The sequence below is a fragment of the Pipra filicauda genome, unplaced genomic scaffold (assembly GCF_003945595.2).
Source record: "Pipra filicauda isolate LSUMZ 115617 unplaced genomic scaffold, ASM394559v2 scaffold26_size5592650_pilon, whole genome shotgun sequence".
Classification (NCBI taxonomy): Eukaryota; Metazoa; Chordata; class Aves; order Passeriformes; family Pipridae; genus Pipra; species Pipra filicauda.
In genome coordinates this window covers 557306-760103 of record NW_024104387.1, presented here as the reverse complement: position 1 = coordinate 760103, position 202798 = coordinate 557306, and the positions used below count along the sequence as shown (strand labels likewise).

The window sequence follows — 202798 nt, the reverse complement described above, 5'->3', positions numbered from 1 at the left end:
CTGTGACCACTCCCCCTGGAAACCTGTTCCAGCGACCAACCTAAGGAACCTTTTCCTGATATCCAACCTGAACCTCACTCAGCTTTATGCCATTTCCTCCAGTCCTGTCACTGGTCACGAGAGTGAAGAGATCAGTACCTGCCCCTCCACTCCCCCTCATGAGGACATTGAAGACCACAAAGACCCCTCAGACTCCTCCAGGCTGAACAGACCAAGTGACCTCATCTCCTCCTGATAAGGCTTCCCCTCCAGACCCTACACCATCCTCACGGCCCTTCTTTGGACACTCTCTAATAGCTTAATGACTTTTTTATATTGTGGTGCTCAAAACTGCACACAGTACTCAAGGTGAGAACAGATAGCAGTTAGCACCCCTTAATCAAGGACATTCTGGAACTAACAAGCTTTAAGGATGTAGTAAATCAAGATGTTGATGTATGTATGCCTTGCTAACTTGGCAAAATACTCAAGGTCCATGTATCCTATAGCTAAACTGTTTTCACTATAATACTAAAAATCACACCTAGAGGTCAGAAAGACCCCTGCCAAGGTGAAGACCTTTCCCCTGAGCATGTGTAGAAGTTAGCTGGGGTTACATAACTTTTATGGAAATTGAAATTACTAACCAATCGTAATGGGGGGGCATACTTGGAAAGCTACTAGTTCTGAATTTCTGTGTATAAATAATGGCGTGGAAATTCCAGTGGGAAAAAAATAATCTCTCCAGGAGCCCACTTAGGCACGTTCTTTAGGACAACAGGCAAGGGTATGCCAATACAGAACAGAGGTTTTGCAGGTTCCCCGCATGCTACTCCTGAGGCAACTCCTTGTCAGGTGCGCATCCATGAGAATGCCTGCCACTTCCTGCATTAGGAAAATGAAATCTGCAGGAAAACATGACAGAGCCCCTATGGGAAATACAGATGTTCCTCCAGCAGGTCTCTTCTAGCATGTGATGGCTCCAGGCAGTTCTCAGCTACTGTCTTCCTCCCCTTTGTATTTCTTCTCTCACTAAGTTAACACAAATTTGAAATCTGGCTGTGCACAATAACAGAGAAGTAATCTCTGTAAATAAGACCATACATAGATATTATAGGGATGTGGGAATTTCTTCCCTCTGTGTTGATAGTATCAAAACTGATTTGTATCTTTATGGAGTTACAAGTATGTAAATACAAACCTAGCATGAACTTCTTTCCCTCCATAAATCTACCTCTTATTTTTTAAGCCTCCCTACCACACAGCAGAAATACCAGAAAACTGCCTTTTGCAAAGTGGGCCACATAAGACTGATGTCCAATTCAGAGGGAATCACAGTAGGTTCAGCTAGGTAAATGGTGAGAAATGCCAGTTCTGTCCCTATAACTACAGAAAACTGACAGATTGTAGCAGAACAGACCAAGAATGATAGTAGCACATTTCTACAGGGAGTAAGATCTCAAGAAAGCTCATACAATTTTTTCTTCCTCACTGATGTGAGGCCTGAGGCAGATATTAACCAAGAGCACAGGTTGTTGGTACAGCCATAGCAGTAAATAATTAGTTGTAGAACAACCTTTATCAAGCTTTTCCATCATATGTATTGTTTACTGATACTGATTCTGTTTCTGTGCTGAAATCGTTGTGTGTGATGTAATGAACAATGTTGCAGTTTCAGTGTTCAGTTTGGAAAGTAGCAGAGCCACAGAACGAAAAGAAAAAAAGGAAAGCCACAAAACTGGGCCCCTCAAGATCAGTCCTTCAGGAATTGGCATTGCAGATTCCAGCAAGTGCTGCACATTGTTTGCCCAGCAAGCACAGTACATCTTCGGTCACGAAGTTCTGCAAACAACTGATAGTCATTACCTTTGGGATGTTGTTTTGTGAGTAACACTGAAGGAGAAGTACTGTGAGGCAAGTTCCAAATAAATCTGCCTCTCTGTAAAAGTGTTAGCTGTTTCATGCAAAAGAAGGTCACAATACCATCAGCAGAACTCCTAAAAGAATTATTTTTAGATTTTAAGCTGTTGCTACATACTCCACTAACAAGGCAGAACTTGAGATATGCTTTTTTCAAGCACAAGCTTTCTGCCAGAATAAGTTGCTGTAGTTCAGCAGAGGTTATAACAACTTACACACACTGAGAATCTGCTTTCCACCCCTCTGAGCTTTCCCAGTGAATCAGCATCTGATTATTTTAAAATATTACTTTTTGACATGATGTTTTCCATCTCAGAAGTAGATATATAATTTAGAGCAGATACCTTAGCTTCCAGCTGTCCACGTTCAATATAACTGAGTTTCAGAAGGGAGATATAGACAGACAGTTCAGAGAAGATAGGCTGATCTTACCTTTTCCTGCAGCAGGATGCTGGGACTGTTACATATTGATCTTTCCTGCACTGCAGAATCCCAGCTACCTGGATTCACAACAGCATCTTGTATCTGGGGTTGTGAAAGCCCATCTGGAAGCAGAAACCATAGCTTGGCATTAAGGAGGACAATGCCCCATGGCTGCAGCAGCAGTGGCACTGGTGGAAATAGCCAGACTGGTGCTCAGCCCCTAGCAAGTGACAGGTGGAGCTTTATGAACCCCATGGTGAGGGGGAAGGAGGACCTCTGGAATGGGCAAGACATAGGGTAGGATGCCAAACTCACCATGGACTGGCTCTCTGTGAACAGTGAGGGCCAACTTTCCTCCTTCCTGGTGGTCTCACTTTTCCTTGGTCCTTTCCTTGAGGCCCATATTTGTGCAGAACTGCTGGTACCTCCAGGAGAGTGTTTGCAAGGCAGGATGCACGAAAGGGCACCAATGACCTGGCATGACACCTCCAAGCCCCCAGCCCTGCTCTGCACTGTATGTGCGAGGCCAGCAGCGTCCCAGGTGCTGTGTCCCTCACTCCACCTGCCCAGAGAGGCCCCTGCCCTGAGGAAGGGAGGATGGAAGTTTGTCTCAGGGACTACCACCAGTGTAACCTTGCACACTGCGCTCTCCAGGGTGGTGGGCACTGTGACAGAGACCCTCAGTAAACAAGGGGAAGTATTCTGGGCAATCTGGGTTTTGTGGTAGAAGGAACAGTAAAATAAAGCTTTACTGGGACCTCGAGAGCGCTGGTCTGGGACACATGCAAAGGCAGCTGCCTTCACCTCAGCCTCCTCCAGACCCTGTGGCTACATGCTTTTTTGGAGCTAGCAAAACCTATGTTACACTGTTACAGAATGATCAGCTCGAACATTTATCTAAACCCTTTTAAGAGATCATTTTGTTTCACAAAGGTCCTAGCACAGACTAATCTTTGAGAATACAGTTTTAATTTTTAGTCTCAAGCATTTAAACTTCAAATTTCTCCCTATTTCATGGTAAAAAAAATTAGGAAAACCTGATAGACATTTACACTTACTAGCAGTTTTGATGTTTGGAAACATTTTTAAAATCTGTGTGCACACATAAACAAAATAATCATAGAAACCAGAACAGTGACCACATCCCTTTGGCCGTGATTTACCACTACTTTCTCAAGAACACAGTGGTGATACCATTTCTGTTCAAGGCTTAGAGGTCACCCTTGACTAAGTTTATACCCAAACCACAGATGTAAATTTCTTAGTACTCACTGTTCAAACTCTCCTTTAAATTCAGAGCTGGGTGGGTCTGTGCCCTCTGACTCAAAATTTTCTCTTCATGTCATTTGCAATGAATAGCTCTGCATTTCATTAACAGATCCTAATGCCAGCTAATCTCTAGGCTAATGATCTGCCCGCACAGAACACAGCCTTGCTACCCCACATACCTCCCTGTACCAGTCCTCTGATGCTGTAGAATTTTTAAGATTTGTAGCAAATGTGGATTTTTAGTATGGCTGTAAAGTTTCTCACACAAAACCAAAACCGCCTTTAGCCCCAGAAATATCATGACCTAGAGCACTCTTTTTCTCAGTGTTCACTTTTGTTCTGAACAAGCAATAAGTCAGCTGTGTGTGTGTGAACTACACTGTGACCATTTTATATGCCATAACTATCACTTTGAAAGCACAAACCAACCAAGGCTGGATTTAAACCAGCAGCTATGAGGTACCTCAGACCTCACTGCCAACTGCATAGGGCAACAAAGAGGCTTCCACATATAATTAAAATTTTCCTGCAAGTTTCAGCATCTCTCACGCAGCTTGTAAACAGGGCTCCTCACAGCCCCAGGCCACATCACGCACCATATACTGCCATCACCGCGTTCCCTTTGTACACACAGCTGGCAAACAGAAGCCAGGCTAATAAAGGGTTTGCTGGCTCACTCACTTTGGGTGGGGGAAGAGGGTGGTAACAGCAGCACGTCACTCTGCGAGAACTCTGAAGAGTCACCTTAGGTGATGTTCCTGTCTGTGCCTCATTTCCAGTGACAGCTGACACCACTGCAGAGGTCTCAGAAACAGACTTCCTGTACATCTTGTATATATCATGAACCAGATAAAGTGGATTGACTCAGACTAGTGCCTCTCCTGTCCAAAAATAACCATAAACAGTGTTCTTCATCAGCTGAAGAGCAGCAGGTTAATCGACAGGTGTAGTGCTCTTCCACATACACCACTTCTTTGGACAAACCTCATGCCATACCGAATGTGTTGAGGGACCACAAAGCATTCACACAACACAGGAGCTGGAAGAAGCTGGCACAGAGAATTATTGAATCATCGTGATAGGGAGTTGAGGACAGACAAACAACAAACATCATATATCCTTAGCTCTATCATCCAAGAAAGCTAGTTACCTCTCCTGAAAAAGTCCACAAGAGAAGCTAAATACATTGAGAAGTACATGTAAGGTACCCAAACATGCTTTTGCACTCATTGTGTGCACAGGTATGCTCTCATAGTTATTCCAATATACTACAAAACCTGGACCACTGTACTCAGGTGTTTTTTCAAGTCATAATCAGGTCCATTCCTTCAACAAGATAAAAAAACCTACTGAAGCTCTTCATTCTCTTTAAATTGCTGATTCTCTTTAAATTGTTGATTGCCATCAACTTTCACATACATAGTATGAGCAATGGCATGTTGAGAAACTGGGCAGAAGTTGCATCCAGCATACAAAAATTCTATGAATTTGCTCATGCAGGGAAAAGTATATAAGCAAAACCCAGGACTCCCATGAAGAACTGAACCAAAAAACCCAAACAAAACAAAAAAAAAAGACAAAAAAAACCCAAAGCAAATTAAGCACCAGGTGGTGTGGAAAAACAAAACTATCCGTTGTGGACAGAGAAGTTAGGACTAAACTGGCAACATGCTTCATTACTTCAGGAATGTCTTCTGTCCTTAATTTAATTCCACAGGGTACATTAAGCATGATATATCAAAGGCTTTTTGGATTACCAGGCTCATGAATGAATAAGTGTTTCCATATGCATTTCTAGGGGTAAGAAAAGTCTATCTATGGGATGATTCCACTGTAGTTCTGTCTTGTGGAACTAAAATGTTATTTCAAGTAAATTGAAACTAAAAGCTGCCCTCGAACAAGGAAAACCTGTAACTACTTTTTCTAAACCTAAGTAAAATATTTTTTTGCTTCCAGAGAAGTAGCTTTACTGGCTGGATTAAGATAGTAACTCAATGTAGAATCACCCTCCCTCTGAACAGAACATATTTGCTTTGAAATAATGGCTGATAACGACTGATTACAGCTATTAAGATGCATGAAAAATCTCGAGGGAATTCCATACAGGGTTAATTCCAAAGAAGGTAAGATTTCATGCTTTCAAAACAAGGACACATTAAATACTGATTTGCAATACAACTAAATATTTTTTTTTATGCACAGGACTGTGCAAATGCTGCTGTTCAAAGAAAAGGCGGGTGGGCTCACTGATGTGTATCCTTTCATCCATTTGGAAGTGGGTCACAGCACCAGCTGATCAGAACAGTCACTGCATTTACTTCCCCCTGTCAAAGCAGAAAACCTTTCCAGAGAAGACAGCCTCCAAGGCAGTTCACATTCCTTCCATGGGAGTAAGAGAAACCAAGAAGGATGCTGCTTATGAAACTGCAGGATGGAAAAAATTAAAGGCAATGGGCACACTTGTGTATATGATAATTCTAAAATACATGTACTTCCGAATACAAATTACGTCATAGCCTAAACTGCAAGAGACACCAGTAACTTTCAGATCTTTTCTGAAGGCTTAAGTGCTTCCATTAATTTTTCATACATTCTTGCTGGCATTCACCTAGAACAATTCTAGGTGAACAGAAAGTAATTCTGATAAATCTCCCATAAAGTAAACCAATGAGAAATAGCAGCAAAATGTTTAATGCCTGTAATTTATTGTATACATACTCTGCAAAACTTATATGCATTTGGTGTGTGCAAAAGTATACACTTCTTTGACAGCACCAGAAAGCAGTTAAGCTATGTACCAGTTTTTAACCTGATTTGTCACATTGTGTAAAAAGACATTGTGCACACATGATATCCCCAAAGGAATAAATCATTGGCTAACACTAGAAGCACCCTTATTTACACACTAACACTTTAATATTGCATCACACCCACTCACCAAAATAAATAGAAGTACATTCATCACAATTTAAACACCAGTCTCTCCATATATTTATTTACTTTGACATGTTTTGGTCTCCAGAAATATGCTATATCTAGAAATATGCATCAGCTACTAGATCATGTTACAAAATGCAAAAAAAAAAAAAAATAGAAAATTAGTTTTCCTGGACAATATTTTGGGCTTTACACAAAAATAAATCCAGATTTCAATAGAGATCTCATATACTTCTTGAAAGATTTTTATTTTAAAGCACAGCACAGAGTTGCACACTAAGGCTTCCTGTGATATGCAAAACCCTGGCCTCCAAAAGACGTTGCTGTAAAGTGAAATACAGCTCAAGTGTAAATACAAGACATTTTCAAAAAGTAGTCATCAGTAGAAAGTGCCCTTCATTTGATTTAGCATTAGCAGTAAAGAAGTAGCTACCTTAATTGTGCAATCAAAGCCAGACCTGGAAGGGTTTTATGAAACGTATGTCATTTCACACTCTCAAGTTTAAGGATATAGAATCTGAGATAGCGGAAACCAACCAACCTTTTTATATTCCTACATTCAATACTTTTTTTGACACAATTTAGTAAAAAAGGCACATTGTCAAACAGTGAATTAAAAATCTAAAAACCAAACCAGAATTTCCTTAAATACAATTAAATCATTAGCTGAACATCTGATCCCAATAAACCAATAAAAGCATTCTTCCAGTTTTTCTTAACCTCAAATTCAGATGCACTTCGGACAAGTACTGAAATACTGTTACTAGATGAATACTATTAATCTGGCAAACAGTAAACATGTTTTTGGATACAAGGTCAGGAATTAAAAAAACAAGTTTAGTTCCTTCCTAGCTGATTTACAAATATGCAACAAACGCAAGCACATTAAAAGCCAAACATTTGTACAAAATATGAAACCTATGAGCATCCCATGCCAATTATGAGAAAGTATTTCTTGATCATAAAATTACTAATGTGTCCTTGAATCATTTTTCATATGAAAGAGACAAAATTTAAGCAATGTTCACTGTGTGAAGAGACAGTTATACAGTGTCTTAGGGAGGCTAGCAGAGTACATTCCAGTCACCATCTAAATGACAAAGTGCTTTACAGATTAAGAAGTTTAACTGATCTTGCGTGCTTAAATAATCAGGAAGTGGTGAAATAATCAGGTTTTATTTAGCCTATATTTGTCTGAAATGCAGATTTCATTCCCAACTGAACCAATTTCAAATTAATGTATTTCTTTTGCTTCATAAGAGACTTTTTTTTCCCAACCAGGCAGGAAGTTGCTCAGAGATATAGCTGTCTGGGTTGACAGAGCTAGAGTCTTTTCCAGCTGAAAAGAATTAAGAAGTAAAAACCCAGAACTTCGTCATGGTCCCAATGTTCATTGTCTTAAATGGGTAATTCTAGAAACCAGGATATTTCCAATAGGAAATTTTAGATGGTCCCAATGCAGCAGAGAATACAACACACTTCTAGACAGTGAGGTTACACTATCTTGCATGGTCTCAAATGCACACACTGAGAAACAGTTTTTGTTAGTTAATAAAGTTAAAACTACAGAGGAGCAACAATGGTATCTTCACTGGGGCTCTGTGTCAGCTAATACTGAATTAGTTTATAGAATCTATACCATTAGCTTACTCACATCAATGTTTTACTGAGGCAATGAAATCTTATGCCATTGACAGAACACATCTTAAAAAGGTAAATCTGTTTTTTCTTACATTAAGAGTCAGATGTTTAAACTTGAGCAGCTTCCAAGACTGTTCTTTACAGGTTGCTATCTGAACTGCTCCCTAGAAGCAGCACTGTTAAGAATAGGCCCAATAGGAAAGGTTCCTTTGTCATTTTTCCACAACGTAAGTTTTCCTTTTTCAACCCCCCAACCAACACCCAAAGCCCTTTTTGTACTTTTCCAAGTATTTCTAGCATTAAAGCATAATGGCCTGAAGCAGCTGAAGATAGATACTATCAATGGAGTTCTGGGGCTTGAGGCAAAGCTGAGTAGTGACACTGGTGAACTTTGAAGGGCAACCTGGAGAAATCAAAGTAGATGCAACACCAGATTTGAGCTTCAGACTCTCAGTCCTGCAGACTTACACAAACCCTGCGCTGATTGTAAACAAATTCAGTTACTGAAACAAACAGTCTTTAAGTGCATAGTTAGAAATAATGTGCAAATATGGGCATTAAGGTACGTAACTGAACTAACTCTCCTGCTATACATAGTAAAGGTTTTTGGCTTGATGAAATCAATCACAAGTATTAACATGAAGTTGTTAATATCGAAGAGCTGCAAATGCATTCTAACCAAATTTAATTCTGATGTGCTTTCTAAACATTTAAGATAATTAGATAGTGACTGCTTCACATTTTAAATAATTTAACACGTTGTATGTTTAATGTAAGAAAAAACATCATTTGTAAAAGCAGTAGAAGCTGTTAAACAAATGTGAATATCTACAGGGATATTCCAAAAGAATTTCCAAGCACAGGCCTCGAGCCCAAAAGCACAAGTTACATACAAATACTAAGAATTCCTGTTTTCAGGGTGTGTGTTTCTCATACTGAATTAGACTGGCATTGGAATTCCAGACACAGCAAAAGCCAACAATCTTTTGGCCATACACATAACTGTACAGTTTGCAAATGACATGCCCTTTTCTATTTAGAAATAAAGAGGTTCAAATTATTTTTATGGGTCCTCAAATCAGAAGATATGCAGCACATTATTGCCTTAAACAAAACTTTGGCTGAATTTACACCCAAGCCACTGCTGTACAGAAGATGACATTTCAATACTTTGAGGCTCATGTTGGGAGACCAAGTAGGATATAAAGCAATTTCTCTAATTCTCAAAAAATATCAGGGAAAAAGAACGCTATTCCTTTCTTTCAAGTGAATGCAAAATTGGTTTACTGGTACGTGGCCCACACAGTTCCATGTCAGTGCATAGCTAGTCAATATTTCTGCTGGCATTTTGAACTGGTTTAATCAATGGAAACATCTATTAATTTTATTCCATTTAATATGCATTAGTGCATTAATGTCTTTATAAAAAAACAACCCTGGCAAGTATTAAAAATAAATATCTTATTTAGGTCAAACTAAAGCCTTGCTTTTCAGTACTTTAATCCCTTTAAATATTCTTTTGCCCTCTAACAAGCAAATGGAAACTGAAATAGAGTAAGAGATGTATGGAGGCAGAGGGTAGCAGAAACATGAACAAAGTCAACACCGTAAGCCAGTCAACGTGTCCTCAGCTTCTTGGACTGTCTCTTGCGTTTCAATTCTTCTTCTTCCCGTCTCAGTTCCTCGAGGTCTTCCTGAACACCGAGTCTCAAGCTGCCAAATAAGATTAAATCCTTTACACTGCTACTCAAGACACATGAAGTTTTACTTTCACCCCTCCTTCAAGAAAAGCAATCCTAAAAGTACTGATTTGAACAATAATTTTAGAAGAATACAGCTTTACAAAAATAAAGATTTTATCATTACATTAGAATCAAATATTTTGAGGGGAAAAAATATTTAAAACTTCTGTTAAAAAATAAAGATTGTGTAATAAAAAAAAATACATAAGGTCTTCTTTTCCTCCCAAAAAACAGCTACTGAAAAACATCCATCAATTCTTGCCAATATATCATCATACAAGTCATGGCAGGACTGATGCTCATCAGTTTCTAAGAGCCACCTCAACTTTTTACACTGGCAAGGGAGTGAATGGATTTGTCAAACAGTAGAGAAGTAAAAGATTTTGTTGCACTTCCTGGCTTGAGGCACCATATACAGGTAGCTACAAGCTCCACCCTCAGTCCACCTGACTCTGATGAACAGGTCCATGGAAGAGACACTGATAATACAGTATGTTCTACCCACCTCCCTGAATTCAGGAAACTGCAGTCAGCCAAATTAAGGACAGAAACAAACACAACAAGGATCTATGTGATAAAACTGGCTTGATGAATGATTTTTTTCAATTTGGCTTAGACCAACTATAATTTAAGTGGACTTGCTTGGTTAGAAGTTCTTCATTTCAAAAGGCACAATGCTTTTAACCAAGCACTCAGTGAAAAACAGTTGAGCATGGAAAAGGGTAAAACTGAGCTTAACTAAAGTTTCTTAACTCCACTGCCTTTATGCTGCATTTGTAGTTAAAAGTGAGTCAGGAATTCAACTCTGCAAAAACTCACTCTGGGTTTTCAACAGAGAATTTGGTTAACAGCAATATCACTTAAAATTCCAGTTAGTTCCCCTAACTCCATTTAACAGACTATAGATTTGCATGAGCTGCAGCTCTTCCTCAGAAGCAAGGAGGAATAAGAACACTGACTAACTTAACAAAGATGCAAGTTTCTAATGCTCAAGGCACCTTCTGAATAACAATATAAAAATTTCAGTAGAACAAAAGAATTTGGTGTCTCCGTGGACTCCAATACCTATAAAAAACTCTTATAACTTTCACAAATCTTATCCCACAGGCCATTAAAAACCAAATCAGTTTATAACATAAGAGTTGTGCAGGCCCAGAGGCCAAAACCAGTGGTCAAAACCAATATGAAAGTATTAAGCAGTAAACTTCCCAATTTCTATCCAAGTTTAAATCCATGCATACCTCCTAGCTTCTTCTTTCTGTTGCTCTCTCCAGCTGCTCTCCATATAACGTAAGGCATAGTCACTTTCATCTTTGTACCTGGAAGTTAAATATTAGTTTTCAGAACACTAAAAACCATCAGTGTACAGTTAATGAATTCCCACCCCTTCTCAGAAAGAACAATCACTTGCCCGCAGATTTTAAGGTTTTAAAAGAACGTAAGTTACAAGCCTTGAAAATGCCTGTTTTCTTACACTTATTGTCAGACAAGAAGGAAGTATTTAAATAAGCCAGCTAAGAGCCTTCACTTTCCAGCAGTTCCTAGGCATACCGAATTAGATCCTCTCACAGAGCAGGTGACACTATTGCATTTAGCAGTTCATACTTGGGCACTTACATCTAAAGAACTCTGAAGTATTGCAGACTGCTACAGAAGGCATTTTAACATCCAGTAATAAAGAGTTGCTATGAATTATCCAGGTGAGACAATGAAGCTGTGCTGTTTTCCAGTGATGTCCTAGTCAAATTTTATTGCTCCCTAGAAGAGCATTGGAGGCAGTGTGAAAATTCAAGGTATCTTCCGCAATAAGCAGCAGTAATGCTTGTTAAATTTCTTCAATGAGATACAATTTCTGGATACCTGCACTTCCCCTATTTCTAAAACATTTTTATTTGTAGAACTACATTAATTTCCATTGTTCTACTGCTTGTTCTGCAGTATCTTAGAATGGTCATTTTTCTTACCTTTTCCGGTCATAGCCAAATATTTCCCGAATATGTTTTGATATTTCTTCTTGGGGTTCCCCTTCATCTTCAATGAAGTCATCCATTTCAGAGTCATACTCATCATCATCATCATCTTCTATTTGTCTCTTGTAACTAATTGGTGGTCTTCCGAGACCTAAATGACAGGAGAGCAGAAAAAAAAATCATGAATAACATGAACATTACATTAATTTAACAGGACTGCTCCTTGCTATACCTTGGGCATAGCCATTTTACAGCTTTGGGCTTCAAGGTAGAAAACTTCTGCCTCAAGTTAACTAACAATTCTCAGAAACTCAGTAAAAGGAAAGACTTCCTCTAAGTTGTGCTAGAGAAGATTACATATCAGTATCACCAACAGCATCCTGAGGAAACCACCCAGCAGATGTCTTCTTTGTTCGGGGTTTTCTAGGCATGTATTCACTATACTCCACTCTGCTTGTTCCTGACCAGAAATAAATTTTTAGAACTGCTTGTTACTGATAAGATGAACTTGCCAAAACACTGAAATGTAAAACCACAGAGAGCCTGACTGATTTTTCATGTACCCCTTCAAGCATCTGTTATTTATGACACTGTGAAATATTATATTAAGTGATGCTAGAAGTGAATTCTTTTCCTTCTAACAGCATTCATATACCAACATCCATCACAGGTTGCTTAGTTTCCTTTCATGTAATACTTCACACCACCTGTATTTCAAGAGTTATGAGCACAGGCAAAAACAAAAAGTTGCAAAGCAGAAAAAACATTCTACCGTTAAAAGCAATCTTTAAAAGGCAAATGTGGTATTTTCTCCAAGTCTCCCTAACTGCATCTATAAATAGTCAAAAGTCTCTTAGTGACCTCAACTCAGACATGCATAAAACATACAAAGCAATAACTAAATGAATGTCCTTATTTTGGCTGGGATAGAGTTAATTTTCTTCCTTGGTAGCAGCACAGTGCTTTGTTTTGAATATGAGAAAGGTTAATAGCACACTTATGATTTAGTAGCTGCTTAATAGTGCTTTTTCTCAGTCAAGGACTCTTCAGTTTCCCATGCTCTGCCAGTGAGCAGGTGCACAAAAAGTCAGGAGGGAGCACGGCCAGGACAGCTGACTTGAACCAGCCAAAGGGATATTCCACACCACGGAACATCATTTGTACCGTGCATCATGTGTTTCTCCTACGTTTTACTCCCCTTTCATTAAAATTATTACTGTTGTCAACATTATTACATTTATTTCAGTTATTAAACTGCTCTCATCCAAGTTTTACCCCTTTTTCCAGTTTTGCCCCCACTGGGGGACAGGGCAAGTGAGCAGCTGCATGGTACTTAGGTGTTACCTGGGGTTAAACCACAACAGTGAAAAAAATCTGCTCTACAAATGTATACCTTCTGGATGAAGCACAGGTCTATGCCCTTGAAAAGGTCTCATTCCATTCATCTGTCCATTGCTAGGTCTTGTGACTAGGTTTTTAGAAGAAATGGTCTCTGACACGACAGTACACTTCGGTTTTACAGTTGCACCTGAGCCACTGCCTGGTCGCCCAGGTCCCACGCTTGTGCTAACGCCTGGCCTTCCTGGTCCTGCTCCCAGGCTGCTGCCTGGTCGCTTGGCTCCTGTGCTTGGACTGATTCCTGGCCGTCCTGGTCCTGTTCCCAAGCTGCCGCCTGGTCGCCCAGGTCCCACATTTGTGCTGCTGCCTGGCCTTCCTGGTCCGGTGCCCAAGCTGCTGCCTGGTCGTTTAAGTCCCATGCCTGAGCTGCTGCCTGGTCGCCCAGGTCCTGTGCTTGAGCTGCCAGTCGGCCTCCCAGGCCCCACACCTGAGCCACCTTCCAGTCGCCCAGGTCCTGTGCTTGAGCTGCTGCCTGGCCTTCCAGGTCCTGTGGCTGAGCCGCTGCCCAGTCGCCCAGGTCCGGAGCTTAAACCACTTCCCGGCCTTCCAGGTCCCATGCCAGAATTGCTGCTTGATCGCCCAGGGCCTGCACCTGAACCACCTCCAGGATGTCCAGGTCCTCCTTTTCCTAAGCTGCTGCCTGATCGTTTTGCATTGGAGTTGATTCCATGCTGAAGGGCAGCAGTATTTCCTGGTTTTGCATGGACAGGCTTTTTCAGGCTGGATTCTTTAGCAGATGGCAGCCTTTGAGCCCCATTGGCCATGGGTTTTGAGGGTGGCACGTGAGAACTTGAGCCAGACTTCCTAATACCATTGACAGGTAATTTACTATGACTGCTACCAGTAGAGCTTTTTAAGGAGCCATTTTGTGGTTTTTTTTCCATATGATCAAATCTGGAGGAAGATGATGACCGTGAGTGTTTTTCAGTCAATGCTGGTGCTTTGGATTTCTTATCAATACCACCCATAGAAAGCGACACATTGGGTTTTGATGTGGAATGTTTATCTACTGAGCTTTTATTAAGTTTTGCATTTACAGATGTTTTTTGAGAAGACATTTTTTTTGAAGAGCTGGATATCCCTGTAGTCTTAATCTCCTTCTCATCTTTCCTATGCATTTCTACTCTCTTGTTTTTGCGTCCCAAATATTCCCTCTCTCTCAATTCTTCTGCTGTTCTGGGTCTCTCTTCTACCTTTTTCACTGGTTTTATTTCCACTGGTTCATATTGTTTCTTTTCAGCAAGCCTCAAGAGCTCTGTAAAGTTCAGAGGTGGTGGTGCACTTTTGGGAGCTGCCTTTGGTTTCACTGCAACTTTGGATGGTTTCTCTTCATATTCTTCTTGCTCATGTTCAGATTCAGTCTGACTGTACTCAAGTTGCTCAGTTTCATCTTCTGTTGCATACTCAGCCTCTGGGGCCTGAGCAACATTCTCACTCGTCCTCCTCTTTTTAGGTTTCTCTTCAACAGGAATGCCATTATAGCCATAAAAATTATCCTTTGTTCGTGAGGCCATAGCTCTTGCCTTTCTGTCATGTTTCAGTTCAATACGCCTTGCCAAGAGTTGCTCTTTCTTTCTTCTTTCTTCCAGTGCTGTGTGAAAACCAGGAGAAAGTTAGGCAAAAGCACTACTTTTTAGTTCAATTTCTTCCAAACTGATAAACCAGTTAGGACAGTAATTTAAGGATATCTGGCTCACAGGTATCCAAAATAGAACAGAAAATGACCAGAGGTCTGCCAACAGGGCAGGCTAACCCACCTGTATAAGCTACTCCAACAAAGGCAAGCAATTAAAACAAATGCTGTTATGGCAAAACCCACTAAGGCCATTCAAGGGAAGCAGCTCTCCAGAATGCCACAAAAACTACAGAGAAGCACTGTGCGAGAAGGTACAGAACGAGTTATGGGATCTCTGGGTAGTAGAGGGAGTTCTGAGACTGAGCAAGAGAATTTTGAGACTTTACTATCAGATGCCTAAGGGAAGATGAGGAAAATGAGGGAATAAAAGAGTATTGGGGGGATAAGAATAGGGAAATAAGACAAGTGTGTGTGTAGAAGCATGCAGGGTTGATACAGAAGCAGTCAACCACAGATAAGCAAGCATCTGGTCACTACACATGTCTGATAAGAGACTATCTCCACAGTCTGTCTTATACTCTTACTGAACAGTTTTTAGCTATTTTCTGCATGAGTATGCTGTCTTATGTCTGTGTGTGGTCCACTGACAAAATTCAGGCTTAACTAGCTGGTGAAGAGGTAAGAGATCTGAACACCAAATACCGGAGAGACCAAGGGTGTGGGGGCTAAATATCAGAAAGATTCAGGAAAAGCATAAATTCCTAGAAAATGGACTGGGCTACTCATTGTTTGGTTGCTTGTAAAGGTACCATTCCTTGTCTATATTATTTCACTGTCAAGGGCTGTGACTGTGTAGCATGAGGATGCAAGCATTCCTATATGGAATTCATGCTCAATCTTGCTTCTGGGTGCACCTGACAGCAGGAATAAGGAGCAGACTCACAACTGGCCCAGGAGAGGAAGAATACCCTGGGCCATCCAGTCCATCAGATTTAATAAAACATCAGAAGCAAGGCAATATTAGTCCATTCTACAGACTATTTAAAGGAAATATAATACAGCGGAAAAATTGTGGCTCAAACAAAGCCTCGACATATACATTTAAAATTCAGACTGTATTGATACACTAAGTTAATACACAACAACAGCAACTCTTTCCATTTTTCACACAGATGAAGCTTTTCAAACTTAAGTTACCAAAGTCCAGATGGCTTCTTGCTCTTACCTTAACTACTTCTCAGTAGTTCTAAGTAAGACTACTTACTCAGTCCTGGCTTTCCCTAAGCCCCAGGAATTTCTGTGCATAAATTCCAGAAACAGACATGTAGCCATATTTACAAGAGCTTTGAATAAGGGGGCAAATCTCAATGAATCAGCAAAAGTCTACTATAGGAAATATTTTGGACTTTTACCTTTTTTTCTTTTTTCTTCTTCTTGCCGTCTGAGAAATGCTTGCACTGCTGCAGACTCTACACCCTTGACTTTTGGAACTTTTTTGGGAGGACCAACGGCCAAACTGTACCTTTTCTGCAAAGAACAAAGAAATAGGTCAGAAAAGTTAAGAAATTTAAAAATCAGTTTTTGAAACTGAGGAGTTGCATAATAGTCATGTATTTGGCTTTAAGCATAGAGATGGTCCAGAATATGCAAACAACAAATTCCCACTGAAACTGAGAGTTGTTGGATACACTTGACTCCTAGATGTACTTTGTTTCAGGCTGACTAAGGAACAACAGGCCTCAAGTCATTGGGGAAAACCTGCAAGCTAGAAAGTCCCTGGCTCCCATACAAGGGACTAGAGGTATCTTGAAACATATTTTGAAAGGTGGTTTCAAAACCCAGAAGAGCAAGATAACCGAAGTATTGAACAAGATACAAGCACTAAAAATGAAGACATCTGTCTTGTCTATACTGTTGACCAGCAGCCAACTACCTCACCCTCTAAATATTACCATCAGGATGGGCCCCAATTTGAGCTCTGCCTGAACTGCAGCTGAACTGCACGGCAGGTGACACCTCCTGAGCAGGGACGCCTTTCAAGGTTAGAGATTCCTTACCTGAAACTAAGAGACCCTTCCTTACCCAAGGCAGAGGGATTCCTTACCCGTGACAGCTCCTCAATAGGTGACTGAGAGCATGCTGAAGTAGTATGAGGAAACATTAATAATCCATTAATTCCATATTATTATAAACACCGTATGGATAATTTCACTAGACACAAACCATTAACCAAGTCTGAGACTACAATTGGATCCAGCCACACCTAGGCTCCAAAGGGAGTTTAGAAAGCAAAGGAGTCAGCTCTGAAACCTGTGATTCAACAGGAAGGTGCTCCTCACTCTTTGCGTCACCAGTCTGAGAATCATTCTAGCTCAATTTGAACTCTATTTTCCTTTGTGTGTTTCTTCCATTGAGTAATTATTAAGATGAACCTTGCATCAAACTCATAGAACCTTGTCAAACCACTGTTAAAACTTTGTTAAGTCCCACTGAACTTACTGAACTGTCAAATTATTATTTTATCTCAAAATACATTGCTGCAGGTCTTTTTAGTGAGGTACTTTCTACTCATCTGTGTCAGGGATTCGCTCAGCTTTTGGAAGGAACGAACAGGAAACCAGAAAACAGGAAGGGAAACAGAAATGAGTGAAATGCACTGGACTAATTGTCCTAGTTAGGACAACTGAGACCAGTTCATCAGGGTATGGGTGTAACCCAAAACTGTGTATTCTATAGCCTTCCATGCCATTTCCCAGAAACTGTTATCAATGAACCATTTACACCATCTGCCCATAGAGCCTGACTCCTCAGGCTACAAACTAGGTGTTAAGAGGCCTGTGAGATAGGAGGATGCTCCTGTCCTCACACCCTTTGTGGAACTCCCCGCCCTGAGGGAAGTGCTGAGCATTCCTGCCTGAACTGCAGGATATATAATCTTGGAGTCTTGGAACATTTTGAACCACTCTGTGGGACCCAGAGAAGGACTGCGGCTCATCGCTCTCAAACAGACTTGGACCACCACCCTATACTGGACTCCAATCACCACTTTTGACCAGACTGCAACAGTTCTCCCACCAGCAGGTTCTTCCCCTCTCTCTTTACTTTGGACTCAAGCGGGGCCCAAGGAACACCACGTTGTTCATGCCCCAGGGTACTGGGTTATACATTTGGGTTTTGTGGGTTAAGACCAATTGTTTGTTTGTATGATTGTACTTACTGTATTATTTTAGTAAATTGTTATTCTGATTTATAATCTCTCCTTTGAGTTGAGTTCATTTCCCCTGCTGGTTAACTCTTAAACCAGCACACAAATAAGGAATGTAACAGCTGCATTAGTAATGGAATAAAAATATTTCAGTTCAGCCTTAGTCTTTGACCAAGCAGGAACCAAAAGCAAACTACAGCTCAAGCTGCCAGTCAGTTCAATTCCAGACTGCAGGCTTACAGCTCCATTTTCAGATTGCTTGTGGACACTCATTTCAGTTTATCTAATTCAGCAAAAATAAAGAAATCGACTCAAAAAATTTAATTATTCCAAAAGTTGGAATGGACTTCATCAGTAGATTGATGTAAAACCAGCAATACTGATTTTAGTTCCTGCTGACAGTGACTACTGTATATCAAGGAGTTACTGATCCACATAGCAGGTGACCTGAATAGGTCCAGGCCTGCACTCCACTTATCGCCCGAGATTAGTGTGTGACCTCAGCACTAATTGTGACAGCACACACAGCCCACACCTGGCACCTGGCAATTACAGCACTTGCATGTGGTGTCATTTGCCAGGCAAAGAGAAGGCTCCAGAGAGATCTTATTGCAGCCTTTCAGTACTGAAAGGGGGTGTATAAGAAATATGGGGACAGACTTTTAAGCAGAGCCATCAGCAACAGGACAGGGGGTAATGGTTTAAAACTAGAAGAGGGTAGATTCAAACTACATATAGGTAAGAAATTGTATATGATGAGAGTGGTGAAACACTGGCACACAGGTTGTCCAGAGAGGCTGCAGATGCATCAGATGCAGATGTTTCCCTGGAAACACTGAAGTTCAGGTTGGACAGAAGTCTGAGCAACCTGATCTATTTAAAGACGTCCCTGCTCATTACAGGATTGTTGGACTAGATTACCTTTAGCGGATCCTATTCCATGATTTTATATCATATCTTGAAGTGAAGCAGCATGTTTTCATATAACATCCTTTTCCTTGGCAGAGGAAACAATAAACTGTGCCATTTACTGCCAAGGACATCCTGCAAAAGCTCTAAAGGCTACAATGTTGGTCATTCACACCATGGACAGGATTTTCACAGCTTGCCATGCCTAGATGTCTGTCCAGTGCTGTTCAACTTGGGATTCCCACAACTGAACAGATGACAAGTTATCTATGCTACCCCCTTTTTTGCTTCCCCTGTTAAATCCGATAAATTTTAATCAATATCTTAAGAGATCAAGTGCCTTTCTTACTGGGATCTATTATAACAAACACTTGCCCCAATGTGCTACGCCTGTTCAAACACTGCCTTTCACAAATGTACCAGACTCTGCTTAAAATGGAAAAAACCCCAAAGACTTTTTTTTAACTTCTTCCCACAGACTACAGAAAAAAACCCCAAAGCAATAAGAATGAGATAGTTGCAAATATAAATACAATAGAAACCAGTTAAACCCAGAAGCAGCTGGAAAGCAAAGTGCATTTAGGAACAAAAGAAATCCAAACCCAAAACTGAGGTTTGGGAGGGTTTTTTTATTTTAGTAGTTAGACAATAGATTAAAATCTAAACCAAGATCTCCCACATGAGACATTAGGATCCTCACCAAAAGAAAGAGCTGTGAAAAAACATTATCACTGAAGAGCCACACAAGTCAGCATTTCCATATATTTATGCACATGATCATCCTATCCTCATGTAGCCTTACAGAACTTAAATAAAATAATTAAATTATAATATCTGGCAAAGAAACCTACATCTAAATCTTTTAGAAGCAATAATCAGGCAGGCTAGTGGCATAACTCTCTAAAAATTCCAATATCACCTAATTGAAGCCTTCATCCAAATTTCTGATTAATTGATCTGCAGCAGATTAATAGATCCTTTGATTATTTTAATTACTAACATGCAAATCCATACATTATCTTGAATATACACGCACTAAGAAGCAAGGTTCAGAGGCTCATCCCCAAACTGCAGCCAAAATTGACTCCAAGAAAGGCAGCTACAATACCAGCTACTTGTAGTAGCCTTGAGAAATTTCCGAAATGACTAGAACAGAATTACAAAGATGCACCATCCACACACACTGCAGTAGTAAAACCTGCAATGTTGCCTCATCACACTGAAAACCTACTATAGTCACGCTCATTTACTGAGCTTCACCTCTGTGTAAGGAAGTTTACAATCTGAGAACTGACTTTGTTGTTTGCACCAAAAGCATTCCAAGATCTGACTGTTCAGGAAACCTGAACAGTGATGCTCAGATGTGGCCCATGACTCAGTGTCCCCAACTAATCTGGCTTACTCCACCTGAATTGGAAGAGAGAGAGAAATCCACTCATTATTAGTCAAAATCCTTTCAGAAAAAGGTTGAAGCAAATTAGAACCTTAGAAACAATATTCGGTGTTTTGTAGTATACTCACTGTAGTATAATGATATATATTATACTCATCTTAGTATAATAATAACTATTATTATCATTTACTAATTTTTTTACAAAGTCAAATATGTCATGTTTTGCCATTGGTAACCTAATTTGGCAAAGCTTGGTTTAATTATTCAATTTCTACAGAGTTTTTAAAAACTGAGAATTTTCAAGACTGAGGATACAGCTGGACTCTATCTTAAGGGTCTTTTCCAACCTAAATGATTGTGTGATTCTGAAAGAGTTTTATGCCTAAGGAGCACCTTTGAAAACTGCTAAACAGCAGGGACAAATGTAGATTGATCTATTCTGTTAGAAAACCTTATAAAGAATTAAAGTGATGGGGAAGCAGTTTTCAGGCTTTGTTTTGCTGTACTATGACCAACAGTCGTATCCAGGAGCAGGTTTGTAAAGCAGCTTGACAGACAAGCTGTTTTCTGACTGCCACTAACATGGCACATCATGCAAAATTCAGATTTAAGTCTTCCTACCACTAGCATTTCTTGGTCTTGACTAGCAACTGGCCACACAGCTAAACAATTCATAAATTAATACCCATTTTCTGTACAGTGAATCACTACTATTGTTGACACAAGTTTCATTCACTTTCATTTAGAAATAAAATGACCTGCTTAAGTAGTCTTTTTAAAAGCACTGAACCATGCACATGTTCCACAAACACTGATAAAGTGTTTGCATGAACATGCACCAGATTCCAGGTAAACCAGACAAAATAGGTCAGGGCATGTCACTTCATCATCTAAGAAGCAGCAGCACTACTCTGGTTTTTTATAACTATTGCTAGGTTGGTTAAATCAACAGAGTAATAGAAATGCCTTTAGGAGAGAGCAGGTCAAGCTGTTCCCAGAACACTGCACTATTCGAGTTGTAAACATGGATTATTTGCTCTGAAGTCACTGACTTCCTTCAAAACATGGCACATGATCCTGATACAGTTGCAGCTACTTCCATGTCAGTACTCAAGTGCCAGATCTTGGACTGTAAAACAGAATTTATAAAATAATTGTAAACTTTGTGGCATCCAAATGAAGCCCCAAAAGACCTAAACCAAATACCAGTCCCAGACAGAAGCAACAGCAGTAGTATTGCCTTTAACAGTGATCAGCATTTACACAGGTAGCAAGATAGGACTGATCAATTCTGCCAAACCTGGTTCTTAAGTAGAGCACCTGTGCAAATAATTATTGCTGTGGGCTTGCACACACAATGTAAAGACAATTCTACTTGTGCTATTCAGTATGGGCAGCTTGCAGAGGCTCTCACAGGCTGGAGATTTTTTGGTGTGCTTCCTTTTCACTAGCACGTTGTGACCCCTGTGTGATATTACAACACTTTTCCTCTTCTTCCTTACCATTCACCAAGACATGTAGCCTTCTCCAATGGGAAGTCTGCTTCCCCCTAAATATTCTGCAGAGTATAACTTTCTGGTAACATCAGCAATGGTTCATTCACCATATACATCCATGTTTGTGTCACTCTTTTTACAATGCCCTAATACCAGTTCCACAAAAGGCTGCTTTCCAATTGTAAGTGGCCATAGGTGTTAACTGCCCAGGGGCCTCTGCTATCATCCTGGACTAGTATTTCCAAGGCCTCTGCTCCAGTCTCACCACTGGGTTCCCAGCAGCTCCCTCTGCAGTCTTAGAACATGTGCACACAATGATTTCTCAACTACTGCTTTCAATATCTAGTAATGACAAACTAAATGGTAGATAATGAGCATGCTTAAATTTGTTTCCCTTCATCTTCCAACAATCCGTACCAAGAGAAAGGCTTTTCTGACAAGAGTATTTTAACTATCAGCTCACACTGCTCTCCTCTCCCAAACTCAATTTAACCGGGTCGTACATTTTATTCCTAACAAAGCAAAAATAATTTCTTAAGATTTTTGCAAGTGCTGCCACAATATCCAAGTTGAACCATTAGCTGGAAAAAAGGCAGAAATTTCTTCTATTAAATGTTGCTTCACACAGAAAAAAAATTAAACAGATACTTTATGCTTTCCTTTCTGTAGTTGTATGTTAGTCCCCACTTTCATCTGCTTTTGCAAAAAAAGAGACCAGAAATAGAAAAAGTTGAAAGTTTTACACATTCTAGTCAGCATTTGCAAGCATTTAAATTTTGACAGTCTGGAACTTAACTGCCAGGTCAGTCAAGTTGAGAGTAAAAGCCCTCCTCACCCCTGCCAACATTTCACACTGTGTGTCTTGCAGCTCACACGTGGAAGCTGATATAATGCAAAGCATTTCAGGCCCTGTTTTGAGGCAAGTTTTAGCACATAATAAATGCACACACACTGATCAATAGGAGTCTGATCCTACAACAGCCTATATTTCACAGCCATTCCCCACTATTTCTCTTGCAGGGCTTCTCTTGCCTACGGGCAAGCGTTCAATAGTTTGTAGACTAGAATCTGACGGTCAGGCTCTCAAGGTCCTCTTCTGAACAAACTCTGGGATTCTGCTAGTGTTTCACTTCATAAATACTTTGTTTCTCATAGTCACCTGCATCTGTCAGCTTCACTGGGGGCTGTTTTGTGACACTAGGTATCAGTCTGACTAAAACTGAGACCTCAGCAAGTGCTGACGTGGATGACAAGATGTTCCCGTTTTGGGTCATCTCTTTGTGGTTAAATGATATTCTGTATCAGATTTGATGTGTCAATTCTGAACACCAAAGATTTGTCCTCAGTTAAAAGGAATTGGGAGCAATTTGAGATAATTCCTAATAAATTATTAATGACAACAAACACTAGGTGAAATAAAAGGTTTCAACTGTGCTCAGATTTTTTTTTTAAACTGCAATAAACTTCTGTATGTTAAAGAATACGTATGATAAAAATATCTGGAAGTGCTTCACCACACCCATAACGTCATTTAAAATTCGTGGCATAACAGCATATCAATTTCACCAAAAAGAATGACAATGTATTTAACTCTTACTACATGAAATCTCATAGTTTTTATCATGTCTAGTCAAAGCAAGATCATGTTAAAAATCTAATGAACTGCTAACATGAACATATGTAACAAGATACAACAGCAAAGTCCCTATGGAATATTAGGTGATAAAAACTGGGGCTCTACTCAGCAACTGCTAGGAAGATTATTAGCAGTACATCATTAATAGCTTAGACACTAGTTCATATATGTACTGTTTTATTTAGAAACAAAACCTGATGCAACTAATAGGGCACTAAAAGGCTGATTTCAGCAATGTTCCTTTTCAATCTGGATTTCCATAGGAAGATGAACAAGCAGATTTGTTTTTACAGGGACATGATGTAATATCTGCTTTATCCAGGTCCCCCTTTTACAATACAAGGGCCATATTGTTTCTTAGAGTTTTTATATAGTTTCCACTTTGAACTACACACTACTTGTATAATGCATATATAGAGTTTAATATTTATTACTTGTACATGTCACTACTTTTCATTACAATGGACATGGAATATTTAATTCAGTGCACTGTAAAGTTTAAAATAAACTTCTCAGAGGGAAATTCAGGGGATATGCTCATTAATGCAGGAACTAACATTTCTGGAAACCTAGTAGCTTTACATACCAGTAAATTTTGTAATTTGTCTATATGGTGTTTTTAACAAAAATATTTTCAATTAATTATATTCTTCTTACACAAATACATTTAATATACTAGCTTTAATGTGGTGGAGTTACTTGGATGTCCAAAGATCATAAAAACTCTATAGGCTCTCTTTTAAAGCCAAGCAGCTGCAGATAACCTCAAGCTGTACCAAGTACAGATCTGCTTTTGCTCGGAGGCTAAGGCCAACTTTAGAGTTAAAACCTGCACCACTAATGTGCTAAACAAACTGCTTCAGCTATGGATTCAACAGCACTCTCACTACATGAGTTAATTAGGAATTAGCAAATCCTAATGCTGCCTTTCTAAAAAGAGTAACTAAACCCTCATCCATTGCACAACAAGTAGGATTGCATCCCTCCACCACCACATCCACAATGGAGAACATGGCAGATATTTTATCAATTCATCATCATGAGTTATAAGTATTGTGGCAAAAAAAGACGTGGCATAGTACATTAAAGCTGCATGAGAAAACTAAGAATGTAATGAGAAGCTTTAAACACCTGAAGTAAGAATTACAGTAACCCAGTGACAATTTAGTGGAACAGCTTGTTTTAAGACTAATAAAATAGGCATTGAAATATCTTAGAGTGTTTCTATATTTGATATTTTAACATTTACGTTACAAACCAGATGTCTAAGTAGAGTCAGAGACAAACTAAATGTGCTTAAATTTAAAAAAGTATATTTTATAAGATTTTAAAGACACAATGGAATCTAATTAACTACACATATCTACCATATGTTTGGTACATATTATCAACTGGTCACAATATTAGCAAGCATTACCAAAGTTCTATTAGTGACACAGATAGACTGAGATACTCCGAATTCTACAGTGGTTCCATTTTAGTGGTGTCAGAACTAATGAGTATAATTTTTTCTGCTTTTCCCAGTGTTTATGCTAAAAACAACTACCCCTCTCATCTACACTGGTTTAAATGAGCTAATCATAGAAACCTAGAACTCTGGCACTCTGTTAAAGAATAAACAGAAAAAATGTTTCCCTAGCTGGTGGCTACCAAAGAGAAAATATTTTTTATCCAAATAAGCACGCATGACTTGTAATTTGGGTCCTGACAGAGGAATAAAACCCAGGATATTATTTCATTACATGAAAAGGCCACAGGCCCTTCCTACTGCCAAATTTCATCCAGCCATGCAAGTGGGTTATTTCACACAAAATCCACATATTACTGATATCTTGAACTAGAATGCAAACTGCTGAAGTACAGATCTCAGAACATTAGCAATATACCAAATGCCCTCTGCCAATCATCCCCCACAGCGTTGTTACAGGTTATTCCTTCGCAATGGATAGAATCAACTGGGTTGGAAAAGACCTCAGAGATCAAGTCCAACCCTTGATCCAACACCGCCGTGGTAACTAGACCATGGCACTAAGTGCCACATCCAGTCTCATCTTAAAAACCTTCCAGGGACGGTGAATCCACTACCTCCCTGAGCAGCCCATTCCAATGCCTGATTACTCTCTCGGTAAAAAATTTCTTACTAAAGAAAGACGTCACACAACGCAGCACATCCACCCGAAACTTGTCACTTTGTCTCCGACCCGCACTTGAGACGTGGCAGACTTCTGCTTCCAGAGTAAACAAAAGGACTTATCCGACTTTTAGCCACAGGCTTCCCCCGCAGCAGCGCTTCGCTCTCGGCATCTCGGCACTTCCAGCGGCCAGCAGGCGCCAGCCCCGGCTGCCCCCTCCGAGCCCGGCCGTGCCGGGACCTGTTGACTGAAGGGGCCCCGCTCGCCCCCTCCCCGCACACAGACTTCTCCAGCCCCCACGAGCGAGAGTCCCCGGCCGGCGAGGCGACAGGCCCGGCCGGGCCCGACACCAGCTCTGCCCAGGCGGGGGCCGAGGCGGGCAGGGGACCCGCATCCCGGCGGGACCGGGCGGTGCGGGACCCGCCGCCGCCGCCCCCCCACGGGCTGCGACCGCCACCGCGCCCCGGCCCCGCGCTGCCCCCGCCAGCCGCGGCCGCCCCGCAGCTCACCGGCACCGCGTTCAGCCCCTGCTGCTCCGAGGCCATCACGAGAATATTGCGGAAATCCATGGCCGGGCCGGATAACCGGGGGGCTGCGGCAGCCGCCCCGCTCCCAGCGCTCACCGCCCGCCGCCCGCTCGGCCCCGCTCGGCCCCGCTCGCTTCCGCCCGCTGCTGCCCTACCCTTTATATAACCTCGCCTGGCGCCGGCGTCACTTCCCCTGTGGCGGCGCCTCGCCACGGGAAACGGGGCTGGCAAGGAGGAGGGGAACGGGGGCGATACCTCACGGGAGCCCCGCAGGATGCCGGGGCCCGGGGATGCGGCGGGGCGGCCTTATGAGCCCACCGGGGCCGGCCCCGCCGTGCCCTGCCCTCCCTGCCCTCCCTGCCCGCCGCCCCCCGCACGCAGCTGCCGCCCATGCGGGGCTGATGATGCCGCGGTCTGTCCCTTCGCACTCTCCGGCTTCGCCCGCTGAAACGCCTCGGAGAGAGGCTGTTTGCAAGGGCACGTAGTGACAGAACAAAGGGGAATGGCTTCAAACTGAAAGTGAGCAGGTTTAGATCAGATATTAGGAAAAAAAATACTTTACTGTGAGGGTGGTGAGGCACTGGAACTGATTGCCCAGAGAAGCTGTGCATGCTCCATCCTTGGAGGTGTTCAAGGCCAGCTTGGATAGGGCTCTGAGCAACCTGGTCTAGTGAAAAGTGTCCCTGCCCATGTCAGGGGGATTGGAACTAGATGATCTTTAAGGTCCCTTTCAGCCCCACCCATTCTGTGATTCTATGAATATTATCCCTGACGTTGGCATGGGGATGTATCCCACTTTTTTCTATTATTTTTTTCAATAGCTACTCTTGGTTTTTCAGTGGTGGTCAGGATTGGGGTGTTTTGAAGCAAAAAAGCCTTTTGGGGCAATGGCCAGCGGCTCCAACTGCACCCTGGCACTTGCCCCCATTCCCAGCAGTCAGCTCCATCCACCAGCTTGGCCCTGAGGGGACACAGGCCAGGCAGAAATCCTGTAACAAAGGAGGAATATGGATTAAGTTTCCTCAGTGATCTCTCTTGGTTTATCGAGTCTTGAAAATCAGTGCTTGGCTTCTAGGGGTGTCACAGTTACATCAGCAGTGTGCTCCCAGCTGCAGGAATACTGCCTGATAAACAGGGCTCCCAGGAGCAATGCCGACTCTCAGAGTGGCCAAACAAAACACTCTGTGTGTGTATGTATGTTCAAATATTTTTCCAGGTCTCTAACAATCTGGAACATTGTGCAAGAACACCAGCTGACTGAAGACTCCTCCTCGCTTGCATTGGATATCAGCTCTTTTCCTAGATCTGTTATCTGAGATCCATCTGAGTAAAATTACTCTACACTGCTTGTCATAGAAACCTGGGCACTGAAAGGAAGCGTTTTTCCTTCATTTTGTCATTCTTTAACATAAACTCTTTAACACTGCTGTTACTTGACCACTCTTCACTTTCAGTGCCTCCAGTTCCTTCCTGGCTTTTCCAATTTCCCTTTGCCTCTTCAGTGACCTCACTTCCTCCCCCCCCCCCCATCTGAAATTCCTTCCTGAGTAGGGCTATAAGCCACATTGCAGCCTGGTGTAAAGATGCCCAGTGAGGCCCTAAGTGAGGGGAGGAACTGGATGATTTATTTGAGCCAGGCACTGCACCAGTTAAATCACAGGGCTTTTGTAGTTCTTGAACTACAGATGATCTGAAGTTGTTTCTGTAATGCTTACTCCGATATCTCTGCGTGGCACCACCCTGTGCAGGGTAGACACTCCTCCTGATCTCCCACTGCTTTTTCTTGGAACGCAGTCCTGATGTAACACCTTATCCTGTAACAGCTTGATCCTTCTCTTTCTTCTCCTTTTAATTATAATCTCCATAAGACATTTCACTGACTTTATTTCTGACTCAGATGCGATCTACTCTTTCAGTTCCTGCCCTCTTTATATTATTAGTTTCTTTAATTTTTCAGTTTAATTATTTTTTAGTTTTAAGACTTTCTAGTCAGTCTCTCTTCATGGGCAGTTATTGGTTCATCAGTTTTTCTCTCATTTTTGTAATTCTGTTTCCCTCTGTGGTACTGTCAATAAGATTATGATGCCATTTTCTGGCAGTCTTATCTGCCACCCCATCACTGCTGTGGTGCTTTCATCAGAATTTCCCTGCACAGTCTCGAATTTCTTGTATCTCCACTGCGCCCTTCCTTGAGAAGCCTCTTAGTATGACTCAGATTCCTGTATGACAACAGCAGTATTGACACAGTGATGACTGTTGCTCTCTGACTTTTATGTTTGCTTGCTTTGGAGAGTTGGCAGGAACACTTGGCTAAACGAAGTCTTCATTTTGCTGACTGCAATCCTGAAGATGAGTGGAGAAAATCTCTCCCTGCATCTAAAAGAGGAGTTACGGCCAGGCCAGGGGATGGCAGGAATGGCATTTCAGTCACCTGTTGCATGTTGCTTTCTGTGTGTGGGAACCTCTAACTACAGTTGTTACCCTTTCCTGTAAATGGCAATCCTGTGACATCACATGTCCCTCAGCAGAGGGGATTTACATCTGTGTGAGGGCCGATGGGAGAAATAATAACCCTGTGTAAACACATGCTGCAGGCATTTTATAGGGCAGTAGCAAGTGACGCTGAGCTGTGTCAGGATTCCCAGATCGCAGCCACGGCACTTAAACCCAGATCGAGCACGTGTTACACATCAGCACAGCACCTTGACGTGGTCCAGCCTCTTTTTCTGGCAGATGTGCAACAACAAATGGGAAGCTCCGTGCTATGTGTGCCTACAGCTGTCCTCCCTGTGTCCTAAATCACTTCCCAAATTGTGTTCACTCTTCACAATCTTTGCATATGTTTACAATGTGATGAACTGACCCAGACTAGGCTTGCCAGGACTCCCTAGTCCAGCTAGTCTGTCAGCAACAAGAGAAAGAACAACTCTGTTCTTTTAAGCCAAACTGACATTTCTGTTAAATAAAAACCAGGATACAAAAATGTTTCTTCCCCTTTTTGTAACTCTCTGATCTGTCTGATTATGTGCGTGTTTAACATCAAACTAACTTTGAAAGAATTGTAAAAGTCTGAGAAGTTAAACCTACATCTTCCAGAAAACAAAAATAACTCCTCCTAAATCTCCCAAGAACTTGTAGTTTATGCTGCTGAAAAAGTTCAGACAGATTTATTCTTTTTGTGTGTACATTTTTAAGCAAGAACCTGCCTAAGTTTTATTTTAATTAAATATTTTCAGTTTAGGATATTACTTGGGGCTAGAACTGCTTAGAAAAGACCTAGAAAATATCAGACAGTATTCCACCAGAACGTGTTTTCGTTGTAAGTTTTTAATCAGCTGTACTCAACAATAGCTTTTTGCCCCAGCAATGCACACTTCAGGCATGTGACTAATCCTATTAACTTGAAGTGAAGTGTATTAAAGTGTTTAAAGGATTAGAGTCTTAATTACAGGCCATCTGCAGAGGTCAAATATCAAAGGCTGTTCAGAGCCTGAGTTTTAGCATTTTTCTGAATGAGTGAATGAGTAATAATCGTGTGAGTTTCCCTTTCCCCTTTTCATCCAGCATCCTTTCTGCAGTAACGTAAATGGGTGTTCCAATATGGCCTTTATTAAATGAACTGAATCATCCTGATGTTCAACAGGCAGGTCTCTGGATCATCAGCTGTTTAGGCATTTTCAGAGCTCGCCATGTATGCTCAAAAGAAGTTTAGGACTTGGAAAATTTGAACAAATTGTGTTTGCATAGCGTGGTGCCAGTCTACTCTATAGCTGCTTCTGATCTGAATTATTAATCACTAAGATTTTTTTACTTATGATATGTTGAAGAGAAGTGGAAAGCAAGAGTCTCAGCATGATAATTAGCTGGTGGTGAAAATGTATAATTTAGATATCTAACTTAGATGTCTAAATTATGACCTTTGGCTCCAAACAGGAATATCAGAAAAAACAGGGATGGAAATTGTTTCCTTCCTCCCACCCAAAAAGCAGGTAATTTGTGGTTATTAGGTAATTTCTGACAGACACTTGTTCAATCTGCATTTGAAAACTCAAAAATGAAGGCTGTCATTCCCTATATTATTCTCTCTTGCTGTTTTTTCATCTGCACCGTGAGAAAGCAGTTTCTAACATGTAACCCAAATCTCTGTTACCCACTGAGCCTTTTCAGCTGATGAGATGGCTTTATTGCCCTCTCCTTAGAAATACTGTACACATATTTAGGGCTCTCCTACTGGGTCTACCCTTTCTCTAGGACAAACCACTCCAATTCCTCCAGTGTTTCCTCAAAAGACCTCTAATTCTCTATTCTAACCAAAGCAGAATACAATACCCCAACTGAAGGTTTACTAGCCCCAAGTACGACAGAAGAATAGTCTGGTAAACAATATTCCTTTTTACATAACTCCCAGTGCTATTTTCCCTTTTTGTAGTACCATGGCTGATTCCTGTTTGGTTTGTGATCCCTACTAACCACCAAGACTGTTTATACAGTGATGCTATCAGACCAGTAATTCCACAACCTGCATTTGCGATGTTGGTAATTCTGCGGAGAGAATGAAAGCATGTCCTTTGAATTACTTTCTTTCCCCCTACTGTAATTTGCCAAGTGTGTTGAGACCCTATCCCTGTCCTCCAACACTTCCTGCCCCTCCCAGGCAGTGGGGTTGGTAAGCAAGTTGTCTGTTCTGCCATCCAAATTATTTAATGAAAATATCAGATTGGTGCTACAGAGATGCCCCTGCAGATTTCTGCTTGATGTGTCCAACCAAGTTAACAACAGACTCTTGTTAAATATTCCAGTCCAGTTTACACTCAGTTCTGTATTTATCCATTTATGTTTTTCTGGACTTGCTTGTGAGATGGATGGCTGTGTGAGACAGTGTTAGAAGTCTTTCTAAAACCAAGAGCTGAAAATGAGCTTGCTTGACATAATTTATTCTAGGCAAAGTAATCTCTGTGATACTAATTTCTAGGTACTTATATGTTTCAGTGGAAGGAGAAGCTTTGCTCCAGCACCTCATTGTTTAATGGCTCAGCAGGTCATGAAACAGGTACAGTTTCCTAACACAGGAAAGCAAGCAAAACAAACTGAATTTGGAGAGTGTGAATTCCTCTGTACGTGATCTAAAATTATCAGTCATCTAAAATGCAATTACAAAATGTTGAATTCCAAAAACTGGATATGAGAAAAAGAAAAACTGCTAAGTTTAAACAAAGCCTTGGGCTGACGGAGACTTGGGAAAACCTCCATCTAGAGTCCAGACAGGGATCCATTGCTGTCAGGGGTTTGAAATGTCCTGCCCAAGCCTGGAGAAACCATGCCCTGATCTCATCAATCCTGTGCAGAAAACCTTTTGTGTTTTATCTCTCCCTTTGTGTTACCTGTTACCCCCTGTAAAATACTCCAAGGTAAAGTAGGGTTTTTTCTGTGATGTAATTGTAAAACCCTAAGATTTGTTAATCTGGGTTTTTCCCTTATGTCATCCTTGTGAAACCCCTCAATTTTAACAGAATGAATATGCAAACCCCCTGTTGAATATGTAAACCCTAACCCTTTAAATATGAATTTGTGAGTCCAATAAAGAATTCCAGTTTCTTGCCTCCCCTGGGATTGTCTTAGCTTTATTGACCTCTGCAACAAAATATCACTTTTACATTGCTGTTCACTGGGGATAGAAACAAACTGAAGATGCCAAGAAACTTCTTGAATCTTTAAAAGTGATTTCAAGTAACTGCCTTGGATTTTTTAGGACAATTTGCAGCTTTGTTATTAAACAAGGACTGAGAAACTTTCTGATCCAGGGACAAGTGCAAAGAAACACAGTTGCACCCCACCAAGCTATGCTGCACCCTGTGACTGCCTGAGTGCAGTTGGCGTACTCAGAGGTCAATGGATAAACTGTATTACGAGGGTGAAGAAATGGGCCCTATGGGCTACCCGTCAAATCAGGACACAATTGATGAAAATACTAACATCTTCATGAAAAAAACCACATGAACAAAAAGTAGATCTGGCAGAAAGTGAGGGTAATGATACCAAATAACCTCAGCTGGTAGAATAGCTGTATTTGCAAAGTATTATCCTAACCAGAGAAGAAAGAAGATTAAGAGGGGGAGGGGGGAGAAGAAAATACTTAATTTAGCTGTTTAGCTTATTCAGTTATTCAATAGTTAGCAAAAGTATCTTTAAAATGCCTGTTGCTAAACATGTTAAAAAACCGAAAAGATAAGTGTATGGAAAGTAGACAAAAATAACCCCTCTATAATATATGGTCATATTGTTTTATAAGAATAATCTCCTTTGCAAAGATGCTAAAAAGAAAGCAATGAAAAATATCACCATCACAGCAGATGTGGGAAAAACATTATTTAAACATTAAAAAGCAGCCCAGATATTATGGAGTTGGAAGGAAAGCAAACAATACAAATAAGACAGATGCAAAGCAGTAAGGGCTTTCCTCTGTAGCAGGATTAGGCTGATTTTAGATCTCTGGAGAAACATGAGAGTTCGAGGAGAGCATCCCAGAGGAGAAAACACACGGACTGAGAGACAACTGCCCCAATTCAGGAGCCGTTTCCAGCAGATAGATCATTCAGTACTGGTAAGCTCTCTGCCCTGGAAACTACCCTGAACCAACCCCCCTGCCTGCATTTCACCCAAGCTCCCAAATAAGAGACCAACTATTTGCATGGAACGTAAACTCTGGTGCATAGAAAACAACAGTCAGCACAACCGAGCAGCTGTCAGTGCCACATGTACATACAGAGATATATGCACATGAGCTGGCTGTATAGTTGCCTTGGCAAAGTGCCCCTCTCCGCCCCCATTTCACGTGGCAGGCAGCATTCCCAGAAGGATGTCATGCAGTGTCACTGCCGGCTGCTCATCCACACGCCAGCTCATATGACCGGTAACAGCAGTTTGTTGTTTCGGCTGGGGAGCAAAGAAATAAATAAGAGATAAGAACTGAGAGCAAGGCTGAAAGCGGCGAAGTTGCAACTGGGACATGAAGGCTCCAGCCCACGGGAGTCGCTGGTGGGCAGGGGCGGATAGGGCCGCCCTCCCGCGGGAATTCCGCCCCTTATTGGCGCTCCCTGGCTGGGGTGGGTTATGACAGCAGATGGCGGTCGTGTCTTTAGTACAGTAGCAGCTGGAGCCCGCATGGCGTGGAGGTGTTGCACAATGCCATGTTCATAGCAGCATCTGTGACCCTCTCCTGCTGCCAGCCGTGGTTGTTCATGCTGGCCCCTTCTCATCCACTTTTGAACTGCGCTGAAAGGCTCAGCAGAGCACTCCCTCCCAGCCTTCCGGGAGGAGATCCTTCCACAGAACGCTGCTGAGAGATAAGTAAACAACAAAAAGAGCATTCCAAAGGTTTTTCTAATTTACTGAAAGTATGCAAAGCTCTTCATAATCATACATGCCTGCAAAGCCGAGAAATGTGTGTTTGCCACATGCAGTTGCAGATGGTTGTGGCATCTGAAGCAGATCAAATGGATTGTTCATTTTCTCATATTGCTCAGAAGCCAAAGCATCTTCTTTTCAGACACACTGCGAAATACTTGGATTTATTTCTCAGTGTTGAGAGCCTGGTTTGAAGATCTACTTCATTTTTTGGGAAGGGCTATGGCATTTCTGAAAGTTAGGCTCCCAGTTGTTTTTACAGATCTCTACTATATTACACATGAAAATAAAAACAATAAAAAACCCTGCCAAATGAAAGCAACCTAAAATGAGCTGTTTCTTGAAGCTCTGCTTCTCTACCTATTGCATCTTTTCATCTCATCCCCTCTCTACCTTGAAGAAACTCATGCCCAGATCAATAAATTGCCCCCACACTCCAAGATTAACAAATCCATATTATAAGGGAATAATTTGCATATTATAAGGGAACAAGCTCCAGAATCAAGGGCACCAAAAGCCCTGCACATCTCTAGCAGATCAGTGTTACCCTGAGTGTTTCCTATGCTTATGTAGCAAAGTTCAATGCAAAACCAAATACAAGGGACAGTTTATTTTATTTCAAACCAATTTCACACATACTTTCTCTCACAGACTGTTTTCACTCCTTCTTTCACGTGTGTGAGGATGGAGATGGTTGTGGCCATGTAGCCTCTGTGGTGCAAGTCAGGAGCTGAGGGTGTCCCAGCACAGGCAATGCCTTCATCGACTGGGTGCAGACCCTGAATGTGGCACACAGACCTGGATACCGATAACAGGGTCCATCAACAGTCCCAAACAAGGCAAAGTTAACGAATCAGGCTCAGGGGCCATCCAGGACTAGCAGGAGAATAAAGGGACCAGAGACAAGGCTTGAAACAAGGCTGCAACATAGATCCACAGTCCACCCAGGAGATGTGGCTGAAGACAAAGCGGTGGCATAGCTCCAAGGTCTACCTGGGAGGCATGGCTGGAGTCATGCTAGCTCTAATATAGATCTAGGAGTCAGAGTTGGAGAAAAACTGCCTCCAACATAGGCCTGAGATCCACCCAGGAGACAGCCCTTGGTTTTTCAAATCTGGGTGCCTTCAGAAGATGCACATGCCCCCTCTTGTTGTTTCTTGATGATTTCACACTTGCACATTGCCATTCACACCCCCACTCACATCAAGCTTAATGTTTCTGTGTCAGATCTCTATGGCTATACTGTCATTTCAGAGAAGTCTTTACCTGGTGGCCCGGTTGCAAACAATTCAGTGTAAACTACTTCAAGTATCATCAGGAAGGCAATCAAAAGCTAGTGCAGAATGAAAACAGCAATGTCAGATGCTGCCTATGTGAAGCAGATTTCAGAAAACAGGCTGCTGCCTCCTACACAAGCTCTGTCTTTTGAGTGTAGCCCCCATATCGAGCACTTCACAGTAGTGTAATCTCACACACAATTTTCTCATCAAGGTTCTCTGCAGTGATAAGCTGTATTTACCATGTAGTTAGCATGGTCAAAAATTGAGAATGCTAGATTTAAACAAATATAATAATTTCCTGATTATCATCTCCTGGTAAGTCTGGCTTTTAGTAGAGTGCTAAACCTCAGTGCAGGGATTGTGGACTTAGAAATAAAGAACATAAGGTCATTTGGAGCAATATAGTTTCAGTTAAGAAAACACAAGGGTATTTTCATTCCAATACGCTCTCAGTAAATCTTTTGGCTTCATATATTTAAGCTTTTATGCAACTGCTAGTTAGATAAACTTAATTAACCTCCATTCTGCAGGTTTATATCAGATTTCCTAGAAGGAGGTTGTAATTTGTGGAGCATATTGTACTTATTTGGTGTAACTGCAAAATAAAGAACGTGTGGCATTGTAATGAATGATACTATAATTTCTGGCTTTCCTTCAACAAAACTATCTTATTGACAATTCTATGTTGAAATAGACCACCATTTTATCCCTGGCACAAATATTTAAGGGAAAACCCTTTTGTCAGAGCATACCTTGGTAAATTTAATTCCACTCCAGTAAATGAGCAGTGCAAAGAGGATTGGAGCTTACCAGGAAATACTGAATGAAAGGTCACATTTGTAGTGAGTATAAATCAACATTCTTGCATGGCTTAAGCGGATTTATGCCCATATATACTAGTCAAGAATCTGGCTCATTACAAGTGGATGAACTACAAATAGAGCGTCAAGTAGGAGTTTGAGTTTTAACACCTACTTCTCTGACTTGTTAGCTTAAATCAGATTCTAAATATTCTGAAGGCTTTTTGTTCACTGTAACTGAGGAGGAAGATAGTCTGGAATTTGGTTAAATTCCCTCTGTTGAAAACTACCTTTTCAAACAAGGTCTGTGCAGTGTTACCAAACAGCTCAAGCAGAATGAATTGTCGTCTGCTTTTCCAATCCATACATTTCAGATTTTGAAATGTACCTTTAGGGCAACATATATAACACAAACCCAGTGGATGGATTGTCCAAACCTGTGATGATTTAGTGATGCTCAGCAGGATATGATTTTGGTATTACGGACTCACTCCTCTTTGAAGCACTCTACTCCAGACAGTGCTTTGTGAATATTTAAAGAGCATGCAGCACAGGGAAATTGAGCAGAAGGCAGTACAGGGAGGAGCAAGCCCATCCTAGGATTTGTGCAGAGTTGAAGGAGAGTCTGAATAATCATCTTGGAGGGTTTTACATTCGACATGGTTTCATCAAGCTTTTCTTGGAGCAGGCATCCCACAAGCATTTGTGGATGGCCTAAGCCAGCACAGCTGCTGAGAGAAGAAACCTCTGCTCAGCCTGTATCACTGGCTTATTTGTGCTGGCATAAGGATTTGTAGAATTGCACAATGAAGCTGACCGGGAACCATTCAGCTGGAAGCAAACCTAACAACAACAAGTTAGTTCCCCTAAAGCCACAGCTTTCAGCAGTGCAGACAGACTGTTGTTCATTGAACTCTGCTCTCCCAGAGGGCTGGAGAAGGAGGTTAAGGTCACTGCTCTGCAGAATGGCTACCTGCCATTGTCCCTTTTAGACAAGTTCAAGTGCATCTGGAACAATGGATTCCAGTCCTGAAACACTGACTCCATGGACCTCAGTAGGGTGTGAGGGAAGAAGGGGAGGGACATGCAGGAGAGAAACCTGGGCCATGGGGAATTTGCTCTGTTGAGTAAAGATGTAGGAGGTCATAGATCAAGCACTTCACCTTTGGGATCTTTGCCAGGCCTTGGCAAAGTCAGATTTGGTTTGTGAAATCCAAAAACTGCTTACAGAGCTTTTTTACCCTGGGTATCAACTGATGAATAATGAATGCTTTTATGTTCTGCCATTCTCTCAATTTCTGTTGCTGTTACTAAAGTTGGTTGACTTAGAGAGGTTTTCTCCTCTCACCTTGGTGTCTGTAGCCAGATCCTCTAGGAAAGTCAAACTTCTGGATATAATTCACTACCACAGGAAGTGAAAAATCACAGTGTTTACTGCATATTGCTAAGAGTGAAAAAAAAAACTCTGAAAAGAAACAGCATTATTGATCAGAAAGGTCCTTTTTAACTAACAAAAGTGTTCAAAAGTATTTTTACTGAAGCATTTGAAAGAACATACATATTTAGGAGCCGAATAGACTAGTTTAGGATTGTGCTGTTATATCTCAGAAACTTCAAGGCACGTCTGTGGCTGGAAGGGTAACTGTGTGGAGAAGCAGCAGCCACTGCAAGAAGCCAGGTTGATAAGGAAAGAGGAACTCCGTCATGGCATCCCTTGCCCACCTGATCTGTCTTTTAGATGAATCACAAAGCAGAGGCCACTTTCACTTCCAGATGTCAATTCTCTCTTACTATTTCCCACGACCATAGGAGTTTTAGCCTTCGTGTCTGTCTTAGCTAAATACTCTTACTAATTCTGTTTCCCTTGTATAAATTCCCTGGCAGTTTTCAGTTCAGTTAGTTAAATAAACCATCATTTCCTGCCTCAAATGTCAACTATTGTGGCCCAGGGTTCCCTAAGGGTCTCACTGCCTTTGGATCTGCTGCTTCACAATCTGAGCACATTCACCTCCTTTTTAAAAGCATTTTTTTTTTTTTTTTTTTTTTTTTTTTTTTTTTTTTTGCATGAGGACTTCCCTGGCACAGGAAATCCAAGCTTTAACAGTAAAGATAATAGACAAGTTGTTTTCTTTAGCATCAGAGGGATTACAGGAAGCAATGCAGCTATGGCACTGAATCGTAGATTCAGCAAGCTCCAGTTCATGTCACTCAAAGGAGACATCCTTTGTGGGGGTTTCAAACAGTCGAGGGACATTGCAAAGTTATGAGTCAAGATTTGTACTCTCTTCTTGGAAACTGGAAGTCTCCACCATGTCACATCATCTGTTTTGGCCTGTATTCCCAGGCTACATCCCTATATGGGTTTCTGGACCTCTGCTTTTTGTTAAACAATCCTGAGACCATTTGAAGATACCTTTGGACTTTCCTCTACAGGTGAGGAGGTCAGGGCTCCTTTATCAGGCAAACTGCTGACCCAACAACGAGGTGCAAATAGCTGCAGATTTTGAAGTTGCGGTTACAAATTTGACTCTTAACTTTTCCTGAGAATTAGTGCGCTAGAGGTGGGGAATTGATACCTTCCTTCCTGGTAAGTAATAGCTGAGAAAACAGACTCTGGTATACATCGCAAATACTACTCAGCACTTACTTCCTCCTGAAGTGGTCCTGAAGGTGCTGCTGTGTTTGAGCAGTGGAATGAAGGAACTGATCCCTGTTGGGTCTAGTGCTACAGAAATGCAGTGTCTGACATGGACTTTTCACTCTGAAGAAGCTCCCAATGTACTTGTTCGGTATGCTCGGTTTATCCGGTCTGCAGGTCCCCTCTCGCCAGCTGGATTCCTGCCTCCGTTCGGATCCACACTATGTTGGGACTGGGAGCAAAGGCACAGAGCTGTTTGAATGTTTTGAAATACAATATAAGTAGTGGCATTAGCCCGAACACCGATGGCAATTCTTGTCTAATGCAACAGTAATACTGTACACCAGAAGCAACAGTATGTCTTTCTTAAACAAGAGAATCCATGACTCTTGAACATTTTTCCAAACACCCGGATACATGAAGAGTCCAAGCAAAGGCTGAACTATGGAGGGACCAGCTGAGTGCTTGGGGCCCTGGCTGTGAAGCTGGGCAGCTCTCCATCCACCTGTGCGGTAAGGTAAGGAGGTCTCCTGTCCTCAGAGAAACCACCACGCCTGGGTGTTGCCAGAATGGCCTCTGCCTGCTCCTCACCTCCAGGTTCCTTCCTGTGTGAATGGGCTCAGTGATGAGGGCAGTGCAGACAAATTATGATGGCTTGTTTAGACACCACACATTCAAAATTAAAGGTCAAATCCCAAGATCCTTAGCAAGGCAAAGTTCTTAGCCAAGCATGTGTTTTACAACCTAGGCCACACTGGGTAACCAGTTTGTCAGTGGGAGAACTCACTGATTTCTCTAGAGTTACCTGAACAATAACTGACCTAAATCCTATCATTGTAGAGGCCCCCAACACTTGTAAAAAGATGACCTTCTTGATGTCTGCTTGGTATAAACTCTTGTCCCAAAATTTTCCCAAAGCCCACACAAAAAAGCAAGCCACTGATTCTTCTAATTTATGCTTTTTGAATCTAAAGCAATGAGAAGCTCTCGATTGCAGAGCAGACCAGCCTCACAGGGCAAGGGAGTTCTCTGGGGGAGGCCAAGCCCTCTCCTGCACTGCTCAGGGGAAGGGAGCTGTTGCTCTTTCTTTGCTGACCTCTAGAAGAATTCAGTTTTCTCTACCTCATTCTAGTTGTCTTCAATTTTCTGTCACCTCCTGGTACTTGTCATATAATACATGAGTTGCTGTGATATTAAAGAAGACAAACCCCAGTAACAGCAGCATTTTTCTTTCCCAGTTCGAGTGTTACAGAAAGTTTGCTGCTTCTTGAATCTTCCATGTCAAAAAGCCCCATCAAAACCCACTTAGAAGCCCTATCACTTTTGCTTGTAGGGTAATATATTCGAGGCCTTATATTGCTGCATAAATGAACATTGTCAAAGAGAAACTTAGTACCAGTTCTACTGGCATTGAAATTCAAATCTGTATGGTGTGGGAGACTCAGCTTGAAAAGTATTTGTAAATACTTAGGGGAAATATTTATTTTTAGTTGGAATAAAAGGAAAAGTTTACAACTTGGCTTTGTGACAGAGAAATCTGTTTCTGGAGCTAAAACTAGGGTATGGAATTGCTATTGACATCTCTTCTCCTTTATCTAGTTACCTGAAATTTGAATGAGAAAATCACTTACAACCCAGCTGGGACACGTTCAAGCGTTTGCTGATAATGCCTGGGGCAAATTCACAACTCTGACATTTAATGAGCACAACCGATGGCTCTGAGGCGTTTGACTAGCTGCCAAATTGATATGTCTGTGTATCCCATCAGTGGCTGTTATATCTCATTTGGGTTTGGGGTTTGTGTTTTTTTTTTTCCTCTGATCTCTGTCAGATTGATTTTTGGCCAGTTTGTTTGGTAATCGTGCTGAAGCACTGCAAAGCAGACACGAGTAGGAACAATGCTAAGCAACCAGATGTAAAGAGACTGGAGCAATAAGAAAATGTATTTGTTTTTCACTGTTTAAACATGATATATCAGCCTGGAAACTGTCTTGCAGGTTATACTGCATTTCCATTAAACTAATCCAGAGCACAAACACACCACACAATGTGGTCTTATAAACACACCTCCTGCAAATACCCCCTGCATGCAGGAAGTGATACAGCAGGAACAGCTCAGGTGACAGTCGCTGGAGACACAGACGGAACGAAGGACTGTCTTAGGACGACTGGGATATTATGCAACGTATATCAGTTCTAGGTAGGGCTACATTTTCCCATGTGTAAAAGATCTCCATCCACCTGTCAGCAGCTGCTTTGAGATCCTGTGGTATCACTGGAGCACTGGCAGAACCCAGAGCTGGGATAAAGAGAGAGATGAGAAAAGTGCCAAGAAAGAGGGGCTGAAGGGAGGACTTCAGCTGATCAGCTGGAATATTGCATGAATGCCAAATTTGTGCCACAAGCACAAAATTAAAGTTCCTAAACACAAAATTAAGACCCTAAATACAGGCAGATAAAAAACTGAAAAGCCCTGATGTGGTGGATCATGACAGATACTTCACTGTTCACATCTGGAGTTGCAGAGCCTGGCCCTTCACTGCCATGCTGTTGGGCCATCAGACAGCATCGCCCCATTGTCCTCCTCTACATTATCCAAAAAACTTCTGCCTCTCCTCCAGCGATGAGGAAGATAGGAACTGTCAGAGAGTGGGGAAACACAGCCTACCTTCTGCACTGCTGTTGATTTTACTGATGAAGTGACTTGTAATAAGTAACTTTAGGTCAACACCTCTTGAAAAAACTGAGAGAAGGTCTTCGCTGCATCCCCACCCCACTGGCTGGCATCTTTCCAGCGTGTAAATGTTGCCTTTCCTTGCCAAATCCAAACCCTTTATGCTTTTCCTATGAAAGCGTCTTCTTTTCCTGCTCTGAGAAAGAGAACATGCTGAGCAGAATGGTATAAATTGCGTCATTAGGTGGGATAATATTTACCAGACCTGATGCTGCCAGTCATGAAGCTGCTCCTCATTGCAGTATTGGAAAGTAGCTTCTGAAGCAGCACGTCCAATCCATAGACCTCTCTCTGGCATCTCCTGTGTTTACTTTAACACATGTCCAAGATAAACACCTTCATCTCCACTCTTTTAACCCCCCCTTTACTTCCTTCAGCCTTATCTCCACTTCTTGAAGCTGTCCTGGGCCTCTTGGCCTAAACTCCTGGTTTAGTAGCTGCTTTCCTGACTGTTCAGGCCACCTCTTCAGCTCAGTTACCCAGAAGCAGGGAATCAGGAAAACACTGGCTCTTCCACTGCCAGCTGAACTGGAAAGATCCCTGGCTGCTTGCTGAGCTGCTCCCAGGGCACTGATGCACTGCCCTCTGGTTAGGATGTCCATTGCAGACCCCACCTGGAGCTCCCCTTACCCGAGAAGGTGGGACAAACCCTGTACAACAGAGCCCTCGGTTCAAGAGTTTATGTGAGGTTAATTCCACCATCATTGAGTTAATAGATCTTCTTCAATGCTGTTTTATATCTGATGGTCAGAAAATTTTAGGGATAAAAATGGCTATAGCCCACTCTTGAAAAGGAGAGATTTTTTACTTTGCTTTGTAAGATTTATTTCTAGGCTTGTGACTTTGCAAGAAGAAAATCAGTCAAAATCACATCATTCTGATTCCCGTCACACCCTTTTTGTTCTTTTCTCTCTTGACTTTAGAGGCTGCTATTTTAACAACTGTTTGCAGTTGAAATCAATGCCATGCAACACTGAAAAGGCTGAAATCCTAGTTTTCCTGAGGGAAAACATTCCCCCACCCATCCCTATGGGACAGGACAGAGTTCAGCAGCTCCAGATGCCTCTTAGAGATGCTGTTTTCATCTTGTCTCCTTCCCCATGTTACGCTGGACATGGTAATTCACAGCCACAGCAGGCTTCCATGCCTCCAAATACAAGAATCTGCTGAAGTACAGGGACTTCAAAGAGCTGAGGTACAGGGGAATGTGGTGGTTAAACGCTGTTTTATGTGTTATGTTACTGTGGTCTATTTTTAGCAGCTGTGATTGCTGTGTATTGCAACCCTAAGTCACCTCTGAAATTATAGTTGCAAAAATGAAACTGAAAAACAAATTAATTGGATCCACAGAGTAGCCAAAAAGGAATCCTGTCTCAATATTTATAGACCAAATAAACATAAACAACTGTAAAAATGTCTTTGTGTTCTCTCCGGTTAAATACAGACCCCTCTGCTGCTGATGCTTTGGCTGTACAGTAAACATCCCAGCATCTGTGCTGTGAATAGTTGTTGCTGGGACTTCATGGGTTTTCAGGTCAGCACAACAAATATTTTATGGTTGTTACGAAGTGCAAGGACTGCCAGTTCCCATCCAGTCTTCTGTGCTTGAATCTTCTTTTCACTTAAATCCTTGTGGTGGTGGTGTACCTGTGATGAAATTAGTTGCTTGCCTATAGGTGCTCCCGATTTGTGTCAGTGAAAGTAAGAAGAGCATCAGTCCACTTGCACTCTATTTTCTTGGCCAGTATGAAAGAGAGTCAGCCCAAAGCAACATAACTTCTCTAGTTGGTGAAGCAATACAGTTTCTCATCTTACAGGTTGCTTTGTTGCCTTTGTTCTCTGCTGACTGTGCATGCAGAGGGGATTTTTCATATGTTTGCTCTTTGATTTTATGTTTTCTCGTGCCCAGTCTGTCTAACTGCCTTTGCTTTTCAGTTACTGTTTCTCAAAATGATTCCAACCACTCTCTTTTGCCATCTGAGAGGAAAGGCACAATTACATTATTGTACTGAGTGAATGCATTTTTTCACACATGTAGCTGAAGGGGAGATTATTTAAATATCTGAAATACTCTCCTAATTGGAATAATGACATGGTAGGAATGGGAGTGTGAGGAGAATTTAATATTCAGGTTCCTGAATTTCAGTGAATGAGTAATCAACATTCCATCACTTCCTACAAGGTTAAACAGTGTTTTAAGCAAGTGGTTATGGTAAAAACACCATTTGACTGCATTAAAACAAATGAAGGGAAACCCAAGAATGGCTATTTCTGGTGATCTTTAGACTGTGTGAAACCTTTGTGGATCCCTAGTAAAGGAGAGGCTCTCTTGAAATGCTGCTGGCTGGCTGGTACCTCAGGGCTGCCCACCAGCCCCTGCCCCCTGTTTGCCCCAGCCATCCTGTCTCTCCTCACCTTAGTGCTGGGGTCAACACCAGCACTCGGAAGCCAATGTTCCGAGCCAGATTGAGGGGGTGATTTGGGTTAAAAAATAACCCAGCAAAGTATGCTTACTTGTCTCCATGTGTGTGTGTTGAAAGGCTCAGTTTCCCCATGTGATTCATGAAAAGGCTGTATCAAGGTCTGTGCTGGCACAAGGTGCAGGCAGGAGCAAGGGGGGAAACGGAACAACCCCAAAGAGCTGGGGAGCAAAATTGACTGATATTGCTGCCAAATATTTTGTCTTCTGAAGTCACTGTCTTAGACCAGAGCAATTACATTGGTACAGGTAGCTTGTACCTTAGCAAGGCTGGTCTATCTTTATGTCTTTGTTTACAGCTTTATTCTTCTCAACAGGCTGGTCATTTTCTTGATCTGTTTATTGCTATAAAGTCCATTATATGCAGTTACTCAGAAGTCAGTGTGTAGTGGTCTAATATAATCTAATATTTTTTACATACAAAATGTAATTTTCCTGTCATCCTGCACATTCACAATAAGTGCATCAGCACTCTTAATCATTTACCTAAAAGAGCCTTTAAGCAGTTCTGAGTGATTAAGCATTATTGCCGCTACTCTCTTTTGCATCCTCCAGTACTATGTTTTTTATTTTATGGTTTCTTTCCTGTCAGTTGTTTCTATAATTAACTTCATGGGGCTTGATCTGAAGCCCATGGAGGTGACTGCACAGGCTTTCATTAACTTGAATAGGCTGCAGATCAAACCTCCTGTAAATGCTTTAATAGCCACAGGTCATGGACTTGAGATTCAGAACACTCATTTTACTCTGTGTTTCTATCGCTCTTTCAGCTAGCTCCATGCAGAAATGCAAACTCTCCTGGGTACAACTCTGAAAAGTAAAAGTCTATACTACATTTATTACAAAAGTACTTAGAAATGCCAACCTCAGCACAGGTTGCACTGTGCCTCACTCAAGCACCCAGCAAGCGGCAAATTGAGAGAGACAAACAGGCCGTTTGTGGCAGAACTGAGACTCAAATCTAGGTAACATTAAGTTCAAGCTTAGTGCCTGTTCTCTTCCCTGCTCCCAGTTATGCCTCTCGTTCTGCTGAGGCACAGCAGCACATGTACCCGTGCAAGTGCAATGTTCTCTAATCCTTTCTGATAATGATATTAATCCAAAAGAAAGGGCGGACACTTCGGTGTTTCTATCCACCCCTGTGCTGTTTGCTTGCACAGCAGCAATTATGGACTCTGCCACTGACAGCATGAATAAGTCTTTCCAGTGTCTCCCTGATAAGAAGACACTGCAAGAGATCATGTGTACATGTCTCGCAGGGCTCAAAGTTTCCTAATCCTTTTGCCATTCAACTTTTCAGCATTATCAGATGCACTGCAATATCCAGCCTTGGAGGAACGCTTGAGCTGAAGGGACTTTTGCTGCCCACCTTATACAGTCCTGCTCAAAAGCAGCCATCCGTGACCAAGTGTAGTAAAAACATAAAAATTCCAGCTCAAGCTGAAGCAAATCCTTGTTCCCATTAATTACTCAGAACAAACACTGGCAATAGTGTGTCGTCCCTGCTGGAAAATATACCATTCTGTCACAGTAAGAAAGTTAACTACAAAGTTAGCTTTAGCTGCTAAAAGAGTTATATTTTTTCACAACAGTAGAATGAACACACATGAGTTATCATGAGGTGAAAAACAGGCACTTAGGAGCAGACTCTGAAGTCAGCAGTTTGGGACAGACATTCGAGCTGATCTCAGCAAAACCACATAGTCTTCTGACTATTTCCACCTCAGGAAACAAATGAACATTAACCATTCAGAAGTTTGAAAAACTAAAAAAGATTAAAAAAATAATTAAAACCTATTTTTAGAAATCAAGTTTCAAGTCTCTTTTTTAAGCATCTCAAACATTTATAATTCATCTATTGATCTAAATGCAGATTCAGTTATTTATGCTGGATTTATTCCTTTGTGCTCTGGCCACTTGCTGACTCTGTCTCAGAGACTACATGAACTCTGATGACGAACAGAGCTTCCTCTGTGCCAAACAGGAAAAATTTTAAACTATTTTCCTGGTATGACAATATTGATAATAGTGCAGAGAAGCACTTTGGACTTCTGAAAGGTACACTGATCTTCATTATCTTCTGTTTACATTTCTTTTTGCTCTGTGGAAGAAAGATTAGGAGACAGCTGGCTTAGCTTGGTGTTGAGCCGGAATATAGAAGATGGCAACTGCAAGGACACATTATTTACTTGATCAATAAGAGTGACTTTGGAGTGCAGTCCAACTTGCTTTCTGAATAATTGTCTTAGACTTCAGTTCCTAAATGCTGCCTGACTCTCAACTGCCAAAATAAGGGTTTTTACATTACTTGCCTCCTGCAGCTGGTTTGTAATAGGGACAGAAATTTGTAGACACCATCCAGATCTTCCTTTGTAAAATAATTTTCCTTCTTTCCCTAAAAATCTTCAATAGTCTAAACAAAATTTCAAGTTTAACCATCTCAGTCTTGCAGAAAGTGAGGCACAAGACAAGCAAAAAGATGATGGAGAGTATACAGATTGCCTGTGGTTCAGTGAGCAGGATACAACAGTTGTATTCTTTCCTAAAATGAAAAGTGCTTCCTAAAAAGCAATCCTTTGGTAAAGCAGAGAGAGTTACCTCAAGAAGGCATCCACCAGTAACCAGATTTTTATGTTTCTCAGGGCCTGAAATTGTTTTCCAAAGACATCAGTTAACGTCAGCTTTGCCTACTTCTGATCTTATTTCTAATATTCCTCTGAATTTGGTCCACAGACCTTCCTCTGAAGCTTTGACATTTTTAAGGTATACTTCTGGAGGAGCTGGGAAAAATCCCAAATGAGCTTAAAATATTTCCATAATTGCAAGAACAAGAAATAATGGCTGTACTACCCGACATTGCCATGTTCCTAGAACAGAGCCTTTATGGGAGCAAACGTGACCTTGCTGTCCTTCCTCTACTTGCTGCCCCAGAAGCGTGAGGTGGGTCAGGATGCAGCCTAGCAGCCTTGTGCCATCCTGGTGTTACTGCACTGCTGCTTAACCTAAAACCTCTCCTTGCCTTCACTCTCTGCTCTTGGGACCTGCAGCAAATCCTTGCCACACCAGATGGAAACTACTGGTGCCAGTGCCAGGGTCTCCCCTTCCCATCAGGAGACTCATGCCCTCTATTTGCAGCACTTGTCCTTCCTGTGCAGATGTGGGTATCACAAACTCTGAAGTGCTTTGAAGTCTAGTGTTAAAAAAAAACAATTAAGACTGTCAGGAGAAAATCATTGTCTTTGAGGCTGCTATCACAGATATTTATGGTGAGAAAATGCTGGCCCAAACTCGAAGCTATGCCTTTCAGACTAACAGCTTAAAACAGGTGAAGCACAGAGGCAGTGTGGCTGACAAAGAAGCTCCTCCCAAGCTTGTGTACTGCAGCACTCAGGACATTCACAGACAACAAAAAATCCTATTCCAGGTAAGGAGGCAATGCTAGTAGCTATCCTAAGCTACTCTCCAGTCCCTCCTTTTCTTGATGTGTTGGCATACTAGTAGTCTTTGAGAGGAGCCAAAGTAGATCCTGACTCACTTCTCTTTTCCAAACATAATTCTGATTAGAATGAGCGATGAGTGTCACCCTGGATGGCTACATGGGTGCATGTCTGCCTGCATTCACCTGTTGAAAACTGCCACCTTGCAGTTCTGTCTGGAGGAGACTGGAGCAACCATTCTGGGAGCAGAATTTCCCAGGCTGGGGCATGGCGTGACCAGCAACACTGAACTGCACTGCTGGCAAAGTGTGCAGGGCCTCACAGCATGCCCAGGAAAAGAGAAAACCCTAAGGGAGAGAAAGCAAAACACATAAAAAATAAATGTGACCAGAAGGGGCCTGCAAAGGCTCCCTTATGTGGGCTAGCAGCTGTTGGCTCATGCCTTTATCCAAGGGTTTCTGGGGGCACCACTGACTTTGTCATCTTCAGCAGTCCCTGGCTGTGTCATACAGGTTCCTGTCTGCCATGGAGATGGTGTGTTGGTTTTGGACAAGGGGCAGCCTCTGACATTTGTGCTGGGAAATGTCCATGTGCTCCGTAGCAGCGTCTGCACCATAATTCTGCCCATGAGTGGGCACCTCATTGCAGTGACACCCTCCCCTGTGAACTCACCCACAGTTCTCCCTGGGCCTCTTGCAGGTTTTTAGCAGAACCTGAGTGTGGGCATAGTGGGCTCCATGGCAAGATGCTGACACATCAAGCGGGAAGAGATGGCGAAAAGCCTTCAGAGGTCCAACCAACTCAGGATGGCCACATGAAAATGGAACAGCAATAAGTTTGTTGGAAAAAGCAAGCCCAGCTGCTTAATTCTACTGATTTTTCTGGGTTAGTACTGGATGCTGTTGTAACATTCTTTCTCCATTTCTTTGTCCTAAACATAAACTTATTGTTTCAGGATGTGATGAGGGAGTGGGGTTTGGGTGCTGAAATTTCAGAAAGAAGGAAACACCGTGCCTTGTCTTTCCAGCTCTTTGTAATTACTTGGGTTTCTGGGTCTTCCCTGAGGGAGTCTTAATTTCCTTCTGCCAATTGTATACAGAAATTAATTACTCTGATTCATATCCTGGACCCTGGCACCTGACAATTAGGTGTCCATAAGGGCTGCAAGTGGGTATGTCCTCCATAAGGCTTCCAGAAGTCATCCCAGAAATGTAGTTAAGTGAGGCTTTCCTTTAGTGCCAAAGTTCACTCAAAAACCTCCCATCCCTCCCTTCTACACCTCAGTCCCTCTCCTGGACTTCTCCAGCCCCCAAGATTTACTTTTAATACAGCAGAACTCCACAGAGAGTTACATGGGCACGATGGTGAAATCAAGGAAAGGAGCAGGAACAGAAGGGAGGGAAATGCCTGTCCTCACTGAGCCTCTGCAAAGGGCTTTTAAGTTCCAGTGATGCCTGAGGCCTGAAAACACAGGTTGCAAGTACTTTGCAATTCCCAGGTAACAGTGTTAGTGTTAAAATTTGGGTGTGATTCTCCAACTCTGGGCAGCGACCATACTGACCACCAAAATGAGGGCTGTGCCACAAGGTCTATTCTGGGACTAGCACCCACGTACAGGCGCCTTGCATGAGTTTTGCAGTGAGAGGCCTAAGTGCCAGGTTTTTTTCTCCTGGCTGACTCACTGAGCCAAGCATGACCTATCTAGAGCATTATGAACACAGCTAAGTCTGAACTGTAGGCTCCAAGACAAAGCCATTTTCAGTAAGTTTTCATAGCCCACACATGGAAAGAAACCCCCTTTTGGTTGCCTTCATCTCTGCTGGGTTTGAATTAGACTGTGAAATGCCCACTGGTTTTGGTTCCTCTCCAAGTATTCTGGGGGTCTTTCCTGCTGACATAACAGCCCTCATGATTCCTGCCCATATCTGTGGAAAAACCAGCTGCTGATTCAGCTGTGGCTTTCTCTCTAGGGGAAACCTGAGTTTGGGTTTTGAGGAGGTAGGCCAGCCTTCAGGAGTCTTGCCCTGTTCCCAGGGGAACCCCAGGGCCAGGGATGAAGACAAAGCACAAGATTTGGTTTCAATTCACTTTTTTAAGCTAGTGCCTTTTCAAAAACCAGTTTCTATAGTGACAGGAAACTGTGGCACCATTGTGAAGGCCCAAATAGGCCTGGCCGGGTATTAGCCAGAAATTCAGCAGTGCAGCCAGCTCTGGAGCAACCGGGCCCCAGCCCCTGCTGTGCTCACAGCAGGGCTCTGCTTCAAACACCTCCCCTGCCTGCCAGCCACGCTTTTAGCTGCCTGTGGGCTGCATTACCCCTGAGCATTATAGCTTCGCTTAATCATAGGTAAAATCATGTATGTCCAAAATAGGAATATGCTTTGGTTGGGTTTAGCTGTATTCAAGCTTACTTTGCTATAAAGGGAAAAGCCAGATTTGAAGACAGCTTTCAACCATTGTTTGCTATTGCAGACTGGTGCAAAAACATGAAATGTGCTTGTAATCATCCATCGAGTCAGCAGAGGAGACCGCTGAAAGCCCAGGTCCTATTTAACGCTTATTTATTAGAACGTGCTGTCTCCTACCTTCCCTCTTGTTATCTGTTGTACTGGTTACTTCCACCCCTACATATAATCCAGACCTTCCGAGAGGACCTAGGAAATCACACACAGTCCTACTATTCTCCCAGTCCTTCCCATGACACATAAGAAGTGTGCCAGAGAGAACATCTGCCTTGTTTGACTCAGTGTCAGGTGGTGGAGGTGACGGATGCCACCATTCACTCACAGTGCTTGTCTGCCCTCATCCCTCGTTATCTGCTGGATTATGTTGCAGTCTGTAGTATACAAAGAAATACAACCTCAGCACTCTTACAAGTTAAATCTCAGGTAAAATTACAGGTGCCTGTCAAGTGCTTATGTTACCTGTGGCTTCTGCATAATGTGCCTCATGCATGTGTAAGAGATGAGGAAAGTGTGGTTGTGCTATTCGTACAAATCTCAGGAAGCCTTTCACTAGGTTTTCACTTAAGCCTTTCCTCAGGAATAGCCGGGCATACAGGCATCAGGGAGGGTTTCTGTGGCCTGTGTTGCCATTTGGTGTGCAGACCCATCTCAACAGGTTGGAGAAGGATGCCTTTCCGAGGGACACAGGGATGTAAGAGCCCCAACAGGTACTGCTGTGTACGCAGTGATTTCAGAACAGAAAAGAGCCACGGCCTGGAGCCAGACAAGGCTCTCCTGACACTGGAGGCAGGGCACCAGCCACCTCCTCCAGTCCCCAACCAAGGACTATTATCCCTTTCAGTTTTATGATAAACTATCATTTTTCTTAAATATTTTACAATCATTATTCCCTTCCTAATCCTCCTATTTTCGCCTGTATATCCATGCAACACTTTTGGAACTGAGATCACATGCAAGGAAACAGAGTGAAAGTGGCAACCAGGATAGTTTTTGTCAGAGAAGAATGCTGTACATATTTTTTCCTGTTAAACCATAGGAAATGGCATATCCAAACAAAAAATTGTTCTTCTGGTGCAAGATTTTAACTCAAATGAAAAAGGCCAAGTTCTGTAGGAAAGAAAAAAGGAAAGAGAGGCATATTTAGACCAGTTCTTATACCAGTATTTCCAATGTAAGGGTAGTTATACTTCACCAAGCTAAGGGTTCATCTATCCTAAGGCTGATAGTAGAGCCTCAGAAGAGGCCAAGAGACTAGACATACTTGCTCTGTATTTCCCAGCCTCCAGCAAGCAGCTGCTCAGGGATTTAATCAGACAGAGGTGAAACTGTGTCTATATTGCCAGGACAAACTGAATGAAATAAGAACCATGTATGTCTTGAAAATTAATCATTAGGATTCACCAAAACTGGAGAAGTGCACGACTCTGACTGTCTTGTGATTGTGAGTGAAGGGAGGTTTTAGGGAGGTACTTCCCGCAAGAGATGAATTTTTCCCTTGCTTCCTCGAGACCTTCAAGTGACCCTACTAAATTGTTAAAATTCCATTAGGAAGTGGCTGCTGGGAACATGTGCAATAAATAGCTACTAAGATCAATGGCAGTCTTGTTGATTTAAAATCAATGTATTGCTTGCTGACGGAGCCGGCAGTGCTTTCCTCTGGGAAATGTAACAGCGATTGGTTTTAAATAAACACGGTGGTAAAAAACTTTATCTGAACTCATTAGTGACTCGGTTGGATTTTAGAGCAATCCAGAAAACGCCTGTTGCCCACAGACAAGACTTGGAGGTGATCAGGGACTTTGGATACTGCCATTTATGAGCCACTTGAAAATAACATAGAACAGAGCAGAACTTCTGAAAATGCTCTCTGAAAGACAGGTACTTCAGGTACCTAGACCATCCTCTGAAAGCCACTGGTCACTTTTGAAAACCCGAGACAAACAACATCAGGTTGCTATGCCTCTAATGACCACTGTGCACCTTTTCCAGGCCAATTCCTTGTTCCCCTCCCAGCTTCTAGCTGGCCTTCATCCCATGTGACACCATGCATTCATGATGGAAATAAGTCTACCAAAATCTAAAATGCCGCGAAAAGTCGGTCTCATCCACCTGTCACCAGCACTTAGCTTTGGGTTGGGATCCTCTCTCTCTTCTTCCTTAAAGATTCTCCTTCGTCACAAGCACAGTTTTTTCTGTCAGTTGCTCATCTGGATTGCTTCAATGAAAATAGACATGAAAGCATTTGCCCTACCTACATTCTGTTTTGTAACCTAACCATTTAAATTGCATCATGTTTTTTCTGTGCAAATCATCTGATGATGATTCCCAGGACAAGCCTTCACCTCTTTTCCTGCGCGTTTTAGTACTTCAGCTATTACCACCTCATGGTTGTAAATAAGCACATCACTAAATCACAAGTGGATTGATTACTAGAAAAATCAGAGGTTTTTTTGGTGGGTTTCTAACCTGGGGAATGGGGCATCTTAGTGAGGAACAGAAACTGTGACCACATCAGAACCCTCTGCAGTCTATGGCTATAGATTTTTAGGAGGAATAGGCAAGGACAGAGGCCAGGGCATTTGCCATACGTATAAAAAAATAGATTGAATGTACTAAACTGTCTTTGAAAACCAGCAGTGAACAGGATGAGAGCTTATACGTAAAAACTGGGGGCCAAGCAAAGCAAGGAAACCTCATGGTTGGTGCTCGTTGCAGGCCACTGGAGCAAGGGGAGCCTGTTTGTAAAGTGTTCTTACTTTGACTGTGGGAAACACCACACTTGCATGCTCTGATCCTGCTGGGGCACTCCTTGATATCTGCTGGAAAAGTGGCACAGTAAGCTGTTAACAGAAGAACTCTTGGAATGTGTTGAGGATAATTTCTTAATCCAGGTGACAAACAGCTGGATCAGAGAAGCGTTACTAGTCCTGTTGCTTACCAACATGGATGAACTAATTAGACATGACAAGACTGGTGGCAGCCTGAGCTGCAGTGATCCCACCTGGGTGGAATTCACAGTCTTGAACACCTCTCTTGTGAAGAAAGGCTGAGAGTGTTGACTTGTTCAGTGTGGAGAAGAGAAGGCTTCAGGTAGACCTTATTGCTGCCCTTTGATTTATATGAAAGATGGAGAAAGACTTTTTACCGAGGCCTATAGTGATAAGACAGGGGGCACAGACTTTTTTTTATGATTAGTGTGGTTATGAAGAGGTTGTCCAGAGAAGTTGTGGATGCCCCATGTCTATGTGTTGAAAGTCAAAAGCAGCTTTGAGCAACCTCACTCAGTGAAAGGTGCTCCTGCCCATGGCAGTCTTTGGACTACATGATCTTTAAAGGTCCCTTCCAACCCAAACCATGATATGATTCTATGATAAACTGTAAACATTTTAGATTTTGTGATTTACTTCCATGCTGTAGAATAGAAAATTTTAAAAAACGGATAATATTTTCCCTTCCCTATTAATGTTCTTTACAAGATTACAATGTGCTTGTTTTGATGGTGATTAGGATATAAACCAGTCACAAACAAGCAAAATCCCATAATGGACCTGCACTCTGGATCCTCCTCAGTTATACAGATGCTCATCTCTAGAAATACTAACTTTTCCATAAAGATTGACACACACACATACACACAGCATTTACTAAGGCCAAACAGCAAAGTGGTTTTATGCCTGGGAAGAAAACTTTCAAATACAAAGCCTATAAATAGATTATATGTTGCCTTTCTGGCTCAGCAAATAGCTTGAAAAAGTGCTCTCAGGAGACATTAATTTGCAGTGTCCCCCCCTTTATTTCACTGAGACTTTAATTCTGCAGTCTAAATTTAATACTTCATTGTCATTATGGGAATTGCCACCATGAGGGAAGCAAAGGCACTTTCTGCATTTCTATAAGCATCAGGAAATAAATCTGTACGGAAAGGAAACATCTCCTCATGTGCAGAAGGAAACACAAGGTTACTTGACATGAAAAGTATCAGGAACTAGTGCAATGACCAGTACACAAGCCACGAAGAGGCCTGGATAGAGCTGGATATGACAAAGTAGAAAGCTGCATCGGATATATCCTGCAGTAGCTGACATGCACACTGCTGTCCCAGGATCTGGGACACTGTGCTTGCAGCAGCCAGCGAGGAGATGGTTTAGGAGCATCTCAGCATGGATGAATCTCAAATAAAACTTTTCCAGCCCTTACTGACACACTTGTTTCTGGTTCCTGAGTAGTTTAATTCCAAGGCCCTTTTGTATTAATAGTAAATCTGAAAGTGCAAAATGAAGCATGTGGCTCCATGGCTCACAGCCAGAGCCCACTCCAGCAAAGTGAGAGCAGATGCAACCCCTAATTCCAGAGACACTTGAGCGTGAGAAATGTTTTGCTATTCTTCCAGCCATTGCTGGAGGTAGGACAACCTCCCCGAGTAATAAACAGCCAGAAAACATCAAGCTTTAGGGCTGTTCCAACATTATCCTATAAACACCTATATTTCATGCAAATATCCACAGACCCTTTTACTCCAAAGGCAATCACTTTTGGGAAAGTCTCTCTTTTTTTTGGACCTATTTGAACTGTGTTTAACAACACAGAGCTCTAAGATGCATTGGGCTTCGAGGGGACTCAGCTAGGAGGGACTGATGGAGTCCATGCACTGACGTTTCTCCTACAGGAGAATAAACCAGTGGGGAAAAATACAGAGAGAGGAGGAAAAAAAGAGGCAAGCTATAATTGAAATATAAGGCAGTAAATTTTAAAAAGAAATAATACACCCTCACGAGCGACAAAGCTACTGCACATTTGAACAACATGGATTCCTTCATAAATAATTGGTTGTGTAGCAGCCTTGCTGAAGACGGAACTTCTCCTGCTGTTTTTTTCCCCCCCTGCACACCACAGACATGGCCCGGCAGAAGTATTTTCAAGAACAAACAGGCATAGAAGTACTTATGCTCTGTGTTGCTATACCCAACCCCCATAAATTTATGCTCATGTAATTACTGTTCTCTGTTTGTCTACTGATAGGGAGTTAAAAATACCACCCCTCCCCCCCCAATTAGAACTGGTTTCTATTTTTTGTTAAATCCCTGCAGTTGATATTGAAGAAAATGTTGTGCTGAGCCACATGAGATCTCTCTTGCCTGCACTAGTCAAGACAGAAGACTGCAACAACACCAAAAAAAAAATCTCACCAAAAGCATGGCATGTACAAATCAAGACAAATTTGTCTGTGTTATGAAGCCATCAATCCTGTATTCTCTTTCCTTTCTTCATCTGATGCTTGGTATTTCTACAGTGGGAATAGATTTGTGCCAGGACCTGTTCTATCAGAACTTGCATTCAGGCAAAATGTAAAATTTGTCTGCAATATCCAAATTCTTAATGTGTTTTCCAAGGTGTCCCTCACTTACAAGGAATTACTTATCATTGATGTAGCATTTATTTTGATACTGGAAATATGGACATCATCCCATGAATAACCTTGCGAGTCCCATGAAATTAATCTAGTACCAAATAAACAACAACAGTGAATTCTCAGCTTATATTCAGGACATAAAATCTTTGTCACACGAGTCATCTCTTTATTACACACAAATACCATATTTGCCATTAGGGCCTCTGAGACTCTATTTTTAAAAGCTTTGTGGAAGGAACTGTCTGGAAACATAAGGTCAACTTCTCCCCAAGCAAAACTAAATGAGACTGAGTATCTCAGTGCCTGTTTGAGATGGGAAAGTCAGGACGTGCACACAATTTCCCCTTCACTTCTGATAGGCTTCTTTGAGCAAATAACATAGCACAAAAACCAATGACACGGAGAAACAGCTCGTATGTGAGACCAGGTGAAGCTTCAGCTGGCAGCCAGTGAAGACAGATATTGCATTACAAAAAAAAGAACAGATGCAACCATCCTAATATCATCTCCCACGTTTTGAGCAGCAGAGAAAATACCGAATGCAAACATGACACTAATCACTCAATGATGAGCTTGGCTCATCACTTTCCGGCCAGGATAAGCAAATGAAGAGTTTGGCTAAGGACTAAGAAGCAGATTTATTTTTTTTTAGATATTGAAAAGCCAAGACATAATCAAGGTCCCAGAAGGATTTTCAAAAGCAATTAGGAGCCCAAGTTCTGTTAGTCCATTGGTCCTTCTGAAAATCCTGTATAGTAGAAAATTAACTGTCTCATTGGACATCAAAATACCTCTGTGTTCTTGTACTGCTTCTGCTAGGGATGGTCACCCTTGATTTCAGCAGGGCAAAGTCTTTTTTATGAAAAGGTGAGCAAGTTCTTTCCATTCTTTAGTTCACCTAGCTCCCTTCCAAAAGCGAAATTTTATCCTTCTCTTGTTTAATGAATGTGTTACTGCCTCATAAACTATTTTAACTGAAATTATAAGATCAGCACTCAATCCCCAGTCCATGGTTGTGCAGGTCTTTGCCGTACAGAGAACAGTTTGCTTTCATCTGCTTGAGGTTTATTTGCCAAAAATTTCAATGCCTCTCTGATCTGATAGTGCAGATTTGCAGTGTCTTTCTCTGGGTAGAAATCCCTCTTGGATTGGTAAATGACTCAAAAATTGCAGCATCCATCCCAGTCCCATCGGGTGGTGGTGGGCCAAATGCTGCCTTCTCTCTTTACACATCTCTACTGATAGGAATCATGCTGCCTGTGTGGGATTTTGGGACTGATGTTTGTATACATTTTGTTCTCAGAAATATGATACCAATCTATTGCACACAGACTGCAGAAGAATTGCACAGGTTTTTTATTTTTTATTATTTTATAGAAGAAAATGTTCCCTCAACGTGATAAATACTGAACACGACTTTTGCTCTGGCTGCAAATAGCAAACTACTTATTCATCTACTATTTAAGTACCTGTTGGTTTTGTCATAAAGTGAAACTTTTGAGCAAGATCATATTGCACGTGAAGTGGCTTCCTGAATCCTTAAATATTAATCCCCAAGTAAAAACAGACTGAAGGTCACTTTAATTAAAGTCTGAGCTGCTGCGTCCCACTGTCTTGTATCCCACATTAAATGTTCCTCGCCTTGTCTTTGTGCCAACACCAACATTTTCAGAGTCTCTGGGTGACCTTGGCAGGAGGATGGGGATGTGAACTGGGAGGGACCCATTCCTGGGGCGACACAGGGTCCATTACCAGTCAATGGGAGAGGGACAAGGCTGGAAAACATGGCCAGCTCTGCAGGGAGAGGGTTTGTCGAGGACCTGTGGGTCTTAAGATGGTCAGATGATGGAAAGTGTTAAGGGGGCAATTGTGAACCGAAAGAAGCCCCTGGAAAGGAAAAAAATGTGTCAACGAGGGGTGGTAAAGAGTCAAGGTGGAGCAGAAAGGGTGGAAGGCCACAGGGGTCCATGTAAGAAACAGGGATGTGAAAGGAAGGGCAGGAGCAGGAGCGGCAGGCGGGAAGCCGCAGGAAGGGAAGTGAGGAGAGAGACCGGGGCTCGAGTGTGCGGCACAGGGGGGCAAGAGACCAGGTGTGCGGAGCGGGGAGCTGAGACGAGAGGCACTTGGGAGAGAGCGAGTGATGTGAGATGCGCTGCCTCTGGTCCAGCGCCTGGTACTGCCGGCACCGGCACTGGCACCGGCGGCGCTCGGCGAAGGAGCAAAGGACACGGAGCAAAGAACACGGTCCCGCCCCGTGTGCCCGGCGGGGCGGTCCCGGGGGGCGGGCGCTGGCCCGACCCTGGCGCTCCTCGGCCGCCGGGGAACCCGCGCTGGAGAAGGGGCCTCCGCTGCCCTCGGGCATCGCGCCCTGTCCCGGCAGAAGTTGCGGGGCGGCTGCTCCAGGGAGGGACCCCCCCGTACCGCTCCCGGGGACCGCAACGCGCCGCCACCGGGGCTCCCGAGGCTCGGCGCTACCCCGGGGAGGGGACGCGGCGCACGGCCCGAGCGCTGCCGCCTGCCCGGCGGGCACATCGCCAGGAGGCGGAGGCGACACTGGCGCCGCCGCTGCCGGGGCCGAGCGAGGCCGAGCGCTCCCGCCCGGCAGCACTCCCGGTCCCCGCTGCCCGCCCGCCCCTCTCCGCCCGCCCGGGGCGGGCCCGGGGCCGCCTCCTCCCGCTCCCCGCAGCGCATTCGCCGCGGGGGCCCCGCTCCAGTGACGTCAGCGCTGCCTAAAAAAGCGCCCCGGCAGGCAGGCAGGGCAGCTGGCAGGGCGGGCAGCGGCCACGGCAGTGGCCACAGCGACAGCGACAGCAGCAGCAGCAGCAGCAGCAGCAGCAGCAGCAGCAGCAGCAGCAGCAGCGACAATAGCGACAATAGCGACAATAGCGACAATAGCGACAATAGCGACAATAGCAGCAGCCGCTCGCGCCCCACCGCCGACATGGTGTCCCCCGTCACCGTGGTGAGTGCGGGCCGCGCGGCGGGCGGGGGGAGCGGGACCCGCGCCCCTTCCCACGGCCACCCTCCCGAGAATCGATGCCCTCCCTCCTCGCCGGTGCTGCCCTCCCATCCGCTCCCCGAGGCGCTGCCCCCGAGGGCGGCAGGTGCTCAGATCCGCTCCACTCCGCTCCCGCCGCCGGGAGTGCGACCATCGCCCGCGACCCCCCCGTCCCCCCTTGCCCCGGCCCCCCCCCCCGGCAGCTGTTGCTCCAGCGGTGCGCCTGCACGGACAGCTCTCCCTCACTTCCTCCTCTTGTCACTTACGTTTTTATAAACATCTGTGATGTATCTGCTCTATGTGGACTGCATCTGTTCAGAGCGGCGCTGCCCCAGCTGCCCCGGGCTTGCGCCGCGGCAGCGCCCGGGAGCATCCTCCTGCTCCCGCGGCCTCCCCTGCTCTAGCAGGCATCTCCGCCTCACCATCCAGAGATGGCTTTGCTGTCCAGGTGATGGCTTGGGCTGAGGCTCCTGTTGACCACCGTGTCGGGCAGACCTTACCACAGGCTGGATGACTTCCCGCTGAGACCTCTGGCTTTGCAAGCCAGTCTGGCACTTCCACCACCTAACGACACGAGACAGGGATGGTGTCACCTGCCTGTTTCATAGGGGAGTCACAATGCTTAATTAACGTAACCAGCAATAAGGTAGCACCTCATTGCTGTCCTGTCAGTTGGTGATGTGTGCAGCAGCACAGCTGGGATGGAGCAAAGCCGGTAACTGAAGTAGCCGTGGCTTGTGCCAGCAATACCAGGTCCTGGCCCTGCAGGGGAAGAGGGGCTGTTTCAATGCTAAAAGAATAGCCAGAACAGCAGAGAAGCTGCACTGTTAGACATGCTGTTTTGCATGTTCCTCTTTCTAGAAAGCAAGGCATTTGTTGGAATAGCCCAGCAGACTAACACATGCTGTAAGAATAGCTAACTGTTGGTGGGAAAGTTGCCTGGTGCTTCGCTGCAGCACTGAACATCTACTGCTGCTATCCTGGTTCCCTGTCTATCCATTATTATCCTGTTTTGAAATATTTTGGTTAACGGCCAGGCCATTGCATGCTCTCTTGCAGGTAGAAATTTTGTCCTTTCCCTGTTCTTAACTCACGGAGCTGGGGTTCAAAACTTTTAAATGGCTTTGCCAGTTCTGCAGAGCAGCCTGTATTGTCTGATACTTCAGATGAATGTTCCCCCAGTTATTAACATGCACCTGCTAAGTTCATCAGCAGCCTGGGGATGACTTTTATCTCTAGAGACAGAGGGAAGTAGCTTGGAAATTATACCATTGTAGTGCCAATTTTTTTTTTTTTTGATTTTTGAAAACAGTTAAAGAGATTTGGTATCTGTGCTTCTGTGCCATAAGCTAAATTTGTACTTCAGTAATGCTTTTGGTTACAATGAATTGTGTATGTGTACCTTGGAAGTGAAATCTTATGCTGGTACAATACTGGAATGGCTCAAAAACTGGCAGAATTTGTTTCACTGTTTGCAGCAAGCCGTACTTGGCTGTTAAGCTGGTGCATCAGGGTGGTCTTGCAGAGTGTATTCCAACAGAGCTTTGAGAGGAGGCAAATGACTAAGGCATGAGTATGTGTTGGGAAATGTGTACATAGTTCAGATCTGAAGGCTTTGCCTGCAGTTTAGGAAGGTAACTCGGGAAGGAAAATTTAAAAAAACCCCGCTATCTTCACTTGCCCTTTTGATGTGTAACTAAGCACATTTTTGCTCTGGCTTCATCCCTGACATATGAACAATTTGCTTCACCAAGGGCAACTAACACAAGTGTGAAGCTGTGGGGAGCTGGAGGGATGGTGAGACCGGGAGCTGTGACCAGAGCTGCAGCTATTTACCGTGGCTGTAGAGGTGAGAGGGAAGGGTGTCTGATTCTCCACGAAGCTCACTAAACAAGAGATCTGCAAGCCTTCAGTCTGCTAAGGAGCAGTTCTTTGCACATCCCCTTCAGTGGGCTGTCACATCGCTGTTCCCCTGAAGGAGCGCACTGTGCTCTCCGTGTTCACTGTCCCGCGAAGGGCAGGGGCTGAATTGGTGTCAAGCAGCAGCCTGTGCTGCCCTGGAGTGTGGTGCAGCCCTTGCACAGCTGCCAGCTGAGGGGGTGAGAAGCAGGGTGGCTGTACAGCAAGTGGGCTCCCTGTGACAAGTTGCTTGCTGGAGGGAAGAGCAGTGGCAATTGGTCTGGCCACGGCTAGGGGCTAGCCTTGGGCCCAGGCCTTCTCTCTGTACTGCACTGCCTTTGCTGCATAGATGGACCAGATATTTGGAGCCAGCATGACTATTGCTGCCATGACATGATGGGGAGACTCTGGAGGGGCAGCACCTGAGGCATAATCAAATTAGCCATAGGAATTGATTTGTCTACAGCATATGTCCTCTCCCAGCACACTGCAGCATCAGCCTGTATGAGAAGGACACTAGAAGAGCACATCTGTGAGTGACTGGATTTTTATTCCCATTCTCAAAGCGATGGTCTTAGTACAGTTCTGCAGCAGATGGCCCTGACTGCTTACATGCAACCTGCTCTCCTGTATCTCCTCTTTCCTTCTTTAGGACACTCTTGTAAAAAGAGGCAAAACCCCTGAGCTCCAAATCTGCCATACAACTGATAGCTGGAAGAAACCTGCAAGGAGGCAGAGTCCATGGAGAGGCACCTAGGGAGAGATCACAGCTAGGACTGCTTGTTTGTGCTGGCTGCCAGGTGTTCATCATTGCCTGGAGGGTTTGGCATGTCTGCCCTGTGCACAGGGGGAGACCATGGCATCGTGCAGAGCTAGCCAAGCTGTCGTCTCTGATGCTGCACAATTCAGATGTGCTGAGGGTAGAGCGTGCACACAAATACACAAGTCTGGTGCCAAAATACCTTTTAACATATTGTGCTAGGTCCTCAGTTAGAATAAAGCTCTGGAGTCTTGCTGAGGCCAGAGTCTAGACTTCCATGGTGCTGAGCTGTGGCAGGGAAGATGCATCTGTCTGCCAGTTCTGTTCCAGCTGGTGAACGATGCTCACTCTGGTTGGAAGTCACCTTGGAGGGAAGCTTTGACTACTCACACTGCTAGGCAAGCAGGAGCATCCTGCTTAAAAATTATTGTTCTTGATACTGCTCTGATTAAGAGCTGTTTTTCCGCATAAAGCCATGTGGGCTGAGAGCCTGCAGTTGGAGCTCAGTATTGATAAATGGTACATTTGCTTCATGGATATGCGAGGTTTAATTCCATTCTTGTTCAGTCAACAGTGGTCCCATCTTAATAAAAGAGCACTAGTTAGTGATTTTTGTCCAGTTCCCCCCCTCTGCTGTTGGCTAAGCAGTTTTTAGCATGAGCTTGTAGAAGATAGTGCTTCCCTTAAGGACCTTTCTGTCCCGCAGGCATCATGATTGCAGGAGCTGCAAGTGTGCAGGAGATGACCCTGGAGACATGCAGTCATTCTGACATTTACATAATGTTTCTTGCTTAAAGGGACCCTATTTTCTCCCTAAAGTTAAGGCTAAACTTAGTATAGGGCTTGAGGAAAACAGGGCATGGCAAATTTACATATTAATTGGCTGAGGGTAGGTCTCTTTGGGGGGCAATTATACATCATATTGGTGTGTCTTTTAGAGTAAGATGAACTGTGGGCGCTCGTCCTACACCATCCCCTCTGCATCTGACTTTTACTGGACCTAGCACAGTCCTGTGTGTGGGAGGGAGGTGAAACGCTGTTTGGGACAGATTTTTGCTCAGAACCCATATCTTAATGAACCCCATCCCTTCCTTTTTTGTCCTTTGATGTATTTGCATTTTTAAACAGGGATAGCTGGGTTGGGGAAAAATATGTTGTTTTGGCTGCACAAAGGAAGATGAGCCTTCGGCCCTGTCCCCCTTAGGTGGGAAGCAGCAGCACCAGCCTGAGAACAGCCCTTGTCGGCCCTCTGAGTAGACACAGGATGTCACTGTGATGAAGGTCATTTGCAAAAAACTGGGCAAAAAACCTGAAAGATACGGTCTGGAAAGGTACTCACCATTAAGAAATATGGAATAGGGCTGGAGAACTGGGTGGGTATGATTTCAGTTTCTGAACAGGGGCCAAACCACACTGATCCAGATGAGTGTGGAAACCTGATGTAAATCACATTGCTTAGAGACTCTGCACTATGGGCAACTGTAGCAGTAGTAGGTTTAAGTAGTAGGTCTAGGCATAGTTTTAAAGGTTTATTATTAGAAAGTGTGCTCTATAATTCTCAAACTGCTGCTGAAAACAAGAAAGCCAGTTCACACTTGGAGCTATTTCAGCCTTTGTTCTTAAGGAGAGAATGTATTATTTCTGCATTAATGAATGAAGTGTTAGCAACCATCTAAGTTAGAAGTAATTCTTATAGTAGAGAGTTAATTTTACTTTTCTCTTTGTTTATATACAATGTTTTCATTGTAATTTCCCCCATTACTTAAATACATCATACATCGGGATTTTATTATGCAGGAGGCTTGTAAACATGCACATTTATATACTGCATAGACAATTATGGAAATATGGCACTTGTATAAAATCCAAGTGAATGTAAATGAATTATAGAAAAGATTTCTAAACACCTGAGCTCACTGAAGAAAGGGAGGGAATCATCGCCTTAGGAAAGCTTAGTGAGATCTTAGTAACATTTATGTCAGTCCCACCTTTTGGGAGAAGCCTAAAGCTTTGGGCCTACTGGGCAAAAAGCTGTGCTGATTTATGCCAGCTAGAGCCCAGTGTTACATGCCACGATTTATTTTTTCAGACTGAACTTGTGCATTCTTGCTATGACATTGACATTCTTTGCTGTAGCTGTTGCTGTGAGAGGGTGGACTATCGGAGGCTGGAAAGTGCGGCTTCTCTCACGCTCTTCCCAGTCCCAGGGAGGTCACACTAAGCAGTTAGTGCCGATCACTCTGCAGGCAGTGCTGTAGATTAAAGGCTTCATTAACTCCAGTGTATCACTCGAGTCACACGCGTCTGTTGTTCAAAGTGTGCTTTGTGCATTAAGATTATGAGTCCAGTTCAGAAGTCTGTACTTACTCAGAATTCCTCTGAAAGGACAGAGATGCATTTCTTCCGTTCTCTTTTCCCGTTCAAATATCTATATCCAAAATATGCTGTGTGCGACAGAAGAGCCAAAGTTATCTTCTCTGTGGATAACTTCATAGCACCGAGGAAATAATAACCCCAATGAAATTAGACTCATAAAAAGATGGCATCTGGAACTCATCTTCTGCTAGTGTGTGGAAACTCTTGAACAGCAACAAGATTATTAGTTATATAACTCCCTTTCCTCCTGGAGGCCCAAGTGGCTATTATATTAACACTTAATTTTTCTACTGCCCTTCATGTCACACAATCACCAATAGATTTGTCATTACAATAGAGATGTAGGTTTTGCTTACTGCAACATGCCCAAAATAGTGATGGTAATTGCTTCTTCTAGCCCGCTTGTGCCCTTCCTATGTCTATTTTTTTATACTGCCATAATCTAAATAGAATTTAAGCTAACGCAGGTTTCTGTATGACAAGTGTGTCAATCTAGAGCATCCCTCCATGTAGTGCTAAATGTATCCAAGTGACATGGTGCAGAAAACTGTATCTAGGAGTTTACACATCACCAGAGCTGAAAGGCAGTAGATGAGCTGAGCAAGAGCTTTCCTGAAGATTTCAAACATGCTGGGGTGGGAAGGATTTCAGATACTCACAGAGCCTGGGGGCTCACACCACAGCTCTGACTCAAGAGTTGCACAGGTGCAGTTTCATTCTGGGTAAGTGCAACTTGTGCCTCTTCTTGCGTTAGGTTAATGTTGCAGGCTGACTCTTGTGTTGCAAATCTGCCTGTTAATGAGGATGGTGGCTGTTTTGATTCACCTTGCTGTGATCCTGTGGAAATGCCCTGTTTCTACCAGCAGGCTAGTCTTCTCCCAAAAGCTAATTCCTGTAGATTACCATAAGACATGCTCTTTCCTAAACTGAGGGAAGATGAGACAAGTCGTGTTACTGAACTGGTTTTGGGACTTCGATCAAGTTTGAATGAATGGTGAAGTTTCATTTTTTGCTCCTCACCGGAGACCAGCTTTGGAGACAGATATGGCAACAGTTGGCATCAGGCATCAAATTTCCAACTATGTATCAAAATGAGTGCATTTCTGCTAGTTGCAAGTAGCCTCTTATTGAATCGTTGCTTGAGATTCAAGGAAGTTTGACATTAAACCAGCTGCTCATTTTTCAGCACATACTAGACACACCAGGCAGATCCTCAGACTTATATGTCTCCCACGGCTTCAGCAGAACTGGACTGACACCCTGGCTTGGCTACTGTATCCGTATTTGCTTGTGTCTTTTGGTTTTGTCACAGCATGAATACAGTGCTGATGTGTTCCATTGCAAGAGGAACTAAACAAGTTTTATGGCTTTTCTCTGCAACCCTGATACAAAAGGAATGTGATGACAATGTTATCACTGAATTGATGTTTATGAAATTTCCACTCGTCTTGGTTGCATCTGTGGACTTGCACCCTCAATATAAAGGGCGTAACACTGGTAAGCAGCTGCACATTTATTTGTGAGTGTGGTCTGCATTTTTGTATGCAGCCTGATTACCGAAGGGGTTTTGCAAGTGAAAACCTTGATATATTAGTTTGAATCCTGGGAGTGCATAGGTTAGTGTTTGCACCTGCCCACCCCACATCTGTTGAGATTGGCTGGGAAGGTCCAATTGACCTTCATGTAAGTTGTGTCTGATACCGACTTGTTCAGGTCTTGACATCTTGACACAAGAATAGATATTGGAAATCAAATCTGCGACTCTGCTGTCATCCTTTGACCTTACACCCTCCTGTCTCTTAAGCATATTGATCCCATGATAACATGAGGAGGGCTGCTGCTTTTTTGTAAGGCACCTCTCTAAATACACATCCTTATTGGGGTATATTGCTGTTTTCCCTTCTGATTTTCTTTAACATCAGTGATTCACAAGCTTTTGGCCTGCAGGACATGATACACAGGTAGAGAAGAGCTTTTCGTTCAGCTTCCCATAGGGCACAAAGCAGTCTGAGCTGTCCCTCCTGCATTTCACCCGACTTGCTTTTGCTGGTATTCTTGCCACCCCTTGTGAGGATTTGTACAGTGTAAGTCTCCTGTGCAGAGCTGCCAGCTTTCCCATCCGCTAGCAGTTCTTCCTTCCCGTCTTGCCTCAGTTCTTCCTTCTTGTTCCTTTTGCAAAAACCTCACCTCTGCCAGGTATGCAGCAATCTGTTGTGTGAGCCAGAAAAGTGAGCTGAAAAAGTGCCTTTTGAATGCTGGAGGCAGTTTCACCCTTGGCAGGTCTTTGGCAATGGCTGCTGGGGCTGGTACAGCCTGTCATGTGCTACCTACCTTCTCTGCTGCACTACTGGCTCTTTAGCTGTTCCTTTAAAGGGCTGTGACAGCAGCAATGCCTGCAATGTTCTTATTTAGACCCATGTTATTCTCCATAGCTTGTAGGTAAAATTAGGTCTTCTCTGCTGAAGAGGTTGCTTCAGGATGGAAGGGTCTCCCTTCCCTCTCAAATACCAATTCCTGATGGCAAAGTAGCATGGGGCAGGGTAGAGCTTTGCCAAGTGCCCATTTTCCCTGAGTACACATTCTTCCATGCATTCCCGGTGCTGCAGCAAAGTGACAGAGTGGCTGGGGCCCTCCAACAAGTACAATGGGGAACCAATACAGTTGGCTCAGCCCAGTGGTTGCAGTGGGTTGTGGGGTGCAAATAAGGCTGGAAATGGGAGAGTGCAGGTAAAAGGTGGATTTCAGCCCTGGGGACAAAACACTGTGTGTGCAGACTCCTCACAGCTATTAACTAGAGACTCAGCCTGCCCCGGTGCTGATAAGAAAAGAACTGACAGTTCTCCCTGGGGTATTTCATTTTGGATCTGCACCAGGGACTGGAGAGATGCCCCAGTCTTGCCACACAGCTTGTGGGACAGGTGTCAGTGTGTGGCACTTGTCTGTAGCAAAGGGCCTTGCAAGAGGGTGTCACTTTTTGATGTGGTCCTGTGCCCCATAGCTCATGTGTTTGGCTTACCTCACACTGCTTCTTCCTGGATAATGGAAGTCTGCACTCTCTTTCACAGAAAAGTGTTATATAAACAATGAAAAGTCTCCTGAGAACAAATGATTGTAGTCTGGAAGCCATCCCCAGAAATAAGTTGAGGTGACTTTTCCATAAGCAGTAGAAATTTTTTATGTGGATTTTAGTGTGACAAACCAAATAGCTGCCCCTTCCCATCCTTAGAGGAATTGCCTGGGACAGGTATCAACTGTGCATTTCAGGGTGCTGGCTGGCTGGCTTGTGAAGCTCACTGTGGCTTCACAGCATCCTCCTGATGTCCAGGGTAGCAGTAAGGATACAGCCCCACCTGACCTCACTGAGGAAGAGTAAGAGCCCTTGCTGTGGCAGCACTGCAGCTCTGATGAGCAAATCCACAGATCCATTGTGGTTCATGTTTTTAAACATCTGCAAGGGGTTCTTTTGTGAGTGTTACAGCAAAGGAAGCATTGAGGGAGGTTTGCTTTCTGCTACACAAAAAGGAAGATCCAGAATCCCAGGAGGTAAAAACAATCTTTGCTCTAAGATACTGGCAGGCAAATACTATATTTTTGCTTTCATTTCTGAGAGCCAATGAACTACCCTGAAAGCATTAGTGTGTGACAGCCCCTACAACCCTGCAGAGACATTTGAGTTCTTGACTAGTTTAATATTGTTAGTCCTTGACCGTACTCAGAAGGCAATCTACTAAACTGCTGACAGCTATAGGATTGCTGCAGATGTGGAGTCAATCATTACAACCGCAGGTTAGGAAAAGGTTTTTAAAATAGCCCTGCTTGTGGCCCTGTGCCAATCTGGTAGACAGGATAGATGATTGGTAATGGAAAAAGCAAAACCACCCCCCCAAAAAACAAGCCCTAGCAAAAACACATACATCCAAACTGAGTATTCAGTTCAGGGTGAAATGTATTTGTCTGTAATTTGATTTTTATGAGTTAACGTCTGCTAAAGAAAGGCTTTACCACCTTGAAAGCTCCCTTGTGATCCTAGAAAGTGAAGGGCAGATACCACAGTGACTTTATAAGATACTGGTGGGTGTAGTGGTATCTCACTTTGCCTGGCCCAATAGCAGTAGGTCCTGTGTAATGCAGGAAGGTCCCAGAGACACTGTTGCATAGCTTGTTAGCCAAGCTAACTAGATTTCTTCTTTTATCTGGTACAGGATATACCCTTTATGGATACTGTAACTTCCTTATCTGCTGGAGGGAACACAACTGTCCAGTGTGTCAAGATAGCTTTGGGCAATGTCATGGTATAAAAGGCAAGAAGCAGGAGTGAGCTCCTGTTGCAATACGTGGCACACAGTGCCCTGATGCGTGGAATGATTTCCTTGGCTCCAGAACTGCCTGTATCTAATTTAAGTTGTTAAGGGACTGTTCCCTCACATTTCTAAAGCCTCCTGTAAGGGGTCTTTTGAAGGTGAGACTCCAGTTTCCCTTTTGTGACTTTTTTCTGACACATCCCAGGTGGCTACAGATGCATGTTTTTTAACTTGCAGGTGTAGCAGCAGAGAGCTGCAATGTCCGAGAGCACCCAGGTAACATTGGCTGCTGAGCCAAACTGGCCTTGTCAGCAGCCCCGTGAGCACAGTCAGTGTGACTGCTCAGCACCCAGCAGGTTTTAATTTCTTCATTAAGCACCTGAAGACCAGAGAGGACTGCTGTTATTTTTGTATTGAAGCTTTACTAACACATGCATTGTTGTTTCTATGTGAGTGCCAGTTTGGCTTCTCCTGCCTTAACCTGGGAAGGGGCAAAAATGAAGGCTGCCTGCCCCCTTGGCCTGTCAGTGTTCATCTCCCTCCCTGCCCCCTGTACAAGGATTCATGGTTGCAGTTATTTTACTGTCCTCTGGAGAAGGCCACAAAACCTGTCTAAGGTTTCTCTCTTTTATGTTCCCAAGTCTTTTATTTAATTATCCTTCATACTTTGTGTGTTCAGTTCTGTTTTCCCCTAAAACCTATCCTAGACAATCCCCTTCAGAAATTTCCTCCCAGAGAAAAGATGACAGAGTTTTGTGGTAGATCACAGCATGGCTGTGGTAAAGTTTTGGGTAGCACAGACTTTGCTTGAGGAGTGTCTACAGGAACAGATAGCAGTTTGTTGTGGAGAAATTACACTTGGAAAGCAAACATGAAGAGAGAGACCATTTCAAAAGCAAGGTCTGCAGTCTCGTGTCACTGGCACTCCCACGGCATGATGAGCCTTGCTCATGTGCTCCCCAGCTGTCTTGGTACAAAACATCCCATTCTTGGCGCTCGCCTGCTGCCGCTCAGCTGGGTGGCTGTGCTGTGCCCCCGCTGTGCCCAGGCTGCCGCGCTGCAGGGACTCGAGCTGCCCTTTCACCTGGGAGAGGCTGGTGCAGGCAAACATTGCCCTGCTGCCAGGCATCTGTGGGGAAACTCCTGCTACAAATTTCCTCCCTGCTTTCTGCATCTGGGGAGAAGTCGCTCGTCTGGAAGATTTTAACCTCGGTGCTGACAGGTTTTCATCCCCCCTATGGTTGATCCAGAGATTAGGTTGAATGTTGATGTGACTGTGAGTTGGGCAGCATTTTGGCTTGGAAGTTAAAATTTTTGTTGTGGTTCTTGTTTCTGCATACAGCTGTGTATTGGAGCAGCCCAGCCATGCACAGGAACCCTTGTGAGATGCCAGTTTGATTGATCCTCATCCACGGCCAGCTCCTGTGTGCCTCCACTAAAGGGTGACTGTTCTGATGCCAAGAGTTTGTGCAGCAATATAGCTGAGTTCACCACCCAAGAACTGTGAGGGCCCGTGCCAACCTTTTAATCGTACTTTTCTGGCAAAAAGCCGTATCTTGGTCTTAAGAAAAAGAAGCTGAATATTTCTAGCTCTCAACCCTGTGTTAGTCTGTTGTGGACCAAAGCATGGAAGTACAGCTGGACCTTACTTTGCTTAACTGAGGGGAGAAAGAGAGTACCCAGGCTGTTGGGGTAGAGGGAGAGATGACAGAAGCCAACACACCAGCCCTATTTTGCAGCTGAAGAGACCCTGTGGGTGGAAGAGCTGCCTTGGACACACATGTGTCTGAGCTGGGAGGATGGTCCTTTTGCAGGCAGGAAGCATTCAGGCAGAGCCCCATTACTTTTGGCTTGTGCTGAACAACAGAGGCTCCTGTCAGACAAAATCATGATTTTTTGATTCCTTGTAAACAGGTCTGACTGAACAGCTGAGCACAAGCTCAGTTTCACTGCATTACCCTTGTGAGAGAAATGGAGGCCCTGAGTTGTGCTGGGGAGTGCCAGAAGCTGCAATAGGGCACTACAAGACTTGGCGAAACTCATTGCATGACATAAACATGATGAAGACAGAGGATCATCAGCACACACATTCTCCTAAAGGCAAATCATGTACCATGTTCTGAGTGACTTATTTGCTATTTTACAAATCCATTTTAGATGGAGCCTCTACGATCTTGGCTCCATTTGAGGAGAAGAGGGTTTATCTATCACCCTCAATTTCCTGCAGCATGTGGAGCCTGTTCAGGAGCCATCTGCCTCAGATGCCTGGCCATGGCATCTCCAACACAAACATAAACACTCTTATTAATTGCAAAAGTGTATTGCACCAACAGAGTATTTCAGACAGGTTGACTGGCTGGTTCAGTAACTCTCCACTACCCTCCATAACAAGCATTTTTTCTTAGAATTTTATTCAGGAACAACTTGGGGCATGTATGAGCCAATGCCTTCTGTGACAAAATGTGATAGGCAATCAGTTATCCCCCGGGAGCATGTTTGCTCCTGCAGGAGAGCAGAGTTGGAAGTGCTTTGTGCTCACTTACAGTCATCAGTTAGGTGAGTACCAGTTAGGGCTGTCCCAGCCAGCCCTAATATTTCAGCAACCCTCTGGAATAAAAAGCGCTGACTGGCCGATCACTTTACCTCTCATCTGTCTCCTGCTCGCTCATCTCTGCAAGCTGCCAGGAGGGGTGCAGACATGAGCAGCCAGAGTAGCCACTGGGGCCTTTGGTTTGTGTGGAAGGTGTAAATGGTGAATTTGGGTACCAAACAGCTGAATCCTCACTATTACGCAATCTGGCTCCCTGCCTAAAAATTCCCTCTTTTATATCAGAGTGTACACATTCAAAGGCTTGATGTTGCACCATCTGAGCAAAGGTGGGAATGTGGAAGCAAGCCCAGGAGGATGAGGATGGGAGCTTTGCAGTCCACTCACGTGGGTTAATGGCCAGGAATTGCCCAGCACTGCTGCATTCCTCCTTGGTTTAGCAAAAAGTGGTAGGTTGTTGAATTCCTGAGGAAAACAGCTGCCCCTGGCTAGGATCTGTGCACGAAGGTGGGTTTTCTGTAGGCTCAGTCCGATGGTGAATTGTGTTGGTTCCCCATTGCTCTGTAGATGAGAACCTGTAGCACATACATGTACTTTATCCTAATTGTGGTCCATCCCCAGGTTGAAGCAACTCTCCCCCTCTGTGACTCAGACTGCACAGAGGATGGTCAGTGCTTTGCAGAGTGCCACATATTCTGGGGAATGAGAAGCATGAGCCCCGGGCTTGAAGTGGCAGCAAACATGGCAACAAAGCCAAATAAATATTTATTAGCACATGACTGGGGGTGAGAGCTATTGTCACATTAGGGCAGAACCAAGACAGGATCCATGCCAAAAGCCAGGAGAAGCAGCTCAGATGTCGATACACAAAATGGTACTTGGCCAGCCAAGGCTGCTGGGATGGATGGGTGAAGGACAACGACTCAGCTTTTTTTTGGCCAGTGCACACAGTTGTACTTAAGTGTTGCTCTGTAGAATAGCTGGTGTCTTATTTTTAAAGTACTTTTCCTGGGAAGCAGCATTTTACAGCCCAGTGGGTATGAGCCATATCCCCACAGCAGGTTGGTGCACAGCAGGTGTCTGTATACATATTTTCTGTGCAGGCTGATTTAGGAGACTTTGTGGAGAGAAGAGCATTGATACTCCATGTTGTTTCCTGGGACCAATGCATGGCTTAGGACTTTAGCAAGGACTTTTCGTCCGACTTTAGCATTTCAATGCAACAAACTTCTGATGTTCTTCTGTACCTCAGGAAGAAGATATCTCCCTCCCTGTGGCAGCTGGATTTTCTTCATTCCACTCGTGATACAGATACAGACAATTGGCTCCAAAATGTTAAAGAAAATCAGGGCACTGTCTTATGAATGTAGCTGTTCCTCTGTGGATGGGACTTATTCTGGAGTAAAGGAGCCAGCTGTAAATTTTTTGGCTTTACAGTAGTTTAAACTAATTTCTCAAGACTCTAGGTAACTTAATTGTCGTAGCAGTTGAGAAAATTCCCTAAATTATGGTCAGTTTAGAAATTCAAAACTTGGAAATACTGCCTTGTTATTGTATTCAAAATGTTTTCTGTACTGCATTTCTGTATGGAGTAAATAAGCGGTGGAAGGAGAAAAGAATTGGGGGAAAATGCAATAAATTTATAACAAAATGGCAAAACCCAGCTGAAAGCCATGACAATCACATGCATTACCATAAAGGATTTTGTCACCTCTGTCATGTGCTTTCTTTTCCAATACCACAGCATGTCCCCATCTCACATTCCATCTCTGATGCAATTTATCCATGCAACCAAGAAATAATGTTCCCTTCCCTGAGGTACAGGCAAGTCCAGTCATGGATTATATGCCCTGCTTTCCTCAAGCCACAGCCTCCAGTCATGTTGGTACATGGTTTCCCAATACCAGCCTTGACTTGTCCTTTCCAAGGCTCAGCCACATGTCCAAATGGAGGGTAATCCCCAGCCTCACCCTCTGGCTGCCTCAGTTATTCTTGAAGGACTTCTCCCAAGTATATCCCAGCGGGATGTGCTGCCCACCCCTCAGCTGCACAGGTACCTCTGTCTCAGCAAGTGCTGTCCCTCATTTTGGTCAGAGCTGTAACAGGGGCTCCACTGAGCTGCAGCATTCAGTGATGGGCAAGAGTAGGGTTGGAAATAACTCATCTGAAGTATACTTGTAGAAAAGATGTAAAGAAATAGTGTCAATTCAGTGATGAGAAGCCTGTAGCCCTTTTAGATATATGAGATCATTCTTACTTGGGGACTCTGTAACACTGTAAATCGTTTAACTGGTGCTTAACTGAGACTGGAATCTGACCCCTTATATATGAAAAATTCCTTAATTACTATTAGCATGGAAATAATACAAATCATTATTTTAAAATAATGCTGGCTGAGCTTGCAAAATTCACATTCAGATAGTAAGAAATGGTAATTTTAAGTTAATCAAACATAATCATTCCGCACAAGGGCATATCTTACATTCAGTAAGGCAGGGTTCCTGGGGAAATTACAAGTGTAATTAAAACCTGTCTCATCATGCATGCACACAGGGGAGGGCAAGCTGTGATTGTAATGGTAACTGCTCCTAGCAGGTGTTTTTCTGTTAATATGAGGTATTAAATAAAACTTCCCATGTTTATTAACCCAAATACTCTCCTGTATGCTTCTAACAGTGCCACTGTGATGTGTTGCAAACAGCCTGAACTTCAACTAAATCTTTCAGCATAAACTTTTTTCTTCAGAGGTACAAAACTACTTACCCTAGCTGAGACTGTTACATGAGCCTGGAGCACTGTTGCTGCTGCCAACTCTTTCGCACTGCGTAGCTCTGGAGGTTGTTAGTTTTCCACGATGAAGATCTCAGGCTCATTACGGCGTGGTGGGGATCCTCCACGACTTGCGGGGGAGAGGAGAAAACCCTGCCAGAAACACTGTCATCTGCTGCCTCCAACTGTGAGAGGATGAATGTGATCAACTACATTTTAATAAAAGAGAGTCAGAAGGGCAGGAAGCAGAGCTGGAGCTGAGCACTGGCTTTGGACAGTCAGAGCCTGATGTGTCACTTTAGGAAAGCAAGGTGCTGGGTCTGAAGGAGGGGGAAGCTTGGCTGCACTCTTTCCTTTATGATACTTGATAGTTCCCAGGCAACCCCAGTACTATGAGACTACATGAGCTTTTCTAACTTTTAAGTTCATTTGTTATTTGCTGCCAGAATTTTCCCAAGGAATACAGACAAGGAGTGGTAAATGGTGATTAATTTAGACAACCTAAGTAGAGGACTCACAACAGCTCCTCATGTAATACAAGAAAGTTAACGGCTTGCTGATGTCCTTTTGTTAGTGAATTGTGTAGCCTGGTTGTTTAATGGAGTGTTTAAAAATTGTGTTGGCAATAGCCTATGAATAATGTATAATGAAATACCTTACTGCCAAGAAACTGCTGATATGCTGGGGAAATTTCCATCAGATGTGAGAACAATTTTGAAGGCACTGTCTTCTTGGGATGCCCTTTATTTATAGCCTCACTGCTTCTGAGATTGCATTCCCTTTTTAGATACTGCATGTGAAGATGCCCTCCACTGCCTCTGCCTCTGTCTTCCAGCTTCACCTGATTCGATTTGCTTGTGTCTGTAAAAGCTCCAGAATTTTTATGAGATTAGGCTTTATTACCTGAGCACTGTAAGCAGAGAATATTTCCTGTGCAGTCTTCATCTGTTCTAGGTGCCTGCATCAAGGCACACTGCATCAAAGGAAGATGGATGCTGTTTTTGTGTCATGGCAATGTCCCATGATGCAAGGAAGCAGAAATAGGGCCAAGTGATTTGGAAAAAAAAAGACCAGTTGGACTCTGCAGAGTGAAATCAACTTTGATGCCTCTAAATTTTCCCATGTCCTCCTCCAGTGCATGAGGCCTCTGTGTGCTTTGGCCATGAGTAGAGGGAAGTTGTTGTGATACTAAGCAACTAAGTCTTGCTTGACCAAAGAAATGGGAAGGTTGAGAGTAAACCTCTGCTTGCAGAGGAGCTCTGGATGTTGCACTGCCTTAGGTGCAGGAGGAAACAGGCCTCCTGTTAGACCCCAGGACATAGCTCAGTCAGGCACAGGAGGCAGTCCCGTCCCTTTGATCCTTATTTTGGCCCTCAGCTGCTCTTCAGGAGAAAATAAAATCATAGCTTTGTTTCTCGTGTGAAGTTTTCCCCACCTGCACTGAAATGCAGAATTATAACAGGAGGGCAGGTGATCACAATACATATGTTATCATTGTACAGAGCGTTCTCAGCTAAATGTATATCAAGAGCAGACCCAGCTTGTGGAGCCTGTAGCTCTGTGCCCTGCCCCTGCTGTGGCTTTGTTATGGGTAGCTAAGTGCTCATGCTACATTTTTGTGTATTTACACAATAGAGCCCTGAGTCAAAACATTTCCTGCAGTATGGGTTCTGTATTATTACTGTAATGCTAGAACAAAGCAACACGTGGTTAATGTTGGTATTAGTCAGCTGAGGAAATGACATCCTCACCTGTGAGGCTGATGTGACGGGTTTTGAAGTCATGTGGTGGTGCCAACAGCAAGCTCCAGGCATGAGGCTTCAGGGCAGGAGAAAGAATGCCTTAGAAGAGAGGTTGTATCCTCAGGGTGATCTGCTACTGGCTAAGCGTGAGGATTTGTGAAAATGGAAGGGAGGATTTGCACTTTTTCTGGTTTGTTTGCTGCTGGGATATATCTGGGGGTGGAGTATTTTCACAGCTCCGGAAAGGTGTATAAAGAGATTAGTCTAAACACAAGGTAGGTGTCAAGGAGCACCAGAGGAGTTTGACTGATGGCCTGAATGTTTTCAGTAGAACCAAATAAAGAGAAAAGGTATTTAAAACTTCCTCCAAGTCCACCACCCAAACCCCATCCTGACAGCTGAGAAGTGTTCAGCAGAGACGATCACAAAGGTCTAGGCTGAGAATTGTGGTCAAGTTCAATCAGCAGTTCTCAGGGTAGAAACGCTGCTAGCTGACAGTATACATGAAAGATTAGCTTTCAAAAGGAAGGAGACAGTTCTGTTATGAAGTTGATGCTTCTGATGATCCTATTAATTTATCTTTTTTAATGTTTGTTTTCTTTAGGTGAAGAGCGAAGGTCCCAAACTGGTGCCCTTCTTTAAAGCCACTTGTGTCTATTTTGTCCTCTGGCTGCCAACTTCCAGCCCCTCCTGGTTCAGTGCTCTCATTAAATGTCTGCCCATCTTTTGCCTGTGGGTTTTCCTTCTGGCCCATGGAATTAACTTCTTAGTGTCACACCGGAGTGCCAGCCGCATCCTAGCGGGACTCATATTCTCGGCAGTGGGAGATGCCTTTCTCATCTGGCAGGAGCAGGGCTACTTCATTCATGGTGAGTATGTTGTCAGTCCTAAAGGGATGCCACAGTCCAGCTGTTATCCTCTTTATTTAGTAATGGGTTGCTGGGGCACATGTTTTGTTTATTCACGTACAGCTTAAGCCCCGTGCACTGGGAAGCCCTTATTCCTTGACTAAAATCCATCATGGTTAGAAGAGTCACACCACAGATGAGTCTTTCTCTTGAGATCAGAGAGGTAACTGGGTCAGGTTTGGTTTCCTGGCATGTGTCACAGCATCTCGGCTGGCTGGAGCTGAGAAGGTGGCATGCCAGAATCCCTGGGGAAGAAAAAGAAATGTTTATGGTACTCCTGAGCTCCCATGAAGCTATGGGAAGTATCTACCTCCTATCTCTCTGCAGGGAGATCTGTTAGCCCTTTGTTACAAGGATCAGGGATAGGACATATTGTGCAAAAGTCCTCAGTGAAGAGCAAGTGGAGGGGAGCTTTATGTTTTGATAGACAAGCCCATAGCCTGGGGGAGGTTTTTAAGTGGATGCTAGAAATGAAAGCATCAGAAATCTTGTCCTACTTGCAGGTTCATCAGTGTGAATCATGCAGCCTGTTGTACAAGATATATCTGTTTTGCAAGACATGTAAATGATGGTCAATCAAGGACAAACCTTACCACAGTGGTCTGTCTTCTCTACAGAAAGATCCACATCTCTCAGAGCAAAATGAGCTTGGTTTATTTTGCTAGTTCGCAGACTGGAACATAATGATTTAGATTAATCATTTAAAGCCACATTGAACCTGCCTGCAGCAACACTCTCCATGGCCTTGGACTGTCAAAAGAAATAAGCAGCAGTTGAGTCCTTTGCTAAACTGACTGGTGGGCTTTCTGAAGTTTATTTAACCAGCACGGGGATCTCACATAACATCCACCATTAACTGGCTGCTGTGACTGTCCCACTGGAAAATGGGATGAGATGAGGCAACTTTTCTGACTTCTGCTGTTGTCAGCTCTGAAAGTCAAAGGCTTATTTTTTGCCTCTCTCATGAGGTTAGTATTTAGTTTTATTCTGGGATTCCCAGAAGCTCTTTCTTTATGGGAAGAAAGAGTGTGCAGTGCCAGATCTGAAAGGCCAAATGCTCTGAATCTGGTTTTAATCCTGCTTCCCAAGGGCTTATCTCAATCTCATTAAAAGTTCATGTAAAAATTTTTACTGATTTTCGTAGGGTTTAGATTAGGCCCTGAGGATTGGATCTCTCTGGCTGAACCTTGGGCACATTGCTGAGGAGCTTCAGCTTTCTCTTGGGGTGCCATCCCCTCTGTGCTGAGTGTTGACATTCTCACTGATGGGCCTCCTCCTAACAGGAGTTAGGAGCAGGTTGCCTCAGCCCAACTGGCTGTGTGTCTCTTTTGCCTCCTGGAGTTGCTTCTCGAGCTGTGGCTTGGAAAACATTTGAGGCCCAATTCTCCCCATGACCATTTTTGTATATGGACTGTTCCATGCTTCTCCATTCCGCATAGACGGTATATCTCCAAGTTCCCTCTCCAATACAGTGCTAGAGGAAGGGTTAACTAGTCACAGCAATTCAGTATCTGGTTGATTGTTTTAATCTGCAAATAAGTTGGATTATCAACCCTAGTCTCACAACTGATAAGTTTTGCTTTGTGGCTTTAGACACGTTTTTCTTCTTAAGGAGGAGACAAAGCTCTACTGGAGCATTTTGAAAATCTCAGCCCACTGAGCTACTATCTTCTGTAATGAAGTGTTAATATTTGCATTTCAGCTGTAAGCAGATAAAGCTTACACTGATCCATTTCATCCTTCACCTTGCTTGCAAAATTTATTTTCTCCTGCTTGAAACTCACCAGGTTGTTCTTGCCAACAACTGACAATATTTAACCTTTTGACATCATCAGTTGTGGGAATTTGAAGTTTAAGGAGAGTAAGAGGAAATACTGGATAAAAATGTACTTTCTGTTCAATTTCTCTAGCTTTTGAACTGAAAAGGGTTGGAAACTGGGCTGATCTGAATAGCTTTTGAGACAACGAGTTTATAAAAGGACATTTGTTCATTACTTTATAGGGAAGTGAGGGCCTGGGAACCTACTCCTGGCACACTTGACTTTTTTCATTTTTGCTGCCTCAGTCCACTAATAACGCACTATTTTCTGACTAGTGTCTTAGTGCATGTAGAAGATACTTTACAGCGTTAATAGACACCTCCTTAGACACCTTCTTAGAAACAATTAATGCATTTGGTGAAGAAGACAGGGACTAGCAAAAAAGCCTTTTTGCCAGCCTGAGGAAACCTGAGGCAAGGAAGCAGACAGAGAGAAGGGCTGATCTGCCTGATGTGGGAGGACCAAGCTAAAGGCTGAGAAGTACGAGAGAAATGCACCCCCTCCCTGTGCAGCTGTCACAGGTTTCCTCAGTTCCTGGCTTGATTTGTGGGTGTTGAATGAGTAAACCCAGGACCTGACTGCCTTGTTTGTGACCAGCCTCACCACATATCACAAAACTCCTACTGCCTTTCCAGGCCTCTGTTTTGCTGCTGTATCCTGTCCTCTCCTCCTTGCTGCCAGATGCCTGCATGAACGACAACACATTCTTCAGTTCCCTGTCCCAGAATACTCCATATAATGCCACTGAAGGAAAAAACACTCATCATTCCTAGGAGGATGTATCCTTCTTCTCCTTACCATCTCCCCGGGCTCTAACCTTTCCTGCACTATAACACTATAAACAGCTCATGTCCTAAATCCCTTTTCAGTTTCCTCAGTGCTGTGCCCATGATGTGCAATAGCTCTGTGAAACATCAGCTTCTGGTTATGCTTCTCTTCCTTCCCCTTCACACTGTCCATTTTCTCTAGCCTCATCCTGCAGATCAGATCCCCACCAACCCCTCCCTCCTGTGGGTTCCCTTCTCATCCCACCATGGCTGAGCTTTCAGTGAATGTCCAATCTGGTCCTCTCCAAAGGCAAGGAGACACTTCCCCTTCTTTGCACTGCCTCATCACAAGAGTATTAGGATGAAGCAATGTCTGCCAGCAGCAGGTTTTAGTGACTGCCCTTTACACCATGGCATCACACATTAAATGTGAACAAATGTCCTGCTGGAGGACTCAGCTTCCCAGATCCTTTTCTCTATTTCATGCTTTAAAGCTGCATAAAACCTTCCAGCTCCACTAATAACCCTGTCTGGATAAAGTGGGACAGCCTGCAGCTGCATCATGTGTGGGCCTGGGAACCAGAGGATCCAAGGAGCTGGACTCAGTTTGGAGCCCATTATCTACAATTGTCATGACAGCTAGGAGTCAGCAGCTGTGCCAACACATTGGGACATATTGTTGTCAAATGGATTAGTGGCAAGTGAATAACAACATGTAGGCAGTACCTTCCAACACCCACATCTGGCGTTTCTCAGGACTGTTGCACTTCAAAGGGAAGCCGGCATTTTATTTTCACTGATTGATTCCCTCTAAGGTTCATCTGAATCTTGAAAATAGCCATAAAATTGTTGGCAGATCACATCAGTGCAGTCTCTGAAATATGCCAGCTGCTTCTTTCCAGCTTAGGCTTCTCCCAGCTATGGGCAGAGATGGAGTAGAAGCCAGATTTAGTCCCTGAGTGCCTTTGGGTTTGTGGCTAAATACGGTCAGGCTTTGTATCTGGGTTCAGAGGGATTGGTAACTTTTGTCATGTTTTGTTCCTACACTGCTCTGATTCCAGCCTTCCTGTTCCACATGTGAGCTGTGAGTAAAACACTTTGGATAGTTGGAGGGGGTGATCTTTGGTCTGCCTTGCTCCCACCCTTCTACCCAAAGCAGGGGAAGAGGAACACCTGAAAAACAAGCTCAGTTCCTTCTGCTGAAGCTTAGTTCACCTGGCCTCCCAGCAGAAAGGCTTTTGTCACAGCAGAGCTGTACTTGGCTGCAGCCGTAGATGTGCTGGGGCTTTTTCTTAGGCCAGAGGCTTGGTGTTAAGGCTGATCTCCCATGCACCTATTTTTTTATTTAAATAGCTTAAGTGGTCAGTATGGTTTTCACTGATAGTGTTAAGGGTTATAACATTGCAAGAAACTCTAAGCCTGTGCTTGTTGTGGTATATTTAAAATCCAATATAACCACGTTTCCTTCAGCTCTTGACCGCCAGTCACTGATGATCTGTGTCAATGCCTCTTTCTAGGTCTGCTGATGTTTGCCATCACACACATCCTGTACTCTTCAGCCTTTGGCATGAAGCCTTTGGACCTCAAAGCCGGCTTGTTGATGGGCCTGGTTTCCGGTTCCTGTTATGCCTTCCTGTACTCCTACCTCTCAGGCCCGTTCACCTACCTGGTCGCTGTCTACATCGCCTTGATTGCCTTCATGGGCTGGCGGGCGGTGGCCGGCATGCAGCTGTGCAACGACCTCTGGACATGGACCAAGCTCTCTGCCTGCATCGGCGCGATGCTGTTCATGGTGTCCGATCTAACCATTGCACTTAACAAGTTCTGCTTCCCCGTGCCCTACTCGCGCTTCATCATCATGGCTACTTACTATGCAGCCCAAATGCTTATTGCACTGTCAGCTGTAGAGACCAGAGATGAAGAGGACTTCAGAAAGAGGAGCTAGGTGGAGTGCCAATAGTCTGTGAACACGTGGGTTATATCTCAGGTGCTGTAGCTGCATTCACCCCTGAGAGAGATCTCCATTTCTCTAGGCACACTGGTGATGTTGATTTTGCTTCTTTGAAGCATTACCTTTGGGAATTATTTTTTTTCAATGGCTTTCTCTGAATAAAGCTTACTTCAGTGTGGGGTCCACATCAGAAAGCTTAGACTGTCCCTGCAGTAGTTACTCATTCAACTTTTCCTTCTTGGAAGTGCTGTACTACTGCATTTTATTCGTTAGTCTTGAAACTGATGCTAAATGTCTGGGAAGTGGAGAGCTGATGGAAAGGAGGTTTAGCCATGCACTGTGTTAAAAGGCTTGCTCTCAACTGAAGGCAGACAGGCACAGATCTCTGCTGAAGTCATAGGTAAAAATGAATTTAACTGATGTTTGTCTTCTGTGCATTACAAACTCAGTATGCAAACTGGAGCTATTGCCTCTGCTGAAAAGAAAACTTGGAGGGAGAGTAAAAACAGCATATCCAGATAGGAACTGAGCTTTAGAGTCAAGGGCAGCATGTGGGGCAGCACCCAGCAGAACCAGCATGACAGCAGAACCCCAGGCTGAGAGCACAGAGCAAGAAGTGTGCTGACATGCAGTGCTGTGTGCTTTGGTCATGGTGATCACTGCCTCAGGGCAGATCTGTAGGTGTAAGCCAGCATTGCCATATGTGGCAGAACTAGGAGTTTGGTGGGATTTCAGGGACATCTCGGTAGCCAGGCCAACATGTTCCCCCTCACCTTGTGTGTGCAGTTATACAGTGCCTGTAGCCAGCAGTGACAGCTGGGATGTAATGGGCACACGAGGAACTTCGATTTTTACAGCAGAACTTTGATCTCGTGTCTTACTGGTGTATACCCTAGTTGTCCTTAGTACAGAAGACAGGAATCCAACCTTTATGCCTTTCTTCCCCAGTGTCCTAACAAGTAATACTCCCTATACCCATTAAGCTTTATAGTACTGCTGCCTGCAGTATTTGAATCTTCATCTGAGCATTTCTTGTGGTCAAGGCCTTGATTTTGGATGTAGATTGTTATTGGGCTTTGCCAGCTGGTGGTAAACAATCATCTTTGCACCACTTCTTTTTTTTTTAGAAAGCCCCTTTTCAGGAGAGCTTCCTGAAATGCACTGTCCTGTGTGTTCAAAATGCCTGGTGCTTCCTTCTTGAACTCACAGGGACACAGTGAGAATGCACAGATGGGGCTGGGAAAGCCTATTTAATTCTGATCCAAATTCTTTGGATGGTTTGTCTGCCCATCTGTTTAAGCAAGATTATTTCTGACTTCAGACTTTCTTAAAAAGATGTAGGACGAGGTTGCCTTGATTTTTAGTCCAAGTTCATTTGTGATCATATGTATATTTTTTCCTCTTATTTAGGATACGTATCAGCAAGCTCTGTTTCTATATGAAACTATATTACTATCTTGAATGTGCTTCTTCCTTTTGTCCATCCTCAGGCCACTCCCTTGGGCTGAGGTGCTTCCCCAGTGGCTTAAGACACAAGTGCACTCAGATGTGCAGAGGAAGCTTGCTGAGCGTTCCTGCCCCTCTTCAAACTGCAGCCAAACAGGGACAGCCAGAACAGACTGCACAACTTGAATCCATTGAATCCTCAACAGCCCAGCACATGCCCACATGGGCAGAGGGAGCAAGAGGGGCAGCCCTCCAGACCAGCCTTGTGGGATGAAAAATCATCACTGTCTCCACACCTAGCATGCTCGGACCATTCCAGGCAAAAGCCTGGCACTGAGTCCCTAGCCCAGTCTGCAGAAGAGGGATTCGTCTTTGCGAGGAGTCTGGCGAGTTCAGGGGCAGCTGAGGAACCCCTACCAGCCCTGCTGGCTTTCCCCTTGGTGCTGAGTGGGTCTCCTGCTCCTCGCCGGCCTCGCATAGTGTGTCTGGGTGGGGAATAGGCATTGCCTCCTTCTGACTTCTGCATCAGTGCAAATGCAGCCAGTATTACAAAAATCTAGGTTAACTATCCTGACCCCATGGAGGCATCTGCTGCTTTTCAGACAGAGATCAGAAAGGTCAGCTGCATTACTGAGAGGGAAAGCATGGTTGGTAGCACAGCCCCGTGTAATCCCTTCCCTTTAATGCTGTTGTGTAATACTGTCAGTATTCATTCACTGATGCACTGGGGCCTGCCTGGAGTAAACAGCTAAGGGAATTTAGAGCCATAAGCACCTTCATTCATCAGCATTGCTTGTCTCCTGGCCACAGATTGAACCCTGCAGTGTAGCCCTCTGCAGATGTCACCTGCTGTTACTCCACTTGGCTGTTTGCAAATCTCTTCCTGCAACAGACTGACCCAGCTAAGAGGAAATCTAAGCATTTGGGGTGAACCCCACCATCCTCCCAGCATATGAGCAAACAGCACATTGGTCTGGCACACTCAGTCCTTAGCTGGCAGTTCTTCAGAGGAGCCCCCTGCATCCTGTGATTCCCTTTGCTTGGAGGGAAATATGTGTGTGATAAAATAAGCTCTGTTTAAAAGTCTCAGTTTTGATTCTCTCTTTCTTCCTCTCTAGAAATGAGTAGTCCTCAACTTCCTGAAGACAGCTGAGTTGCTTTTCTCTGTGCTTTTTCATCTTGCTTTGCTGTTCTACTCAACCATCAGCCACTGGATACTTGCAGAAAAGAGTCTTTAAGTGTTATTAGGAGGCCTCTCCTCTCCACTGGCTGCCAGAGGTGCAGTTTCTGGTGGCAGAGATCTCTAGGTGGGACGGCAGAAACGTGTGCAGCCCAAGTGGGCTGTTGTTCCCTTGCTGTCCCCTCACCTGGAGTGACCTGGCTGGGACACGTTCTGGCCAGTCACACTGGCTCTGTCCCAGTGCTGCAACAGCTTCAGCCTTCCCAGGAACACGAGGCAGAGCCCTCAGCATACAAAGAAGGAGAGTCCTGGCTGGCTTGGAAGTTTGTCAGCAAAGGCTCTCAATCTTCAAAATCTCTCTCCTGTTCTGCATTCCTCCTTCTAATCCATATTACTTGAATGAGACCATTTTCCTGGAGGCTTTTTTCTGCTGGGAAGGGACCAGCTGCTGTGGATGGTGATTTGACACAATTTTGAGATTCCTAAACCCTGAGAAACACTAAGCAGTTGCTTGGCAGTCTGTTAAATACCTTTTCTTAGTATTAAAACTGTTTCCTCGACCCCAGTGAGGTCTGTTTCCACTTTGAAATGGAGCAAACAAAATGGGAATGATGTGACTGTCTGTGGCACTGCCTTTGTGCACCTTCCTGTTGTCTCTTCGAAATGTAAAACTGTGAGGTTTGATCCATTCTTGTCCTTGTAGGGGGTACATTCTTTGAGAAGCACTCGGTCTTTGGCCCAGGCAGTGAAGCATCCCAAGTTGTGTAGTGTGCCTGGCCCCAGCAGTAGCAGCTCCTTTCCTTGCTAAATACAGAGGCTTTCTTTTCACACTGCTGTATCCAAATACTCCTGCAATTCCTGTCTATGGTCACTTCAGGTTACACATGTGATCCGATTGCTTGCACTCACTTTCCTTTCTGTAGTTACCACCCTCTTGGAGATCCTTTTGCTCCTTATTTGGCCATATAAAAGACCTGACAGGTTTATTTCAGCCTCTTTCTGTAGACAGATCCTTGCATGGAACTCCTGGTGTAGAAGTCAAAGACGCAGTGGTAATTGCAACTGGTTTTTAAATGCTAGTGATGCTTCTGGGCTGTGCCAGGCACACTGATGTCAGCAGGGTGATGCTCACGTAGAAATTGCAGGCCAAGAAGAACAAAGCCAGAGGATTTTAATAGCTTTATTCCTACTCTACCAAGGAAATGGTATTCATAGTGAATACCTGGGTTATTACTCCTCCATATTGAGGCAACTGTAAGACTGATTGGTTTAAGAATTACTCTAACATGTCTTTTATGTAGATTGCTGAAAGTTTCCTGTTGTAATCAGTGTAGGTAATTTATATATTTTTACATGAGTATATAAAATTCCCAGGACTAACTCTGCAGAATTTTTAGTGGCTCTTCAAGGTTTTCCAGTCCCATTGTTTGACACCAACACCTGTACGTTTTCAGCTTGCTATCATGGTAATTCTGGGAGCTGTTCTGGAAGAAGCAGATCAAAGCAAACAGCAACTGTAAAGCTCAGTGGCAGGTGCCTCTTTCCTTTTTTTGGTTTCTGGATACAGACAGGTGTTCTTTTAGGCAGAGGTATCATAACTGTGTTCTTGGAAGAAGATGGGAAGCTGCTGACTTCTCTTGACAGAAGTCCTCATGGGTAATTCTACCTTTTATCCATGCTTGCTCCTTTTGTGGCCTTGGATAAGTCACATTTTCTGTGGTCAAGTCCTCATCTGGTGTAAAAAGGCAAAAGCATATGAGGGCCAGTGCTATGCCAAGTTACTGCAGCAGGGGACCAGGCCCTCACCCCATTTCTAAAATAGGGTTATTAGCACTTACCTACCTCACAAGGATGCTGTGAGGATTAATACTCATACAGCACTTTGAAGATGTAAAGTGCTAGATAAGTCCCAAGTATTATCCAACTTTAGTGTTAAAAATGCTTTTAGGGATCTTCAGGACTTCTCTTAAAGCATGGAATTGTGACTACCTTTTCAACTTGCATCAGCTGCAAATGCAAAAGATTTACTCACACTGGTTAACAGGATGGGCTCAGCTGCACTTGAACCCTGAGGAAGGTTTAGCTTAAAAATCTGAACTCTAATTTCAGTTTTGCAAATGCTTTTTAGTTCTTCTAAAAGCCTCAACCAAATTCTTAGATGTGAACCCTGTATCCAAATCTCACAGTCTGGTCTTATTCCCGATTGTTAACTAGAATAAATCTAATCCAGCCAAAACACAGTGTGCTCACAGTCTGCTATGGCTGTTGAAAAGACTGGAACAGAAAATGAAGTCGTCCTGTTCAACCTTCACTCTGCAGAAGGTCAGCTAGGTTTCATGGGACAAACTGCAAAAGGGTGTTTAATTTCTATGATTGTAGGTTTTACTGGCTTTAAAATCATCAGAGAGTGAAGGCCTTGATGGAATCAATAAGCTCGGCACATCCTTCTTGAATTACTTTCTTTTCACCTGAATCAAAGAAATAGCAGGTTCTGTAGCAAAGGAGGTGCTTGTACCACTAGTCCTACAGCCTGGAAAAAAAACTGATCTAGAAATATGGCTCTGAACCATCACCATGTTCTCAGCTAGGATAAAAAATGCCACTGTTCACTGATTTGAAATCTGGACCACAACTAGAAACTACTTAGTTCTAGTAGCACTAACTGTTGTACAAACACAAATGAAGGCCAGGAATTACACACCAAGGAACATGAGCTGTGTACATGTGAAATGGACCATAATTTTGAAGCAGCTGCAGTTAAATCTTATCTTAATATGAACTCAGAAGCAAACACAATGCAAATTTTTATGGTTTCTTTAAAATATGTGGTGGGTTTTAGTTTTCTTAGTTTGGAGAAAATTTTCTTAATGTTATTTTATTTTTGCTCTTATTGTAAAGAATAAAAATATACAACTCTAGATAGACTACAAATGAAAAAAAGGTGGCCAGTTGGCAGGAATGCCAAAACTTCTGTGGTTTGTATTGTTTCTGTGGTGACACTATGCTGCTGTAGGATGAGCTACTGGAATTGTGTGATGGCTCAACAGTGAGGCTGAAGCACAGGGCCAGATGGGTGGAGGAGCTGAGCCACCAAGACTGCAGTGGGAGCACGACTGGGGCAATGTGGGTCGGTCAAAATACGGAGCATCAGGAAATAAAAGACAATATTTCCTGACAGAAGAAAAACAAGAAACCAAAACCAGCCTGTTGGGCGACGGTTCTGATTCACTACAAACATACTTATCTAGACCTTGCTGGTGCAGGCTCCTGCTGGACCAAGCCTTGCTCCTAATTCACCTGGGGAGGCTTGCTCCACGTCTACGGTGCTGGCACGGTCAGGCCAGCAGAACTTGACCCTTTGTTAAATAAAACTCAAAAACTAGCAAAAAACAACAAAACCAATAACAAGAACAAAAAAAAACAAAAACAAAAACAAACCCACGAAAAACAAGGAAGGAAAAAGCAAATGCCATTGGGTAAGTGGGAGTTCTGCCTGGCTGAGAATGCAGAGTGGCTGGTCTGTCCTGAACACTAATCTCCATGTCTTGGACCCATTCAAGCCTCTTGCTCCAGCCCCTCTCCCACGCACTCCAGGCAGAGTGCACTGAAAGATGTGACTGAAGCAGCTGCTCTCCTTTGGGGAGTCAAGCATTTGCCATGTCTGAAAGTCTTTAGTACTTACTTTCTTTACTGTGATTGTAAAGGTCACCACATACAGTACAGCCACTTGATCTGGGATCTTTTCTTAACACATTTTTATGCCGATTTTACTGTTTTAATTCTTTGTTTGGAATGTATTTTTTCTCATTTCTTCTGTGTGTAACAGCAATTAAAATTATTAATTTACTGGGTATTTTTACTGTGCAGATACAATGTCTCCTTGCTCATTTTCTGTTCCTGTAACTGTTTCAGCACAGAGTATGAGGCCAAAAGAACCTCTGTGGTGGGCAGTTTTGTGCCACTGTTATACCCATCAGCATACGTTATGCTGGATCTACTCAGCATCCCACTGAAACCCTGTCACAGTCAGCTGCAGTACTGCTGTCTGGGGAACCCTGAAACACAGCCACATGCACCCCACAGAGCACATCCAACGCAAACCAACCAGGCACCACCATGATGATGGCACCTGGCTCGTGTTACGAGTCCTGTGTGCCCTGGGATGCAAAGCCCTGAGGCAATCCTGCCCCTTGCTGCTCCAGCCAGTCCCACATACAATGGCCATTTGTCCACAATTCCAGGGAGAGAGCATCTTGCTGCACAGGATTGCTCTGGGAAGGCTCTTTTCTGCCAAGACGTCTCAGACAAATGGCCAAATCTCTCTCCCTGCCCTGCCCCAGAAAAATTTCCGGGAGGAAGAAAGTAGGGTAGTCTGCACATTTTATTCTGTTTGGGGATCTGATGCCAGATTCTTCAGCTGTTTGATGCAGTGGCACAGATATTTTGTATCATTAATCCTGAACTAGGCCATCTGTCACCAGTAGAACAGGTTTCAAGGATTTATAGCACAGAAACACAGTGTGTGTAACTGCTCCCAGTAAGTTAAATGGATCTGCTTGCAGGCTTAATGGAGACTCCTTAATACTCCCCTTCTGAAGTGGAGTGATTCCTGATATAAGAATTAATCAGTACCAGGCAGAAATACTACCAAATTATTTTCAAAGCAACCTAAAGGTGTCAACAGCAGGCAAAAGCAGGTGAGTCTTTCCTCCTTCTTTAATTTGATCTTTTACAATTCCTTTCAAGAACTTAGAGGCCTGCTGGGAGGAGCATCCTGTTTCCTCATACCTCCTTCCTAGCTCCAGATGGAACAAAAGTGACAAAATACTCTCAGACTGAGTGTATGTCTGTGGCTGGCCACTGCTATGCTTTTATTCCACAATTGGCTCCTGGAAGATTTCAGTCTTAATTAAAAGAACCAGCACCAACGTATATATATATATTTGTATTAATCTACCTGTCAGTCTGCCAATTGTTCAGTGGTTCATTTATTCTAGTCCTGGCCACTGGCAGTGGAGTTCCTGGACCTTCTGTGGCCAGCTCTTCCACAAAGTGACTCCCTCATTTGCAAGGCTGTGTTTACTTTCTTGGTATTGCGAGGATTCACGTACTTCAGATTTATGGTTTACTCTTTGTTTGTATACAATCTGACATAAGGAAGCCAAAAACATCATGGAGGTCCTGCTGGGCTATCTGGGGACATGGAGACAGAAGCCAAGCCTCCTCTTGAACTATAAAGCAGGATTGTCACTGACCAGCGTGGAAGCAAACATATATAGAAGAGAGAACTGCAATCTTTAGCTCCTTCTATTACCATTAAAATACATTAGCAGATGGTGTTAGAAATATCACATTTAACATGCACCCTGCGGTCTAAAACCATTTAGAGGGAAGGAAGATAGAAATATGGGAAGTGTCCCTGCTGAGCAGAAACCACACTCCACCACCTGGTTTAACTGACCATTACAGAAGCCAAGGGCAGCTGTGTTTTGAGCCACATGAAGACAAACTACACAGCCACAGCAATGCTGTTCTGCATGCTGGACTAGGCACAGCTAGTTCCACTAATTAGCTCTTGTGTTTTGACTTCTGCAAACTTCCTGTTGCTGTGTCCATCTTTTTCTTAAGGAAAAGAAAATTGCCATAATTAGTGCAACCAACCCTATGTTTTGAGAGCAAGTTTCACAAAGTTATGGATTAAAAGCTTTATAAAAATTTTAAATCTTATAAAGCTCTGTAAGGCTTTCCACTGTGTAAAGGAAAAAGTTGTCTGGTCACAGTTTTCATAGGAAGTGACAGTTCAGGGAGTTCTCATTTTCACTCCTATTTCCCCTTGTTCAGGTCAGCACTATTATAAATAATTTGCTTTGGGTCTAACAGGCTTTGTGTTCTCTGCAACCTGCCACCTCCGAGCCTCAGGAAAGTTCTATTAACCCCTTCTGAGCTCCAATAGCAGCAAAGCTGCTGCTGTGTTTCATAGAAGTGGTGCAATGCCCTATTTGTTTTTGCAAATATTAAGAAAGGGGCTAAAACTGAAAAACATGAATAAGTGGAAGAATGCAAGTGTCCTTCCTTAAAGGAGAGAAACAGAAGAATACATATGTATTGGGTTTTGGGCGTGTGGGGGCTGCAGGGGTGGCTTCTGTGAGAAGCTGCAAGAAGCTTCCCCTGTGCCCAGCAGAGCCAATGGGTCCAAGACGGACCCACTGCTGGCCAAGGCTGAGCCCAACAACAATGGTGGCAGCACCTCTGTGTTGACACATCTAAGAAGGGGAAAAAGAAACTGTGCAACAGCAATTGCAGGTGAAGAGAAATGTGAGAACGTGTTAGAGCAGAGGAAGGAGGTGCAAAACTAACATGTGATGAACTGACCACAGCCCGCATTCCCCATCCACCTGAGCCACTGGGAGAAGGAGGTAAAGAATTCTGGAATAAAGTTAAACCCAGGAAGAAGGGAAGGATGGGAGGAAGGTATTTTAAGATTTAGTTTTTATTTCTCATTAACCTACTCTGATCTGATTATAAATTAAATAAATTAAATTTCCCTAAGTCGAGTGTGTTTTGCCTGTGACAGTAATTAGTGAATGATCTCCCTGTCCTTATCTTGCCCCGCTAGCCTTTTGTTAAATTTTCTCTCCCCTGTTTGGCTGTGGAGGGTAGGGATAGGGTGGCTTTGGTGTGCACATGGTGTCCAGCCAGGGTCAACCCACCACAACAGAATAAGAGGAACTGAGACAGAAGTTTAACCTCCATGGAATCAGCATAGAAGCCAGCAAGTCTTACAGTGCTATTCAAATCAGCAGATTTGCTCAGCCCTTAAGATCCCTCCTTACTCCTTTCCCTTAGAATAACCTGTCATCAGGTAAAAACCATTGAAAGAATTCCTAAAGAAAGTCTTTCAAGTCTTGCTCTGAAGGGGATTCTGGCCTAATAAAGAGGGCTTGCTTTTACATGAGGCATGATGCCCTCCAGCCTACAGTGTCTGACTCCAGGCAGTAACTACCTCTCTAAGCAGTAACTACCACTCTTCCAGAACTAAAAATCATCAAGAATATAGTTCCTGAGAGCTAAAATAAACCTGCAATTAAGCTCAATTTGATGTAAATGCCTTATCTGCTAAAGTCAGTTTTACAGTCTCTTATTCTGACTCCCGCTTTCCTACTTCACTCAGCTGCAAACAGATGCCAGGAGAGAAACTCTCCCCAGAGATTGTCCAGGTCAAGGTAAGGAGGAGCCCTCGGAGCTCTCAGACATAGGCTCCCATTAAGGTATGTGACTATAAATCAGCACCTTGCCCATACAGTGCTTTTGCAAGCTTCGTTCCTCAGCCAGCTCTGCTGTAAACAGGCTGATTTGAATAGTTTTGAAGAGGTGTGTTCCTTTTGTAACAGTCCTCACCCCGAGAAGGTCTGTATGGGAAGGCAGCAGGTTCTTGCTACCCAACAATCAGATCTCCAAGGGGATAGGGAGCTGCTCTCGCACCCCACAGGCCTGCCTGTCCTCCCTGAAGAGGGTGAGCGGTGCTGCCAGGGTTCCTTGAATTATCCTGGCTGGCAGCCTGAGAAGGCTCCCACTGATTAGAGGAACAAGGAAACTGTGGCTTCAGGGAGGAGTGTATCAGGGAGAATGGGAAGTGGGAAACATGGTAACACCAGGAATTCTTAAAAAAAATGGCTAAGAATTGATTTCAGTCTTTCGGGTGAGCACTGTCTGGCTTCAGTGAAGAAGTGTTGCATGTGTTCTATGCACAAAGACTGATCAGTTTGCTTGAAGATCAGAGCAGGAAACCCAGCATGTGCATCCTTTCCCTCTGCTGACCCCCTGCGAGCTACTTCCACATTAGCAGAGAAAACCTAAGCCTGGGTGGGGGGTGTGTGTGTGCTCAGCAGTTGCCAGCAGGCTGTCCAGAAGCAATGATCTCAGGCAAAAATAACTCCGAAAGATCTTTCCAAATATAGTCCCTCATTATTGGTGCTGTATCAGTTTCATTTCAAGCTGTGCCTGGCAGCCTCTCTCTTGTTCCCTTTCAGAGGACACTAACAGGTCTGAGGCACTAGGGCCTTTCTCTAAAAAGGGAGAACAGGGGAAACATACTTCAGCAACATCAGATAAAAGAATCCTTGCTCTCAAATGTTTAACCTCAAAGGCTCTATAGTTAATCAGCCCTAAGCAGGGTGAGCTTGCCAGGGGCTGATGACACTCACAGGACACAGCTGTTCCCAGGCACTGCAGCACACACTGTAAGACCACTCTGCAAGCTCTAAGTTGGGGCATGGTGACATGGAGAAGCCATGTGTGGGTCATGGGTTAGTGTTAGTAAAACCTCACCCCATGCACCTGGAAGTGTTCAGGCTCACACAGTCAATTTGAGCCAGCTGGAACCAAGCTCTGTGTTACAACTGGATTTAAGCTTCACTGGGTGGGAGCTTTAACAAAACAGGGAAAGGAGAGGGGATCTGTTTTTCTTTCATTTTATGTCTTGGAAATTGAACTAGCTGTCATACAATGTTAGCAAAATCCCGTGATTTTACAAAGGAAGAGAATAGATTTACCCAGTGTGGTATCTGTAGTACCCACAAAAGAAGCATAAAGCTGTTGTCGGAGTGCATCAGTGGACTGCTTAGAAATGCTAAGTATGCCACAGGTGCAGGGCAAGCCTGGTTAGGGACTGAGAAATAGCCATATTTACCTTTGAACTGTCTAGGGAATTCATGAGGCCTGCTAGCCAAAATATGCCATTTTAAGGGATGTGATACTGCCTTCAAGCAACTGAAGACAAATCTCGGTGACCTCAGAGGAAGACAAAGTCAGAGAGTGAGGCTGTTTTTTTTGGATACGAAGGTAAGTTCTTACAATGTGGCCCTTGCAGCCTCAGCTCCAGGACCTACAGATTGAGCAATCTCTTCCTCTATGGACAAGGATGAGAGCCACACTGGCCCAGAGCAGTGTGATCCACAGTGCCAGTCCCAGTAAGTGCACTTGCCCTGGTAAAATAGCAGGGTGTAAACTATACTCAGACACGAAATCTATGGTTATTCAGCCTGGAGGGAATCAACCCAAATAAATCACAGTGGCTGCAAATCTGACCTACCACAGAGGATCACCTTGCAGCTGCAAGTTGTAGGGATCATAAACAGACAGATGCTACACGTTGAGGTGAACCACATCTTAGACTTGGATGTGATGCTAATGTTACCCTTGTAGAGGGTCACTGTTAGGTGGGGGTTGCTGATGAAAACACAGCTCAGGGCACAGTTGTGGCTATGACTCATGTTGTGGTTCTTCAGTGGGGCAATGAAACAGGAAGCACAGTCCTTCCCAGGATACTCCATCTTGAGGTAAAAAAATTGCTAAGGACAGAGTCACTACGGGCTGCTCTGCACTGCACTTTCTGTTCCACACGCAAACATAGAGCCAGCACGATCAAGACAGAGTCTTCTTCTGCACAAGCACAAACCTTAAAAAGCTTGGATATGACATTTCATGACAAGGATCTTCTTTCCCACCAAGGAAAACCCAGGGAGGAGGAAGAATGAACAACATACAACATTAATCTTGGCATCTGACCAGCATACCCATTTCAACATGTAAACAAATACAAACTGCAAAGCAAGAGAGGAAGGAATCGGAAATCTCATTCTCCCATTAATCTGCTGTGCAACTGTAAGCAAGCAATTAATTTCTTTGTTTCTTGATCTGTAACTAAGGTGTCAGATTTTTGCTCCACAGGGATATATCAATGCCTTCTCTCATTAATGCCATTAAATTGTAAAGTGCTTTTTGGATATTTGGCTCCCAAGGCACTTTAGAAATGCATGATTAAATTACACCCAATTATAAACCAAAGCAGGTGATCTTGTAAAGGAAGGGGTATTGCCCTGCTGGTGTTGCTCTGAGTCATTAATATTCTACAGAATGCTTGGGGGAAATCACGGGAATGTACAATTTAATTTCCAGTGTCCACTGCAAATCTCACGTTTTCAGACTGTATTTAAACACACTTCTTGAAGTCTTTATTACTGCCTTTTGCATTGCTATGGGATCCCATCAAGTAGGTCCCTTGGATTCTAAATGTATCACCGTAGGGCAAAATTCTTTTATGAGAGAAAACAGCTTATTTCCTCCTTTTCTTTCAGAGTTTTTCTTCCATCTCATGTTTATGCAAGTAAACCTTATGACTCACCATTTTTAATGAAGAATAGGAAATTAGTTCACATCTGCTTGTGTCCTGCTGGTCCTGCCTGAAGATAGGTAGGCTGTTATCAAAGGAACGTTGGGAGAATGGACTGCAAGGCACAGCCAACCTAACTTTCCTCCATTCACTGTTCTCCTACACTTGCCTTCATGCACAGAAATTACTGAGGTTATACTAGACTCTGTAAAACCAGGTCTAGAGCACTTCCACACAAGAACACAAATATGGCCACATAACTAGAGCTGCTCTTTCTCAGCTACACACATAGCCCAAGTAACATAGCTATGGTCTAGTGATGCCAATCAGGAAAGGCTGACTGTTAAATACAAATTCACAATCTGACATCTCATTACTCCTTTCAGTGTACTATTCATTGTGTTATTTTAATGTATTGCCCATTACTCTTAGTGGGATTAGAAGACTTGTAGCAGCACGTTGATAAGCTTCTGAAGAAATATATGCTTAATTTAGCAATATATATTAATATATATCTGGTTGATATTACTATATTGTTTCTTACACTAGGAATAGGCCGAGCAAAAAAATTTGCCTTGGATCTCACCATTTAAAGTCACTGCATTCTGCATTGCCCCAGACTGGGCAGAAGGATGACTTACCATTTTGACTTGAGCTGGGCCATGTTCAATTTTGCTTGGGAGCAGCACTCATGAGACATCTTTATTACTGATCAGGCATGAGCAGGGAGAAACAGAACAATGGAGAAGGCATTTACCTGACAGGATGAGCTCTGAATGTTTAATTTACTGTTATTCTAGGGACTTCTTATAGTTTCTGGCCCTGAAAGACTGTCACAGAGTCTCCTACAAGTAACTGCTTTGTTTGCTTTTTATTTAGGGAACAAATCCTAGTCAGACTGGAAATGTGCTACAAGACAAATGACTTGTAACACCGATCTTCTGTTATGTCAAGACATGATAATATTACCCTCCCTGCACATGGATGGCCTCGACTGTGTTGAATTTTAATTTAAACAGCATCTGTATGAACCGCTACGTAATGTCCTATATACACATGCAGCAAAAGGAAGCCTGATCCTGAAGGGATTGCCAACAAATGGATGGGATAGGACAGGAAGTATTCTTGTGTCTAATGTCCAGGTGGGCACCTGAGGTGCAAAGCAGGTTAGTGATATACCCAAGGCCACAGAAGGAGCCTGAGCTTAACCCAGAAACCCAGAGCCTTGTGTACAAGAGCACCCATGTTCCTCCAGTACTGTCATGAATTTTTAGGTTTACCTCTGTCTGTGGAGATGTACCATTGCTCCTGTGAATCCAGAGGGAAAGTATCCCTGTTGCAAATTCTGCAGACAATGACTCAGAAGAAGTATTTTGTCCCTGGGAGCAGGCCTGTGACACACTTATTGCTGTAGACCTTCTCTGTGTCTGTGAACCTCATGGCAGTACTGACATCACATTGCAGGACACCATAAGTCCTCTAGTTGTCTTCTCCATCTGAGCTGTGATTTAGAGTCATGATGTTCAACCAGCATCAGATTAGTGGGTGGTCAGGGGAAAGCTATAAATTAATGAGCCCATTCAAGTATTAGTTTATTCTGTTTGGCATCCTCCCAAAAATTTTTCACTTCAGCCTCTCCCTTCCAAAGATCCTGTGTGTCTAGGAAAGTACTTCTGCCCTGAGCAACCTGAGGACCAATTTGCCCTGTGCATGTAGTTACCTTTTGATGAAGAAATAAGGCTGTTAGTTTTAGAAAGCACTCTTAAGAGATGACAAGCACAAAATATACTGCAAAGGTCTCTAACCCCCTACTCTAAGTAGCCAAGCCAGCCTGACTCCACTTTGCTGGCACAGACCCACTTGCAATGGAAATGATGTCACCAGGCTGCTGAGGTGACAGACACTGTTGTGTTAGTGCTGTTATGGGAATTTGCCTGTTCAAATAAATAATGGCATGAAAAACAAGGTAGCATTTGGGGATGTCTGGAGCAGTAACTTCTTCACTCTTTCCCTCCACTTTGGACTGAGTGAGCAAAGCCCCAGCAGTACCATCCTTATTCCTGGGCTCTGAACCATGTTGCTTCCAGGTTTGGCTCAGCTAACAGGCTCTGAGCTAGTGTGAAGGAAGGACTTGGGAAACACAATGACAAGAGGTAGGAAAATCCTCACTGGGCAGGGAGTCTTTCTCCCCTTGAGTGGAAGCAAAATTTGGATTGTTCCTGTGGCATTTTTTGGATAAAGGGCTGTATCATTGGAAGCATTCAGGTTTGTTTTTTTTTTGTTTGTTTGTTTTTGGTGTTTTTTTTGTTTGTTTGTTTGTTTTGGGTTTGTTTTTTTTTGGGGGGTTTGGGTTTTTTTTCCCCCAAGAAAAAAACAACCTTCCCAACCCTACTGTTGGTGCAGAAATTGTGTGAAATTTCCATAAGCAGAAAAATACCTCCTTGTCATGACCCAGAGGTGATGGAGGTGCCCAAGTTTTCTCTATCCTGTACCTGCAACTTGCATTTGAATGTTGTAAAGGATGTCTCCATCAATGTTCTTGAGGATAACCTGGTACAGGTCAGAAACAAATCACTGGTGCTGTGGACAAGGAGTGGGTATGGTTCTTATGCTCCCTTTTGTTGATATGCCTTCTTTTTGCCACATCAGTGGTGCTGGTGGGGAGCACTGGCCAAGACAACTGCAACTGTAATGTTCTGCTTCCTGGCTTGGGCAGCAGAAGGAACAAGCACCATCTTTGAGCACAAAAGGGATATCTGTGTCTACAAGAGCTACTTGTACTTAATCAGCCTAACAGAAAAATGTTTCAAGGACACCAATCTGGGAGATTTTTTCAAGCTGTAGAGGCAACGGCAGGCTTTGTCCCCAGGAAAGTGCACAAAGCTGGCTTGGCTTGGGAGATGCCACAAAACCTCATGCTATAGTTCATTAGTTTGATCATCATTAAAGCTGAGGGAACACAGCTTGTACAATTTGGACTGAGAAATACTTTCTTACAGTGGGGCTGATTCTCCAGGGTCCTGTGGAGCTTCAGCTCATGTAGTAGTCCAGGCTTAAAAGAAAAGAAAGCACATAAACTGCCATTAGCCTCTGTAGAAATGAGCCCAACATCCATGTAATAGAAGTTGTACCTCAGACAGGAAATTTTTGGGACTTCAAGCATTGTCTTTACAACCCAATGACTCCCTTAGGTCACTCAAGGTTTAATCAGGAATAATTTCACTTCAGTTAACAGGAAGGGTAGTTGCATGCTTGAAAAGTTCTGCTTCTCAGGATGAATCAGAGAGCTTCCCCAATGTGTTATGGTTTGTTGAACAGTGCTGCTCCAACTGTAAAGGGCTGGGTTGTGCAGCTGACAAACATATGTGCACAGAAGTCCCTCTATCTTACCACCACAGGGAGGTTTATAGAAAGAGTTGCCATAAACATAGTGAGCAGTTATGCAGGACTTGATGAACCTAAAGCACTGTATGATTTTTCTCCAACAGTCAACTTTTAAACTAAAGTGACAGCTCATGTGATAAAGACCAAAGGACAACTACCAGCCTCTGTAGCCCTGCAGATACTCTATTTCACCAGATGCCCAAGAAAACACTAATTGCAGGATTTCTCCTCTGGCAGGACACAACCCAGAATCTTACAGAAAGGATATATGAATGTGTAGTGCTGTCCCAGCACAAACCACCATGTGGCTCTTCAGCCTCACAATGAGATCAGACCTAGGGAGGTGGGAGTAAAAGAAAAACAGACCAAGAGAGAAAAAAATAAAAAATTAAGAGTGAGGGATTGCACAGAAAACTAAAGCCATTCTTCAGTCTGTTGAGTCATGCCTGAAGACTGGAAGAAGAAACCTTCAGACTGTTTCAGCAGAAGGCAGTTAGTATAAGGGTTGCAATGTTGCCAGCTCTTCTCTTAATATCTGTGCAACCAGAAGAGAAACATTAATGCCTCGGCAATCAAGTGCTTGCTGATGAACACCTATTCAGGACAACTTCGGGTGAGGCTGGTGGAATAGGAATATTTAAAAATAATGTAAAAAATGTAGAATAAAGAAATGTAATTTACATGTAAAATGTGACTGAGAACAAAATAAAAGAAGAGGCAGCTTTAATGCCTCATTTGATGATGTTACTGTCCAACTTCTGCCACAATCAGTTTTGTATAACATCAGATTTAAGTCCTAAACAATAAAGATTTAAATACTTTGCTGCCTCAAATAGTAAGCTATCTAGGGATTTCATGGCAGGTCATGATATCTTCATTCTCAAGACATAATTAGCGTACTTGAAGCATGACCTCTGATAATGTTATTTCAACTTTTGCATTCTGGCATCTGACTGCTCATCTCATTCCAACTGAGGTTTGAAAGAATTATAATTCTGTCTCCATACCACTCTATTTACAGCAAATGGCTGTTTCAGACATGATGGTTTACTTGCTGTAGTACCTACTGTCTTAACCCATGCTCAGATTACAGAATCCACTTCAGGAATCACAGAATCTTCCAAAAGTGATCTCTGTAACAACACGTGAAATACGATGTGAGAAGTTATATGGTGGAAAAAACAACTGCCATTATACCTGACACACTCATTCTGGGGACAGCTAAGCAAGGATGGCAGAATTATTTTAGTATGGCTCAAAGACTGCACAGCTTGTGCTGCTCTCCATCTCCTCTCAGCCCTTTTGAAAACTGAACAAAACCCAACAGAGCTGTGATGCTAAGGGTTCTTTTGTGCAAGATAAATATCATAAAACTTTCCAAAATGTGGTATATGTTAAAAACAAAAAAAAGTAACAGCTGACAGATAGGAGTTCCAGCTGTATGAATGCTGCAGTTCTTACCTGAAGGTGGCATTGCTAGAATTCCTTCCTGTAACTCCACTGCTTCTCCCATACCAGCTCCATTTCATGCCTTGGGTTCAGAAATAGTATTTGTCTCTCCTGCAAGCTTCCCATCCTGTAAGGGGTACTAGAAATAGGCATCTTCATTCATTTTCTCCACTTTCTGGTGTCCTCAGCTCATGTCTCTAGTATGTGTCCAGACAGCAGATCTCCCTTGGTCTGGTTCCTGCCAGGCTAAACAAATGCTGGAGTTGAAAAATTCATCTCCAGTTCTGGAGGCTCTGTGACAGCAGGAGAGCTGTCACACACTACTGTACCCATAGGCCTTTGCTTGCAGATGTGAGAACAGAACGGGTTCCATTTCAAGACGGTGAACCTGCAGTGTTTTGGGGTAAAACGAGCCTTAATAAACAGAGAGCAAATTCTGTCCAACAAAAGAATGCAGTTCCCAACATAGCACACACATTCAGACCCTGTTTCAAGGTTGCTCATTTAAGAAAAAAACACCATTTGGCATGGGACCATCTGGAAAGGGAACCTTCTATGAGCACTGCCCACCACCCATTTTCCACACGTGTTTGGAAGAGGTGTCTAGCATTAAAGCGTAAATTTTGTTCTATCTCTTTCTAGCTGGCTGGTGAGCTCTGCAGTACATTTCCTATAACCTGTTTTCTATGACTTTGAGTGCCTTGTGTCTCTTCTTGTTTAATAAATCCCTCTTACAGTTCTGTATAAAGTGGTCAGGTGCTATCTGGACTGCTTAGATTATTGAATGTTCTTACTGATTGCAAGATCCTATTAATGTTCTTCAAGTTTATTTGCCAAAGATTACAGTACCCCTAATTAATAGTAATTTAAAAAAATATAAATCTTGCTTTTTGCTCTTTAGTCCTCCTTGCAGCAGCCTCCATAATACACACAAAGAGCAAAAGATGGACTATTAAAAAATCTGTATGTTTTTAATCAAATGATTAGGGAGCTGTGTGTCCAAATCCATATTCTGCTCTGAAAGTCTCTGCTAAAATGCACCTGGCACCAAAAGAGTCAACCAATGCAGCATGACATAACAAACTTGATGCTAATGGTTTTTGTACAGAACTCTCACATGAGCACCCAGGGACATAAGGAATATGGTGCATATGGAAGGAATGGATTCTCCTAAGCCTAATGCGAGATAATGCAAGTCTTCAAATAGGAAAAGAATCATAGCTTCAGGCTTTAAATTGGTTTTGTGTTGTCTTCTGATGTAAAGGACCCTGAATGCTTTCCTACCTGAGTAACTATTTAACCTCAAGGCTCTTGTCTGCTCTGTAGAATTCTCTGATTTTTTAGCCATACTGGCTTCCGCTCTTGGCCAGGTTTTTTTCTAAATTATGTGCAGCTACTGAGGCCCACTTAATTATCTATTACAGGATTCCATCAATAGTTTAAGCTATTTATTGATGGCATCTGACAGTCTTTTGTTTGTAAAATGCTTTAGTTACATAGCCATATAGAAAAGAATGCTTTGTAACTAGCACAAAATGATATCTGCCCATAATAACTGCCCAGCAGTTCTGAGGCTACTATAATCCTTTGGAGTCTGTGATTTTGATCAGTTCAGAACTAAGCAACTTCCATGAATCCCTGAAGAGCTTTCTCTTCTTTTAAAAAGGTTGATGGGGGACAGAAGAGCATAGTAATATGCATGACAAATTATATTCTTTGTCATACATTAGGGCCTGTGGCAACCAATATGTCAGCATTAAGTATTAAAGCTATCTACACCTCAGAACACCTTCATCACGCTGATCTATGCTGTTTGTATATATTCAGTTGCCCCCAGGTGAGAATCTCTGACTGTGTCCTTGTTTTAATAGTTACATAATTTAAGTAAATAATACATTTACAGCCAACAGTAATACATTTACAGCCAAATAATAAATTACATTTACAGCCAACAGTACCAAGGCCTTCCTTAGTCTTTAGCTGAGCTATTAATACAACACAGTCCATTGTATTGAGCTCACATTGCTCACACTTCAGTCCTAAATGCACAGATCTAGACACTGCATACATGTTTAGGAAAACTAGGCATTTAACAGTGAAAGAAACATACTGATGGGAACCTTTGCAACAAGAGGTCTAGGGCATGCTAGGAAGTCCAGGGTCTGCAGGGTTCACAGCTATCACACAGAGCTCGTTCTGTATCCTCCAGAAAATCATCCCCTTGGAATCTGGTACCTAGAGACACACATGTTGCAATTATACAACTCTCTAATCACTTTTTAAAAGTGTTCCCAAGTGGTCACTAATATGATTTTTTTTTTATTGCTTTTGGACTGAGATAAACCAAGAAGAAATTTCAGCTCACAGACTGCTGGAGAAAAATATAAATTTCAAGGGTTCAGAAATCCACTTCACTAGGTCTACTTCACTTCTCCAGTGGTCTGCTCCATTTTTATCTCTCTCTCCCAAAGGAGGAGATGGAATTTTGATACCTGTAACAATAAGAAAAATGCATAATTTGCTTTCCACTAGATTAGGGTCCATGGTTTAGTCATTCATGCCAGGGAAAAATATCTTCATGTCTTGCTCCACTGACTACGGTGGGATTTTCCACGATGTAATGAACTCAACAGAGTGGCCAGGCCTTCCTCAATCTAAGCTTCAAGCAAGGTTAAAGTTCCTGACCTGGACTGAGGCCCAGCCTGTCCCTGAGCAGTGATGGGCAGCCCCCCCCAGGCAACTCCCCCCAGTCTGTACACTGAGCGTGATGGTCTGTGCTAAAAGAATATCCTTTTGCCCAGTTCAGGTCAGCTGGCCTGGCCATGCTTCCTCCCAACTTCTTGTGCACCTGCTCACTGGCAGAGCATGGGAAACTCAAAAGTCCTTTAGTAAGAGAAAGCACTACTTAGCAACAACTAAATCATCAGTGTGCTGTCAACATCGTTCTACAAAATCCAAAACACAGCATTGTACTACCTACTAAGAAGAAAATTAACTCCATCCCAGCTGAAATCACAACAATAGTGTGACTGATTACAACTTAATTAATATGAAATTCCAACATTTTGAATGTGAGAGAGGAAAGCATCCAAGAAAGAACCAAAATATTAACAGAAAAAGAAAAGCAATAGTCTTGTTAGTCAGATGCTGGTCCTGACAGGAACACTCCCATGTGTTATACAAGCTGTGCTAAGCATGGATCATATGGTTTCTATCTGATGGATACAACAAAATCAGTCACTTATTTAATTCAGTTCTGGTCTAAGTCAGGAAAAAGCAGTCAAATCTAGGTAGGGAGAAATATAAAATATAGATTCTTGAAATTAGGCACCCAAATCCATAGGTGTGACTTTCAGAGGTGCTGAGTGTTCTGGCCTCCCATTGTTGCTTGTGGGTAAAAAGCCCCTTAAGTAACTTTTATGAGACACCTGTCTCAGAGGATCTACACAGAAGAAAATCAAATTAGCACAGTACAGTCAGAATTCATTGCCTCCAAGTTGTGTGCATGTGTTATATTTGTGTGTATAAATATATGTATGTATGTATAGCAAGAAGTCAAGGAGGGTAACTTGTATTTTTAGGTTTATTCATGGTCACAACATGAATAAAAAGTCTTTTTCTAAAGACTCTTTCTTTGCCACCTACTTCCCTTCATCATTTCAAATATTGAAACATTTTAATTCTTGCACTTATTCTAAAAATGAGCTCTTTCTGTGATGCATTACAGAGCAGCTCAGAAATGCCTTCCCTAATCCATAGAAAGTTTGGACAAAAACGAAAAGCTTTAGGTGAAAGATGACATATATCCTTCAAGTTTGTGATTTTCTTTCTGAAATGTGTCAATAGGCCAGACTTGCATCTTCTGTGATACCCTCTGGTCTAGGAGAAAGTGGACTACAAAACTCGTTTCATTGAAGATTCTAGTCCATAAAGCGAATATAGGAACAAGAGGTATCATAGAATAGTTTGGGTTGGGACTTTTAAAGGTCATCTAGTTCAGCCCCCCTGCAATAAGCAGGGACAGTTTCAACTAGATCAGGTATCTGAACTGTAGTTCAGATAAAGATAGTTCAGCAGTATTTTCTAACCCAGTTAGTTTTCCATAGAATGGTTTGGGATGGAAGGAACCTTAAAGATCACCCAGTTCCAACCTCTGTGCTATGGGCAGGGAAACCTTTCACTAGACTGGGTTGCTCAGGGTGCCATCCAACCTGGCCTTGAAAACTTCCAGGGATGGGGTATCCACAACTTCTCTGGGCAACCTGTTCCAGTGCCTCACCACCGTCACGGTAAGGAATTTCTAACATCTAATCTAAACCTACCCTCATTCAGTTTGAAGCCATTCCTCCTTGTCCTGTCACTACACCCCTCTGCAGCCACAGTGGTTTGTTAGGTACTTCTTCACTTGCTTGTAAAGAAAATGGTCCCTCTTTCATTATAAAGTAATATGGAAAAATGATAAGGGTGTCCTGCACACAATAAAAAACCCAAATCCAACAGGTTCCCAATACCTGAAGGGAGCCTACAAGAGAGATGGAGAGAGACTATTTACAAAGGCATGTAGTGACAGGACAAGGGGAAATAGCTTCCAACTGAAAGAGGGTGGGTTTAGATTAGATACTGGGAAGAAATTCTTTACTGTGAGGGTGGTGAGCCACTGGAACAGGTTGCCCAGAGAAATTGTGGATGCCCAATCCCTGGAAGTGTTCAAGTTCAGACTGGATGAGGCTCTGAGCAATCTGATCTAGTAAAAGGTTGGAACTGGATGATCTTTTAAGGTTCCTTCCAACCCAAGCCACTCTGATTGTAAACATATTTGTCGTTTTTTCTTTTACTTTTGTCACACAACATGTATTTTTAGAAATTGCAATTCGCTGCTGAAAGTCATAAGAAGGCTTTCAAAAATAGTTTTGAATGCAGGAAAATCAACCCTTCCTATACCAAAGCTTTACTGTGGATAGATTTTTATGCAATGTAAGTATGATAAATATTCAGTGTTGCAGACACAGCACCCTTACTGCAGTTTGTCCCGCTGCCTTGATCCAGCAGGCAGGAAGAGGCTCATTGCCACTCCGAAAGCCCATCTGGCGCCATCTGCCTGCCAAGAGCTGAGCAATACGCACATTTATCGGTTTCCATTTATAATTTCAGAAAAGGTGTTTTTCTTGTTGCTCATGACAACAACGTTTGAAGTAAAGGCTTAGCCCAAAATTCTTGATTACTGATTTATAAACATAGAATCTATGTTAGTGACTTAAAATTAACCAGTGCGACTGTTCAATTTTCTCTCCTCGGGGAACAAAGAAGCAGAAAGAGAGGTTTTGCTCATGCACACAGATAAGCCTGTAAAATGTTACTGGTCCGGGTAAGAAGACCTGAGGAAGCATTGATTTTGTAGGTGTTTGTGTACACCTGGTTAAGAACAGCAAGGAGATGGGGTGGCTACCTCCATTGGCAACTCTGCCCCCATGGCTTTGAATGCCTACCTCCTCCCTTTATGCTCCTTTCCCAGTTTGTCAGTGATGAATTCATGGATGGCTCCCTGCTTCACTATTCAAATCCTTTTCAAGCCTGTAATCTGACAAAAAGATCGAGGCAGGAAACAACCCACATTGCAACAAACATAATTTTCCAATCCTGTCCCTGAACCCTCTGATCAGAGTTCCTTGCTCTAAGATATGTAAGTGGTCAGGATTTCTGATTCCTACTCTGGTAAAATGCTCTGTGATCTATGGACAAAATGAATTGAGCATTACATGGATCTGTGCATCTGATTGTGCAGATCTGATGGATCTGTGCATCTAGATGAGCCTCATGGCATGTACCGAAGGGTGTGCTTCAGTATGCAGAGGATACATCTACTAATTACTCTGAAAATCAGAAACTGGAAGAGGGAGAAGAGTGGGTGGTGAGAAGCCAACCTTGTGGGAAAGAGTGAGAGCCTATAGGAAATGGGTTAGCAAATGTGAAAGCATCTCTGCAGGAGACTGAAGGAAAATTTTGAAAATGCCAAGATCCAAAGCCAAAACTTAGTAAGACTGAGAGTGGAGTAGACTGGGAAAGGTTAGATCTGTTCTTGTCTGATCTGTTCATCTCTTCATCCCTACTTAGAAGCTCTTTATCAGTACCAGGCCAAGTCCCACTAGGGTTTTGCAGCCTTTCATTACAACTGATGATCCCATGGGCATTTTTACCTATTTGCCTTCTTGATCTATATTCCTTCCACCTTTGCATCATTCAGGACAACACAGAGCTTGTCAGGATCCCAGTTAAGAGTGTGAATGTCACATGCTTCATGGTTGAAAATGTAGAATATCTCAAGTTGGAAGGGACCCATAAGGATCATCGAGTTCAATTCTCTGCTCGTCACAAGACTACCCAAAACTAAATCATATGACTAAGCGTCGACCAGACTCTCCTTAAACTCTGACAGGTTTGGTATTGTGTCTCTGGAAAAAATCCCAGTGGAAGCTGTGCTGACAGCATGAAGCTAAGCTTTCCAACTTTTCTTACTGGCTTTCTTAACAGCCTTGTGTATTTCTGTAAAGACCACAGACTTAAGTTTACAGCATCAATAATGCTACTGCAAAATTAATTCACAAAATAAATGTGATATTAAATATTTACCAGTCTTGTGTTTTGTTCCTGGTCCTCAGCAGACTGCAGTCAAATGTCCCATGGGTCACTTTGAAGAACCAGGATGAGAATACCTTAGAGAAACCCTGATTAAAATAAAAAACATGATACACTTTACTAAGCTGGTTTAGGTGACAGGTGTAAGGACTTAAATGGAAGATTTACTGCTTTATCCTTCTACCACTTCATACAGCAAAGGGAAGTCCCTCATTATTACCTTCATACTACCAAGAGGAGGTACAGACTAGTGTCCTATTCCGTGTAAAACAATAAAAAGACTGCAGAGCAGCATAATTTTACATTGGTTTCCTATATGTTACAGCAAAGCAGTACTGCTCCACTGCGGAGTTCACTGAACAACAGTGTAAAGACAACTATTCCTCCTTCTCTTCTTCTCTTGAGTCATTCATGCTTACCTTCCACAGTTACACTGGAACTGCTCTACTGCCCATTAGGGTCATTGTCTTGCATATCCTATGGTCACTATGCAATGTCCTGAGTCACTCAGCTCAGCAGCATTAAAATAAACTCCTCTCTTCCCTTCTTGCCTCATGGTGTACTCAGGAGACCTCTCAATCACTTGTCCATTCTTCTTCCCCTTCAGGAAGGGAAAGGGATTAGCAAGAAAAAATGGCACATACCAGCAAGCACCTTATACATCAAAACAGGTGGTTTTGCCTTTGCAGGATATAATATGGTCTCCTGTGCAGGAGAGACACTAGGCCTGGGACTTTCAGTGTGAAAAGGAGGTCTTTTTGCTTGCCTGTCCACAGACAGGCTTTATGAGACTGCGGCTTTCAATTTTGTCAGCCCAAGCTCTGGGGTTTTGTGTTTTTGCTTTATGTATTTTGCAGCTCAGACCCTGCTATCTCTCATTTGATCCACCCACTGTTCAAAGATGCTTATTTTGCATCACTTATGATCAATGAAGAGCAGAGCGTTCTGCACTAGATCTCCAGTATTAACATCTGAGTTCTTTAAAGTCATTGGACTGAACACCCTTAATTTTCACAGTGTGGGGCCATCCACTGTCAGTTGTGATAATTTCATACTAGAACTTCCCATTCAATATTTCCCATTGAACTTCTAGGTGAAGCTTTACACTTTTTTTGCCAGGTGGATTTCAAGCACTGCCGTCTGTCTTTCAGTCACTTTCAGTAGTTCCAGTTCTGTCAGGAGTTCAGTGCTTACCTATTAAAATACCAAAAAGACAAACATTTATTCTGTTATTCATTTCTTGATATCCAGATTTCTACACTAAACAGCAAGATGTCAGTGAAGTACTTTGGATCTCTTGAGTAGCAGCATAAATATCAATTCATTCTTTTAATTTCAGTGCAAATTTACCTAACTATAGCTCAAAATGCTCAGTAAAAGTTGCACATAATCCTATAAAGCTGGTTACCAACAGACATACCACTTTCTGTTCAGTTCTTCTGTCTTAGCTCTGCTCTTTTTTCTCTCCTTTACTGTAGGTCTTTGTAAAGTAAAGGGTGTCAGACAAATGCAGATGACATCTGCAAGCACACCTGCAACCATATGACAGGTTGAAGGATGACTGCCACATACTGCTTTATCTGTCAAGAAAGTTGCAGTGCCTGGCATAGGATTACTATTTGGTTAAGTGAGGTAATCAACCACACTACCAAACAGCCTGTGCCCAAGCCCTGCCTAAGGCTTAACCAAAAAGATAACTATTATAGTTAAAAAATGGTACCTATGGTAAAGCACATCTTCAGGAGATGGTCCTGTTGCAATGAAAGATAAGGCAGGTAGGCAGCCTCACTTCTAATCAACATTGATTAAAAGCAAGTCTGCTGTATATAATGTGGTTGGTTTTCCTTCAAACAACAGAAACACTTTTGGCTGGTCATAGGAAGAACATGCAGATGAAAAGAGATCATTCTTATTATGCCCAGGCCTGTCCAGTCACTCCAAAGTGTTATAACTCCAAAGTGTTTGCTTGAGCAAAGTTCACTTTCACTAAAAGGACAGTGCTAAGGTGCATTTTATCATTCCCATCTTTTCCGCTAAAACTAGTCCAAATTCAGTAGTGACTCACAGCCCTGCCACACTGACGTCAGTGGAGAATTTGGCTTATTATGTGTAATAACTAGGCTTCAAACTGAAATCTGCTATCTCTTGAAAGGTGTTTTCATATGGGTGCTCTGTTAATTGTGGGTTGGTTTATGACTGGTACAAGTTAGATTTCTATTTGAGCCTAAAAAGACCAGTGAATCACAAATCTTGCAAAGACATGTAAGAAGAGAAAGTAAGTCAATTTGGCCTACCTATTTTGACCCTCAAATTTTGTCTGCAGATGTTAACATTGTACACAGAACCTGTGTACAGGATCTGAGAACAAACATTGTCTATCATTCTCTGCACGACAGTTTCCTGTCAGCCACAGAGGACTGTAGGTGCCTGATCTGCCCCCTTCACAGTGGAGATGGAGAGCGTGTATTTCAAACCTATATGCTTCATATTATTTTTTCTCAGGGAATACAGAGAACACAAAGAATCTCCCCCATAATAAGCACAACTCTTGCACTCTTGGAAATACGTTCTTTTTGTGCAGTGGTCTCAGAGAGCAAGAACCACAGAGTTCAAAGTCAGAAGGGGGTAGATTCTTCAGGGTGTAGACCCTGTTTCAGCCCACCCTACTTGCAGCAAATGTGCCCTGCAAAGACTCTCCACTTCGTCTAACTTCAACATTCTTACAAGCATGGTTGTTAGTAACTGGTCTAGCAATAGCTAAGCCAGTCCTGTAGAGCTTAACTTACCTTTAGCCATGATCAAGGATACTGTGTAGATGGCATCGGTCACTACAGAACTGTAGTTATCTGTATCATCTCCGGAGAAACATTCTGACAGGAAAGAAAAACACAAACAGAGAAAGCGATAAGCAAAACCTCCAGGTAGGCTGGGGTGCTAGGGAATGGATACGGCAAAGCTGTTAGTGAATTCCTCTTTTTATTTGTGTTTACATAAGTGGTTTTTTAATCACTAACAAAACTGACCTGTTGAAAATCCAGAATGTCTGAGAACAGAAATTCTGGGACCAAATCCAATTCCCCCTCTTCCCTAAAGATCCTTCAGAGCCTTCCCAAAGCCCCAGAAACAGACAGAAGTCTTCCCACTCACAGCGATAGTATTTTGGATCAGATACCTTCTTGGCCTAAGGCAGCAGAAGGAAGCCATCCTTCTTCTCAGAGACATCCTTTTATTCTGATGCTCTGCACTGGAAGCAAGTATTCCTCCTGCACTGCATAAGGAATACAGAGACCAGAGGAGAGTTGATGGAAGTTGTTGGACTTAGAAGTCCAGAGTACTGTAGGAAAAGAAAAAGAGAGTTTGATCTGCCCTAGCTGGAAGATTTGTAAACAAAGGACTGGCTGAGAGAAGAGGTGAATTAGGGTGAACTAAGAATTAAGGAAAGAGGAGAGGAAGGGACAGAGAAAGGGAAGAAAAAGAACAGAAGAAGGACAGAATTTTTTCAGCCACAGGACAACACAAATCAAACAGGGCTGAACTGGGACATGTGCCCTGAGAAATATAATGAATTACTAAGATTTAGCATTGGTTTTGCCTGAATGGCACTTGAAGGGAAGACACTGATCTGTTGGAGCGAGTCCAGAGGAGGGCCACTAAGTTGATCAGAGGGACAGAGCACCTCTCCTGCAAAGAAAGTCTGAGAGAATTGGGATTGTTCAGCCTGGAAAAGACACGGCTTCAGGACCTAATTGCAGCAATCTGTACAATTCCAGTATCTGAAAGGAACTTACATGAAAGAGGGAGAGAGACTATTTACAAGGGCATGTAGTGACAGTACAAGGGGGAATGGCTTCAAACTGAGAGTAGATTTAGATTAGAAAAAAATTCTTAACTGTGAGGGTGGTGAGACACTGGAACAACTTGCCCAGAGAAGCTGTGGCTGCCCCATCCCTGGAAATGTTTAAGGTCATGTTGGATAGGGCTCTGAGCAACGTGATCTAGTGAAAGGTGTTTCTGCCCACAGCAGGGGGATTGGAATTAAATGATTTTCAAGGTCCCTTCCAACCCAAACCATCCTATGACTCTATAACACACAAAATGCATCAGGCCTCACTACGCTAAGCACAAAACTATGTAACAAAAATAATGGTTCCTGCTCTGATGCTCTTTTTCTGCTCAGAAACACCACCCTATACACACACAGCAGTATTTGAAAGTGGCACTTCTGCAGTAGGCTGACTGTGAACAGGGACCTTTTTATTTTTGCTGAGGAATACTACAGTGCCTAAATTTTTTCTTTTTTTATGGTTTTTAGTGTGGGAATAAAAAAATAAGCCTATGGCACAAGCTTCTTAAAAATACTGTCAAAAACATTCTGGATCCTTCTTCTATTGGTACCCACTCTCTCTACTCCATGTTACATTACGGTTTAGCTTGGAATATTGCTTTGTCTCCTAAAATTAAAGAAGAAACATTTAAATTAATGAATGAATGAGTGAAATGGAACAGGGGCCTGTTACCTACTTTCTCTGTTTGAGTTTATTTTAAATCATGTTTTCCTTTCCTGTCTGCTTTATAGAAGAGATTAGATTAACCTTGCTTTGTTTTACTTATTGTACTTCTTGCAACTTTACATCCATCACAGATACCACTCTGGAATGAAATTTTTTCATTAGCAGCTCTCTGCACACTGGCAGGAATGATTTGTGACTTCTTCTGATAACATACTACAAAAAATAAAGACTCATATGATCTTTCTGTCACTTTAGACAGTCACAGATCTGTCATATGGGAGAGATTATACATGATGGAAAGGCCTATTTACTTATGCATTAAAGGTCACATTCTTCCAGCCCCAGCCAAATAATTTGATCATGAGTTTTGCATAAATAAGAATTGCTGTATTTAGATCAATAAGGACAAGTTTTCAGCAGCTAAAATGAACATTCCTACTGATCTGACTGATCCATAAAAAATCTCTAAAAACAGTGAGGATGGAGATAAGTAACTGCAGTTTGTACCTGGTTTTGTTTACCACTCTTCTGTTACAGGGGATGACAGATTGTATTTCCTTGCATGAGATGAATGAATATATCTAAGAGCACCTGAAAATACAGTCAGTTATTGGCAAGTACTAGCTAAAGGTCTTTCCCCAGAAATAATTGTTACTCACCCCTGTGTGTTGTCAATGGACAAGGTTTTCCCACAAATTCAGGAATGCTTTCTCCAGCAAGCATCTCAAAGGAGCACGTCAGCATGCTGAAAGACTCCAGTAAGGCAGAAGACTTCCTAGAAACAACTTGTTTAGTTGGGGAAAGATTATGTTACTTAAGCAGAACAGTGAGGTACTGTTTGCAGGATTTATTTACCAGGAGTGGGAAAGAGTGGATACAATAAGAAGTCCCGAAACATAAAGTTACACAGGGAACTGCTCATCACCTAAAACTTTCTGAGAGAGAAAGCTTTGTGCAGTAGGAAGAGTGTCTGTAGGAGGCTGCTGATCAATTCCCTGCTTTTTTTTCCTGACTTTCTGAAGGATTTTGGGCAAGTAACTTGCTCTCTCTGTATCTATCTTGTCATCTACGCAATGAGAAAATTGGGCTGCCTTGCTGCAGGAATGCTGCAAGGTGCTTTGATGTTAGATGTCATTCAAGAAAGGCATCAAAACTGGATGTATCCCTAAGTCCTATTAGAACTTACTCTGTTCTGCACAAGCTGCACTAAGCACTTCAGTGCTGCTCATGTCCTGTGTCTAGACAAATGCCCATAGTTTAAGACAAATCCTCTTTCTTGAAACTGTTTTGTTTCAGGAGGCTTCAAAGAGCTTCATTTTTCTATCAGAAGGAATCCATTTAGTTTGTGTTTATATTAACTAGTTCTTGAGTTCAGGTAAAGCTATTTTTTTTCCAGTTAGACTGACCAGCAAGGAGTAGGCCCTGAATACACTCTGCTGGGGGAGGAACCACTGTATAAGAAAAATTGCCTGTAATAGTAAGCAATGAACTTTTGTAAGCCTCCTCAGATCGCAAGATTTCCTGTTTCTTGACGAGACTGGAACCAACTTCCAGAGCCTGAAAGGTTGCACTTGAAGGATGTGACACTGTCTGTTACTGCTTATCACCAAGACTCAACTTGCACATACCTCGACTGTGTGCAAGAAAGAAAACAAAATGATAATGTAGATAGGCCTCTGGTCTCGGGAACGCAAGTCCACCCATGGGCATTCTGCAGAGAGATTAATTCACTCATCACTAACAGTGTGGCTATTGCACAATTCACACGGCTGTAACATCAACATTAACAGCATCAGCAGACGTGTGCCAGGAGAAGCAGATGTCAACAAAAGACCTGTCAGTACCACTGAAGTACACACAGCAAAGAAATGGTACAAGCAAGTTATAATTTTAGTTTTAGTTATGGAAAACAGAGTTGAACAAGCTTGACTAACTCTTTTGTAGGTAACTGAGTCTTCCATCCACCATACTTGTCATGGCCGTTTTACTCCTGGTTTTAAGTGTCTCAAGGAGCTATACTTCAGAGTGGTACTTTACAAGGTTCCTTTCTTGGAAAGGTAAGGAAAGGAAAAGCAAAGCATATATGAGTCTAGAGGCATTGAACTCACATAACCCATTTCCACCCTGCCTGCCCACAGCCAGAGGACACAAAATATTACAACATTCTTGAAAATGTCTGTTTATGCATATAATACATTCTTGAGAATATCTGTTTTACCTGTTTATCCCAGCTGCTAAGTTTCTGATCATTCATCCTCACGGAAAGGAGCTTTCAAGACCCTTCTTGTGTCCCTCAGCTCACATGAAGTCCTGTAGATTGTCAAATTCCTAGGAAGATTCCTGGATCCCTTTACACTGGACAAATATGGTTTTGTGTAGTGCAAAATTTAAATACATACTGGCCTCTTGTGGGCTATGTTGTTACATCCTTTACAATGGCCTCAGCAGTTTGCCATTTTTGGAATAACAAGACAATAAAACTTCAAGCATGAGGTTAATAGGAATAAACCTTCTGTAGGTCAAAAGGATACCTTTTTATTTAAAAATGAACATTACCTCCTAGATTTTCTTGTGATTAATTTTGACACAATTTCTAAACTTTGTTCAAAAGCAGACTACTGAACAATTTACCAGTCTTGTTTTTCATGTTAAAATCAAAACATGTGGGTCCAGGTTTCAAACAGTTAAACATCCAAGAAATCCTGCTGTGGTGTTCAAGTCATTCCCCAATGCTCCTTTCACACCTCCAGGCTTTAGCTTTTTTTATTTTATAGCTGTACATGCAGCAATTTTTATCATTTCCAAGTCCAGCCAGTTCATTCAGTTACTGAAGCAGAGATTAGGTGCTCATAACTTTAGATTACAGAGGTCATTTTTTAATTGGTTCTCTTCCATTCCTTAATAAGCCTGAGATTCTGTCACCCTTCTTCCTATGGAGAAGGACTTCATTCCCAATGAGCAAGGTACTTTCTCCAGGAGGGAATGAATTACAGATCTCAGCCCATGTATTTAGATCTCTTTCACTTTACTAGTGTTAATCACAGCAGTGCTGACATAGTGCAGGTACAGGAGATTGTTTTTCACGTACACAGGCCTATCCATTCTGAAGGACACAAACCACATATCTTGTTTGCCACAAAGGCTCAAAAATATAGTGGCAATTAACTGCTTAACTGCCCACATTTGATTTCTTTTTGGAACAGAATGCTGTTATCTATTCCATATTTATGTTAAATTCATTTGAAAAGGGAGTCTAGTGCAGCAGGCACTTGGGTCATGCTTTGCAAAACACAGGAACTTATAAAACCAAAGAACATAAAAATCTAGCCAACTTCCATAGGCTGATGGGAATGATTACAGGGAACTCTGGAAAAAGCAATGGTCACCCCACCCTTCCACCCCCTCCAGGAATATACCACCTTTTTCGGATGATTTTAAGGGGATTTATACTAGTCTACAAAAGAAAGAGGAAGCTGAAAAGTTTCACAAAAAACAAGGAAAAACATCCAGAGTTTGAAACATTGTCAACTTTTCCAGTGAGTAAAAAATACCACATATAGACAGCCAAAATAAACACATGCTGTAGTTCACAGGCTAAAGAAGGAATCCAGCAAGACAGACACGCTGCTCCCTTGCCTAGAAGCTTGTGTTCTTATTAACACAGACCAAATCAGAAGTGCGTGGAAATGGGATTGGTCATGTTGTAAAGTGGATAAAGTATTATTAATTGCTTGTCTAATAAATGTATCAAGAAACCAACCTGCATTTACCTCTTCAGTATTCTATTCAGCCAAAAGAGCCTGACTTAGAAACAGAGAAACCTAGTATCTGGGCTGAAAGTCGTATTTTCCCCAACAAAAACAAAACACTGCCAACCCAATTCAGTTCCTCCCACCTATTCAAACTGACTCAAAAACCAGGCACTGCCCTTCTATGTTCACTTCACAGTGCTCGTGAATCCTCCTTCATGCATCTGTTCTTACACCAGCTACTGTGGCACGTTTAGCAGGTGTCTGCTTATGCACACACACCACTGTGGGGAAAAACCAATGCACATGAATGAGAAGATCTTTCAGTTTTGGCCACACTGCCACACACAGGCCTCCAAAAGGGGAGGAGTGACTCCGAATGATCTCTTCATTACCTTTGCATTGCTTGAGTGTTTGCTTTCTGTATTCCTCACAACAGCCTAAAGACCAAGAAGACAAGAGTGGATGTAGTGAAATTAATTGTATCTGCTTTTCCTTCTTTTGAGGTAGAAGGAGTCAAAACTAATTTACAAGAGGAGGTTTCTGTTTTGTTTTATTAGTTTTGACTTTATTCCTGACAGTCTTCCATGTGTCCATTTCAGAGGCAAGCAAGCTAAACATGCAAAGGAGAAAGAGCAAAAGGATCTATGCAGGATATTTCCCCTCTGGTCCCTGGAGAGAAGTATTGCCTTTGCCTTTCCAAAGGACAGCAGACACCTTGCAGCTGCCATTGGGACTAGGACAGTTAAGGTCAGACATAATAAGAAAACTTTGACTCAGTCAGATGCTACTGTTTCCCAAAGAAGAAACTCCTTTAGTAAGGTGCAAATAACTGCAGACTTCCGTCCCCAGAATTCTGGGATGACAAAGTAGGCAGAACAAGCTGAGCCCTCTGAAGACAGTCTAGCAAGACAGGCTCTCTCCAAGGGAAGAGATGATATCTGGAAAACACAGGCTATCAACATATTGGATTAAAACTAGTGCAATACAGTAGCACATTTAATTCTATTTTAAGCTTAAGCAGCAACAGGCAGATAAGAGATAAAGCAGCAACAGGGAACACTGAAGTTGAGTAGCATGGTCCAGCAGAGAGAAATGGTCAGGAATTGCAATACCTGAGTCCTTTGCCAGACTGTTTAAGCTTTATCTTCTCAAATGCTCTGAGCCATATTGCCAGCCTTGGTGCCAACACAGCTTTTAATTCTGAGTAAATAATTCAGTCTTTCTCTTCATTCAGCTTCGCTATCAACTGAGTAAACCTGACACTGCTGCCCTGCTGGGGACTATATGGCACACAAGCTTGGGCAGATCTGATTGTAATCCCTTCTGTGACTTTCACACCAGGCCAAGAGAATGTAGCATCTGCTGTGTTCAGGTGCTGGAGCCTGATTTGTGTCAGTGCTCAAAGGAGAGTGGACTTTTCTCTTTCCTTGCATGTAACCAAAGGAATTAACCTCTTTGAATATGTGAAATTCACTTTGAGACATTTGAAAATAACATTTGTGTTGCCTGGAGCATGCGACTGCCTGTACCTTACGCACAAAGCTGCAAATGCTGCTTTCATTCACATATTTCTTCTGTGCTTTTGAATGGAGCATTTTTTTTCCTTGCAGGACTCCTGAGCTGCCCTACATTATCCTAAGTTGATAATCACTCTTGCAGCAAATGTACATCTACAGACTTGGCAGAAGAAACAAGGTTATTCCTCACATATCTCAGAAAAAGTGCTTTGCTTTTTCTCCATAGCAAATCTATAAAGCATACTTCATGTCAAAAATAGAGTGACATGGTTATGATTAACAAACTGTAGATTTATCATACCCCTTTATTTAAACTGGCTTCCAGAGAAAGAGCACATGAAAACATAATAGTTCAGGTCCATTTCTAAAACCTGCCAACTCACAACCAACAGACATACACTTTCTAAGGCCACCGATGCACAAGCTGCACGATTTCTCCACTGAAGAGACAGCAGGGAAGTGACAGGAAGCAAGGTCCTGTTTAGTGATGTCTTCATTCTCAAGCTCATTTTGCAACTGCAAATTCACAGGTTAAGATTTTTCAAAGTAGATTAATTACAGAGGAAAAGTCCAGAATAAACAGATACTTTTGAAAATCTTGCAAGGAATGCAGTTCTCTACTCTATATGACTGCTGGGTAGTTCACATTTCAGAATAATTTGACCAAGTCATCTTTATCTTGATCCTTCAGAGAGTGAAATGTACTTTATCTGGGGACAGGTCTTATGCTCAAGTGCATTTAAGTTTTTGTTTTTACATAACTCTGATATCTGCTGATCTCAGACTACCTACAAAAGCATGGAATGTGCCATTAGTCTGTTACCATGACAGAAGTATAAACAAGATAATAAAACTGCTTAAGTGTGATGACCAATGACCAAATGAACAGCAAAAAAGCAGGGCATTGAGCTGGGGTCTGCCCTGTTCACAAAGTGTGAAAAAGCTTATGAAACAGAAGACATCACAGTTGGTTCTAAATAAAACCATCTCATGTTTGTTATATGCTTACCCACCTGCAGAGAGGAATTCAGTTCTCTGGGAAACAACTGTGTTGTAGGTATTAGTGCTGTAGTCTTCAGTTCACAGAGGCCCGGACAGTGAGCTGGAGAGGGTGGATGATGTATGCTTGGAATTTTCATTTAACAGAGAAAGAATGTCCAGTAAAAAGACAAGTCTAACAAGAGACATAGCTTAGCTTAGTTCCTATTGTCAGCTCGGTTTCAAACATACTGATTACAGAAGCAGCAGCCCCACTCATCTCAAGTGCTTGTGCACGGCCAGAGCTCCTTTCTGCTAATCTTAAGCGCTTCTTAAGACTACCTCTGCTGTCAGAAGATATCAGAACAGCTGATAAAAGGTCCTTCAGACCTCAAATTCTATTCAAAAAACAGTAAAGAAAAAAAGAGACAGAAATACGTTAATTATAATAAGGCCGAAGAGCAAATAGGAGGATTAGCTCCAAATCTGTTAGACAAAATAACGTTTCAAGAGGCATTTGAATATTTTGATCCTGACAAGTGGTATGCTCTTGCCTGGTACAAGATGGCAGCAGTGCAACCCTCCTAACCAGACTGTGTAACTAGGCTGACATGTGCTTTGTAGCAGTGAATTGATGCAAAACAGCCCAATTTTATCAACTAACACTCTCTCGGGGCATTCCACACATGTAGAATGGGAGTGGACATCAGGCTGGATTTCCTTCATCAGTATAAATTGTTCGCTTCTACTCAAGTCAGTGAAGCACTGCCAACTAACACCTGCTGAGGATCTGCACAAGGATCTCAAGGTCAGTATCTTAGAGCCCTTTATACCTCATTTGCCATAAAGCTATTCTCCTCTAGAAAGTCTCCTTGTGCAGGAGGCAACTTACACATTGAACTTAGCTCCTATATGCACACTCCTATAAATCATCCACAAATATTCTTTAGCAGATGCACGGGAAGCTGATGACAGAGCAAGTAATTTTATTAATTGAGCCAGTTTTGACACTGAAGGGCACTGAACAGCTGAAAACATTTATAAGGAGTTCCACTTACAGTGTTATTTAGAACATCAGTGGTGATTTTGTTATTTCTAAGGAGCGCTTAGATGGAATAGTGTTACCCCTTTGAAGAAATCAGTAGCAGTGGGGAGAATATAGCTATCAAGATTTACATAAAAATGACAGTCATGTTATGCTCAAAAGCTTAAGTTTATTGCTCTATTTAATGACTACCACCAGTATTTTAAAAAAGAATGCCAGTTCTTCCTGCTAGCTTCTCACTGAAGGAAATATTTTAAATACAGCAATAAAATCAAGAGGTTTAAAGATAACACATTTTGCCACACGTTCATGCAAACCCTGCAGACAGGATTTTTACAGGTTCATGGATACAGAATAAACACAAAGATGTGTACTGAAACAATGGGAAACTTTCCCCACAGTGAAGAAGTTGTAGGCATAACATTTCGGGCCCTACCCTGCACCTGCTGACGTCAATGGCAAAACATCAGGGGGAGCAGGATCAGCCCTTATTGTTCTGAAAGCTGCTTTACCTTCTCCTGATTAGGAAGTGCAGTAAAGTCGCAGAATCTCCTGCACTAATATGAGCAGTGGGTTTTGGTTATTGTTACAATAAAGAGAAGCAAAAATATTTTTAGTAGGTCATTACAGCTTCTATTCATAAAACACTCATCTTTCATGTCAAGGATCCTGCATACCTCCATTTTTCTCTGCTCTTAATGAAGCACTTAAACACGTGCTTACCTGTAAGCATTAAACACAAAATACAGTCTTCACAGCCTGATTGAGTTCTAAAATGAAAAACCTGGGCAGCAGGCTGTATTACTGAAAAGGAAACACTGCTGCCTGGACTAGTAGTTAGAACGGGCTAATGATTGTCTAAATTTGGTTTGAGGGCAAATTTATCAAAAAGCAGCCAACAAGTTCAGACTGATTTTTTTTTTAAAGGTGCCTACAGAATTTGCATTAATTTTAATAAGCACTGGGCACCTGGTCACCTTCAAAGCTTTGAAAGAAGTTTAAATTCATAGATTACAAGTGATTTTATTATTAGATTTTTAATAAATACGAACTCACAAAATTCCTCACCTGATTCTGAATCTCAGATTTCAAGGGAAATTGTATTCAGATTGTGGTCTGACAGTGTAAAAATAGAAACTATTTGTAAAAATCAAATCTGTTTGCCAGATGACTGAAATGCCAAAATATTGACAAAGAAAAGGTAAAGCGTGAAGAATTTATGTTCAGATTTATTTCTACTATTTGTCTCATATTCAGCCAACTGTCATGGTACTGGGGTACAGTGCTGGTAAGAATTCAAGGTAAGAATTTGACTCGCATAATTGAAATATTTTTTCCCCTTTAGTACTGATAACACTGGTGGTGGACTGCTTTAGAAAAAATAAACAAGCAAACATGATGTGTGAAACATCATTTCAATGTGAATCTACTTGAATCTTTCAATGCAGAGGCTCAGAAAGTTTACGATATACACAGTATTCGGTAATTTTATATGTAAAAACAATCAGAAAGAGGCAAAAAGTTACTTTCAAGCTTAGTCAACATACGGCACATTTCAGCATGACAATTTGAAAAGTTTCACACTGTATTTGGATATATTAGCAATGATCTTTTAAAAAGTAGCAAACTGAAGACAGTGGATTTTTTTCTGATTTTTTTTCTTGCTTTTGTAACAAATGAAGCTACTATTCTTATTTACAGTATAAATAAGCCTTTTTTGGTGAAGATTATGTCCTGTCACATAGTTTAAGACAAGGTGTACCTCAGCTCTTAAATGTCAATGCAAACAAGAGCATAAAAGCAATATCAAAGTAAAATAATATATCTTTCCAGCTAAGACAGCCAGGTTACCATGTGTCTTGTATCAGATCTGAAATATATCTGAATGCAGTCAAAAGTTCTCTTGGCTTTAGCCTTTAGGAATATAATGGATACTTATTCTTCTGCTGTTCTAGAAAGCTGTTTTCCGTACAAGCTCATGACATGATGGACAAATTGATACTGTTCACAAGTCTGGATCATTCCTCCCCTGAAAAGGAAAGAAAAAAAGGGGAGGGAAATAGCAGTCCTATCACATGCAAGCACACGAGGAAATAGCACAGCTAACATAAAGCTTGTGCACCAAACCAAAGGTCTATTCCAATGCTTCCTGAAATGAGTGAGGAGTGCCCCTTGATTGCAACCAGCTTGCAGTCTGACCTGGAGCTCCATTTTAAAAGTCTCTGTTAAGCTAGGAACACAAGGCAGTGAGAACAGGAATGGGCTTTATGTTCATTTTCCTTGTCAGAGGCCTTCATCCCATAAGGCAACATCATCGTCATTTACATTCATATTACCTGAGCACCTGTACTCCAATAACCACTTTAAACACCGTGAAAAGCAATCCCCATCTGAAAGCTCTAGAGAGATAGATGGGAGCAGGGGAAATAAAGAGGGGAAGTAGCTTATCCAAGACTTCACAGCTGTACTAGGGACTGAATTTGGGACTATAGAGAGCTAGGCCAGGCCAGCCCAGACAACGGATACAAATTTCTCATTCTGCAATGAGGATTCTTCCCTCTGTGCCATCCCACATCGTGTTTTTGGCAAGTTCACCAGGGAGCCCTAGGGATGGCTAGCAGGATTTTGGAACAGACAGTGTAACTTTAGAAAAGTTACTCTGATTTGTAGCTGAGTTGACTGTTGGTGCACACCTTGATAGTAAAAGACTCCCAGCACAGTAATCTATTTTGGTTCAGCTTGTTTTTCAGCTTTTACTGCTCTCTTTTAAACTGCAAACCTGAAAGGAAGCGCAAGCAGAAGCAAAAACAGTTTGATTTTCCATGTATCATTAATCTGTGTGTTTCTGCAAGTAGTGTATTATGCAACACATGGGCACTACAGGGGGAGAAAGAAATGAACAAAAATAATCAGGATGAAGTTGTTAATTTTAAGCAGATTTAATAAACATTTAAAATTCTGCCAAGAATACCCCATCAAAGGTGATATGACCTTTTGGTAATGCATTAGAAAACAATTGAAACCCATGGTTCAAACTCACAAAAAGTGTATGCAGAATTGTGCCAGCACTGGTGCTGTAGCACAGATCCTGGGGGCACTGTGCCGAAAGGAGGCTGAAATGACCAGTGGGGTTGAGCAACATGGGAACCTGTGGGTGAGCAGAGCCAACCACACCGTGTCAGTCTGAGGAAGTGCCTAAGTGGTGCATTCCCTTAGAAATCTTCACCAGAGGAAATTAATGAAAGTTCCTTCCTCTGAGCCAAATGGATAGCAGACACTTTCCTTGGGAACTGCCTTTTCTATGGGGTCCAGCTTCACAATTATGGGTCACACAGTAACCACAGAAGTAAGGGGGAGCTGAGTGGGCAAGACAACATTCTCCTCCAGCCTCTTGCACTTATTTTGTTAAGCCACTCCTTGAAATAACAATGAGCAGGGAAGGGCAGGGACCCACACTCCAACTCTCATCAGTTAGCAAAGGTGAAAAACACCCACTGTGTTTCCAAAAAATATATTTCCTAGCTGAGCATCTCCTCCCCCCACCTGCTCTACTTAATACAAGCTCACAGTTGATCTATTTCCGAGTCCCTCTGTGCTGCACAGAGAACTGAAATACATCTACGTCAGCCTGTGACACACGAGGAACGTTAGTCATATCTGACAATTAATTCCCAAGCAATTCCATTAACAGTGGGGTTGCACCCTGAAGTTGTAGCAACACAGGCACTAAGGTGGTCATTGAATTTCAGACCACAGGAAATTATTTTCCTTTTTATCTGATTCCCTGCTATGTGATGGCTTCCTCCCTTCCCACACATATACATGCCATGACATGTGCTTGCTGTCCAGGCTTTGGCACAGAATAGACAAATTATATTTTCACCCCTTTTTGCCACAGAAACCTTTCAAATCTGAGTTTCTTTGCGGGCAATGACAGCAAATGTCTCTCAGCACTGTGGGAAGGATGCAGGAATGATTACTTCCTCTCCTTAGTCATAATAGGTTATTTTAGGATCAGCTGTTGGCCACTGATACAAAGCCCAGTGCACAGGATTTTTCCAAGGGACCTGTGAGAGAATGAAGGGAAAGAAACGTTTGTTCTCTTCCCACCCATGGCAACGTCAAAGGTGGTTCTTAGGGCTAATGTCAACCTCTGTACTCCTGTGTGAAGCAGTGAGGGGTATTCCTTTACACATCTACTCAGGCCTGCATGCAATCCTCTTTCCCTGCGTACCTGGTGACTCCTTCCCATTCACCCTGTTTTCTCTAGCCAGTAATGACCAGGCAAGAGAAGGAGACACAGGCAGTCTTCATTCTTGTAGCTGCTTAGACACTGTCTCATCATCTCATGCTACTTTTGAAGTCACATGGAGTTTTTGCGGGGGTTTAGTGAAAATGAGAGTGGATGGCAGCATGACTTCCAAGAGACTATGAGCCCCATTTTTCAGTCCTTGAAGAAATCATGCTATTCAGTAGGAAGGATGGTGATATGCTTTCTGTCTTGAGTATTTTAGCCCATAACATTTAAATGGCTTTTTCCTATCCCATCCCACTCCTGAGAGGTATGTGACAGCTACAGAGGTTCCTGCAGTCTTTCTTTCCCTCCGTGGTGTCCTATAAGTGTGATTTCCCTTCTTCAGCCTCTAAAAGTGACTGCCAGTTCCCCTCTGCCTCCCCCTTGTATTTTTAATTGGCTTTCTGTATCACACTCATTTGTAAGCAGGCATCTTCAACCTTCATTTGTATGGCTATTTTCCTCTGTAACATTAGTCACAGACACAAGATATTTCACATCCAGACAGATATTTCATTGGTCTGTGGATGATCAGCATTCACTATTCATATTCTGGTTTTCTTTTTCTCAAGAAGCCTTTCCTTGTCTGGTCTGAAATCCATTGAAATAGCCAAATCTCTAAGCCCCTGCAGGTCCTTGTCTATCAGAGCCTCAGCAGGGCAGCAAGCATTTCATTTTCTCCCTCCCACTGAGCATAATTTCTCCTCTGAAATAAAGTTCAGCGTGGGGTTGAGGTTCTTTTTTTCCCCTCAGAAAAATCTTTGGTATGTTTTTCGTGACATCTCTTCCCCCGACTACATTTATCATTATCATTAGAGAGAGCACTGAGACATGTTTTGATGGCACTTGAAACCAGTGGGAGAGGAAAAATAACATCTCTGGTGCAAAATTCAAGTCTGTTTACTTCATAATCAAACTCAAGGTGGTGTGTTAAGAAATGCTTAACTGGAAACCATTGAATTTGTGGAAATTTTCACAGCTCCTTTCATATGTCTCCAAACACTCCAGATTGTCTCCCTCTCCAAGCAATGTCTCTCCCAACATGGCTCACAGCTCCCAGTATGTGAGACCAGTTTTATTTACTCCACCTGGGAGGAAAGTCGTGATCCATGGCTCTGAACAGAGTAGCAGAGATCTGTACAGCAGATCTTTGAGCCTTTGCTTCTGTATGAATACGGGGTTAACTTCTCAGCTAGTAAAAGGCCATCCCTTGCTGCATGGAGATGGGCAGCTATGCAGATTTTGATGCCAGCTGTGAGTCTAGCTCAGTTCTATGGCTGTTCATTAGGTTTACTGTTCATAAAATAGGCAAAGATTACAAGTCAGAACAGTTTAGAACATGAAAACTTCCTTCAAGGACGTTCCCTCATGACCTCCTCTTGCCTTTGTTTTTCTCCTCTTCCCATTTGTTTCTCTTTAAATAGAGGGAAATGTTACCATTTCTCTTCTTATTTTTCTGGAAAGGAAACAGGCTTTCTTACCTGTCTAACCGTAACTGGCAGGCTGTTCGCAATATGTCAACTATGCCCTCATTCTTCAGCTGTTTACAGCACACACTGGTTGCAATAAAGCAGCCAGTCCTCCCGATGCCTGCACTGAGGAAGGGAAAAGCAAAGAGAGGTGGTGGAGATGTCAGAATGACTTTGGAACTTCCTTGCTAAACAAGTACCGTTAAACCAGTACAAACCCCATTATCCTTTTTGCCCCTCCGACCTTTGCCAGGTGAGCGCTTCCAGAAAGAAAGCCCAAAGTAGGAAAACATACTAACTTCAGTGGGATAACACGATTAAGTGTGAGCCACTCATAGCAAAAGGGTGAACATTGCACATACAGTGCTAAAAATGGACTATTAGATACCACTTGACCCAATATGTTGTTGAACCTGCCACTGAACCATTGAAAAAAAGCAATTAAACTGTATTTCTTAGTTAGATTTGGTTTGACAGCAACCCTTACTTTGAAGGCAAATTTTGCTTTGACATTCTTAATTCTAACAGCTTCTTTGAAAGTTATTTTCATTCACAAGTGCATCAAAAAATCTAACCCTTGGTTAAATTATTAGAGCTAGCAGCAATATAGTAAGTGTGATGTCATTTGCTGATCAGATCTACAATCTAGTAATTATCTGAATTAGAGCAGGATACAACAAATTCACTAATAAAGAAATGTGTTTGTCTTTCCTGAACTCCTTTGTATCTGATTCAGTCCTTGGTTAATGACCAGAATTGAATTTATTCTCAAAGGCACAGTGCTACAGAAGCTGTGAATTCTTCTTATCACCTAATAAACTAGCAGCAAATGCTGGAAGCCCTTCTTATCCGTGAAATAATTAAGTGAGCACACTCAGGAATAATTACTTGACACAACTACAAGAAATCCTGCTTTCATTTACATTGTGAGAAAGTCATAATGCAAAACCACTGGCAACAAATGTACAAGAAACAGTGGAATTCATGGTTCACTGCTGCTCACAAAGTCCTTCATCTTCTAGTTGCCCATAATCAAACAGACCACAGCACAGAGCCAGAGCTCCTGACATATAGATTCCAGAGCATTTTGCAAAGAAAGGAAAAAACACCCATTTTTAGATAAAGCAAACAGCACTGGGACAGCACTTGTCCCAGGGGAAGCTGTAGGTCTCTCAGTGGCCCAGACAAGGTCATAATCCCTCCAAGACTGCACAAGAGTGGCACATTATCCACATAAAATACTTTATAATTCTTTCACCATGCCTCCTAGTAGTTTTTTTCAAATAAAAGTACCCCATTTCTCCCCAGATTATTACTTTGTCCCGAGGATGAACCTTACAAGAGGACAAAAAAATACGCATAGAAAGAGTGACATGGTGACCAGCAGCTTCACCTGCAGCAAATACCATAATGCTTCAAGGAGCTCTTATACAGTCACAGATTTCCAAGGGCAAAAGGGACCTTCTTAAAAAACATTTCTTATTTTTATCTGAACTCTTCCCAATTTGTTAACATCTGTTTAAAAACATAGGCAGAAAAACTGCACATGTGGTATCATACAAACTTTTTACTAGTGTTTACTCCATATTAGCCTATAGAAGGATTTTTGATGACACCAGGCTAACCAATCATTCGTGTCAACAGGCTCTTTAAAAACATTCTCATTGTATAATACCCATTTACTACGGATTTTGGAGAGCAACCATCTGCTGTTTCCTAGAAAATGTTATGCAAAATGAAGTAAAATTCCTTATAAAAATCTATTTGGCAAAATGTATTTTATTGAAATTATGGAAGATTACCCTGGCAAGATAACTGCACCTCTTATCAGTCTTTCTGCTATTTACCTGAAATAACTGCTTTGACAACTGACTTGTAGTTTCCAAGTAATCACATTTAACCTTTCTAAGCACTGGCAAAACAGGACTTGCTTTTAGACCTCTGGAACTTCTCAAATTTTCCGAGAACTACATTCAACTACACTAAACTTTAATGGTTTAGAGTCTGTGAACCAACTTTTTTAAATACCCTTGGATGAAAATCATTCAGCATATCTGCTTTAATGATGGTCAGTAGTCGTTGCTTAACACACTCCCTAGTTAGCAGTGCAGAAGAACATACTTCATCACATCTACGAGTGCTAAGTACATCATCCTAATTCTTTCTGAAGACAGAAGTATCTATCTTCATCTATTTTTATTCTCCTCTGATTGATAATTACAATTTTCTCATCAGGCTTCCAACCAGTGTAAGGATTTTGTTCCTTCCATACAAGAAGTTTTCATCTTTGCCAGGGCTTTTTACTGATACTTCAGTTTTACTATCAATTGCATAAATTTCCTGACTGTTGGTTAGTACTTGCTGCAATCAGCTTTGCTGATTTGTCACTGTTTCATTTATGTGCTATACTTAAATTATTGTCTTTGGCCTAATAATGATTTTTTTTTTTTAAGCAAAGGAGGAATCTACAAAAAGGGGGTTTGAAGTTTAAAGTTTAATATTTTTATTTTTCTGCTTGCATGTGTCTTCCTACTCAATTTCATCAAAACTATGCCAATCTTTGCAAACTTGGCCCTTTAAAGATCATTAAAAGCATATAATACTGGTAAGGAAAATGAAATGAAGGCATTCTTACAGGTAACTGAGCCGCCACCAGCTTCTGTGTTCATCTCAATCTGTATCTGAATGTGATACTGGGTAATAGACAACTATTGTCATTAAATATTTGAAGTTCCAAGCATATTTCAGAAGCAGTTGGACAAGATCTCCAATGTCTGACTTATGGCCTACATGATAGTATCTGCACTATGCCATGAAAAGAAGCCCTTAGAATTTATGTACAACATTTATTTACCTGCAGTGAACAATCACTGGGGCATTCTTCTCCTCTGCACTCTGCATGGCCTCTTCCACTTCCAGTACTAGCTGTAACAGAGGAGGGGCTTGATCTGGTGTCTTCTGGTCTGGCCAAGATGTGTACCAGTAATGTTTCAGGTTTCTGACTTCTTCTCCTTTCTGCAATCCAGTTAAGACAAACACCACAAAGTTTTAAAAGAACTTCTCATTGTAAATTGATACTGAAACATGGCCTTCCCTTTCAAAGTGAGATGACTGAATCAATCTGCTGGAAAGACAACACAGCTAGATGCACGCGGTCCAGGAGATTGCTGCAGAGCACTTTTTGATACAGGTGGTGGAAGAGTCAAAGAGGAGAGGTGTGCTGCTGGACCTTGTATTAACAAAGAGGGACTGGTTGGGCACATGAAGATTGGGGGCAGCCTTGGCCGCAGTGACCAAGATAGGATAGAATTCAGGATCCTGCTGGGAAGAAGCAAGGGCAGTAAGTAGGATTACAAGCCTGAACTTTAGGAGAGCTAACTTTGCTTTCTTCAAGAAATTAACTGGAGGAATCCCCTGGGTTAGAGCCCTAGAAGATGGGAGGTCCAATACAGCTGGTTAATATTCAAGGATCGCTTCCTCAAAGCTCAAGATTGGTGCCTCCTTCTGGGTAAGAAATCAAGCAAAAGGGGAGTCACCCCAATCTTAAAAAAGGGCAAAGAGGAGTATTCAACACGGATTTACTGAGGGGTAATCATGCTTGACCAATCTGACAGCTTTCTGTGATGGTGTGACTGTCTGGGTAGATGAAGGGACAGCAGTGGACAGATGAGGGGACAGTGACTTTTGACACTGTCTCCCATAACACTCTCATAGGTAAGCTCAGGAAGCACGGGTTAGATGAGTCGACACTGATGTGGATTGAGAACTGACTGAACGGCAGAGCTCAGAGGGTTGTGAACAGTGTTGAAGAGTCAGCTGGAGGCCTGCAGCTAGCATTGTTCCCCAAAGGTCAGCACTGGGTCCAGTAGTGTTCATTTTACTCATCAATGACCTGGATGAAGGGACAGAGTGTACCCTCAGTATGTTTGCTGGTGATACAAAACCGAGAGGAGTGGCTGATACACCAGAAGGCTGTGCTGCCATTCTGTGACACCTGGACAGGCTGGAGAGTTGGGTGGAGAGAAACTTGATGAAGTTCAACACAGGCAAGTACAGGGTCCTTCACCTGGGGAGGAATAATCCCTTGCACCAGCACAGGTTGGGGACTGACCTGCTGGGAAGCAGCTCTGTGGGGAAGGACCTGGGAGTCCTGGTGGATGACAATGTGTCGATGAGCCAGCAGTGTGCCCTGGGGACCAAGAAGGCCAAGGGTATCCTAAGGTGGATTAGGAAGAACATTGACAGAGAGTCGTGGGGGTTGACCCTGCCCCTCTATTCAGCCTCAGTGAAGTCTCACCTGGAGTGCTGTGTCCAGTTCTGGGCTCCTCAGTTCAAGGGAGACAAGGCACTACTGGAGAGGGTCCAGTGGAAGGTCACAAAGATGATTAGGGCGCTGGAGCACCCCACTGCTAAGGAAAGGCTGAGGGAGCTGGGCCTGTTTAGCCTAGAGAAGAGATAACTGAGAGGGGACCTTACTGATGTCTATAAATATCTGAAGGGAGGGTGTTAGAAGGGTGGAGCCAGACTCTTTTCAGTAGTGCCCAACAACAGGATAAGGGGCAACAGGCACAACCTGAAACACAGGAAGTTCCATCTAAACATGAGGAAAACCTTTTTTGGGTGACAGAGCACTGAAACAAGCTGCCCAGAGAGGTTGTGGAGTCTCTTTCTTAAGAGATATTCAGAACTCACCTGGACAAAATCCCATGCAACCTGCTCTAGGTGAACCTGCTTTAGCAGGGGGCTTGAACCAGATGATCTTGAGTGGTCCCTTCCAACCCAACCATTATGTGAATGTTAATGGAGAGATCCATATTGGAAGCCACACAACACAGAAGTCTGGACTTCAAATATCATGTCTGCACTTCAGTATACTGCTTTAAAAAAAAAAAAAAATCCTCCCTCCTAAAGTATTCAAGTATTCTGCTCTTTTAGTGCCAAGAGCCATGTGCAAAACACTCCAGGCAGTCTGTTCCCTCTTGACAGATTCATTCAGCAAAGCCAGAGCTGTGCTTGTGACATAATTGCTTTCATAATGTATTTGACAGACAGAGAGCCAGGAGCCATATCTCTGTCTCTGATAGCTAGATAAATAGATGAGGGAGAGAGATGGAAGCTTATTTTTCTATCTCTTCTGACAGACAGACTTACATCAGTTTCCTGTCAATTCTGCTCTTCTCTTAGACACTGTGAGAAATTCAGAGACTCTATGGAAGGTTGGAATTGTCTCTAGCTGCAGTCCATGGCTTTTTGAGAGACACAAATTCTGATTCTCTGTCTCAGCATGGCTATGAAATAGCAAATATGCCATTTCCTTTTCCGAGTGCCAAGTAGCACTGTGCGCTTCTGATTTTGTGTGTTCAAAGTGATCCTTCTGTCTGATTTCTAAAGGTGCAAAATAGTAACATGGTGCTCAGGCAACTGGCCTTAGCCTACAGCCATTACATAAGCCAGCTGGCACAGGGCTAAATAAATGTTTTCAAAAGGTCCAGGAACAGAAATGTTATCTTCCACAACCCTCCCTTCAACACAACGCTGTCTGAGTTGAAGAGGGGAGGGGAAAAAAAAAGACAAATTTGGCTCTTCTAAAGAACAAGGCACAAAAATCTGAAAATAGTTTCTGTCATCTATATTCCCAAGTCCCTCCCTATGACTGTCAGAGACTGAATGTTAAGAGTGCTCTGTGACTGTGCCATTTTCCATCCTTCTCTTTGGTTGACAGAGCTTTTGCACAGCTTCACAGTGAATTAGACTGGGAAAGTGATCAAGTTAAATCTTTTTACTTTCTTGAGATGGATTAATTTTCAGATGGATTTATTGGTTTCCCCCTTTGGCTTACCACACAGTCATATAAATGCTTGTGAGGGAACATGGGAGAGATGGCACAAAGGTAGGAACAAGGGAGCTGGGCAACGGGAGGCTCAGCTTCATTGAGATACTGTTCCATCTTACAGTGGGTTTAAAATGCTCATTGAAGAACAGTGATAGGAACCTTAAAGCTACATATAACTCACTTTAGGAAAAGAGAATCTTACTATTGCAGCACAGAGCCTGGCCTTAGGTTATTTACCCTAATGAGAAAATATTTTGTTTAAGAGAGCATTATCAGTTGTCATGAATAGTACTTGAGCTCACTTCAGTAAATCAAATCAGCACTCCTCTGAAACAGGAACATAGACAGTTGCATTTGAATGTGACTATGTGTGAGCCACAGAAGTTATGAACACCTGATTCTTAGCTCAGTTGTGAAAAATGATAATACAAATGTTGTCAATAACACAGAGAAAAAAGTAAAAGATGAAAGTCATCCGAAGAAAAACATGAATCACTACATAAAGTCGCTTAGTTGACAGCAATGGAAAACAGCCAAAGTTCTAATGATGAACTCTGGATGTCTTTAGCTTTGTCTACGGTGATAAAAGTTTTATGCTTCTGCTTAGAGAATTCTAACTTCTGTGGTTCTGTACACTTCTGCTTTGACTTTAACAAAATATTCTCTATTGGTGGTTCCTTGAGACTGAGAAGACATAGGAACACTTAGGAGGAAGCAAAATTTAAGTGATGGTTTGAAGTCTACTATCACATATGCTGTAGCTGAGGTCATGAATCAGTGACTTGGCACTGGCAGGTTTCTCTGAGAAGGGAAAACAAACCTTGCCTATTGCCTGAGCTTTCTATAAATTCCTGAAGCTTGTCAAATCCTGTCCTCTATACTGAGAGAAGTATGACAGTCCACTCTGTAAAACATGCAGTAATCATACATTGCTGCTGGTGGTGTCGTATATTTCTGACCACTCCTGTTTAAGGGAAAACAGAAGTCTATTCATGGCTTCTCCAGTTTTCACTACCAAGTCACTTAATGTACGCATGGTTTGGAGCTCCTACTCCACTATTGCTATTAAATGATAAATGTACAGCTCTAGGCAATGGTAACTTAACAAATGGAATCTTTATTTCAGCTTTAGAATTCAACAGTTCACGTCCTGATGCTTGGGGTGGGGAGAAAGAGACATTGCCACACTAGTACCGAAAACAAAAAACATTGTTTAACTCGGATGAAGCTGCAACTCTGCAACATGTCACTTCCCACTTGTCAGGGAGTGTGATTTTCTCCTTGCTGCCTTAGCCAAAAGCCTGAGTGACAGACTCTCCACACTCTGAACATCCCAGACATGGGATATCATATGCTGGCTTTCTGTCTATTAGCATATGGCTGAAAAGACTTGAAACTGGTTGGATAAAAGAAGAGTTTTTCCAGCTTGGAAAGAAACTGTAGTGTTATACTGAGGTCAGGGATAGATCTGGTACATGAAAGATGTATGAAGTTTATGTAAATAGACTGTTCTTATTGAAACATGCAGCTTGATATTCTAGAACCTAGCAATGAAAACAGTTGTAAAATAGGACCCTGGTAGTTTAGATCAAGTAGTATCTAAGTACTTAGAAAATCAAACCCATGTTTAAGTTTTCTATCAACAAGATGATAAAATGGTTACTGGTATATAAAAATACATATACAGTTAGTTGGAAAGACACTAATATTTAGAAATGTAAGCATGAAGAATGTTGTGGAGAAAGTATTTTTAAGAGTCATCAACAGTTTTAGTGTCTTGGAGCAGAATGATCCCTTAAAGTATCTTTGAAGTCAAGTCAGACAAATTACTCAAAGAATAAATTAGTATAGTACCTATTGAAAGGGGTTTAGACTTGGGGAACAGAAATGGTGCTACCATACCACTGACAAGTGCCAAGCAGACCAGTAGTCCCAGTGCTGAGAGAAACTGAAAATAGGTAAGCAAAATTAAAACATCTTTTGCTGCGTTCTCAACTCCTCCACTTCTTGCTAGTAGCACAAGTCATCTTAAGTATAAACAGCTCAGTCTGACAGCATCCTAATAATGACCATAAAAAGACAAGAATATTTCTTAGGGGTCTACCCATACATACTACAAATTATGTAAGATGCCATGCAGGTTAAAAATTCCCTGTTAGTAATTAGTAGCCCTTTGCCCAAGTCCATGGCCCTATGAATAAACAAGCCTTTGAATTCTACGGAACATCACCACAGAGACCTTAGTGTGTTACTCCACAAGTGCTGTCTGTAGTATGACTTGCAAAGGCTAGTAAGAAGCTCTCTGTGAGCTACCATGTCGTTCTAAATGATCAGTGAACTCAGAGGACACAGGCACAGAATGAGTCACTGGTTTCTTACCAAGTGAACGCCATCCTACTACAGCTGGCCTGGTGGCTTTCAGACTGTGTACATGCAGCCTAAATCTCTGACTGCTTATTTTACTGTAGTCTTCATATCAACGAGCCGAGCAAAGCTACGACGACTTCAGTAATGAAAAGCGGTATTTGTACAGCAGTACACCTCACAGAAGATTTCTTCTACATGACTCTCCATGAACATCTCAATGTATAGGTTTAGACTTCTAAACTACTGTAAGTACATTGGAGTGATTTACCTTGAGGGTGATGAGCCTTAAACGGTAATCGTCTGCTTGTATGACTCTGTTAACTGTGATTTCTATGCCTTCGTAGGTGACCTGTTCCTCTGGCCAATATTCTGTGCATTTCTGTGTGCAATATAAAATAAATCTAGTTAAGCAGGTATCAAGGGAGGTTCATTTTTGCTCCTCTGAAACTGGATATAGCACATGCATAGATGAATATGAATAAACTTTGTTTCTATAACAAGTACAAGTTTTCACTTTCTAAACAGGGACCACATTTCAGCTGATTTTTGCTGCACTCATAATAGCCTGATTGCTTGATTAAAAATGCACAAATCAAGTAATTACTAACCAAATCTTTTAAATACACACATCCTTATTTATCTTTGTGCAGCTGATGTGCATTTTGAAGGTTCATTAGGGAGACCAGTGGCAATGTGCTTGTGTTTTTAGATTAATCCCTTTCTTAAGATAATAATGATTAGTATAATACACACTAGTTACCAATATGGAAACACAAAATACAGCTTTCCTATTTTTTTATAAAGACTCAGTGCTCTCTGAATATAAAATGATCATTTGCATAAGTTTTTGTATAAAATAATATGACTAGGAATGTTTTGGGAAATAGATTGTGTATCAAAATCCACTTAAAATTGTCAGTGAGAATCTTTCAAAGCTAAGGAACTAAAAGGAAGCAATAGCAGTGAGAGATATTAGACTGATTTTGCCCCAAACCAGTCAGAGATGCAGCCAGCACAATCTGACAATTAGAGATTCAGAAACTATAGTCCAGTTGCAAATCCACTTTGTGGTACCAATATACTAAAGATAAGCTAAAAATTTGTAAGCACTCCCATCCTGTAAGGAGGACTAAAAAAGACTGTTTTTTTGTATGCAGCTTCCTAGAACTGATCCATATGCAAAGGCAGAGACAGGCATTTCAAGATGGTGCACAAATTACTTTGTGGACAAGGAATGACGTGAACAAGGCAGAATCTGAGAAAAAGGCTCCCTTGTGATAATGCAAGAGGCAATCTTGTTATCACAGGAGAGTAGGTATCTACTATTCAACAAACTTTGGTAAAGATGATGCCTGTAAGATTCCTCTCTCACATAGCTGCACACAATCTCGAAGGAAGCAAGTTAAATCATTTTGCTCTCCTCCACCAAAAATAATTGTGCTTCAGGAGAAAGACTAACAAGAGAAAAGTACCTTGCAAAGTTATTGAGTAAAAATTTTTGTGTGGGAGAATCAGTGTTGTTCCATCTGCACGGTGCCTCAGTTAATAACCCACTGGGAGTGTGGCCCACTGTGTCTCTGCAAAGTTATTTACGCAGATTGTGTTTTTTTTCTCATAAACTGCAGAATCCACTGTAAAAATTGTCAAGAGCTCCAGCAGCTATCAATAGCACAGACATTGCTCTGCTTAAAGGAGTGGAGTAAGATGGCCCACTCATTTCTGTGGGCTGTCTGTCAGTTCAGATTAGAAGTGACAGAGGGCTGAGGTACAGAGCTTTTAATACTCACATTAGTGAAGTCATTGCACTGAGGAGGAACGCAAAGCCCCTCTTACGAGCATCATTGCTGAACAAAGGTTTTGGTTTTGAATCTAGGTACTTCTGAGTCCCGTTATTCATATTTTAATATATATGTTACAGAAAAAGGAAATTAATATAGAAGTCATTTACATGACAAGACCCTGTATTTATGGGTGAGATTCCTGACACCACTTAATTTTTGACACAAAAGGTATCAGAAAAGACTCAGCAGCTCTGTTGTGACATATAGGCTGTAACAAGCTCCAGTTATGTAGTGCATCAGTACTGCAGCACACTGCTTCCCAAGACTGACAGGAGGGGTAAAATACTTGGCCAGTATGGTTAAGAGGCAGTTCAGACATAAGGATTATTTTGCATTCATGGTATACAATCTTGCCATGAAAACTATAGTGGAAGAACTTATCACCAGGTATGTCATTCAGGATCAGTATTTCCTCTTCAAACCTCAAAGTCCTCAAAAGATTCTAGTACACTTTGTCATGACATTTTAACATCTTACGTGCCAGAAACTGGCAACTTAGATCAACAAGCAAGTTATTACTTCAGTGCTGCTGCTCAGACACAGGCATATGCAAGCTTAAAAATGTTAGTGAAAACAAAACTTTTAGATCAACAACATACCATATTTTGTATCAGCAATGCCTTGACAGTACATGTCTAATCAGCCAGCTGTAATAACTGAACATTTTTCACTTGCAAAGCATGATAATTTTGTGTCCGTCTTGTTCATGTTTTTTTTCATTGCAGTTCAAGGTTAAATTTATTTACTTTATAACTGTGAAAAGCTAAAGGTTTGTGCACGTGCCTGGTTATGGGCACTAAGCATCCAGCAAGCAGGCAAGTCATTATAACTCTGTGTGTATGCTGGATGTATGCCCATATTCTTGGGCTTCTAAATATCTAAAGCCTCTTTCCAAAGGAAACTCTCTCACCTAAATAGTAATGGGTTCTCAAGGACAAGCTTGACATATACTGCTGCTGCAGTTTAAGAAACATTTGGATATCTCCACTACACATTGCTGCTAGTGGTGAGGGAGGATGCAGAGCACAACACATGCCCAGACCACTTTCTTCCATCTTATACTGGCAATAAAGGCAGATGTAAGCTCAGCTACACGTCTGTGAGCTGAAGCCCATGTACATAGTTCTTGCAACTCTGCCACGGGGCAAATATTTCAGCAGGTAAGTAATGAACAGCTGGAGGGCAGCAGTATTTTAAACTGAAAAAAAAAATAAATTGCTTTAGGTAGATTAGCAGAAACACAATAACAATTTAATTTCTGGAAGTAGGTGGCAAATAGACAATTTCAGCATTTCAGTATTTTAAAAACATTTCCTACATGCACTCAGGAAAAGGTCCTCCACATCCAAGTCAGTTCTAATTGTTGATTGTCATAACTAGCACTTTTTCAGAAATCAGGTACAGCTTCAATGAAATGTGCATATAGATGCCAAATCATAATAAATGCAAGATAAAGCAGCAGCACCTCTACTGATTGAAGATATTCAACCTTAGTAGTTATGGGCTACTATTGTTTTTGATTCCTTTAGAGAGAACTTCAAAGACTGCCTGCAAATAGAGCTGGGTTAGGAGAGGTTTCAGGTCAGCTGAGAGATGAAAATGGCAAAACCAGCAGTAGGCTGAGTCAGACAGCAAAATAGGACTTACAGTAAATGGAACTGAAAAAGAAGCCCACATCTTCTTTGAGCCCGAAGAATTTAATGCTGGCTCTGATTGCACAGGCCATTGAACTAACTTCTATTTGCTGGCTTAGTGTCTATGTCGAAAATATCTACTAGAGTACGGTTAAAAATCAGACTAAATGTAACACCATTACCTCATTCATCTCTTCTATATTGGTAATCATGACAATGATGGGAGAACGCTCCTGCCACACCATTCTCCAGAAGTCAGTGACAGTATTAACTATCGGTCCCTGAGTAGCAATATATACCTTTTCCTCTCCTCCATAGCCCTGCCAACAAAACAACAAGAGATCAATTTTAACAGAGATGTCCACCACAACCTTGAAGGTTTGGTCTTTAAAACAGAGAGCTATACTGGCTGAAATGGTGACTTTGCGGCATCAGTTCTCCTCTCCATCTCTCTCCTGAACACGTGTACATGGAGTGAAGGCACAGTATGGACTCACGTAATTCCAGCAAAGAGTGTCCAACAGCCTTGAGGTGACTCTGGCTGGGTCAAAGCCTTATTCAGGCTGATTATCCAGTGCCTTGGTTAGGCCAGCTGACAAGGAATTTGCATCAAGAACTGCAGAAGTATGTTTCTGTCTGGTCTGAATCTGTACAGGTGCACTTTGAGATTTGGTTTTCAGCTAATGTAAGCAGGAGAGAAGAGCAACCAGATCAGCTAGGATGCCTTTAAAAGCCAGTGAATGTTGCAATTCTGTTTACATTAACAGCAGCTGACAGAGGCTAGACAGACACATCGGACTACTGAGCTCTTACCCTGATGTAGTTAGCATTGATGTAAGAGCTGAGGGGATCGTCCTGATCAGCTGAGGTAAGGCACACTCTGCTGTGAGGATCTGAAAGGTGTAAAGAGATAAGTAAGAATTTATCAGTTCCTCAGAGGAAAGAGACACACAAGATTATTTCGTACAGTGAGAAATCTACACGCACTCATGGCCATCACAACAGATGTCAGTGGCCTTGGAAAATTCCCATGTTAAAAAGTTACCATAAAAAAAAAAAGCAAAGGATGGTCGGGGTAATTTGCCTTCTTCTGATAGTTTCACCCGCTCTCTGAAGCCCGCTTAATTGGTCCTGTAGCAGAGTCAGTGTCTCAGTGTGACCCTGCAAAAGCAGTCTTCTGCTCCAGGAAATTATTTCTTAGTATGTTAGGTCAACAGACTCATTCTGGCTTGAGAGACTTTTGAAATATTGTTTGTGAAATGACAGCAAACAGCTTTTCTCCCAAACCATAAGCATGCATTTCTTGTGCCCAGGCAAGCCAGACAACAATAACTCTTTTCCTGTTTCATCTTGCAATGAACCAAACTCCAAGATGCGCTATTAACAAATATAATGGTTAAAGAGAAATTAAAGAATATTAACAGTCTCTTGTACTCTAAATCTTTCCAGTACTTGAGTCTCCTTCATTGAGGCTGTTTATGAAGCATTATTCTTGTTCTAATAAGATGACAAAAGAAAACATTATTTCACTTGAGAAGCTCAGTCCAAGTCCTGCTGAAGTCAATGGCTGTTGCAATGATTTCAATGCAAACTGACACAGGCCCACGTTTATGCTCTTTCACCAGTGTTACACAGTGTGTTACAATTGATAAGAAACAGCCTACTGCTGACAGAGGCCTCAGCAAAGAGCAACAGAGTATATCACCAGGATAATATTAAAAACAAACCAAAGATGACTTTTCATAAGAAAATTCAGCCTTCTTAGAAACCAGACAAAAAAATATGCAAAAATTGTGCTTTACCCAATATCACATTAAGGACCGATCACACAGTAATTTCTACAGTACTACAAACACACACTCAGCATGAAATACTGTCCTCAGAGGGACCAGATTCATATTTATTGGAATCCTTGGCTTTGAAGCATAAAGTGAATGTTTAGCTCTCCTTGCTACCCACTTTTACTGCCAGCGCTAAGCCCTTCGAAATAGAGGTAGTAGGATAAGAGCAAACACTCTGCTCTCTTCCTTCCTCAGCAATATCAAGCCATCCTTTGGCCCAAGCCAGGGACAAAGTTGCACAGAGGTTACAAGTTCTCGAATTCATTCAGAAAAAATACTCAGATCATAATAACCCTGGGATAAGGTTGTTCACCCTTAGAGAGATGGTAGGGTAGAAACCAGTTAGCTGAGATGGAGAGATCAAAGTGACAACACTGGCTGCTAGCAGATATCCATGTCGCTGAGATGAAGATTGCAGCAAATAATTAGCCCACTGAGTGATCACTTTTAATAAAATATGGTAGTGGGCCATACTTAGTCATTTGATTACAATTCTGGAACAGCGTTTTCAAAATGGCAGCAATTCTGATGGTTCAGTTTAAACATCCAATATTACACATTTAAAATGGATCCTGCTCTCAAAGTACACATTAGATGCCAAATTCAGAATACACAGATAGAAATCTGGCACCTGGGACATCTGAAATCATCAGCTACTTTTGCAATCTTCTCTTTCCAGCAAAAACAGTGAATTAATACTTGAAAAATTCACCTCAGTCATTAGCACAGCAACAGTGAAAGGTGGTTGAATGTTTTTATACTTCTTGTCTAATGTATGAGTAAAGTCATCAGAAGCATTGCACACACTGAGCTGCAGCTACTAGAGTTTAAATACAGATTAAAAAAGTATCTTTTGAAACCATTTCCAGTCCAGGTTCATTGACTGAAATGTTAGGTATTTTTGACCTCTCTGCACTTATCTTTGTTAACCTGGCATTGAACCTTTTGGACTTTGCAAATCCAGTTACCATGGCTACTGGTGGCATCTTCCAGCAATGACTTAGAGCAAAAAAAGAGGCATGACATCCAATCGTTTCACTTTTCAAAATAACTTTAAGCATGAGAGAGGGGAAAATGATGACACTTGTAAAACTTTGTACCAAAATGCTTCTCAAAATTCCTATTCCTAGCTACAAATAAAATTAGTGTAACAGAAAAGAAAAATATTATTATTTTCTGTGTCATCTTAATGCCATCAGGCTAGTTCCCTATATTCTCAGTCTGCATCTGAGGCATGATTCTGAGAAAACGTTGGCAAGGAAAATAACATTGCTAGAGGTTAGCCCTTCTAAAGGAGATTCAAAGAAACCACTAAGTAACATCTGAATGAACACCAAGATCTTAGATAGAATTTTTAAGCAGCACCAAATGATGCAATTCTAATAACTTAAGAGCCAAAGATTCACGGAAAATCAGCAGCACTTAGATTCTTCATGCTCTGTACCTCTTTGCAAATTTGATTTATACTTTGAAGCCATGTTCCTGCTTCATAAACATGACCTTTGGATGATACATTGTGGTGACAGTACACTTCATGAAAAGCCCTCCAGCATGTGGAATAAACCACCCTACCTGAGTGACTTAAAAGCACAAACTTACTCGGGAGAATTGTTTTGTAGCGATTCTTACGCACTAAGCCTGGAATATCATATTCCTTCGGGTCAACAAAGTTCATTGGAATTTCCTGTTAAAAAAAAACAAACAAAAAACCAAACAACAAAAATCACAAAAACATAAAAGACGGTAGGTGGTATTATTAGATTCACAAGAGGAATAAAAATCCCAAGCCCATTATGTCCTCACTGTGAGGGAGGCAAAATGATGAAGTTAACTGAGACATACGGTACAGTACTTCTAGCAATTTATCACCAAAATATGATTGATGTTTCCTTTTACTGTCACTGGCTTTTTTTTCTGAAATCTTTAATATGAAAACACTTATAGTGCCTAATTCATTGACTAACGTGTGACAGCGTTATGTTCACTCCTAATACTATTAGAATTGCATTGCAAGTGTAGGCACAGAACTAAGCAAACGGTGCTACTCAAGACACTGCTCCAAGAGCGATGGACCTCAGACACTATCCTTTCTGACTCACATTGCTTCCTCTCAGAGAGTGGAAGTCAATAATTTGCTAGGGACTCACACCAGCAACAAAGTACGACACACGTTATGGCATGTTGGCATACTGACCTGTCTCTGTGGAGCTGGGGGAGTGTGACTGGTTTTGCTCATCATGCTGTCAAGTTCCATGGAGAAGGACAGCAAATGGTTATTCAGGGATTACCTGCTCTCTACACTGCTAGTGCAAAGAACACACAAAGGTGGAGGGGTTTTGTAGTCTCCACTGCACATCTACTGCAATAAGCAGTCAATGCCAGGTAGAAACAAATGAGAACCTTCTACCAATTGTAGTCAGTAGGTGTGGGACGGGAAGAGATGTGTTAACCAGACTCAGCAGAGATATGGCTCATGGGAACTTGGAAGAAGAGCTGGTCCTCCCACCTGCTGCACACTGCATTTGAGACACCACTGCTGGACACAGTGGTAACAGGAATCAGGGTTGAGTAAGACAAGCCTCACTCCGGGAAAAAAAATTAAGATGAGCAGAGCTATGGACTACAGAAACACAGAATCGTTAAGATTGGAAATGACCTCTAAGATTATTGAGTCCAACCGTTCACCTAGCACCTGCATGGTCCCTGCTAAGCCATGCCCTTAAGCCTCACATCCTCATGTCTTTGAACACTTTCAGGGATGGTGATTCCACTGCTTCCTTGGGCAGCCTGTTACAGTGCCTGAGCACCTTTCAGTGAGTAAATTTTTCCTAATATTCAATCTAAACCTGCTCTGGTGCAGCTTGAGGCCAATTCTGGAACCTTAGAAGAGTATCTGTTCTCTCTCTCTCACACAGTACTGAGAATACTGTTGGGTTTAACTATAAACTGTTGGGTTTAATGATAAAAACATTTTGTTGAAGCGCTTTTGTATCAATTTGGAGACCTGCATGGGAACAAAACCTTCATATTTTCTCAATTGTTACTTGGTATTTAGTCACTCCAAACTCTTCCTCCCTAAAACAGGAATAGATGTTTTACCTTGAAAGAATCAGGGCATACCTACAAAAAAGCTGCTTTTCTTCAACTTGGACAGCACTAAGTGAATTAAGGACCACAGATATCTGGTGTTCTATTTTAAAACAGAAGCCCTGACCATACCCCTTTCTTGTAAAGAGAAAAAAACCCTGAAATCTCACAAGGAGGGAGGACAGCAGGTGATACTCAGAGCGTTACTCCTTCCCTTTCAGACACTTACAGGTCATGAAGAAGACAGGCTGAAAGGGCTGTTATGTTGCCAGACAATCTTCCTCCTGCTCTGCTGAGATTCCATGCTTAAGAGAATATTTGACTTCGCAGTATTAACTTCAGTAGCTCTTGATCACATGCCCTGCAACACCTCAGCACGCAAAGTCTGTGCCCTGGTTACCTCCCATCTTGAGCAAGAATTTACAACCCTGCCTAGTAGACCTAACACAGCCACTGCAGCATTTTGCATACTACTATTTTTGTCAGGTATAATAAACATGACAAACATGACAACCCCTATCACATGGACATCCAAGTAAGTAGGGAACAGACTCAACAGCATTTAAAGATCTAAAAAGCTAGAGTACTCGCTACACCAAAATGTATCTGACCTTTGTCCTAAACTACTTAGAAATCCAATTTTCAACTGCTTGCTTCATCTGTGTAAGTATATTTTCCCAAAATGAGGCAAAGAATCTTTCTGCCAAAGCATCAATGGATACAGTGAGCCAAGAAAACATTTCAAAATCCTAAAAGCAACTGACAGACAAGCTTAAAACTAGTAAATAATAGCCCCATGTTAACCAGAGAACATTGAGTAGCTCCACATCAAGCATTAAGCAGCAAAGAGGGTGGATTAGGGGGGCTGAGCACTGGAACAGGCACACTAGAGAAGTGGTCACAGCACCAAGCCTGAGTTCAAGAAGCATTTGGACAATACTCTCGGGCACATGGTGTGATTCTTGGGGATGGTTCTGTGCAGGGCTAAGTGTTGGAATCAATGATCCTTGTGGGTCCCTTCTAACTCAGTATACTCTGTGATTCTGTAATTTCATCTCTAGAGCAATTCCAGACACATTTCAAAAAGTTATGCCTACAGAAAACACGGCTTTTCTTCTGTACTCTAGTGAAAACCTTGATTTTGTTTTTAATAAAAAAGTAGCATGCCAGCAGCAAAAACCCAAAAACTTGTGAAAAATAAGATTTGCTGTTGTCATTGCCAGAACTAATTCTCTAGTTTTTAAGTGACAATATCAATGAAAGCTTTCAGATATTGTCATTCCAAGGGATGACAAATTTCGGAATTGCATTAAATGCTTCACTGGTGGAAGCGGAGTTTGTATGCACTACTTTTAGACTTGCATAAAATAATAGCAAGGTTCATAGGAGAGAGACATCATCTAATTTGTATTGATGCTCCTAAAAGAGAGAAGTCAGATACTCACAAAGAACTCTGCCTGGAGTATGAAAGAATCCAGTGCTTTCTTGTGCAGTTCCTCTTCAGTAAGAATGTTTGATGCCGTCTGGAGGTATTCTCGGGCTGACTGTTCTCGTGGTGACATGACATAGCCAAAGCCTTGCTCAGAACAGCCTGGGGTACACATATCCAGTGTGAGTGAAACATTTGAACCTCTCCTGCAAAAACAGAGCGGTCAAAGTTTGCTTACAGGAGAACAGAGTGACCCACCACTGTCAGCAATGGATGCAGTCCCAGTGACAGATTAACAACTTCAGAAAAGCACCCAGCTGGTTCTCATGGGTACGGTTTGGTCACTAACTGTAAAAAATGGGTGATGTTTCTTGTGTAGACAAGACCAGAAGATGATTTTGTGCACTGAAACATGAAGGCCGACACTTTCATTGGTGGGGTAAGATCCTGGGATAAACTACCAGTTCAACATCAATAAAGATGTGAAAAGCCAACCACTGCAGCAAACAATTTTTATGTCTGAAAAATTTTCTTTCCACAAATTTACATAATGAGAAGGTTAAAATGAAGGTCCCGACATTTTAACAGTTACATTGAAAACAGAGATACTGTCGAGTTTAGAATTTTTAGTGGCTTTATTGTAAGTTAGCCACACAACAAAAAAAACCTCAAAATGCCTACATTGTTTATTGAGTACAGTTTTAATATATTTCTGAGCTTCTGCCAGTCTCACATGTCATAGACAAAAGTAAGATTCAAAAGGCATCAGTGAATCTATATTTAAATATCTTTAACATAAAAATAAAGTCACACAATATGATGACTACTAGATAAGTGTTCTATACATCCACACAGTAAACCTATTTTTGATGAATCTCAACTGGCAAAATCTAGTTAGGAGATGTGTGCAGGAGCTGTTGAAAAATCACATTACCAGCTCACGGAGAAGATCACGGAAGTTGTTACTTGGGTCACAGCCCTTTCCTGGATTCAGGAGTTTTTCCAAAAGAATGTGCAGCCAGCCTCTTGCTATGATTCACAGTCATGGGGAAATGATTTGGAATGAAACATGACCACTAATGGCAGACATCAAATCTTTAGTGATATCTTTCAAAGGATTTTGACCTTACCTCCCTGTGCTATTAAACAGCTACCACATTTCTCCCCAGAAACAGATGCACTTGATACTGAATGCTTTTAGTTCTTCCAAGGTAGAAGAGGTTACATACATGAATAGCTCTTCAGCATGAGGAAATGAGATTTCTTCTTTAACAACATTCAGTGGTGTTTGAATTTAACTACTGACTACGCCTCTGATGGAATAGGTAGTCAAAGAATGAGAAGGAAGTAAGATACAGAAGCAGAATGGATTCCAAAGAGGGACAGGTAGCTAATTTAACACAACACCAAACAAAGGTAAAGTGTCCAATGCTTAATGTAAATGAAATTTGCCAGGGCACAGCTTAAACCTGAAATGATGTCTGTCTTCTCAAGCATACGTGTATGTTGAAAACAAGTTTATTTTACATCTTAAGTGTACACATAGTACACATTCTACCTAGTGTGAGAATTTCAAGCAAATGCTTTATTTTTCCCACCTCTAGTTCTTTGACAGGTTTTTAATTGTAATTCTTTACTTTAACCAGTCGTTTACTCCCCAACTGATACTCCCCAATTGATATTCCCTAACTCTCTCAATACAGTGAGTATCTCCCCTGCAGGCTAGCAGTCACCTGAGAAGAAATGTCAGCATCTTTACAATGACTGAAATGGAATGAATCAAGGATAGTGAAGAACACAAATGATTCATGCTTTTCAAGCCCAATCTTGCTATAATGAAAGAAACAACAAAGCTCACTGATAGCAGCAGGTTCAGGGACAAGCCCCAGAGGCTACTGCAATCTCATGTTAAAGGTAGAATATAGCAATAAAAGATAGGAAATTTTAGGACAAATGTTATAACAACATATAAAGTGAGAAAAAACATTCTAAGCTCATGGAGTGCAAATTGAAAGCCTCTTCTGTAACATTCCTTTTACTGTGTCCTGTGGAGATTTGGAAACTCAGCATCATACTCCTTAAAATCCAAGTTCTGCCCTTTGTTTTAAGTTTTAGGTATGAGAATTAACTATGGTTAGCAATCCAATTAAGCCTGAAAACCTAGAAATAAAGAACTCTGCCATGCTGGGCCTTTCAGTAGCCTCGTTCTTATTTATAACATCATCACCTTTGCAGAATTTCTTCACAGGAATTCTTTCATCAAGACCTTTTTCTGATTTCACTAATAAAATGGAAAGAACACAAACCAGAAAAAAAAAATCTTCCTTTTATCTTGAAACTGTCTTTTACCAGCTGTGAATCTCTCTGAGGAGCTCCATTGCCCTGACGGTTCAAGCAGTGAACACCAGCTCACCTTGACATTTCATTACGGGGTTAATTTGAAACAAATTCATTTACTTTTGGACTAACTCATTTATACAAAAATTATTGCAGATGACCACTCCTCCTGTGGTGTTCTTTTGGAGAACTGTCCTCCAACGTGAGTGACAGAAAAAAAAAATCTACAAGATCCTCCTCTTTCAGAGGCAGAAGCTTTCACTGCCCTATGGTGGATTTCATTCTACACAGTTGCCATCATGAGGAATGGCAAAAGCCTGATGAAACACAAATAGATATATTCAAAGGAAAGAAATGATGCTTTAGAATAGCACTTGTTGACAGCTGCCTAGAAACTGTATGTTTTTTTAGCTAATATGCTTATATTTATGACTGGACTGAAAACAAGACAGGAAACAACTATAAATATATATATATATATATATGTAATAAAGCAGGCACTTGACTTTAAACCCCATTTTAAAGTGACGTTCACAAAGGCAATAAAGCTTCCTGCTTTGCATAGAACTCCTAAATCCACAAATTCTGGGACCAGACTTTCCCCTCTTAGCCACATCTACCCTACCTTTCTTGCAAGCCCACGGATTTAACCGTTAGAGTAGCTGGATCTGTCTCCGCTTTAATGTCCATTACGCAGTCAAAGACCGGAGTCTCCGGTACGGGGTCCAAATCTAGGAAGTCATCCTCATTTTTATCCTCTGTCCACTCTGAGTACGTGAATGAAGGCTGCCGGCTCACAGATTGGCGTCTGTCCTCTTGTAGCGGGAAGGGGGGGTCTGGTCGGGCTCTGAGTAGATGCCAAAACTAAAGGAAACAAACATTTAAAAAAGCCTTCTGCTTGTTGCCAGCCCTTCCATACAGCCCAGAGGATGGGTCTTCAGGGTAGTATCCCAGTTCACTATAATGTATTAGAATCGGAGAGTACTGAAGAGGACAGGAATGTTCCATGCAGGAGTAGCTTTGTGGTGCATGCTCTAAGGATTCACATCTACCCATTCAAACCTGCTTTCAGCCACAGAGGTTTCCACAGAGCTGGCCAGGCTTAACTCGGGGACACAGTAGAAGTGGAATGTGCTTGTGACCATCATATGCAAGCCAACGTGATATCACTGTCCTTTTGTTCAGTTTCTTATCCTTCCTAGGCTTGTTTACAAAATAAAAATTCATTGTAATATTCTACAAATCATACCTCTCCTGACTTAATGGGTTTCCATCTAAAATTTACAGGTGACTGAGTTAAGAAAAGTAAATATAATTGGACTGAACAACTTTGATAACTCGGCACTATACCCAAAATTTATATATAAATCCATCATTTTTTAAAAAGGCCTCAGTTTTGATGTACCTGCTTCCGAGGGTCAGAATACCCTTATCAGTTTTTGGCAAAGACTGTTTTATAATCTAATTATCTGATTTGAACATGGTATAAACATTAAATAATAAATCTTGTGAAGGAAAATAAATGTAATATTAAAGGTTATGTTACAAATAAATGAAAGGTTTGAAATGGCATGAAGTTAAGAAATTTCTGCATCATATTGGTTTGCATAGATGCTGTAGCAGGTTATATGATTTGGAAATCAGATCAGTAGATTGTTTAAATCCTTCACATAGGCCTCAGTTTAAAAATTTCAAGCCCAGCTGTGGACTCCAGGATCTGCAACCTTAGGCCAGCTTCATCCATCTAGCACTGAACTAAGAGTAGCATCACTCAGAATAAATGTCATACAAACTGTAACTGTACTGTCATGAATCCTTTTGAGGCTAAGAACGGGTCTTATTTTTCCAAAGTAAAGCCTCTTCTGTCCTTTTCTTACATGGCTTTTAAACGAACAGTTGAATTTGGAAAATGTGCCACTAAAGGTCAAATTTCTTTCTCTTCCTAGGCTGGTAAAGCACATTAGCCTGTATGGGATTTGAAAGAACAGTTTTCTTGTGCCTGTCTTATTTTCATGTACTTTCATTTCTCTGAGCCTAAAGAATGAAAGGAAGTTTTAATTTCTGTCCATGTCTAGCTTTAGTCAATGTTAGACTCTCACAAAGCAGTAGTATTTGAAAGTTACAAAATGCTTTTTTTGTTTCAATTAATCAGAGTACACAGGAATTACAAAAGCAAACATAGGAACACCATTACCAGACTTTCATTTTACACAAACTCGAGGCCGAGTCTGAACTGGGCCTGTCCTACATTCTTGGCCTGTTACATGACAAGCAGGAAGCTGGAGGATCTATTTTCATTCCTCGACTACTAGAGTTTGGCAACCCCACATGGCACTATCCATGATTCTCACCCATACTGCAAGACTATGATAGCTGAGCAGGGATCAATAACTGTACTGCTGGAGAGTGCTGCTGTACCAAAATCAATGCTCGTTTTGAGGGCTAAGAGTAAAGTCTAGGTACCAATTCTCTGTTACAGATTCTAAGACTGGTACGGTGACACAGGGCTGATTCTACTGGTGATTCAACCCACTATAAATCCAAAGGAACAGAAAGTTCCCCCTAGAAACAAAACATCTTTTCTTTACATTGAAAGAAGTGTGTGGCAAATAAGGAGCTGTCCAAGACACTGGAAGAAATTAAGTTATACTTAAAAGTGATGAGGTTACAACAAATAATGGAAAACTAGTTCACTCTGAAAACCTACTCAGAAAAACAGTTCAATGCTGGTTCTCTGCAGGTGACTGAGGGTTAAAACACTATTTTATGAGACAGAAGACAGACATCATCACTAATACAAGCCTCAAGCACTCTATCCAGCTTTTTGTTTTCACCATGATTACTAAACTACCCAACACATTCTGGTACCTGGGTGCTTCAAACGTTAACTGGTGTCTGCTCTCCTGAAACATTTGCTCTACATGTATTAGAGTTACAAATTCCCCAATACAGGAATGAACTGGACTTCAGCACGTGCACAGACCAGACAGGTATCACTTCTGAGAATCTGCTTAACCACATTTCTCACCCTTGCTAAATGGCCCAACAGTTACTGCTCTGCATTAAAGCAACAAAATACCCATATAAACAGGCACATTTTCTCCCTTTCCTAGGGAAGGGCTAAAGTAGTACTGTAGATTACCATAGTTCTGAATAAAAACAAAAATGCATAAGCTGCTTTCCACTGGTTTGCCATTTAGTACATATCCCGGGGGGTTACAGGCCAATCAGTTTCACCTCAATGCCCGATGGAGCACTGAGGAACATCCTGGAAACTATGTTAAAGCATATGGAAAATGAGGAGGTAATTGGTGACAGCCACCAGGGTTTCACTGAGTGCAAATTGTGTCTGACAAATCTGGCAACCTGCCAGAGTAGGATTACGGTGGTGGTGGGTAAGGGAAGAGCGACTGACATCATCTACCTGGACTTGTGCAATGCACTGTCCTGCATGACATCCTTGCCTCTAAATTGGAGACGCAGGGATTTGATGAATGGACCCTTTGGTGGATAAGGAAGTGGCTGGATAGTCGCACTCAAAGAGCTGTGGTCAATGACTCGATATCCAGGTGGAGACCAGTGATGAGTGGTGTTTCTCAGGGGTCAGTACTGAGACCAGCATCGTTTAACATATTTGTTGTTGACACGGACAGTGGGATTGAGTGCACCCTCGGCAAGGTTGAAGACGACACCAAGTTGTGTGGTGCAGTCGACACACTGGAGGGAAGGGACCTGGACAGACTTTAGAGGTGGGCCCATGTGAACCTCATAAAGTTCAGCAAGGCCAAGTGCAAGGTTCGGCATGTGTGTCAGGACAATCCCAAGCAAAACACAGCCCAGAGGATGAACAAACTGATAGTAGCTCTGCCAAGAAGGACATGGGGGTGCGGTTGATGAGAAGTTCAACATAACCCAGCAATGTGCCCTTTACCCCAGAAAAAAAATCAACCTTATCATGGGCTGCATCAAAAATAGCGTGACCAGCAGGCTGGGGGAGGTGGTTCTCTGTCCTCCACTCTCACGAGATCCCATCTGGAGTACTGTGTCCAGCTCTGGGGCCTCCAGCATAAGAAAGACATGGATCTGTTGGAACAATTCCAGAGGAGGCCATGAAGTTGATGAAAGGGTTGGAGCACCACTCCTACAAAAACAGGCTGAGAAAGTTGGGGCTATTCAGCCTTGAGAAGACAAGGCTCCAGGGAGACCTCAGAGCAGCCTTCCAGTAGCTAAAGGGGGCTTACAAGAAAGCTGGAGATGGACATTGTACAAGGGTATGTAATTACAGGACAAGGGGCAATGGCTTCAGACTGAAAGGCGGCAGGTTTAGATCAGACATTAGGAAGAAATTCTTTACTATGAGGGTGGCGAGGCATTGGAACAGGTTGCCCAGAGAAGGTGTGCATGCACCATCCCTGGAAATGTTCAAGATCAGGTTGGATGAGGCTCCGAGCAACCTGGTCCTGTGGAAGGTGTCCCTTCCCATGGTTGGGGAGTTGGAACAAGATGGTCCTTGAGGTCCTTTACAACCCAAACCATTCTATAATTCCACGTATATCAGAGTGGGACTGGTGTATCAGGTCCATCTATAAAGAGAGAAGGGTACATTTGGGAAAGAAAGATTTGATTATAAAGGCACTCCTCAAAGTAAAAGACCCCTCCCAAGGTGCCTTCTAGGCAGCATATTGCTTAAAATCCATTTTAAAGGAGGAATGAGAGAGAGGGAGAGAGATATGACTCAGCCGAGAGTCATAGGAAAAATAAAGAAAACAAAGGGAAAGATAAAGAAAACTATCTTCATGCAACTATCTGTTGTTCACCAGGCTGGGATTCTAGAAACTCTTCCTGGTTCAATCATTATTTTCAATGTTCTGCCAATGACTATTTTATACCTTATTCCCTTCTTGTTAGAAGCAGAATCTTGCAAATTGCAAAACAGCATGACCTGAGACGTCTGAGAGTAAAGCAGGAATGGACAAGGCTCATGTGCTCTCTCTAAACAAACTCTCCTTCCTAATGTCCACATTAGAGAGAAAAAACTGGGCAAGACCATTGGTCTGAACTCACAGGACGTTTCTTATACCCTGCTGTCTTGTGAGTTATTCAGAGAGCCAGGTGACATAGCGTGTGACATTCGCGCCTCTACTCCAGCCAGAAGACTGTTAGCACAGACCACAGGAACACAAACCAGTGCAAACTTGACTACATGGAAACTGTTATAAAGTTTTTGCTTTACAAAAGTTTTAGCCAACACTTAAAAATGGGCCAAAATCTGCTCTCATCTACACTAGTATTCGCGTTCATCTGCAAGGAATTCAAATACAAAGCAGCTAAAACTGAGATCAGAATTTTTGGGCACACAGAGCTTTCACTTTGTTACCTTCTGTGTTAAGAAGGGGTCAGCAATAAATGTTTCCATCCACTGAGAAACAGCTGAATCTTCAGAAAATCACCCCCCTCCTATTCAGATTTTCAGATCAGAATGTTTTGCTGCAAAATTACCTGGAACTCATAAAGTTCTTGAGAATTCTTAGATAGCTCCATCTTTTTAAGTTTAATATTTGCAATTACAGAGTCATCAAAAGTTTATTTTTGAGGACAAAATCAATCTGAATAAGGAATAGCAGCATCAAAAAAGCAGAAAATTGCATAAACCCTCCTAACTTCCTTGCCTGCATCAATGATCACAATAATGGAGAAATTAACTATAATTACTTTGTCTTGTGAATGGTTTTTAGAAAGTATATTCAGCTGACACATTAAACGGAAGATTGGCAGTGTGCTGCCTCTGAGTGAACTTAACCAGGGTATATAATATGACATACTTTCTAGCAGGGAGTGTGGCCAGCAAATCAAAGGAGGTGTTCCCCTTTTCTTGGCACTGATGCAGCTGCACCTTGAATTCTGTTTACAAATTTTGGTCCTCCAGTTTGAGACAGATATAGAAAAACTGGAGTAGGGCCAGTAGAAGGTTGCAAAAGAGGTCAGGGGTGCAGAGTACAGCACCTTTGAAGAAGGTGGAGGGAATTGGGCTTGTTCAGCCTGGTAAAGAGGAGGCTCTTTTTCATAGTGGCAGCTGATACCACAAGGGACAATGGCCACAAACTGCAGAAATTCAGCTCAGACATTTAACTTTGTGAAATTCACATCAGACACTAGGGAAAAATTCTTCCCCAAAAGTGCTGTACAACTCCTTCCATGAAGGTTTTCAAAACCTGTGTAGAAATATGCACCTAATTGAGTGTTGGCAACAGCCCTGCTTCAAGTAGGATGTTAGACTAGCAAGATCAAGAGGTCCCTTCCCACCAACAGTCCCATGATTCTATAATGTACTTCATTGTACTGTGCATCACTCAAACAGCATATCAATAGTACAGCTTCAGCTTCCTGAGCTACCCGAGGGTGCACCTCTGTAAGGACAGGAGGTGATGCTCCACCTGTATCTTCAGTAACTGCATTCCCACTCTAAGAGAATAGCATACAGGGGTATGGAAAGCCACATTCAATTAGAGCTCCCTAAAAAGAGAGAATTTTTCATAGTTTTCCCCATCTATCACACAGATTTGTGCCAGTTACACAATCAGTGGAGAAACATGATATTCTCCTCCTGTTCCCAAACAGCTGACAGCTAACTAGATTACTTGTAGTCATGCCACTAAGCTTGTTCTGCAGCTGGGGTCTTGGCCTACATCTACAAGTGTTTTACATTCAGTATTACACTGATGTTCTGGAACAGCTCTTTCTGCCACTGAAGTCAATGGATTAAGGTCCTATTACTGGACCACATCCCTTCTATTTAAGTGCAAATTTTTTGCCCATCTGTGGATGGAAAGAATAAAAACCATCAGTGTGATCCTCAATTAATCAAGAAACTGAGTAAGGTTAAGTGGTTCCTCTACATAAAGCAAGCAGATAATTATATAGAAACAGCTCCAAAAATGTTGCTTTACAATCAACTTGGGTGTAACACCAACAACTTCAGGTAAATTAGACATCTTATAAAATCTCATTGAAAAAGGGATGAATATAGTTTGCATAGTATCATAACTTACCAGAGATCCTAAAAATAGCAGTCCTAGAGAAGCTAAAGACAGCAGGATGTATGATACCACAATGCTCCCAACTGTAGTCAGGTTCTGTGAAACAACAGAATAGACAATGACTCATGAAATACGTAGCGAGACAGTATAGTATCTTGCATGCATGTTCTTGGCAAACTGTATTATTTCCCATGAATATTTAGCCATACCATACTCACCTGTGGAAAAGCCACCAGCACCAAAAAAAATGCCAGGCTTTGGAGAAGACTGAAACTGAAACCATCTCCAAGCCCCATCAACTCAGAAAGTCTAAACCGCAGGTTTTGCTGTGAAGGCAAAAAAGAATTCTGCTTCCTACCCTCATGCATTGCCAAAACTGAGATCTGGATCCACAATTCAGTTCTGCAGCCTGGACCCAACGCTTCATTGCTGTAGTCAGTGCAATTTTATACTTTGGCAAAGGACTTTGAACGAAGTTTAGTACTGTTCCCATGTTTAGAGGTCCTTACATAAAATCCAGCCACAGAAGACTTTTCTCTGTTTTATACACATTCTGTGAAATACCATCAGGTTAATTCACACCACTGGAAGTGAAATTAATTCCAGTGTCTTAGCCATATTTAAGTAGTTTATAGTTTGGCCTGTTTTCAGTAGTAGGTGCAAAATTCAGTTCTAATGGGCTTCAGTAGTCAAGGAACTCTACTCTGTTTCTGTCCCACTAGTACAGCTAAAGAAAAAAGTGGAGTTAAGAGCTTCCATTTGCTTATTTTAATGACAGAAGATTTCTTTGCCTTTACTGTTTTCAAGTCTAAATTTGCATGATAAACAGTGCTATAATAAACAGTCCTCAAAAATATGCATGAACATCTGCACAGTCATACTTGGGATGTTCTTGTAGTGTGTTCTAGGAATCAGTTTCCTCCATGCTGAACAATTATTTTTAGTCAAAATCACACAAATCAGTGATTTTTTGTAAGGAACAGCAATTTCTTAATGATTCAGCCACTACAAATAAGACACAGGCAGTAGTCCATGAAGAGCTCTGTGCATAATAAATCCAACAGCAAAAGGGCAAAGAAAAAGTGCTTCTTTCGAAAAAAAACCACAAAAGAGCAGGCGACATGCAGCTCATAAACATTGCTAAGAGGAAACAGAAAACAGTCGTCACTTTACTTCAGTCACAAGAGGCACAGAATCAGATTTTTTATTTGTACTGCATAGCCTCTGCTACAAAGATTATGTACAATGAATCTAAGCATTCTGATAGCAAATATATTTCATCTGATTTTTGAAAGTAGCTGTTCACTATTTAATTAATGCTCTGTCCACACTAGAAAAATCTGCAATGGGTATAATTACCAGTAATTTATCAGATGAATCATTCTGGTATACGTGTCATTATGTCATGGTGAGAAACCAAGCAGTTTTACTGGTATAGCTTTGTAGATATAATTGAACCTGTATACCTAGTACACTTGAAATACATTTACTGCACATAGGTATGTTCTAAACACTCAACAAAAATAGATTTTTGTGACTGAGTATGTTGTGATTTGCACCTTTTATGTGAGTTGATCCATTCTTCCAGAATTCAAGCTTCTATTCATCCTAATAAATGAAGTTCCAGCTCTCCCTTTACTGTGAACTAAACCTTAGTGGCTGGCTTCTTATTGCTTGTTTCATTTGCAATTATTAGCACATTACAAAAAATCTGCTGTGCTGACCTAACATCATAGCCAAAAATTCAGCACTATATCTCAAAGATAAAATATTGATATGTTTTCAGAAAACTCTTTTAACCTTCTCAGGACAGACACACAATGCAGCAATCACTGTAATATATGAAATACATGTGCATTACACTTTTAATCAGAAGAGATTTTAGAAGCACCATCCAAGGCTACTGACATCAACTACATAATCAGAGAGTAGTACAGGGACTTACCTCCCCTTGATCTGACAAAACATGCTTAAATGGGGTAAGCAAGTACGAGAGCAGGTCAAAGGCATTCTGAGCTGCTGGGATGGTCCCATAAGTGCCGTACCACAGCATCATGCAGAGAAGCTGTGCAATCAATCAGAAAAGACATAATGAGCACCTCTCATTATACGTTTGCATTTCAAGACTGCATAATTAACTAATTTAGTTAGCATTGATTTCATCTTGATTATCATTTTTGCTTTAAAAAGTCAGGTATTTTCTAGGCTGTAGCTTAAAAAGAATAAGAAGACTGAAAGCTACATGCTCAGCCACTATTAACTAGATATGCACCATTGAGTTATGCAGGCTTACTTTGATCCAGACTAGAAAAAGGACTGCCCAGGTGTACATTGAAAGAGCAACAGATTCCTCTGACTTCTGAACTCTTCTAGATCAGAACTGGTAATTCAATGAAATTACTATGTTATTAAAAGACTATTAAGGCCTCTCTGAAATCTCTCACAAATAAGCAACATTCGCATAGACATCACTATGAATAGACACACACACACAAACATACCCGCATGGGAACTTTTCATTTGAACCACTTTTGGGTGCTGCACACACCAGAGGTAACATAAAACTACAAAAGCAATGATGCTATACTTAATGTACTCACAGAGAGGTATAATCTCATCTCCGACTGTGAAGGGTACACCACAACTTTACTGGGATACACCTCCTGATCCACTTGATAACAAGATGGGTATTTACCCCCATACATACCAGCTACAGAAAATGGATTTTGTGGGAGATCAGATCAGTCATTGGGCAAAGGAGGCATTTGCAGTGAGGCAGTAAATGGGATGGGAGTCTGGGACATCAAAACGCAGGGGCTGTTCTCAAGGCAAAGAGGCGGCTGCAGAAATGAGAGGACTACACCTATGTCCACTGCTACATCTACAACAAATGAGGAGGAGACCTCCCAAGGCAACACAGCTTAGAGGGAGGGTCCCAGCATTTCAAAGCTATGGCAAACTGCCTTACCAGTATCTGTGAGAGGACAAACAGATACATGCTGTCTCCAGGCATTAATCCATTCCATCGGGGCGGCCAACCAAGCACTGCTGTTTTCTGAGAGGTTTTCAGGGACTGCTCCTTTCTGTTCAGCTCTTCTTGCTGTCCTTCAGCTTCATCCATTGACTCCATAACAGCTGGACTGGAACAACCTTCACGTGAAAATGACATGTGCAGGGGATGAATAGTGTGTGACCCTGCAGGCACCGCGGGGGCTGCGAGGGCTATTGTTTTCCTGGAGACGATGGTTACCTCTCAGTTCCGCATCAGTAAGTGCAGCTCAGGATTGTGAGCGTCACACTCGATTAGTGCAGCTTTATTCACCTGCCTTCGTCAGAAAAAAGTGAGTGTGGGCGGATAAATTATTTTCCCTTTCTTTCCGGAGGTGCAGATTCTGGGCTTTGTTGTTAATAAATTCTCATCTACATTGCTGCACCTTTTCATTTTTACTTTTTAAAAGAAACTATCTGTGCTATTGCCTAGCTACACACTTCCCAGCTAAATGGTAGCACAGAACCCATTTTGTCCCTTCCTGCCTCAATTTCTCTCTTTGCCCTTATTTGTCTGCTTTGTCTAATTTGATTATAAATTTCTGAGGTAGAGATTATTTCATGTTATGAGTCTGAATAGTGCTCAAGGGCTCTAGGTTTTGGCTGAGCATCCTAAGGCACTAATAAAATAGACTTTATTCTAATAACCTACTTCTTGGATGAATTCATATTCAAGAGCTATTTAATAATGTTGTAATGCTATTGTTTGGTGGAAATAACTGCTGGAGTGGCTAGTCCCTCAGTAACAGTATTTTGAACAGAGTCTGTGTAGATATAAATTAATTTGTAAGCTAAAAGGAGTGAAAGATCAGACCCACTTGATGTAAGTATTACTGATTCACATTTTTCTACATGAGGATAGCCCCAAGGCTGCCCTGTGTACAGCACTGCAGCCTTAAGCCTAAGCCAGCCACCTGTGTCCCAGGGAAAGGCCACATCATTGGTCCTTCCCTGGTTTCAGAGAATCACAGAATATGCTGGGTTGGAAGGGACCCATAAGGATCATTGAGTCCAACTCCTGGCCCAGTGCAGGACCCTCCCAGAGTCACACCATGTGCCTGAGGGCACCATCCAAACACTTCTTGAACTCTGTCAGGCTTGGTGCTGTGACCACTTCGCTGGGGAGCCTGTTCCAGTGCCCAACCACCCTCTGGGTAAAGAACCTTTTCCTAATATCCAACCTAAACCATTTGTTGAGGTCAAGTTTCTAAAAAAAGCTCTTTTCAACATGCAGTTCTCTAAACGTCTCACAACAGTAACTCTAGGTCACATAAGGACCCATAAAATACCCACAGTTCTAATCAGACAAATGAAACATAAGGACCTGTGTATCAGCTGAGGGTCTCACCACAGTAAGAATTCATGAAAATATCTCATTCTGATTTCTATAATAGAAAAATGTGAGAGTAGGCAGGAACATGAGATGTTTATTCCCACTCTGCTACTGTTCTCCCTCCCCTCACTGAAACAAACCTTAGGACATCCATGCCTGCACATGAGAACAAGGTGCTTAGAAAACACTGATGGCTTCATCTACAAGGGTCTCCATTCCCACAGCTGCCCAGTAACGAGAGGGTCATCATCGCATAATGACTGGGGAGACCCAGAGACACAAGAAGGCGCATCTGCAGTGTACTGTCAGGTGTTTCCCCAGGAGCTCAAGGTTACTGGTTTCTCATTTTCAAAATGTTCATGTCAGTTCATGATGAGTAATGGCCTCAGCAAGGCATGCTGGGTATAACCAGTTGTATGCAACTATTTCATTGTCTTTAAATAGATATTTCTCAGGAAACATGGAGAATGTGCATCTAAATAGACATAACCCCATGTATCTCATACCACAGGTACATGCTGAAATTACCCATTTGCCAAGGCCAGGTTGAATGGGGCCCTGAGCAACCTGCTCTAGTGGAAAGTGTCCCTACTCATGGCAAGGCAGTTGGGACTAGACAACCTTTCAGGTCCCTTTCAGCCAAAATTAATGAAGGACTCATTCATTTTTTTAAACACTACCAAAATTTTATATTAAATATAGGTCAATAAAACAGGGAAAAATACGGAACTAAAGAGGAAAAATCACAAGTGTCAACAATCCCACCCTTCACTTTCACCAATGTATCTTTTAATGCTGGAAGACAATCACTTGAAAACAATGCTTTTCAAAGGAAAAGCAGAAAGTTTCTGGAATACCGCTCAAGAGATCATGGGAGCTCTACCTCTCAGTCCTTCAGGCTTGCAGCCAGTGATCTACAGTCCTTGACAAACATCTCCAAGAAACTCAGAGAGGACAGACACAGTCCTTGGTGTCTGTTTATTTATTTACGTTTAACACCTGACTTCTGATACCACACCACATAGAGCTGGACTCAGAAGTTCTCCAGGAGGACAACACAGCAGCCACATTAAGCAGCCACAGTTAAGGCTGCCTAAATACTTTAAATGCTGACCTTTGTTTTCATTTCTATAATGTGCTAAATCTTAACAGTTAAAGTGGCAAATTTTCAAGTTTCTAAAATGCTTCATGTCTCACTGGATTTGAATAAGAATTGAGGTGAAAACACTTGTTAATGATTGCCAATTTTTTTTCCCTGATATTTTTGTGTGATGTTTTTGCTCTGTGTTTTGGAACAGGAATTTGAAATTTAGCAGGGACAGAATCTTGATGTCAGAAATTATTTTTGTCATCCCTGCAGAGAGACATGCACCTGTGGCTGAGAACTAAACCTTCAGAAATATCTGTTTACGTACAGTTTATTATTGTTTGCTCCTAAAGTCTCTAGCCTTCTATTTTCACTGAACATATTTTAAGTTCTACTTTTCCTTTATCTACATGATATGATATATCTCTGTCCCTAAGCATGGTTAATGAACATATTTACTGTTTTTCCAAATTCCGATAACTTCCTTTCTTGGATACTCCTCCCCAAAGCTCAAGATAAAATATACACAGTGCAGAACTAAAATATCACTGGGAAGACAACCCAACAAGGAGTCAGGGAATGCAGATTTCAAGCTCAGCTTTCAATTGTTTTTTATAAGTCATAATATTTCATATTTCAGAAGATTTCTTTTAACTGACCAAAGGCTTGTTCACCTGCCTTATGTAGTAGGTAAACAGAATTTCTTTGTTTCATATCTGTAACAGCCTGAGATTTTACAAGGTCATCTGTGTTTCGGCTGGAAACAAAATCCTGACTCTAACATGACAATGTGAAGGCCACTTAACCACATGCCTTCTGGAACAAAGATGTCAAAGTTAGGGGACTGCTCTGTGTCTGTAACCATGGGAATCTATCTATGCCTCTCCACAGCCCAGAAGTCCAATTGCTGGAATTCCATTGTTGTTCAGTATCATCTGTACAACTGGAGGAGTCAAATTCTCCTTCTTATGACTGCCCTATATGAAAGACAATAGATTACTTCTACTTTCAATTATTTTCACTGCGTAAGGTCCTGGTCTATGGACCTGGGAGCCCAGGATTCCAGCTCTGCTGAATTGAAACTGTTATGAACAGGTATTCGCACTAATACAAGAAAAGACAAGAGGGACAAGAACTAAAACACTGGAGAACTGCCTGTATCCATATGTATAAAGGAATTTATTAAGATGCATGTCTTAGATATATGAAGAAAAAGGCCTATATTAATTAAAGTTCACTCAAACATTTGTTCTTCCAAATCCTAAAAGATTAGATTCTAACAAACATAATGATTCCCACCTAGGGTTCTGTATTGATTTAACTATGTCAGATTTAAACAATACTGCAATTACCACTCACACTTCATCTTGCAATCCTATATTCCTGTATTATTTGCCCTAATGGGGCTTGGATTCTTTCAGTGCCCAGATGAGGTAATAAATGAGTGAGACATCAGTAAAGCTTTCTTGTCTCAAGGTGAATATGAAGGTCTGGAGAGAGCTGGCAAGGATGACTACATCCAGGAGTGAATCGTGCCTCTCCTCTCTTAGTGATTTGACTGACAGTTAAATGTAACATCCATGTGATATCCTCTTCTATTCCTGCATCATGAAGATTGGGATTCAGGTTCCACAAATACTTCTGCTTTGGTGCAGGACTATGGTTGCTAGAAAAAAAAAAAACCCTTTGGCAGAAGAATTAAAAAGGTCTCTGACATCTGTAGCAGCCATATGGCTTGTTAAAGCAACCAGACATTTCAAAACAGCACCATAAACTTAACCTCGTCCTTGCTGTTCAGGGTAAGGAACTTTCTGGATCACGCCAGGGATCCATTCATCCTGTATTCCTTCCTTAAATGTTGCCACCAATACAAGCTGCCAAAAATACATGGCACAACACTTTGCTATGGAATAATACATAGGGAAACATCTTTCTCCATTCAGGAGGTAAAAGCTGGCTTCTGTAACTCTGAAAATGGCCATTTTAAAACCCCTGTGTCTCCATATCTTTAATTTTCTGACTTTATATGTGGGTACATAAAAGGCAGAAGAATGAAACAACGCCTATATGCGCTCTCAGAAAAACAAGTGCTTAGAGTACCAGGCTTAACTGAAATGTTAAAAGGCACTGTAGCAATGCCAACAAACCTCACAGTAACAAACATGCCACGATCCCATCAAATCCTGCTGTGGGTGAGGCATTAGCAGCTCTGGAACTCAACTGATTCATACTTAAAGCTTTCAGTGAAAAACAAAACAAAACAAAAAACAAGTCCCCAGAACCGCACATCGTGGCTGTTATTTCCTAATGAAATTAACACTTTTAAAGGAACTTGTGTCCTCTTTTGTGCATGGGTGCTAATGCTCACGGAATTGACACAGCTCCATTGGCAGACTTAATTTAATAATGTATTTTTGAGCAACAGACTTGTTTCTCATCAAAATTGTTTTTATAACAGAAATAAAATATACCCCAACAATGACAATATACTGCTCTACAGTTATTAGACATTTATGTAAATCCATCACACTGTCCCTGTGAAGGATTGGATGGTACTGCTTCTTCACTGAGAAATATAAATTTTGTCAATGGTGGCTGCTTCTTCACTGGGGGTGGAAACCCCAGGCTTTGTGAATTACCTGCCAGACTCACAAAACAAGAGAAAAACAGGCCTCACCTGTTCTGCCAACTCTAAAGCTGTAGCAGTCAACACACCACCGATGCTCAGCTGCATTTTCCCATGATCATTTAGGGTGTATAGAGATACATACCCCTCTGAACCTATCTTCATGATGGCTGTGAGTGGCAAGAATTTATAGGAATAGATCACAGCATAAAAGCATCGCAAAGCATGAACACACCAGCCAAACTTCACATCCGTCAAGATTACCAACACTTCACACCAGAATAATAAATACATGTATAGCTTTTAGATCTTCAGATATCAAAAGACAACTGCCCACTGAAATCACTGTCTCCAATTTCCATCTAACTGCTAGGGAGACCTGCTACTGATGACAGAACAGTAGATGAATGTACACTACTGATATGGGACTGCAAGTGCTTCTTTTGACATGCACCTAAACTGCATAAGCAGGACACAGCCCTTGGCATCACAGTTCACATATCTGGTCAAGACCTTGTTAAAAACACACATCATAAGACATCCTGATTGCAGGCAAGTCCAGGTGCTGGCAAGACACACCAAAGCTGAATGAGTTGCCTCAGAGTGCACATGAACAAAAGGCAGCTTGTGCTGGAGGGTAAAAAGACAGCCCGTCTATCCAAAGAATAAATCTTTAGAAGAAAGGTAATGTCTAAGAAAACATTCTTTTTTTTGCTTGCCACTGCAGAATGATAAGGATGGAAATCAAATAATTAGCTTTCTTTTGCACTGCAGTGGTATGGGAGGAAGTGGGTAAGAGGAAGAGGACCTTTCATACTTGCATAGCAAACACAACTTGTGTATTTTTTCCTCATTCTGCAGGAAACCAACTCATGGATCACTATTTTATAATTCTGAAACTTCTACTGAACTTCTTTATAATCTGCAATCTAATATTTTAAGTAGTAAACATGACAGAAGCTGCATCATTACTGTTTACAGACAGACAAAATTCACCACCAAGCTAAGTTTGTTTCTTCTTGATGCTCTCTTCATTCATAACTCATCTGATAAGTTATGTCAAAAATTACACTGAAGACTTCATGATCTGTGTTGAAAGCGGGGAATGTTTTTGCTGTTATCCTAAGAATGCATCTCCTCCATTATTAATTTTTTTGACCTTTCTGATCATGACAACTGTTACTGTGCTTAATCCCTGACCTGCTCTGTTTACAAGAGTTCAATACAATTATGTTTTCCAAATGGCTGAATAGAATACTGCTCAGGAGGAGAGCACCTAGTCCTTAAAAGTATCCAGATTAAGAGCTGCAAAGAAAAATATTCACAGATGCACCCTACAGCTACCTACTACTGGCTGACTGGAGATAGAAGGGATTTACAACAATGTAATAGCCTCAATACTTCCAATTTCACTCTGGATAAAGTCCAAGTTTTAGCTGCCAAGAGCCTGTGTTTGGTAGATCTTGCATTTGTAATGCAAAACCACATAGAGAGCTACTTCAGGAGGTATCAGACAGCTTAATTCAAACACTAGCAACAACCCCGAGAGATCCACGTATCTCACTACATTTACCACTAAACACTGCCAGGCACCAAAGCAATTCTAAAATCAGTTTGATATCTAACTGGAAGCCACTTAGACCAAACCAGTGGTCCTTTGTAGGACTGCAAACTGTAACTGCAGATTTCAGTCACCCCCGTGTAACAGAATTTAAAGAAGAAATAAGCCTGGCATACCAACAATTTAAGTAAGAGGTCCAAGAAACTGGAATTACCCTCTCTGACACATTACAGAGGAATGGAAGCCTCTTCAGTCTACATGACCAGCAACCTAGTTATCAGTCTCCTGTGTTACTTAATCTGAAATGAATTTCAGCTTACAATGCTTTCAGTTTGCACTAAGTGTATCTACCCTGGACTGTAAGAACAAGCTGGGCCAAGCTAGAGGTATTTATAGCTACGTGGAGAACAACTGAAATTCATAACATTTGGGAAAGCTGAATATTTTCGCTAAAATGATCACACTGGAAGTAGCCAAGAATATTTGTATTTCATTCACTCCAATTCCTGGATTGATATGCCCATCAAGAGGAATTCAGCTGCTCAACAGCTCTCAAGTGACATTGTTTCAGGCTCTCTGAAGATTTGAGAGAACACCACCTCATTCTTGCTTTTTTTGCAAGTGTGTGTTGGGAAAACTCTGTGACAATGATGCACATTACAGCTTTAAAACTCAATTTTTAGTAAGTACAATCACTGATATAAAATGTCTACCTGCTGTTGATTAGTCAGAGAAAAATCTACTTCAATTCTCCTTTCTGAAGGACAGTCACTGAAACTGCTAATAAAACAACTTCTTGTACCATTACAAAACTGCTTAGAAATGGTCTTTCCCTCACACTGAAGAGAGAAGGTTAATTCACCCTTGTGCAACTGAGGATAACACACAAATAATAATTCTCCTTCTCACTTGCTTTGTCCATGAGTGGCTGCTAGCATACCTAAATCCAGCAGCCTCCTTCTGAGGAAGACAAACGTTCTCTGCGGAGTTCTTTGAACAACAGTGCAGAGAGGAAAAGGGGTGTCATCTACTAGCCAGGAAAACTACTGGAGGCTTGCACTTCTAAAGCTCAAGTGGTAGAATCTGGCTGCTGCTTAAGGCAAACTTTGATTACCAAAAGGAAAAAACACATCAAGAGAAAAAGAAAGCAACGAATAAAATCATGTATAAAATCTGTGAGCAAGACAGGCAGTGGAGGTCTATGTATTTCTAGCCTAATGCTTCTCCCCTTTCCCTGGCAACAAACTCAAAGAAGAAACTTTCCTCTCTACTTGAAAGAAGTTCTCCTGAAAAAAGTTCACCGTGCTGGTGGGACGCAGAGCTCCATCTATAAGTGGCCTGTTCTCATCTCTGAGGGAACAGGAACCTGATGCCAGTGTGCGAGGAGAATAGTTGCCTTTTCACTCAGCAGCTCCCTGATGAACTGCTGAGTCACACATTTTCTCTGCATTCATTTCACACTGCTCCCACTCAGTCCACCTGCCACTTCATCTGGGGTGGGTGGGAGGAGAGAAAGAGGTGAAGTCAAAAAAAATGTTCATGTTCACCCAGGACCATTATTATGATACCGCAGGGTCATATATAAAAGCAAGCCTGCAAGCTGCTAGAGAGAGGAATGGAGAAGAGAAATATCAGATTGCAAGACAAACTGCCTCCCCCTATTCTTCAACAAGAGAAGACCAGCCAGCAAACAAGTTGCAAACCTCATCTGATTCCCAGTCAGTCACCGATGTTATGTGCTTGCTGATATGTTCTGAGAATTTAGGGTACAGATGAGGCCTTGAAGTTTTCCGTCTTTTCTGTGATTTATAAGAGCTTTCAAGTTGTTATGATTTTTTCAAAAGTCCAACAGGTACTGTGTAGTAATTGTCTGGCTGCCACAATGATAAGTGAAAATACCACCTGGATAGATTCCAGTTCCTAAGGGCATCTTCAGCTGAGTTGCTGCAGTGGAAATGGCCACCAGCTCCAACCTTCATCATTTGAGAAGATGAAGAAAAAAATTTTAGCCATTTTCTTGCAGGATCCAAAAAACTCAAGCATAACAGGAATCAACATATCCTAATACCTATTAAATTCCTGCACAGAAAAGGGACTCTGCTATCAATGGCAAGAAATATATTTATCATGGTTACAGAGGGTCCAGATTACTATTAGGTTGGACTGTACATATAGAAACATACATTTAACTAAATTACCAAGGTAGTATTTTTTTCTGTGATTAGATTTCTGGACAGTACCGTTTATAAGCCATGAAGAAAATGTCCAGGAGGTTCCTAATTTATTAAATCAATGTCTGAAAAAACACTTCTGAAACTAACTTTCATACTAAACCAGGACAACTGTGATTAACTTTCAGACTAACTTTTTACCTACTGCTAGTCTTAGCATTCACTAGAAAAACCGAGGGCTTGTTAGGAGCTAAATAAGGATTTGTTTTATTAAGCAGAATTAGTGATTCAAAAAGTAAGCCCTGTGAGAAACAATCTGTTCTTAGGTAATGTTCAGTTTTGCTTCTTAGTGATTCTGGTGCAAATCTGTTTGCTTGAAAATGTGCTTGTGCTCTATAAACCTGAAATGCAAAGATAAAACCCAGTCTCAGAGAGTTTAATGGCACAGCATTAACATGCCTTTCTATATCAACTTCCACTCCCCCCCCCAGTGAGTGAGTGGTCTTGCTCAAGAAATAATTCATGAAAAAATTATAACTGCAGAGGAAAAGAAATATGGGAAAGAAAAAAGAAAAATTCAAAATCATCTAAAATTTCCTTGCCTCCATACAGTCTTCTTTTTTTTCCCCAAATAATCAAAAGAATTTGCAAAAGACAATTTTATAAGACAGGACTCTGGTATATGAAGTCATTCCTGAAGGGGGAAGGATGCAGCCTGACACCAGAGACTTAGTTTCACTGAAGTTTGTGTATGGGACACTTCATTTGAGCTGTCATCTAACTCTTCCTGTCTGGAAGAAACAAGATGTTCCAGACAGCACCCCTCCCAGACCTGGAGTCCCACACAGTATTATAGACTGCTTTAAAATATACCTAAGCCACTTTAGTGGGTTAGTAAAGTAACTTACCTAATCATCTCACCAAATCTCTAGTCCATAATAACTCATATGAAACAGAGCTGCAAGGGAGAAGCAGCTGGGGATACACCCAGCTGACACCACTCCGAATCAGGGGTAAGCCTCACTCAGATTGGGAGTGAGAAGAAACAAAATCCTCAGGCTCTCTGCTCTAGAAAAACAGCAAAGATGAACTCCTAGGAGCCATCAGAAGCAGTAAGGGACTGTCAGATAAAGCAACCATATGGGAAGTATATGGGAGCTACTGTACCATCTGTAGGGTCTGACTGCTGGTGTCCAACACTCATTATAAACTGCTATGTTTCTACTAATAAGGGGGGAGTTGCTCTTAATTTCCGATGCAAGGCTAGTTATGCCCTTATCCACATCTAAATCATACTCCCACTACTAAATCAAATACACAAGAGGTTTATTCTTAATGGCTTTCCTAATGCTTACAGGTCTTAAACACAAGATGTGTTGTTAAGCAGTGTCCTTTTTCCTTTTCTCCTGTGAAACGTCAAGTTAAAGGCTATGCCATTTCTCATGGCAGCTAGGGCCCCTCGAGCAGTGTTTGCTTTGAAACAAAATATTAAATATGGTGTCAAAGTACGGCTCTTAAGTGAGCACAGACCCTCAACGGGCAGAGACAGTGAATATTAACTTGTATCACACCCACACATATTAGCATTTGCCACCTTTCAATCAGGGCTCTGTTCAAAGCTTCTTTGGTTTGGTTTTAGTTTGGTTTTGCTTTTATTTTTTTTTTTTTTTTTTTTTCGTAAGGCTCTTTCCTCCCTTCCTACTAACCCCCTTACAGAAGGTACGTCTGGTTACCACTTAACAATTAGATTCAATTTTTAAAAATAGGTATTTTTAAATAAAGAATACATTTCTTTGTTATATTGTTTTCTTCAGTGAACATTTTCAAGTGCCTGGTGATAACTTGGAGGTGACTTGAGCCTTTGTAAACAGAATACTAGTTGAGTTTCAGTGGAGTTGGTTGTCCCAAATTAATTCCAGGCTGAAAACTTCCTTTTAACACTGAAAATAGAAACCCAAAAAACAGCTCTGTAATTCCACAGTTGAAGAGGTAAGGCTTTGACTGCTCATGAATCAGCCTTGCACAGGCAACACTGCCAGGGACAACTGTCAGCAGCACAACAACGCAGATTGAAATGTACAGGCTTGAACTCTCTGAAACAGGATAACCAACTCTCCTCTTCCAAACCCTAATTATCATCTTTGTACCTTTAGTCTTTAACTGCAGGATATACTTAAACATGCCTGAACGCCTAATCAAAAAATAGCAATAATTTAAACACAGTCAAATGGCCTCTGCAATACAAGAGTGACTCTGAAAATTAAAAGAAATGAGCACATTCTGGTATCATACACTTTTGAAAGTGTTTACTACTCATACTACCATAATCTAAATTGGTGTTAGCACATTGGTACCGTTGAAAAAAAAAAGCATATTTCTCCTGATAAATGAATAACTTCTATAGTTGTAATGCTAATACCACTGTGTGTTTCTAATTTCACCTCAGTGACTTACTAGCCTGGCATTCTGTAGGTATTAGATCCGCTTTCTGCTCTGGTGAATGAGAAGCAGATGGGTGATACGCTGGCTTCCTGCCAGGTTCAAATGTGAACATTTTGATGTCATTCATTTGGGGATAGCCTGCTTTACTAAGTGACTCAAATCTTACGCCCTGGAGCCTTCACCAAAAATATTTAGGAAAGCCACTATCGCATTCAATGTTTATTTCAAAGACATTCTCTTTCCTGAGCAAAGTAAATTATATCAAGACCAGTCTCAACAATCATCTTCAGTCACAAACCTGATACATGCCCCAAGGGTACTATGCCAAGTATAAGCATTTCACTTTCATGCATTTAAAAAGGCTATGCTTGCATTGCTTTGCTTCCTCAGAAAGCAGCAGCCTCACTCAGATACTATAACTTAGGCTTCAGAATAAGCACTTGTACAGCTAGGGCATGGACATCCAGAAACAGGACGTCCACACTCAATTTTATCTCCTTATTAGAGCCCCATTTCCATCCAGGGCTACTCCATTAATGCAAACCCTGCACAATTAAATATCATTGCTTCCAGTTCAGTACTCTGCTACCATTGTAACTGCAGTCCCTTCACATTAGGGGCATTCTTAGGTAAGCATAACAGTTTCAACCTCTCCTTCTCCCTAGCTATCCATATAGGAGCACAAAAAGGGAATAGTGCATGTAGGAGGTGGTAACAGTCCACTTCGTTTACCTGTGCCTAGTCTGTCTGGGTTCCTATACTCTGCTTCTCAACATGGATACACAGCCTTAAATAGTAAACTAAAAAAAAAGAAAGCAACAGCTTGTCTTCTCATCCTCTTCCCAGTGAGGAAACATGCACTGAGCAATGTTTTGTCTAGATAGAGAAGCAGACATGCACAAGTTGTTACGGATCTCTGTCAGAGAAGGTGAGACAAAAAGGCACACGCTGGTGATGAACTTTGCAATTATTCTGGGAGGATTTTGCATGACTTGCCTACAGTCCCGAGCTTCACTCTACAAAACAATCCAAAGAAACAAACCTCTAATGGACACACATATCCCAAGGCTCTGCTTGACCTGAGGTGACTCTTATACCACAGAGCCTCATGCTGAGTTACTTTAGCAAGAGCTGACATTAATCAACAGGTCTCCAAGGTGGGAAGCAAGCACCATCTTGGATCAGCATAGCTTTTCTACTTCTAGCGCCACAGTAAGACTGGGATCACAGTTAGCCTAGGGGGTTTTTATTCTGTACTCCAGCAAATATTGCAGAAATGCTTTTTATACCTTAATCCTAGACCTTTCTGGAGAAGATTTGAATAGGATCTGATGTTGCATGGAAGCACAAGGCAGGTATGCTGCATCTGTGGGAGGTACAGCTGACAAGGAGGCACACTTAAAACCTCCCATTGCTAGAGGTATAAAAGGTGTCACAGTATCTCCTATTCTGAGGATGAAAACACAACAAATTACTTTACCTCCTCGACTATGCAACACAAATTTTAAAAACATTGTTGTCTCTGATCTTGATTGAAGCATTTCTTTCTTTTCAGAAGCTCCTGATCTCATAACATTTATAATTCAGGTCACTACAAAGGCACCAAACATATCCTTATGAATCCTAGTTGCCCCACTGTTTTGTCTCCATGTTGAAAATGCTGGGTATGTAATATATTTTCAAATATGAGTAGTCAATTGCTTTCCATAGCATGCTCTTTATGAAGGGTGGGTGACAGTATGTGTCAATGGGAAGCAAGATTTCATCCACAGAGCTATATTTCTGCTATGCTACCCAGAACACTTCATCTGCATTAACAGGAGATGCCAAGTGCCTCATACCAAGTCTCCTCCCACACTTTACTTCATATGAAGAACAAAGTACTGAGTAATCTTGTAAATCTCATTCTTAGCTTCTAAGGACCAGTGCAGCGCTTTCAAACCACCCCACCTCTGTCTTCCTCCACATTACTTGAAAACTCTACTAGAGATTTTTTTCCTTGCACCCCCCAACTCCCATTGACGATTGCTTACAACAAACTTGCTTGGTCCTTTCCGGAAAGGTTTGTGTGGTAAGGTTTTGGTAGCAGGGTGTGGGGAGGCGACAGGGGTGGCTTCTTTGAGAAGCTGCCAGAAGCATCCCCATGTTCAACAGAGCCAATGCCAGCCAGCTCCAAAACAGACCCACTGCTGGGCCAATCACACGGTAGTAGCACCTCTGTGATAATATATTTAAGAAGGAAAAGAAGTTATGGTACAGAAGTAAATGTGGCCAGGGAAGAGAGGAGTGAGAATATGTGAAAGGAACAGCCTTGTAGACACCAAGGTCAGTCCAGAAGGAGGGGGAGGAAGTGCTCCAGGTGCTGGAGCAGAGATTCCCCTCCAGCCCACGGTGCAGACCATGGTGAAGGAACTGTGCCCCTGCAGCCCATGGAGGTCCAGAGGGGTGTAGATAGCCTTGGAAGGACCTCACACCAGAGCAGGTAGATGCCCAGAAGAAGGTTGTGACTCTGTGAGAAGCCTATGCTGGAGCAGGCTCCTGGCAGAGACCTGCAGATGCATGGAGAGAGGAGCCCACGTTGAAGCAGGTTTGCTGGCAGGACTTGTGACCTTGCACACTTGAGCCTGTTCCTGAAGGACCACATTCACTGGAAGGGACCCACACTGGAGCAGTTAGTGAAGAACTGTAGGCTGTGGAAGAACTGCATTGGAGAAGTTCATGGAGGACTGTCTCCCATGGGAGGAACTCCACGCTGGAACAGGGCAAGGACTCCTCTCCGTCAGGAGGAAGCAGTGGCAGAAACAGCATGTGATAAACTAACTGTAACCCCCATTCCCTATCTCCCTGAATTGCTGTAGGGAAGGAGGTAGAGAATCAGAAATCAAGTTAAGACCAGGATGGAGGGCAGGGTGAGGGGAAAGAGTTTTTAATATTTGATTAAAATATTATCCTAATGGTTTTGATTGGTAATAAATTTCCACAAGTCAAGTCTGTTTTGCCTGTGACAGTAACTGGTGAGTGATCTTTCCCTGTCCTTGTCTCAACTCATGAGCCTTTTGTTATGTTTTCTCTCCCCTATCCTGTCGCGGAGGGGCGTGACAGAGTAGCTTTGGTGGGGACCTGGCCTCCAGGTAGGGTCAAACCACCACAGTAGCCTTAATTATGTTGGGAAGATCATAAGAAGGGACAAGAGCATTTTATGCATGGCCCAGGTAGAAGCCCTGTGATCTATTTCAGATACGCTGAACAGAGGCACAAAAGACAAAAGATGAAGCAAGGCAGTACCAAGTCCTATTTTTGAGGGATACCTATAACATAGTTCATCCTTTCATCTCTACAGATCTTGAAATGATCTTACCAGCTGAATGGACATAGCATCATCGAACCTATATGTGCATCCAATAGAAATAACACTTCAGTGGCATGCAGAAAAATCTCAAGAACAAAGGAAGCTTCACCTTAGAGCTGTTGCAAAAGCCTTTTTCCCTACAGAAAATAACACGGGCTCTTCAATGTCCTGGCAAACGACATTCAGAACCTGTCAGTACCAGTGAGCACAAAGGATGCTAAAAGGAGCCATTTTGAGACCCCTGAACAGACATGACAGGAAGAAAAATGACCTATTCTGAAAAAGCTTTCTGTATTTTTCTTTGTCTCCCACTGAAGGCATACAAAATGGAAGGCATTTAGTGTCTCTCAAGAGTGCCATCCCTCTTCTCAAAAGGCTGCAAAATTGGTCAGATGAAACTTCTACCTATTTCAGCAGAAATGTTGCCTGCGCAAGGAAGTTGGGACCAAGCCTTGCAGTCTAACCACCTTCTATTCTATTTCTGTGCTCAGAAGTAAGAGACCATATTAACATACACAGAGGGAAGGTAAAGGCATACAAACTGCTAAAGCCTTTGCAAGGCAGCAAAATCTATTGTCCAACAACTTGAGTAGAAAGGACTTTTAATAGAACATGTTAGTTCATTAAATCTGGAACATTAACAGGTTTTTCATAACACTGTGGCATTTTATCCATGAAAAGCAATGAAAAAATGGTTCTATTTAAAAGTGGTAATAGCTGTAGTCTTTGAACATATGCTTAATGAATAAATCTGTTAGGAAAAAAGGCTTGTGTGTATTGGAGGGGGGTAGTATGTTTGTTCTCACTTAAAGCGTGCCATGATGGCAATCATCAACAGCAAATGGCATCTATTGTTGGGACTAAATAAAATTTCACTTGGCCAGTTACTTTCAGGTGAAATTGCATTTTTCTTTTAAATAACACATTCTTTTAGCTAAACAGCTGAGTTTAAAATAGAGCAATACCAGATCCATGTCATTAACGACACGGATAAGCATTCATGCTCTTTGGTAGGTGCAAAGAACCACAATACAGTACTATCCAGGCTGCTTGCTACCACAGCATGGGGTGTAGCACACAGAAAGCCAGCAGCCTACAGTGAAGAGGCATTCAGATCCCATGGGGAGAACAGTCTGACAACCCAGTGCTACCACATATCATGGTGGTGGGTGCAATTTAAGGGATGAAATTATATAGAATACAGTGCAACGCAGAATCTGAACAGAATAGACTATGAAGAACTTAGAAGACAACCAGAAAGCTATGATGAAAAAAGCACATGAGAACAAACTGAATTTGCTGGACTTCCATTTGCATGAGCAGGTGGATAAGTTTAACGAGCTGGTAGATTTATTTGTGAAATTAAAATGCCAATTCCTTGCATTGGGAAGTAAGTATGAAAAATATCTACAGTTAAGCCATAGCTGGCTGAGTACTTTTAAAGGAAGCTTGACAGATGATGTGAAAATGCACCATTAAACAATAAACATGTCAGTATTTACTCAGCTCCTCTTCTGTCCTCCCAAAAAGCTCTTCTCATGGAGTGCCCAAATCTCTCCTTTCTCTGCTTAATCTGAGAGTTTAAGATCCTCAGTTACACTCTGAGTGCTCCTAAGGAAGGCTCACCAAGGCAGACTCCCCTTTCTGTTCTTTCCTTCAATAACACGCTTGAATATGGCTCTTTTTTGGCAACATGGCCCGATCTCAATTGGAAGGTGCATTTTGTGGTGAAAGAGCCATGGGGAACTCCCAAGTTGCATTCAACGATATTTCCTGGTGTAACACACCGCATTTGAAAAATCTAACAAATCTAACAGGTGAGACCATGCCATGATCATCTCTGACAACTCTTTTCAAGTAGAAAGGTTGGGAGACTGCTCCTCACTGCTTTTGGACAGTTAAGCATGAGTCAATGCTTGCCCTCCATCAGCTTTATTACCCTGCCAATCCTTGCAGTCCCTCCTCTAAGAACTCTACCTTGTGAAGACACAGAACAGGCCCAGATTACCAAAGATCAGAGATCATGTATAGGCGGAAAGAGACAAGAAGATGCACAAATATAAAGCAGGTCTCAGGTTTCCAAGACTTCTTTTCCAAGACAGAACAGTGATACAATGAAGAAAACGTTCCATCATTAAACCCTCTAATTCTTGAGGATGGTATTCCCCAACAATTCAGTTCCTTATGTTATCCATATTGAGCTACTTTGCTTATTGAGGTTTCTTGCATTTCCCCATGGGGATGTCACCAGCAGATGTAAGGAAAGCATGAAACCACAATTCACAGACTGGTAAGGCAGAGGTCAAGAAGGCATGAAACAGTAGAAGTTTGAAATGCTGTGATGACATTAGACTTCCAAAGGGTGGTTTGCTTCAACTAAAATAAGTTTATAAAACTGCCACAGACACACACTTATCATCAAGGTTCTGTTCTCAAAAATGACTAGTTGTTTTACCAGGCTGATTTTCAGCTTATTTCAGCTTGTAGTTATGCAATTAATTTGTCCATTAATTAATCAGTTAGTCCACCAATCCAAACACTGACCATGAGGCATTCCTAAAATTTAGTATATGACAACATGCCCAATTCAAAATATTGCACTGTTCTGGATCTCACATCCATGAAACAGGCTCTCTGGTATTTTTGACTTATGAAATATCTGCTCTAATGCATTAAACCAGGTCCTATAAAACCACTCTTGCCAGTTAAGATCCATAATGGACTCGCGGTAACAAACAGAGAAAGGAGAAGACAAAATACAGGTGACAAAAGAAGGTCTGACTATGCTTGAGAATAATGGAAATAAGAATATCTAATAAGAGATGAAAGAAGGAAAATAAATACAAGGTCATAGAAGAGAAGCCTACAGGAGGAGGAGGAGTGTGAAAGCCTGACAGAAGCACTGAGTGGAGACTAAAAACAGCATCTGGCAATAGCTCAAATGAAACAAGGTAGCATATGCAAGAAGTACAGTACACTGAAAACTTCCTCCCTCTTGGGGATTAAATAATCTCAGAGTTAGGGCAGACAGTCTACCCTCCTTCTCCTCGGGAATATCTTGCTCTAAACTTTGAAACAGAAAAAAATGTCTAGTTAAACTTCCCAATTTCAACTGTGAGCTCTTAATGGAACATTTCAAAGGCAAAACTGCAGAAATCAGATATTGATTTTGATTCATTTTTCTAGTGGGAAACATGATGGTGGATATCTTCTCCCTAGCTCATTTAGGGCATCAAGAGGCCAAATTTTCAGAAGTCCCAATCCAGTCAGATAAGACTGTGGTTCTGTTGAAACAACTTTAATTGTTCTTCAAAAGATGGGTCTAAGTTTCATTTTCAAAAGCAGCCTAACATACAGAATCCCTTTCACACTGAAAGACAGGGACACAATACTGCAGAGTTGCTTTTGAAATTGAGACTGACACAGTTTTCAAACTGCTGTCTACCATGTGCTTTTGCTTCCTTTAATTGCATGTCTGTGGATACAGCACATAAATGTGCCTATTGTCACTCACAATTAAGAAAACACAGGTGCAGTTGTGGTAACATCAAACACTACATACTGGGCAGTGTGAGAACAGCCCATCATTCCAAACTTTAAACTGCAGTGACGTTTATGATATTTGTACCTGCACAAAAGCCGAGAAAGTCCCACATGGGGAAGTATCACGGTGCTAGCCAGGGTCTAATAGAACTCGACAGAATAGTTCTGTCAGCTCTCACAGGGGCAGAACATGGCCTTACAGGTAGACATGCCAAGCCAAGCAATGCCATTTCAGGGAATATGCCACCATGTCCCACCTGTTTTTTGACATGATGCGTGTGCATAGGCTGCCACATCTGACTGCACAGCAGGAACAAACCACAGTTCTTCACCTCTATGACCATCTGGAGCAGGGTTGTACCTGAGTTTGATGTTGCGCTCCTGAAGTCCATATGTCTATACTTCCTTCAGCAGAAACCAAGAAATAAAAAGACAAAGACGATGCCCTCCAGACCTCACTCTAACAAAGAGCATGTGATTAGGTTTATCTTCTGTCACAGTCCCTATTCCTGAAGATCAAGCTTAAAAGGCAGGAGCTACACACAGAGGCAAGAGCAGAGCAAACTGTCCTAATATGAATGGTGAAAGGAGGACTGACAGAAGAGTCCTGAATAATCATTGGAGGAGACTGACAGACCAGAAATACTATTTTGCTGCCTGTGTAGTTGCAGAGACACAGTAGAATGTACTTTTACCTTGGATTTAGGACCCCAATCCTCCTAGGAATGACAGAAGCTGTAAAAAAACCAAACTCCGTGATCTACTTTTGAAATACAGCTGCCCACTTCTGCTAGGACTCCTGAATCATACCTTATTAAGTATGCCCCATGTCAGTATGTGCTCATGATTGTCAATAAATCTTTAAAGTTTTCAAGTAACATTCTTGCATTAAGGTTCAAAGACTGAAACCAAAACAAATAATTGGTGTGATCAAATGAATGTGCATGTGAGGCCAAACTCAGGTGCGTTCCACTTCAGTTGGTTATTTTATCATTGGAAGCACGGTACTGACTCATCAAGCAAGTAAGAGGCAGCTCCATCTTATCAATTTGGAAAAAAAACCCAAATCATTCTGTCACTGCAACTCAAAATGCAGTGCATATCTGGGAAAAAGAGGCACGATGGAATGCACCTGGAGAAAACAGATGTACATCCTCTTGGAAAGTAAGGAAAGACTTGCAGCTGCTGCAGAAGCAGCAGCACAGTGGTTAGAATAACTGTGCAGGGGAAACCCAAATCACAAGCTGGAGCTTTGCACCAAAACACTGTGGTAGATCAGCTTGCGTATGTCTTTTACTTGGGCTGTTAGATTGTAGACAGCAGACAGCACTTCATAGCACACCATTACAAACTGCTGTCTTCAGAAACCTGCATGCTCTAACCTGATTGATGTGACCTGCTAAGACTTCTGAAGTTCCAGGTAAATCTCTGCAACAGTTTATAAATTGACAATGCATACTTCACCAATACTAAGCTGTCAGCATTGCCAGAGACCAGCTGGATTCACTGTTTTCTAGTTACAGTGACATGATGAATGGCAATCTCTCCACGGTGACCTAGAAAGGTACTTAGCGACACAGAGATCCAGGATGTATCAGCAAATAGATTCTGTTGTCTTTTCATGCAGGATGCCTGAAAGGTGACCAAAAATTTCAACTTTCACTGGAACTTCAGCGGAAAGCAAATAATCAGTTCTCTTAAATGCCTCATAAAATCCCCATCTGAATAACAGAGTCTTATCTGATATCCTTGATATTGTGACTGCTGTGCTGGACTAATGGAGCTGGCAGAGGAATAAACATACACCAGGGGACAGCATCAACAGGTTCAAGTCCTTAAATTACAAATGCATGTTTACCAAAGTTATACCTCCTACTTAATGTGAAGCAAGATAACCATTTTATGCAAGTCAAGTCATTTGCCACCTGTCCAGCCTGAGAAAGGATCAAGTGCAAGAAGAATTAACAAAAAAAAAACCAAAACCAACAAAAAACTACCTAAGAACTAATCCAGCACTTCATTAAGATATGATAATACTGAAAAAAACTGTACTAAAACTGTACTAAATCAATAAGGACCATAGAACTAAAAGTGGTACATGATAATTCAGCAAATAGATACTTGTCAAAACTATCAAGGATAAATGCTGTGAGGCAAAAAGCGTGTGGTTGTCATTTACTGTATATTTGTACATGTTCTACCACAATGAATCTTTTGAAATTAGGGTCCCTGTGAATGTACAGTTGTACACTGTAGATACAGTGTACCTTGGCGCTGCAAACTGCCACGTCCTCTTCATCTCTCTGATTCTTAAATGCTGCTAAGAGACAAACAGATTTCCACCAGTTTTATTTTCTTTAGTGTTTTGTGTACACACTGCAGAATAAACTTGCTTTAATAAAGCTTTAACTGAAAGAATTTCGCTTTAAAATGCCAACCCGAGTGCACACTCCTTCAAAAATAGCATGTTAATTTTGCTCATCCCCACAGACTCATGTGACCTCTTTTATCTGTATCCTGTTTTCCACCCGCACAAGAGCAGTTCATTACTATGTTGTGCAGCTACAGCAAAAAACTTTTCAATCCTCAGGAACAGCATCTAGTTTTAATTTCACTCTGCATACTTTTTGCTTCATACACTATGTTGGATGTGAGCATGTGAACACGAGGCAGTTCTGTGAAATAAATAGCCTTTCAGTTACTTAAAATGACTGTTTTCCAATCTAGTAAATCATTTTATGGTTTCACCATCCCTATTTGTTGGCTGGTATAAACACGTCTTAACAATTTTTCAAGGTATCTTTCAGAATTTGACGTTGCCCTCCAACCTACCCTAATCAAGCCGTGCCTTAGAAGCTTCTCATTAGCTCCCATGCCCTGCCATGAAAACAAGATTTTCTTTGTATGATTTTTATTGATTACTCAACTTAGGAACTACAAAAAAACCTTTGGCCACACTATATATAACATTTTATACAATAGCCAAGTTTATTAGTGTGTTAGTGACAGCTCAACTGAATGACACCATTTTCTTAGTCAGATTTGAAACAAGGAGCAGTCTACAGTCCTGTGACAATGCCTGGACAACGACTTTTACTTCAAACATTTATTAGAGCATCTTCCATCAGCTCTAAAGACATAGATTTGCAATTTATACACCTGAACGTTCCCTCAAATTAGTGTCAGTGATACTTTCTAAGCATCTTTGCCAAAACTAGTCTGTTCAGCCACCTCAGACTGAGGCCTTTACAGGGTACGTTTTCAGCAAGCGCACTTGCCAGGGGCAGCCTACACACACAGCACGTTACCAGTGCTTCCATGCTGGTGCTATCATGTTAACAAGAAGGCAAATGCATGACCTTCAGTTCACATTCAGCTGGAAAGTTTTAGCAAAAGTCTTTTTGTTGGAACTATTCCACTTCAGTGTCACATGATAAATGATTGTCGATCTTTTCTTTCTGCCCTCCCACATAAGGGTTGTTCCAGGCTAAGCTATTCTGCAAGGCAGAACTACCCACGCCTTCTTCTGCAATAAAAACAAAACTGTTTGAAAAACTTCCCTTTGTATTGCCCACATATAAAGAGTAAGCCAGTATCACTGCTGGATTAAAGATCCTTTCCATGAACAACCTTCAGGGTCTGTGCACGAACACATGGTTCATAGGAAGTGAAACATGAAAGACCTCTGAATATCCTCATTATCCATAAGGATCATATACTGGATTCATAGCACATAAATTACTTTTTCCTAACTATCCAGTTCCAAAACAGGACCTGTGTGTGGTTTCTATGTAAATGGATGGAACAAATTCACTCATGGTTTAACTCCATACTTTTAACTTAATTTTACTAGAAATCTCAGTGCAGGGATAAATTTGATAAACTCTGCAAAGTGATTTCTGAATTCATTATTTTGTATAACCAGCAGAACTGTGTTTAGATCTTGCTTTGAAATCAATATAGTCTATGACTACAAGGGTCAGGTAACATAAAACATTGTGGTTTTACTTCTGTCAAACTATCAAGGATAAGTGCTGTGAGGCAAAAAGCGTGTGGTTGTCATTTACTGTATATTTGTACATGTTCTACCACAATGAATCTTCCAATCATTTGGCACACTTACACACCACTTCAATAAAAACTTAAATAACACTGATGTTTTATGGCCTAGGTTTAACAGTGGCCTCAAGGGGTCTGGATAAGGTGTAAAAAACACCAAAAAGTGTAAAATACTAACATGACTCTCTTAGCTTATAGAAAAGAAAGTGCATCCTTTCTTCCATCAAATGAACGGCAAGCATTGACTGTTAGTTTGGCCAAAGCTGACCGCTTATATCTAAATTTGTAAAGAGAATGTAAATTTCCAGGAGAAATATCTATAGGTTTCAGGATTCTTACATAAATAATAAAAGATCACAGCTCATAAAGGGTTTTTAAGAAGTAAAGCATACAGCATGTGGAATAAACCCATTCACCTTACAGCTTATTTGCATACAGAACATTTTCTGCCCTCCAAACGCACCTTAATAAAGGTTTTCAGTATCCTCTTTTCATAAACTAGGCCTCCCTCACAGTGTGGAGTTGACACCAAAGGCCCACTCACATCCAGCTGAACAGGCTTCTCTACCATAAAAACAACCACAAACTGCAACAGTCTGCAAGATGCTATGAAAGGCTGGTCCAGGGCAGCATTAACTGTAACCAATAAATAAATCCACTAACCAATAAAAAGAAAAAAGGTTTATATACACTGGACACATGACTCAAAGTACAAAGCCCAGTTGCTCCAAGAGCCCTCACTGTGCAGACAGGAAACACTTTCCTGTAAGAGACAGAGTATATTTAGAAAAAAGTCCAGAACTGGAAACACCCACTTCCTTGATGACTAAACAAAACTAATTTACTTACTGTTTACCACAAATAAATAAATTTTTTAAAAGTGTTTGAGACAGCTATGGACTGGATTTAAAAGGACTTTCTAAAGACCTTTTAGGAGACAAAGGCTCAATCCTCTAGGCTTCCTTAGAAATCTGAGCTAGAAAGAATTTCCTACACATCAAGTAGGCAATGGAGGTAAAATGGACCCTTTGAATGACATGAGAACCACAGCTAAACTGAAATATATACTCCACTATGAAAAGACCTAGCAAAAGCGACGTTTCACACTAATTGGGCATTGAAAAACATTTAAAACTTACAATGAATTTTCCTTTCCTTTTTTTTTTCCCTTGTTCCTTTCTTTCTCCAAGAAAATTAGGACAAGTTCTGAAACAGCGTATGGGTGTATTTTTCATCTGTACTGAAGGTATAATATGATTATCTCATCTTCCTTGTCTTACTTACCATCTGACTTGCACTCAGTTCTTTCAGTCACATAGTAGCTTGGTTCCAATGTCTGCTCCAGGACAGATGGTCCTCTGGGATTATCATTTACGTCCTTCATGCACTAGAATCCTGAAGAATAAGTGAAAAATTGAAGCTTTAACACTATCAGATGTCTAAGAACCATTCAGGGCTTTTACACACAATTTGTCATGACAATAAATTCTAAAAGACCATGATGCGATGTTCATCCATAAAGAAAATGTCAAGCCACTGAGATGTGGGGTGAGGTCAAATACAGAAGGGAGATGAAATGTATTCCTGTATTGTTACTGATACCATTGCTTTTGCTTATTCCCTGCTTACGGGAACTGGAATCTGCCTGAAACCTTCCAGGTATCCAAAGGGTATGTGCCATAAAATCTTTCAGTGTTTAAGGAAAATGAAGCAATCCATAAGCTAAGCTCTCTTAGGAGCCGCCTGCACCACATGGAAAAAGCTTTCACCTGAAATCATAACACCCCATTTCACTAAAATCTCAGAGAGGGCTTAAAGGTTTGTGAGTACAAGAAAAACCCCTTACTACTTATTTGTGAAGGACTGTTGAATGTGTCATACTCACTAAGCAGCGGGGCTAACTGAATACATAATTTGGAAACAGTCCATCACAGCCTCAGAGACCGTGTGTCCAACACGCCACTCAAAGCATGGCAAAGACATGGGTAAAGAGGGTCATGCAGAAATGTAGAGAGAAACTGACCTCTAGCAAACTGCAAGGACCTTTTCCTTCTTCACTCATTCAGCTAAGGGAGGGGCCAGAGATGCATTTTTTTGTCCAGATTATGAATTGCTCTGCCTTCAAGGCCTATGTGTCATCTACTTCTAAAAGACCTCACACTGCAAACATCAGGCAAGTTCATTCACAGCCTCCTGAAGTCCACAGACCTGATACAACTCTTTGAAAAAAATCACCTCATCCTATATAGCCCATCTTAGCACTAAGCCATCCTCTGGTAACCAGGACAAGGGATTACTAAGTAAAAGGATGAAACTGGCTGTAAAGGCCTGGATACATGCTGTCTCTCTCACTTGTAATACAAACATAGTATGGAGGAACTATGTAGGTCCAAGAATAAGAATTACTGTCTGTGTACACAATGTGTGTCAAAATGTAATCCAGAAGTTATTCTTAAAACCAAAAAAAATAAGCATAAAGCACACAGATGGTATTTATACTTTTATAGCCACTTAGAAACACCTCTCCCTCCTCCACAGGAAAATATGACAACCAATTATTTTCAGCTAGATGTTTTTATTAAGTTTGTTTTCTGATGTGACTTCTTCAGTCAAAGCCCAAAACCAGAAAAGATGTCTTGCAGGAAAGACCCAAAGGGAGTCACCCTTCTTTTACAGAGTAAATGCCATTAAAAACAACTAACAAGTACCATAAAAAGATGGTGTGGATAGTTCTGAGTATACCATCAGCACCCCCACTGCTCTTCAAACTTGTTGATGACATAATCACCAGTTCTGTGCAACAGCTCCCAAGAGACAGGCTTTGCAGCGCACTCACTTCACTCCAGCAGAATGGCCATGAAGTGTGGAACCAAGAAGTAACTGGAGTTCATAAGGGACTGCCACTGGATAAAAGGAATTGATGCCTCTTGGCTCACTACTGAAGGCCAAATTGTATCCCGAAACTACATCAAGTGATCTAATAAGGGATGCTACACCTCCTTATACAGCTCTCCTTACGCTACCTTTTTGTGACACGAAGGGCTCTGATATCTGAACGGGTTGCCCCAGCATAAAACGTTATTACTTCTATTAAGTGGAAATGTAATTAACTCTGTATACTCTCAGTCCAATGTGAATAGAAGACAAGATAGTTAAAATTCAAGCCAGAAGTGCTTAGTGCTTTCACAAAAGCAGACTAAGAATGTGTACACACAGGTGCTGTGGTTCAGCTAACACAAGGTAACTTGACCACACTCTCAGTTTTTAACATAAAGCTGTTTGCAATGACAATAGCCCCAAATGCTGTTCTTTGACCTTCCGTAGTGCCTGTGGTTCACCACAACATACAAATGCTAGTATAAAACTGCTTTCTTTAAACCCAGTGTGCAAAGAACTTGGTATCACGTCATTTCCAGAGAGGCCAAATGAATATGAACAACTGTTGGAGCTCTGTACTCTTCTAGAGAGTTCTCTCTTTGTAAGATATATGCTACTGTTGTAGTCTGCATTCAGTATAGGTGCCTTGCTAGAGAATTCTTTTCTCTACACTGACTCCAAAGTCAAACATTTCTCTTCTACTTCCTCTTTCCCCATCATATAACTTAGGGAGAAGTGTGGTTTTACACTGTTGAAGGAAATAAGCTTATCTATTGCCTAACATGACTCAATTTCTGTCTCTCCAACACCATGTGAATGATCAAAAGAAAATACCACTAAAGCAAGGACAGTTAGGAATAACTCCCACCTCTGAAAATGCATAAAGGTTTATTCTCAATTAACCTACACCTTGCAGTTATTATCAATGTAAAACTGATGTGAAAACAATATTCAGATTTGGCAGCATTTTACACCTACTTTACAGTGATGTCAAAGTCATACTTCCATCTGCCCATGACTACAAGGAAAACTGTGAAGGCCAAGTAGTTTTACTCACCTTAAACAGTAAAGGCAATACAACTGCACGACCTTCCTTTTAAAACTCCTGCGTGCCCTTTGTTATTCTGACATGAGCAGCTAAAACTAGTTACAGGAGCACTTACTCATGTGCATAAGCGCCAGTAAAATCAGGCTTCAAGTTAAGGGAAGATTTCAGCACCTAATTTTGCACTGTGTGAAAACTCTAGAGGATGTGCCACAGAGGACTGAAAAGCAATTACAAAACTTCTAGTAGAAAGTACTCCGAAGCACATTCAGACTATTTCATGGAAGCAACAGGAACTTTACCTTGTGCTTTGAATGAGGAAAATCCCGTGGTTTTAAGCTACTGAGTTAATTTTTGCTGAAAACAATGACATGATCTGCCCAGATCCAGGTAAAAAACTGTACACACAGTTATCTGGATATACACCCTGGCACTGACAAGAGTGGCACAGTGGGTTAATGTACAGGAGCATCATCACAGAAGAGTAATGCAAATCCAGAGGGTGGAACACAAAACCATTAAATAGTTTATTGCTACTGTCCACTTTTTCCCTGTTCTGGGAAGGACACAGAATCTCTCCCAAAGAACATAACACATTCAGGCAATCTGTAGTGATGTCATAAGATGTTCCCTCACTCCATCTACAACCCCCAGTCAGACAAGACTATTTGCTTGAAAAGAGACTACACGGAGCCACACACTCTCCTTTAGTCCTTACATTCCCTTTTCTCTCTCTTGAGAACAGACAAGCTGGAAGACTGGGCCAAGTCTCCTGGGGCAGAGGAGCAGAAACATGTTATTAAAATAAAATGCACACATTAGTGGTTTCTGTCTTGGGATCTGAAGACCAAGTTTAATTAACCACCTTAGTGGAAAGCACAGTTTATGTAATGCAGACTATCTGTGGACTGTCACCCCAGTCATTCCACACAACCCCTTCTAGCTGCTAGTCCACAAAATAGCAATTTTTACTGGCAAAAATATTGTAACTAGGATGAGAGATCTAGATGCCAACTTACAGAGAGATCAAGAAAGAAGAAACAGGTGCTTAAAATAGAGTAAATAGAGACTAATTCACATTACACAGGGTGTTAAATAGCTCTGTAAGGGAAATACGGCTTTGTTAATTCTTGAACTCATAAAAATTAGCTTGTCATCAGACTTACTCAGTGCTAAATGGATGCTGATGGATTCTGCCACTGTCAATGAGAGAGTGTCCTGGAAAACATCTGAGGACTTTGGTCTTTCTCTATCTGCATTCTGAGACTCTGCTTTCTGTAATATTGTATGTTTGTGAGATGTTAATGAAAAGCATGATAAACTTGGAGAATTTTTAGTTCTGGGAACAACAGAGGTCTGTTCATCGAATTCTTGATCATCTGGTTATCAGGCCACAGAACTGTAATGTAGCAGTTTGAGAGTCGGTTTTTGGTTTACTGTTTCTCCATTTTCTTAAGATTCAGATCAAGACACTGTCTAAATTCTGCATATATAGAGTTCTTAGCTCAGTGGGTCCTTAATATTTCTTGGAGAATTTAAATGAGTCCACTGTCCAAACCATCAACACTTAAGGTTCGCTTCATATTGAGTTTAAGATGATTTAACCTTACACTTCAGCAGAAAGAGAGGGGTTTGTTTCATCCTGTTCACTTTCCTCTACTGCATCACATCCCTCTGTCTCCCCTATCTATGCAGCAAAAAGGCTGCTGCTTCAGCTTAAGAACTGACAGAAAACTAATTAATTTGGGGGGTGGATTAGACATCACTGGAAGAATGAAAAGGAGATGCTCTTCAGTGGAAGCTCACTGTTAGATTAAATGCTAAGGTAAACTGCACTCTGCTTACGGGGATTTACAGGACATCCCTGGGTGTTCAGCTCAATAGCATCTACATGTACATTTTAAAACTATAGCTAAGCAAGTACCAAATGAAATTCAACTCATTTGTTACAGCATACTAATTTTTGTGAGTACCTCACACCAATTTTATCGAAGAAAGTGAGATCAAATCTCAACCAGGACAGTTGAATACAAAACTTTCCAACAGCATTTCCACTGGAAAAAATTTTCACTCTTCTAAAAAACTGTTTTCCAGCCATTAAAAAAAAGTAAACTCAGATAATTACACATGATATGCACAGCTATCTTAGTGAACATTTATAGCAATTGCTTGAAATTCTGATGTCACTCACAATAGATATATCAGCTGGTAGTTTTAAAAACTTGATTGTATATTAAAAACTATGACCAATATTGTTTTCTGTGCATAGAGATAAACATCCTGCTCAAAGATCTGAACTCCTATTTAAAAACAAAACCAAACATTAAGAATAAAAAGCACTCAGTATGGTTCTGAGACACATATGTGGCTGCATTGCATATTCCCTGCCTACACTGACAGTGTGGGAGCTGTTAGTCATCTAATGCGCATATTTGCTTGGCACGATGCCTTTACTTTCATAGGCAGGCAAGGAAGATGATCACCAGTTTATTGTATCCTTACATCTTTGTTGCATTTCATCAATCAGCATGACCAGGCCCTCCCAACTCAAACTACAGGGTGTTAGGAGTCAGACCAGCTCAAAGTGAAGCCCAAGGCCAGGGAGGTTGTTAAGCACATCCGTAAAGACAAGGGTGACATTTATACTCATGCTGTTTAGACACATTTTCTGGTGGGACCCAACAACGTGTTTATTTAAGAATAAGGACCTTTTATGTAGTAGAGGCCGAATGTAGTTTTGCTTTCAACCCTAGTGCAGATCCTTTTACTATTTTCAAGGACATTAGAGGTTCTCAAGTTGACTTGCTTTAACTGTTCTGCTCTGCTTCCATTTTGGAAGGACTTGGAGCAGAACCTGGATTTAGTTTTCAAGTAAGGCTGTCATAAAACCTCTTTGCCCCAACTACAGCAGGATCAGACATACCTCATCATTCTGGCATCCCATAAAAACCATACGAAACACATACAAGAGAGGTGTGCCTTGTTAGTGTAATGTTGATAGTGAAATCTGAAGAGGAAAGGAAGCAGAATTTTCAGGTGCCTCAATGTCAGACTTTGAAGGAATCAGTCTGGGCATTTCCCCTCCCAATGGCCTTGGATGCTGCAAATTAGTATTTTACCATGAGGTATTTCACGGTGCAACCTGTTTTGTATAGAATTAAAGCACGAGAGCACATGACACACAAGGGAAGGCGTGTCTGGAGTGGAGGTAGCTCATGATGATTCTTAGATGTCTCGGTGGTGAAACCACTTCAAGCTGACTGCTGTACTTATGTCAAAAAGAAGTCTCATACTGCCCTCTCCACTGCAGAAACTGGCAAGGCCAGCCTTCAAGGGCAATCTGGAACTACCTTGCAGGACCTCTTTAAACCCCTTCCTTATTCTAAGTGCCTTCGGCAATACGGGCTGCCATGTCTGCTGGTTTAGACCCAAATGTGCACGAGGTTAGATTTCTGAGGACTGCAGCACTTTCATGTAATGTCTGCTGACTGCACTCAGAGTGTTCATATCTAGGTGAAGAAAATAGTCTTTGACAAGCAGGAATTCAGAATAGGTAAGATCTGGTTTGATATAGTGGAGCTCTGTCTTTAAATTCTATGACGGTAAGGCAGAAGAAATATGTGGGAAGCATCCACAATAATCAACCATCTCAAGTTAATTAGCAATTAATTTAGTGAGGTACTAAAGTCTAGCAAAGATGAATCCTGAGAGATTCTGGTCACAGTTACCCTGATGTAAATCTAGATTAACTCCTAGAGAGAACATCAATCTCCATGACAGTTACTTCAGATTTACATCCAGCTATTCTGAATTTGTGCACTTGTTTTCACAGCCGTGTGGGAGATCTGTCTCAACACAAATCAGCTCTGCTCTCCTGCAGATTCTGCAAGGTACATAGAGTTACATTTCTGTAAAAATCCAACCTCAGTGAAATGGGGAAATTAAATTCCCCACTCTGATGAAACCTAAGCCTCCCACATAACAGTCAAAAGCTCTGCTACAGAGCCTGCCACTACCAGTGGTCACAATATCCCCCTTAGTTCTCAGTCTTCACGCAGTAAGGATAATTCCCTCTCCCTGGATTTCACAAAGCACAACAGCAAGTATTGAAATTACTACAATCTTTTGCCTAGGACTCTTAAGAGTATTAAGAATATCTGATCCACAGAGTGCACAGTTTGGAGTCCAGTCTTACAACCCTAGCAAAATCCACATAATCTTTCAAGGTCATCTTTCTAAGAGGCTAAAGAGGGGTAGACACCTTCTGGCCATTAACACTGACATGTGATATACACTGCAGCTGCATCAAAGAAATTTGATATGAAAAAAGGAGTTATTGTTCTGCCACATGGCCCTTCACCCTTTTACCAGTTTGATTCAGCTCTGCATCCACCTCTCTGCACAGCCATCAATTTCCCCTTTCTTTTTCTCTAAACTAACCACTGGATAAAATGATGTAATGTCCATTCCCACCCACATGAATTTCAATACAAGTGGTGCAGCCCTGGTCATGGAATTCTAAGTTAATCAGATAAGGTGCATGTTGGTCTGCGTGCTTCTGGGTGATCCAAAGTACAGGTCAAAAGCAACAAAGAGCAAAAACATATAATGGGTACTATACAAATGCAAGTACTTAAGTTTGAATTCAAAATATGTCCAGAGAGCTTGTGAAATGGTTTGTGGAAACATGAACAAATACTTAGAGTCACTTTCGCTAGATGGTTTAAGACCACATTAAGAACTTGCACCAAACTCAGTCACGTGAGGATTTTATTAAACAAACATAAATTTCTCTATACCAGCCTTACTTTGAAAGAACTGGGCACATTCCTACCCCCCTGCCACTGACAACTATGTTTGCACTGCAGATCCTAACTGCCTCACCTATTTTTATCCTTTGCAGGAACTGAGTAAAGGTAGCCAAAACTGTCGTAGTTCCCAGCATTCATTCAGTTCAAAAGGTGTAAGTCAAGTACATCCACAAGTCAGTCAACCCACAGCAGAAAACACAGAAGAAAAATATCATCACTAAATAAGTTTTGGTTTTCAGTAGTAATCTACAATTAAAAAAAAAAAAAAGCTATTTTTGAGGCTAATGTTAAATTGGAGGGGGGAAGGGCAGTATATTTTCAATCTATAAAATTGCTTGAAAAGGGACAGTTGTTTTTAGAGTGAAGCATTTTAAACGACCCACTAACTCATTTACTCTCTCTTAAAAAAAAAAAAGAAAAGGAAAAAAGCGCTAGATTTTTATAAGAAATATTGGTTCTCACTTAAGTATTTAAATGAAGTGGCTGGAAGGTATTTGGCAAGCAACAAATTTAGGGTAGCTGATCTCAGATGATATTTTATCTATGAAGGCCAGGGTCTTACAGGTAGAACTCTCCAGAACTATTTACCATTTGTGAATTTGTCTACAGATACAAATTATGTCACAGTATAGAAGGATGAGTATTTTAAGAATAACTATTCCAGAATGACTATGTCAATACATGAAGTTATTTAGAAAGTTATTGCACAATGATGCTGTATGGATAATGTGTAAGTAGTGCAGAATATTGTATCATATTACAATAAAAGCAATTCAACACTTTTCTGTGATGAAGCAAAATAATCCAGTCTCCAGATGTACCAAGAACTAAGTAAATCCCACAGCAACCTATAATGCTTATCTCAACCTTCATGAAGTTACTGAGCAGAAACAAAGATAGAATTACACACAAATCTCAGACACCTTTTCTGAACTTAACTGAGCTTCACCAACAGGTGAGACAGGAATTCAACTGGTTACTGACAGCTGGACACGAATATCCTGCATAAGCTCAGGAAGAGTAAGCGGACACAAAGCAATCTTTCTTTGTACTGTTTCACCGGCTGACTCATTCTCATTCCTAAAGTACAGCACGAAAGCAAAGTAAAACAGAATCTCTCACATTGTCAGAACCAAAATTGTTTTCTATAGTAACAAGAGACAGACTAAAACCAAAATTTGATGCCAATTCACAAACTGCCATTAAATTTCCAGGAACCCAGTCCACCAAGGAGCATACTGCACCCTAGAGAGTCTTTAATGAATACTGTCACATTTGCAGTAGGCTAGTTAAGGTTGTGTCAGCATTTAGGTTATAAATCCCTCATTATATGTTAGCAAAACATTCCTGAAGCTTACTGAAACATGATATACAGGATTCCAGTCTGGAAGGGAGGTAGTGAGAAAATGTTAGTACCACAGTAGATTGGATTTCATGTTTTAATTTAAAAATACAAAATAAGAGAAGCTTTGAACCATTTCAAGTTCCAAAGGCAGAGAACATTTTGGCAGGCATTTAAGGCTGAATCCTGGAGGTGGTAAGAGCCCTTGACTCTAATCTCAGTGGACATATGAGTCGCCAGCATCCCCCCAAAGAATGAGGGATCACCAGTGCCTGCAGACATGTTGATGGGCATTACAGCTCGTAGCTGTTTCTGTGGTCTGGATCACAGCCCGTCTATACTTTCTCTGTTATTCTGTGTTTAGAGAGTGTGATCTTTCATCACAAGGCTGAAGATATCTACACTCCAGGGTCTGGAAGATAAGCACTATAAACTAGTAAACATGCTGAAATATACAGTACATACAAGAGCTTTATGAACAGAATATATTTTGCATTAGATGGACAATTACTTTCCCCCGGATGTTTGTATGTGGTGTATTTCACGATATCGGCATTGTTTTTATAACTACAAAACATACTGTATCCAATTTGGGATTTCTACTGCTTCCAATCCCACCAGCTGGAGCAGAGTGCATGCTTCTGAATTCTAGTTCTTGGAAATGGATTGCAGTAGCGGGGAGAGGAAGCAGCATTAGACATCATTAAATGGTCTCAGAACTCAAGTAAGGCCAGTAAGGTTGAAAACAAGGATGGTAAGCTCATAGTAAAGCCAGTAAGTGTTCCCAGTACCAAATGGAGGCGCATTGGTTGACTGCTTGCATCCTTTGCTGTCCTGAGTGCCTCTAAATGTCTTGTGATACACCACTTTGTATCCTTCAATACTCCTGTTACCTTCACAAGGGTGCACATATGCCCAAGAATGACCTTCAGTGCCTCAGGCCTTGGCTGCAGCCAGGTCTGTCCCACCTGTGAACCCCAGCCAACCCACAGTGGGGCATGCAAGGATCCCCTTTTTATCCTGCTTCATGCATTGTGGCTGTGTGACAGGTGACAGCACACTGGTACTGGGGCTTCAGGGCCATGCCACAGCCTCCCCTGCTTGTTGTTGGGTTTTTTGGTGGGTTTTTTTGGGGTTTTTTTGACTCGCAGCTCAGCATTGACTACTACCCCTTCAAAGCACCTACCCCTTGAAAAAAAAAACCAGTATGGCTCTCGTAGAGTCCAGGCTGTATAGCTCAGGAGGCAGTGGCAACCTCCTATGACTTTTCTTGGAAAGGAAGTTGGATATAACAGCTCAAGTCCTAGGTCAGGACTCAGTAGCTCCCCACCCTGTCCAATGTAAGACTTCCCACATTAGGACAGTATTTTCTACATTTTACTAAATTGTATTAAGTATTTGGATATTACAAGCTACCAAAGGGCCATGTAAAGATGCACATGAAACATTACCACTTTTGAAAAGCACACCGCATTTGAAAAACTTATCCATTCACAACATACTAACATTAAGACCCTGTAAGTCAACAACTGACACTTATCCTGACTAGCAATTACTGATGAGAAATCACAAAGTAACTCAGAACCTGTGTGTTTCACACACTGTTGTCTCACCAGCATAAACCATGGTGAGCTTGACCTTCATGAAAAATTTCCCTCTTTCTACAAATACGCAGAGTTTACTGACATAGTAAATGAATCTTATGGAGGATTCAAACAGAAGGCAGACAATGCTCCAGAAAGAACAGGTTTCTTGTTTCCAAATGGTATCTTCCTGTTTGCTAAACAGCCGCCTTCTCAGGTTAAACTGACCCACTGAGCTTGGGGTGCTGCACATATCTGAAGGGAGCAGAACTGGTTATGCCAAAAGGATGAATGCACCATATCAAACCATCAGTGTATCACTACTGTATCCATTTAGCCTACTGCTGCCACAGCCTTAAAAATTAATGAGTTCTACAGGGAATATACAGACATAATGCTCAAAGCAAAAGAAGCTGCTGCCAATACTGTTTTCCTCTTCCCCAGACACCACTTCAAATCAAAACAGAAGAACAGCTTTTGCCTCCTAGCTGAGTATCAGGATCCTTTCAGACAGAAAAAAAATACCTATGGTCTGTGTGGACAGGCCTTGAAATTTCCCAACTTGCCAGCCAACACCACCTAGTCTGACCTTGTTCCCTCTGCCACCTGTGGGATTTCTGCTATCAAAGTTAAACATGAAGAGAAACTAAGCTTCATTTTGGGGTAACTTCTGAAGTTATCTTGGTCCAAGTTTTATGAAGATGCTAAACCTTGCTTAGAAGTTATGACCTGCATACAACTAAAAGGGCTGCTTACTTTCTCCAGCTCTAGCACTGACTTGGTTTCTCACTTTTCCTTTTCTGTGCAGTAGTTAACAACACACCCACAGATATGATATGGAATATACACAGAAACACAGGTCAGCAAAGTCGTTTATGTAAGACCCCTTCTTTAAGGAAACATCTCACATAAAAGGGAACATCAGCAGATGGGGCCCTGCTACTCCATCATACTCTTCAAATGCGAAAGCCTGGCAGGTGCAGAGGGGGAAAGGAACAATCAGTCTCTCACCCTTTCCAACTCTTGCTTTTCATGGCACCAATGCACACAAAAGACACAAAAGAGAAACAGCTTCTTTTGCTTTCCAATCCCTTTGCTTCCCCAAAACCACTCCACACATTAACTAGTGTCACTGAGAACACTTCGCCAGAAAAAGGTTTAGAAATCCTCAAACAAAATGCATTAAGCATTCAGAATTATCATCAATTAACAGCTCCAGAACAACACACAAGGGATTAGCACAGCAGAGGAGCTTTGAAATTTACACTGATCTAAGGTCTGAGACCAATTCTTGAGCAACAGGAAAAAAAAAAACCTCTCTAGGACAAAGGACCAATACCATGCAAATCACTGTGATTAGCAAGCAAGGCTTTATCTAGCCTGACATGTTAGCAGGATCTCAGATTTCTGCTCATCTTTACCTCTGGTAACTTAGGAAGCATCAGCTCCTAAAAAAAAAGAAAACTGGCAATCACAACCAGGTAAATGCAATTCTTAAGTTCAATATTCCAGGAAATTGGTCTAAAAATGGCTGGATGGATTAATGTGGCATTTTCCAGGACCAGTACATCAAGATGATATTTCCAAATACCTGCTGTGTTCTCAGAATCAGAATGATGTCCACAGCAATCAGTTGCAAAAGAGTAAGAAACCAGAAGCAAATTACTTTCATGTATCCTGTAGTGGTGGCCATCAGTTCATTTTGGCCCATGATAAAGTCCCTCACAAACAAGGGATTCTATAGCTGCTGGGAAGAAGCTGCTTCTTTCATAATTGGACAATACCAATATAAATCAGTAGCTGCTAATCTGACAGGATGTAGTGGAGAGGGAGGTTTCTACTTCCCTGGTTTGAAGCCTTTGTGGCAGAAGGTTACTCAGCTCTTTCTGAGAGGAAGGGAAATACACAGCTAGAGGAGCTGACACTTGGACTGGAGAGCTGATGGACACAGATGGACAGGGCGAAAGCCATGCAGAGAGTAGCAGAGATTGGTATCACCTGGAAAAAAAATAAGGAAGAAAAGTTTGCAGACACAGATAGGAAACTCTGTATTCCAAACTGGAATAAACATCCGGCTTCAAGGACAGACAGTGAATTAGCTCAGAGATTTACTCTCAGTTTTTACTTCTGTTCAGCATCAACAACCAAGGGAGTAAGCTGGATGCCTTAATAAAGCAAATTCCCAAATGACAGCAGATGCTATTCCAGCTAGCTTTGGACTGCCTTTCTTTTCCCAGCGTAATCAGCAATCGCATAGGCACAGCTTTACAAATCCCAGGCCACCAGACAGACACCAACAGGCTGTGAGAGAACACAGTGAAGCCAGAGTTAGCATGAACAAAACTTTTAGCAAGCTTGCCAAGCAGAATAGAATCTTTTTCTAAATCTTGAATGCACAGTGGGCTCTTCTGTCCAAACACTGGAACCAGCATCATGACTGAATCAGTATCTTACAACTGGCACAATTTTTTGGGTTAAAAATCCCCTTTATTAAAGTTAATAAGTGTAACTTTAAAGTCATGACCAGGACTATAACAAAGCAACAGTTCTCAATTTAAACTAATGCAAACTAATCTAATGTAATCTAATTCACTCAAGGATAACAGATTGAAAATTGATGTTCTGAGCTGCACAGACTACACTGCAAATAAAACTCTGTTGCTTTAATTGCTGGTTCTCTCATCACTACATAACTTTAGACCACTGAATCTCCATTTGTGATCTGCTGCCCACTGGCAACACAGAGAACTGTGGCAAGTGGTCAAAACTACATCCAAGATCTACAGTGTTTCCAGTCAGGAGTCAGAGGGGTTAGGGTGCCAGAGAGCACACAGGAAATTCAAAGGGATGATGTTTTTTCCCTAAAAAATTCAGGTCATACACTGTTGTACATGATGCAAATGGCAGTGCCTGTTTCAGGGACAAAATACATAATTAAGAAATTTGGGATGTTAGCAAATGTACATAGCATGGAGAATATTACACGTGCTTGCAGTAATTTACCACAAAGAACAGAGTAGCATCTGAAAACATGGTTTAAGACAATAAGTAATGGGTTAAATACACATAGCATTTGGGCACTCAGCTCCTTCTGTATGTCAGGACAAGTCAGGCATCATGTAAGTATAAGAGAAGTCCTCCTCTAATTCAAAAGAAAATATTAACTTTTTCAATTATGTGACCATTCTAAACAGGCTCTGAAGATGCAAAAGCAATCACCAGCAGAATAAAATAGCCATTATATGTTTTTTAGTCATAGGATTTGTTACAGTAATTCTTGAAGCTCCCAGCAGTTTCATAACAAAGTAGTCACATCTGCAGTTTCACAGAAATTGTCATGTCTGTGCCAACATTTCATCTCACAAATGTTTGCAGGCTGTGATTTCCATGTTTGGAAGAGGACTGAAACAAGTCAACTACTTAAATTATTCCACCTCTCTGGCTTGCTATTCTCAGACTTAAGGAGCAAAGGCTTCAGTCAGTGTAATGGAATGGTGGCAGTGATCTCCACTGGCAAGGGAGGCTCTGCTCCTAAAGGAGACAGCTACAGCCAAGCCCCAGGCTGGTAATATACACTGCAACTCATACTGAAAATGAGGGAACAGATGCTGTTGAAGTACCAAATGGAAGACATTCTGGGAAAGAAATAAACCAAATCTAGCCGTACTCAACCAGTCAAAGTACAGGAAGGAAGCAGGAAGTCTCTGTTTCCAGAAGTAAAAAGGGCTATGCAGAACTATTAGAAAAAAATGTACTGCCTGATGAATAAAATGGATTCTCACTCCCAGAATCTCTGGATGATGCTGAAAAAAACACATACTAAGCATAATTTATTTACCTATATTATAAAAAACAAACACAAACAAACAAACCAAGCCCCAGAAAACAAACAGCAAGTGTAATTCAGTAAATTCAAAAGTGGTATCACATATCCAGGGGAATGCTTCAAATAATATCTCTGGTAAAACAAGTACTCTCTTATGGAGGTTGAATCAAGATGCTTAGCTTTCTTCTAGTGTCCTAACCTAAACATTATGACCTAAATCTTGCAAGAGCACAGAAAAATGAAATCTCAAGCCCATATGGATTCTCACTATCATTAGAAGGCCTGAAGTGGTTTGTCTTCCGTACTATTTTATGGGAGTATAGGCCTAAATTTTAAATAGCCCAAACTTTGTTCAAGCCCAGGACACCAGTATGAGCTGCAAAATTTTATTGCTGATTGAGAAACATGGAATGCATCCAGGGAGATCCAGTGACCTGCCTTTTGAACAGGCAGCTACTCAACAGAGAATTGTAAGAACAGTTCTCCAGAGTGACTGTGTGGAAAATCTGCTGTTTGTGTTGTCACCAGAGCTGCACAGGACAACTGTCGACCTACAACCCGTGGACTGCTTGTCACAACCCTATTTGCAGAAACCAGCCAGGATCAGTGAGCAGGTTCAATAGACTGTTCTCATCTCTTGTGCTTCTCTCAACCAAAGAAGAAACTTCTCAAGTCCTCTTCTCCCCATCCCCTTAATATTCATTTAACAACTGTCGTTCTACCCAAGCAAAGTAAAGCTGTGGTCTGGGCAAGCTGGTGGGTGGTACGAATGGGACTACAAAAAGCAAGGTAACTGTTTGTTTAGCTTTTCTAACCCTACCTCCCAAAAAGACACAAAGCTTGTTATACTAGTGGAGCCTTCCCCTTAACTTGCAGTCACCTCCACCTAAAAAAGTCTGCAATGCTGTTGGTTGCTGCAAGTCTCCTGCCATTGAAACAGCAGGAAGAGAAAGAAGGTAGTAATAGGAATGACCTGCTTTTACAGACTGCAAGTCATCTATTATGAAAATGGTTATTATTTATAGCAACTGGGAGATACAATTCAGAACAGATACCCTCACTGTGCAAAATTCTGAGCTTTTTTCCCCCCAGAAGTTTTGGTTATTCAATGATATCTGAAAATGTTCTCTGTGTCTTTACAAAATGGCAGCATTTTTTTTCTAACAAACTCTAAGATAGTGTTAGAGGATTACATCTCTGGTGTTACAAACAGAATATGGTCTCCCACTGAAGGGGAGTAGCAACTATCTACAGGAAAAAAGGAAACATTTCTCTAAGGGTATGAACCACAAGGACCATTATTTTCTGGAGTGTAGAATTAAGGAAAAAAAAGAGATACAACCTCATTTTGAAAGTGAGGTATACATTGGTCCAAATGAATTCAATATCTAAATTCATCTAAGTGGCCCCTGCTAAGAGGTGAAATCAGAAGGGAATTAAGCTATGTATGAAACAAAAAGTAGTATATTGTAGTTTCAATAATGAAATAAGGTATGTACAACCTTAATATTACTAAATATAAACGGTCCTGTTCAGTCTTCAAGGATGTGAAAGTTTTGAGTTTCTGCTTCTAAGAATGTCAGAAACAACAGAGGTAGGTTATTAAAAAACAAATAATTAAATAACTGAAGGCGACCAAAATATCACAAATTATATCTACTCAATAAAAATATTCTTTTAGAAAAGATTTTCTATTTAGATCTAGGTTCAATCACAATTTTAGAATATATTTTATCTCACTAGCACTGAATTTGTTATAATATGTCTTTTGACTCTCCTTTACAATGACTTCATAGGCTGATGTGGTCCCAGAGTGCAAATAACTGCCAATTACTTCAGAGCTTGATATGAGAAACATAACTTATACCTTGTGTATTACAAAGTAAATCTAAACTGCTCACTGATTTTTAGCAAAATTTCTACAATTCTGAAAGGACTATTTCCTACAAGCATCTTGTTTGTTGTTTTGCATCAACAGTCCCCACCATTCCACATCTGCTCCTCCTCTGCCATTTATTTAAAACAATTTTATACTTTACTCACTTAAGTTTACAGACTAGTGCTATTCTTATACCAGTTTTCAACATCTAATTCTTAAGAGCACATAATGAAAGTTATCTTTACCTGTATCCCTTGCATTGAGTAAATGTATATACATCTCCAGACACACAGAACTCATGGGGTCTAGGGACATGGTGATTTCTAGGTATAATTCTGATTTCATAAACATACATTTCAAGAAGTAACAAATTCCTGTCATTTTCTGCTGCAATAGTAACAAATGATACATCATTACCTGAAGAAACAGCTGTAAATACAAAGCATTCACAGAATCACAGAATATGCTGGGTTGGAAGGGACCCATAAGGATCATTGAGTCCAACTCCTGGCCCTGCACAGGACCATCCCCAAGAGTCACACCATGTGCCCGAGAGTATCATCTAAACACTTCTTGAACTCTGTCAGGCTTGGTCCTGTGATCACTTCCCTGAGGAGCCTGTTCCAGTGCCCAACCACCCTCTGGGTGAAGACTCTTTTCCTAATATCCAACCTAAACCTCCCCTGACACAACTTCAGGCCATTTGCTTGGGTCCTGTCACTGGTCACCACAGAGAAGAGATCTGTGTCTATTCTCCTAAATAGAAAGTATTCTGTTCACTACACATATACTGAATAAACAAAGCAGTGCATATGTAAGAGGATATTTAACCTTAAATTCTCATATTGGGTTCACAGATGAAAATGCATATCTTTGCCAAAGCACATGTACTTGGAAGATATTTGGGCTCTTGTTATACCTCTACTTGCATTGTTATTGGGCTCCTTTTGTTGTTTTATTCTCCTTTAAGTTTAGACTTGATTTCACCAACTCCTGGAATAGTAATTTTAATCTAAGGATCTGTCTACACAGAATAGCCACTCTGAATATTGAGGCATATATACATTCACAGCCTGTTTCAGTAAGAGGCATGCATGGAAAATAAGCTTGGTGCACTACTGTTACCAAATTTCCATATGTAAATTAGCCCTCCATCTCTCAATGACATACATCCATCTCCTTCATCTCTCAGGGTACTGTAGGAATGCAAGCCGGCATTTGATAATGGCCTACTTACAAATAGAAACACACTTTGCAAGATTCTTTCTGCATTTATTGTTTCTTACAAGTACTGTGTAATGAAGGTGAAAGGAAACGGAAGACAGAGATAAGGTTCTTCCACTTTTTGAAAGGGAAAAATCTAAGTCCACTGGACTTGCCCACTATATATCCACTGATTTTTCCCCCCCACCCCAGGGCACTCATCTGCCAAGGATGGTGGTGGGTTTTGTATTTAACACTGGGGCTACAACTGTGCAATGTATTTCAAGGCGTCATATACAGTGTTAGCATCCAAGACTCCTAGTCCACTCTAGTGATCTCTAGCCCACTATTAATTTTCTTCAGTGAAATAACTCCTTGTAAAGTCAAGGGCATCTAGTCCTCCTTAAGACTTACAATTTCAGACTAGACTATGGTGCCATCTTATGCTGTCAGTGTCTGCCAGGAACTCTGGAGTTCTATCCTCCATCAGCTTCTTTAAGGAACATTCTTATCTGGCACAAAACTGCTGTCTTCAGAGTCCTGAGTGCTCATCAGCACTTTTAATGAAACATGAGCTGTGGACAAACGAGTGGTAGAACAATTCTAGTGATATATGAATTACATTTGAATGATTTTTTAAAAGCAATGTAATTAAGACTAGCTGTGTCATAGCTTATGCAGGTTGATGAAGCAGTGGATGCACACAGACATCAGTTTGGAGAGTGACATGTTAGCTGTGGGTGTGACAGTGGGCATAACTAGCAAGGAGCAGGCTCTGCACACTGCAGGGATTAGTACCTTCTCACTGAAGCTTTCAAAACCTGTCTGAAACTATGCCTCATCTAGAAGTACCAAGTTTGCACACATAGTATTATGAAGACAGTTTCCATGCTAAACACATGCATGCACATAAAAGATATTGCATGCAGTTTTCACTCATTCTAGCACTCACTGCTATTTGAGCTCAGCCTCAGATATTCTTTTCTAAAAGATGGCCTAAATGGCTTTATTATATTGTCAAGTGGTTGTCAAGGCTAGTCTTAAGGTGTTTATCTGATGATAGATAAGGGAGGTCACAATCTCTCTGTAACTTAATCGAGCTGCTTATACCTAAAAGGTGAGTTTGCATCAAACACAAAAGTTCCCATTAGCACATACAGTTGTGTCCACAGGTCAGAATTGCTATAAGAATACAGAAGGTTGCACTATCTAGATGTTATACCCATAAACATGGCAGTGAAACACAGTATGAAGCAGCTATGATACTGAATCACAAAGAAACAAGAAGCAATTTTTTTATGCTAGAAGTCCAACTCTTAAAAATATTAAATATTTTGGGCAGCTACCCATGACCTTAAACCAGGGTCAGACTTTACTTTCTATTACACCCATCTCTTGGAACTGCAAACAGGGATTTGAGCCCTACTGAAAAAAGGTAGGAAAGGCTTCTCCTGCTCCAAACACGTTAGGAGTCAGGTTACATGTAGCAGGTCACCAAACAAGGAAGGGTGAAAAGGAAAAAAGACACAAACCAATAACATACCACTACTGTCATTCTAGATGGTCACAAATGAGGACTCTTACAACACAGGAGCTTGAATTTGATTTCTAACAAGCAGATTATTACTATACTAGCTCTTTAAAATGTTGCTCAAAATCACAGGACAAGTTGGTTCCATAGGATTAAGGGAGGAGTCTGAAAAAAGCATGAGCTCGATTGTGAGATAAAAAATCCTGTCACCTTCCAGAGATTTTCAAAACCATCACCTTTCTTAAATATCAGGGCTCACTTGTTATATGGTAGCACACATACATATAGCACACACATACTCTGCATCTCTTCTGGTCTTATTCTGCTAAAGATGCTTTAGTACAAATCAACCCTTCAGTTCTTAAATTTCACTTGCACGTTTTGTTTGCAGGAAGTCTCAAATATTCTCTAAAGTAGAAACACTTTATCTCTGAAAACTAAAGATAAACTCTATAATCATCAGTTTAAACCAAGAATCCATTCCTTATCATAGGTTGAATCTCGAGTCACATCAGTCACATTTTGCTGTGGCCCACACAGGATAAGAAGCAAACCAAAAAAGAACTGTGAAACTGTGAGAGCAAAATTCTCAGTCATTTCAGTGAAGCTGGGATTCTGTTATGCACCTTTTAAAAAGCTACAACTCAGAAAGGCTGTTTGACAAAAGCCTGCAGGGCTCTAGTCTCTGTTGCCTCTTCTGCCTTTTGACTCAACATCCCACAGGACAGAGTGATTTGGTTAGGCAACTAACAAGCAACCAAACCTGGCAAAACTACCTGACTTCTGGCAAGGATTGGTTTGTGGACAACTGCAAGGTAAATCCAAGCAAATGGAATTCTTCAATGCAGTTTGTTAGGCAAATTTAATCATTTTATTCTTGGAACAGAGATTTCCTAATTGTACATTACATTCAATCCCTTTATTGAACAAACCTAACTTCCCTATCTCATCTCTTCTGTTGACAAGCCCAAAACAGAGGTATATGGCTGACTGTTTTAGACAGAGGCAGAAAGTCAGAACAGAGGGTTTTATTCTGCTGTGCTGCAAATCAGTGTAATTGCTAGTGCTGCAGCAACATCTGCCTTTCCAGATACTGAGAAAGCAGATACTGGAAAGCGTCCTGCTGCATAATGGAATTTTGAGATTCAGAAAACAAAATAGATGTTTGTAAAAACTTCTCATTTTTTCCCCACTCTGCCTTTTTTTTTTTTTAAGCATAAACTGCACAATAGAAAACAGCCCTTCCATTTCAAACCAGTTTAGGTGCTTAGAAGTTGTATGTGCTTATTTCCTTTTGTGCTTTGTACATTAACAATATCAATACCAAAAGATGCATGTTATAATTGTTCAGATTTGCATTCTTTTAAGTGTATTCTGCCATTTATCACACTAAATTGTTACTGAATTGATAGTTTTGCTATTTAAAGGCTCCCGTTCTAGTTTTACACACATGACATCCAGTTGGCAACACTTTCTGCAGTGGAATAACAAATATTTTAAAGCTTATCCCTTAAACCATAACAATGCTAAATAAGCAGTAAAAAAACCCCTACAAACCAATGACAAAATACTACAAAGAATAATGTCTGTTCAATTATAACAAAATGAATAAAATGAATGTGATGTGCTTACCTTTCTGCACATACCTACTGAAAATGTTTGGACTCATTATACGCAAATGTAAAGTAAGAGTTCTAGTGTCCATTTTATTCACATTGAAGTCAACAAGCTAAATTTTCGCTCTCAAAAGGCACATATTGAGCCCCTGAACAATCCTTGGCTTTTGACATATAACCCTAATTCAAATATATCAATAAAAACATCGGCAAAAATCATTACATTCTGCTACTCCAAAGGAACAAACTGGAAATGTAAGGCAAACAGTGAGAAAATTTACTTCAGATATTCTACACAGTAAAATTCAGCACTCTGTCATGTACCACACAACTTCTGAAACCAATGTGAACCCTGGGTCTGTCCAAGATTGGAACCTGAGCCATTAACTGCATAATTCATACAACAAAGAATTTATCATATCAAACTGACTAACATTGTGATCAAATAAAAAAAATTTGCTTCCTCAGTATATACGACAATAAATTAAAAAAAGAGGGTAATGCAGCCACGTTTCTTCTGAATCTGTAATGTATTGCTCTGCCACAAGCACAGAATCTGATCATCAGCTGCAAATCTTTGCCGATCAGGTGGCAGCCACAGAGCTGGATCCGAACCTTGGCAACTTTGTAAAAAGAGCTTAACCTACCAAATTTCTTTTTTCCTTTCTAACATAGTGTAATAATCACAGTCTCACCAAAACGTAATTGAATAACAAGATAACCATATGTAAGGTTTGAAAAAAATCGTCTTAATTGCAAATGAGCTCACAGGGCACATGTGAATTGTCTTCTGTTCCACCCATAACTCCACCAAAATCCAGCTGCACACAAGTCTCCAGCTTCCCAGCACTTTATTACCTACCACGGCAACTATCCCGCTCTCAGCACTGCCATCTAGTAGAAAGCGGCAGCGTACCACGGGCTGCCTGGAACATCAGCTCTCAGACAGCAGTATTCCCGGAAAGCATCGCAAAGCTGTTGCTGCTGCTAAAATTTTAACTGCAGCCCGTAGTTAACTACCGACTGTGCCGGTTCGAAAGCAGCCTCCCCCGAATCTCCCACCCCTTCGCAAGCAAGATCCGCTAAGCGCGTACACCGGCGTCTGCCCCGCGTATCTTGGCGTTCTTTGGTGAGGGAAAACGGGAGAAAACCCCCGGCGCTGCGCACGCCGCCACCGCGCCCCGGGCCCTGCGCCCGGCGGGCAGCGGGAGAGCGGAGCGGGCGCCTCGGGTGTGCGGCCCCCCCAGCCCTGCCCGCGGGAACGCGAACGTGAACGCACCGCCGGCTGCTCCCCCCGGCCCCAGCCCCTCGCCCGGCAGCCCCTCCGCGCACCGGCCGGGCTGATGCGGCTCGCCCACCTCCAAAACCCGTCCTTCCCCGGGGGACCGGGCTGCCGCTGTTGCATCTCTCTCCGTGCAGCAGGACGAAATAGGAAGCGGCTGCAGGAAAAGCCAAGCAAAGGAGACCTGTCCCGCCCGCCGCCCCCGCCACCCGGAGGCGCAGCCCCCGGCGTGCAGCCGCCCCCCGCAGCCCCGGGAGCGGCCGCCGCAGCACGGCACAGCCTTGCCTTGCCTTGCCTTACCTCGCCGCCCCGGCTCCGGGGATGCGCCGCCGCTGCCTCCGGTGCCCGCCCCCACCTGCGCCGTCCCTCCCAGCCCGGCGCTCAGGTGCGGAGGGAGCACAAAGGCAGTGCCGCCCGCTGCGACGCGGGGAGGGGAGCAGTGGGTCTTTTCTCTCGCGCCGAGCCCCCAGCCCCGCTGCACCACACCGCTTGCAGCCGCCCGCTCCGCTTCCCTCCCCTGCCGGTACCGAGCGCCAGCCCACCTCAGCCTGCTGCGGGGCCGCCTCCCGCCCGGAGCCGTCCCACTTGCCCCCAGCCGCCCCTCAGAACCCCCTCACCAGCCCCCCCAGTGCTGCGGTTGGTGCCGGCACTACGGAGCGCCCTTCAGCCCCGGGAAGTTCCCCAGCCCCGGGGGGAGATGAGGGGGACACACCGCCCCACGTACCCACCCGCCTTTGACACCCACTGGGCTCGTTTCTCCCTCACGCCGCCCCCGCAGCCCCCGGCAGACAGGTATGGGCAGCCCCCCCAGCGCCAGGGGCACCGGCCCCTCCGCCAGACAGGGCGACTGTCGCCCCCGCCCCGTCACCGCTGAGAGTGTGTGTGTGTGTGTGTGTGTGTGTGTGTGTGTGTGTGTGTGTGTGTGTGTGTGTGTGCGCGCCGAGGGGGGGACAGGTGACGAGCGGCAGGAAAGAGCCGTTCTCTCCCCAAGCAGGAAGGTCTGTAGTGCAAAACCGCTCCCGCCTATCCCCCCCCCCGTCTCTGCAGATGCCCCCGGGAAGGGCTGCGAGGCTGGCAGCGACAACAGCCGCCCCCTCCCCCGGGAAAGCTGTTCTCCCTCCTTCTCCCTCGCTCGCCTTCTTTTCAGCTCGGCCGCTTGACTGACAGGGAGCCTTCCAGCGGCCGCCCACGCGCGCTCCCGTTTCCCCTCAGCCGGAGAGGGAGATGGCGAAGGAGAAAGCATGAATGAAACAGGCAGGCAGCGGGCGGGAGCAGCCGGGCCAGCCCCCGGGCGGGCCAGGGCCGCTGCCGCAGTGCTGCCCTGGGGGCGAGGGCCCCGCGCTCGGCCCGGGTGGGTGATGAGCTGGCGGGCAGCGATGGGGACCCCTCGGCCCCGCTGCCGCTCCTCAGCGTGGGTTGCCGGCGGCCACAGAGTGCGAGCGGCACCCCCAGCATCTCCTCTCAGAGGGAGCCCACAGGCCCTTTGAAGACACTGCTATACCTGCTCTGGCGTTTGTTCCCTCAGGTGGATGGTTGTTGCCTTCTCGCACCAGAGCCATGACTCTGGCCTTATACGTAGGCATCTGTAAACTCACTTTACTCCACCAAAGGCAACCCATTTTATACTGTAAAAAAGCACCTAATAGCTGGACTAGGACTCTTGGCCGGAAGTAATAGAAGGGAGAAAGTAGTCTCAAAGATTGCTTTAAGACCACTTGGTTTTCCCAGTGATTAGTTGGTACTGCAGGATAGCCTTGTAGTCCGTTTTCCCCTAGGATCAGTTGTCCCACAGATGGTTGTGACTTGTTAAACACATATTTCACAATCTCTGGCTGGAGACCAGAGGTTTTCCCAGTGCTTTGGCATGATTGTTGCTGAGTTTGGTTTGTGGTGTTAGTTGTAGTAGTCTAGCTTACTGGAGAGTCAAAGGATTAAATGTTCAGGTAATGGGGGCCTCCTAAGTCAGTGAAATTACCTTAGTGTCCATTCACTGAAGGTCAGTAATTCATTAAAGTTAATTAATATTTTATGCATTTTCTTAACTTTATCTATTGAAATCCTTGATTAGAAAACCCAATAGTATTTATCTATTTAAATCTTACACAATTTAAATTGAGCAGGACATTTTTTACTTCTGAATATGCATGGAATATTTTGTTATATGCTGTTAGATACATTGCATGCTGCACTTGAGACAAATCTGCATTTGCAGTTACATAATCAATAAACATGGGATTTCATCCCATGAATCTGGAATCAGATTCTGAGCTGTTTTAAATCAGTATGCCTCCACAAATTTAATGCCTGCCAGAAAATTTGTATCCGCTGAAATTTTAACCTCTGAATTTAAAAAAGCTCTTTTGGATTCATATGATGAGAAGTGTCTTAGTAACTTCATTTTTTAAATTTTGCATTTCTGAAAACTGAGTGCACAATAAAACATTGTCAAGCCTTTTGCTATAAAATAACAAATGTATTGTTATAATTTAGATAGGTCAGTTCAATTCTTTATCTATTTGTTTTATAAGGTTCTTATATTTGTGCTAATAGTTCAACATGACTCACCTACAGTATATATCACTGCCACAGCTGTTGTAAACCTTCTTCTGAGTCAGAGAATGACTTTATGACCCAGAATTCTGGCAGTGAGTACTATCCTAGCGATTTTCCCAATTAAAAGAGAACTCGAGCTGGTATCAGTGCAGGGTGAGTCAGAGTTTGATGTAAGAGACAAAAGCTAGACTCATCACTTACTACTGGACTAGCCTAGTATCCTCTTCCCTTCCAAAAGTCAGTGTCATAAAAACCTGGAATGAGGTTGTCATGGGACCTCCTTTTAGAGTTCAGAAAGACTGCAGTGGACCACGGAATTAGTTCTCCTTGGTTCCAAATGATCCTAGTTGCTGTACCAGACATCTATTGCTCATTGCTGTGGAGTGCACTGCAGCTTTGCAGGAGTGTGGGGCCAGCAGCAGCAAATAGCTGAGAGGCAGCGGGGCTTCTCTGTTTTATTCTGAGAAACCATTTTGCTGCTTGGGCTTACAGAAGTGCAGGAGGTATGACATTAAAATCACATGTGCTGCCACATGTGGTTCTCTGAAGGTTTTTAGCTGAAAATAAATCCCATGGCTGAGTATATGGCTGAGCCACGAGGGCATGATGAGTTTGAGTTAGGCTGGTGGCAATCTGGGTTTGTTCTGGTGTTTTGTCACCCTGACACAATTAGGAAGGGTTTAAGTGTGAGATTGTGGTGAGGCTAACATCACACATGGGGCAGAATGTGAAGGGTAGAGATTCAGTGACCAGTGAGCTGAGTTTGTTGCCGGCTATGCCAGGGACGTCAGTGTTGACTGTGGCAGCAGCTCTCTCCTAGGCAGGCAGAGGTTGCTGACTTGGGGTTACAGCTGGGATCAGGGTTGAACTTTGAGTGAAGCACGGCTGATGAGCTGAGTTTGAAGTAATGTTCAGAAGGTGCTACCTACATAAGTTTTGGGCACCCACTGAAATGGTTGTGGAGCAGAGGCTATAGGTGAATTTTGTATAAAAGTTTAATCTTGCTTAGAGTGAGGCACTTGTACTAAGCTGTGTCTGAGGCAGCTGTTAAGGATCCTGGGTAAGGGTTAAGGTGGGAATAGCTATACATGTGTAATATTTGAAGCTGATACACCGCTGTGTTTGTGTCCTTGTTAATGCTCAATGTCCATTTGATTTCATGGCCCAGGAAGTCATTGAAAAATCTAATCCATCTGGTTTCTAAATGGCTTCGGGTTTTATTTCCCATTTGACCTGCTGGGCCTGGGACCCATTAGACCTTGGTCGACCTGCTGGAAAGCAGCTCTATGGAGAAGAACCTGGGGGTCCTGGTGGACGGCAAGCTGCCCATGAGCCAGCAGTGTGCCCTTGTGGCCAATGAGATCCTGGGGTGCATTAGGAAGAGCATTGCCAGCAGGTCATGGGGGGCGATCCTGCCCCTCTACTCAGTTGTGATGAGGCCTCACCTGTAGTACTGCTTCCAGTTCTCGGTTCCTCAGTACAAGAGAAACACAGAGCTCTTGGAACAGGTCCAGTGGAGGGCAACAAAGATAATGAACGGACTGGAACATGTCTCTCTTACAAGGACAGGCTGAGGGAGCTGGACCTGTTCAGCCTTGAGAAGAGGTGACTGAGAGGGGACTCATCAATGTGTATAAGTATCTGGAGGGAGGGTGTCAGGAGGATGGAGCCAGGCTCTTCTCAGTAGTGCCAAGCAATAGGACAAGAGGCAACAGGCAAAAACGGATGCACAGGAAGTTTCACCTGAGTATGGGGAAGAACTTCTTTACTGTGTGGGTGACCACATCCTGTAACAGATTGTCCAGAGAGGTTGTGCAGTCTCCCTCACTGGAGAACTGTCTGGACACAATCCTGTGCAAAGTGCTCTAGGATGATCCTGCTTGAGCAGGGAGGTGGGACCAGGTGACCCACTGTGGTCCCTTCCAACCTGACCCATTCTGGGATTCTGTGATTCTGCAACTTCCAAATGCTTGCAGCAAAGAGCAGTCAGGCCCTCACAACATGGGGGTTTTTTTGTGAAATTCCTGTTAATAGATGAGGAATGTGGGTTGAGGCTGCTCTCTGGAACTGTCTTTGATACAGATTATATCTATATTTTTAAACCGCAGGTTCCTAGATGCAAATCAGCCTTCTAAAGGTAAAAGTCAGTAAAGATTTTAGTTTTATGACAAAATAGACATACTGAGGTCAAAATATTACCTGAGGTGGACTAGTGAGGTTGTTTCCTTCCTCTGCATTTCATCTGCAGCAGAACAGCTGACGCGCATAAACAACCACGACTTTACACCAACCCAGTTCTCCTTAGACATAACAGCAAACCTTATCGAATCACAGGTACCATTACAAGTGATCTTTGTGGGTTTTTTTGAGGATCTGTGGCTGAGAGAGTAGGAGCAGCTTGCTGCAGCAAAAGTCCTCTCCAAACACCAAGGTGACACCCTCAGAAAAACACTGAACTGTTCAGCTGTAGCTCTCATGCTTCTTGTTGCCATTCAGTTGCTCTTTTCAAAAAGAGAAGTAGGGACTCACAGACAACATAGGTGATAAAGCAACACAGTCCCTAGTGGACTTGCATGATCTTGGGGAAAAGTATCAAGGTGACAGTTAATAAATAATGCAACAGCTCTGGGCCTCAATCCTGCATGGCTCAGTTCTTGCAAATTAGCCAAACCTGCTGCATTAATCTGGCCATGTCGATACATATAGGCCACAACCTTTTTTTTTTTTTTTTTCATTTTGCAGTGTTAGGAAAGGATTCATACTGCTTTCAGTGGGAAGAGTCCAGTGGAACCTGGCAGGCTTTTAAATTTCTTTTCACTCTCTTGGTTACTTCAGCCTATGTCTTCTTTTAAACAGGATGGATCTTGTGCAGAGATGGTTGAATGGGCTCAAGAATGGGCTTACCAAAGGCAAACCGTACCTAACCAGTGTGATTATCTTCTGTGATGAAAAATTTACTTCAGGGAACAAGAGGAAAGCCATAGGTGTTTCTTACCTTGACATTACCAAGGCTTTTGACTTAGTCTCCTTTAGCATCCTTTTAGACAACTGGGGAAGTATGGAATAAAAAAGTGAGTTGCAGGGCGGGTAAAAAATTTGCTGAGCCCCAGGGCTTGAGGGGTAGTGGTCAACAATTCAAAATTTATCTGGTGAGTTG

General features: G+C 42.1%; 3 protein-coding genes and 1 long non-coding RNA gene across 7 annotated transcripts; 1 reads left to right on the top strand and 3 right to left on the bottom strand.

Moving 5' to 3' along the window:
* Positions 1 to 6275: 6275 nt before the first annotated feature.
* SPTY2D1 (SPT2 chromatin protein domain containing 1) lies at positions 6276 to 26280 on the bottom strand. The gene is made up of 6 exons (XM_027737261.2): positions 26136 to 26280; positions 16268 to 16382; positions 13275 to 14870; positions 11876 to 12032; positions 11153 to 11230; positions 6276 to 9882 (listed from the first exon to the last, which is right to left on the bottom strand). Exons 1-6 carry the CDS (start codon positions 26193 to 26195, stop codon positions 9786 to 9788), a joined length of 2103 nt encoding a protein of 700 aa, XP_027593062.2. The 5' UTR covers positions 26196 to 26280; the 3' UTR covers positions 6276 to 9785.
* A 31151-nt stretch (positions 26281 to 57431) lies between these two features.
* Positions 57432 to 86138, top strand: TMEM86A (transmembrane protein 86A). Its single transcript, XM_027737176.2, has 3 exons — positions 57432 to 57762; positions 74798 to 75062; positions 79206 to 86138. The coding sequence occupies exons 1-3, from the start codon at positions 57742 to 57744 to the stop codon at positions 79631 to 79633; spliced, it is 714 nt and encodes a 237-aa protein (XP_027592977.1). The 5' UTR covers positions 57432 to 57741; the 3' UTR covers positions 79634 to 86138.
* Positions 61711 to 107197, bottom strand: LOC120323487. Its single transcript, XR_005563970.1, has 5 exons — positions 107075 to 107197; positions 106689 to 106772; positions 103897 to 104503; positions 63493 to 75346; positions 61711 to 62901 (listed from the first exon to the last, which is right to left on the bottom strand). It is a non-coding gene; the product is annotated as an uncharacterized LOC120323487 (long non-coding RNA).
* Positions 107198 to 115629: 8432 nt separating this feature from the next.
* On the bottom strand, positions 115630 to 197573 carry PTPN5 (protein tyrosine phosphatase non-receptor type 5). 4 transcript variants are annotated; one of them, XM_027737248.2, is made up of 14 exons: positions 197389 to 197573; positions 175378 to 175488; positions 151843 to 152024; positions 150820 to 150939; positions 148887 to 148970; positions 142463 to 142701; positions 139517 to 139706; positions 136584 to 136668; positions 133957 to 134036; positions 133326 to 133463; positions 129937 to 130047; positions 124323 to 124483; positions 121481 to 121594; positions 115630 to 117734 (listed from the first exon to the last, which is right to left on the bottom strand). In XM_027737248.2, exons 2-14 carry the CDS (start codon positions 175475 to 175477, stop codon positions 117641 to 117643), a joined length of 1698 nt encoding a protein of 565 aa, XP_027593049.1. In that variant the 5' UTR covers positions 175478 to 175488; positions 197389 to 197573; the 3' UTR covers positions 115630 to 117640. The 4 variants fall into 4 exon arrangements, with proteins under 4 accessions (XP_027593049.1, XP_039238372.1, XP_027593048.1 ...); XM_039382438.1 differs by lacking the exon at positions 197389 to 197573 and adding an exon at positions 197139 to 197290; XM_027737247.2 differs by lacking the exon at positions 197389 to 197573 and adding an exon at positions 197165 to 197290.
* Positions 197574 to 202798: the final 5225 nt, after the last annotated feature.

Excerpts from the sequence above, each read along its gene's own strand:
- SPTY2D1 (XM_027737261.2), bottom strand. The coding sequence starts at position 26,195 with ATGGATTTCCGCAATATTCTCGTGATGGCCTCGGAGCAGCAGGGGCTG. Across the intron at positions 16,383-26,135 it reads AGGGGCTGAACGCGGTGCCG|AAAAGGTACAGTTTGGCCGT; the intron begins GTGAGCTGCGGG and ends TGTTCTTTGCAG. Across the intron at positions 9,883-11,152 it reads CAGAAAGAAGAAGCTAGGAG|CTTGAGACTCGGTGTTCAGG; the intron begins GTATGCATGGAT and ends CTTATTTGGCAG.
- TMEM86A (XM_027737176.2), top strand. The coding sequence starts at position 57,742 with ATGGTGTCCCCCGTCACCGTG. Across the intron at positions 57,763-74,797 it reads TGGTGTCCCCCGTCACCGTG|GTGAAGAGCGAAGGTCCCAA; the intron begins GTGAGTGCGGGC and ends TGTTTTCTTTAG. Across the intron at positions 75,063-79,205 it reads GCAGGGCTACTTCATTCATG|GTCTGCTGATGTTTGCCATC; the intron begins GTGAGTATGTTG and ends GCCTCTTTCTAG.
- PTPN5 (XM_027737248.2), bottom strand. The coding sequence starts at position 175,477 with ATGAAGGACGTAAATGATAATCCCAGAGGACCATCTGTCCTGGAGCAG. Across the intron at positions 139,707-142,462 it reads TCCGTGGGCTTGCAAGAAAG|GAGAGGTTCAAATGTTTCAC; the intron begins GTAGGGTAGATG and ends CTGTTTTTGCAG. Across the intron at positions 133,464-133,956 it reads TCAATGCTAACTACATCAGG|GGCTATGGAGGAGAGGAAAA; the intron begins GTAAGAGCTCAG and ends TTTTGTTGGCAG.